The sequence below is a fragment of the Bombyx mori genome, chromosome 3 (genome assembly GCF_030269925.1).
Source record: "Bombyx mori chromosome 3, ASM3026992v2".
In the NCBI taxonomy this organism is placed as follows: Eukaryota; Metazoa; Arthropoda; class Insecta; order Lepidoptera; family Bombycidae; genus Bombyx; species Bombyx mori.
In genome coordinates, this window is record NC_085109.1 from 5615860 (window position 1) to 5833252 (window position 217393).

The window sequence follows — 217393 nt, forward strand, 5'->3', positions numbered from 1 at the left end:
AATGGCAGTCCTTGCAAAATAAAAATCACTTCATACAACAGCATTCCTGGCTTGTTCGACTACCTAAATCCTTTCACTGTTTGACATTTAATAGTCCTAAACTTATTCTTGGAACAATATCAAGGCTTATGCAGGCAATCTGAAATGTGCGACCATGAAGATTCTCAATATGAAAATGTTCTTGATATCTCTATTGTTTCCTGTTATTAATTTACATATTAGATAAATAATGCTTATATCTCGTCTTACGAAACTGCAGGGGTACCTATTAGATGCATTTTCAAATATCAATTTAACAATACAATAATTACTTCTGCTTCTTGTTTTAATGTGGAGCTCATTCATGTCGCTATAGACTACTCTGAGGTAATAAAAAATACATTATATCTAAACTAATATTACTCGTACTTCAATCAATAAAGACTCGTACTTACAAATTATTGGACGGTATTTTGCAAGATGCACGAATTTTTCGACGCACTATAAAGTACTAGAACTATCTATAGGATATTGTAATATGAATATCATAAACTCAATAACGTCCGTCTGGTGTAGTGGTAAGTGACATGGTCACTACACTAGGGGGTCGCGGGTTCGAATCCCGCCAAGGGAAGATATTTGTATGATAAATATAAATATATTTTCCAGGGTTATGGATGTATATTAAATATATGTATGTGTATAATAAAAATCTTACATTTATTTCCGATATCTGGTACCTGTAACACAAGTTCTTTGCGAACTTATCACGGGACCAGTTAACGTGGCGTGATTGTTAGTAAAAAAAATATATTTATATTTATAATAATAGAAGTAGCTTAAACTATATGGCGACTTGAAAATACTTAATGCGGATTTACGTTGGCACCCAAGTGCACTTATTGGTGTTTGTTAATTTTTCTTTATATTTTTATTATATTTTTTTCCATATTTTTTTTGTCACATATTTAAAAATCGTAAAAATTTACACTAAAATTTTAAAATAAAATTTAGTCGTTCCACAGATAGAAGCTTGTCTGTGTCTGTTCAATCATAATATATGAGCAATAATGACGGCCTATGATTAGGGACAATGACATTATACACCTATACCTAGTCAGGTCATAAATTCTGTCACATGTTTAATGTAAAATAATTGAAACAAGTTTATTCATTATGTAACCATTCATATACCAAAATGATCTTATCAAAACATAGATTCTTATGACACTAAAGTTTATTCAAAATGACCTCCGTGATTTTGAATACAGGCCTTCAATCTACGCGGCCAGTCGTCTATCGCAGCACGAACGAGGTCCATGTCAATATCGGCGGCTGCCTTAATCAAGGATGTCTTGAGTGACTCCAGATTGGGATGAGGCTTTGAGCACGCCTTTTCCTCCAAGTGTTGCCATATCTTGTAATCTAACGGATTCAAATCTGGACTGGAGGAGGGCCAGCCTTCGTGCCGGATGAAGTCGATTTCACGCGCCGCCAGCCAGTCTTGTGTGCTCTTCGCTCTATGAGCTGGCGCGAAATCTTGTTGGAATACCCAGTGCCTGTTATTGAACATGGTATGAGAAACAGGTTCCACAAGGTTCGTCAGGACTGTATTTTGATACACAACTGCATTCGTTTTTACACCTTTCTCACAAAAATGTACCTCTGTTAAGCCCCAATAAGAAACTCCCAACCATACCATGAGCGAGGATGGAAAATGACCTCGTTGGACACGCGGAATACGGTTGCTCGCTTCTTCACTACTGTGTGCGTACACCTTATCATTTTGTTTGTTGTAGCTCTCTTCTACGGTAAAAATTTTTTCATCCGAAAAAAGAATTTCCCGATATTTTTTTCCCGCGTACCGCTTCAACAAAGCGCGGCATCTCTTTAGTCTCAGGTCCATTAGACGAGCATTCAAACGATGTCCTGTTTTTTTTCGATATGCCCGAAGCCCTAAGTCTTCATTTAACACCCTTTTCACCGTGGTTCTGCTTAACCCCATCTGAAGGGCCAACAGTTTCTGCTTACGTTTGGGATTTCTTTGAATTCGCGCCTTCACAGCTTTTATCACTGCTGGAGTCCTAACAGACCGAGGGCGACCACTTCTTGACCTGTCATCTACACTAGAGTCTTCATTGTATCGTTTGATGGTACGATAAACGAATCTTTTGGTTATATTAAAATTTTTCAGTATGTTAAAAATTTGAATTGGCGCGTAACCGCAACGATGCAACGCAATAACTGCAACACGGTCTTCTTTAAGCGTCCACTCCATATTTAAAAATGAGTAAAATTCTAAAAGTATACATTTTTATTTTCATGAACAATTCGAAATTCGAATTCAATAAACTTTTTTGTGGCCAGCATTCTAAAAGAAAACTTTTTACTGTGTGACAATACTTATGACCTGACTAGTTATTACTATTTTGGTAACATAGAATTTTTTTTTAATGCTTAGATGGGTCGACAGGCTCACAGCTCACCTGGTGTTAAGTGGTTACTGGAGCCCATAGACATCTACAACGTAAATGCGCCACCCACCTTGAGATATAAGTTCTAAGGTCTCAAGTATAGTTACAACGGCTGCCCCACCCTTCAAACCTAAACGCATTACTGCTTCACGGCAGAAATAGGCAGGGTGGTGGTACCTATCCGCGAGGACTAACAAGGGGTCTTACCACCATTAAAAAATATAGAAAATATAGAGGTTTTTGTAGTCCTAGGGTACCCCGCTGGTACATAGGGCCCTCACAAGTTGTCTCCACTTTAACCTGTCTTGCGCTTGCTCCTTGACATCACTCCAGGTCACGTTGGCAGTTTTCATCTCACTCTCTACGGTGCGTCGCCAAGTGTGTACAGGGCGACCAGGTCTTCTCCTGCCAAGCGGTTGCTTATAAATATAGAGGTAGAAAATATTTAAAAAGTTATATATTCGAAAACATGTTAGTTAGTCATTTCACGAAACAGATCCGAGACGATCGGCGCGGCGTTCTGTCGCAGTAGATATTTCGAAATGCCTTCGTAAAGGTCGTCAGAATACCGAACGCGACCGAGTCATATTCAAACCGCTAACAGCAACCATGAACTTTCCACGGCGCATTAGAGCACGACTCTCCAAAAAATTATTAGGTGTCCTCTCTAAAAAAAAACGACTCATGACAAAACGACTTGACATAAAGATAAAGATAAAGAAGCCTTTATTAACAACCTTAATTCATATTTAGGTACATTTTTCTTTTCATTTGACATCGGCTAAGATTGTTTTGCTTTCGCATAGGCCTCCCCCAAATCCTGCCATAAGTTCCGGTCGTGGCATTTCCTCTTCCACGTAGAGCCTGCAACAGCTTTTATATCGTCTACCCACCTTTGGAACGGTCGTCCTTTTAATCTTTTCCCTCTCGACATGCCAACATAGTATGGAGAGAAGCATGCTACATGCTAAAAGAAAGGATAAAATAAAATTAAAAGATATCCGTATGAAAACAAAAGTAACGGATGTATCATACACAATTAAAAAATTAAAGTGGAAATGGATAGGTCATTTAATAAGAAGCAAAACAGAAAAATGGGCTAAATTAGTAACTGAATGGTACCCTCGAGAGGGGAAAAGACATATTGACATAATATGTCTTAAATATGTCATGTCATGATTAACGTATCAACTGTTATGTAAATTAAGTATACTTTTTTTTATTGTATAGATGGGTGGACGAGCTCACAGCCCACCTGGTGTTAAGTGGTCACTGGAGCCCATAGACATCCACAACGTAAATGCGCCACCCACCTTGAGATATAATTTCTAAGGTCTCAGTATAGTTACAACGGTTGCCCCACCCTTCAAACCGAAACGCATTGCTGCTTCACGGCAGAAATAGACGGGGTGGTGGTACCTACCCGTGCGGACTCACAAGAGGTCCTACCACCAGTAATTACGCAAATTATAAATTTTGCGGGTTTGATTTTTATTACACGATGTTATTCCTTCACCGTGGAAGTCAATCGTGAACATTTGTTGAGTACTTATTTCATTAGAAAAATTGGTACCCGCCTGAGATTCGAACACCGGTGCATCGCTCCACACGTATGCACCGGGCGTCTTATCCTTTAGGCCACGACGACACTAAACGCCACAAGGTGGATGGCAGAATTCAGATGTGATGTCTACGTGCTCCAGTTACCACTTAAGTAAAAATTTTAACTTTGAGGACGATAGACCTTGTTGAATATACCTAAAACGTTTTTCGAACTAGGATTTTCTTCTGTGTTATGGTTGTAAGAACCATACTTGACAAGAAGAAGTTAATGGAATCGTTAACAAGGCTCTCTGATCGGAAATTAAAAAGTAATGGTAAACAAATCAGGCCCACTAGATAAACGATGAAAATGTTGAAGTGTTTTCCAGAAGCCAAGTCCGTCTTACTGGCTCTTAGAATCCTTGGCGCTAAAAATCTATTTTTCTGCATCCCTACTACCTATTATCGAAGTCCTAAAGCGAATTACGAAATGCGAATGAAATAGTAGTTCAATGTTTCCGATACTCATAAAGCACATCAAAATGGTGTTACTTAAAAAAATCTCGACGGCATCATGTCGCGACAAATTACTTGCCATATTAAAAACGGAACGTGTTGCTGATTAACCACTAGTTTTTTGTGTATGTGTGTGTTTTTTTCCTGGCTATGGGAAATTTGGCGAACCCAATTATGTTGATTGAATTTGCAAACACGAATTAGTTCGGTATTACGTGCGTGACTGTACATTTGTGCGACAGTTAAATACAGAAGATCTTGTTTCTATTTGAGTTTCGAAAAATTTTGATTTCTTCAATTCAAACGTAACGATGAAGGGCTTAGAAATACGACACCTTACCTCACCTGAGGAGGGCGTTGTTAAGGGCTGAAGGGTTAAGCAGCGATCGACATCCGGCTTTATAGTGGTAGCCATTCGGCATAGATTTGTATAAGCTCGTATGCTCATCTTAGCTGATTGAGATGCCAAACCCTCCAGTCGCAGTGGTCGGTATTAAAAATGATTTTCATTTTAAAAGGTTCTCTAGATATTCTTATCTCTTATGATGACTGTCGCTGTAATAATTTCGAATTTACAATTTACCCTAACCTGCCCTTCAAACCTATGATTCAAATGCCATTGAGATTTCGACTTCTGCGAGCCCGTCTACACATCTATAATTAACATATTAATAAAGCTACCAAATTAACGGAAGAATATAGTTTCTTAGTATGAGTCGTTCTTAAGTTAGAGGAAGTTTGAAAGTGGCACCTGTCACAGAGAAGTTGAAAAATGCGCGTTTGGGATGGTATGGACATGTGATGAGACGAAATGAAAATGAGTTTGGTAAGTGTTAACTATGAATGTAGAAGGATATAGAGGAAGAGGTAGACCTAATAAGAAATGGATGAATTGCGTGAAAGACGATATGTGTAAAAGGGGAGTGAGTGAAGAAATGGTATATGATAAAGGAGTGTGGAAGGAGAAAACATGTTGCACCGACCCCAAGTGACTGGGAGAAGTATAGGAGAATTTTGATGAGTATGAGCCGTTCCTCAGTTTCTTCGAGTGATTTTTCTTCACTAATGTGTAATGATGCGACAAGGTCAGTGAACGCAAATCCACAAACGCATATTCTATGCGAGTGGAACACTGCCTTAGTTTAATCTTGTGAACTGAATATGGGTCGATGGTTGGATGCATAGATCTACTCTTAAATAGTGTGTTATGACTTTCGTAACTACCCTCCGTCGATTTAACAAAAGTATGAAAATCCCCCTTGAACTACAGCCTACAAATAAGTGTTGCACATTACAAGCTTCATGACGATGAACCGGATGATTTTTATTCCTCTTAGAAATCGTGTTGGCTTGTTAAATGACTTCGATAAATTAAGTCTAAAGCAGGCTCGCGGAATCCACAACACCACACGAATTATCATATTAGTTGATAAATAATATGATTAATTGAGCACAATTTATTTCTCAAGCGATAATGTCTGCTGTTGCTAGTTTTCTAAAGAAAGTTAACAAGGAAGTAGCTATTTCATTGCTCTTAAAGAAAATAAGATGTGTGATGTGGTGGGACACCGGATAGCAACGAAGTTCCTTATTATAAAAATAATAAGTTCTATTCTAAAAATAAAGAAAATAATTATTCGGGTATATATTTATTATTATGATTTTTTTATTCATAAAAAAAAGATATTCCAAAACAAATTAATATACACTAAAAACAATAATCATCGAAATCGGTTGGCGTGATAGTGAGTTATTTATGTATTTGTCGCGCACGTACTTAATGCAAATTTAAGGCTTATATGGTTTTCTCATGGATACCATTATCAGAACTGGACTAAATTGAGACCACACGGAAAGCTTTCTAATAAAAAAAGGATAATCAAAATCGATTAACCTAGTCAAAAGGTATGAGGTAACAAACATAAAATCTTACGTTACGGACGTTTTTTCCTGGTTAGGGTACCCTTCCGCATCGTCGTTAGGAACTTTGTTCCAAAAAGTAAGTAATGGATTACTTCTGTTCCACTGACGCCACAATTATAACAATAAAGAAAAAATTACTACTCACATTTGCCGATTTCTATATCAGTCAACTTCAAAGAAAAATAAGCCGTTAATCTTCGATCAATAATAGTACCAATATCAATTCTGTACAAACACTTTCCAACGCAACTGTATGCAAAATTGCCTTACGGGAACTTATTACTGATCATTATGAATTAATTAGAAAGGCAATTGCTGAATAATGTACATTTTATTGTCGCATTATTGATTCGGATCTAATTTTGTGTCCTTGATTTCTCGGTATTTGTACAGAAAGAACTGAATTTGTGCTCCGACCGTTCCTTAAATGATGCAGACGCTAGTGCTCACGTACCTCTTTAAGTAAATAATTGGCTTGATTAATTTGACCAAGGAGACCTCGTTACGGAGCTCGGTAAATTTAATTCTATTCTCGATACAGCTTTTTGTGTAATCACTGTGTGTAATTTATTTTTTTAATTATTATAATACAAATCTACGTGACATTCGTTATGTATGATACATGTACAAATGTTTTTTTGCTATTTTAAAATTCAAAGGTTCGAACCTGAATGAAGTACGATATACAATTCATTTGAATATGATATAAATTCAGTATAATTAAACACACAAAAAACGTTAGACGTCTTTTGAAACCATGATGAATTTGTTATGTTAAATTTGTGTATGACGTAAAATTGTAATTCATTATACTTCACTTCAAACTATTATTTGTAGCAAAATAAATTAAGTTAAAAAAAGGTCAAATCGTTTCATACTTATTACAATACTTAGTCTGGCCATAAATACTGTTACAATTAAAAATAAACAAAATATTACATTTGAATTTGGAATCTGTCATTTTTATATGATTGCTCATTTAGTTTTCTCATTTTCGCGCCAATACATTGTACAATATTTTGCGATATTAAAATGGAGTGGGGTGATAAAGAGAAACGAATCGCATTGCATTCGCAATATTCCGTTTTTTTTTTCGATCGCCTCCTGTGCTATAATTTGGAGGAAATATGAATTAAAGTTTTCCTTTTTTAATTTATCTAAATAAAAAAACATTTCAGTATCTATTCAAATAGTTTTGCAACTTCGATAAAGACGGTTCTTTCAAAATGCTACGGTGGTAGAGTGAAAGCTCGCCCGGATGGGTACCACCGTCCTGTCTATTTCTACCGGCACAACAGTTGTACTGTGTTCCGGATTGAAGGGCAGGATAGCCGACCTTTTGCGTAGGGTAAAGCCGAGATAGATGCCCCACTTTTTGAAATAGTCATGTAATTTTGAAAATATTAATTTTATACGAATAATTTCTATTAATGTAGTTAGCTCAATCCTTTATGTTTAATTAGTATAAATTTTTTTAAACCTATCAAATACAGATTTTGCAGAAAATCGTTTTTCGTAGAACCTTTTTTTGGAGGATAGATGCCTACCTGTATGGATAGTTGCCCCACCAAGAAAATACTGAGTAGGATAGATGCCTGCAGTGCAGGATAGATGCCCTTTATACCGTGTAAACGAAAAAACCAATCCAAATATTAAGAAGTTCTATTCCTAACAGAGCAATTGTCTCCAAGAAACATGGGTCATAATAATAAAAAATATTTTGTGTTTTTTAAGTCTTTCAATGTTTATAATTAAAAGATAATTCTCATATCACACAAATGATCATAATTAAATTTTTAAAGTGTTAAGTAAGCGTAAGCTAAACTACAATTTATTTAGTTTCAACATGCATTATCCTATTTTTTTATTAAATTAAATTTTACAAATATTTATTCAACAAAAATATCAATTCTTAATTGTTTATAAAATATTCACATTAAGTGTCACACTTTGTACATTGCAAAATCATATTTTTTATATTAAATTAACACAATAAAGATATCTTTATTATTTTGTCAAATTGAAGTTTAACTGGATAGTGCTTTCAATTTTCCACATCTTCTACATCATTTCTGAAAAACACGTTTCATGTAGCTAGTTCTGAAACATTAAACATTGAATCCAGTCGGATTGCGACTTCGTATTTTTATAGTTTTCAAAACACTCAATGCAGATATATTTACATGCGTTTTAGGTTTATCCCTTACATTTCTTTAGGGGCAAATCTATTGTTTTATTTCCTTACATTTTATAGTTAAGTGGATTGTCTTCATATTCGCTGCTTGAACTGTAAGTAAATCATTTATTTGTGTTTTATGTTTTCGTGCCATATTTCAGCTATATTCGGAAATGGCAGAGTATAGAGGGATAGATGCCCCTAAAGGCACCTATACCCCAAAAAATCAGGGCAACTATCCTTTTTGATAAGGATAGATACCCAAATTTTTTGTAAATAAATTATAAACATAATAGCATTTATTTACACCTAGATGCAGACTCAATGAATCAATATATTCACGTAGTAAAAAATATAATGGAATTTTACACTAATAATAAAGTTATACCACGCTAAATATTAACCTTTAAATCTTTGACGTGTTCGTGAAATTCCGCGCGGAGAAAATTACATGCACGAGGAAAACACTTCGTCACCACGCGATTCTCAAATGATACATAAGGTATAGGATGACTGTGGTTCCTACTTATTCAATAACTTTTTTGTTATGAGTGCGGGAAGTTAGGTTTTTAGAACATGAGGCATCTATCCCGCTGCGGCATCTATCCAGGTTTTACCCTATAGACATATTTTACTGGTGGTAGGACCTCTTGTGAGTCCGCACGGGTAGGTACCACCACCCTGCCTATTTCTGCTGTGATTCAGTAATGCGTTTCGGCTTGAAGGGTGGGGCAGCCGTTGTAACTATACTTGTGACCTTAGAACTTATATCTCAAGGTGGGTGGCGCGTTTTTCGTCGTAGATGTCTATGGGCTCCAGTAACCACTTAACACCGGGTGGGCTGTGAGCTCGTCTAATCAGTAAGCAATTAAAAACAAAAAACGTGATGTAATATTTAGAACCTCTTGTCGATTCATTTACTGTTCTGCCTTTCTTCTAACGCATTGGGTTCGCTGTCGCATGCAAAAGGGAAGAACAAAATATATTGTAGAAGATTTGGACTTTTGTTTTACTATTTAACGATTAACTCACGACCCATACAAAACTAAACGGTTACCGAAGTCATAATTATCACAATGTCAATGTCCTTCCACCTTAAGATATGAAAACAGAGTCTCCAATCTATTCAAGCTGGAAAGTATGACTACACCGCGTCAGAAAGATGGTTGATGGGGCCTACTCATGCACCCTTCGTGGCTGAGCCTCGGCTCGCCCACCTATCCTGGTGAAACTGGAAAGGCCCCTGGACCACCAATAACTGATTTGTACCACCGATTTGAAGGCTTAAAGAGGCATCTGTTGTACTGTAAAACTGAGACTTAAATATCAAAATGAGTAGTGGCGTTGTCGATTTATATGGGCTCCGGTAATCATTAATATCAGCTGGGCTGTGTGATCATCCACCCAGCTAAGTAAAAAAAAACCTCGCGACTGAGATAAACCAATGTGAATAGTATTTATTATCTATTCAGTCATTGATTAGTTTTCGGCTTTTCTCGCGGCAACAATGGTGATTGACCTCGTCCTAAGCAGGAAGCGAGTGAAATGATCAATGAGCTTGACCTCGGGACCACCGTCCACTTCCGGTCTCGAACGAATGAACTGGATGTAACGCCATGCTCTTTGTTAACGTTGTGACAATGGTAAACGCTTGTAAATTTAATATGTCCACTTTATACTACTAGAGTATAAGGGCTATTAAAAGAAACCCAAATTAAATTTTTTTGCTATAAAATATAGAGGAGAGAGTGCCGCCATGTTTTTTTTATCCGATTACTTGCAAATGTTTTAGAGTCACAAATCGGAAAAAGGCCTTGAAGTCGTCGTGGCCTAACAGATAAGACGTCCGGTGCATTTGTGTTGAGCGATGCACCGGTGTTCGAATCTCAGGCGGGTACCAATTTTTCTAATGAAATACGTACTCAACAAATGTTCACGATTGATTTCCACGGTGAAGGAATAACATCGTGTAATAAAAATTAAACCCGCAAAATTATAATTTGCGTAATTACTGATGGTAGGACCTCTTGTAAGTCCGCGCGGGTGGTTACCACCACTCTGCCTATTTCTGCCGTGAAGCAATAATGCGTTTCGGTTTGAAGGGTGGGGCAGCCGTTGTAACTTAAGTACTTGAGACCTTATAACTTATATCTTAAGATAGGTGGCGCATTTACGTTGTGGATGTCTATGGGCTCCAGTAACCACTAAACACCAGGGGGCTGTGAGCTCGTCCACCCATCTAAGCAATAAAAAAAAGGGCTTCCCAAAACAGATAGGTACGCAATAATTTAATTGAGGAAAGCGACGTAATCCTGTCCTCGAAGAAATGCATGAAATATTTATTACCTATAGCTATTAATTTGTAACAAACTGGACCACTTATTTCATCATCGTGGCCTGCATTTTAATCCTAATCTCAGTTACTATTAAACGCGATATCATATAGAGACGTTATTCGCTAAAGAAATTATGTAACATTGCGAAGATGTTGATAACATATTATATTTCAAAAAATAGGTGTTTATTTTATTTTTATTGCATGTTAGTTTCGAAATATCAATTTGTGCATAAAACATGATTAGAGCTGAATTTAGCGCCATCTATTAAAATCATCAATTACTACTATGAAATAAACTAAATGTAGAAAATACGTGTATTCTCGGAAATTACTACCCTCTAGTGATCAATAATTCACTCTATTTTTGAGTTGTTCAACTGTGGTAAGAGATGGCAGCACTTTCATGAAACTTAGTTAAAGATTAAAGAAACGACAAAAAATGCGGCACATATGTATTTTTAGGAATTTATGAATAAGGTTTAGAATCATCGTATTACCATATTTAATATACAACACTAAAACATGTTTTGCCCTCCTAATATAATGTCAATGTCGGTTTATACTTGTTTTGTTACAAGCAGGTGACGATACGACGGTGACATCATAATGTCGGTTGGGCTGGGCTTGAGGTTGCGGCGAGGCTGTGTTCCACGTGATTAAAATAATAAAACATTATATTGCTGTACTATCGCGTGCAATGGTTACTAATACTAAAAAATCAAACGACATAACACTATTAAATCTGCACAGTTAGACACACGCCAACATTAGTTCCGACAATATTATTACATATATGATTATGTCCCGTATACATTTTGTTTTCCCTACCTCCGGATCGGAATCGTGACCCGCTGAAAATATCCGGCGAGAAACTCAGTGGGTTTTGTTTGTGGATAAGGTAGCAAAGTCGAATTTTCGAACATTCGAAGACCTCGATGAGAACGCAACCGATGCTTGAAATGTCTAAAAGCACTGACAGTGGATCATGAGGATCCGCCATAACATTTTTAGGGCGACGGCGGTTGTGCTTTGCCCCCACACCTGACCGGAAAAGCCATTCGAGGCGGCCACGATAAGAGGGTTATCGTGCCGCGCCGGTTTCTCAAAGTAGCGTGCGGACACAGTCTTCAGTTACTTAGTTAACAGTTCTAGTTCTAAGTCGTGAAGATCTACATTCCTCGTTGCTTCGATGGCTGTCCTGCAGAAACGGGATTCGATGACCTTTACTGGTGGCAGGACCTCTTGTGAGTCCGCACGGGTAGGTACCACCACCCCGCCTATTTCTGCCGTGAAGCAGTAATGCGTTTCGGTTTGAAGGGTGGGGTAGCCGTTGTAACTATACTGAGACCTTAGAACTTATATCTCAAGGTGGGTGGCGCATTTACGTCGTAGATGTCTATGGGCTCCAGTAACCACTTAACACCAGGTGGGCTGTGAGCTCGTCCACTCATCTAAGCAATAAAAAAAAAAAAAAAACCTTGTACCTAATTAATTTAAGTGCGGGCCGCGTGCGCGAACACCGTACTTGCACACATACATATATGCAAGTTTTGTACACCATAGTGACACCTTGTCGCGAAGAGTCTGCGTATAAGAAAAGGACAACAATACAATCTAGATTACATAGTACATACACAACATTCAATGGAGACCTACAAAATTTAACGTATTATTTAATTCAAACCTTTGTCGTATAATAATATAATGTATTTTATAATGTTGAAAATGTAATTTAAAAACTATTGTATTTATTCAGTAGGTTTCCTGGTATGCGTAAGTCTTGGTTGATAACTCGGTTTTTCCTTGTTGTTGTAAAATAATTGATGTGTATTTTCTTAGCGCTATTGTCTCAATTCGTAGGCTTCAATGAGTTGAATATCATTCAGTACCTCTTAATTTTTTTTTATTGCCCTTGTAGGCAGACGTGCATACGACCCACCATGTACTTCAACAATGCCAGAGCCAAGCCGCTGCCTACCGTTAAAAAGTACTTATCTAGCCATGAGATCTGCTACATATATCCGATTTAATTGTTGGAGGCCATTTAAACAAGATCGAAGGATCTATTGTACTGGTAAGTATTCCAGGCCCATGGTCCGTCGACAAGGTACTCCAAGTTTTCGAGAACTGGGTGTATCGCATCCGAAGATGCTTCATCCTCTGGCTGGTTCGCTGACGTAAGCACGGATCGTTCACTGATATGAATAGCGGAAAGGGTCGAACTGTTGGGCAATTGTTTGACCACCTATTAATGAACTATGGCGTTCTGTATTTCAGATTGGTGGTGATTTTGCATTCGACTAGTACTTTTATATTTTCTTTTCCATCTAGTCGGGGACTGGGATAGGGATCTGATCTGATCGTAAACCCTAAATGTTCTGGGTTACCTGCGAGGCAATGATAAGATAGAAAGAACTAAGAAGACGAATTGTAAGCTGCTAGAAACGCGTTTTGTAACAGGGCATCCCGGTGATGAAAGACCTGACTCTGCGAACCACGTTGGTTCAAACTCAGTAGGATATCTATCACATTTGGCATTGCCATCCAGGCGGACTTCGGGTAACCCATCGACCGAGAAGCCTTTGGTCGTGATCGACCTGACGTCTTGTGGGAGCTCTGTGGGGGAAGAAATCTTTATTCTTAATCTTACTTACTCTTTACTCTTAATCTTTAATGGTGGTAGCACGTCTTGTGAGTCTGCACGGGTAGGTATCACCACTTCGATTATTTCTGCCGTGAAGTAGCGTTCGTTTGGGTTTGAAGGGTGAAGTAGTCGTTGTACTGTAAAAACGGAGACCTTAGAACTATTATCTCAAGATAGGTCGCGGCATTTACGTTGCAGATGTCATGGGCTTCACTAACCACTTAACATCAGTTGAGCCGTGAGCCCGTCCACCCAACAAAGCAATACGAATAAAAACCACTCTTCGCATTGGCAGAAGTTTAGCCACTTTCTCCAGATTAAAAAAATAATCTTGCCATCCTAGTCACTAACCCAAAATATTTGACATTTGCGAAGTTTCGACATTTTCTATAAGGTTAAAACGGTACGGTCACTATGCGGAAATGGGGTCGTTTCCTACGCTGTACATATTATTATTTTGTGCCATTAACAGAGTGACTAATGGGCACAACAAATGGTTGAAACCGTCGAAGCGATAATTTGTCAAGAGGCTTCGATCAACAATGTTACTATTGTTGATCGAAGTCAAGAGGTAAGCCAATTATAATTATTTCGTTTAAACTATAAACACAATAATCACCAGCACAGTAGGTAAACATGAAATACGGAAATTCACGAATTTATTTAATAATGGTTCGATTATAATTAAAACTATTTTTAGGCTCTAATCTCGCGTTTTAATAAAGTATTTAAACGTTGGAAATATTGTAGGTAATAAAAATAAATATAAAACGCGAAATTAAGCCGTAAAAGTATAAGTATAATAACATCGTCTGTCGTCAGATAGCATAAAAGGATATTGAAAAAACTAGAAGATTCTCGAATGTTCCAGTTGTATCTATCTAAGCAATAAAAAAATAAATAAATAAAAAGTTGTCTGGGGTGTTCTAATAGACTCGAGAATTTTCTCAACATTATAGTAGGGGAGCCCAAGCGGGGATTTCGGGATTTACTAAAGCGCGGCAGATTAATATACAGGGGGATACCTTGTACCCGGTTAAGTACCTCGACCAAATATGAACCTCATAAATAAGGTCCCGCGTCCAGGATAAAGGATCAGATTAGTAAAAAAAAATTAGCTGTGCCGACCCCACCTAGTGGGATAAGGTGGAAAAAAAAAATGCCTATATTCCCCTCTCCGCGTTTCTATGCCTCTCTCTCTCTTTCTCTATTAAAAAAAAATGTTAATATAAATATATATTTAATTAAATTAAATTTAATATAAATATTTCATTCTGATAGTATTGTTTTTAATTGTATGATAAGTCTTAGGCTTATTAAATTTATTAAATTTGTATAATACACTTCCTTCCTCCCCACACGCAAAACTGAAATTTATTTAAAATAAGATGACAGAGTAGGCTGCGAGCCCATTTATCGGACCTCAATTTTTTTTTCAACTGTACAAGCACACTCTTTAATTGTAAATATTGATTAAGGGCATTTTCTGACAGACGAAGTGTTGTTGTATCTATTGATGGTATGATATACGAACATACGGCTGATACCATGCTTTTGAAGTGTCTGGAATATGACCGACGCCTTCATACCCACTTTGTACAAGGCGATCGCTGCAATCCTATTTTCTTTAACACCCCATTCACGAAAAAATATGTGAAATGGCGCAAAATCGAAAGAAGTTTTTAAAATAATATACTTGTTCCAAATTCACAATAATGAAAAAGTTAAAAAAAAGAAAAGTTTTTATTTAACAGTATTTTATTTTATAGCCAGACTGCTAATTCGGATGACGCAATATCTGAAGAATATAGCCGGTGGGGTAGAACGGCCCGTTTGAGCGTTTCCATGAAGGTTGTAAAGGGCTTGGCAACGTGAAGCCGAGCATTGGCTTCGACTCATAAGAAAGCCAAGAACTTTTCTTTAGATCATTCCCCATGGCTTGGCGAGTACTCCTAATCCTCATCCTCCTCCCAAGTTGATCTTACGTTTTACACGGATCCGCATCAAACAATGCGTCCAATTCATCGACTTCGAAGGATTTCGTATCAACCGGGGCGCGTTGTTTCGCTTACAGCAGCATCGCCGTAAGCTTTTTGGACCTCTCGATGCGTTTTAGCCACCGTTTTCTTTTCAAATAATGGTTTTCTGTGATAACAGAATAGCTGATAAGCTAGCCTATTATTCCTCGAAATGATTTTTTAAACTAAGAAAAAGGATCAGTATATCTTAAAACCTGTCTATTTCGGCCACTGTGGAGTTCTGCGTTCTGGTTTGAAGGGAGGAACAGGCGTTAGCAAAAGCAAATAGGCAGGGGCGTTAGAAAATACAACGAATAAAACGAAGACATTGACCTCATGCCCGTGAGTGGTGTGTCATTCACGACATAAAGTTATGAGCTCCAATAACCCTATACAGTTGATGGGCCGTAATTTCTTTCACTTATACATACAATAAAATAAATAAAAACAGTGAAGAGTAGATTCAAACTTTTAGTAAAAACTATAATTATTCAGCTATTTCCGTAGTTTCAAAATAGGCTCGAACACGTCATTCTTGCTCGTCCTGATGTCTTCAAGGCACGCAAAGTACTTTTGACGTTATTTACATCATTTCTCCCTCGACAGAATCGCCATAAAAACCATAAAATATACGCCTTATCTGACTACGGAACCGTTAATTAATAACGGAGTCACGGGAGCCTTAGAGGTCAAAGTTCGTAGTTCCCCTTACTAGCAGTGACGTCAGCATGTCTGGAGGAGTAGAAGAACAACAAGACTATAAATAATTTGAGGATACATTTATGTCAACTTCGGAAACGGAACTTCTGTAACGTAACAACGTCTAGTTTAGATCCATGCTTTCACCGAATTAAAATCACCCATTGTATATCTTATAACTTTAAACGAGCAATTCTTGTATATTAAAATATATATAACGATTTTCATAAAATTTAGTATACAGGGGATTTCGGGGGCGATAAATCGATCTAGCTACGATTTATTTTCAGAAAATGTTGTTTTATTCGTGTTTTCAATAATCAACTCTTCCCGACATCTATTGGCGAATAATAATACTATTTTTCTTAATTGAGGGCAACTAACCGCTTTAAAGACACAACAAGATGGCGTTATCAAAAAAAAACCATCGTCTAGTATTATTTAACAATCATCCATCGTGCGGTCAAAAGCCGCTCGTAACGTAAGAACGATTTTCTTCGGAAAATTTGTCAACAATATAAATTTAATTAATTGGACAGCAGTGAAACCTTGCCACACCTTACTGACACCAACGCTCAGTATTTGAGTTACACTAATTTTGTTAAAACCATTGGTGCGTCACCGTTTTTTATCTTGATAGAACTGTATGAAAAACCTTCCTAGTACTGCCGAATGTATAAGTATAAAGTTTGAACTCAACCGAGAAAACACTAACATTTATTAAGCGGTTTCTTTGTGGCCCTGGTATGACCGACTTCACGAGCGTGGAAGCCACTCATGATGTGGGCTGCATGCTCGTCTGCCTTGGAAAGCTATAAAAGAGATATAATACAACAAACAAACCCATGTATACAGCTATTATTTTTTAATGTACGTAAGTAATATCGCAGCATATATGTACATATATTGACGCAAAAGCTCCCAAAATGCGAAGACCGACTTAAATTTATGTCACTTATTATAATTTTGTTATGATTTTGGTTTTCCTTAACATAGAAGTATTAATTATGTTGTTTTCATGTAACTGGTTATAGGCAGTAATTAGTAGAGCAAATCTATGACGCAGTATTTGAAAAACAATAGACGATTAAATAGAACAATACATCTGCCTTCGCTCACATAATTCAGGGACAGTATCTATACTTATACTTAATAATATTATAAAGAGGAAAGATTTGTTTGTTTGTTTGTTTCGAATAGGCTCCGAAACTACTGGACCGATTTGAAAAATTCTTTTTCCATTAGAAGCCGACATTGTCCCTGATGAACATAGGCTACTTTTTATAAAAAAAAAAAAAAAAAAATTATTTTATTTAATGTGTGTTTTAATGTTTCCGAAGCGAAGCGAGGGCGGGTCGCTAGTTAAATATAATAAAATGGTGCATGGAGCAACAGTGAAATTGATACCTGATTGTATATAGGTATATGAAGATTCGCCATCGGATAGACTGCCGGGAAAGACTTTTACTGATGTTAGGGCTTGTAAGCCCGCACTGGTGGTAAAACCATCTTGCTTATTACTTGTCGCGAATTCCGGCTTGGAGGAGGCAGCAGTTATACCATAAAACTGAGATTTGGAACTCAGGTCTCGAAGTGGGTGGCGCCATTTACGTTGCCAATATCGTAATTGGTACCGTAGTTGGTACCCGTAATTGAAGAAAGAAAACAAAAGTTATGGTTTTTTCCAATAATTATCTAAAGTAATCATAGTTTTTTTTTTCCTTTTTTTTTTCATGTATTCCTGATTAACTGTGTACAAAAATCGATTTGAGTGATAAACCAACCATTATACTTCTCTGTGTTACCCGTATGCTTGTAATTTATTTCTTTTGGTGTGCACTTATAGAATCTTACACTCAACGCTCTTGAAATTGAATCCTAGCATAATATTTCAGACAAAAAGGCGAAAGACACTGGAAATACTCAGAACATTAAGCTGTATAATATGAAAACAATAAAAACACGCGAGATTGAAATATAAAAGTAGATTTAATTTTGTCTATGACTGGCAAAAACCGAAGACAGTATAGTATATTACTAAAAAACTTCTATCAAGAATTAGAGTCGAAAAGTCTGTTCGTCCAACATATTATCTTGATAATACAACTTAAATTGCTCCCTGGTAGTCGACGTGTGATGGTTTCAGGGTAAAAAAAAATGCTGTAAATGACTTGAAATTTTCGTGCTATTTTTTTTTATTTTTATTGATTAGATGGATGGACGAGCTCACAGCCCACCTGGTGTTAAGTGGTAACTGGAGCCCAGACGCATCTACAACGTAAATGCGCCACCCACCTTGAGATATGAGTTCTAAGGTCTCAGTACAGTTACAACGGCTGCCCCACCCTTCAAACCGAAACGCATTGCTGCTTCACTTTAGAAATAGGCAGGGCGGTGGTACCTACCCGTGCGGACTCACAAGAGGTCTTACCACCAGTAAATAAATAGGTAGATATGGATCAAGCTAATAAAAAATGATAATAATAATTTTAGATTTACAATTTATAACCTCATAGTAGGTATTCATGATCTAAACCGTCTTTCGAATACTGAGATACTACTTCTTATACTACTTCCAATTTCGTATACGCCAGTCGAATGAGGCCATTGCTGTGTTATTAGCGAAGTGTCGTAAAAGTAACTGACGGCAAACATATTAACAGGCTACGGGAGGTCGACCTAGTTTCTTTATACTCCGATATCTGGGGTCAACTATAGAATCAATGTGAAGAGACCAACCCTATTTTGTTAGTTTTTTTTTACGTAGTAGACGTAATTAGAATTACCTAGATATACCATAAAATAAATTCGAAATTTCCCTTGAAAACGGAACGCAAGAAATAAGCTGGGGCTCACAATAAAATTAACAGATTTAATTTTTAAGACACAATAGTTATATCATGAAAGCTCGTTCCAGTGCATTTCATGTACGTTTTTATTTCTTCATATCTTTATATATATAATTCAACTGTACGTGTATATGTCACTGAACTAAACGGCTGGACCGATTTGAATGAATTTTTGTGTGTGCCTTCCTGTGACGTCTGTCTGATCCGCTGGTTTTATATCATTATTTAGGATTTGAAACGTCATATACGAACACAAGAAGTTTTTTTTTTTTCTTAGATGGTTGGACGAGCTTACAGCCCACCTGGTGTTAAGTGGTTACCGGAGCCCATAGACATCTACAACGTAAATGCGCCACCCACCTTGAGATATAAGTTCTAAGATCTCAGTATAGTTACAACGGCTGCCCCACCCTTCAAACCGAAACGCATTACTGCTTCACGGCAGAAATAGGCAGGGCGGTGGTACCTATCCGCGCGGACTCACAATAGGTCCTACTACCAGTAATTACGCAAATTATAATTTGTTCGATAATAATGCCTATTCTTCTATTTTAAACAGTTCAAATAGTTCGTTCACTCCTGAACATCTGGATGGGCAAGTTTTTCCTAACAATTTTACAAATACGAGTACAAAATAAATGTATTTAAGTTATAGTGAATATCGTATATATTGTATTAGGTGAAACTACCACGAAAATTGCAACCTTGAAAACTACCCACTAAATAAATAAAATAAATAAATAAATATTTACAAACAATCACGCCACGTTATCTGGCCCCGTGATAAGTTCGTAAAGAACTTGTGTTACAGGTACCAGATAACGGATATAAATGTAAGATTTTTATTATACACATACACATATTTAATATACATCCATAACCCTGGAAAAGACATTTATATTTATCATACAAATCTCTTCCCTTGGCGGGATTCGAACCCGCGACCCCCTTGTGTAGTGACCGTGTCACTTACCACTACACCAGACGGCCGTTAGTATCATTATTGACGATTTGTCGCCGTTCCAAACGACCAAGGGCACAGTTCAGTGCACAGTTGGAGTGCAAGTTTTTGTCGTACATTATAGTAATGCTTACCATTGGCAGTACTAACCATACCCAGTGCTCATACTTCACGGTTGAGCGGAATACGTACTTATTACCCACCTATGTCGTGGCGCTGTTTTCCACTGACCCCCGCGTGCATTGACCTTTGAATCTCGTTCGACATAGACTGCGGGCTCTCGAAAGACGAAACTATTATATTAAAATATGTACTACTATTTAAATTTTCATTAACTCTTCTTAACTCAAATTCAAAGTAAACATTCTAAATAAACGACAGTGTCGTGACAGATAAGTTCACCAGCTCAACCAGATCACGAACGATGCGCTCAAGCGGACAAATAATTATGTGGCAGCAAACAAACAAAATGACATTAATTGTGCATATGAATAGAGTTGATTATTTTCAAATCATATTTCAAAGTTTTGATAAATAAGTTGATAAATAAAAAAATGTACTCCCGTTTTTAAATTGATAACGGCCGCGATTGTTCGAACTAATGACAAATGGGAAAGTATTATGAATAATTTATGTGTAGATCAGTTTGTCATCTGGCGATTGATCAGAAATATGAGAACTTGGGACACTTGTATGTTGACGCCACTCCACGGATATTTCTGTCATAGGGACAACTCGCAACATAAGAAATGAGGGCGCTGAAGATGAAGAGAGAGAGATTATACTTTATAGCACTCCAAAAAAAAACACGGCACGTGTGTTGCCCTGTATTATTACTAAGAATATTCAGAGTGATCTATTCAAATAGATGATCAAAGTTTTATATACTTTATTAAATATTGTAAAAAAATAATAATAAATAAATACCTACAATACACATTTAATATTAAATAACTTTATCACTTACATACCAACGTACTATACCTAAATGAATTTGTTGACTTAAATCTTTGCTTGCGATAGAGAATTTTATACCAAAGAGGCGATGTGACGCCACAAGCGTCTAAACTCTAAATTCAAAACTGTGTTAAAGAAAAGATGGCGCTCAGCCATTATTATTATGCATTAATATGTAGTATTTAGTAATAATTATAGCAAAATTAAGTACTAGTAGTAAAAACCATTGAGGATCTTAGTGCCACAGAGAATGAAAACGCAAAGCCCACCCCACCTGGGCAATATCCACCACCCCTCCTGGCTGAGCCTTTGCTCGCCCACCTATCCTGGTGAAACTGGAAAGGCCTCCGGGCCACCAGTAATCTTTCAATCATAAAAAAAAAGAATGAAAACTTGGAGAACTTCAGGTGAGTCACACATCTAACTAACACATGATGTTGTACCTCTTTACACGTCACACCTAATTATTTCAATATTAATGTTATCTACTTGTAGAGGGTAATGTTAAGATTTTAAGATATCTCCGATTCTCTTTTTTGCTCTAATGAATGTAATACCTACTTATACATTTTATGTAAGTATATAACACGCGTGATATCATTAGAGTAGATCGGACATACATCGCGGCTCGAGTCCCTTGCTAGTTGGATGATAGGGTGACCACAAAAAAAAATTATAACAATAATTTACCAACATAAACATGTATTATAATGCTATTTGTTTTTTTTATTGCTCACAAGAGCCTACTATGTTCGTCTGCCTACAAAGGCAGAACCACCGAATTGATGGTGGCTATCGACACCCACATACATCAACAATGCCGGGGGCACAGCCAAGCCGCTGCCTACCGTTAAGTACTCATCACCAGTCTTGTTTCAAGAAGGATATGTCATAGCGCTCGGGAAACACCGTGGAGGTGAAATCAGTCTAAAGCCGGATAATACGTGGCAAAAATATCTCTAAAAACGAACGTCTGTCCGAAAGAGATCCCAAGTCCCTCCGAAGACCCAGAGGCTCCAAATGTTTGTAGTCACTACAAGGTGAAATTAATGAAAATTGTCCCTAAATACGGTTATAATACGAATGTTTGTGGAAACTTAGTAACACCCGGTATTAAGGGTATTCTAATCGAAAATGAAGGCAAATGGTAGTGCACTGTATAGAAACGAAGTACTATGTGTGATAATTACAGACTATAGATTAGGAAGTATTCTTATATTGGTGATGATGAGTACCATATTATGACGAGAGACAAGTGACAGTGACAGGACGGGGCCGCCTTGTAAAAATTTTAACCCAGGACTCAACTAGCGTGAATCGTCACAAATAAAGCAGAGGTCCGGGAGGAGAGCTTGGTTCGTACCAAGGAAAAATATACAGTAAAAATATTATACAATATGAGTAATTGTGTTTACTGGTGGGTAGGACGTATTGTGAGTCCGCACGGGTAGGTACCACCACCCTCCCTATTTCTGTCGTAAAGCATTTTAAGCTATTGCAAAGCTTTTATCGCGGGATTTGAGCGCGGCGACCGAATCAAGTAATTCCGTAACGAAAATAAAACCTAACAACCCCACTCCGCCTACCATGTAGCTGGCGTTCAATACATTCACACGTTGCGCTTGTGTAGTGTTTGTGAATAAGCGCGTGGCGTGACGTCGTACTGCATGCGCATTATGAAAAGTCTGCCCATCTCTCGCTCACGCGGTCTACCTTATGAGTGTGAAGGAGACAGTTAATGTTTTGCTTTTGTTAATGTTTATAAATATAGCTTGGTCTTATTTTATTATTATTGTTTTAATATTAAATTATTATTCTCCTCTTCTTCTTCTCAATCGTGTCACTCTTGTCTATTATTTATTATTGTCTAATTATAAATGCATAAGTTGATAAAAAATGCTATGCAATAGCTTTACCGCGGCAGTCCCCGAGTGCCACACTTGTTTGTTTTTTTTCATTTTATTGCATTGATGGGTGGACGAGCTCACAGCCCATCTGGTGTTAAGTGATTACCGGAGCCCATAGACATCTATGACGTAAATGCGTATTAAGGTCCTTGTCCTTGTCCACCTTGAGATATGAGTACTAAGGTCTCAGTATAGTTACAACGGCCGCCCCACCCTTCAAACCGAAACGCGTTACTGCTTCACGGCTGAAATAGGCAGGGTGGTGGTACCCACCCGTGCAGACTCACATGAGGTCCTACCACTAGTAATTTATACGCAATTTATAATTTTGTGAGTTTGATTTTTATTACACGGTGTTATTTCTTCACCGTGGAAGTCAATCGTGAACATTCGTTAAGTACATATTTCATTACAAAAATTGGTACCCGCCTGCGGGATTCGAACACCGGTGCATCGCTAGATACGAATGCACCAGACGTCTCATCATTTAGTCCACGACGACTTCGCAGTAATGCGTTTCGGTTTGAAGAGTGGGGCAGCCATTGTACTGTAAAAACTGAGACCTTAGAAGGTCTTGTCTCAAGGTAGGTGGCGGAATTTACTTTGTAAAAGTCTATGGGCTCCGATAACCGCTTAACATCAGGTGGGCCATGAGCTCGACCACCCACCTAAGCAATAAAAAAATAATTAAGATACATATTCTAAAACATGATCCGATAATTAGATCATATTATTATGTATAGACTATATAGATAATTATTTCAATTTACAAATGTTCACATTTCACAAAGAATTTACATATCCATTTGTTACTGAGCAAAACATTTGACAAGTGTGCAAAAAACTGAAGTGTGCATACCAGTAAAACGGTGTGACATTGAAATAGCCTTTAAAGAAACACGGAGTGCAGTGACTCACGGTTAGTTTTGATCGAGCAATGTAAACATTTATTATTGTTTTCCTACCTTAACTATGCTGATAGCCTTGAGAGTCTATTTCAGCTTCTCCTTGACGTGTAGGTGAGCTCACGGGGCTCAAACCGGGAGTGCTGCTAACACTGGCCCTAGCAAGGGCAGTGCTTCGCAGAATCGACCACCTGATCGGAATCGCGACCCCCTGAGAAGATCCGCCGAGAAACTCAACGGGCTGATGTTTAGGTCAGGTTGCACGTCGAACTCTTTGCCGAGTTCGACGAGTACGGTTACCGGGTTCTCTACTCTCCTACTGTTAGAGCGGAAGACGTCTGCTTTATGTTATTGAAACATGGTCATCCTATATGTGTGCGTTGGTCGGCGTCGGGGTGTCGGGCGGGCGCGTAGTTTGCTTTGCTCGACTCGACTCAGTATCGCCTTGTCGAGCACGAAGCACGCCTGTATACGACCGCTGAAAAATAATTATAAAATAAACATGGCAAAAAGTGTAGCATTCGCCTTCGCTGTTCTACTAGCGCTATTCGAAACAGGTACGTTTGTTTTTAAATCACTTATACGATTTATTTTGTTTTCGATAATGTAGGTGTTACGTTTTTAAAGAAAGATTTCTTAGCCGACTAATTGAAATGGTTCTTTGTTTGCATTAATCGAAAAATAGGATTTCGTAATGTGGGTATTTCTGATTAGCGCTGTTTCTGCTTTTTTTCTCTCTCTCGGAACGGGAACAACAGGTTAACACGTTTTCAGAGTAAAGTATAGTTTTTAACTACCTATTCCGTTACCTGTCAACTTCGCGTCGACTATAAAAACAATTTTAAAGCAATGGCTATCACATAACCTTGATCGTTCATGAAGGCATTGAACCGTAATGTTTGTGTTAAAAATATTGTACTTTTCCTCAATTATGGGACAATGTTAGCAGAGTGTTCTTATTTATTAAATTCAGATAACAGCTTTAGTTTTAGTTAAATGAGAATTCAATTGGAATATTAAACATTAAGTTTTTTTTTTTTCCTACCTAAGCTGGTAGCCTTGAGAGGCTATTCCAGCGTAACCTTAACTAGTAGGTGAGCTCACGGGGCTCAAACCTGACGACGTTGCTAACACGAATCCTAGCAAAATAACGAGAACAAGAAACTTAAAATTATATGTCTACCCGCTGAAAATGGCGCTTGCATGTACCTATCCAGCAACAATAGGCTTGTTAATTGATATTGCCGGATCTTCTCAGTGGGTCGCGATTCCGATCCGGTAGTAGATTCATTCGCGAAGCAATTGCTCTTGAGTTGTTAGGTCTCATTCGGAGGCGCTCGGGCAGTTGTTAGCAAATCCCACCCCTCCTGGCTAAGCCTTTGCTCGCCCACCTGTCCTGGTGAAGCTGGAAAGGCCTCCGGGGCACCAGTAATCTTTCAATAAAAATAAAAAAAATGAATTTGATAAGAAGTGATAATTGTGGAACGTGTTCACTAGGTATGGGAGGCAAGTTTGTGTCAGTCCGGCAGTTTAGGATCTACTTAGTACAAGACTAAGCAAACTGACAGAAACGTTCCAGATAGTTGAACACATTCTAACGCACGCGTTAGAGAGAGACAGACACACATTCCGGAACTTAATAGTATATCACAGACACCAGTGTGCTTAGTGCGTGTTTTTTACCGTTCTTGAAACCGTAAAAGTTAACTCATATGCAGTTTGAACAGCGCCCCTAGCGGCAAATGTTCCAACTGCATACAAATTTAAATTAACTTTTACACTGTCGAGAACGTTAAAAAAAACTCGCACTAAGCACACAGGGCTTATACCATTAGGCATATTATTCCATAATAGATACATAATAATATGTACAGTCTATACTTGGTCGCCTATTTCGAAAATATCAAACCAAAGTTAATAGTTTACGCAGTCAATTTCCACCTTTAAATAAGGTGGTTTCATTTTATAAAACCTTTAATACGTAGTTTTGTAACTTTTGCTTAACCGTCTCGCCTTGTGCTTAGTGGCTTTTGGATTAAAGACATTACAACGTGCGTGGCAGCAGCAGTTGAGATTGAGGTATCAATCGTAATGTATGGCTGTCCATGGACCCTTCAAATTGGAACACATGCTGAAATAAGCAGATTCTTATGATTTTAAAAATAGAAAGAGAGAGTTAAATGATACTAAGCAAAGAACATCAAATGATTTAATCTAAACGAAAAAAAATTGCAATTAACTTCTCATTATAATATATCCGTTTAAAAACAAGAAACCAAAACAATAGTCTATTAGTTGACTATTTAAATATTTAATGCAATATAGAACTTATTGCTTTACCAATAAGTAAGGTTCTTCCGTAAAATATAAAGTATTCGAATTTATTTATACCTATTCTTCTTTTATTTAGTTTCAAAATGTTGTATCTCTTGCACATTAATGTAGACGTTTTGTTGAAGGTTGTTTGCCGTCATTACTACGTGAGTTTTATAGTTTCTAACTGGCGACCGACCATACATTGTGTTAGGTGTTGTTCCATTTTCCCGTTACAATATCATATTATCTGCTCGGCAAAGGCACTTTCTGAATGCTCTCAAGGCATTACGCTTTTGCCCGCATTTAATTACACCAAAAAAGTTTAGTATGTCGGATTGTAAGCTTAACGATATTTCTGATGCGAAGCGTTAATCCAGCTTAAAAGGCGAAACAGCGATCATGCAATACAACTAAGATTTTGACCTCATATCTCCAGTGGATAGCAGCATTTATATGCAATCTCTCCCACTAATACAATAAACATAATATATATTATACTGATGTAAACTTTAAGCCAGCTAGGTGTCATCATCTTGTCCGTTTCTACGGTATAGCTGTTATATGTCGAGTTCGTCCGCCACGCGTCTGAAATTAAACAATAAAGTCGTAATTTTCGATGTAAGATACCTTATTTTCATCGATATTAATTCCTGGAGTGCGCCTGACTTGCCACGCCTTGTGTGGGTGGAGCAGCTGGGTTTACTATTTTCGCTAGCTCCTCGATAACTGTGAGAAATTTTGCTCTTTCTGTAATATGTATTCGACGGAGTAGAAAACCGTTTTCTTTAAAAAAATAATTACTGTATTACAATTATTCCTTTACTAAAATCATAGAAATACGTCTAGACCTACATCAAATACTTTAGCAGTAAAACAACAGTGGGTCATAAAGAATGTTTTCTGAAACTTTTGTTTGTTTAATAATCGCTAATTTGGAACCAGACCCGGAGTGTTAAAAACAAATAACTTAATGTCATTAGTGATAATGATATAAATCCACACACCTACAACTCTATCATATGTATATTAAGAAAGCAAAAGAAAACAATTTAATACTTTATGTTGTTATTCCTAAGAAGACATTCTTGTTTCTCGCGTAAATTTGTACAAACACAAATATAAGGTCTCGTAAAAACAATGACATTGTATGTAAGAGATAAAACATTACAACCTTAAAATAGTTGGAAGAATGCCAAAGAAGCTAAAAATTAAGTTAAAAAACAGACCTAAAACCACCCAATATGGAAGTTCAACAGATCAATATTTCTATTACTGTAAACTCGTATATAATCATTAGACATTTTAATATTTCTGTCGATTATACCAAATGAGAAATTCACTTTTCCACGTTCCAATTTACAATCGATGGACAAAATGATATTAAAACTGGTCTCTTCCTTAGTCAGATAATACAATATGAATTTAACGTAGCTGTGTGCTGCGTACTAATAATTGAAACCGGTTTCATTCGTCGCGTCCAAGGTTGTTTGTGTTCGTAGCGCTCATGGCCTAAATATGTAAATGGCAATGGGTGACATCATCAACGCTACAAGTACTCGTTAAATCTGATAGTTCATATTTACGCTTGTTTTGGTTTTCAAATGACGTGATGTGACAAATCGGTAGGCAGCGGCTTGGCTCTGCCCCTGGCATTGCTGAAGTCCATGGGCGACGGTAACCACTCACCATCAGGTGGGCCGTATGCTCGTCTGCCTACAAGGGCAATAAATATATATATAAAATAAAAACATTAGCATTACCAGCTGACGCTATGGATAAGACTGGTGCCGCATCAAGCTACCCGTCGTCTGTGTTTTGGAACGCGAAAATCGTTTCTAAAATAACTAACAATGATATTACTTCATTTGATAGAATTGGAATTATATTTATGGAAACTTACCGACATTAGTTCATATGGAATGGAATTTTATTAATGGAAACTTACTGTTTCTAAAGCCTTGTTCGGACTAGGCGAGTATTTTAGTCGAGTACCGAGTAATTTAGTGGCTAAGCTACTGGCTACCCGCCCGAAAAAATAGAACAAAATGGATTGACTTGACTCAATTATTTACTAACCTACTCGACTAAATTTTTGGTGCTCAGACACATTTAGCTACTAAATTACTCGGTACTCGACTAAAATACTCGCCTAGTCCGAACAAGGCTTAACTATATCATCAGACGGTAATATTTTCAAATTTATTCCCATAAAATTGCTACTAACGACTTGGAACTAAGGCGAAAATATCACTCTGGTCTTAGTGGGCTGTCTCTGGACAAATAATATGTTTTATAGTGCGTAATTATACTTCAACTCTCAATTAACTGAATTCAAAAGATTTTTACCAGTGTAATATGAAACAACTTCAACATTTCAGACTGATCTACGTGTCTTATGCTAGTGTTCCAAAAGATTCTATCTTGAAGGACAAAAAGAAGTAACATATCTGAATTATTTTTCCCTAATATTCGAAAATCCCATCGGCAATGCTTATGAAAACAACTTACGTAAGCATAATCAGTATTCGTCGTTATTATATACCATGTAGCTGTTGGTATATAGTCTTTGTTTCCTGGCTCCAATGATATTCGATCCGCAAAAACATTCCCATAAATATCTTCGGAGTTGTAATAAAATTGTTTTTGTCCGCCCGAGAGAGACATCCTTAAATACGCAATAAAACTCTCTCCCTAAGAAGTATTTTTCCTTGAAACTTTACGTATATCTTATATCTGAGGGTGTGGAGATTTTTCATTTTTACGATTTAACAATTGTTATCTCGATTTTATAGTTCGATTGATCGAGTCTTCTGCATCATTTTATATTTAAATGAAGCTCAACAACACTAAATTATATTTGGACGTGAGTCAGAGTTGTGATATGATTTTAAAGGTCATTCATTTAACATAACAAACGTTTTATTATCGCACATATTATTCTGAAATAAAAAAAAATCTTCAAAGAATTAACGTATCCCTATCTATAAAATATGTTATATCTATGTTTTTGCAAGATATATTGTGTCGATTTTTGATTCAAAACTGTAGATAATATTATTAAAATTATATTATTTTATAGTACGGCTTCATGGATGCAAAATACGGAACAGTGTCATTATCGTACCTCTAAAGGTCAAATGCGAACTTCAATGTAAATCAGAATTTATTTTCTAATCGGACTGGACGCAACGGGCCAAAACTGAACCCACACAATGATATATGTTATTTATTTAAAAGTTAAATTCAAACAGAAGATGGTACTCAATTTATCTAGGCTAATCATTTTTATATTAACGACGTAATAATGACTTATTCAGTTACAGTCCATAAAATGTTTAATATACGATAATGACATAGTTGTTTACCTATGAGGAAATTTTGAATTTTCCGAACTAGATATTACTTTTTTCATGTGAGTTCGACTCTCTGTATCGTCATTATTTTGAATGGAATTTTCGTTTATTTCAACTGCTCCATGTCATTGTGTCACTTAACTCTGCCGCCTCGTGAATTAATCCAATTTGCCACTTGTCAGCTATTAAGATGTGTGTATGACTTGTTTGTTGAGTAATAAAGGAAACTGGGATAGGAATGTTTTTTTTTTAATACATTTATTTCTTAAACTGCTCAGCTTATAACCTTATCAACCGCTGATCCTTTTAAAAAACTGTTTGCTATACAAAAGAAAAGTTATAGATCCTCACTAATATTATGTTAAAATTTTCTTTTACTTCGAAGTTTTATTTGCATGTTTCAAGATCATTTTAAATGAATATAATGGTTGTGAATGAATCAAATCGAAGCTACGTACGTAATACATACAATCAACAATGAATACAATTACAATTACTGAGAATTATCGTTTCACATTGTCAGGTGTTTTCCTACTTTGACTGAGCGATTGTTTCGCTTGTTTCTGCTATAGTGATTTAGTAGAATAACAATTCGATTCTTAACTCAGCGGCTGACTGTAGATCGGTACATGGTTTGGTTGGCATGAGTATAATGAATATGTGCAACAACGCAGACTTAGTTAATTGAATGAAACTAGATGCAGCTACGTTTGAAATTCTTCCTTTAAAAAACTTGTCGAATCAATTTCAAGAATGTTTTTACACGCTTTATATTAGCTTCACTTGTATGTATGTTCGTATGTTTGTAACTGACTCCTTTAGACGCGATTTTGACCCACTTTAAACGGCCAGATTTCATTTAAACTTTGTAGATTTATCGAGGATCGATGACAATTCAAAATAAAAAAATTGAAATTCAAGTAAAAAATGAAAAATAAATCATAGTTTAAAAAAACTAAAACACACACTTTATATAAAATTCAACTAAAAAATAGAAAATAAATTTTAATAAATTTAAATTGAAAATAGTGTAAAAATATATATATTTTATTGTAAAAAAAGCGTGGGGTGCACGTTGTTATTAGTTATAAATATTTTTCTGACAGATATTAGTAGAAGAATTATTATTTCAATAATATCTTAAAATGCTTAATTTTCATTTTATTATCTTAATTTTATATAAAGCGTGTTTTTTAGTTTTTTTTTTTACTATTATTTTTTCGTTCCAAGATTAAACCGGTCAGATAATATTCTGTTATCTAATTCGGGCAAAAAAAACACTATATGTTTCCGCCAGCTTATCTGAATACATATTGAAAATAATTGGTAACGGCATAAAATTATTCAATCTTTGCGCGGAATTCTTCGTGTGCATTTAATATGAAAAAACGCACAAACAAATAGATCAAAACTGTTTACGATTCTATTTAAGAATAGGTAGAAGACTAGATACTCTGTTAACTACAGAGCAAGCGGCTTTGTTTGCTGTGTAAATCCAATCTATAAATACTCGTATAGCTTTATCTCGCTTCATAGATGACGTAAGACTTCGCCCAGAATTTTCGAATATTTTTACACTGTAATTCATTTCTACAATATGTTGACTGTGTTAATTATCAACGTAATTTATAATTTTTTTTTTATGGCTTAGATGGGTGAACGAGCTCACAGCTCACCTGGTGTTAAGTGGTCACTGGAGCCCATAGACATCTACAACGTAAATGCGCCACCCACCTTGAGATATAAGTTGTAAGGTCTCAGTATAGTTACAACGGCTGCCCCACCCTTCAAACCGAAACGCATTACTGCTTCACGGCAGAAATAGGCAGGGCGGTGGTACCTGCCCACGCGGACTCACAACAGGTCCTACCACCAGTAAAAATATATATAAATGGCCAATCGTGATCATACATACATATACAGGATGTATTTTATAGGATTAATTTCCAAAAACGGAGGAGACTATATTAATGGGAATTCCTGATACCTAACATTCGGTCGTAAAACAATATTATACCAAAATTTTTAACACGCCATATATTTCGACTTAATTACACGTAGATATGATTTAGTCTCCTTTCCTTCATACTGCGGGTACAAAGATGAACTCTCTTATGCTACAGGTGTAAATAAATGAAACTAAGTTCGATCGTAAATATTGACACCTAGATTAAGATTCCTACTACGTGTTAAGGTTTCCCTTATATATAATACTATTGATGTTTTGTGAACATGGAAATAAATGAACTGTTTAGCTTTTTTTTAAATCAATAACGTTAAAGCTCATTGAAGAAAGAAATAGAAGTGAAACCTGTTGACAAAATGTTAAAAGACAAGACTAAAATGTTTCAAGACAAACAAGGATATTTCAATGCTGAACGTAAAATACTGGATATGCAACAATCATCTATATAATTCACACATACGGTGCTATAAAGTCACTTAAGCAATTTTTTTACTGGTGGTAGGACCTCTTGTGAGTCCGCACGGGTAGGTACCACCGCCCCGCCTATTTCTGCCGTGAAGCAGTAATGCGTTTCAGTTTGAAGGGTGGGGCAGCCGTTGCAACTATACTGAGACCTTAGAACTTATATCTCAAGGTGTGTGGTGCATTTACGTTGTAGATGCCTATGGGTTCCAGTAACCACTTAACACCAGGTGGGCTGTGAGCTCGTACATCCATCTAAGCAATAAAAAAAATAAAAAAATTTTTTTTTTTGTTAAAACTGTACTGAGTATGAGAAAATACATTTTTTAATCGTTATCAGCGAGATATTTGCTTTTACTGAAGTTTAAAGTTTTAGTTTAAATATTATCGTTTTTTATTTCTTTAGTCTAGCAAAAATATATAAGAACTAAGTACATATAATAAAATGTCGAATTTTCTAACGTTTCTCTTGAAAAATTACATAATTTGCATAAGTGACGTGATCGCACCGTCTGTGCGTATGTACATATTTTACGCGAACACTAGAAACTATGCTTCTATTGACATTAACAATATTTTCGATCAATGTATACGAATAGCAGTTGCAGCATCTATATATTAATACGTGAAGCAAAAACTTTGTATCCCTTTTTACGAAAATTGCGTGGACGGAGGAACTTTTGAAGTCGTCGTGGCCTAACGGATAAGACGTCCGGTGCATTCGTGTTGAAGTGATGCACCGGTGTTCGAATCCCGCAGGCGGGTACCAATTTTTCTAATGAAATACGTACTCAACAAATGTTCATGATTGACTTCCACGGTGAAGGAATAACATCGTGTAATAAAAATGAAACCCGCAAAATTATAATTTGCGTAATTACTGGTGGTAGGACCTCTTGTGAGTCCGCACGGGTAGGTACCACCGCCCCGCCTATTTCTGCCGTGAAGCAGTAATGCGTTTCGGTTTGAAGGATGGGGCAGCCGTTGTGACTATACTGAGACCTTAGAACTATATCTCAAGGTGTGTGGCGCATTTACGTTGTAGATGTCTATGGGCTCCAGTAACCACTTAACATCAGGTGGGCTGTGAGCTCGTCCACACATCTAAGCAATAAAAATAAAAAAAAAAAAAAAAGAGTATGAAATCTTCCACACTTATAGAGAATATAGAGAAGAAGTGCACAATGCTAATATATTTTTAAAATAATGCATAAAAGATACATTAAATCAATAAAGAAAACACTACACACACTACATACCATGTATTTGATGCACGCACGCATGCATACTATTTATTGTCAAACTTTTGTTCTTGACGTCTGTTGTCAAATTGAGAATAGACTAAATATTGTTTGTCTTTATTAATATTTTTAAAATTGTAGTCTTGGCGAAATTTGTGATTATAGAAGTGCAAAATACAATCATAATAGTGTACAAACTTACAATTCCAATTAATTATAGTCGAATTTCGACTACTGCGGGACCTCTAGTATTGATAAACCTACTTTCGATTTCAGGCTATTGCATCAAGTGCTACCAATGTAACAGTGAACAGGATAAGAACTGCGGGGACCCGTTCAAGAGCGCCAAACCCCCAGTAGTAAGTATTCTGAAATAAGACCTTACAGTCATAGAGAAATACCAGAGCGTGGTAAAAAATTAAGATATTGATGCTGGGACAGAATGCTATGCGAGTTGAGATGAGGTTGTTACTACCGTAGATGATGGGACAGCGGTTGATGTGCAGTAAAGCTTGCGGTTGTTTCCGCTGATCATTATTCGTCGAAAGCCTAAAAAAGCAAACGAATTATTCAATAAAAAAAAAGTAAGCTGAATTACTTCTACTAGACGATGACATCTTGTTGTGTCTTTAAAGCGCTTAGTTACCCTCAATTAAGAAAAATAGTTTTATTATTCGCTAATAGGTGTCGGGAAGAGTTGATTATTGAAAACACGAATAAAGTAACATTTTCTGAAAATAAATCGTAGCTAGATCGATTTATCGCCCCCGAAATCCCCTGTACACTAAATTTTATGAAAATCGTTGGAGCCGTTTCCGTGATTCAGATTATATATATATTAATATACAAGAATTGCTCGCTTAAAGGTATAAGATAAGATAAAGCGTGTTATTATGCATTTTTCATAACCGGAAGTAATTGAAAATCTGCATTTACTAATTCTCTAGAAAATTAATATATCGTGAAACCGCTATCAAATTATGCGGTTGGAAATTTGACTGTAGTTATTACATTATTAAATTTACTACGAAATTATATTAAATGTGGTATTTAACCCACAATCACAACCCGGTGAGTTTCTCGTGTGATCTTCTCAGTTGGTCGCTGTTCGGAACCGGTGTTAAAATTCAGCGAAGGATTGCTATTGCTAGGGTAGAAGCTAGCAACCTCTCTCAGACTAAGCCCCGTGAGCTTTTTTTAAATATGTTTAAATGGCTCAACGAGCTGATAAGCATCTCTTGTTAAGTAGTTAGCGGAGACCATAGACATCAAATAAGTCCATCGACCATCAACAAGGGATACTTAACCCTGCGGGCTCACAAGACGTCCTACTATCTATATCTTCTATATATGTATATATAAATGAATTGCTGTTCGTTAGTATCGCTAAAACTCGAGAACGGCTCGACCGATTTAGCTAATTTTGGTCTTGAATTATTTGTGGAAGTCCAGAGAAGGTTTAAAAGGTAGATAAATATGAAAATGCTCAAAATTGAAAAAAAAAATGTTTTTCCTTTGATGTTTCTCCCGTCGGACGGATTTCTTTTGTTTGCTTTAAGTTTATTTTATAAAACAGTTTAGGTCTTTTATTTATCGATTGGGGCACTACGAAGTCTGCCGGGTCAGCTAATCAGTAATAAAAGTCTCTCCCACCAACCAAAGGCAAGGCCAGAATAGGCCGACAAAGCGACCAACAGTAAGGTAGGCAAAAAAATAAGCGTCCTACAAGTACTTTGACCTCGCACAGAAAATCAGTTTTACTTAAATAATATTTTTCATTTTCGCTTGCATTGGCTATATTGTGATTGACAAATTAAAGAGCGTGGTATGGAGATGTATGGAAATGGGGTAGGTAGGGAGGAAGAGGTCGACCGAAGCTGACATGGATAGAGTGTGTGAATGACGATATGAGAGAGAGAGAGAGAGAGAAGTGAGTGTTGAGATTACGGCTGATAGAAGAGAATGGAATAGAAAAGTCGTTGTGGCCTAAAGGATAAGATGTCCGGTGCATTCATATCCAGCGATGCAACGGTGTTCTAATCCCGCAGACGAGTACCAATTTTTCTAATGAAATACGTACTTGACAAATGTTCACGATTGACTTCCACGGTGAAGGAATAACATCGTGTAATAAAAATCAAACCCGCAAAATTATAATTTGCGTAATTACTGGTGGTAGGAGTGGTGTGAGTCCGCACGGGCAGGTACCACCACCCCGCCTATTTCTGCCGTAAAGCAGTAATGCGTTTCAGTTTGAAGAGTGGGGCAGGGGTGGGCTGTGAGCTCGTCCTCGAAAATTCGCTGTTCCGACACCACCTAATGGGATAAAGTGGGGACAAAAAAGACGAATCAATATTGAGGACCAGCTACATTTTTATGAATACTTTTTCAGGAATGCAACACCCAGGATTCGATTAACTTCAATACGCTCTACCTGCGCAACATTCTGCCTGTCGAAGTCTTGAACAGCGTTACGGGAGCTCCTAGATACTGTCACAAGATCGTCATGAGTGAGTTTTATGAACTGAATTTTTTTTTTAAACCATTTTGATTTGAAACTCGATACTAAAAGGAGACATTAAAAAGTAACAAATGTACCTATATGTGTTCAGGATTTGGTCTGTAAGAGAACCTCTTCTTAACTATTCGCTTCTATCCCTTGTAAGCAGTGCTGTTTTTTTCATAGTACCGGTTGGGGTACCGGAAACTTAATACAAGAACGCCTTCCCATTTTTAAGCTCTAGAAAGGCATTCTACCAACTGATAGACATCGCAATCTGAATAGCGTCACACATCTTGAAACGTGTGGTCGAAGTTAGAATTAAATACATATTGCATGACGGCTGTTAATTCATCCCAACGGCGGATCCAGGGGGGGTCATGGGGGTCATGACCCCCCCTGAGCTAGTTCCAGGACTTGAACTAACTTGGACTAATTGAAGAACATCATGATTTATTTATTATCTATTGTTATCAAAATTAAATTATAAGTTCTTAATTTGCCCACGACTATGTGACCCCCTCCTGGCGCCAAAGCTGGATCCGCCCTTGATTCATCCCTTGGTTGACGAAACTACGTATTAGAAATACACATTACATCGTCTCGTACGGAATAACAATACTACCAATAGGTTGGCATACTTAACTGTCGATGCGGGCTTTTATATTTTAACGTGTTGTTTATGTTAGATATAAAGAAATATGTGAACAGTATATATTATAAACGTTGGTTTTTAAAAGTAAACGGAACTATGCATGCTTTCTAATAAAAGAAATGACGAACAAGGAATATACTGCCGTGAAGCAGTAATGCGTTTCGGTTTGAAGGGTGGGGCAACCGTTGCAACTATACTTGAGACATTAAAACTGATATCTCAAGGTGAGTGACAGCATTTACGTTCTAGATGTCTATGGTCTCCAGTAATCACTTAACGCCAGTGGGCTGTGAACTAGTGCACGCATCTCAGCAATAAAAAAAATATAAAAAATTTTTTTTTGTAAAATTTCTCGACGTCGCGTAACATATTTTTTTCTTAATAATAGAATATTCCTAAAGAAATAATGATTTATAGTATATAATTACGTACTTCATTAATGTACTCCTTTTACTCTATAAATTCTTGATCAATATACGCTTTAATAGATAGAAGACTTATAATAGTAATTATATACGAAGGGTTTTTATAATCGCCGATTTCAAATAATGCGTATTTTGGGGTTCCGACCCTTTTTTCCGAGTCGAACGGTGTTAAAGATTCAAGGTTAAATTCGAATAACTGTTCACTTTTACAGAGAGCGGAACTGTTGTCCGTACTTGCTTGGATGTCAACCCCAACGATTCCCAGCACACCTGCCGAGTTGTCGAGCTCGCCTCCAACACCGCGATCGCTGACAGCGCGAAGGTCAAGTCCTGCGCTGTGTGCAACAAGGACAACTGTAACGGAGCTGGATCTATTTCCTTCTCTCTCCCACTGGCCACATTCGCTCTGATCGCTACGTATTTCGTTTTCAAACAATAATTTCGATTCTATATATATTTTTTACTTTTAGTTTAACGCACCAAAACATAGGTAATGAATGTCGGTTTGGGCGTGCCAAACAGCGTTCTCTCAGCCCCTAATCTAGTACTCACTGAGAAGAATTCTAAAGAATTTATTGTGAATCTCAGTTCATTTTCATACATCTGTCCCCATCTACACGAACGAAAATGTTGTTCATTAAAGAACTGATTTTAAAAAAAACCTGGTAGAATTCGCAGTATTGTTTGAAACAGTAACGAAAATTCCATTTTAATTTACGAAATAAAAAATGTTTCATAAATTTATCCAATATACCAAATAAACCTAAAAAAGTTGTTAACAGTTTTTTTTGTTTATGTAAAATACTTTTTAAAACAGTGTACTTGTACTAAAGTAATTTTACGTGTTTACGTATTGTTATATAATATATACTTGTTGTATTAATGTATCGGGCTTATTCTTAGATGACAGAGTGCCTAAGTATTTCATATTAAATTGTTATAAAAGTTGTTGTTAGTACTTACTTCTTTTGTAGGTGCATTGGAAGATATTAAGAGAATCATTAGATACAAGAATTCTGTCAACGTGCACATTTAATTTGTTAAAAATAATGAGAATGGTTTATTTACTTTTAAAGCATTTATTTGTGTATTCATATTTATGTGAACTCTTTGAGTTGTAAGTTTTATTTGTAATAAAAAATAATGAAAATTGTGGTTTTTTTTTTCAGAAAAATATCGGCAGTAATGTTATTTATCCTCTAACCTAGCATCGATCTAATTAGGATTGATAACTCTTAAATAATTTCGTAGGAATTTGCTGTTTGAACGATATCTAATTCCTTTTCACGATGCATCAAAATTCGTACCCATATGAATTAACTACATTAAAATATAACTTATGGCATAAACATAATGTTGCTGTATGGTTTGGTAGCGACACTTTCGATTTTACCGTGACACATTCCTTCCACTAGATTCATCTAACATGTAGGCGAGTTCACGGACTCTCATTCTGGTGAATTTGCTACAGTAGCTCTTGCTTAGACAGTGCTTTGCTGAAACTACCACCGGATTGGAATCGCGATCCACTGAAAAGATCCGGCGAGAAACTGGGGCCCAACCGTGACACCTTATTTTTTTTATTGCCTAGATGGGTGGACGAGCTCACAGCCCACCTGGTTTTAAGTGGTTACTGGAGCCCATAGACATCCACAACGTAAATGCGCCACCCACCTTGAGATATAAGTTCTAAGGTCTCAAGTATAGTTACAACGGTTGCCCCACCCTTCAAACCGAAACGCATTACTGCTTCACGGCAGAAATCGGCAGGGTGGTGGTACCCACCCGCGCGGGCTCACAAGAGGTCCTACCACCAGTACCTTAAGAAGCTTTCGCTATCCGGCTGAGTTAAGAGCCTGATATAACTAGTAAGTCTTGACTTACCGTCGGAATTGCCCTGTTCGAGGTACGAGTCGAGCCCCGTGACATCATCTGCCCGGGGCGTGATCTCGCAAGGTCTCACCAGTCTTACAAAGTAGAGGCGTTGTAGTTACTGGTCTTTGTTTGTTGCTGATACAAAAAACGATCCAATCACAGTAAGTGAATCTTTACGTCTTCGATTCTTGACATTAACCCAAACTACTGGTGGTGGCAATCTTGGATACAAGTAACAAGGTCAACAATTTTTATTGGTAGTCTTTATTTTGTATTTTTAATTGTTTTTGTTTCTATATCATGTACTTAATTGATCAATTTAGGTTTTTTTTTTATTGCCTTTGTAGTCAGACGAGCGTACGGCCCACCTGATGGTAAGTGCTTACCGTCGCCCATGGACTTCAGCAATGCCAGGGGCAGAGCCAAGCCGCTGCCTACTGCTTAATACTCTCCACAAGCCTCGTTTGAAGCAGGAAATGTCATAGCGCTCGGGAAACACCGTGGAGGGGAGCTCATTCCATAACCGGATGGTACGTGGCAAAAAAGATCTCTGGAAACGCATTGTGGATGAACGCAGTGGCTCCAGGTAGTATGGATGAACTCTACTCCGGTGGTGGGCGGTGCGATGGTAAAAACGAGACGTTTGGTATCATCTCGAACAATTCCTCAGAGCACTCCCCATGGAACATGCGGTACAAAATACAGAGGGAACCGAAATATATGTATTTCGTAAATAATAATAACGCCTGTGCAGTGGTGTATTTATGCTAGGGGCAGTCGTTTTACTGGTCCGCGAGGGTGGATACGACCACCTTGCCTATTTCTGCCGTAAAGCAGTAATGCGTTTCGGTTTGAAGGGCGGGGCAGACGTAAATATACTTGAGACCTTAGAACTTAAATCTCAAGGTGGGTGGCGCATTTACGTTGTGGATGTCTATGGGCTCTAGTAACCATTTAACACCAGGTGGGCTGTGAGCTCGTCCACATATCAAAGCAATAAAAAAAAAGTCGGGGCAAGTGTCCAGGGCGGCAAAATTTTGACAGTAAGCATTTTTTTGTCTTGTCAAGATTACTCAATTACTCAAGATTAGTCGTGTTGTAAAAATGTATAATGGTGTATAATATATAGTATGATATACTGTTGATTTATTGTAGCTAATTTTAAATTAATATTTTATATAATAGTATATAATATAATATATAATAATGTTTTTATACTTTATTATATGACACACATACACACACACAAACACACTAACACACATACACTCACACACACACACACACGTACGTACTATATTCTTACAGATCGTTCTTCCTGGTTAACTTTCTTTACCTGGTGACCTAGCACTGAACCACTGACTTTTGTAACACAGGTTTTCCTAGCATAAAAGTCAGGGAATATTGTTATTGTATACCTCATAAAAAAGCCATGTATATTATTATACTAGTGTTAAGTATTTTTGTACGTGTTTGTATTTTAAGAGGCTTGAATGAATAAATATTATTATTATTATTATTATTATTATTACTCAATATAATTAATTAATTCTAATAATTAATGATTTTCTTTTTTATTGATAATTCAAGAAATTCAATTCATCCATTATTTGTGAATTATAATATTGGCACTTTTGGTAAAAATTTATAATCAAAATGATATAATCAATTTATTTCCTTGGAGATTTAAAATAATAATTGTTTTTCTATTTTCTGTTATTAAAGAAATTTAATTAGTTTTTTTTATGTAATATAATTATGAGTCACCCATAGTCAAAATTTATAATTGTTAGAAAAAAAACAAATTTTTATTTATGTTTTGGAATATATGACATAGTATGATAGTTTCCGCAATAGATTAGTTATTTTAATTTTGAAAAATAAAATACATAAACTATTAGTTTAGGTAAAATTCCAGTATTGGGGCGGATTAGTTCCGGTGCCCAGAAGCGGCATTAAGCTTAAATCCGGCCCTGTGCCTGTGTCACAAACTTTAATGTGTGCAACGAAAGGTCTTCTATTACAAAGTAATATTATGTCTCTGACAGCTATGCTTCGTTTCTAAGAATGCACATGCGTTTTGTACTGGTGGTAGGACCTCTTGTGAGTCCGCACGGGTAGGTACCACCGCCCTGCCTATTTTTGCCATGAAGCAGTAATGCGTTTCGGTTTGAAGGATGGGGCAGCCGTTGTAACTATATTGAGACCTTAGAACTTATATCTCAAGGTGGGTTTACGTTGTAGATGTCTATGGGCTCCAGTAACCACTTAACACCAGATGGGCTGTGAGCTCGTCCACCCAGATAAACAACAAAAAAAAATTAACTACTCATCATCATCATTATCCTGCCCTTCTCCCAGTCACCCGGGGTCGGCGCAACATGTTTTCTCCTTCCATACTCCTCTATCATATACCATTTCTTCGCTCACTCTCCTCTTACACACACGCCACACGCCTTGAGATATAAGTTCTAAGGTTCAGTATAGTTACAACGGCTGCCCTACCCTTCAAAGCGAAACGCGTTACTGCTTCACGACAGAAATAGGCAGGGCGGTGGTACCTACCCGTGCGGACTCACAAGAGGTCCTACCACCAGTATGTTAGGGACTTCTTTTAAGTTGTATGTGTTCTTTACTTTTTATTGGCGATGACTGATATCAATTTCTCAAGACGTTCATTTTCTTCCTTGCTAGGTCGCAACATTGACGGGGTATGCGATGCACAGTTCTTGCTAGAGACAGATGCGAGAGACCTAATCGTCAGTCAGGTTCATTTCGCGAATAAAACTGCTAAATGAACTTGTGATAAATAATGAAATCTAGAAAAGTCCGCGATGCTCGTAAAATTGAGTTCACCGATTCAATCGGCGTGACGTTATAAAAAACGACCTCAACCTCGATCCATCGAGTTGTTTGTTGCGATGTTTACGGTGTGACAAAAACCATTTTAATGTCGGCTTCATTTAATAATTGCTATTGACCGGTAATATCAAAATACGCTAGATTGTTTTAGTAACTTGTAAAAAAAAGTATGTAGTTTAGTAGCAATAATAGGCAAACGGACACAAATATGAAAATAACTAGAATGATTATGTAACATCTTGTTTACATAACGTGTTTTTATCGTAATGTATGACGTCATAAGTGGCTAGTTTTTGGGGTTTAGTATCTATTTTATATCACTACATAGTATAAAACAAAGCTTTCTTTCTTTCTCTGTCTCTACATCTGTCTGTCCCTATGTATGCTTAAATCTTTAAAACTACGCAACGGATTGTGATGCGTTTTTTTTTAATAAATAGAGTGATTGAAGAGAAAGGTTTATACGTATAATAACATCCATTAAATAGTGGAGAAATCAATAATAAATTACAGTTTCCGAAGCGAAGCGAGGGCGGGTCGCTAGTTTATTTTTATATTGTATAGGCATCATTAATCACTTATTAGCGAAGAAGGTCGCCGTTGTCAAAGCTTCAACGGAATGCAGAATCATCATAATAATATCTGTAATAATTAGTCAATCGTTGTATATTTTGACGTCACACCTTTCTTTGGACGGGTTGAAATCGTCGGGTTTCTGCCGCCCGTTGGCATTAATAGGCGGAGCATGACAGAATTGGGCCGACTGAGACCCCTGTAGCTTAATAAGCGACCTTGAATAAGATAGAACTCGACCGAAGCAGGCAGTAGGCTAAATGAAGCGTTTCACATACATTTGACGGCCGTCTGGTGTAGTGGTAAGTGACATGGTCACTACACAAGGGGGTCGCGGGTTCGAATCCCACCAAGGGGAGATATTTGTATGATAAACATAAATGTCTTTTCCAGGGTTATGGATGTTTATTAAATATATGTATGTGTATAATAAAAATATTACATTTATTTCCGTTATCTGGTACCTGTAACACAAGTTCTTTACGAACTTACCACGGGACCAGTTAACGTGGCGTGATTGTTTGTAAATATTTATTTACTATTTATTATTTATATTTATTTTATTAAACTTTACTTTCAAACAAATATTTTAGTAAACGCCCTAGACTAAATCACCCTAGTCAAGTATAACGCATTATCGTAAGGCAACTGAACATAATCATTTGAAAAAAAGTGTGCGTAAGGTAACTAACTATTCCAAAAACAACTAACTGTACATAGAAAATTGAGAATTTTTTCAAGTACAATGCTCCAAATAAAATTAAATTTCTTATGTTGTCAGTGTTACAATAGCATTACTGTCAATACATTTACAAATTACAATTTCAAAGTACCTATGTCATCACTTCATTGCTACTTATCTGCTACTATCACTTCATCACTACTTAGTTAAAGTAAATACGATGCGGCAACATATCGACAATCGCCATGAGAAAAATGGGTCGAAGTACGTACCATTTGTACTGAATAACCCAATTTAGAATCAAGAACCCATGACCACTTTGCGACTGAATTTGGTAGGATGTTACCTATCCATGCCGACTTGTGGCTCAGCACCTGTTATATTTTTTGATGCGATGATGAATTAAGGCGATGAAAGTTTTTTTTTCCTACCTATTCGCTTCGGTAGTTTAAGGTGCTATTTCAGCTACGTTCGTACGGGTAGGTGAGTTCACGGGCTGAATCTGAAATAATTTGCTAGCACTAGCCCTAACAAGAGCAGTGCTTGCTAAATCTACCACCGGATTGGAGTCGCGACCCACTGAGAACATCCGGCGAGAAACTCAGTGGGCTGTGTCTATGGGTTAGATGAAAGAATCATCTCGGATACTACCTCAACTCCTCAGATGCAAATTCTTAAATTCAATACGCGTGATTACAAATATTAACAACGTTTCAGGCATTGCAAAGAATAAGCGAATAGTTTAAAACATAAAAAAGAATCAGTTTTAAAAAGTTTGACTCACATATTCAATTTTTTACTTAATGTACATTTATCAATTTTCAATATTATTGTACAATTATTAAATTCATTTTGCTGCGTTCATAAAATTGTATCGCGATAAAAGCCATGTAATAGGAATCGCGGTGAATGAAATGGAATACAATAATATAAATTAAATTGAATTTTACAATTGTTTATAACCAAAAGTATGTCAGGTATATGTGTTACATAAAAATAATCTGTCCGGCTTTTAATCAGGACTAGTGGCCCGCCGGTAGTCGAAATTCGACTATAATGAATTGAACTTAATTATTATAAGTTTTTACACTTTAATGATTCTATTGTCAAATACTATATATTTACTATTATAATCACGGATTTCGGCAAGTCTGCACTTTAGACAAATACTCGAATTATTAAAGACAATAGTAGTAGTAGTAGTATGTAATTTAAAGTTGTAATAACCTTTTTTTACATAATCGCAAGTAGATTCGAGAGGCTATTCCAACTTACGGTTTAGTAGGCGAACTCACGGGGGAGCCTGTAAGAATTCACCAATTAGAAAAGTTTGACAATAAACAAATAGTATGCATACCTACGTGTGTGTGTCAAATACATGGTAGTGTGTGTAATGTTTTTTGTATTTTTATGCCTAATTATAAAAAATATTAGCATTCTGCACTCCTTTTCTATATTCTCTAGTTCACAAGTGTGGAAAATTTCATACTCCACCGACGGCGCAATTTTCGTAAAAAAAGGATACAAAATTTTTGTTTCACATATTAATATATAGATATACTAGTATGTTGCCTTATTAATTTTATTTATATTCAAATAATTTTCTATGTTTCTTCCTCTCGACTGCTCTGGTATTGCTCACATCCATGAATGACGGTAGGAACTGCCTGCAGAAGCAATATCGACTAAAAAAATAATAAGATTATAATATTTTAAACTAGTTTTGTGTTTTGTTACATAGCTTAAGTAATACAGTGTAAGCAAGATGTCATGTATGTCAACATCGGTATATAACATCTTAATAATAGGTATTTATAATTCGAGAGATGTGGCTTTGTAATACTCGTAATTCAGTATGAATACTGATAAGTATTAGTTGTTATCTGACGATTTTCTTACACTATTGTAATTACAATTTCTTTTTTATACCATGTAGGTGATTATGGTATCAATCTTACTCAATATTTACTTACATTATTTACAGTACACATTCACCCAGATTATAATCAATACAGTTGAGTGATTGCAATATTTACCGCACTGCATATTTTTAATAAAGAGGATTGTAAGTTATGTTCAGTAATTTGTTACTCCGTGGCTCCGTGGGATTTTTTCAACGGCTGACTGATTGTCAGTGGTTATGGACAATTGCAATAGGAGAGGAATACTCAAGCAGTTGTCTACCGAAACGGTAGGCAGCGGCTTGACTCTGCACCTGGCATTGCTGAAGCCCATGGGCGACGGTAACAACTCACCATCTGGTGTACCGTATGCTTGTCTCAAATTAAAAAAAAATCGGCTACCAAAGCCCCTAAGTCTGCTCCTAGTGTTAAGCCGTCTAATGTCAGGGTTATTGAATCTGATGGATCCGTAAGGACTAGTCTAGGGCGCCGATGGTGACTGACTCCTGCGTGGTCAGTATTCGGAGAGTAGTCAGCGGCGCCAACGGTAAGGCGATTATCATGACGCATATCGCGACGCATTCGTACACTCAAAAAACATTTTGTTTGGACACTTGGGTAAAAAGTAGCTCGTTATTATTAAACAGTGATTTTAAATAGTACAAATGTCCTTTGGCTAGAATATAATGTAGGATAATAAAAAAAAAGGCCGACGCAATCTCAACGGATCCACGGATCCAACTCAGTTTTATGAACTAGGTATGTATGTATGTACGTGTCGTTCTAACAAACAACCTCAATACTTTTCATTTTAATTACGAAATTAAAAATAATAAGTCCGCAATACAATATACATAATACTCCAAATAGAGTTCTAGAACTTGGTGTAAGTCCACATGTATTAGAATGTCTATTTACTGTCATGAATCTGTAGCAAGCGGTACAGTCGTTGTTCTTCTTGCCCTGGATTCCATTGTAGTGAGATCATGCTTCCTCGACCGGCATTGGAACGCGAATGCAGCTCTAAGATATACCCACCCGCGCGCCATGCAACCGTTTTATTTGCGTCACATTACCGGGAAAGAAAAGTTCGCTAAAATTTAAAATTTGCATACTATCAATGATACCATATCAAAACTGATTAGAGACCTTCGTCAGCAGTCATGTTTTATACATTATCGGATCGTTATCCTGCCCTATCGATTAGAAATGACGCCGCAACGCCGAATTAATTAAATTGTGCACGTGGGGCTTTTTTTGTCCGGTTTTTTAGCTAATAAAATAATAAGCTTATTAATATTGAAAACAAACAAAAAATGATCTAAAATTTCAGTGCAACTAGAGTTTGTTTATAATAATAATTAAATACTTAAGATAGGGGTGAAATATTTTTTGTTTAACTTTCCTTTCGTATTGGTATTAAAGCGTGTTTTTTAAGTTTATTTTTTGTATTTTACTTTTGGAAAAGATATTGATGCGTCCATTTATTCTAGTTACTCTGACTTTAATATAAAAGTAAATTACGGTAGGCAATAATGGTAACGATAGCTGTAAGTAAAAAAAAAATATTAAGTAGATTTGCATATTTAAATAGACAAAACGACGTTGTTAAATAGATAGCCGAGTCGAGTTGTCATCTGTATTTTTAAAGACTGTCAAGTTATGTACCAAGGTTGCCTTTGTCGCCTTTTTTCAATAAGTTGGTATGTAAAGTATTGGAATCAACCATGGTTTTGGTTTTTATTGTCTAGTATAACGAGACCCCGCAGATGTGACTTACCAGGCCCATTATTCTTAAATGTCGATAGACAAACTTGTCTTGATGGTTTTGACGATCTTTATATTGAACACATCTGATTAGGGTATCTATATAATTAATACGTGAAGCAAAAACTTTGTATATCTTTTTACGAAAATTGCGCGGACGGAGGAGTATGAAATTTTCCACACTTACAGAGAATATAGAGAAGAAGTGCACAATGCTAATATTTTTTTAAAATAATGCATAAAAGATACATTAAATCAATAAAGAAAACATTACACACACTACATACCATGTATTTGACGCACACACGCATGCATACTATTTATTGTCAAACTTTTGTTCTTGACGTCTGTGGTCAAATTGAGAATAGATTAAATATTGTTTGTCTTTATTAATATTTTTTTAAAGTGTAAACTTGGCGAAATTTGTGATTATAGAAGTATAAAATACAATCATAATGGTGTACAAGCTTACAATTCCAATTATAGTCGAATTTCGACTTCTGCGGGACCTCTAGTTTATAAGTAACTAGCTTTTACCCGCGACTTCGTCCGCATAAGTTTTTTTGTTTTGCAGTTCGAGCTCTGCTAGAACTACGGCTTAGATTGGATTTACGTTTGCGTGGCATATCGAAAACAATAAAACAATAATTAAAGATTTTTAAAATCGGTAGTTTTAAAAACTACAACGTAAGACAATTTTTTATAAAAACTTCGATAAAGCAAACCTTTTTACTTATAACCTAAATATCTAAATCAATCAATAACGTATTGAACCTAAACAACTATGCACCTGACAAACCTTTTATACCTAAAACCTAAATTAACTAAATAAATTCAAAAATATTGAATTTATGTACCACACCACAATACACAATTTTCTTCACTACTGGTACTACCTACTTATCTATCAAAACTAACATAAAAGTACTATAATATAATTACAAAATCTATTACTAAACTAATTTACTACGAACTATAAACATCCTGATGTGAGCTAAAAAACACTTAACCTACACATGAATAAAATTGAGAATTAACAAATGAAAGCGACTGCAAAAATAAAGAATAATACGTATCTGAGTAAACCTAGAGATATGAATGATTGGTTAAGAAAATACCTACATCTAACAGCTACCTTAACTACCTAATAATAAAAATGTTACTAAGTACTTAATAAAAATACGAAAATGACGTCAACTTGGACTCAAAAATAATAACCTACCAAATATTTATTTAGATATCTAAAACAAAGGACTAAATTAAAGCTTACAGACCCTACGCGTAGACCGTAGTACCTATTTCAACTCGGAATTTAAAAAGAACGTTTTTAGCTAACCAAAAATACGCAACGAATAGAGTTTCGTAACGCAATATTTCAATATTCGCATACGTGCGACGACGACGTCTGCCCTCGTGCGTCTGCCCGCTTGGGTAGGCACAGTTGGTAAATTCCCTAAATTATGGCGCCTACCGACCCTCTAAGTTAGAAAAGTGATCAAATACTAACTTTAAGTCTTAGTAAAAAAAACATCAAAATCATTTCAGTAGCTATGGCGTCATTCGCTTCTTGACACGATCACGCTAGATTTCCGCGGGAATGAGGTATTTTCCCGCCGTAAGAAGTAGCCTGTGTCCGTGCCTAGGATCCTATCTTTATATTAACCAAGTCTTATAAAAATCCGTTCAGACGTTAAGGCGTGAATGAGGTAAACTTTTAAACCAAACTATTAAAAATCACTAACTTAATTAGTTTTCTGCCTACTGCCTACGCCTTAAGTACGATAGCATGAATATTAATAGCCCATATCCTTTTCTAGGTTACTATCTATCACCTAACTAAATTTCATCAAAATCCGTTCAGCCGTTTAGGCATGATAGAGCAAAACTCCCACCAAAAACCATAAAAAAATCACTAACTCAATTCAGTTTTCTGCCTACTTCCTACCCCTTAAGTACTATGACGTGATCATTTTGATCTTATATCCGTTTTTAGGTAACCATCTATTACCTTACTAAATTTCATCAAGATCTGTTCAGCCTTTTATACGTGAAAGAGCAAAAGTCCCAACAAAAACGACTAAAAATCACTAACTCAATTTAGTCATCTGCCTACTGCCTACCCCCTAAGAACGATGGCGTGATTATTTATAGCCTATGACCATTTCTAGGTTATCATCTATCACCATACCAAATTTCATCAAAATCCGTTCAGCCGTTTAGGCGTGAAAGAGGAACAGACAGACAGACAGACAGAGTTACTTTCGCATTTATAATATTAGTATGGATTATGTCATAATGTATTTGTATTTATGAAATGAACGATTTCAGCTTTAAAATAGCTTGTAATATACAAGTTTCTATTTTGTGCTCATACTTTCATCTTTAATGAACTTACGATGCGAATAACAAGTGCAGCCTCATCAGATCTCAGGAGTCGGACGTCGGGCGAGAGTGTACAAGAATCGTTTAGTGGGTTTCCCTTTAACATCTTCGGACTGAGTCTAACACATCCCGCGGGAACCTCGAAGGTGGTTCGGCCCTCGGCAACGTCGTCAGGTTCTAGCCCCGTGAGCTCACCTACTAATTCGGCGAGTCTAGTATAACCTCTCGAGGTTACTACGACTATAATAGGTTTTTTATAAAAAACCTATTATAGTACTTAGATACTTTTATTGAATTTCGACGCTTTCGACTTCGAAATTTAACAAGATGCATAGGTATTTAAATATTTCAATATAATTATTATAATGAGAGGTAAAATAATATATGATAAGGGGGTTTTGAGTAAAACAGTATATAAATATAATATATAACTTTATATGTAAATGAAAGTAACTAAGATGTCATGTAAATTTGTAAATGGTTAATATAATGCTTTGTAAAATAGTAAATACAATATAAATGTGTTAAAAAAATAATTGTACTATAAATGTAAAACACAGTGCATTAAATTATATTTAAGTGTTATTAAATTTTTTGAGGCTATAAATAATTTCATTTAAATGTATCATTATTCAATGTTTCCTCTTTTTTATAATTTTATTGAAAGAGTAGAGTAACAAGGTAAAACAACGGCCCTCGGCTCAAAAAAAATGCTGGTCAGACTTGATCAGATCTTATGCTCTGGAGCTTGGTTCCGTTTACTATTTTGTTCAAAAAAATTTTTTTTTAACGCGCCAAATTTAAAATTTAAACAGTTCGCCTATAGATTCAGTGAAGTAACTTTTTATTTTAGCTGTTGCACAATAATTCTTGCGAGTTAATACATTTTATTTCTTTCGATCCGCTTCTAAAGCTTCAAGACAATCACAATAAACAGTTCTTAGTTTAAGATAAACTTAATACCTAGCTGACGGTATAATTCTTTTTTTTTTTTTTTTTTTTTTTTTATGATTGAAAGTTTACTGGTGGCCCGAAGGCCTTTCCAGTTTCACCAGGACAGGTGGGCGAGCAAAGGCTCAGCCAAGAGGGGTGGGATTTGCTAACAACTGCCCGAGCGCCTCCGAAGGAGACCTAACAACTCAAGAGCAATTGTTTCGCGAATGAATCTACTACCGGATCGGAATCGCGACCCGCTGAGAAGATCCGGCGAGAAACTCAGCGGGCTGATGCATGGGTTAGGTTGCACGTCGACCTCTTTGTCGAGTTCGACGAGTACGGTTACCGGGGTCCCTAAGCCTGCCCCTAGTATTAGAGCTGAAGGCATCTAATGCAAAGGTTATTGGATCTGATGGATCCGTAAGGACGTGTCTAGGGCGTCGACGGTGACTGGCTCCTGCATGATCAGGATTCGGGGAGTAGTCAGCGGCGGCAACGATAAGGCGATTATCATGACGCATAGCCTTATCGAAGTATCGTTCCGACGCTGACTTCATGTATTTCCGAATTGATTCGAGGCCCAGGTCGTCGTGTAGGTCAACGTTCCTCACGAACCACGGAGCCCCGACAGCTAACCTGCAAAAGCGGGATTGTAGGGATTGGAGGGTGTCTATGTGTGTGCGGGCCGCGTGAGCGAACACCACACTCGCGTAAGTCATGACGGGCCTTATGCAAGTTTTGTAAAGTGTCACCTTGTTCCGAAGGGACATTTTACTCCGCTTACAGATCATGGGGTAGAGTCTACCGAGAATAAACGCGGCACGGTCACGGACTGATTTTATATGCGGGCGGAATGTCATCGATGCATCCAGGGTAACGCCCAGGTACTTGACCTTCCTGGCCCAGGGTATGGGTTGTCTAAAGAGAGTAATGGGGGGTGTGAGATTCCTCCTCCTAATCCGGGAGGAAATCCGTGTGGAGCTTCCCCTCTGAAATAGCACCGCAGTACTTTTCGCTGGGTTGATGTCTATGCGCCATTTTCGGAACCACTGTCCTAGGGCTAGGGCTGCGCTCTGAAGCTTCTTCGCGATTAGGGACTTATTTCTACTAGAATAGTAAACAGTCGTGTCGTCGGCGAATAAAGCTAAATGGGTCGGCGGCGACCGGGGAATATCGTTGACGAATAAGCTAAATAGGAGGGGTGAGAGGACAGAGCCTTGCGGGACTCCAGCTGTGAGAGGTCGTGGGGAGGAGCGGGTTCCCTCGACTCGATATCGAAAAGAGCGGTTCGACAAGAAGTCCCGTATGATGAGCACGAGACTATCCGGCACGCCCATGTTGAATAGTTTGAAAATCAAACCATTGTGCCAGACTTTGTCGAACGCTTTTGCGACGTCGAAGAAGAGAGCTCCCGTGTATAACGGTTTTGGTCGATTAAGCCCCACAAGAATGTGCTCCGTGAGGCGGTGCACCTGTTGAACGCATGAGTGATTTGTACGGAATCCGAATTGTTCATCGATAAGAATGCCCTTGGATGAGACGAAGTCTCTGAGGCGTTTGTAGAGCAGACGCTCATACAGTTTGCCTAGAGACATGAGGAGGCTAATCGGGCGGTAGCTCGTCGGATGATTTTTTGGTTTACCGGGTTTATGTATGCCGATAACGTCCGCTTCTTTCCACACTGCGGGAAAGATACAGTTCGCCATAGCGGCATTGAAAATAGATGCCAACATCACGATGAGTTGGACGGGTAGAAGTTTAATAACGCGGTTGGATATACCGTCGGAACCGGGAGCCTTGCGAGGACGTAGGTCTTTGATCAAGTCTTTAACTTCCATCGGGGTGACGGGTGGTAACGCATCAGAGGGTGGCAAGGAGGCTCTGCGTTCTACCTCACTGTCTACTAATTCTACATGAACAGGATCCACGGATTGAGTGCTGGGCGTGCACTGGGTTTGCAATGTATCGGCCAGCAGCTCTGCTTTTTCGTCATCATCGAACGCCGCGAGTCGGCCTGAGGGGCCTACGAGGGGGGGCATAGTTACTACCGTATCCGATTTGAGAGTACGAGCTAAGCGGTAGTAAGACCTTTGGGAGGGCGCGAGTCCTTCTAAGAAATCAGACCATCTGGCATCTCGGACTTCGGCGATGCGAGACTTTACGTCGCGTTGTAGGGCACGCATTCGAATACGATTTTCCGCGGTAGGATACCTGTCGTAGGCGCGTATCGAGGCGTTCTTAGCTCTAAGGAGTTCCCTAATATCGTCGGACAATTTGAAGCGGTGAAGGAAGTCCTCCGCTACAACTTGTTTCGATGACCTATCTAATGTCGAGGTGATGTGTGACGTTAAGATGTCTATGGCTTCAGCGGTATCCTGAGGAGACGGGATAGAGTCCGGGTTAAACGGGAGCGATGGTGGATCAGATTCAGCCAGACTGATGCCCAGCGTGTGCCAATCCACCACAGTCCTCGTGACGGGAACGGAATCGGGAGCGCGACCGAGCTTCATAACGACGGGACGGTGGTCTGAATCTAACTCTGAAACTACTTCGATCGAGTGTAAGCGCAGAGTTACGTTTTTTAATAACGCTATGTCGAGTATATCCGGGCGATGCGCGATATTTAGCGGGTAGTGAGTCGGGGTTAGCGGAGCGACGATATCGAAGGCGAGATCATCGACTAACGCGTCAAGCCGCCTGCCATTCGGGGTTGTGGTGTGTGAGTTCCACCTGATGTGTTTACAATTTAGGTCGCCCGCCAGAATGACAGAGCTCCCCATACCGAGCAGCGCCTCGATATCACTGCTTAGAACGATCTTATCCGGTGGAAGATAAACGGACGCGATAACGGTATAATTCTCGGCACGGAAATCCCCTTAATTTGAAAATTTTATATTTTTTGTACGATCATTTTGTGTGTGTTTATTTATTTTATTTCATTATACATGTATCATCTGGCTAACTAGCTTAGCCACATCTGGTGTTAAATGTTTACTAGAGCCCATAGGCATCACCACATGAACACGACCTCGCACATTAGTACATGAGGTCGGAAAATCAATTGTATTTTATAACAGCCATCTCATTCTTAAAACGGGAACTTATGACCGCTCCGTGATAGCGACATGCAGTGATTTCCCGAACTACGACCATCCTTTATCAGCATTTTCTTTCACAGATAATCAACTGGTATAAAATTACTATCGAAATGCTCTGTCGGCATTTCGTTCAGTGGAGTGACGGCGTTTGCGGCTTGCGACAAAAAAGTTAATCAAAAAAATGTTCGGTCCGCGCCGATACAGTTCTGTGTTAGTGTTATTTGTAGTGATTTTCCTAAACGTGAAATGTGAGTAATGTTCTTAATAAAAATAATATTTAAATGTAAGTTGCGCAATTTTATATATTAGTCGGGAATGTCGTCAATAAAATTTTTCTAAGATTTTTCATTATTCACTTCTGTCTGCCATGTCACCGTACACATATTTATCGAACACCTGTGTCTACAATATAATATATTTTTTTATTTAAAATTAATAATAAGTTACAAATAAATATTCAATATTATTAGAATTAAAACAACAAGGTTATTTGATAAAATAGAAAATAAAATTAAGTAAGTGTTTCAAAATAATGAAAATTAATAAAATTGACTTATATGAGCGTATTTTACACTTGAGTGACTAGATTTATTTTAGCAGTTTCTCGAGTTCATAATATCATTTGCATCTTTAAACACACAAACAAACAAACGCAAAGCCGCATTTGCTGGATACTTTGAATTTTAGTCAGCAATTAAAATGCCCCAAACTACAAAAAAAAAACGTTTTAAAAATCTCAATGAATAGACAGCCCTAATCGATATTAATATCATTTTGCACTTTAATAGTTAATTACTAAGGGAACAAAATTTGATTGCAATAGTTATATACTTTATGTACCAAAAAACAATGTAAACCAAGAATATGATTAAGTGATTTGCAATTTCCGATTTTAGTAATCAAATAGTACTGCTAATAATGCTTATTGTGAAATCGCATGAGTAGGTACCACCACTCCACCTACTCCTGCCGCTAAGCATTTTAATTCTTCTATTTAAAGGACAACCGCTAGTGTCTACATTAAAATTCATACTTCACGTCTCAGGGTGGATGGCAGAATTCAGATGTGATGTCTACGTCCTTAACACAAGATAGATCGTGAGCTTGTTAATCCTATGCATAAAAAAAAGTAAAAAATTTTGGCTAAAAATTCCGCTACTATAACTTTTTTTTTCATTTTATTGCTTAGATGGGTGCTCACAGCCCACCTGGTGTTAAGTGGTTACTGGAGCCCATAGACATCTACAACGTAAATGCGCCACCCACCTTGAGATAAAAAAATGTAGGGTCTCAGTATAGTTACAACGGCTGCCCCACCCTTCAAACCGAAACGCATTACTGCTTCACGACGGAAATAGGCAGGGTGGTGGTACCTAACCGCGCGGACTCACAAGATCTCCTACCACCAGAATGTTAGGGTCTTATTTTAAGTTGTATGTGTTCTTTACTTTTTATTGGCGTTAACAGATATCAATTTCTCGATATGTTCATTTTTTTTCTTGCTAGGCCGCAACATTGACCTATGCGATGCACAGTTCTTGCTAGAGACAGATGCGGGAGACTTAATCGTCAGTCAGGTTCATTTCACGAATAAAACTGCTACCAGCTAAACCAGTAATCACGCAAATTATAATTTTGTGGGTGTTGCCCTAGTAATACATATATGCATATGCATGCGTATACATATGCATATATGTTTGTATGCATGCATACTTGTAGTTTTTATTATTTTAAGACGCGATCTGTGATAAATTCTTGAAATCAATATTGATTATTTGCATGTACCGAAAACTGTTTATAACATTACAATTAGATATAGCTCAAAAGTACAATTCGAGTTGAATGTTAAGTGAACAAAATTAATAGTCTCATGGGGGTTTCACCGAGCGCGTACAGCCTTCAATAATAGCACCAGAAAACTGGAAAAATAAAATAAAGATACAGTCGAGCGATATATGACGTATTCACGTAGCGATAATCCACTATCTATTGTGGTACATGCTTAAACGGCACTATGTAATTTTGCAATGCGTTTAGGTACTCCGTTCGGGCTTGATAATTTTCAGCTTATCGTATGTAAAAACTATATGGTATAATTATAAAATCGTGCTTATCCAGAATATTAGTTAGACTGGCAAAACTAAACGATAGGGCTTTAAGATAGAACTTTTTTTTTTGCATTACCAGCCAACACATACAAAATATTTCATAAAAATGGCCCTAAGCAAAAAATATGATATGAGGTTTCATTTACGAAAGAGTGACTTACTAGTTGAATTGTAGAATATCCTAAGCTATATGAAAGGGGTTTTTTTTAAATTCAGTTTGCTCTGGATGGGCATAAGAAGCCCACGGATTTTCTGGTGCTAAGTTGTTACCGGAGTCCATAGAAATTACACGAAAAATGCAGTCATCTACCTTGAGATACGTGATCAGTATCAAATCTTTCGTATCGCAGCTAACCTACCCTTTGTGAAAAGAAACATTTACTTCACAGCAAATTTGCTGCTAATATTCACAATCATACATGTCAGTTGTAGTATTTAAATCAACGAAGTAATAACAAAGAATTCAATAAATTCGAGATCGCTTGCGGCAACAGTGAAAACAGCTCAGTAGAATGCGTCTGAGGTAGCCTTGAATGTCTGCTTCACAATCTGTTACAGCGAACTAGGGTTGATATTTGTTAATTTCCTAAGTTATTTTGTTTGACTATAGTGTATATATATTTTAATCCTCAGCCTATGCACAACAGTGCTACGTGTGTCGGGACTGCAACGTGGTCTCATCAGAACACATTCAAACCTGTAGTCCCAGAACGACAAACTCCCCACAAGAAACAGATGCAACTTCCACCCTAAAAGCTGAAACAACCACTAACAGTTATAATACAGCAGATCCTGTTACAACATCTACAACGGCTTCTCCTACTGAAACTACACAATCCACAACACCACCAAATATTTACACCGTTATTACTTCTTTGCCAGAATTAACAACAACTACCTCAGAACAATCTCCAACAACAATTACTGTACCAACTGACACATTATCAACTGATGTCTCTCAAACTATAACGGAAAGCCTGCCTGTAATAACAAATACTATTTCATTTCAAACGACGTCTCAGTTACCTATTGAAACAACTTCAGCAATATCTCAAACAACAACGAATTCAGCAAGCGAAATAACGGCTGTTACAACTGCTATGCCGTCCGAAGCGACAACATCAGCACCACCTCAAACAACTAATAATATCCAAACTGAAAGAACAACAACTGTGCCTCAAACAACTTCTGATATACCAATCGATATAACAACTACTATAGCACCTCAAACAACTACTGATGCACCAAACGAAATAGTAACAACTGAACCGTCTGAAACTACCACTAATGTGCCAAGGGAAGCAACGACAATTGCAACCCAAACACCTACTGATGTTCCAACCGAGATAGCAACTGAACAGCAACCAATAACAACCGCTGCAATTTCGGCAGAAACTACCATCGCACCGAATACAATTATTTCGGTTGATACTACGATAATTCCGGCAGAATCTACACCATCTGAAATGACAACATCCGAATCTATTAACATTAGTCCCGAAACAACAACTTTATCATATCCAGAAATAACGCTGGACGTAACAAGCAGTACACTTTTGCCTGAAGAAACAACAGCTAACTCAGCGCTTCCATCCACAGTACCACCAGCGACAATTTCACCTATTGTAACCACGACTACTGCACCAATTGAGTTCACAAGCACAGTCATTTCAGCTTCAACAACCAATCCCCCACCCATAACAACGAACGGCTATACAGAAATATCAACAAATTTACCAACAACAGTAATTCCACAAACTACAGATTTGCCTACGACGGAATTTAGTGTTACAACAGGTTCTCCCGATCACATAGTAACTGAAAGAAATCCCAGTGGGCCACTAATAACTAGGGATGATTCAGATATTCAAACGACCGAATCACAATTACCTCAAGTACGTATACCTATTTAAGTTATATAATTATCCCTGTAGATCTATCTTTAAAATTTCTAATATCTTTAAAAGCAACCCGAAACAAATTCAATTTTATTAGGCATTTACGATCTAATAAGATATAATAAGATAATAAACAAATCAATGATATAAAGAATCGTAAAATTTATTTTCATATAAAACTTATGAATGAATAGGTTATAATAAAATTAATGAATAATAGTCATTGTTTTATGTGAGATTAAATTATATGTTGATTAGCAGGGTAGATAAACAAATTATACATCTTAAGGAAGTGGTTACTGGCACTATTATTTAAAAGGCATCCGTAGTTAATCTAGGTGTATTTGATATCCCATTCTGAGGTTTAACCTGTGTACAAAATTCTTCTAACCAAACGCGCACGAACGAATTTAACCCTCAGACACAGCCCACTGAGTTTCTCGCCGGATCTTCTCAGTGGGTGGCGTTTCCGATCCGGTAGTAGATTCTGCGAAGCACGGCTCTTGCTAGGGTTCGTGTTAGCAACGTCGTCAGGTTTTAGCCCCGTGAGCTCACCTACTAGCTAAGGCTACGCTGATACAGCCTCTCAAAGCTCTCAACTTAGGTAGGAAAAAAAAAGAAAAAAAAAGAACGAATTCCATGAAAAAATGCGAAATTATTGTTGATCGGATATATTGTGAGATCGCTCCGGTAGATACCATCATGTCTATTTCCAGCTTAAAGCTTTGGTTTGAAAAATGGAACAACCGTAAAATATTACATGATATTATATTGTACATTGTTACATATTATTGTATTGTATAAAAGCGCGTGGCAGAACTTACTTTGTTGTGCATATGCAATATGGGTTCCTGTAACTATTTCACACAAGGTCAAATCGTAGCCCATTTAGAACTATAGAAAGAAGAATACCGAGATCGCATATACCGATCAAAAGCTGAAAAATCTGTAATTATGGATAAATAGTATATTTAATATGTAGTGTAGTGTGTGTAGTGTAGTATGACGTGATAATAAAAATATATTTTAATTAAATACAAAGATAATTCAGCTTCTATATCTTTCTTCGTCTTTAACTATATAATTGGTTTGGTGCAGGATACGAATGCTCGTGTTGGATTTTTGAGAACAATTAGATCCTTGAAAAGTGGTTCAGAAATTGGCTGCGTCACGACAACGTATGAAGGTAAAATGGACTTGGTATTTGATCTATCATCTGACGGTTTAACTCAGCATTATTTTAAACACATCGATGTTACTTGATAATTAAGTTTCAGCGAAGGTTTATTTATTTCAATGAACAAAATATTTGGTATCACCTATTATTCATAATTACATGTTTGATCAACCATAAACAAGGCCGCATAAACAATATTCATAATAAAGTTTCTTATACAGAAAACGGAAGATTGACTACTGTTAGAGGTTGTACCCACACCAGTGACGATCCTGAGGTCAGCTGCCGTGAGGTCATCGGCGACAATTTCAGTGGAGCATTATCGTCTTGTAAAGTATGCACTGGCGACTTATGCAACTCCTCCAACAAATCTACAGTAACTATTATATTACTGATAGCTAGCTTAAGCTTAGTTAAGTTTATTGTGTAGAATAGAGGTGGCTAATATAACCAATAACCAATAAATTTACCGGTAAAAAAAATTAACACTTCTATTCGATAAATAAAATTACCCAAAACGGTTAAAAATACCGTTTACCAAACACACTGCGTGTAGTGGCATAGGCAATTATTGGAAATTATATTTATGCAAGTTTCAACTTTATTTCAACACGTAAGATTCATTTTCGCCTTGCAGATGTCTTCAACTTATCATGTAAAAAATATTGAATTTTATGATTTCATTGTATGCTCTATACCCCTCAAAATAAAGCACAATATTTAAGTTGGTGTATTTTACAGTTAATGATAATTTTTTTCGTTAAAAAATTGAAATGAAACGATATTTTTACCGAACGCGAAGATGACGTGATTGGTTGATTTTTTAAACGTAATATTTTGTTTGGTACTTGACATTTTGGTGGCTCAGTGCATCTTTTCTATTATTTTGGTAAAGTTGTGTTTTTGTATTTTAAGAGATTTGTACTTTGTGTTTGTGTGTTTTGACTTTGTTTTTGTGTGTTTGAGACTTTGCTTACTTTGTTGTTGTGGATTTTTAAATTGTATATCTAATTTAAAATGCCGAAACGCAATGCAGAAATATGGGATCATTTCGAAAAGTGCTAGTACCATTCAAGTTTAACATTAGCAAAATTAATTTTTCAACGAAAAGATTTACCGGTATTTTCAACCAATAAAAATATCGGTAATTTTTTTTATCAATTACCAGTTAACAGATAAATAAATTCAACCGTTAACGCCATCTCTAGTGTAGAACCGTCCTTTTTAAAGAGGACCAGAATATTTATCAGTATACAAACTGTGAACAAAGAGTACGTATTTACGTATTCGAAAACTGACTTTTTATAAACTGTTATTGGCAACGATATTTTTGAAAAACTTAATGTTGGGACTTCCTTTTCCTTATTCCTTCCTCAATCCCTATTCACGCCATCTGTTGACACTACAAGAAAAACTACGCGCGTATGAAAATGGCGCGAAGAAGTGAGTAAAAAAAACATGGTGCCGGTGCAAAAACAATAAAATTGTTATTTGTTGATCAATTAGCACATATAACTCTCGCCAGTGAGAAAATGGAATAGTGCATCAACGAAATACAGAGTGAGTCCTAAAACTTATCCTTTTCTCAGTCCCAAACATATCTAAATACAAAACACTTAAAAGTGATCAATGATTTTAATAGGACCAAATAAGAGGTGCATAATTTTTACGTGATATAATTTGTTTCTGCTAAAACTTTAAAAGATATATAATGTGTAATATAAAAGTAAATTAATTGAGCTTCGCACACTAAAGTTATAACAATAAGAAAAGAATGGAGTTTTCATAAAAACCCATAAATGAGTTAAAAATATGATGTAAAATATTATGTAACGAATTGTTTGATAGTTCACGGTCGTTATAGTTTATTTTGATGCAATTTCGAATGATTGGCACTTACTTTTCAAGTGCGTTTGCAGCGGTCTTAGCTTCCACGTAGTAGTTTGAAGTAATTATAATAATAATAATAAAACTTTATTTAACACCATATGTACAGAGTGAGCAAATAAAACAAATAATAGTCGGTGACATAAATTGGCGGTGAAGTAATTATATTACTGACTACCTTTGTTTTCCTATAAACAAAGCTGAAGAAGATGCTAAGCAGCGATGTTATAAAGCTGAACCTTTCGAGTCGTATCACATATTAAGGCGGCAACTTTGAAAAAAAACTGACAACCGTTTGAAGGAAATAAATATAGAAACATTGTAATCTTAGTATATCACTAAATCCAAATTGAAGAATAGCTCACAAAAAACATAGAGAGAATTCTCTGTTTTCACTGTTTTTCAATTAGCGATTTGATTATCTCCAATGAGAGGGCTAAAACGGCAATAAAGTGTTAACCTGACGTAAACGAAACAAGATTCACTGGTTAAGTTTAGCATAAATATTTTTCGTTCAATTACGTTCATATTTCGTGAATCCGCAATGTAATGTGTCCGCTCTCATAATTCAAACGGGAATATTGACGCCTTCGACATGCACACGTCAGCTTATTTCCAAGTGTGATACATTGCATGTAATGCAACAGCATTGGAATAAAAAATATTAGCGCGATTGCTATTTTATACGTGATTCCGCCTTCCAATTGTCAGGTTTTCCATACAGTTTCTTAAATAGTAAATTTAGATGTTTTTTTCCCTGTTGTACTGTAAATCAACACGCACAGTTCTCTATGACGGAGGGTATAAAATAAATATATTAATTGAAAAAAGTTAGTATGCATTATTATTTCCTGCGATATTTATGAATTGTGTTTGAATGTCTCTTTGATTAAATTATTGTAATGTCAACTTTTGTATAAATTAATTAAAAATAATTTTCCCCAAATTTTTCGTTTCATTAGTACTTTAAAGATTCCCAGCATTGTATACTTTCAGATTTTTATCAAATCATATTTACTTGTGAAAGCCGGTCAAATTTTTTTAACACCCATCATTGAATATAAGACGTACGACCGTTTATTGAAACGATTCACCTATATAATGTTGTTGGTAATATACCATTTATACCAAAACCAACCAAAGTTCTAAGAGCTGGTGAAAGGCTAGCAGCGACTTGACTGGACGCTTCCATGCTGACGTACACGGTTGACGGTGACTTCGTACCATCAGGCGGGCGGTATGCTGATCAGCTTATAGTGACAATGAAAAAAAACTATCCTTACAATCAGTTGATACTAATATATGAGTTTTATTTTACCAATGACACCACTAGCGTAACTCAGCGTGAAGGTATTACACGAAGCTAGAGCCTGTCTTATGTTTTTGCAGTTTACTTTTTTTATTGCTTAGGTGGGTAGACGAGCTCACGGCCCATTTGATGTTAAGTGGTTACCGGATAGATATCTACAACGTAAATGCCGCCACCCACCTTGAGACACGAGTTGTAAGGTCTCACTTTTACAGTACAACGGCTGCCCCACCCTTCAAACCAAAACGCATTACTGCTTCACTTCAGAAATAGGCAGGGTGGTGGTACCTACCCGTGCGGACTCACAAGACATCCTACCACCAGTAATTACGCAGATTATAATTTTTTCGGGTTTAATTTTTATTACACGATGTTATTCCTTCACCGTGGCAGTAAATCGTGAACATTCGTTAAGTACGTATTTCATTGGAAAAATTGGTACCTACCGGCACCGCACACCTACCGCACACCGATGTATCGCTACATACGAATGCACCAGACGGCTGATGCTTTAGGCTACGACGACTTTTAAATTTAAAGAAATGAAAGTTCTCACTATGCCATCCCAGTACATTTTTGAAAATTTGATATATGTTCGTAAACATATTGAGGAGTTTCCTAAAACGTCGGACATACATAATAGAAATACTAGGAACAAACACAAGCTTGTTGTGCCGATGAGTAGGTTACATAAGATACGAAATTCATTTGGGTGTTTGTCTGTGCGCCTGTACAACAAAATCCCACAAGATGTTCAGAACCTACATATACATAGGTTTAAGAAAACTATTAAAGAACATCTGCGCAATAAACTTACTATAAAGTCAATGATTATCTAGAAGATTGCACAAAGTGGGAATGAGTTGCTCGCTCCGGGCATTTCAATATTGTAATAATTGTTACGTTATAATACTCATTGTAATAATGAATATTTAATTTTTTTTTTATTTTTTTTAATGTTAAAAAAAAAGACATTCCCGCTGAGTTTCTTGCCAATTCTTCTCAGGACGGAGGCTAGTTTTTGTAAATTGGCGGTAGTTCTTTTGACGTTCAACAAGTATTTATTTTCATTTATGTTGAATTTTTTTTTTTTTTGGTTTGATTGAAGTTAGGGGATGATTGGCCCCTTGGATCGGTCTGTCTTTTTGTAAGAGGTTTTAAAATAGTTGTCTGGTGGACATAGGTATATAAAAATGAAACATCAGAATTTACGTGAAGTTAGGTAATTATTTTGGGAGCTTTAAAGCGTCTGCATAGCAATTCGGCCGACGGAAAGTGTCTGGGAGTATTGACGACTTATTTTTAAGGATATTGCCTAAAATATATGTAAAAATTGGAATAGGTATACGACATATTCGACAACGATTATTATTTTACAGATATGCTTTTTTTCTGTCTATGTAACTGAAATGTGCATGAAAATGTTGTGCAATCTTGATTGATATTTTCGTAAACTTTTTTATTGATTTCGATCATTATTAATAAAACAAATAGATCTCAAACTGAAATAAATTGATAAAAAAGAAATTGGAATACCGACGCAAAATAAATTGATTCAATTATTGAATTATGAGTTAGATGAATGAGGAAATGGTATCATATCTGGTGGGAGCCAACATACAATACAAGATATTTGGCAGATGCCTCAACCTCGCAAACGATATTTTCAGGGTAAGCTTCCATATATTTTAGTTCCGAATAACAACATTCGGGCTTCTATCTGATGATTTCAAAGCGAAGTAAATTTTACCATCGTAATAAGGTGACACTCTACAAAACTTGCATACGCCCGGTCATGACCTATGCAAGTGTAATCTTCGCTCACGCGGCCCGCGCTATTTTGAAACCCCTTCAAATCAGCAGGATAGCCGTCGGAGCACCGTGGTTTGTGATTAACGTGGATCTCCGGGACGACATGGACCTAGACTCAATCAGTATGTATTTTCAGTCGGAATCAGTGCGCCATTGACACGAAAGCGCTATTGTCGTGGCCGCCCGAAACTACATAAGTATCTGATTCTGTAGATCTAATGGTAAGCAGTCGACGTCGCCCTAAGCACGTCATTTCGGATCCTCCCGATCCATTATCGGTGCTTTTAGGTCCCTCAAGCACCGGTCACCGTTCTCGTCGAACCCGTCGTTTGCGACGAAGAGTTCGGCGAGTTAATTAACCCACCGACACAGCCCACTGAAAAAAAAACCATTGGGCCGCCGGTCTACCGAGCAATTTCACTCGTTCGGTGGAACATTTTCCCTTTGTCGTTAACCCCAAACGTATTATCGCTTCGCGTCGAAACATATGAGAAAGATGACGGTACCCATGTGGACTACCGAACTATCGAAATCAGAGATTAGGTTACCGGTAGCAGGGCGTATACTGATCCCGCACGCGTAGATACTACCGTCGCGTCCGTTGCAATTGACAACACTTAAAAAAATTAACATGCATAAAATAAAAATACCGTTTCTTTATTTTTCAATTCTGTGCTAAAATATGTAATTCTTATAATTTTATATTACTTAATTTGGGAGTAAATAATTAAAAACAAAAAATGTTGTGGTGACGTCATGTTTACGATTGTCTGAAAATATTCTTTTGCCTTTCCGACATTGCTGATACTCTGTGGCGAAAATGTCAAAATATGTCATTATCATTACAAAACAAATGCATCAGGGTTCCAAATAACAAACAAAAATAAACAAAGAAACTTAATGAAACAGTGAATATCAACAAGTATACATGACAACATTGACAACGCTATATTGAATGACGCTAATCGTGAATGTCATGTCAGCTGTCAAGTATTTTTTAATTTAAAAGCAAAGTTGTTTTTTTTATGATTGAAGGATTACTGGTGGCCCGGAGGCCTTTCCAGTTTCACCAGGACAGGTGGGCGAGCAAAGGCTCAGCCAGGAGGGGTGGGATTTGCTAACAGCTACCCGAGCGCCTCCGAAGGAGACCTAACAGCTCAAGAGTAGCTGCTTCGCGAATGAATCTACTACCGGATCGAATTCGCGACCCGCTGAGAAGATCCGGCGAGAAACTCAGCGAGCTGATTCATGGGTTAGGTTGCACGGCGAACTCTTTGTCGAGTTCGACGAGTACGGTTACCGAAGCAAGTTTGTCGAAGGCAGCGCAATGTTCCGTAATCGTGACGTCACTCACTTGGCGCTTACGTCTATTTAGAATAAAACGAAATTCAAAACCAAATTCATGAATGAAAACTATCGAATTTCCAAAATATCTATACTAATACTAATACTAATCTATACTAATATTATAAAGAGGAAAGATTTGTTTGTTTGTTTGTTTCGAATAGGCTCCGAAACTACTGGACCGATTTGAAAAATTCTTTTTCCATTAGAAGCCGACATTGTCCCTGATGAACAAAGGCTACTTTTTTTAAAAAAAAATTAAATTTTTTTTTGGTTTCATGTGTGTTTTAATGTTTCCGAAGCGAAGCGAGGGCGGGTCGTAATAATAATATTATAAAGAGGAAAGATTTGTTTGTTTGTTTGTTTGTTTCGAATAGGCTCTGAAACTACTGGACCGATTTGAAAAATTCTTTTTCCATTAGAAGCCGACATTATCCCTGATGAACATAGGCTACTTTTTTTAATTTTTTTTTAATTTTTTTTTTTGTTTCATGTGTGATTTAATGTTTCCGAAGCGAAGCGAGGGCGGGTCGCTAGTAAATTATAAGGGTCTGCTTATTTTGCATCTACATAGTATCAATTAAGATAATAATATGAGTATGTCAAAAAATAATAATGAAATGTTGTCAATTTACATAGGACGGTCGTTATACGATCAATTAAAAATAAATAAAACCCATCAAAACCCTTAGCTTCGCCTCATATTAAGACGGTACGCGATCGTGCCGCCTTCATTCTAGGACGTCTCTACCCGATGATATGCAGGCGAATCAAAATGTCCCTTAGAAATAAGGTGACACTCTACAAAACTTGTATACGCCCCGTCATGAGCTATGCAAGTGTAGTGTTCGCTCACGCGGCCCGCACTCACTTAAAATCCTTCCAAGTTATTCAATCCCGTTTTTGCAGGATAGCCGTCGGAGCCCCGTGGTTCGTCAGGAACGTCGACCTCCATGACGACCTGGACTTAGAGTCCACCAGTAAGTATATGCAGTCGGCGTCGATGCGCCACACAATGCACGACACGAGAACCCTCTCATCGTGGCCCCCGGTAACTACATTCCCGATCCTGCGGACAGAATGGAAAGCAGTCGACGTCGCCCAAAACACGTCATCTCGGATCCTCCCGATCCACTAACGGTGCTTCTACGAGTAGGTACTTCAAGCACCGGTCACCGTTCTCGTCGAACCCGTCGCTTGCGACGAAGGGCTCGACGAGTAAATTAACTCTCAGACACAGCCCACTGAGTTTCTCGCCGGATCTTCTCAGTGGGTCGCGATTCCGATCCGGTGGTAGATTCTGCAAAGCACGACTCTTGCTAGGGTTCGTGTTAGCATCGTCGTCAGGTTTGAGCCCCGTGAGCTCACCTACTAGTTACGGTTACGCTGGAATAGCCGCTCCATGCTACCAGCTTAGGTAGGAAAAAAAAAACCTTAGCTTCGACTGTTTTTGACTGATTTGTCTTTGAAGTGGACAGTGTTGTTTAGGCATAGCTCTGTCTAATAAAATTCGCTTTAGCCACAGATTAGTGAGAACTAATTGAGAACTTGTCGCGACCACAACTAAGTAATTACGCTAGATCCTGAGCTTAAGATCAATTGTCAACTGTGTACGTTATCTGCCTTTCTTCATTATATTTCTCAAACAGTCTGATAGGGATTGGCAAAACCCTATTTACCAAAAATCAGGAAAATCCATCTTAAAAAATGTCACGTTATTTTAAAACTGTTTCCGTACGGTTTAAACAAAACCGTTTCTACTTAAGCACCATCTATACTAATATTATAAAGCTGAAGAGTTTGTTTGTTTGAACGCGCTAATCTCAGGAACTACTGGTCTGATTTGAAAAATTATTTCAGTTTTAGATAGCCCATTTATCTAGGAAGGCTATATAACATCACGCTAAGACCAATACAAGCGGAGCACCAACAAAGAATGTTTCAAAATCGGGATTTTTTTCCCTTTTGAGAGCTTCCACTGCGTGCGCTGCGGAAACGGTTAAAGTTTCGCTAAAATAATGTATGAGAGAATTGTTCGCCTTTAAAGGATCTAAAAAAAAGTCCCCGACAGCCTATGTCTATATATTAAGGTTGGAAGGTATATATTAAGGTTGGATTAAGGTAAGGTATTATCAGAATCGGTTCAATTATTCTCGAGAAATCGGTGAACATACATATATAAAAAATTATGGTCGAATTGATAACTTCCTCTTTTGAAGTCGGTTAAAAAGCGCGATTTTGGTACCTTAAATAACTCCTTAACATTCTATTATTCAAAAATATTTTCACTTTCTACGTAAATGAAGAGGCGGGTAAAATTTAGCGTTATGCCAAAGTAACTATTCCACGCGGACGAAGTCGCGGGCAAAAGCTAATCACATATAAAATAGTACACGGAATCGATCATAGGAAATAAGCATTATAAAATAAGAAAAACATTAATCATAGTGGATCAAATGGATCACAAGATAAAAACTTCCATGGAATTTTGGAACGGTCTATACTTTATGAATTTATTGGGTTGGTTGATTATCCTATTAGCCCTTTTTCGCTATAATATAAACATTATGATAATTAATTTGGGTGAACAAATACATTTTCAGAAACTAAAGAATACGCCGTTGTCGGAAACTATAGAACTAATCAATAGTGTTATCGTGGTTATAAATGTGTGATAAGCAACTCAAACCTAATCCTCATCTCTATAATTGCATATTGATTGATCGTAAAACAAATGTATCAGGGAAATAGTACGTGGAAACACATCAAGTTGTAGTAGTTGCCTTGAGGAGGGGTCACAAAACCGTATTTAGGGTCAGGAGATCATAATATATGGATAAAACTATAAAAACTCAAGTGAACCAAAATTTGCAAATCACACAATTAATTATGATGGTGCACTAAGACCGTATTTCATCAGGTACCTATTATCTTACTTTGACACTGCGCTCTGTTGATAATTATCTATGGATATTAATCGATTTGTTAATTGTTTATTGTCATCGACCCTGATTTGAATATTTATTTTATAATTCAGGTCAGATTATTTTTACTGTATGCACTTATAGGTAAACTTATTACTGCCAGAACAATAATGTGTACCAGATTAGTGATTATTCATTACATTCGTGGTCCAGGATACGACATCATGTATAAGTTGTATCGGGCAAGGCGACTTTCCAACGTGTCACAAAAACAGAACATATACCTAACACATTTTCAGAAAGGTATTGTAATAAAACCAGCATTTTATGAATTGCTTTTCCGTTTTTATTACAAACTAGCTTACCCGGCAGACTTCGTAGTGCCGATCGATAAATAAAAGACCTAAACTTTTATATAAAATAAACTTAAAACAAACAAAAAGAATCCGTCCAACGGGGGACACATCGGAGGAAAAACAAAATTGTTATTTTTATTTAATTCCAAGCATTTTCATATTTATCTACCTTTTAAACCTTCTCTGGACTTCCACAAACAATTCTAGACCAAAATTAGCCAAATCGGTCTAGCCGTTCTCGAGTTTTAGCGAGACTAACGAACAGCAATTCATTTTTATATATACAGATAATAGGGTGCAACAATGGTACCACCATCCTGTCTCATCATCATTCTCCTGCCCTTCTCCCAGTCACCTGGGGTCGGCGCAACATGTTTTCTCCATCAATTTCTTCCCTCTTACATACCTATATCGTCTTTCACGCAATCCATCCATTTCTTCTTAGGTCTACCTCTTCCTCCTCCACCAGCCTGTCTATTTCTGCTCTAATGCAGTCCCAATTACAGTTTAAAAGGGTTAAAACAATACAATAGAGACTTCAATCTCGTGGCCCGAAGGAAACACGTAACACAACGTGTTCATATTATTGACATCTACATATTAAAAAAAGTCCTCTATTTTCTTTTCTATGAATTCATTCCTAATTGATGTTATAATATCAGATATTTTTGTTCGCTTCAGAATAACATGAGCACAAAAATGAATCTTACGACATAGATAAAAAAAAAATAGAAGTCATAACTACGACTTATTGGTCCCATCGAACTGAAGGTGAATTTCAAATATATATTAACTATATCTTTAAGCGTTCAAATAACGCTTGGTACCAATGCTATTAATTATAATAATCAACTTTAATGATGCACTTATCGCTTAAACAATTTTATGTTTATCACAAAATATAGGTACCTACCATGTTAGAGCGATGTACATAAAAATTATTTTTGTTTGCTTAAAACTTCTAATTGACTTCTCCCATAGGTTTACCTAATCGTACTCTAGAGCGACTACTGCCTGGTTTATAGACTGAGGCTAAGTACCATTTTATCTGAATAAATGTTTTTAAGAGGCCGGTTAAAAGGTTATTGGAGTCCGTAGTAATTACGTGAATACCGCTACGCACTTTAAGACGTGGGGTTGAAATCCCAAATTTAAATGTAAAACCTGCCACCCTTCAAATCGTAATGCACGATTACTTCTTATCTGTGTAAATAGGCACAATGGTGATAAGCAGCTGTGCGGACTCACCATACCCCCTACCACCAGTAGATGCTGATTTGCGATCGCTGTAAGCTTGTATGGTAGTGTGAAACCCGTGGTGAAACCGGTGCTGCCCATTATTTGGTACGCAATCCAAAAATACGTGGTACTGTTATGGACCACCCTACACAGCCATCTAGCAATTGTTCACGTACGAAAGATAAAATAAAACTTTATAATATTATAGCGACCCGCCCTCGCTTCGCTTCGGAAACATTAAAACACACATGAAACCAAAAAATAAAAATAAAAAAAAAATAAAAAAAAGTAGCCTATGTTCATCAGGGACAATGTCGGCTTCTAATAGAAAAAGAATTTTTCAAATCGGTCTAGTAGTTTTGGAGCCTATTCGAAACAAACAAACAAACAAATCTTTCCTCTTTATAATATTAGTATAGAAAAAACATATATAAAAATAAAATTATAATAATTATATTTTGTATTCAAGCTTAACAATATTTGCTATGTGTATGTGCATTACTATAATTCTCATGTTGTATTTATTATTTTAGCTGTTCTACACACACTCATCACTTTTAATTATTATTCTCAAAATCCTCTCGCAGGTCTGCTGGAAGAGATTTCTTAAAGAAATAAGCAGTGCCTTTGTACATAATTTTCCTATTACTCTGTATTAAGTTCTTTTTTGTGTGTACATAAATAAATAAATAAAATATAACGTTAAAATATATAAAACCTTACAACTTACTGAGTGTGAGTGTAGTTTCCCCCATTCCCCATAGAAATCGGACGCTTAACTTTGGAAAAAAAAAGACTTGTTTAGTGCGTTCAATTGCCACATACAATCGTACAAGCCTAAAATCGGATGTCGCTAATCGCCAATGTCGGATGGCTCGGCAAATAGACCTCTGCCCAAAATAAAAACACAAACTGGCCTTCGCAAAACTATAAGCCATTACGGTATTATGTAACAACTATACCAAGTGGGAAAGCCACAAAGACGAAGATTCAAAAAATTTGAAGACCCCAGATTGACACCCTTCCGTTTGGATTTCAAGACTATAAAATTAAAATCATTGAACAGTATATAATAGTAATACAATAGATAGCAAAGCGTGCTTTTTGACTGCCATGCAATAAACTAATATTTAATTTCCTGTAAAATTCTGACAAGAGTTCTTTGGAATTTGAACCAATCAAAATGTTTTTATCATCGCACTACTACCTGGAGGCACTGCGCTCATCCACCGTGCGTTTCCAGACATATTTTTTGCCACATACAGTCCTGCTTTAGAAAGAGTTCCCCTCCACGGTGCTGCCTCAGCGCTATGACATGTCTTTCTTCAAACGTGGCTTGTGGAGAGTATTAAACGGTAGGCAGCGGCTTGGCTTTGACTCTGGCATTGGTGACGTCAATGAGTGACGTCAACTCAACGACTCAACGACAACAACTGACGGCAACTCGGTTATTCAATGTTTTCTTTTGTTTAATTATTGTCTTGGGCTTGTAAGGGCTTGTATCAACCCCTCGAAGTAACATTGACCTCCCTATTTGTGCCGTGCAGATATCACGCGTTTCTTTTTGGAAGGGTCAAACCGTTAAAGACGACAGTGAGGTTTTTTTACCTTGAGACATGAGTTCTAAGGCGTCATGTTTTTAATACGCTTTATTAGTTTCAGACGTATGTATGTTAGTATGTAACGGAATCTTTGAATATGATTTTGACCCCTTCAAAACATCGGATTAACACGAAATTTGTTATACTTTTTATGGACCGATGACAATTCAATATTAAAAAAAATATATAAATAATAATATTTGAAAAAATTGAAATACAGCTAAAAAATGAAAAATAAATAATATTTAAAAAAAACTAACTAAATACGCTTTTATAGAAAATCTAACTAAAAAATAGAAAATAAATTTTAACGAATTTGACGGTAATACTTTATGAACAGATATGAGTAGAAGGATTATTTTGATAATATCCTGAAAAGCACCCCACGCTTTTTTTACAATAAAATCATTTTTTCTTACACTATTTTTAATTCAAATTTATTGAAATTTATTTTCTATTTTTTAGTTGGATTTTCTATAAAAGCGTATTTTGTTAGTTTTTTAAACTATTATTTATTTCTTTACAGTACAACGCCTGCCCCGATCTTAAACTGAAACGCATTACTGCTTCACGGCAGAAATAAGCGGGGGGGTTCACATAGGTACGTCCTACCAGCAGTAATTACACAAATTATAATTTTGCGGGTTTGATTTTTATTACACGATATTTCCTTTATACTCCGTACCACGAGTCGTGTCTCGCAGACGGGGCGCTACAGGCGCGCCATGGAGTGTTGCCAGCTTGCACTGTTAGATTCGTTATAATTTAATTTCCAAGAAATTTAAAATTGAACTGATTTTATAGTAACAGGTAATAGTAATCGTATTTATTTATTTATTTATTTATTTATTACACTTCATGTAAAATTTACATTGGCGGACTTAATGCCTAAGGCATTCTCTACCAGTCAACCAAAGGTAGTGCAGAGTAAAAGTGGTAGGTGCAATGAAATTTATATTAGGTAACGAATACATACAAAAAAGTATATCTACATATATACAAAATCACATATACATATACATACATACATACATATATACACACATACATACATATATACACACATACATACATATAATAGTTTATACAGTATTAAAAGGAATATATTAATAAATTTCCTTAACAAATAACTTCATCAAGTTCATGACGATTCCGCTAACTTTTCCAACAGCATTCGCCGAACCCTTAACTTGAACGTGCAGCGGTTAGTAATAGTCCTGATCTCGAGAGGAAGCGCATTCCATAGCAGAACAGATTGCACGACGAAAGAGTTACGAACATAACTAGAACTGTGTGTGGGACAACGAATTAATAGGCTATTGAGAGAACGTAGGGCCCGCTCATGGCTGGAGTGAAGATATTGAAAATAGGAAGTTAGATAGGAAGGAGGTTCGGGAGACATAAGTAAGGAATGAAGAGTCGTCAGTGCACGTAAATTACGACGCTGGCGAATCGGTAGAAGTTTGAGCTGAGCACGATAGGAAGATATATGATCATATTTACGAAGATTAAAAATAAATCGAATGCAGTTATTAAGAAGACGATCAAGTTTATTAAGAAGGTCTGCATTCAGGTCAAAATAACACACATCACCATAATCAATTATAGGGAAGATCAAGGCTTGTACTAGCATAGTCTTGGTCGCTGATGGTAAGAAATTCTTGAGGCGATACAGAGCACGAAGAATTCCAGAGGTTCTTTGTCCAACATAAGATACTTGAGCTTTCCAGTCGAGTGTGGAGTCTATGTAAAGGCCTAGGTTCTTAACCACGGAATATAGGTGGGAGTGACATAGTAGTTAAGCGTTGGATCATACGAGGACTGCCCACAATAATGGCTTGGCATTTCGTTGGATTCACAGTTAAGCCAAACTTAGTTGACCAACTGCATATGTAGTCCAGATCCTTATTTAGCTGGTTTATTGCCTGAGAAATAGACTCCACAGTCGTCTGTCTATAAAGCTGCAAGTCATCAGCATACAGATGATACGCACACTGAAGATTATGTGTTAAGAAATTTATAAAAATAGAAAATAATAATGGAGACAAAATACCGCCCTGGGGCACGCCAGAGTTGACACTACACCAACTTGAAGAGGTGTCATCAATACGAGTACACTGCTGGCGTCCCCGAAGATATGATGAAAACCATTCCAGTGCTGTAGGAGAGATCATAATATAGGACAAAATAGATAGGAGGATATCGTGATTGACGGCATTGAACGCATTTGAAAAATCAATTAGTACCAGTACTGTGACTTTAGTGTCTTGCATACCTGTCCTAATGTCGCCAACCACTTTAAGGAGAGCGGAAACGGTGGAGTGACCTGGTCGGAAGCCAGACTGGTAAGGGCTCAATAGGTTGTTCCGGAAAATAAACTGCGACAATTGTTTTTGTACGCAGGCCTCTATCACCTTGGATAGAAAGGGAAGAATAGATATGGGCCTGAAGTGATTTGGAAGGGAAGGGTTAGGAATTTTAGGTAAAGGAAGAACATAAGCCTTACGCCACAATGAAGGAAAAGTGCCTGATGATAGGGAAAAATTTGTGATGTGCCATATAGCTGGCAGAAGATGATCCAGGATTGTGACGATCATACGGCGACTTATATTGTCACAACCCACGGCGTTCGATTTTATGGACAGGATAATATTTTTGATCTCATCCACAGCAACCGAAGAAAATTCAAAGAAGTCAACATTAAGTCGAGACAAACCATTCAGGTAGTTCAAGGTGCGACATTTCGTTTGATTATTTAGTGGTGTAGCAGAGGAGAAATGAAAGTTGATGTCATTCAAACTTATCGTCGCCTGAAAATCAGAGTGACGCTGTCTGCCAATACCCAGAGTTCCAAGGAATTTCCAAATATCGGCAGGCGAAGCGGGATTTATGTTTTCTAGAATGTGGCGTCGTTTAGCGTTACGTATCATCTGATTGCACCGGTTCCTCGACACTTTAAATTTAGTCCAGTTATCATTACACCGATTCCTCCTAAATTTTCGAAAAGCCCGATCCCGGCGCCTCATAGCCATCCGAATACCTTCAGTCATCCAAGGAGCTGGTGGGCGTTTCAGTTTAATTTTTCTGATAGGCGCATGAGTGTTGTAAAGCCCAAGGACAACCTCATTGAATATGTGAACCTTTTCATCTACCGAGGGTGAAGATATTAGTTGGTCCCAGTCCACTTTAGAAGCGTCTTTGCATAGATTTTCCTTATTCATACGACCAAAACTACGCATGGACAAAACCCTGGGCTGTGGTTTAGGAGGTTTAATCGTATAGGATAAAAAGATGAGGTCGTGATGGGAAAAACCAGGAGCAGGATATTGACCGTGAGTGGGTACAGAGGTAGGAGTGGAGGTCAGCATTAGGTCTAGCCAAGTATCATCGCCATTAATGTTGTGGTGAGTAGCCTGTAGAGGCAAGACATGAAGACCAGTAGACCTAATGATTTCCTGAAGTTTACGGGAACGAGAGGATAAAGGAGCTATGAAGTTGGTGTTGAAATCTCCCATGATAATGTGATGTGAATAATCTGACCCTAAAGATTCCAGAATCGTCTCGAGACTGGAGAAGTAGTCGACGTTGGGGGGACAGTATACGACACCGAGAACAATTTTTGCTCCCTTCATAGAAATTTCAAGAAAGAGATATTCCACAGGTGTTGAAGAATCAGCAGACGAGCAAGCTATTGTTTTATAAGAAATGTTACTGCGGAGATATATAGCAACGCCGCCCCCTCGGGCATCGATACGATCATTCCGTATTAAAGTAAAGCCATCGAGAGGGTAGATAGCAGAAGGTAAATGAGGCTTAAGCCAACTCTCAGAAATCAAGACAGCATGAACGTTAGTGTTAGTGAAAGTAATGAATAAGTCATTGTAGTGACTTGGTATACTTTGAGCATTAATGTGACATACATTTAAAAGGCAGTCAGATGATTTATCAAACGTCTGCCGTATACAGTCTCCAAGGGAATCGGGAAGTGAACAATAACTATCGTTATCAGATGACAGCATAGAATCATTAGCAGAAAGAAACGAATCATCAATACATTCCATTGTATACAAATTAAATATAACAGAATAATATAACTATAACTATACTATTATAATAAAATAAATAAATAAATATATAAAATAAACTAAAATAAATAAGTTTAAAAGTAATGCACGCGCAATGTCTCTGCACCACCCGCCAGCTGATATACACAGGATGATGATACAAAACAAAAAAACAAAATTACAATACCTTATAAAACAGAAACAGAAAATAAAGAATATTAATAACGAAAAACATAATAAAGGCCATAATTTACAATAAAAAAAACCAATTAATTAGAATAATGAAGAACAAATCTCCACAACAATATTCTGATTAAAACTTCAAAAAAGTAAACTACAAGGCAAATTTTATCTGTGAACGCAGTCAATTAAAACAGTCTGTCAAGTGTCAAATTTACAGAATTAATTATTTTAACAAGACTACCCACAAACACATTAACATTTGCCAATGACAATATTATACTCCGTGATGCCACTAATCTACCCACGAAACATATCAACATCAACAATACGTGAATAAAAGTAAAAGTGAAAAATAATAAATCCAATGATAAACATTTAAATCATCAAATCATAAATTGTGAAATGAAAATAATGATATACATACGTTGTGAAGTCATAAGACTAAATATATTAGTGAAAGTCGAATAATCTTAAGTAATTAAAGTGAATAAAAAACAAACAAAAAACACAAACACAGGCCACTAGGTCTTCCGCAATTTCGAGTTCACAGTGATAGCCGGTGCCGCCTTAGAGACGCTGCCCTTAGCTGATGTTGGCTTACCATCCACAATAGGATATTTAACTGCGAGGTCGCTAAACTCATCCATAGTGGTCAATCTGTGACGATTTCCACCCGCAGCCTTGATAATAATGACCCCGTCTTGCGTCCAACATTGACGCACACCAAAATACTGACGGCTCTTGCCGAACACCGCCTGTCGAGATTTTGTAAGGAATTCCTTGATGGACACAGGAGAACCTTTAAGTTTGGACTTCGTCCTCCAAATCGACATCCGTGTATCTAAGCATTTCAATCTGACCAGGATTGGGCGGTGATGATCCTTATTAGTAGCTCCTATACGGTGACACACATTGAAGTCAGCAGCAGAGGTATTCAGAAGCATTTTTTTATGCAAAATATCCAAGATGGCAGCGGTGCAGTCTTCGTTTTGAACTTCAGGGACTCCCAGAAAGATGAGGTTTTTTCGACGATGTCTGGTCTCGATCGCATCAACCAGTCGAGTGCACTCACCAATCTGCTGTCGAAGAAGTTTCAACATAGAGAATATAAGTTCCCGGAATGTTCGGAATTCCTCCGCAACCTTGGAGACTGTATCCTTCGCAGGCCCTCCAGCATGAAGCTGTGCCTCAAGATCGGCCATTCTTTTCGTGAAGCACTCTTCCAAGTTTCTTTGAGCAACCTCAATCGCAGATAATTGCGACATAGTTATGTTTCTGTTTCAAGGGGTGCTGGCAGGTGGTATTTTTATTGGCTTAAATCATGTAAATATTGCCAACATGCCATATACTTAATGCCATATACTTAATGACACACAAAAGGATCACAAAATCTTTATAATGTAAATAAAATGAATTAATTTTAATTTTCAAACTTAAAGCACTTGTTTCACTTTTGACACCTACCCCCAAAAAAAACAATAAAACACAATTAAACACAATAAAAATTATTATTTTTTGATATCGGCCTAACCTATCTATATCTATACTAATATTATTATTCCAAACGCTATGCTACTAAATACAAAAAAGACATTTTAAATTTTAATTGTCTAATTATGGTCATCTATTGGGGTTATTCCAGACATACTGCAAGGACTATTCGGATTATCTACATTCATATCACTATCGTTATCAGATTCTGTTTCGCTATCACTTGCTGTAAATATTATAAATCGGTCCATTTCTTAGTCTACAAGACCGTCGTTTTTAAAATATTCATCTTCTAGATGCTCCACGTGCTTACATTGAATAGCCCAATATTCTGGTGTTACACTTGCAAACGCATCTTCTGTAAGTTTCACAATGATTTTTTGGGCTTTGTTCCAAATTTTTCTCTGCCACACGTCTTTTAACAAGGCTTCATATCTTTGCAATTGGGTTTAGATCACAATAATACGGTGGAAGTTTTAAAACTTCGTGATTGTGACTTTTTAAAAGTTCATTTACAGCATAAGTAGGCGGTCCTTTATTTTGTTTTATAAGTTTATATAATACCGGTTTTGTCCAGTCTCTTCAAAATAAATACCGCTTTCTCGTAACCACTTACGCATTTCGTCTTTTAAAGTTGACATGGTTGGAGCTTTATTTATTTGGGTACAGTGGTATGGAGCATTATCCATAACCACAAGAGACCTTGCTGGCAAATTTGGAATTAATTTTTCATTCATCCAATTGAGGAAATTGGTTGAACTCATGTCATCATGGTAATCAGAAGACTTTGATTGAAATTTAAAGATAAGTAAAGCATTACTAATAAAACCATTTTCTGTACTAGCATGTGCGATTATCCATCTACTTCCAACAGAATGTGAAGTGAAAAGTCCTGGCTCTTCCTCACTTTGCCAACAACTTTTAGAATGGTATGTGCTGTGGATATGAGTCTCATCTACGAATACGACGGGTCTTTTTTCGTTGGTTCGATTCTTGCGCATTTTTTCTATATATTTAGTGTGCCAAGCAATTATGTCAGAGCGCTCCATTAATATTTTTCTTTTGGACTGGCACCGTTTGTATTTAAATCCAATTTTTTTCAATATTCTATGCAATGTGGTACGACTTCCTTTAAAGTTAATGTCTTGTACATCAGTCTTGTCAGTGTCAACACTGCAAGTAATTTGTTTAATATCGGCAGTTCCTTTTTTACAGCATAAAATTGGTGAATTTTATGGCGAATAGCACAAATATCAAAATCATCTATAATGATCTTATTTGGACGTGCACGACTCTTCCCTGGTGTAACAATCTTTTTTGAAGTACTTGCAGCAGTCTTTCCTTCTTGTACTATTCTTGATACGGTTTTCTCAGACACACCTGGAATTTTTTAAACCATATTAGTCTTTATTTTACTAAATAAAGTAACTTAATTAATAACTAACTTAGTTTTTATCAGTGGTAGTTAGCTGTATATGCCGTTTGTATGTCGTGTATGTCGTCTGCTCGTTTGTCTTCCTTTGCTCAATAAAAAGTCTAGTGTCCTAGATTATTGATAAAATTTAAGAAACAAATGATAAAATTTGAATAAATAAAATCCTAAGATCATCATTTGTGTAGTAAAATAGTATACAAAGTGATGATTGTAATAGCAAGAAATCTAAATTTCAAAAATCAAAATTTTAAATATTCTTACAAAATAAAATCCAAATCGAATGGCAAAACACATTAACTAGCAACACTAAATATGTACCTGTAATGGCAGCAACTCTCTTGCGTACACTGTCTAATGGTATCAAAAGTCCTTGATTTTGCTGTTCTGCTTCACAAAACGCCATTACTTGCAGTATCATTTCTCGGCCACCACTTTTTATCACTTTAGACATTGTATAGAACACTTTATATCAGGGAAATAAATAGAAATCTTGACAACAACCGAACACAGTAACAGCATTTGACAGTAACAACAACAAACAACATGGCTGACCAAAATAATTAGTTCTATTTTTGGCCGCGGGACAGGACTCGTGGTACGGAGTATACCGTGGAAGTCAATCGTGAACATTACGGCCTGGCCACGGGGATCGGCGGTGCGAACAGCGAAGCGGTGGACGAGGCGACCATTCGCGCAGCACCGTTTGCAGGCCACGGGTACTCACGTTCGCCGCCGCGACTAGTAAGGAAGTCCGACAGCGAAATGTCTATATCGAAATTATCTCGATATTGCTTACAAATTAATAGTTTTTTGGTTCAGGACCTATTATTTGGAAAAGATTGTGAAGTACATGATTTGAATAAGAATCGGAGTATACCTATAGATGGAGAATTCCACAAGAAGTACGAGAAATACTTTGGGTGGCTAGACTTCCAAATAGCTGGTCTAGCTAGTATTTTTTTTTAGCTATTTTTTTTTATTGCTTAGATGGGTGAACGAGCTCACAGTCCACCTTGTGTTAAGTGGTTACTGGAGCCCATAGACATCCACAACGTAAATGCGCCACCCACCTTGAGATATATAAGTTCTAAGGTCTCAAGTATAGTAATAATGGCTGCCTCACCCTTCAAACCGAAACGCATTACTACTTCACGACAGAAATAGGCAGGGTGGTAGTACCCACCCGTGTGGACTCACAAGAGGTCCTACCACCATTAATTACGCAAATTATAATTTTGAGGATTTCATTTTTATTACACGATGTTATTCCTTCACCGTGGAAATCAATCGTGACCATTTGTTGAGTACGTATTTCATTACAAAAATTGGCTCGCGCCGTCCGTATTCATGCATTTGTTTTGCTCGCCCGCCGCATCGCGCGATTCGCTCGGTACATTTCGCCGGTCGCTTCGCCAGTCGCCGGTGCGCGTGGCTTGTTAGGTACATTTCTATGCGCTTGTTTTAGTCGCTAGACGCTTCGCCGTTCGCACCGCGCGAATATTCGTATCGGCGAATGTCCCGTGGCCAGGCTGTTAATTGTTAAGTACGTATTTCATTGGAAAAATTTTTATCTGCCGGTAGGATTCGAACACTGTTGCATCGTTACATACGAATGCACCGACGTATGAATCCTTTAGGCCATGACGACTTAGATTGTGATGTCTTTTTCAGTATATCTGGTAATCATTTAATGTCAAAAATACTATAATTGCCTTTAATTAAAGGTCCGATGTTTGTAGCTTACGTCGCTGCGTTAGCACGAATAGATATAGGTACTTGGATATCAAAATAATTAGTATTGAAGCGCAGTGAGCATCGCTTCGCTGAATGCATACAATTCAAGGGAACTTGCAAAACGTATTGTTCTTCTCCGATTATATGCGATTATACTGCATTTTGCATAGCGAACTTTCAGTTTTATTTCAGTGTTTGATAAATGCTTGAAACAGCATGATTAGACTTATTCTGTTCGTTAGTCGTGTGGTAGCTGTAGTATTCATTGCCGGTGTCGAATCAAATGGTATTTCTTATTTATTTCTTTTTTTTTTATTGCTTAGATGGGTGGATCTCCAGCTCACGGCCCACCTGGTGTTAAGTGGTTACTGGAGCCCATAGACGACAACGTAAATGCCGCCACCTACTTTGAGACATGACATGTAAGGTATCCTTTTTAACAGTATAACAGCTGCCCCGCCCTTCAAACCAAAACGCATTACTGCTTCAATTCAGAAATATGCAAGGTGGTGGTACTTATCCATGCGAACTCACAAGACATCCTACCACCAGTAATTACGCAAATTATAATTTTTGCGTGTTTGAGTTTTATTACACGATGTTATTCCTTCACCGTGGAAGTCAATCGTGAACATTTGTCGAGTACGTATTTCATTAGAAAATTTGGTACCCGCCTAAGATTCGAACACCGGTGCATCGCTCAACACGAATACACCGGACGTCTTATCCGTTAGGCCACGACGACTTCATTCCTTAACTTATTTCCAATTATTTAATTCAATGCATTTTATTCATTATACACAATTATGTGATACGTGTCTGTCGATACATGCTTAAAACAAAAGGCTGAAGTCTATGTTGTATGACAGCAGACTATTGCTCAAATAGCATTAGCATCAAAACTCATTAGGTCATCCTGATGTTTTTGCCTAATGTGGCAGGATGGTGGTACCTATGTTTTTTAAAGCTTCATGTACGCGCTCATGCCAGGCATATTAATCTGTTAGCTATTTTATAAATACAAGTATGCAACCCATCCATAATGGCCTGTTAGATCCCAATAAATTTTAGCTTTGTCAAGCTCAGTTTTTTCGGTACTCTTTTCGAGTTTTGACACGACCAGCAGCTTGTTTGATCAGCAGCTTAGTCATCGTAAGAATGGCGTAGTAAATGAATAAGAAAATCGCCAAATTAAAATTGTAAGAGTTTCCTTCATCAAAATACGTATACTGCTTCTGTAGATGATATCCAGGATCAAGGTGTACAAAAAGAAAATTGGAGTCAACGTTCAGAGGTTTACTCTTCGGAAGGCCGTGTACGGGTAAACCAATGTTATTCGTGTATTGACTGCCCAGTGGTCTTGGGAAACACAACATTCAAGACCTGCCCTTCAACAAATGACAGATGGAAGAACAAAAAATGCATTGTGTATTCGGAACTTTATAGTGGTACGTAGCTACGGGGTCGAATTTATATCGAAAAACTTCCTGTGTGCTTAGTGCGAGTTTTTAACGTTCTCGATAGCGTAAAAGTTAACTCATATTTGTATGGAATGGGATTTCATTTTTCCTACCTATGCTGATAGCCTTGAGAGGCTATTTCAGCTTCACCCTAACGTTTGTAGGTGAGCTCGCGGGGCTCAACCGGAGAGTTGCTAACACTGACCCTAGTAAGAGCAGTGCTTCGCAGAATCTACCACCGGATCGGAAACGCGACCCACTGAGAAGATCCGGCGAGAAACTCAGTGGGCTATGTCTATGGGTTAGTTCGCTCGTCGAGCCCTTCGTCGCAAGCGACGGGTTCGACGAGGACGGTGACCGGTGCTTGTGGTGCCTAAGAGCACCGTTAATGGATCAGGAGGATCCGTAATGACGTGCTTTGGGCGACGTCGACGGTTTACCATTCGGTCTACTGGGTCGGGTATGTAATTTCCAGCGGCTACGATGAGAGGGTTCTCATGTCGTGCCGCCTTCTCAAAATGGCGCAGCGATGCCGACTGTAGATACTGACTGACAGAGTCAAGCTCCAGGTCATCGTGGAGATCCACGTTCCTCAGGAACCATGGTGCTCCGACGGCTATCCTGCAGAATCGGGATTGAATAACCTGAAGGGGCTTCAAGTTGGTGCGGGCTGCGTGAGCGAACACTACGCTTGCATACGTCATAACGGGGCGTATGCAAGTTTTGTAGAGAGTTACCTTATTACGGAGGGACAGTTTGCTTCGCTTGCAAAGCATAGGGTAGAGACGTCCTAATATGAAGGCGGCACGGTCGCGTACCGTTTTAATATGGGGACGGAATGTCATCCCTCTGTCGAGGGTGACGCCTAGGTATTTGACCTGCGAGGCCCACGGTATGGGCTGGCCAAAGAGAGTGACGGGGCTAACGGCGGAGGTGTTTACGCGCCTATTAGGGAGTGGGATGCTCGAAGTGGTATTCGGAGGGCGACCCCTTTTGAAGAGCACCGCTGTGCTTTTCGTGGGGTTGATGTCGATGCGCCACTTCCGGAACCACTGTCCCATGGTGGCTACTGCGATCTGGAGTCGCCGATGAAGCAGCGACATCTTCCTACACGAGTAGTAGATAGCCGTGTCATCGGCGAAGAGCGCTAGATGGGTCTCCGGAGACCGGGGTATATCATTGATATACAAACTAAATAATAACGGGGAGAGCGCGGAGCCTTGCGGGACTCCGGCAGTCAGTTGACGGGGACGAGAACGAGTTCCCTCTACTCGATATCCAAACGAGGAATGGGATCGTTACCGCTAAAGGCGCTGTTTCAACTGCATACAAAATTGGGCTAACTTTTACGCTATCGAGAACGTTAAAAAACACGCACTAAGCACACTGCTTAATTCAATTTAAGTATGTTTTAATAAATGAATTCTCTTTTTTTCATGTTTTTTAACGCGTAATTTTTCTCTCAGACGGCTTTGTCTTTTTAAGGCGGTAGTGTCGTCTCTGAATCCTATAGCGTTACTTTGGAACGACGCGAAAGCAATGTCGATTCAAACGATACATCTCCTTTTATTTTCTCAACTCGTGCCCAATTCCAACAAAAAAAAAAAAAATGTTGATTTTTAAAACTTAACACTGTGTTATGTTTTTTTGTTAGTTCAAAAAGCATTTAAATTATTCAAATCAAGATTTTTAATTATTTCGTTTTTTTTTTTTTTTTAAATAATGGACAATTTTATTGACAGCCTAACAAAGAGCCATGAAGGTTAAGACCTTCGTTTTTACGTACGAAGAAGTTTTTACGTACAATATCCGAGTTATAACTTCTTTTGAAGATCGAACAATAGCTTTTCGTATTTTATTACCAATTTGAAATTGGAACCTGAAAACATAATATATGACAATAAAACAGAGAAAAATAATTTAACTTTTTTGCGGCACCCCGCCCGCTTCTCCGCTGACCTTCCCGCGATCGCCTTGCCGCGTCAGTATGTTTAGCATCTTTGTCGCCGACACGCGTCATACGAGTTTTCGTCTCCCTATCCGTTGAATTTTAAATTTTATAGCTGTTCTTGTTAGGTTTTTTGTTGAAGTTTAGTTATATTATTGGACTATTTTTGTCAAGATTTGTTGAACTGTTGTTACTGAGCGCTTAACGTTGATTTTTTTTTTACTTCGAGAGGATTGTTGTGGGCAACAAAAATTAAAGGAAAGGAGAAACATAATTCTGAAAAAAAAAACATAAAGGAAAATTATTACAGAGCAATTGGGATACAAATTTAAAAAGTGCAAGAACGCCTGTGTGGTCTTAATACAAAAACCCGATATCGCTATATGCTAATGTACCTATGTATAATATATTGTTAAAAACAATAAATCCAAAGTAAAATCTAACAAACATTTGTTTACATTTTTAAAGTCATAGTGAATCCTTTTTTCAGACCATACTTAAGCGGCAGTGTGACGTAATCGATGCATGATACAAACTTAGCTTGGTCGAGTTGTACATTTAAAATAAATTGTCTTCTCAAGGACTTGTTCACTGTTAGAGTTTGATTGTTGATTGAACTTGTCTATTATATCAAGCCAATCAACTTCCGTACCTACTCTGCAGATTTTTATCCAATTTCTGATATTCCTTAGGCACGATTCGTCACATCTTCCACTCGTCTCTTGTTTCTTTAATTCTGCCCACCATGATCAGTTATATTGTAGGTTCGCTTGCACTTGCTAATCGACCAGAGTAGATTATAAAATGTTTAAAACAGAAGAAAATATTTTGCGATGCTTTTAAAAACCATTAAGAAAAGCAGAATGTAATTTTCTACTCTTAAAGCAGTAAAAATCCACACTTTCATTTCAGATATGAAAATGCCTTGGTACATTCGTGACTGCGTTTCCGAACGTGGTACTTGTGCTGATTTAAAGAGCGTGCACGACGCTTACAACAACATAGTGAAGCTCGACTTTTGCTTCGAGTGCGACGGAGACAGATGCAATAGGGTGTCCCGTTCTCTCCCCGTCACCTTCTTTGTCGTATTTGTTGTACCGGTGGTTACGAAACATACACTCTCATAGTTACGCAACGCCGCCAAAACATTCTAATTTCACTTCGGAACACGTTAGCAATAACCAAGTTTATTGAATTGATTTCTAAAAGAATAAAATTAACGACGAGGCGCCATTCGTTTGTTTTGTAGTTTTCTATTAGCCTACATTTCAATATCATCGAATTTGGTACCTACCATCGAGATATTACGTACTAAAATAATCTCGATGGTACCTACTCAATTAATACAAAATTTCCACAGATGCAACCAGAAATTTTTTAAAGCATCTGCCATAATTCATTATTTCTGTCCATCTACACCAAAATATAGACTAATATATTATTAACTTTGATGTAATTGGGACCCCCTGTTATACCTATAGCAAAACAAATCCCATTACACTCGGATATGACAATTGGATAACTAGGTATGATCGATGCAAGTCGGTTGAAATAAACGGTTCATTGTAATGACCTCACTTCACTTCAAATTTCGGATAAGTTTCACCCAACCTTATCCAAAATTTGTCAGTTTAAATTTAGGGCGACCAGGTCCCGTCTAAATTTGGAATCTCATCATTGCGTCATTTAATTACACGTGCCTGCTATTAACTCACAATTTCAATATTCCTAGATTCTTAATTCTTACGTATGCAATGTAATATGTTTAATACATCCAATGAAATACAATAATCCTAATAGGTGAGTAGAAGGTAGGTACACGTTTAAATTTGATGTAGGTATTACAACAAAGAAATGGTGTGGGATTTCAAAACAAAGGTATGAAAATTATTAAATACCATGATGGAGACGAAATTATTAAACTGTTTTATTTAAAGACATAATTGGGACACAATTCTGTCGTAATTGCCCACAACCAGGAAGTAGTCGATGAGTCAGAATCACTGTCATTCTTCAACTAAAATAGAATAGTTTACGTATTATATACTACTTCTTTTATACGCTGTCCGTAATAAAATTCGAATATTTATAGGTAGGTACAGCAGTATATTTCTAGGTAGAATAGATTTATAGGTATTTATAGGTAGATTCTATCTATATTCATTAAATTCTCTAGTTTCTTATCTTCTTCATATATTCTATATTATCATTCTACTTCATCTAATTCATTAAATATTCTTTTATAGGTGGGTTTGTAGAATTGGTAAGAATGGAACGTATGAAAAGAGTGTGGAACGGAGCGGTAAGATGTAAGTGAGAGAAAGCGGTAAGAAAGGGAAAAGAGAATGACCGAGAAAAGAAAGATGGCGAAAGTGGTTGAATGAGCAAGGCGTAAAAAGGGTCAGTTGATTTTTAATTTTAATTAATTATACTTATAGACAATTTTAGAAAAGAAGAATAAAAGCTTAGTTAACAGTAGAAAGAAATTTTCGTATCAGGAAATCCAAATCGCAATTTACATTTCACATTTCTTTCGAGATCTAGGTACATATTTACATACAGCATGTGCGCTATGTAGGTCATTTTATATGAAATTTAATGTTCGGGTTGCCGAATAGATATCTCTGATACCCAAAACTTATTTAGTGTCATTTATTGCAACTATCATCGTGTTTTGTCCCCTTCGATAATGTTTGGACTTGTCTATCGATCTAAGTCTAAAATCTAAAAAACATTATTAAAATAAAAATAAAATTAAAAATTATTTTTTTAAGATTAGAGATAGAGAAGATAAGATTAGATTTAATGTAAAATTTTAAATTAAATCATAATTAATGGGGTTTATGAACAGAGTATTATTTAATGACCTCTTTCTTACCACGATTATTAGTTTGATCATGATCACGGGTAGACTGGACTAGAACTTCGGGTAGGGTATTTGTGGTAAATGGCAATTGGCATACAGCGCCAAAATATCGAAAACTACAAATTAATACTACAAATTATGTTAAGAACCCGTAATATTAGTACGAGTATTCATAGTATAAATATGCGCGATGATAAAATAGGTACGTAATTAATAGGGTTTTCTTCTTAGCTTGCAGCACATTAAAATTACCCGTCACCAATCTTAACCACTAATGAAGGTAACGCTTAAGGAAATTTCGAGAATCATAAGTGGCTAACAACTTGTCTTTGTTCTACAATGAATTAAGGTATGCATTTAACACACTTTTAAAGCATTTCAATTAAGAGAACATTAAACTTTAACGATCTAACCTATATTACATTTTATACTAGTGTGAGAAGCGAAATCAAAAATTAAATTTATGACAAATTTTTAGGTTCCTCAGAGCAACTAAAATCTACCTACTTTTACCAAAATACTTTTCGACTTCTAATTTTATCAATAATCTGTTTTTAAAGAAACATATTTATTCGATTTAAAATTTAAATCAATCAACATTGCATTAGTAAAATCAATTACAATTTGATTGGATATACGATCCCATGCTTTTTTTTGTTTGCACACGTAGGAACCTTTGTGAAGCCTAGCATAGATAAAAATTTTGGCCAGTGAATAATTCGAAATGTTACCTGCAAAACATTATCATTTACTTTGACTTTCAGAGATCCTGAATATTTAGAAATTCGGATAAAATGTAACATTAATTATTAAAAACAGTAATATTAGATTCGATAGAACTTAAATTATTATATTCAGTTTGCAGTTTGAAGCGTTATTTTCGACTTTCTTATGATCATGGGCTGTGATGGATAATCTTCCGTTTATTATTTATCAATAATAAATAGCTGAATGATAATAGTAATATAATAAATAATAGTAATAACTACTTTTGTGTTGTCCAGCTGGAGCACTGGGCATGAATACTCCAGAGGGTCCCACAAACAAGTTCGAAAAGGAATGGTACCTAGCGAACGAGGTGCGGACGTATTCTCGTGTGTATGCTTCGGTGGTTGCGGCGGGTGAACCCGGTGAACAGTAACTGTTGGCAGTGTCGGCGCCCGAAAAAGAGCGCGCGGCTTGCCAAAGGGAAAGCCCTTCGGTCCTACTCTTTGAGTCACGCCGGGAGCCGACAACAAGAGTCCCTGATTGGTCGCGGCGCGCGATCAGACGCGGCTGCCGACGCGACAGGCGTTTGGGTTGCTATTACTACCTATATTTTTTAGGAAACTAAGTTATGCTACTAAAATATATTGAATGACAACAACATAGCGGCTTTAGGTCGTTGACTGTTGAAAATCGGCCAGTTACAATGTGATGTACGTACATATGCATATGCTGAAACCATAAAACTACGTCCCTGACAAATATTAGTAAACCAAACCCGCCCAAATTCTATCTCGTCATAGATTAAAATAGACTGTATACATCAATGCTTTTTGCTGATGGTACATTTTTAAATAAATTAATTCGGTCAGTATTTTTCTGGCCTCGTAATAAGCATTTACCGAACCCTGGAGACATGATGAATATATTGATTTTTTTTATTGTTTAGATGGATGGACGAGCTCACAGCCCACCTGGTGTTAAGTGGTTACTGGAACCCATAGACATCTACAACGTAAATGCGCCACCCACCTTGAGATATAAGTTGTAAGGTCTCAGTATAGTTACAACGGCTGCCCCACCCTTCAAACCGAAACGCATTCACGGCACTACTGCTTCACGGCTGAGATAAGCAAGGCGGTGGTGGTAACCTACCCATGCGGACTCACAAGAGGTCCTACCACCAGTAAAAAAATTCTCATTCTCATTTTAGTGCTATTGAAGACCGATGGTTCTACGGCCTACCACTTCCTCGGTCGTAGCCAACTCCTTTCGGCGTTTAATTAAAACAATTTAATTTCAAAAAAATATAGTAATTGATTCGGTGTTAAAGAATATCCTTAATATTTATTATTTTTAATTGTTTAGTTTCTCATAATATGGTTCTGTCGCTCTGTGTACAGGTCAAGGAAACCAAATATAGTTCATAGTGTTCATACAATGAAATCTTGTATCAATATTGTCTTGTGCGGGCGTGTTTGTTTTTGGTACAAGCATAATACATGAACAAAATTCAACAAAATAAGAGAAAAGATTAGCTTACACCAGAAAACCTTAAGGCGCTAGTTTTATTTTCGCTTATATATTATTATCTTACAGATAAGGTGACTTTGAACGTTGGCTATCTATTATAAAGACTTTGTAATCTTTGACATAAGCACACACAAGTACAAACATTACCGTACCTCAATAGTATTGAGGACAGCCAAAAGACGCGGCATAGGATGGCCACACGCGTGCGTTTTAACCGCTGTGTACCTTAAATGTACAAATTGCAAACCACTGTGTTTGTGTGGGAGTGCAGTAGTTGATAATTTTATTGATAATAAATAGATTGTACTCGCATGTCTGAATTGTGCTCGGATCAATGATTACTGTAAATTAATACCGTCAAAAGCCGCGAGAATTAGGCCGTCAAAGTTTAACAAAACTATTTATTGTGAAACTTTTGTTCTTGACGTCTGTGGTCAAATTGAGAATAGATTAAATATTGTTTGTCTTTAATATAGTTTTATAGTGTAGCCTTGGCGAAATTTGTGATAGAAGTATAAAATACAATCATAATAGTGTACAAACTTACAATTTCAATTATAGTCGAATTTCGACTACTGCGGGACCTCTAGTTTTTCTAATAAATACTGTCAAAAGAGCTACGCTCTTTTTTTAGTTTTAATTTTTTTTTAGTTTACCTATGTTTTGACTACTACTAACAAAATTAATACATAATTTTATCTTACTTTAAAAGACAGTTAATATAACTGGTAAAAAATAAAAAATAAACGTTGCAAAGATGATTACTATTAAAAATATCACATGTTAAACCTTTAACTCCTTTAAAATTTGTAAGTTTTGAGATTATACAGTTCTAATGCGAGAAGACGATAATATGTAACGCAGCGTTTTTGCCGCTAAATAGTGGAATATTTACGCACTGGCTGAAAGCGCGATGCTATGCTACTCACCGAGTCACTATCACTAGAACGATAGCGAACCAAAGCGATTGAAGCGACTGCGGTCGGCATTCAGACTCAGCCAACTGGATCACTCGTTTCGGTCATTCGTTCGCAATTTCGTGCAAACGATAGACGTCTCTCGTGTTTTCAGATAACCTAGTGAGTTTATTGTGCATCATAATGGCAAAACTATCGTTTCTTGTGCCCGTTTTGCTTCTTGCGCTATTCGTGAAGGACAGTAAGTAATGAATTAAAGTATTTTAATTATTATTTACGTATTTTTTGGTCTGCACTTTAAAAGTATTTTTTTTATTTTGCTTGTTTGTGAACTGGTTTTTGATACAAAAATAAACATTACACCACTTCACTTTTTTTAAATAACAATATGCATAGATGTGTGATTAAAAGTGAATGAATATATTAGCTGATTGTTAAATACCTAGATATTATATCGTTTTGACAAAATGTAGTAGTATTAATAATAGTGTTGACTTTTTACGTCACTCTAAGGTATTATTGACTTTTGCTATTTACCCAAAACCAGTTTCCTCTGGTAAACTTGCAACTAAATGATGATAGTACTCTTAATGTTAACTGTTAATTACAATAAAAATTAAAATCTCCACGCCTACTAAATTATGGTTCTAAAATAATTCTGTTTTGGCGGGCTCCTCTATTACTCGGGGAGGTGAAGAGGGCTACATACCTATTAGTGATTTTAAATTTATGGCGGGAACATAACAATCAAAATCGTACAATAGTTATGGTAATGTAACGTCTGCTAGTAATTTTTTTTTAGTTTCTTTTGCAGAATAATATAATAAATGGAGTAATAATATTAACATCCAGCCAGCGTTCGATTAAAAAAATGATTTGGTAGAGAAGGACCAATGAAAGTTATGTTTATTCAAATAAGACAACAGTAATCGTTGTAACTATCTTAAACGGAAACATAATCTTCAGTTGAAAAGCGTGATTTAAGCCTATTATGTAAAAAACTACAGGTCCTTGAACATAACTAAACAATTGTCTGCGCGTTGTCAATGCGTGTTGCACGTCAATATTTCTCTCACTCATCTACGATTCTGATTTCAAATAATGAAAAATTACGTAGCGCGACTAGCAACGTCCATCCATTATTTTGGAACCAGTTTAAAATGGATTCTTAGTATTTCGTTTGAAAAAAGAAAATATTCACAGAGCTGTGGCGGGTAGCCATCATACAACGCAAGATATTTGACAGATGCCTGAATCTCAATTACATTTTCAAGACAAGCTTGCATATATACAAGTTCCGAACAACAACATACGGACCGTCGCGTCGGTCTACCGAGCAAATATCACCCGCTCGGTGGAAGATCTTCCTTCCATCGTTAAGCCTCCCCAAATTAATAATAATATATTTATGATGTTATTACACGAGTTTAAGAATTTTGTTTAGAAAGTAAAACGTCTTACGTATCTAGTTTAAAGTTTTTATTGCCTATTCGCTATTAGGATGTAATTATTGCCAAAATAGAAAATAAAATATTCTACATTCGTATTTGTTTAAATTTTAATGTGAACGAAACTTTCATTCCAGCCAGCACGACGTGCGTTCACAAATAGCTTAGATTATGTATGTATGTTGTTTCCGCTTTCACTTTTCACTTTATAGTTTGACACACTTTTAAATGCCCTTTAGATTATGTACCCAAGTACAAAATTTCGTGCAGCTTTCTAATGTTCTACAAATATGATTAAAAATAATAAGTTTGCTAGTTTTTTTACGTTACGTAATCTAGATACACGCGTTTATTATAATCATTTAAGTATACATCGAAAATAGGCACTTGTAATGTCTAATGATAGACAATCAACATGTATTGATGCTACAATAGCTAGGAGTGAAATTTATTTTCTTACGTGAAAACGCAGATGTGAATTGTAAAATAATTATTTTATTTAGGTATGTCCAGTATTTTATTTCTCTAGGTGATTAATCAATTATTTAAAGTATATCGTAAAATCATCACGAAAGGCAAAAAAATGTTTTAAATATGTAATTTCTATTTTTGGTTTGTTTAAATGAAAAAAAATTTCTTTATTAGCATTACAAAACATATCCAGAAATTTCCATGACGTCTTATTATTAGGCAATCATTTATACTCTAAAACCGGCTTTGCAACAATAGAATATTATAGTTTCATCTCGAATATATTAAAATTGTAATAAAGTAGGTAGGTATATATATTTTAACTCAGGTATTTTATTTTTATTTCGGCGAGTCGTAGACATTAAGAAACTGCTCTTTGCGATTTAATTTGGATATCGTCTGTCGTCAAAGTCCAGTGACCATGGAAATTGTAAAGTATTTAAAACTTCGGATATAATATAATAATAGTAAAAAAACATGAGATTAAAACGTAAAAAGAGTTTTAAACTAGAATTAAATTTTAGACATTAATGTATAAATATAAATTGTTAAAAATTTATTACTTGATTAGATTCATTGATTCAGCGAGTATGCTTCATTGTACACTAATTAAAAAAACATCAAATTCAAAAATGTACACAAAACGGTCTAATCGATAAGAGCGAACTTTTCCGGACAACCATCAGCTGCACAAGATTCATCTAAGTTAAAGTAATGGATGCATTTTACATAGATATCAACATACAAAAAAATGCTGACTTAAATGAATAGATATTATTATTTTATGTATAAAAATAAATAAATATACACGTAAAAATAAAATTTGATTAAGGAAAACGTTTTTGATCAGTTCTGTTCGACCAATCTGTAATTTGTCTGAAAATACTGGCATGAGACGTTATTACCAATTTACGGTCGTGGATGAGTGTCCCGAAACGGACCAAAATTTTAATGTTTTCACGATTGCTCACCGTTAAGACACTATGAATTAGCCACGGCTCATCCCAGTTAGGTTAAGTTTAAGTCGTTTTCATACTAGCCAGCGTCAAATATAAGACTCTAATTGAGTCGTCTATTATCAAAGGTGGCAATCTGTGCATTTGGACAAAAAAATGTTATTGATATGTCAATACAGATTCTCTCTCCTCTCCTTCAAAGAATACGGTTCAAAACCTGCATTAAATAAAGGTTAATACTTAACCTGTTATTTATCTAAGATGTCGTTCAGAAGAGTTTTGTGACTGCCAATGGAATACAAAGTCAATAATTCGTTTTTCTGATTTACCAATAATTGTCCAAAAGTCACATTGCCGGCTTTGATAATAGTCGACTCAATTATAAGTTACGAAATATCAACTTACATGAATTACAACATTGAATTAATTTAATAAGCAAACATTCAACCCCTATAATGTGTCCGAGAATTGATAGTCATCCAAGACCCGCATGTTATATTGAGAAACTATTGATAGAAAAAAAAAAAAACTTAACTACCCAGGATGACCACAGCTATTGTATTCGTGACGAAGCGATGGCAAAGCACGCCATTAGTAGTTATTGATAGATTTCTATGAGAATTTGGTTCCATTTACAGGACAATGACCTTGTTGGCCCCTGTCATCAATTTCGAGTGTACGGTCTGTTATGATAATTTCTTCAAATGTTATCACTTGAACCACTAGTTCGTTTGGGGATTTATTTATTACACCTACATCCACTCCACTGCCGAAGAGTTTCTGTGTTATAAAAAGAAGTTTTCGGAGATGTCATTATCGATTTTATTTTATTACTGGTGGTAGGACCTCTTGTGAGTCCGCACGGGTAGGTACCACCACCCCGTCTATTTCTGTCGTGAAGCAGTAATGCGTTTCGGCTTGAAAGGTGGGGTAGCCATTGTAACTATACTGAGACCTCAGAACTTATATCTCAAGGCGGGTGGCGCATTTACGTTGTAGATGTATATGGGCTCCAGTAACCACTTAACACCATGTGGGCTGTGAGGTCGTCCACGTGTGGGAACGATAAAGAAAAAAAAACCGAATTGTTATGATTAAACATAAAAATACAATAACGGGCTTCGGAATTTTCGTACCCAAGGAGGTTCGTGAGGAAAATAACAAAACTAAAAACTCAATTGTTATTAAAAAACAATTCGCAGTTTGTAACATTTGATGCGTAATGTTTGCCTTAATTTAAATTTTTATTTCTTACAACGATTTTAATGTTCAAACAGCCCAATCAAACTAATTTACCGAATCATCCGTATAGTTAATAGGGTAGATTAAGTGGGCTGGTTCTCTAGATCCCTGACCTTAGTTAGTAATGTCAATAGGCCACAAGGATCCAAGTCACCTAACTCTACTGTCCAGGCGTTAAGTTTAAATAATATTTATTACTCATAAGAACATACAATTCACTCATAATAGGATACATTAAAATTATAGTTAAATACATAAAGTTAAATATTATTCAGAGTGCTTGCTAGTAATCTTGTTCATATCTATTCTATTACCCGTGGTTAAGAGAGTAATAATTAAATGTTTAGCTCAGTTATGTGGATGTCTTAAAAAGAAAAAAATGTCATATATTAAAAAGTTTTGGTCACATTTGATTTTAAAAGCGGCTTTAGGTGATTATTTAGTATTTTTTTCTGCTTCATAAGCTGACCCTGTTCTAAAAGATTCGAATATTGAAAATACTTTTGCTTCATCAACGCTATTTCATTGTATATACAAGCGATCTTTTCTTTGGAACGATGACGCGTATTTTTCGCGTTGCAAACAAATTTCGTGAGGTAGTCTGCCAAACTCCGGTACAATATTATAAAGGTACCGACGGGTCCGATTGTTGTGGGCAATGAGTTCACGTGATTAATAGTGCTATACGAAACTAACCTTATCTAAATACATACGGTGAGTCAGTCAATACAATGACAAATTATTGAAAAACAAATAAGACCCGTCACGTGAACGGGTGATGAAATAAAAATTTACTTGATTTTTGCCAACAATTTATATTGCTCAAGTTTGGTACAAGAACTTGCTGGTCATCTGGTGCTAAGATGTTGTGTTACTGAAAGTCATAATATGTCTATCTCGAAAAATTAAGTAGAAAGATAAAGTAAATAAAACAGTATAAATCGCTTACAGATACCTTCAAAACAGTATTTAAAGTTCAAATACTTTAGATCACCACACAAACTGACATGATGTGAAAGACATGGTGATATAATAAAGTAGAACATTGCCAAAATTTTCATTTTTATTACGATCGGTAGGCAGCGGCTTGGCTCTGCCTCTGGCTTTGCTAAAGTCCATGGGCGACGGTAACCACTCACCATCAGGTGGGCCGTATGCGCGTCTGCCTACAAGTGAAATAAAAAAAAAATCAAATTAGTTAGAATGCACATTTGTCCATATAAAAACTCATGAAAGTTTTTTTTATTTTATTCCTTAGATGGTTGGACGAGCTCACAGCCCAACTGGTGCTAAGTGGTTACTGGAGCCCATAGACATCTACAACGTAAATGCGCCACCCACCTTGAGATAAGTTCTAAGGTCTCAGTATAGTTACAACGGCTGCCCCACCTTTCAAACCGAAACGCATTACTGCTTCACGGCTGAAATAGGCAGGGTGGTGGTACCTACCCGCGCGGACTCACAAGAGGTCCTACCACCAGTACAGTATAGTAAGTATTTAATATCGGAACTAGGTTTCCGTTCATTATATCTATATATACGAACGCACATATAAAATGATGTCATGGTTTATGGTGGTCCCTAAATACTAAAGGAAACAGCGATGACATCACAACCCCGTCAACTGTACAGCAAATTCAACCGTATTTTGTGCGCAACACAGACTATTTGCGTATTCATTGCGACCATGGCGAGAGGCACTAAGGTCACTGGGTGTGCTCACAAGATTGTTTTTATAGATGATTTACGGCCTTCCTCGACATTGTTATACCGTGTAAATCTCTTGCACTGACTTTGCTATCAATAGAAAAAACATTGGTGTGAGCTAATCTTAGTTCGCTCGGCTACAAGATACAATAAAAAATACCCGGATACTAATAGAAAAAAAAAAATACATGTGTGCAATTCACACGTGGTAGAAGTGAAACCTTCCAAAATTAAAATAAAATTTTCCTAAACGTCTTAAGTATATGTAAAATTTTGTCATTAGTAAATAATTGTAAGGTAGCGCCCTCTGTGAATTGATATTTTAATTTCACGTATAATCCTAAATTAAAATTCACTACAAGAGCTTTCATACACACGTTAGTATTAAAAAATCTCACAGATGGCGCTGTATTAAATAGTATGTATATTTCTGTCTCATTCTTTTGTATTTGTGTCTCTTACCTGTCGTTTTTTCCGTTGCATCCGGTTTGAAATCATAACGATTCTAAAGAAGTTTTCACTTCAAAAAAATTACGGCTTAATCACGTATTTTTATTGTCACTAAACTATTTCCGAAGTATCAAATGCTTTACAGTTATTGTGGTGAGGTTAAAATTAGTCTAAGGCTCAAGGAAATCGATGAAAATACGATAAGCATAAGTACTATCAATTATTTTCCTTCAAACTTAGCTTCGCAATTCCAACAGGGCGTCGATCCGACCTGGTGACCCATTTCCGAACACAACGCCACGAAATCTACACGACTAATAAATTTGATATAAAAGTATCTTTACCTGTGTAGGTACTATACATTGTATATCAAACAATAAAAAGAAAATTGATCTCTAAAGATCTAAAAAGAAAATTGATGAAATATTGCGATAGATACTTACACAGTGGTCGATGTACTCCACGATGTACCCTACTAAACCTCAATATTAATTATTGAGGTTTGTTGTGAGACCGCACGTCTTGCAAATTTTTGCAGCAAATGCATCGTGTGTTTCGGCTCGAAAGGTGGTTGGTGTAACCGATATGCAAATATGTAGGATTTCGAACTCAATATTCTCAATATCTTATATCACTTAACACCAGGCCGTGAACAATATGTCTTTCTCAAGGCCTAGTCTCGTAGGATGAAAGAGGAAGAAGTCTTTTACTGGTAGTAGGACCTCTTGTGACTCCGCACGGGTAGGTACCACCACCCTGCCTATTTCTGCCGTGAAGCAGTAATGCGGGGCGGGGGCAGTTGAAGGGTGGGGCAGCCGTTGTAACTATACTGAGATCTTAGAACTTATATCTCAAGGTGGGTGGCGCATTTACGTTGCAGATGTCTATGGGCTCCAGTAACCACTTAACACCAGGTGGGCTGTGAGCTCGTCCACCCATTTAAGCAATAAAATAAATAAAAAAACTTCTTGCTTTTCTACTTTGGAGGCTCCGCAGTCCGACGTAACTCGGCCCGTAAGTACTCCTCATAGCCGGGTGTCCGTAAAGTGAGATTCCCCAGCGTTAAAAAAAAGACCATGAACTCTCCTACATATTTACGGAGATACAAAAAATCGAACAATTGACACATTTAAAGATAACCGAGAAACTCATTAACTTGTAATTAACAAATTCTGTTTTAATTGACTATAGTCTTTGAGTTAGCATTAATTGATGGTCATGCATGAAATTAAAGTAAGTACATTGACCATGAATAAAGAATTATTATTTGGCTTCATGAATGTACTTCGTACATACAGTTGACGGCTAAGACAAACGTAACGTTATACTCGTATAGTTTATAGTATGATGACAGTCACATGAAGGTCAAAAAAATATTGTACTTTATGTTATCTTAACTTAAAGGTTTGTTTTCCATTACACTCATTTGCTAAGTTAAACATAATCACTTGATGGTTTAGTATGTAGAGATTTTTGAACGATCCTTGTAAAGCGAATATGAGTCACACGAGTCCGAGGAACTAGGATTTTAAATGTGATACATTGCGGCGCACCCAGTGAAAAATCATAAGTTTTAGGGTTGTCGTATAATGAGTGCCTATATTTTTGGTATTTCTACTAAATCATTTATAAACATTTTTATTTTTAGCCCAAGCACGACAAGGATACTTGAATGATTACAGGAATTAGTGTTTTATGTGTGGACATACCTTGATAAAACGAAATTGTTATGTAACTGTACACGCTCATCTCTATTATGATTGCAGCAATTCAGATGAATCGTTTGCAAAATAAACTATACCTATATTTTTTAAGATCATCATTTGACTCAACGCATGTATAAATTGACAAAAAGGCTTCGGACTTGGAAACGACGGCAATCATTGCACCACGAAATCCTATAATGTTTTCATTCATTGATCCAGTAGTAGTAAACAATAGCATATAATAGTATGTTAACCTTTAAATAATTTTAATATAATCCATGTTATTTGATTATTAGATAGTTATTCTTCTATGGTGTTGAACCGAAATGAATTGACTTTATCTATACTAATATTATAAAGAGGAAAGATTTGTTTGTTTGTTTGTTTCGAATAGGCTCCGAAACTACTGGACCGATTTGAAAAATTCTTTTTCCATTACAAGCCGACACTGTCCCTGATGAACATAGGCTACTTTTTTTTATATTTTTTTTATTTTATTTTTTGGTTTCATGTGTGTTTTAATGTTTCCGAAGCGAAGCGAGGGCGGGTCGCTAGTTTTTTATAAAATCTACGCGTCTCTAATGTGGAGACACAGCTCGTATTTACTTACGATAATAAAAATAAATGCTTGTGGCTTTTTACATCATAATAACCTGTGTGTAGCTACGTGGCACGAGAACAGTTTGATAAATTCGTGTATTTCATATAAACGCGATAGTCGGAGCGAACAGCGATTATTAGTTAGTGTTTATATCTATATTAAAACAAACCTTCATAGTTTTGAAGGTTTGTTTTTACTTGTTCGATGCGTTCGCGTGAATAAATGGCGTCCGTATTATTTAAACAAATGAGTGGTATATACCTACCCACATTTTTTACGAAAATTGCGCGGACGGAGGAGTATGTAATTTCCCACACTTATAGAGAATATAGAGAGGGAGTGCAGAATGCCATTTTTTTTTATTATGACTAAAAATACATTAAATCAATAAAAGAAACGACACACACACACGCTTAAATACTCTTCGTTTATTGTTAAACTTTGTTATTCTTTAAAATCTGTGGTCAAATTGAGAATAGATTATATTGTATACATTTATATTACTATATTTTGATAATATTGTTTATCTTTAATTATATTTGTCTATAATATTGTCTTGGCGAAATCTGTGAATATAAGAAGTAAAATAATAGTATTTGACAATAGAACCATGATAATGTTCAAACTTATAATTTCAATTAATTATAGTCGAATTTCGACTACCGGCGACCACATGTTTAATGAAATTTCGCCTTTTGTAATCTGAGTGACGACATTCCTCTTAACTTCTTTCTCATTATTTACGATGATCGTACAAAACAACCTTGGATCCAGCAGTATACAATGCAATGTTCAATGAATAATTATAACAGAATTCATGTGGATATACCTAAGACTCTTAGCATAATATGACTAGGTGTAACATAATAAATGCAAAAAATTCTTAATAAATAGTATCGTGTTTGTTTTCCTGTTTGAATTTAGTGATAGCTTTAACAGTGTGGTATATATATAATACTAGTGTTATAATATAGTAGTGTTTGATATAATTGCTCCACATGGGTAGTCGATCATGCGGTCCACCCAAGTTGAAGTGGTTACCTGAGTCGATAGACATCTCAACGTGAATGCCACATCTAGAGGCATGAAGTCGAAAAAGCTCAACCGGATTATAAAAGACCTACCCTTCAAGCCCAAACCCAGTAATAACGTCCAGGGACTACATCCTTATGGGCTTGCAATAAGGCCTAGTACCGGTTATCACGCAAGTTTATTTTTATTAGATATACGATGTTATTACATCATCGTGGAAGTCGTACATTAGAATTGGTACAACTCGTTTTTAACTTATGACATAGTAATGCCCTTATTGGTAAAATCGATTCAACATTCTTTTTTATCTATATCTTCAATATTCTTTTTTATCTTTAATCGTCGGTAGATGCATCGAACATGGAAGCGTCACGTGAGTGGTCAGATCTACCACGTGAATAGGTATATCTGTTTTCAATATAAGTGAATTTGTAATTTAAAATTTAATTTGCGTAATTACTGGTGGTAGAAACTCTTGAGAGCCCGCGCGGTTAGGTACCACCACCCCGCCTATTTCTGCCGTGAAGCAGTAATGCGTTTCGGTTTGAAGGCTTGGGCAGCCGTTGTAATTATACTCGAGACCTTAGAACTTACATCTCAAGGTGGGTGGCGCATTTACTTCGTAGATGTCCTGTGGGCTCTTGTAACCACTTAACACCAGGTGGGCTATGAGCTCGTCCACCCATCTAAGCAATAAAAAAAATAAAAAAGTGGCCAGTAAAATTTAAATATATCAAAGATGTAAAGTTTCTTGGGAGAATTCTTATTCTTTGACGTTATTATGGTTTGGAAGGATCATTTTGAAGAATCCTTTATTTTTTTTTTTTTTTTTTATTGCCCTTGTAGGCAGACGAGCATACGGCCCACCTGATGGTGAGTGGTTACCGTCGCCCATGGACTTCAGCAATGCCAGGGGCAGAGCCAAGCCGCTGCCTACCGCTAAAATTACCGCTTTATTTAGCGTAACATGTGGTTACTGCGGACCATTTAGCTAATAAATGTAAAGTTTCCACTATTTGAATTTTTCATCATAAAGGCAAGCAAATACTTAATACAGTTTAGAAGTGCGCAACTGCGTAGTAGATTCTGTGTAGAACCGGCTTTGAGTATAACATTTTCCTTTGCTCAATGCACGAATGTTGTGTAAGCTGGTACCATCGAAGGTCAGCATATACTCGCTGAGCGATCTCAACGATTTAAAACTTTATATATTTTGAAAATTTAAATTGAGTAGTATACATAACAAAGTCTTTAAAATTAACTAAATTAACTAATAAAACTTAAATAATAAAAATTAACTAATAAAATTAATAAGAAAACTTTTTCGCCGTAATAACCATTATCTATTTTAATGTTTTTTTTTTAACATTATAATGATCGAACAAAAGATAACTAAAATTCACAAATAACAGTTTTGACTCGACTACGTTTTTTTTTAAATCATTACTGAAGCGTTATTACATGCCAGACGCACACGTGCCTCGTGCGCAGTTGACAATAACAATGCCAATTAATAAGTAGATAGTTCTAGAATAAGCACGCCTACTTTACCTACCGTGGGACGAACGTTTCATGTTAATTGTTATCATTGCCATTCATTGTAGGAACTACTTACGACTAATATACAGTTAGTATTCCCAGGATGTTATCGTGAAGAATTATGATATTGTTTTTGAAATTAATTGACTGACTGATCAATTTTTCTACACAAATACGTTTAGAATGATTAGTTTTTTATTGGTGTCAACGCATTTTTAACCGACTTCAAAAAAGGAAAAGGTTCTCAATTCGACTGTATGTTTTTTTTATGTTTGTTACCTCATAACTTTTGAGTGGGTGAATCGATTTTTAAGGTTTTTTTTTTTTTTTTTAGTCCAGTTCTGATAATGGTATCTGTGAGAAAACCACATAAGTCTTAAATTTGCATTAAGTACGTGCTCGACAAATAAATAAATAAGTCAATATCACGCCAACCGATTTCGATGATTATTGGTTTTAGTGCATATTAATTTGTTTTGGAATATCTTTTTTTTTTTCTATTTGAAGTCAGTTTTTGTTAAAGCATGTCTATTTACAATTATAATTGGATAACTATTAGGAATTTGGAAATTTATTGAGTTCAACGGAGTTTTTAGGAAAACCCGAGTCGTATCATGCCTTAATTTTCTTAATTTATTCTACACTTGTATGCGTTCGCAGATAACAAATGCTTCATTATACCCGTCATTGTACAATTCTGATGAAACGCTAAATATGCAAATTAAAACAATTCACACAATCTTATTCTTCCGGATTCCACAAAAAGTACTAAGATTTTAAAAGGTAGCTGTCCACGTCACCGCTTCGGTTGACATAAGCCAGTGTATTGATTGATTCGTGTAATCTGTATCTGAGCAATCAAATATAACCTTTTAGATGTATATTTTAAAGGTATGTGTGGCTTGAGTGTGATTGTTTGATTGTGTAATTTACTACACCGTTCTAATCTTATTGTAAGTAAATAAAATAAATAAAACAGAATTCTAACTTAGTATTTTATTGGCTTTTCACGAGTCGTATGCTTGTCAGACACATAAGTGAGAACCTTCATTCAGTGTGCTTAGTGCGAGTTTTTATTAACGTTCTCGATAGCGTAAAAGTTAACTGAAATTCGTATGGACTTGGAGCGTTTGCCTAGGTTTGCCGCTAGGGGCGCTGTTCCACCTGCATAAAAAATCGAGTAAACTTTTACGCTATCGAGAACATTAAAAAACACAACACTTTTCCTGGTTCCGACCAAACCTCTGTCGAGGTAGGCCGTGCAAAAAATGTTATCGTTGTTAAGGAAAAAAAAAAACATTTCCTCAATCAATAAATTGAAAACAATGCAATGTTTTGTTCATTTTTCTCAATCCTTTAATAATATGTTAGAATAGACGCGTGTAGATATGCATAAATATCAAAATCCATACAACAAACTGGAGTTATATTCGTTAGGTCCTTGACATGTCCTATGTCCATGTCCTATGACATGTCCTTCTTCAAACGAGGCTTGTGGAGAGTATTAAACGGTAGGCAGCGGCTTGGCTCTGCCCCTGGCATTGCTGAAGTCCATGGGCGACGGTAACCACTCACCATCAGGTGGGCCGTATGCTCGTCTGCCTACAAGGGCAATAAAAAAAAAAAAAAATAGGTACGGACTCATTTTTAAAACACACTTTCAATAAAATTATTTCACATTTTTCTAAGAAGCTTGGAAAAAACGTTTCTACGCTACATGCATCGTTCGATTACTCATTCCAGTATTAGTAAACAATTGAACGACTTAATGGATACCGTACGAATAATACGTGTTCTTTGTGACTATTATTGTGACAAACGTGTAACGTTACTGTGAATCATTAGTTGACACCAATTTAAATAAGATATGTGAAAAAACAAACACGAAAACTACATTCAAATGCGCCAAAGCTGTTTTGTAGTCAATTCCCAAAACTTTAGCTTTTTTTTTATGATTGAAGGATTACTGGTGGCCCGGAGGCCTTTCCAGTTTCACCAGGACAGGTGGGCGAGCAAAGGCTCAGCCAGGAAATTCTTTAGCTACGTCGTAACTAATGATATGCCGATCTTGCTCTCTCTACTTTTTCAAAAATGGCATCCATTTTATCCGTAATAGGGCGACCACAGCGACGCTTAAACCAAATTTGTGCTACTCTCACAGACACTGCACACTAGGTCTATAAACATCGCAAAGTTTTTTCGCGGCTTGCGTTGCATTTTTAACTTTTTTGTAGTAAAATTTTAAAATGTATCGAATTTCTTCATTAGATTCACTCATCTTGACAGTATGTACGAAAAATGAATAAAAATCACACATTTTCCTAATTTGAATTTGGAATTATCTACTTTAAAATTTAAACTTTTAATGATACCAAAACCAGCCAGATACAAATAGTATAGCCAAAGAGATTTTATTACAAGTTCATACATACTCTAATGCGAAAAGACTTTTTCCCCAACCTATTATTTGTAGTAACTGTTCGCGTGGCGGTAGGGTGTTCTGCCTGATCTTCTCGGTAGGTCGCGATTGCGATCCAGTGGTAGATTCTGAGAAGGTCAGCTCTTGCTAGGGCTAGTGTTAGCAAATACTCTCAGGTTGAGCCCGTGAGCTCACCTACCTGAACGGGCGTGGCTGGAATAGCCCCTTAGGCAACTAACCAATAGGAAGGACAAAAAAAAGTTCGGCCGCATAGCAGTCATCCGTTCGGGCTTGAAATGTCATGTTTTTTGGTGGGAATGGGGAGGTATTCATCTAGTCGTCTAGACATCTGTCTCTCGTACCCACTTATGGCTAGATCGTAAGCTTATTCATCCATGTATATACCTAATAAAAAATATCTCCTCTTACGAACACAAAACCCGGGTTTTTTGTCTGTTTCATAAATAAAAAATTAAATCAATATTTTCACTTATTCCAGGTGAACCAGTGAATTGTTGGGCGTGTTCGTCTAACGTGAATCCGCTGTGCAACGATCCTTTTAATATCCGTATCGACACCGGGAATTCTTATTTGTTCCGCCTCGAAAACTGCGACAAGAATGCTGGAGCTACCTTTCCTTATTTGACAGCTTCGAAGTCTGTATGCAAGAAAGAAAAGAAATACAGTAAGTAGATAGCATTGCATTCAGATACTGCCGACATTATGTGTCTTGAGAGTCGTCGTGGCCTAAAGGATAAGACGTCCGGTGCATTCGTGTTGAGCGATGCACCGGTGTTCGAATCTCAGGCGGGTACCAATTTTTCTAATGAAATATGTACTCAACAAATGTTCACGATTGACTTCCACGGTGAAGGAATAACATCGTGTAATAAAAATCAAACCCGCAAAATTATAATTTGCGTAATTACTGGTGGCAGGACCTCTTGAGAGTCCGCGCGGGTAGGTACCACCACCCTGCCTATTTCTGCCGTGAAGCAGTAATGCGTTTCGGTTTGAAGGGTGGGGCAGCCGTTGTAACTATACTTGAGACTTTATAACTTATATCTCAAGGTGGGTGGCGCATTTACGTCGTAGATGTCTATGGGCTCCAGTAACCACTTAACACCAGGTGGACTGTGTGCTCGTCCAACTACCTAAGCAATAAAAAAAAAATTATCTATGACTGCCGATAAAAAGATAAATGTGTATTTTCTAGTCAAACGTTCTACGTAGATAAATTATACTCAATGATTGAAGTAAATTATGACTTAAATTTAAAGGAGGCGCGTAGTAATAGTAGATTAAACTCCAAATAATTTATTATTCACCTAACAAAATATCGATTATGAATTAATAACCCTAGTACAGTTGCGTCGAAAAGTTAAGCATTAAAAACATATTTTGAAGCGAAACTTCTTTAGGCGCATGGGGTTAGAATTTTTACAGAACGTCACGCAGGTATGCAACGGAAGTGACATCAAACTACTATTGAAATTAAGTACTTGTCAAATGTCAGTAGTAGTAGTTGTTGTATTTTTCCAACTGGAAAGGCAAATGTATCATACCATACAGCCTAATATTTTATAATTTTTTTGTGAAAAATGTTAATAGGAATTGGAATGAAATGAAAGAATTTGGAACATTAATCAAATAGCATGAAATTAAATAAGTCAATTCAATTGGCAAAATATTAGTCATTTACAATTTAGAAATCTAAACATAATGTAACTGTCAACACTGAGGTTTGAGATTGACATTTGACAGACTTTTGGCGGGAACATATCTTCCTTTTTCCCTTCCTCTAAATCTCAGAAATCTGAAGTTTTAGATTTGTATAAATATAAGAAAGACTTATAAATTAGTTCGCCAAAAAAGTTTCACTTCTGACATGTGTACTTTGTACGCACGCACTTTTTTATTTATTTAAAAAGCTATTTCAAACAAATTAATGTAACGGCTTTATTTAAATATGACCAGTAAGTAGTCTTGAACGGCGTATAAAAAAGAAAGATAATCAAATTATTTACGAAATGACCCCATTCAAATACACACTAAAATGTGGTCAAATAAAACAGTAATTGCGGATATTTGTGAGTTTTGTCTTCATTTAAAGTAATGCATCTGCTTAATTAGTGATACTACAAAAAGCAAATGAGGCGCATAGACGACCCATAAACAAACAACCAGTTTATGAAACTTATGCTTGTTAATAAAAGACCTTACATCATAATTTCCAATTAGTAAGTAGTATAGTAAGTAAAGTAGTAGTAATTATAAGTAGTAAAGTTATTAGTAGTAGTATTATGGTAGTCTGTACCATGCGGTCCATGCCACCCATGACCGAACACAGTGGAAGAACGTCACATGTGGTCGCGATCCTCACTAGTGAGGGAACGATATAGAAGAAGTAGTATCCGCACACGATTTTCTATCGTAAGCCCTTCTCTTAAGTCTTGAGTTAACATGGAAATTCAAAGCCTACCTTTCCTATGGAAGGGTTAACCTTTAATCAGATAGGCCATCGGCCGTATACCAAAGTCAAATCAAACTGTAGCATGGATATAGTATAATATTGTGTCAGCCCTGTAGATTGATGTATGGACATAATAAAGAATTTCACTCTGAAAATTAGAATAGTTAGGGCAAAAACTCACAATGTGAATCTTAGGTAAATTGCAACGCTCAGAGTCGAGATTGGTTCTATAGTATTTAAAATGCCCGTCTACAAGCACATACATATGAAAATAGTTGAATAAACACTTCACTATCTAACTCTTGAATTTCACCTCACTATTGTTGTTGAACAATAATGTTTACGAAGATAAGCCAGAAACGCTAATCATAATGGCTTGACATACATATTATTATCCAACGTCTAGCAATAGTAGCTAGTTATCTATGTTCCACCTTATTGTTCTATTGTACCATTATTCAACGTGCGCTAATTAGTGACGTGATTACAATTTGTTACACATCCCACGCCCTTTTAACTCCGTATCTACCTAACGTATATTCATAATAAGGTCTTCTGCGATGCGTTGAATTTTTATGTAGTTTTTTTTCTTTCTTCGTTTTTTTTTTTATTGCTTAGATGGGTGGCGACCTCACAGCCAACCTGGTGTTAAGTGGTTACCGGAGCCCATAGATAGACATCTACAACGTAAATGCGCCACCCACCTTGAGATATAAGTTCTATAGTCTCAGTATTGTTACAACGGCTGCCACACCTTTCAAACCGAAACGCATTACTGCTTCACGGCAAAAATAGGCAGGGTGGTGGTATGAACCCGTGCGGACTCACAAGAGGTCCTACCACCAGTAATTACGCAAATTATAATGTTATCTTCTTCTATATATATAAAAATGAATTCTGTTCGTTAATCTCGCTAAAACTCGAGAACGGCTGGACCGATTTGGCTAATTTTGGTCTTGAATGATTTGTGGAAGTCCAGAGAAGGTTTAAAAGGTAAATAAATATGAAGATGCTCCAAATTAAATAAAAATAACAATTTTGATTTCCCTTTGATGTGTCTCCCGTCGGACGGATTCCTTTTGTTTGTTTTAAGTTTATTTTATACAAAAGCTTAGGTCTTTTATTTATCGATTGAGGCACTACGAAGTCTGCCGGGTCAGCTAGTTTTATATAAATTTAGCAATGTTAAGCTACTTTTCCTTTTCAGTTGATGGTGAATTAGTTGTGAGTCGTGGTTGCACCTGGAAACGCCAGGATGACTTCGAAGTCGGTTGCCCTACTTCCAGAAACGAAGCAAACGAAGTGAATCTCTTCTGTCAGACCTGTGACTACGACGGATGCAACGGAGCCGCTACCATCGGCAGGACGATCGCTCTATTGCTCGCACCTCTCAGCCTCCTCTTGTTGAAGTAAATCCAATTCGTTATCACCACCGTACATGTTAAATTTTGTTTCAAATAAAACCTTAAAAATAAAAATTGTTCATATCACTATTCTAACATTGTTAACGTAATCAGCTGTTTGAAAAAATCTCATCATACCTGAACCTTATTGAAGCAAATCATTTACAAAACCACCAGTCTCCTAAAAGTCAACTAACTTTAGAATTGTTTCGCTACATTCATACTTTACGGTTTGGTTTTGAAGATATGTATCTGGAATAGTACAAAGTATTTTATAATATTGTATTTAGCTATAACGTGGGACAATAACCCATCTAGATGTGCCCACCGCAATTAATAATGCATAATAATTGACAACAGTAATAGCCAACGAAATACAAATTTGTAGATACTAAAGATGTACATTTTATTAATAGATAATCATACTTTTAACGGTAACTTTCATTTCAAATAATTTACTGTTAACGTAAATGTAAGTAGGTATAGTAGATAATAAGCAAAAAAATACCCTTTATTATATTTCCTCTTTTCACTTCTTTATAACTAACTAACTGCACATACTTTTTTCTTCATCTGTTTTAATTGTTAACGATTTTAGAGCTTTTGGTATTTCTCTTTATTTTAATTTTATATTCAGAGAAATTTATCAGTAACTTAAACTTAGTTTTTTTTTTGTAGTACCTAGTTACTTTTAACAACAGCACTTTCTTAGTGTAGTTACCGACTAATCTTCTCAAAGAAAACCGGATAAGCACTCCGCATTAAATCACACAAAGATAGGATTTTCTTCTGTATGTGCATTAAAGTATCGGAAACGCGCACAAGCAGCAAAAACTTTAACAAAAATTTGACCGGGATAAAATCACTAACCATTTGAGCAACGAAGCGACCAAAACTTAGAATGTTGTCATTAAATTTATTAAATACTTAGTTACATGATATTCTGTGAGAAAATACGTTCACCCACCTCATTTTTATGAAAATGTTAATTAAATGCATCTAATCTCGAATAAAGATATTTACGAAATAATGTGGTTTTTATTCTATGAAATGTATATATATATATATATCCATTCCTGCTTAATGAAATTGTCTTCGTTTTTCGAAATGCAGCTGTAGTTTTAATTATATATAAGAAATTGGCGCATCAAAACAGTTCATTGCCATTTCTTTGCCCTGTTTTTGAAATCGTAGCCTGAAGGATATGACGCTCGATGTAGGTACTAGTATCGATCGATGCTAGTTTGCTGGTTTTCAAATCCCGCAGGCAAGTACCACTTTTAATAGTGAAATGTTTTTATTTTTTAGATGGAGCTCACGACCCACCTGGAGTTAAGTGGCTATCGGAGCTCATAGACATCTATAACGTAAACGCCGCCACCTACCTTGAGATACGAGTTCTAAGGTCTCAGTTTTTACAGTACAACGGCTGTCCTAGCCTTTGAACCGAAACGCATTTCTACTTCACGGCAGAAATAGGCAGAGCGGTGGTACCTACCCGTGCGAATTCACAAAGCGTCCTACCACCAGTAATTACGCAGTATTTTACGGGTTTGATTTTTATTACACGATGTCATTCCTTCACCGTGGAAATCAACATTTGTTAGGTACGTATATCATTTAAAATATTCAAATCTGATTCGTACACCGGCACAATCACCTGGCGTCTTATCCTTTAGGCCACGACGAGTTCATGTATATGTAAATAAAACAAGTCTAGGAATTGCTTTCAACTTTGAATATCCAATTTTAAGTCGTACCTACGCAAATAAAACACAACGGCAAATTCTAAGTATTTTATTACATTAAAAAGATTTATAACATTTGATTTTATCATAAAAATATATAAAAATTAATTACACGGACGGATTTCATTCAGTCTTTAATCTTAAATCAATACGGTTGTCAATGTTTTAACAATATTTATGAATTCTATTTCGACGATACCACTATCTTTAGTGTTGATTCAGAGCTCCAGAGATGGCAGTGTCATCTTTCCGTTACTACAAATGAAAGCTCTTACAACGGCTTAAACTCATCACTTTTTCACATCAAAAAACAACAAAAATCTAGCCTGTGCGTTTTACATTCATTCATTATGTACAAAGAACAAACGTCTTAAAACCCAGCTCGGGTTCAGAAATGGTAAATACCTATAATGCTGCTAAGGTCTTGTATATCTCTTGTCTTCATCATAAAAAGACGAATGATTTCTCAAAAAAAAATCAGGAAAACTCATTTTATTAATGGGCGTAAAAGCGTTTTTCTTTCTTGATTTTCCAATCGTTATTGTGTATTAAGATATAAGCAATATCTAATTGTTTTCGTAACTACAACTAGTATTTTAATCTCTCGTTTATTATTTTAGTTATTACTAGTGACTATTAGATTTCAAATGAAATAATTTCGTTCGCACTTGATTAATATGCTAACTATCGTACCTAACCCTCGTTTTTGCATACAGAAAGCACAACTAGTATGTCCCTTGAAGTCTGGTCGTTTTTTTGACTTAGGATTTCAACTTTATGACGAGAGGACCTCAGATATTTGATCCAATGCAAATGATGCACCAATCATTTGCTGCATTCAAGTTAGCGTATTTTGTTTTTCATACCTATTCTATACGAATCATACGTGTAATTAACTTGTTTTCTTCAGTATTACGATTTTGTCAAATCGAAAAACATGTTTCGCGAACAAATTTCAAACAAAGTTGACTTAGTTTCCTACTGTAATTTAATAGTTTATTTTATTCTAATAAAATTAAAATAATAAACGCGAAATTAAAACGACCGGCGAAAACAAAAATCCAAACACATCAGTTTAGATTTCTGAAATTGTATTACGAGGCAATTGTTTATCATTCAGTAACATGCGTACAAAATACAAGTAATTTATTTTATCATCTATTTCGACCTATTATTTAGTTTAAAGCAATAGTTCTGCTTCTTATCAGTTTAGGTTATTATTGTTTAGGGTTGTATAAGTTCATGGCCTGTCGTATCGGATAGGTGGTCACTAGAGCTTATAAATATCACAACATAAATGCTACTAGTCACTTGATATGAGTATGAAGTCTCAATAATAATGGCTGCCCCTCCTTTTTAACTGGAACATAGAACTGCTTAACAACGAAAATAAGTAATTTAGGGACGTAACAATACTGGTTTACAATTAATATAGCCTACCAATAAGTATTTGCTATTAGTATGGAAAAATCTGCATTCTCCGATCAAATTACATTTTAGTGCACAAAGTAAAATTAATATAAAATAGACAGCATTGACTTAGGTGATAGGTAGTAAGCATATTATATTGATCTCTTTTAGCCTCACACCCTTCTGAAACTACCCTTAAACTGCTTTAGTATAGAATTAGATTAAATATGTGCATGTTATTATTGCTTTACCTGTATTTCCTAAAGCCCCTTTAAAATTGAAATGTACATTATTTCAAGGTAAGGAACTGATTTATGTATAATGTACATACAATGTACAATAACATACATACCTTGAAATATTGTATCTTTATCTATTTCCCATAACAATCTACTATTTTGAGAGCTAACTAATGTTCAATGAAAATTGTAGTTTATATACATCACTTTAACTTATTAACATTATTTTTAGTTTAATTTGTGCCAAGTGTTATTTAACAAACACCTAGTGATTTACATGCTTATTATTGTCAAAAAAATACATATTTACCCACTTTCCCTTAACCCTTTACCACTTTCAACAACCAATTTTTTTTTTAGAGCCCTATCTTAAAAGAGCTTAACGCAACTAATACAACTAAGAATATAGGTAAAGGACTGATGACTGAAGAAGAATTACAACCATCTTTACTGTTACAAGTACAGTATTCTACAAATATATTGTATGTACCAGTCCTCATGAGACAAAACCTTTCATCTCCTTGAATGCCAACTTCACCCAAATAAGCACAGTCACGGAAGTACCTCCATTCACCATTAACTGTAATAAAAACACATGTTTACAATGCAATTTATTTATACTCATAATTAATGGTAAATTTTATGATATTGTTAGAAAAATTTCATAGCAAAGGATGTTTTGGTGAATTTGTGATAATAGCTCAATATCTTTCGCGAGTAAGTAACGTATCATGAAGATAATCGATTTTCAAAAACTTTTTCCATATATTTTTGGGTGTTTGATATGATAAAGTTTAAAAGTATTCGTGTTGTTAGAAGTATTTAAGTGGTTTAAGTAGTAACTACGTCTTTGTTTTCCAAGGTCACATGCTTTAAAGTTATAGATATACTCGTAGCCAACATAATACAATTGAACATTATTGTTTTTTCTATTCAATGTGGTTTTTAATACTTTCGGTACTATCAAAGTAATATTTTCATTTACCTTTTTGTCTTATTTTGCGGCACATGCTTGGTTTCATTCCCGGCAAATGCGAAAGTCCCTTTTCTTGATTGCAATCAGTTATCGGTACTGTACTATTATCGAAAGGATCTGCGCATTTGGGATCGGTGCTGGATCTGCAGTTCCAACATTTTATACTTAGAGCTAAAATAAACGGTTGAAATAAATTAAAAGTTTTTAAAGTACCTATGCCGATAAGGGCGTGACCAAGTTTTGTGAATGAAATAGTAATCTTACCGAGAGGCATTAAGCTAAAAATAATAAAAAAACCAACAAAATTACTAAGTTTGTTAATTTCCATGATATAATTGGGTTGAAAATGTCGTAAACAATTTACAAAAATATTTGATGATGATTAGTTCCGTAAAATTATGTTTGAAATTCATCGAGAGAGTTTTTTTTGTTCAATCATCCCATAACAGGCAAAGGTATTTTAGTCCATACATTACCAAAACTAAACAACAACTGCTGTACATACGGGAAGTAAAATGTACCGAAAGACTTTGATAATGCATTAAAATTAGGGGAGATGCATTAAGTAAGCATTGGATAGAATTAAATGAAATTACCTCTTAATAAAATGGTGTAAATTTATTTAGTTCTATAACCTATTTGGCAGAATCCCAGTAATAAACTCCAGAGATTCTAATCTAACAGATCGAAATTTATATATTACACTTCGGAAACTATTTACATTGGCAGACTTAATGCCTAACGTATTCTCTACCAGTGAACCAAAAGTAGTGCAGAGTAAATGATGGTAGGTGCATTAAACATAAACAAATATAATATATATATATATATATATATATATATTTTCATTTTTTCCCTACCTAATAGCCTTGAGAGGCTATTTCAGCGTAACCTTAATTAGTAGGTGAGCTCGCGGGGCTCAAACCTGACGACGTTGCTAACACGAACCCTAGTAAGAGCCGTGCTTCGCAGAATCTACCACCGGATCGGAAACGCGACCCACTGAGAAGATCCGGCGACAAACTCAGTGGGCTGTGTCTGAGGGTTAATTTACTCGTCGAACACTTCGTCGCAAGCGACACGGGTTTGACGAGAACGGTGACCGGTGCTTGAGGTACCTAAAAGCACCGTTAGTGGATCGGGAGGATCCGATATGACGTGTTTGGGGCGACGTCGACTGCTTTCCATTCTTTCCGCAGGATCGGGAATGTAGTTACCGGCGGCCACGATGAGAGGGTTCTCGTGTCGTGCCGCTTTATCGAAGTGGCGCATCGACGCCGACTGCATATACTTACTGATGGACTCTAAGTCCAGGTCGTCATGGAGGTCGACTTTCCTGACGAACCACGGGGCTCCGACGGCTATCCTGCAAAAATGGGATTGAATAACTTGAAATGATTTTAGGTGAGTACGGGCCGCGTGAGCGAACACTACACTTGCATAGGTCATGACGGGGCGTATGCAAGTTTTGTACAGTGTCACCTTATTTCTAAGGGACATTTTACTTCGCCTGCAAATCATCGGGTAGAGACGTCCTAGTATAAAGGCGGCACGGTCGCGTACCGTCTTTTTATGGGGGCGGAATATCATCCAGTTCTTATGTTTCATAAGTTTCAATGTTTCTAATGTTTCTTCTTCTGATGTTTCATAAGTTTCAATGTTTCTAATGTTTCTTCTTCTGATGTTTCAATATTTAAAATACCATTTATGTCACTTGTATAACTTATTATAACCACTTTTCAAATTTAGGTCATAAATCATATATAGGTTATGTATATATATGTATACATGTATGCATGCAAATATAAGGAATATATTAACAAAAATTTCAATTCATGACGATACGGTTAACTTCTCCAATAGCATTCCCTGAACTTGAACACGCAGCAGTCAGTAATGGTCTTAATATCGAGAGGGAGTGTAATTGAGTGCATTCCATAGCAGAACAGACTGCACAACAAAAGAATTAGAAACATAACTAGAACTATGTGTGGGACAACGAATCAATAGGCTATAGGGAACCTAGGGTCCGCTCATAGCTGGAGCTGGCTCATATTGAAAATAGGAAGTTATATAGGAATCGAAATCACGTACAAAATCGACGAAATCATATACCTACGAAAAGCAAAAAGGAACGGATGGGGGACAGATTTTTTTGAAATAATGAAATAAAGTAAGGTGATATGAAATTACCTCTTTTTTGACTTAAGGACAACGAGGTCTAGTGAAAAACTGAGCAAGCTGCTGCCATGGCCTAAATATACGTTGGTCGCTGCTAGTGTTAGAAGTAATAGCATCCAACAGCACTGTGATTAAATCAGGCAAATCCGTAAGTAGTTCTAGGTGTTGCACTCATTCTCGCTCGACCACAGTCTTACAAAAAATGTAAGTGCTCAAAGTTCCTTATACCAGGACTTAAAATGAAATAAAAAATAATTACATAAATTAAATTACTTTTCTATCACGGATTTGAAACAGACAAATGAAGAATATTAAAGAATTGGCTTTTTTGCCTTAAAATGTAAAATTATATATTAAAATATAAAACTTAAGAATTGGCTGTATGGCTAACTTTCATTGCCTTTCTCTTCGAGAAAAACCCTACTACTACTACTTTTCTATCAATTGAATGGGTGTTTGTTTGCTTGTTTGAAAAAGAAACGGCGGATGGGTGTGTAGTTGTGTGTACCTACTTACTGTATACAGATAACTAAATAACTAATATTACTGTGTATTCTGAACGTTGAAACATTAATTGTATGTCACACCATTTAATTCCAAGTTGGGTTCATATCTTTTAAGAAAAATTACAAACCGTCACAATGTATGTAAAACTAATGTTTGTTTCCCTTTTATGTACCTTTCAAACAGGTAAGATCGTAAATGAAATCTGGTATTTAAACGAATAAATATATACATCAGTATGTACATTTCTAAAGATTGTTACATTAATTTTAGTTGTTTCGATAAAATGCTACCAATGCGCGTCTTCTCAAGATCACAAAGGGGAAGATACATGCGGAGCATACAGGAAATTCGATAGAGAAAGTCACATAGCTGTAGACTGTGGTAGCGATGAATCTCACATGCCAGGAGCATTTTGTATGAAGTTAACTCAACAAGGACCCAAAGGGTTCATTTGTAAGTACATGCTATATCCTTTCAAATTAATACTAAATTAATATTTTCACAAAACAGGCCCTGTCTGCTCAAACAAGTAAATCAAATAAATTGTAACTACCTAATTGTATAAATTGTATCTGGTTTGTTATAAAAATATAATTTATTTTTCAAAGAATCCATTAAAATCATTGTCAGTATATTATTTTCTATATTTTATGTCTTGAAATCATGCATTTATATCTAACTCTTAATAAAGTGTTTCATAAGTGCAATCACATGCATGTCATTCTTTCACCGAAGCTTAATAAAATTAACGATGTCAGTAAGCAATCGTGACCACTACTATAGCATTTGCCAACATTTGAAGCCAAAAAAAATAAACCAAAGAGAAATGTTGATCATTTGGTATTTTCATTTTTATATTATAAGTGAATGTTTATTAAGATTAATAAAATAAATAATGCTTTCAGGGGATGGCAGATGGCGTCAAGTTATAAGACGATGCGCATCTGTAGCTGAGACTGGAGTGACCGGTGTCTGTAACTGGGGTGTCTATGACAACGGTGTGTACTGGGAAGAATGTTACTGTACCTCAGATGAATGCAATGGTTCTACGAGTGTATCTCTCTCAATTGCATTATTCATGGGCTCATTGAGCATATTGTTTGGCTTGTATAAGGTCTAGATTTTTTATTTATTTAGGTTTAAATTAAAGGAGGCGGTATGTATTATGGTAGATTTTGCGTTAGAGATTTTAACAGTACTGTTTTATTAGTAATATAGAATCCCAGCTCTATATAATATCATGTAAAAAAAGGCATACTTATATCGTGTCATACTCTTATTGTTGTAACTAAATTCCGAAAATTTATAACAACAACATGAACATTTGTAGATAAATTATTAACAAAACAAATACAAATATGGTATAAAATTCCATAAATTTCAAGGTTTCTCAATTAAATCTGTGGAGCTATTATTTAGTATAAAATTACATAAATAGACTCAATAATTGAGGAACTAATATTTTTAACTTGCTCAGTTATACAAGTTAAGCATTTTTTATAGATAACTTAGTTAAAGCCTATATTTTTTAAAAAAGAACCTCCTTTATTTTAAATTTACTTGAATCTATTTGTTTTTAAATACCTATTATTATGATATATTATTATCACATGATATATTTTGCATTTTTAAGATTTAATTATGTAACATATTGCCTAACAAAGTGTCTTACATAATTTCTCTAGTGTACTATGAATCATATAAGTGATTCACAAAGAGACTATTGTCTAACTTATTATGATAAGTATGTTAGTTTTAATTATACCAGTTCTATCAACATTTTATACGTCCATTATAAGACATAATTACTTCTTTATTTTTGTGGCATATATAATAATAAAACTCTTTAAAATATGAAATTGTATTACAGGGTATAAGAGAATCACAAATAACTAAAAAAAATATTGGAGATTAAAATACTCATTATCTTTTGCACAGTAATATTCAATAATTAGAAATTAGCTAATGCTTGAGGTCGACGAAGCTGTGTGATCTGAAGTGAAATCATTACTTAGATTACAGATTACAAAATCCAATGTGGCTAAAAGAAAATTTGTTTATGTTCAAATTAGATATTTTTTTTCATTTAAATTGAGATAGTTACCATTATGACAACAGCTCTTATGCCTTGTATGTTGAGTTTAATTATAATTATACTATTTGTATTGTAAGGGATATTGTCAGTACTTTCTTGTACGATAACCGTTTTTTAGCTATGTAAAAAACATAGATTTTTTTAAGCACAAAAAATGTAGGTTCTAAATAGTAACCAAGTCCGTCCAGTATAGTATAAGATAAAATGAATTGAGAAACACCTTATCAATTGTAATTAAGCATATGTTAGGGTCTTTTGTGAAAGGATATTTTTTTCGAATAAGAGCGTGTGAATAAAGTTGTGAGTGATTATTACGCGTCACACATGTCGTCTTCTCGCATTAAAACTGTATAATCTCAAAACTTACTAATTTTACAGGAGAGTGTTTTAAAGGTTTAACATGTAATATTTTTCATATTAATTATATTTGCAACTATTTTACACCAGTTACATTATCTGTCTTAAAGTAACATAAAATTATGTATTAATTTTGTTAATAGTAGTCAAAACATAGGTAAACTAAAAAAAAAACTCAAAACTAAACTACGCTCTTTTGACAGTATTTATTAGAAAAATACGTACGAATATTAACTCAATATCGCATATTTTTGGAAATTGTACATTTTTAATGCGAAAAGGCGATATAATATATAATTACATAAATAATATGGAAAGTAGAGATAAAGAGCACACTCTTTGTCTATGAAAAAGTGTCTGCCGAAAAACAGTCAAAGGTATTGGCACCATAGCAAGTGGTGTAATTTAGTGATAGATAGTGCCAAAACTGGTATTAATTTCTTCAACTCTGCACACTACTCCTTTTTACAACTGCCACCTTCATGTCACACCACTTGCTTTGCTTACACTATGTTGAAGAATTTTTGAGTTGTAATTTTCTACTCACAACTATATTTTTTTCAATTTGTCCCCTCATTTAAGATGGTTCTCCTTACCTCTACCCTCCATTATTCATAACATAATAATCATCATAATTAAATCAGTATATTAATATTGTTGTGAAAGGTAATCTAGGGCGCACGTGATTGTAATTTCTTCCATCTTTCATGGATAAAACCGCAATGGCAGCTAAATACTTCGAGTGTTAACATTCTATATATATATATATCGACGCTTGAAAGGCAAACGTGACTAAGCGACAATGCGTGAACTTTACAGTAGACTAATTTAAAGTTGGAATACCTGAAAAAAAATCTATTTTAACGAATCTAGCTGTAGGATTGAAATAATTTTAATAGACCTAGAAATATATATTTTTTGCGCCTCGAATATGGTTATTGCCTATCATTTATGTACAAAGCAGTTATTGTCGCTTAGTCACGTTTGCCTTTCGAGCGTCGATATAGAACTTAGTATACGGAATACAATGGTTATCGACGATCCGAATGGCGGTCTTATGTGCGGAGTCAAGTAGGGTATTCCAGAACACGTGGTCGAGCCTCGCTGTGCTGTGTATCACGAGTCTGGCCAGGCGTGAAGTCCTAGCCTATGTTGAATGCTCCCGACTTTTATTTTTATTTTGATTTGTTTTTTTTTATTGCTTAGATGGGTGGACGAGCTCACAGCCCACCTGGTGTTAAGTGGTTACTGGAGCCCATAGACATCTACAACGTAAATGCGTCACCCACCTTGAGATATCAGTTCGAAGGTCTCAGTATAGTTACAACGGCTGCCCCACCCTTCAAACCGAAACGCATTACTGCTTCACGGCAGAAATAGGCAGGGTGGTGTTACCTACCCGTGCGGACTCCCAAGAGGTCCTACCACCAGTAATACAGTTGTGTAAACAGTTGAAGGTGGTCTAGAGTACTTTCCACCACTAAATCGCTCACGACAATCACGCCTGATCGTATTCAAGAAACTAACTATACTTACTATACTTGAGACCTTAGAACTTATATCTCAAGGTGGGTGGCGCATTTACGTCGTAGATGTCTATGGGCTCCAATAACCTCTTAACACCAGGTGGGCTGTGGGCTCGTCCACACATCTAAGCAATAAAAAAAACTTATTAATATTTGTAATGCAATAAATTTTATTATATAAGAATCTCTTAAGCTGACTGCATTCTAAATTGACAAATTAATGAATGAATATTGTAATTTTGTAATCATCATCAATAACAACAAATAAATATACATTCTATTTTGTACACAAATTGAAGGTAGTTTTTTTTTAGATAATTTAGATCAAACTAATTTCAAAACTTTTTTACTTCAAAAAATCCGTTCTTTCTGTAAGCTCGGGATTCAGTCCATCAAGTAAATTTTGGGCGAAACGCTGCAAGCTGATTTAGTTGAGTAATATCCCTTTCTGTCTCATAAAACAGCGAAACATAGACACAGCCGATTAATAAAAACATACTTCAAAAATGAGAAATTTAATTGTTTTAAAGAACTCCCGATTAGAAATGAGACGTCATCCGATTTCAACTCCACCAAAAACTTTAAACACTGTTTGGGAAAAAAACATTTCCCCAAACTGCTAGTCGTAGCTTAAATGATAAGACGCCGGAGTACTCGTACCGAGTGATGCGATTGCTTATGTTCAAAAACTAGAAGCAGGTGCCAATCTTTTGTATCATTATGGATGCTCCCGATCTATTAACGGTGCTTTTAGGTACCACAAGCACCGGTCACCGTCCTCGTAGAACCCGTCGCTCGACCAGCGATTTCACCCATAGCCACAACCCACTGAGTTTCTCGCCGGATCATCTCAGTGGGTCGCGTTTCCGATCAGGTGGTAGATCCTGCGAAGCACTGCTCTTGTTAGGGCCAATGTTAGCAACACTCCGGTTTGCGCCCCGTGAGCTCACCTACATGTTAGGGCGAAGCTGAAATAGCCTCTCAAGGCTATCAGTATAGGTAATGAATATATAAATATATATATAATAGAATTTATATTTATATGATATATATTCACGAATGACTTCCAAGATGATGACATCTTGATATAAAAATCAACCCCGCAATTATTGTAATTTGCGTAATTTCCACGTACGTAATCACTATACAATTTAGACCATGACATCAAGTCTCAGTAGGTGGCGGCATTGAAGTTGATGTCTATGAGGTTCGGTATCTATTTCACTCCCAAATGGGCCGTGAGCTCGTTCAAACGAATACGCAAAAAAGAACTTATGCCACCAATCATATGTTGATGGTACAATCATAGAAATCTTCACTTGGAATTGTACCATGATCTTCGGCAAAGCGACTCGTCACGACAACCCTCTTATAGTGGCTGCTTTAATTACATAACCGACCCAGACGACGGGGCGACCCAAAGCCGCCTTCCTCGTAAGAACTTATCGGATCCTCCCGACCCAGTCTCGGTGCTTTTGAGCTCTCCAAGGATATGTCATCGTTCTTGTTGAACTTGTGGAAGAGTTCAACGTACAACCTAGCCCATAGATACAGTCCATTGAGTTTCTCGCCGGTAATTCTCAGTAGGTCGCAATTCCGATTCGGCGGTAGATTCAGCGAAGCACTGCTATTGCTAGGGCTAGTGTTAGCAAGTTCTTTCAGGCTGAGGCTGGTCGTTGGAATAGCCCTTTAGGCTGCTAACGATTAGGTAGGAGAAAAAAGGAACTAATTTTACACAGATAGAATATTAAATTTAATTTACATAGGTACTAGTCAAACACGGCCCGCCGTGCTAGTCGATCTTTTATTTTACTTTGATTCGATCTCCACCAAACTTCACAAGATTATCCGCTCCGGCCGGTTCGGGGTCCCTAAGGAACATATGTATGTACGTACAATCGGCTTTTAGATACATACATATGTAGGTACATATGGAATCTTACAGGGGTTAACAAATTTTCTGCTCCCGATAAGTTAGGTAGTATATTCCGCGTGTTTCTTCTAATACGTTAAGAGTACAATAGTCGCTATACAATTGAGATCTAGTCCTCGTGTCTCAAGCTCGGCAGCAGTGATATCCACGGCCTCAGTCAATCACTATACCAAGCCTCTGCGTTTTTACTATTTTTACTTAGTTAATTATCTGTATAGTTCGAAACAAGTTCCTTTGCAATACTGTTATTTTCGAAAACACTCGACTATGTTGACTCAAATGGCGTAATTGTCGAATTTTGTGCTCACGTTAAGCTATTTTAATAAAAATAAGTTGTCCGTTAAAAACCATACAAAGATACAGACTTGCAATTTAATTATGTCCATATGAGACATCTAAATTATCGGTAGTACCTACCAAGACCCTTAATGTGACTTCTGATTTTAGAATAAAATTATTAAGAGTTTGAGTAAAAATAGAAACACGCACCTACCTATGTAATGAATGAGCAGGCTACTCGTGTGTTATAATGTACATATAAGCTATAAATGTTTAGATCTGTCCCGCTAACGCTTCAATAAAGAAACGACCTTCTTCAATTAACACGTGAACATTTATTGATTTATAAGAACAAACGAACTGGTTATATTTTTCACGGAATTTCTGAAGCTGCTGAACATAGCTATTTTAAACAGAATTGCTTATTGTAGGTTCCTACTTAAGTAACCTACATTAAACTTTCATAAAATTATATTCAATGACCTACATATTGCAAAGCACGTGTATTGGCGGCAATTATATTTTCCTCTATTCTGAATAGCATAGCTTTGATTGGCCATTCATCCATTTCAAATAATACGATCATGTTCATAATTGTAAAACGTCGGTCTATAAATTAAGTTATTTAATTGTCTCTATTAATAGTTTCAGGTTTAGAATTGGCTATCTCCGTGTTGCAGTCGCATCGATAATTATCGAAACCACCGAACGGTAATAGCTCTTCTAACTAACATGGTTGGTAAACGACGGGTGCCAGGGCCGCCATTAAAAGAGTCTAATATACTAAAAAGTACAACTAAATATTAGAGATAAAAAAAATGTTAATTCTGGTTTCTAACTTTAAACATAGTTTAATAAAATATAAATAAAATAAATACTCAAATAAATATGATAAATACTCCTAAATACGATTGTCAATCGAAATACTTATTTTAAAACATAAATAAAGAACAAAATTAGTTTAATTTTGCATTTCAATAAGTTAAAACCTACAACATGCTTTGGATGCTTGAAAAGGCCATCCCGCTCGGGCTTATACCTCCTGCCTACCTGTACTATCGATTAAAGTAAAAATAAAACCTATGGTTATCCCGAACATTAAGATCATAGTAGACGTGACATATTTTTTAATTAGATACATACTTAGTCTGGTCATAAATACTGTTACAATTAAAAATAAACAAAATATTACATTTGAATTTGGAATCTGTCATTTTTATATGATTGCTCATTGAGTTTTCTCATTTTGGCGCCAATACATTGTACAATATTTTGCGATATTAAAATGGAGTGGGGTGATAAAGAGAACCGAATCGCTGTGTTTGTATTACACAAAGTAGATATGGAACCAAATGCAATTTTTAAAACTCTCCATACGCTTGGTATTAGTAAAATGTTTGTGTACCGGGCTATTAATAGGTGCAATGAGACCTCCTCTGCTTGTGACAGAAAAAGATCTGGCCGTCCACGTAGTGTTCGTACGAAAAAGGTGGTCAAAGCAGTAAGGGAAAGATTTCGAAGAAATCCTGTCCGAAAGCAAAAGATTTTTATCTCGGGAGATGAAGATAGCACCTAGAACCATGTCGCGTATTTTAAAAGATGACTTAGGACCACTGAAGTAGGAAACCTATGGAAATGAAACGTCAACAAAAAATTCGTGCCACTGTGACGTCATCTGGCCACAAAACATGGCGGTTTTAGTGCTGCCCAGAAGATTTTAATGTTAGTAGTTTTTATCGATAAACGTTCTTGGCTCATTTTATTTTAAATATTGTTGAGTGAATGTATTTGTAGAATTTATACTTTAATAGGAAGTAAGTATATTGTTATGTGCAAAGATGATGTGATTTAGATATTATGTGAAATCTAAGACGAGTTCGTGCTTCAAATTTGCCAAGTAAACGATATGACGATTTTTAAAATTTGCTACACTGATTTTATAAAGTTGTCGTTTGCCGCAAAACATAAAGATATGGCGTAATACAGTGCCATCTGCCCATTTCTAGCATGCTGAATGTTATCGTATTTTGAGTACGTGTTTTTCTTAGACTATTACAATCTATTTTAATTGTTTTGCTGACTCTAAAGTCCGTAACACACTACCGCAGCGCACCTCAAGGAAGGTACGCCGCACCATTTGAATCACTCTCACTTGAGAGTGATTCAAATTTTAAACTTATCAAGGGACCGCCTGATAAAAAAAAACACCTACAGAACATTTATTCCTTAATAAAATTACAAACGTCATTCCTTGTAACTTCCTCTCTAAAATCACTTAATTATTAAATATTTAACGAGTTGACAATAGTGTTTTAAAACTATTTTATTTAAATAGTTTCGACGACTTTCTTGAGATCCTATAAAATATGTTTTAATTATTATTTTTGTATGTTTTAAGCATGATAAAATAAGAAATTTTATATAAGCAATCATATTAAATCGATATCAAAGTCAACAAATAATGTACAACCCAAAACAGACGGCCGAACTGACGTGACAATGACATTTGGCGCGCTAAACATGGCGGATTTTCGGCCTCATTAGACGGAGACGGAGACATTTACGTATATTCATGTTTCATTTTATGTACGCACTGAAATACTGTTATATTGTTTTCCTGCGAGTTAAAGTGCTGAGTAAGAACGAGATAGATATATGTTTATGTATGTGCCTTCAAAATGGGTGCTATTTATATAAGCAATTGTACGTATAGAACAATATGTCGTGTACCTACTATATAGGTCTATGCTTAGGACTTGCAACCTATAAGAGACGTACTGGTCATTTCTTAACTGATAATTTAAAAGAGAATAGGGTGGTAATATCGAAACAACTACTGAAGTGGTACGCAAAGGGAGGTCATAGAAATTTTTTGTTTACGGATGAGAATTTTTTTACAATTGAGCAACATTTTAACAAGCAAAATGACCGTATTTATGCTCAAAGCTCTAAGGAAGCTTCCCAATTAGTCGCCAGAGTGCAACGTGGGCACTATCCGACTTCAGTGATGGTTTGGTGGGGTATTAGCTATGAAGGAGTAACTGAGCCATACTTTTGTGAAAAAGGTATCAAAACATCGGCACAAGTGTATCAAGATACCATTCTTGAGAAGGTAGTGAAGCCCCTTAACAACACCATGTTCAATAATCAAGAATGGTCCTTCCAGCAAGACTCGGCGCCAGGTTATAAAGCTCGGTCTACGCAGTCTTGGTTGGAAACGAACGTTTCGGCCTTCATCAGAGCTGAAGACTGGCCGTCGTCTAGTCCCGATCTTAATCCGCTGGTTTATGATTTATGGTCAGTTTTAGAGAGTACGGATTGCTCTAAACGCCATGATAATTTGGAGTCCCTAAAACAATCCGTACGATTGGCAGTGAAAAATTTTCCCATGGAAAGATTGCGTGCTTCTATTGATAACTGGCCTCAACGTTTAAATGACTGTATTGCAGCCAATGGAGACCACTTCGAATAAGCTTTTTATACTTTAAATTGTTTTATATTTATGCATTAAACTAACACACTGTAAAAGTAATAAATGTTATTTGCAATAGAATTTTTTTAATTTTTAATTATAACAGTATTTATGGCCAGACTAAGTATTTGCACATATTACTTTAAATACATTTAAACAAATAAATAAATGATAAAGTGTTAGCACGTTTAATCGCGCACCCTTGCTAAATTAAATCGAATTTATTATTATGGTTTTAATCCTATTATTTTTAGTTCGTAATCTCCCAAACAAGTCACTGAAAAAATCAACTCATGCAGTTGTGAAAATTTTTACTTGAAGTTTTCAATTTAAGAGAATTAATAAGTCTAATCGTAACCCGCGGTCTTGAGTCATCAATCAAATTAATGGTTTCAAGGAAGCAATTTGATTCTGGTTGCGCTCCTGTCACTTTGGTTATACATTAATTATTCAATACGGACTCAGCCCTGCCGGAGGCTACATATTTCAATGAAATTCTCTTTCGGCCTTCGAGCGTGAATAGCGGAATGTATGTTTAATTGGGCGTATAAATTTAACATGTACCTAAGTACATAAAGCAGCGATATGTAAATTTTTTTTGGGTACTTCGTAGACAGCGGTATGCAGCGGCTTGGCTCTGCTCCTGGTATTGCTGAAGTCCATGGGCGACGGTAACGACTCACCATCAGGGTGCCGTATGCTCGTCTGCCTACAAGGGCAATAAAAAAAAAAAGACCAGCATAGGTACTGCCCACCTCATAATCCGTGGTCTCGGCCTCTCAAAATTACTTATTATGAAATAACTGACTTTGTAATGAAATTCCAACCACGGTGCTTCCTGAGGACTATATTTTTATTATGTTCAAACGAGGTTTAAGCAGATTTCTGTGCTCTAAGCAGCGGCTTGACTGTCCCTGAGACATTGGCGATGAGGTTCACTGTATACCTACTATTATACCTACGAGAGAAAAACATATTTGGGCACGTGACTAATATTATAACTTCTTTGTATTTTGAACTATTCCTGGCTCTCGTATTAGTAGCAATCGTCTAAATCCCCAAAGCCAAGAATCCTGCCCTTCCTTCTACTTCGGCTCGTAACAGTTACGTGTTTCTATTTAAATAGTAGCAGAGCTATTGTACCATTGCCATTGAAACTTTAATTTATGTAAACGCTTAACATTAGATGGGCCGCTAACTCTCTTAATGATGGACGAAAAGGGTCAGTTTAGCTATTAAATTAAGTAGTGGCAATTTTAAAATACAATATATTTTTTTCAGAACATTGGTGCTAATTTTGGGGCGGCCTTTGTACTGTAGGTAAAATTGACAGCTAGAAATCATGTTTCAAGGGGGGATGAAATATATAATGTCAAATGCTTAAATAGTCAAATAGGTGTGTTAGGTATTGAAGTTACTAACATAGATTATAATTAATTAATATTTACTAACAAAATGTTATGGTTTAATTACTGAAACAAAGATACATTATAATAATAATAAACACTCTTGATGTCACAGTTAACATTAGGTGGGTCGTGTGTTCGTACATTAAATATCTAAAAATACTATCAGGCTACTTAGAAAGAAAACTGCCGAGTATTTAAAATTTTTGTTTATGATATTTAAACAATATATTGTTCAGCACACAACATTAATTTGTTGTATCGACAGATTATTTTTAAATACCAGTTGACATCGATATTATTGTGTTCACTAAGTACTAATAAGCCGTTAACAAATTTAGAATGAGTTCCGTGTACTTTCCAATCAACTTACATTCGTGTTTAGTTAAGTACAACACTCAATTAATTAGCTTTAATTACCAACGAAGTACTATTATAATTGTGGATCGTCATCATGTTGGAAATAACCACAAGAAACTGTTTCGTGATAAAAGGTCTGGTTGTCTAAAAACAACTATCTAAAGCAAAATTTATTTAAAATACACTGGTGGTAGGACCTCTTGTGAGTCCGCGCGGGTAGGTACGACGGCCCTGCCTATTTCTGCCGTGAAGCAGTAATGCGTTTCGGTTTGAAGGGTGGGGTAGCCGTTGTAACTATACTGAGATCTTAGAACTTATATCTCAAGGTGGGTGGCGCATTTACGTCGTAGATGTCTATGGGCTCCAGTAACCACTTAACACCAGCTGGGCTGTGAGCTCGTCCACTCATCTGTCTCATTGCAATAAACAAAACACACTGGAGTGTTATGAAATCAAAGAAAAGGTTTTTGATACAAACAATAAAATTATGTAGGCGCTAATAAATAGTAGAGGAGGAGTAGTAATAATATTGTTTTTAATAAAACAGGAAAACAGTTTTGTTTGCTCCTTTAGATGGCATTCGAATTATAAGCTACCATCCTCAAAGCAATTTGTAGTTTCTTATAAAGTTTACCTCAATTTGTTGTTCAGTTTGGTTTTTGATAAATTAAAACAGCTAAGAATTGAAACGTAAAAAAATACGTTCTAATTTAAGGACCGCGCAATTTCTTAATTAAATAACTACACAGTTTCGCTAAATATTCATTGCACAGGAATTATATTCGTCTAATCTAACCATAAGAATTGCGGCAAATATCTGAGGAACCTTAGGCTTGTGGAAATTGGAAAATGTTATTTTTTTGCAATTATCATCGTTGCTCGTTGAGCTTTCAGCGGTGATCGTCGCGTCGTCTGTCCTCGACAGCCATCGGGAGACCTCGCCTGGACCCGAGTAAGTGTGACAACAGCGACAATGATCTCACCTACCCTTTCTGACTCAACCGTGAATCATAGTCGAGAAAGAGAAGGAAGATCTCCGCCGCCTCTCTCGATCGCATTATTTCCATCCAAATCCCGGTCGAGGCTTGATATTTTCCCGTAGGCTTCAGGCTTCAGTCCCTTGAATAGCGCAGGGGGAATTTCACATTTCACGTCGCGCACTCGTACAGATAACGACTTTCTCTGGAATGATTGAGTAACCATTTGTTAGTGGCCTCGCGTTACGCGCTATTTTCAATTAACACGATGGGGAAATTTTAGTACGTGCATTTCTTGTGCTAATGTGAAGTTCATTTCATTCAGTAAATACAAAATTGTTAATTGATCGTGAGTATTGACTCAAGGTGAAGTGGTCGTCGGTCAAATGGCCGTAACAGGTTGATCTGGTGAGTATATAGTTTGTTTTTTGCTTAAATTTATTATTGATTAGCGTTTGATTTGTTTACGAAGGACGCGAGAAAGTGGTTAAAGGTTATGACCCCTCGCGCGTATTCAGAGGCTGGAGGGAGGGAACTCGTCATGTTACCTAACTATACTCCAGGAATGGAATACATATATTCAACTATTAATAACGCAAGCCAATTTTTTTTTACTAGTATGTTTAAAGTAAGTAAACATTTAAAATACTTTTAGAACGAATCTGTTTACAAAATAACTACAACAGCATTTTTAATATTTAAATTGTTTAATACATGTTTAATTCGTAAATAGTAAGGTACATGTCTAAAAAAATAATCAATGTAAATCCAATAGATATTAAATCTCATTCTTTCAAAATAATTAAAATATCTATATTATGAAATTTTTATTTAAACGTATACAGACAATATGCAAGAAAGCTGTGTTTCAACTTAAGCATTACAATACAGATAAATGTTTGTGTTTTTTTTTTTTTTTCATAATTTTGTTAGAACATCTTACGTGATTCTAATACTACAGATATGTCATTCCGACTACCTAGAAGTACTATAATATTGGCATCTATCCGTCTGTAGTTGTACTTTCCAGATAATATCTTTCTACGCAGCTGTATTTTACATATTGATTGCTGGTAAAATGTTTTATAAGGGTTTGTATTTTATTTTTGACACCGGGTTGCACTTGTAATACCTATTCACTATAATCGTTTTCTAATTGAACTTATACCTCAATGAAATGTTTCAATGCATTTAGCGGATTCGTTGTTCTGATTTCAACAGCTTAATGTCGTTTGGCCCTTAAAAGCATCTACCTAAATTCTACGTTGATTAATAAAATGTCAGCTGATCGATTGCGTTAGCATTAATATTTTCTAATAAAAGATTCATGTTAAGTTTTTCGCCTTTTCCGATAAATCGACTTAAGCGGCTTTACGAACAATGAAATTGTATTTCAGCCCGTCCCTACGCGGATATAAAAATATACCTACATAGGTAACTGCAAAGTTCCTTGAAGTTTACTCTCTTAACACCAGATGGGCCGTGGAAATTATCTATCATAAAGCGCTGAGAGCGTCTTGTTCTTGTGCTCATTCGTGCTCAAATAATTAAAGCACGTATTATCGGTAACTAAGTGTTCAATATCAAAGTGTTTATTGGGTGGTTAGAAAGAGTTCACAATCCGATAACTCTCTAAGGAGCAGACGGTCTATTCAGATGGAATGACACGGCTAAGCTGTCTTTAAAAATAGGGGACAAGAGCCGATTAATAAAAAAAAAAACTCAGCTTTCATAGTATGGTATGACAACGTAAATTCCGCGGTGTTATTATTAAGTTATTTACTGGTGGTAGGACCTCTTGGGAGTCCGCACGGGTAGGTACCACCACCCCGCCTATTTCCGCCGTGAAGCACTAATGCGTTTCGGTTCGAAGGGTGGGGTAGCTGTTGTAACTATACTGAGACCTTAGAACTTATATCTCAAGATGGGTAGCGCATTTACGTTGTAGATGTCTATGGGCTCCAGTAACCACTTAATACCAGGTGGGCTGTGAGCTCGACCTAAGCAATAAAAAATAAAAAAAAATTCTCGTTTGGCGACTACTCAGTTCTAAGCAAGTGATTTTCGCGGCAGAAATACACAGGAGGTAGACATCAATAGGCGCGACTTTAAAACCCAGATGAAACTAAGTCAAAACCCAGATCAAATATTTATTTGAAACGTTTCAGTTTTCATGTAGGTATTTCGTTTCGGTTGGTAGGTTGTCCCTAAGGTTTTTAACAGCGAATTAGGAACCTGTTACGGTCACTGGAAAAGATATTTGTTGAGTAAATTGTGACGTAATTAACTTAATTCGTTCGTATAGCGTACGAGTATTTCAAATGAAGATATGAATTTATATCGATCAAAGTAATTTTTATTTATTTAATTGCCCTTGTAGGCAGACGAGCATACAGCCCACCTGAAAGTGAGTGGTTTAATACTCTCAAAAAGCCTCGTTTGAAGAAGGACATGTCATAGAGGTGCTCGGGAAACACCGTAGAAGGGAGCCCATTCAAGTGGGAGCCCAATACGTGGCAAAAAAGATCTCTGGAAGCGTACTGTGGATGAACGCAGTGGCTTCAGCTAGTATGGATGAACTCTGCTCCGGTGGCGGGAGGTGCAATGGTAAAAACGAGATGATGGAATCATCTCAAACAATTCCTCAGAGCACTCCCTATGGAATATACGGTACAAAACGCAGAGAGAAGTGAAGTCCCTTCGCAGACCCAGAAGTTCCAAACGATCCGTGAGAATAGGATTATCAACAATCCGAACGGATCGAATCAAATGGAAGTAGCTGGTATTTGGGAGCCCGGTCTAGAGGTGAGAGCAACATTCTACGCGAGGCCAGACTTGTGGTTTGTAAAGCAAATTTCTTTGCCTATTTTGGACGCCAACTTTGTTTTGCCCTCCAAATGACTCCAAAATTGGACATCGCTCAAAATGTCGACCCCAATTATCCCAATACTAGTGGAAGGTTGCAGGGGAACTCCTTGGAATTGTAGCACCATAACAAAGGGGTCCTTCTTGGCAGTGAACGCACAACCTTGTATCTTCAACGGGCTCATCTCCAAACACCGGCCGCCTGAGTTTTGTAGCGCTTAAACAACAGACGTTGATCCGGGTAGCCATTCCATTCCATCTTGTCATTGCTAGAGCGTCTCACTCACCAAGCTTGTGACTTAGAATTACACCTTCGTCCATACAAAGTCTGTAGATTACGTCGTCAAGTTCATCTTAGATAGGAGCCGAAATGTCCTGAGGAACGCTCCAAGTAAATGTCTGATCTGACTTCCACAGACTTCAGTCTCTTAAAGACCATGCGGGTGTAATTCGGCTATGGAGTATTCTCTCAATGAATTATGGACGTTAGGATAGTGCTAAGCAAATGTTAGCCAAGTCTCTCAGGCTGCGCCCCGTGAACTCGCCTACACTTTCGATGAAACTAGGTTAACCCCTTGAGGTTACTAGCAGTAGGCAAGCAAAAAAGGTAGTGCTCAATTTATTCCAGCAACGTTTTTTAATATCCTTTGTAATTGAAATGATATCAATGGGAGATCCTTTTTCTTCGGTTTTCGTAATTAATTAAAACGGTAACATACCTATTTTTACGTAAAAATAGGTATTAAAAATACCTATATATCAATAGGCAAAGACAAAACAACTACGTACCATTTTCTCCGCTATTTGTCATTCAAATTTTTTTTTGTATTTGCTCAATAACTGTGATCGAATTTAAGGGTTACCAAAAATAAAATTTGGTATGACTATTCAGTATATTTTTTTCATGTTTATGTCAATAGCGAAGCTGTAAGAGAAAATGTATTACATAAAAAGAATTTAATTTTTCAAGAATGAGTAATTATGATGGAATTTCGATGATTGAGTGAACACAAATAAAATCAAAAGGATTGTGGTAGTTATTTTAAATTTGGTCCCGTATCGGATGTTTCATTTGCACTAAAATAACAATCCTATATTTAAAATCCCAATTCTTATTTATTATTTAACTACTTCAGTAGGTACTATTGTGGTTACTGGTGCCAACAAGAGATAAGCAATAGCGGCAAGTATCAGATGTGGCAATATTGTGGCCCCAAAATAAATACTATTATTCTGCCTAAATATGCTGGTCAGATATTTCGGTATCATGGTAAGAATACAACTGAAATGAATTTTCAAGTTCATCGTTCATGACGGGCTTATCTATACACACTGTGTTGTCCATGGACTCTGTAACCGGTTAACAACAAGAGTGCAATAGATAAATCGGAACATTAACTTAGAGAAACCTTTAGAAGTCGGAGACTAAGTTATAAGAATATATATTATGATCCAAGAACGTTTATATCTTACGTATAGAAGAAGATAGCGCCGCGCCGCTTCTCTGAAGACTCTCACGTAACCGTTGCTAAGCACACTAGTTATCTGATCCCCTACGAGTCTGACGCGTCCATTACTAACTCTCGACTATATTTTATATGAATATTAGGCATTAAACGCTCTTTCAGACGCGTTAAATGTAATTCTTATAATATAATATCGAGGGGGGAAAGGTGGTGGGGAAAGGAGGTGGAAAAGCGCATAATACGCAAAAGCTATCTTTGTATTAAAGACAAAATTTATTTGGTATTAGCATCAACAATTCGATGTTTTTAACTGAACTTCAATTATATTTACCCCATTTAAACAGTCGAAGAATTTTTTTTTTGTCATGATTTGTTTTTTCAAATTTTAAACTTTAAATGGCTCTCCTGTATGGTTGCAAAAATGTCACTTAAACGAAATAACTTTTCAACCCTCGATAATGTAATGAAAATTTACTCTATGACCCGTGAACTTATTTAAATTCTATATTCTAAACACCGCAGTAGTTGTCATCATAAAGATTTACTATGTGCCGTGTGTATTTTAATGACTATTCTGTGACTATCAAACTGAATAAAAATTCGAAAAATCCTTGAAATTCGTCCAAAGGAATAGGAAATCGAAACTCAACCCTTGAAACACTTCGAGTCACGGACAATATTAATTTCAGTCCAGCACCTACAAATACCATTAATAAACAGAAAGAAATTCTCAATTTTCCGCTCTGTAGAATATTTTAATTTAAAATTCCGTTAGTGCACACCCGTTCATCACTGTCAACAGATGTTCGGTGCCAATGAAATCCACCGTATCGAACATAAAGAAAGAAGGGTTTATGTAAATAACGTTTGTACTCTGACGCGCCGGTTTTGCGATTCTTGAAGGCTTTCGATTTTACATTCTGATACTAAAATGTCTTATTGAAATACTACGTATGTATGTAGTACGTATGTAGCTCGCGAATAGATACGCTTATTTGTTTCTTCGTTGTTTGTGATTATTTATTGCTTACTGTTTTTTTTTTGACGTAAATACTATAAATAAATAATTTGGTAGGCAGCGGCTTGGCTCTGCCCCTGGCATTGCTGAAGTCCATGGGCGACGGTAACCACTCACCATCAGGTGGGCCGTATGCTCGTCTGCTTACAAGGGCAATAAAAAAAAAATACGTGTCGAGATCCCACCAAACAGTAAAATAGATATTATTAAACTTAAAACTAAATTTTTTTTATAATTATGATTTATTTAATATAAATGAATAAATCGGAACATCCAGCTGCTTAGTGGCTAGTGAACGTTATTGATGTCCAAGTTCGGCCGGCTACGGTACCCGGCCGGAATCAACCTTTGTTAAAAATGTCGGGTCAAACATTCAAAAATTTAAATCAACAAAGGTCACGTCTGCTAATCATAAACAGTAAAATTCAATATTGTTAACACCCACAGCATTCACGCTGAGACTGATATTATTAGGCATGTGTTACTATACTTATTGCGAATATTCAAATATACGGTGCTCTGAACAATATTTAATAGGTACAAGGATCTAACGGAGCTAATAATTAAATATTCAACGGCTCAATGGACATCTAAGCTTGTGTTATACAAGCCACTGAAATGTTATGGAACAAGAGAAATAAAAGAATGAAGTTTATATAAATTTTAGGCTTTATGTTCGCCCTTTAATTTTTAGCTTTGGAACAATTCCTGAAATCTGTGTAGAATAATGATGTATTTAAATTGTAATTCGTGGCGTATGCCAGGAATTGGCACGGGCCCTGTCAATATTGGATGATTGGAGGTAGTGGAATGGGAATGGTGGGCTCTCACGGATATCAAATGACTCCTTTATCTATGCCACGAAAAGTTCGCGCGTTCCAGTTTGAAGCTTACAAGAGCCTTAGAACAATGGAACTCAGACTTCGACATCACGTGAACACAGTACAGCTTTTGGGCTCTAGTAACGTGTGTGTCGTGAACACGTTTGCTTATGAAAACTGAAAAAAGTAAAAGCTGAAAAAAAAAGAAAAAAAAGTAATAAAACGGTATTCTCAAATCGCCGCAAAATTATAATTTGCGTAATTACTGGTGGTAGGACCTCTTGTGAGTCCGCGCGGGTAGGTACCACCACCTCGCCTATTTCTGCCGTGAAGCAGTAATGCGTTTCGGTTTGAAGGGTGGGGTAGCCGTTGTAATTATACTTGAGACCTTAGAACTTATATCTCAAGGTGGGTGGCACATTTACGTTATAGATGTCTATGGGCTCCAGTATCCACTTAACACCAGGTGGGCTGTGAGCTCGTCCACCCATCTAAGCAATAAAAAAATAATGAAATCGTATAAATACTTAATAAACTGCTGCGAACAGTCTACACTAATTGTTATTGCGTAACATCGACTGACCAGGAAAAATCGACTTTCTAAGCAAAACAAACGTACAGAATAAACAAACTAATCAAAACATCCTAAAGTGCTGAGCCGTGCTTACTCGCCAACGTCCATTTTAGTTGATTCTACTAGAGGCACATAAACAATAATGGAAACATTCGTGTTAACGCCGCTTTGTCATGGACAAATTGTATTTGATTGTTTATAGTGAACATAATCGGTGTATTCGGTACAACGGCCTATTCTTATTCTGTCCATGTCGTAAACTCTCAACTACCGCGGTTGTTAGTTGACCATTTCTCGACTACAACTCTTCCTAGTTTTTGGCTGGGCGCCATTACAGTATTATCATCTGCTTTATCGGAAGGGAAGTCGTAACCATATTCCTACGCCGCATTCAGTATAATTTTCCAAAGGTATCGGTGAGAATGAGAGAACAACCTAATCAAAAACTGTTATTTTGTGGACTGTATGTACATTTATTAAAATTAATTAATAAAAAGATTTTCTATATTGAATATAGTTTTAATTCTGGCATGTTTATTTATCACAACGAGATATATTGTTGTAAGTTTTAATAAAATCTTTAAATCGATTTCTGGGCAATTATCGTATCAGATAAACTAAATTAGTACAACGTTGAAAATAAAGCAATTCCGGACGATACGTTTACATATTGGTAAACTTAATCATTAAAGACTCATCTAGGATATTTTTCCTTTACATTAACAATGACAAGAAATTGGCGGTTTCTTACGTAGTCGCCTTCGAGTATCACCGAGTTGCAAGTGCAAAGACTACAAAACGCCATCTTGTCACTTCATCTTCATCATCATCATCATCATCATTTCAGCCTATCGCCGTCCACTGCTGAACATAGGCCTCTCCAATAGATTTCCAGTGCGACCGGTTCATTGCCACCTGCATCCAACGAGACCCAGCGCTTTTTACTAGGTCGTCGGTCCATCTAGTAGGTGGCCGTCCCACACTGCGCTTGCCAGTACGTGGTCGCCACTCCAGGATCTTTCTGCCCCATCGACCGTCCTCTCTTCGTGCTACGTGGCCGGCCCATTGCCACTTCAGTTCACTAATTCTACGGGCTATGTCAGCAACCTTCGTTCATTGATTTCATTCTCATCTTGGCTTGAGATATTTCAACTCCGCCACATTTCTGCCTAATTCCAGCGCGAGCCAATAATACTTTATTGTTCGAAGTGTATAAAGACAAGGCGGCTAGCGATATTTTCATTGTAGTGTGTATGGGATAGGATAACAGCTTAATAACGGGTAAATGGTCTTAGCGAATCGAAAATAAAGTTCCTAAAATCGATACGTGACCTCTGACATATACTAGAATAGCGGTCACGGAGGGATTATTAGCGTCCGAATCATTAGAAGGTGTCTTTGTTGAGATCTCCATTGTACTTAGCGTCATTGGAACTCTAAGATACTGTATATATATTAAATATCCACATTCTGTGTTTACAGGGGTGGCATTAATTATTTACATGGGTGTTTTATTTATTTCAAGGAGTAACAACTGTCGAAGATTTTATAAAACTCTTACACTGCAACATATTAAAGCAATGGTGTTGATAGATTAACAATCTGTTAAAAACGTAAAGTGGACAGGGAGTTCGTGCGTGTAGACATCGTACCCCAAAGGCTAAGACGTCAGGTATACTTGTATGGAACGATGCGACTGTGCCGTACGTAGTTCGAATCTCGCAGGCGGGTACTATATTTTCATTAAAACATAATATATTCACGAATGACTTTCTCGACGAAGGAATTACATTGTATAATAAAAATCATATGAGCAAAAATTATAATTTGTGTAATTACTGGTGGTAATTATTATGAATAGTACTAATAATATATTGCTGAATTAGTATGAAAATTCAATGCAGGAACTATTCCTTTAGAAGAACATTCCACCGATTTTTTTTTCATCTTCGTAAATTTATTAGAGAAACCTAGTGACTTTAAGAACATTTTCAATAACATAAAGCAAATTAAAATGATTATCAAGAAGATTATTCTATACCCATCTCGGTTTCAAAGGTAATGTGAGAGAACCAGCCAATTATGTCGTTTATTCAACCCGCCTGTCAACCAGCCGTGTATCAAAAGGAAATGTTTAAGACAGGTATTCAAACGCACCTTATACTAAGGATCGTAGTCTTTAGCACCCTTCAAGTTAAAGTTAAACACACGTAGGTACATGCCGTGATGTCGGTTGAATACCCCAAGTATTCCGCTCAAGTCGACTAACAATGCAAAACTTTTGACTATCATGTTATTCTGTTACTGACAGCTAATAATAAGTGCGTTTTTTCATTAACAGAAAGTACCATGATCAGTACCAATACACAATCACCGATAATGTGGCAGAGAAGTGAAATGAAATTAATATTGATGTATACATCAAAAGTTATAACTTTTTTGACTCTCGTTTTTTTTATTGCTTTAATGGGTGAACGAGATCACAGTCCACCTAGTGTTATATAGTTACTGGAGCCCATAGAAATCTACAATCTAAATACCGCCATTCACGTTGAAATATGCGTTCTAAGGTCTCAGTATAGTTACGACGGCTGTCCCACCCTTCAAACCGTAACACATTACTATTTCACAGCATAAATAGGCAGGGTGGTGGTACATACACGTGCGGACTCACAAGACGTCCTACCACCAGTACCTCCTCTAATCGTTGCCAGATATATCGTTGTCGAAACGTTCAAGAACTAACATAACTACATAGTATAAAACAAAGGCGCTTTCTCTGTCCCTATATCCCTATGTATGCTTAAATCTTTAAAACTATGCAACGGATTTTGATGCAGTTTTTTTAATAGATAGAGTGATTGAAGAGGAAGTTTTATATGTATAATAACATCCATTAAATAGTGGAGAAATCAATAATAAATTACAGTTTCCGAAGCGAAGCGAGGGCGGGTCGCTAGTAACGTATATTAAACAGAATAGGAATTTGACCAATTTTCAATAAAAAACCGTGAGTTGACGAGTTTTATAATGAGTAATATTTTACAACAATACGTAGCATCCCAACAAAGTAGCATCTACACGTTGACCTCTCACTGCTGGTCATGTTTGTCAACAACGAAAGCGTGATGGGCTTTAAAACACACTGAATTTTTTTCCAAGTACCATCCGGCTCAGGACCAAATTCCTTTGTATGGTGCTTCCCGGAACATTAACATATCCTTTTTCCAATGAGTTTTACAAAAAGTTATCGCAAGTCAGCAGTGTCCTTAGTGTTGCTTATGTCTATGAGTATCGGTAAGCATCAAGTCGGCCGTATGATCTACTGTCAATTTACTTTGTGATTTCTGTTTTAGAGAACAGCACAAGTGAATGAGAGGTAGCAGTGACATTACCCGGTCACCATCCTTGTCGAACCCGTCGCTTGCGATGAAGGGCTCGACGAGTGAATTAACCCATAGACACAGTCCACTGAGTTTCTTGCCGGATCTTCTCAGTGGGTCGCGGTGGTAAATTCTGCGAAGCACTGCTCTTGCTACGGCCAGTGTTAGCAACACACCCGGTTTGAGCCCCGTGAGCTCACGTACACGTCAAGAAGAAGCTGAAATAGCCTCTCAAGGCTATCGGCATAAGTAGGGAAGAAAAAAAAGGGACATTAATTCCCCCATATCTTCGCGCCTATACCTGACATAATCATTTCATAAGCACTTTATGTCCAAGAGAGTCCAAGAGAGTTCTTCGGTTAAGTTCTAAGGTCTCAAGTATTGTTACAAATTAAAGTCCAATGTTTAAGTCTTTGATGTTATTTTATGTTCTTATAATCGTTTAAAATCGATTGATTAATGGTAATACTTAAAATTATTTATTGATATGTTTTATTTATATACTTAAAATGTTTACTTAATACGTTAAAGGTTTTGATGCTGGCAATATTTTTCCCGCAATAATCAAAAACCTTGTTTTTTCAATAGAATTACTTTTTTTAAACTAGTTATTGTAAACTGTAGTGGCGCTTATGGAAGAAAGTAATTGCATATTTATTTATGACAATACTACCTGGAGCCACCGCGTTCATCCACAGTGCGTTTCCAGAGATTTTTTTTGCCACATACCATCCGGCTTTGGAATGAGTTCCCCTCCACGGTGTTTCCCGAGCGCTTTGACTTGTCCTTCTTCAAACGAGGCTTGTGGAGAGTACTTAAAGGTAGGCAGCGGCTTGGCTCTGCCCCTGGAATCGCTCAAGTCCATGGGCGACGGTAACCACTCACCATCAGGTGAGCCGTATGCTCGTCTGTCTACAACACGGAATAGATAAATAAGGTTATTTATCTTATCTTTATTTACCTTATTTATCTATTCCGTGGTCTACAATATTGCCCTTGTAAAAAAAATCGTTTATTACAGAATTATATGCTATAATGCTTTTGTTTTTTATGTATAAATACGAATATGCGATGCTTTGGTGGCTCTAGTAAGAGCAATACTCCGCTGAATCTATCACCGGATTGGAATCACGACCCACTGAGAAGATCCGGCTTAAAACTCAATGGATTGTATGTTATGGATTAAGTTGCACTCAATGGATTGTATGCTAAGTTGCACGTCGAATTCTCGAGTTCGATAAGACCAAAGAACTAAAGTCGCCTAAAATACCGAGAGCAGATCGAAAGGATCCGAGAGGGCTTGTTTGGGGTAGCGGCGGTTGTTTTCTGTCCCGTCGTCTGGGTCAAAGATATAACTTACTCTCTTATCCGCCGTCGGACGGCAGTATTTTTACTACAACTAAAGTCCGTACAAATAATGTTCTGAAATGTCACTAGGAGTTATTTGTGGGTAACTCGAGTTTTACGTTTAACAGCTTAGGTGCTTTCCAATAGTCCAGACATTAACGTACCATTTAATTAATTTAACCTTTCGTCTTTTTTTTTTCTACCTATGCTGATAGCCTTGAGAGGCTATTTTAGCTTCTCGTTGACGTGTAGGTGAGCTCACGGGGCTCAAACCGGTAGTGTTGCTAACACTGGCCCTAGCAAGAGCAGTACTTCGCAGAACCTTTTTTTTTTTTTTTTTTATGATTGAAAGTTTACTGGTGGCCCGAAGGCCTTTCCAGTTTCACCAGGACAGGTGGGCGAGCAAAGGCTCAGCCAAGAGGGGTGGGATTTGCTAACAACTGCCCGAGCGCCTCCGAAGGAGACCTAACAACTCAAGAGCAATTGTTTCGCGAATGAATCTACTACCGGATCGGAATCGCGACCCGCTGAGAAGATCCGGCGAGAAACTCAGCGGGCTGATGCATGGGTTAGGTTGCACGTCGATCTCTTTGTCGAGTTCGACGAGTACGGTTACCGGGGTCCCTAAGCCTGACCCTAGTATTAGAGCTGAAGGCATCTAATGCAAAGGTTATTGGATCTGATGGATCCGTAAGGACGTGTCTAGGGCGTCGACGGTGACTGGCTCCTGCATGATCAGGATTCGGGGAGTAGTCAGCGGCGGCAACGATAAGGCGATTATCATGACGCATAGCCTTATCGAAGTATCGTTCCGACGCTGACTTCATGTATTTCCGAATTGATTCGAGGCCCAGGTCGTCGTGTAGGTCAACGTTCCTCACGAACCACGGAGCCCCGACAGCTAACCTGCAAAAGCGGGATTGTAGGGATTGGAGGGTGTCTATGTGTGTGCGGGCCGCGTGAGCGAACACCACACTCGCGTAAGTCATGACGGGCCTAATGCAAGTTTTGTAAAGTGTCACTTTGTTCCGAAGGGACATTTTACTCCGCTTACAGATCATGGGGTAGAGTCTACCGAGAATAAACGCGGCACGGTCACGGACTGATTTTATATGCGGGCGGAATGTCATCGATGCATCCAGTGTAACGCCCAGGTACTTGACCTTCCTGGCCCAGGGTATGGGTTGACTAAAGAGAGTAATCGGGGGTGTGAGATTCCTCCTCCTAATGCAGGAGGAAATCCGTGTGGAGCTTCCCCTCTGAAATAGCACCGCAGTACTTTTCGCTGGGTTGATGTCTATGCGCCATTTTCGGAACCACTGTCCTAGGGCTAGGGCTGCGCTCTGAAGCTTCTTCGCGATTAGGGACTTATTTCTACTAGAATAGTAAACAGTCGTGTCGTCGGCGAATAAAGCTAAATGGGTCGGCGGCGACCGGGGAATATCGTTGACGAATAAGCTAAATAGGAGTGGTGAGAGGACAGAGCCTTGCGGGACTCCAGCTGTAAGAGGTCGTGGGGAGGAGCGGGTTCCCTCGACTCGATATCGAAAAGAGCGGTTCGACAAGAAGTCCCGTATGATGAGCACGAGACTATCCGGCACGCCCATGTTGAATAGTTTGAAAATCAAACCGTTGTGCCAGACTTTGTCGAACGCTTTTGCGACGTCGAAGAAGAGAGCTCCCGTGTATAACGGTTTTGGTCGATTAAGCCCCACAAGAATGTGCTCCGTGAGGCGGTGCACCTGTTGAACGCATGAGTGATTTGTACGGAATCCGAATTGTTCATCGATGAGAATGCCCTTGGATGAGACGAAGTCTCTGAGGCGTTTGTAGAGCAGACGCTCATACAGTTTGCCTAGAGACATGAGGAGGCTAATCGGGCGGTAGCTCGTCGGATGATTTTTTGGTTTACCGGGTTTATGTATGCCGATAACGTCCGCTTCTTTCCACACCGCGGGAAAGATACAGTTCGCCATAGCGGCATTGAAAATAGATGCCAACATCACGATGAGTTGGACGGGTAGAAGTTTAATAACGCGGTTAGATATACCGTCGGAACCGGGAGCCTTGCGAGGACGTAGGTCTTTGATCAAGTCTTTAACTTCTATCGGGGTGAGCGCAGAATCTACCACCGGATCGGAAACGCGACCCACTGAGAAGATCCGGCGAGAAACTCAGTGGGCTGTGTCTATGACTTAATTCACTCGTCGAGCCCTTCGTCGCAAACGACTGGTTCGACGAGGACGGTGACCGGACCTTTCGTCGTCACATCGACATGTTATGTACATAAATCATCAGTCCGACAGAAGCACCCGCCGCCTGCGGACGTGCTCATCGACCACTTAATCGCCCGGCCATTGTTCGCCTGGTTTTATTGTTAGCCCGGCCTTTGTTCACCCGGCTTTTGTTCGTGGCACATCTGCCGACAAAGTGTGTTCCTGGAAGTGTTTGTTTTGTTTTGGTTTATTTTTGTGGTTTCCTTTTTTTTTGTTGTTCTTTCTTTTTCCTGCAGTAATTGTGCCGCATCGCCACCTGTGTTCAATCGAACCGCTAAGTACCGAGAAGTTGGGACCTCGCCGCAAGGCGAGTGTGTTTAAGACCCGGGACAGCCCCACCTGGGTCAGACATCATGGAAGCTTTATTTACAGAATTCCTCCGACTTCGCCACCCAAAGCTCACTTCTGAGTTTCTGGCTTTCAAGGCCGATCACGCCGTGAGCCCTCTCGCGGATTCCGCCGTGCTCGTCGCTCCCGCGTCGTACACCGCAGCGTCCGCCATGCCTGCCGCTCCCGCGTCGCCTATACTAGTGGGTAAAACTGCTGCGTCGTCCGCCGTGGCCGCCGCTCCCCTGGCGCGATCATCCGCGGGTTCCGTAGGGTCCGACGGACGTCCTGCATCTGCCCGTAGGTCGCCTGCTCCCGAGCCTGCTGCCTCCTCGTCCTCCGACTCTGACTCGGATATGGAAGTCGACCTCGCCCCCGCCTCATCGACGGATGGATTCACCCTGGTACAAAAGGGTAAGAAGCGCGTTGCGGAGTCCCGAGCTCCCGCGGCCGCTAAAATTAGTAAAGCCGCGAACGCGTCGCGCCCTCGCCCTCCGACTCCCGTCGCTCCCCCTGCCCGTGTCACACCGTCGCCGCGTCCAGTGGCACAAAATAAAACTCAGACCCCTCCCCCGGTAATCCTTCAAGAGAAGGCAGCTTGGGACCGAGTTTCCCTGGCCCTTCAGGCCAAAAAAATTAATTTTATCAGCGCCCGTAACCTCGCGAACGGGATTCAAATTAAGATAACGACACCCGACGACCATAGGGCCCTCTCAAGCTACCTCCGAAAGGAGCGTATAAGTTTCCACACTTATATGCTTCAGGAGGAGCGTGAACTTCGCGCGGTCATACGCGGCATCCCAAAGGAATTAGATGCCAATCTCGTCAAGGCCGACCTTCTAGAACAAGGTCTGCCGGTCAATTCCGTGCACCGCATGCACACAGGACGCGGGAGGGAGCCATACAATATGGTTCTCGTCGCTCTCCAGCCTACCCCCGAGGGCAAGCAAATTTTCAACGTACGAACAGTCTGTAGGCTTTCCGGAATAACCGTCGAAACCCCCCATAAAAAAGGCACTCCGAGCCAATGCCATAACTGTCAGTTGTACGGGCACTCTTCCCGTAATTGTCACGCGCGCTCCCGATGCGTCAAGTGTTTGGGCGATCATGCCACGAGCCTTTGCACTCGCGATCAAAAATCCGCTACGGAACCGCCTAGCTGCGTCCTGTGCCGAACACAGGGTCACCCCGCGAATTACCGTGGTTGCCCCCGAGCCCCGAAAATAAATCGCCGCGTCGCCCGTCAAAACCGCCTCCGAGCTTTCGGCCCAGACATCAAAGCCACGGCACCCTCTGTGCCGAAGGCTAAGCCTGATTTCGTGCCCGCGTCGGTGCCCAGCGTCTCGGCCTGGGCTAAACCGTTGCCGTACACGAACACGGCTACAACTATCTCCCCCGCGATACGTCCCTCCCCCGCGACTCGTCCCTCCCCCGCGACTCGTCCCTCCCCCGCGACCTGCCCTCCAACCGCGTCCGACAATCTCGCTCTAGCGATCGACTTTTTTCAGTCGATCAACTTTGATCGCGTTAATGCTTTGGGCGACGCCATTCGCGCCGCCTCCACTGCACAACACTTCATCGCCGTTGTGCAAGAATACGCTGACGTATACGCGTCGTTAAATACGTACGTCCTCCCCTCACTCCGCCGGTAATCAATGGCGTACATAAGTAGAATCAAGCCCCTATCCGTAACGATAGGATTTTTTAACGCTTACGGTCTCGCAAATCAACGTGATCAGGTTTGTGATTTTTTGCGTGACCATCAAATTGACATCTTTTTGGTGCAGGAGACCCTGCTTAAGCCCGCGCGCCGCGACCCTAAAATCGCGAACTATAACATGGTTAGGAACGACAGGCTCACTGCTCGTGGTGGTGGTACCGTCATTTACTATAGAAGAGCCCTGCATTGCGTCCCACTCGACCCCCCCGCGCTTTCTAACATCGAAGCATCAGTATGCCGAATCTCACTGACTGGACACGCGCCGATCGTTATCGCGTCCGTTTATCTTCCACCGGATAAAATTGTTCTAAGTAGTGATATTGAGGCGCTGCTCGGCATGGAAAGCTCTGTCATTCTGGCGGGTGACCTAAATTGTAAACACGTCAGGTGGAACTCTCACACCTCAACCCCTAATGGCAGGCGCCTCGACGCGTTAGTCGATGATCTCGGCTTCGATATCGTCGCTCCGCTGACCCCGAGTCACTACCCGCTAAATATCTCGCATCGCCCGGATATACTCGACATAGCGTTATTAAAAAACGTAACTCTGCGCTTACATTCGATTGAAGTAGTTTCAGAGTTAGATTCAGACCATCGTCCCGTCATTATGAAGCTCGGTCGCGCTCCCGATTCCGTTCCCGTCACGAGGACTGTGGTGGATTGGCACACGCTGGGCATCAGCCTGGCTGAATCTGATTCACCATCGCTTCCGTTTAGTCCGGACTCTATCCCGTCTCCTCAGGATACCGCTGAAGCCATAGACATCGTAACGTCACACATCACCTCTACATTAGATAGGTCATCGAAGCAAGTTGTAGCGGAGGACTTCCTTCACCGCTTCAAATTGCCCGACGATATTAGGGAACTCCTTAGAGCTAAGAACGCCTCGATCCGTGCGTACGATAGGTATCCTACCGCGGAAAATCGTATTCGAATGCGTGCCCTACAACGCGACGTAAAGTCTCGCATCACCGAAGTCCGAGATGCCAGATGGTCTGATTTCTTAGAAGGACTCGCGCCCTCTCAAAGCTCTTACTACCGCTTAGCTCGTACTCTCAAATCGGATACGGTAGTAACTATGCCCCCCCCTCGTAGGCCCCTCAGGCCGACTCGCGGCGTTCGATGATGACGAAAAAGCAGAGCTGCTGGCCGATACATTGCAAGCCCAGTGCATGCCCAGCATTCAATCCGCGGACCCTGTTCATGTAGAATTGCACGCGTTACCGCCCGTCACCTCAGTGGAAGTTAAAGACCTGATCAAAGACCTACGTCCTCGCAAGGCTCCCGGTTCCGACGGTATATCTAACCGCGTTATTAAACTTTTACCCGTACAACTCATCGTGATGTTGGCATCTATTTTCAATGCCGCTATGGCTAACTGTATCTTTCCCACGGTGTGGAAAGAAGCGAACGTTATCGGCATACACAAACCCGGTAAACCAAAAAATAATCCGACGAGTTACCGCCCGATTAGCCTCCTCATGTCTCTAGGCAAACTGTATGAGCGTCTGCTCTACAAACGCCTCAGAGACTTCGTCTCATCCAAGGGCATTCTCATCGATGAACAATTCGGATTCCGTGCAAATCACTCATGCGTACAACAGGTGCACCGCCTCATGGAGCACATTCTTGTGGGACTTAATCGACCAAAACCGTTATACACGGGAGCTCTCTTCTTCGACGTCGCAAAAGCGTTCGACAAAGTCTGGCACAACGGTTTGATTTTCAAACTATTCAACATGGGCGTGCCGGATAGTCTCGTGCTCATCATACGGGACTTCTTGTCGAACCGCTCTTTTCGATATCGAGTAGAGGGAACCCGCTCCTCCCCGCGACCACTCACGGCTGGAGTGCCGCAAGGCTCCGTTCTCTCACCGCTCATATTTAGTTTATTTATTAATGATATTCCCCGGTCGCCGCCGACCCAGCTAGCCTTATTCGCTGACGACACAACCGTTTACTACTCAAGTAGAAACAAGTCCCTAATCGCGAGTAAACTCCAGAGCGCAGCGTTAGCCCTCGGACAGTGGTTCCGAAAATGGCGCATAGACATCAACCCGGCGAAAAGCACAGCAGTGTTATTTCAAAGGGGAAACTCACCGCTTATTTCCTCCCGCATTAGGAGGAGAAATATCACTCCCCCGATCACCCTCTTCGGCCAACCTATACCCTGGGTCAGGAAGGTTAAGTACCTGGGAGTCACCCTGGATGCATCCATGACATTCCGCCCACACATAAAAACAGTCCGCGACCGTGCCGCATTCATTCTCGGCAGACTCTATCCCATGATCTGTAAGCGGAGTAAAATGTCCCTTCGGAACAAGGTGACACTTTACAAAACTTGCATAAGGCCCATCATGACTTACGCGAGTGTGGTGTTCGCTCACGCGGCCCGCACACACATAGACACCCTCCAATCCCTACAATCCCGCTTTTGCAGGTTAGCCGTCGGGGCTCCGTGGTTCGCGAGGAACGTTGACCTACACGACGACCTGGGCCTTGAATCAATCCAGAAATACATGAAGTCAGCGTCGGAACGGTACTTCGATAAGGCTATGCGTCATGATAATCGCCTTATCGTTGCCGCCGCTGACTACTCACCGAACCCTGATCATGCAGGAGCCAGTCACCGTCGACGCCCTAGACACGTCCTTACGGATCCATCAGATCCAATAACCTCTGCATTAGATGCCTTCAGCTCTAATACTAGGAGCAGGCTTAGGGACCCCAGTAACCGTACTCGTCGAACTCGACAAAGAGGTCGACGTGCAACCTAGCCCATGCATCAGCCCGCTGAGTTTCTCGCCGGATCTTCTCAGCGGGTCGCGATTCCGATCCGGTAGTAGATTCATACGCGAAGCAATTGCTCTTGAGTTGTTAGGTCTCCTTCGGAGGCGCTCGGGCAGCTGTTAGCAAATCCCACCCCTCCTGGCTGAGCCTTTGCTCGCCCACCTGTCCTGGTGAAACTGGAAAGGCCTTCGGGCCACCAGTAATCTCTCAAACATAAAAAAAAAAAAAAAATCATGATTCTATTAAAAATTATAATTATAAAAATAAAACAGTTTTATTTTTAAAATAATTAAAAAGAGTGCAGTTTCTGTAGCTTTGAAATCGATTTATGACAAACGATTTTATAGTTTCCTATAATATTATTATCTACTATATCTACTACTACTTATTATCTAATTCACCTATCCATCTAGAACAGTAAGTACAATTTAGCCATTATTTCGAGAAAAAAACAATTTTAAATTGTAAGTAATTATTATTAATCAACCTGTCTTTTATGATTATGTTCCAGCGCTTTTGAAAAAAGTAGACGATATAAGGCTTGTTAAGGACGAACTTACTTTATTATATTTACGATAGAAAATAACTATAGCATCATTGAGGGAATGTAGATAGTTAGCTTAGTTTAGTGACTAAGCAAACAAGCGTAAGTCTGATTGATGTAACTTGCATTTCATCGCACCATTCCCAAACAGTAATCACATCTATTTCCTGAGACAAAATCTGAAAAAGTCTGAACGGAAAGCGTTAAGGTTAGAGAGAGAAAGAGAGAGGGAGAAAAAGAGAGAGAAAGAGAAAGCTTAACATGCAAGTTTCATTTTCTTTGCAGATCGACATCACTCAAAAGCTTAATATAGTCTCATATTTGTTCGATTACAATGACAACCGTTCAAGGTTAAATAAGTAGTCAAAACAAGTATTAATTGTATTTATTTATCTTTTTACACAATAATGTTATCGTCCATTATCTAAGGCGATTCCTTGATTGGAGATTACTAAATGATTCCGGGTTTTATTTAAATTTCTGTCTTGTATTAATTATGAACGGTAGCTAGATAATATTTTTAGTAAACTATGTATATAGGGATGGGTAGCATACATCGTTCCTAAAGTCATCAAAGAAATTGCTTTATTGTTTTTATAGATTCAATGAGAGGTGAAATATATTTATATTACCGTAGAAAATAGTCAGCTAAAATGTTATTACATTTATTAAATTATACTAAAGCTATCTGAATTTAAAGATAGGAACATTTATTAAACCTAAAATATAATACAGTATATTATTTGCATAAACCTGTAGAACAATAAATTCTTAAAATAATACATGTAATTGTAGTTGAATCATGAAAAAAGAATCATATAACTGCTTATTCTGCAGGCATCAAACCTTTCAAAAGGGCTCCATTATCAGAAACATATATCGATCCCGTAATACTTCTAGCTTTGTCACTTGCTAAAAACAAAACAATATCAGCAATTTCCTCGGGTTCAGCAATTCTGTCAAGAGCCGTTCCTTTCTTCATGATATTCCAAATCTTTTCTTGGTACGATTCTGATACTCCCATATTAGATATTATATCTGTTTTAACAGGTCCAGGGTTCACGGAATTGACTCGTACTCCTTTTCCTGCTAATTCCAGTGCTATGCATCTAGTAAAGTGATCCAAGCCGGCTTTTGATGCTCCGTAAATAAAATTATTTGGTGATAGCACACCCAAGCTTGCTATACTAGAAATGTTAATGATATTACCTTTAGTTTTCACAAGATGGGGCGCAGCTAAGTTTGTTATACACACGGCGGATCGGAGGTTCGTAGATATAACCTTATCGAATATTTCCAAAGCATTCTCAGCTAGGATGCTTGCAGATGCCCCAATACCAGCATTGTTCACTAAGACATCAATTTTTCCGAAACGCTTAATGGTTTCATCTACAATTCTCTTGATGTCCTCGTCCTTGTTCATATCAGCTGTGACACTCAAGGTCTGGTTTCCATGTTTCTCGCATTGCTCGAAAACTGTTTTAAGTTTCACTTCATTTCTACCAACAATAACCACTTTAGCTCCTTCAGCTGCGAACTGTATAGCAATCGATGCTCCTATCCCAGAACTAGATCCTGTCACAACAACCACTTTTTCTTTGAAACTCATGTCTAAATTTGATGTTCACCTCTTCAAATTCGAACACTGAATACAAATTTCAACCATGTAGGTAACTTATACTGAGTTGTGCGATTAGATAATGTTATCCAATTTAGTTACGCTAGAACTATAGGTACAGTGGGCAAAAAAACAATAAAATAATTTAAATTTGATTTATCATTCAGATAAGTAGTATAAATCGCGATTTTGATATTTTAAAACATTTATTATTATTATTCTGGTGTATTCTCGCTACGTGATGCAAATATGCGATAGTTTTAATCCTGGTGCTAGTAGTAGGTGATATACTTGGTGTTCAGATCCGAATTTATTTGATGTAGAGCGTTCGCTGAGAGATTCCAGCACTGGCTTCTGACTGAATTTGTGTTACAGGCCAGTGACGCACAAACAAAGGAAAAATCGTATATAAATAGGCAGTCTTACTTATAAAAGTTTATAAATATCGGATGGATAATTATTAGAGATTTATTAATTACATAAAACTCTAAATGTACATTCATCGATATTCAATCTGAAAAAAATATTGAGTAATTTTTGAGATAATGAATACATTTAATTTTGTGATAACACCCTATTTATTATTTACTTTTTGTTTTAACGTTGCACGTTCTTCGTGACTACGGAAAACTTTAATTACATTGAATAGTCGTCAGCATGATAACATCACATTTTTGTTTACAAGTATCTCGGATAGACTTTGATTCCATTAAGTGGTAGCTTTGTTATTACTTGTTGTTATGTAACCATGAATAAAAATAATATGACTTAAGGGTGACGTAATCGAAACAGATTTAAGTAATGTACAATAGGAAGCGTTTCTGAAATTCTTTGGTCAATTGATACAAATTACACACAAGAAATTTAAGCACAAGTACCATTCCATATCCATACCAATAGAACAACAAAAGATAGATTGTTAAGGTCTAATTTCGAATGATGGAGCGTTTTTTTTTATTGTCCTTGCAAGCAGACGAGTATACGGCCAACCTGATGACGAGTACTCACTGTCAGGCGTCACTCATGGACGTCAGAGGTACAACCAAGCTGCTGCTTACCGCTGGGTACTTTCTGCAAGCCTCGTTTGAAGAAAGACATGTCATAACGATCAGGAAACACCGGTGAGAGGGAATTCATACAGGAAGGTATAAGATAAAAAATTATTCTCGAATCATACTACGGATCAACGCAGTCATTCTAGGTAGTATGCATTTTACTCCGGTGCGGTAATAAAAACAAGATGACAGTATCATCTCGAACAATTCCTCAGAGCATTCGCCATGGAACATACGGTACAAAGCAGAGAGAGAACCGAAATTAATCGTAGACCCAGAGGCTCCTAACCAAATATTTAAGTTTCTAGTACTGACAGTATAGTAAATTGAGTCGCTACGATGAATCTACGAGAAGGATGCTGCTGTAAGTAATTTTAGGAGTACGCGATGAAAATTCCTTAATTTTTACAATACGATATCCACTATCGTATAAGCCGATTACAAAGATGATTATTTTTACAAAATCGATAATTTATCTATAGTTTTATTTTGGCTTAGAGTCGCATTTATGCAGACCGACGGCACGACATTAAGAATGGATTTTTATGCGTTTGATCTCGTTAAAAATTTCGTTAATTTCTCGTTTAACGGAACTATTTCCTTAATGACTTTTCATTAACGTAGGAAACTTTGGATTATGTTCGTCACCGCCAAAAGTGTTTTCACTTAAAAAACTTGGCGGCAAGAAGTGTTTTCAGTCTAAAAGCTTTTAATTAAAGTTGGAAAATCCTGAAAAATTTAATGTGGGCGAACAATTAAAAAATTTCCTCGGCGCGTATTTAGCTCGTGTCTGGAGTTTTAGTTTTCAATTAGTACGATATTATGAAAGGCTTCTGAAGGTTTGAAATTGGAAGGTAGCAAATACAAATATTTAATGTAATTTAAGGTAATTCTAGTCTCAAAAGGTATCACCTAGAGCTTAAGTAATAAGGTCATGTCTATTTAATTTATGCCTTCCCATTGAGCATTGCAACAATTCTAGCCACATGACTATTTCGTTACACTATTTTAAAAAGCTTCAGTTAACAATTTTAGAATATCGAACACTCATAAATCACCTTGGAATTTTGAAAACGATACTATTGTCCACAACGTCTTTTAAGAAAAAAAAACAAAATGTGTGCAATTCACACGTGGTAGAAGTGAAACCTTCCAAAATTAAAATACAATTTTTTTTTTTTTTTTTTTATTGCTTAGATGGGTGGACGAGCGCACAGCCCACCTGATGTTAAGTGGTTACTGGAGCCCATAGACATCTACAACGTAGACGCGCCACCCACCTTGAGATACAAGTTCTAAAGTCTCAGTATAGTTACAACGGCTACCCCACCCTTCAAACCGAAACGCATTACTGCTTCACGGCAGAAATAAGCAGGGCGGTGGTACCTATCCGCGCGGACTCACAAGAGGTCCTACCACCAGTAATTACGCAAATTATAATTTTGCGGGTTTGATTTTTATTACACGATGTTATTCCTTCACCGTGGAAGTCAATCGTGAACATTTGTTGAGTACATATTTCATTAGAAAAATTGGTACCCGCCTGCGGGATTCGAACACCGGTGCATCGCTTCAACACGAATGCACCGGACGTCTTATCCTTTAGGCCACGACGACTTCTAATTATCCTAAACGTCTTAAAATTTTGTCATTAGTAAATAATTGTAAGGTAGCGCCCTCTGTGAATTGATATTTTAATTTCACGTATAATCCTAAATTAAAATTCACTACGAGAGCTTTCATACACACGTTAGTATTAAAAAATCTCACAGATGGCGCTGTATTAAATAGTATGTATATTTCTGTCTCATTCTTTTGTATTTGTGTCTCTTACCTGTCGTTTTTTCCGTTGCATCCGGTTTGAAATCACAACGATTCTAAAGAAGTTTTCACTACAAAAACTAGCATCGTCGCCTCCTAAAGTTCAAACGTTGTTTGCGTCTTTACTTATACAAATTCCTGAAAATTAAATAGCTCTGTAGTTCATCAAAACATTACACACCAAACCGTTATACGAAAACTTAACTATCTCGCATGCAGAATCAAATCGCTAACCAATTCAGTTAGGGGCGCGGCGCGGAAAATACGATTCGTACTCAATTTCTGGTTATTTTTTCCGTTTTCGTTTGTAAGTGATTTTCGCTTTAGGAATATTGATTTAACAACAGTGAATTCAGCACGTGAGCATCGAATAATGAAACGTGCTCCGTATTAATTAAACAAGTGATCTACGATGCGAAATAGTGATTTTTGAGGAAGTCCTTAATATTTAATGACAAACATAAAACGTATGAAAAGTTTTGTATAATATAATTTACCAACTTATCGTAAGTAGAGCATAAAAAAATATGATAAGTACATACCACTAGATGTAAGCTAGGATAGACGAGCTCACGGCTTGCCTGGTGTTAAGTGGAAACCGGAGTCAAACACCCAGCACGAGGTCGTAATCTAAAGAGTATTGCCATTGTCAAACTCAAGCTAATGAAACTGAGTTAAAAAGTAAAATTCAATTTATCGTAATGTGTTGTTTATCTCAAGCAACAGCACTGGAATTAAATTTTATTGTAAACTCCTTTTCTTTACTTAAACCACATATTCTACGATACAGTTTAAAATTCTTCAGAACTCATACCTCAAAATGAATTGTAAATGAGCTAGACTGTAACGCAGCGAGTGAGTTTGCTTTTTACGTTTTACCCTGCATGAGTAAAAAGCATTTACATAATAATGGGTTTTGAATAATGCATGGAGACTTTGAAGACTAACAGGCTGTGTGAGGTGTGCTCTGACGAATTATTTGAGATGATACCATCATCTCGTTTTTACCATCGCACCGCCCGCCACCGGAGTAAAGTTCATCCATGGAACCTACTCCATGGAACTACCTGGAACCACTGCGGTCATCCACAGTGCGTTTCCAGAGATCTTTTTTGTTACGTACCATCCGGCTTTGGAATGAGCTCCCCTCCACGGTGTTTCCCGAGCGCTATGACATATCCATCTTTAAACGAGGCTTGTAGAGAGTACTTAACGGTAGGCAGCAGCTTGGCTCTGCTCCTGGCATTGCTGAAGTCCATGGGCGACGGTAACAACTCACCATCAGGTGGGCCGTATGATCGTCTGCTTACAAGAGCAAAAAAAAAGGTGTTAGTGCATTCCGAAGCATCCCGTTACTATGATTAGAGGACTAAACATTCGAAAACTGTTAATTCGATAATTCGATATAATCTCGTGGTAGACAACACTGTGAGGAACCCTAATTCAGTCTATTCATGCCGCGGAGCATTCATGAAGGCATGATTTCCGTTTTGAAGGGTCTGGGACAGACGTCAATAAAACAATTGAGTCTTCGACTTCAAGTCTCGAGGTGAGTGGCAGTAATTAAGTTATGCTGTCTGGGCTGTGGGTTACAGTACTTATAAACAACAAGTCTAGAGCAGTGGTCGGTAACCATGTCAATCAAAAGAGCAAAATATAGAAAACACAGCAGAAATGTATTATAAAACTAGCTGACCCGGCAGACTTCGTAGTGCCTCAATCGACAAATAAAAGACCTAAACTTTTGTATTAAATTAACTTAAAACTAACAAAAGGAATCCGTCCGACGGGGGACACATCAAAGGTCATTCCGATAGAGGCACCCGTCACGTGCGGACGTGCTCATCGTCCACTCGATCGCCCGGTCTTTGTTCGCCCGGCTTTTGTTAGCCCGGCCATTGTTCGCGCGGCCTGTGTTTGTGGTACATCTGCCGACTAAGTGCTCTTTCTGGAAGTTTTTATTTGTTTTGTTTCCTTTTGTTGTTTCTGTGTTCGTGGTACATCTGCCGACAAAGTGGTTTCCTGCAAGTATTTATTTGTTTTGTTTCTTTTCGTAATTTCTGTTTTGTTGTGCTTTTTCTTTGTCCTGTAGTAATCGCGTCGCATTGCCACCTGTGTTCAATAGAACCGCTCAGGTCCGAGAAGTTGGGGCCTCGCCGCAAGGCGAGTGTTTTCAAGACCCGGGGCCGCCCCACCTGGGTACTCAGCGATCATGGACGCTGTATTCGCGGAATTCCTCCGACTTCGCCACCCACAGCTCGCCTCGGAGTTTTTGGCCTTCAAGGCCAATCACACTGCGAGCCCTCTCGAGGACTCCGCCGCGCTCGCTGCTCCTGCGTCGCCTGTACCTGCGTGCAGAGCTTCTGCATTGAGCACCGCAGCCTCTGTCGTGCCTGCCGCTCCCGTGTCGCCTATACTGGCGAGAAAAGCTGCTGCGTCGTCCGCCGTGACCATCGTTTCAGCTGAGCGATCATCCGCGGCCTCCGTCGCGCCCTCTAAAACACCTACACTTGCTCGTAGGTCGCCTGCACCCGCCTCCTCGTGCTCCGACTCTGACTCGGACATGGAGGTCGACCTCGCCCCCGCCTCATCGACGGATGGATTCACCCTGGTACAGAAGGGTAAGAAGCGTGCCGCGGAGTCTCGAGCTCCCGCGGCCGCTAAAATTAGCAAAGCCGTGAACGCGTCGCGCCCCCGCCCTCAGACTCCCGTTGCGCCCCCAGCCCGTGCCACTCCGTCGCCGCGTCCGGTGGCACAAAATAAAACCCAGACCCCTCCCCCGGTTATCCTTCAGGAGAAGGCAGCTTGGGATCGAGTTTGCCTGGCCCTTAAGGCCAAAAATATAAATTTCACGAATGCCCGTAACCTCGCGAACGGCATTCAAATTAAGGTTCAAACACCCGACGACCATAGGGCCCTCTCTTCCTACCTCCGTAAGGAGCGTATAAGTTTCCATACGTATACGCTCCAGGAGGAGCGCGAACTCCGCGTTGTAATACGCGGAATCCCTAAAGAGTTAGATGTAGAGCTCGTAAAAGCCGACCTGTTAGAACAAGGCCTACCAGTGAATTCTGTGCACCGTATGCACACCGGTCGCGGTAGGGAGCCATATAATATGGTTCTAGTCGCTCTCCAGCCTACCCCCGAGGGTAAGAAAATCTTTAACACACAGACCGTCTGTAGGCTCTCTGGTATCGCTGTCGAAGCCCCCCATAAAAAAGGCACTCCTAGCCAGTGCCATAACTGTCAATTGTACGGGCACTCTTCCCGTAACTGTCACGCGCGCCCCCGATGTGTTAAGTGTTTGGGCGATCACGCCACGGCCCTCTGCGCTCGCGACCAAAAAACCGCGACGGAACCGCCTAGCTGCGTCCTGTGTCGAACACAGGGTCACCCCGCGAATTACCGTGGTTGCCCCCGAGCCCCTAAAATAAATCGCCGCGTCGCCCGCCAAAACCGCCTCCGAGCTTCCGGCCCAGACATCAAAGCCTCGGCACCCTCTGCGTCGCAGGCTAAGCCAGCGTTCGTTCCGGCGGCGGTGCCCAGTGTCTCGGCCTGGGCAAAACCGCTGCCGTACACGAACACGGCTACAACTCCCTCCTCCGCGATTCGTCCCGCCCCCGCGACTCGTCCCTCTCCCGCGACTTGCCCTCCGACCGCGTCCGACAATCTCGCTTTAGCGATCGACTTCTTTCAGTCGATCAACTTTGAGCGCGTTAACGCTTTGGGCGACGCCATTCGCGCTGCCTCCACTGCACAACACTTTATCGCCGTTGTGCAGGAATACGCCGACGTATACGCGTCATTAAATACGTACGTCCTCCCCTCACTCCGCCGGTAATCAATGGCGTATATAAGTAGAATAAAGCCCCTATCCGTAACGATAGGATTTTTTAACGCTTACGGTCTCGCAAATCAACGTGATCAGGTTTCTGACTTTTTGCGTGACCACCAAATTGATATCTTTTTAGTGCAGGAGACCCTACTTAAGCCCGCGCGCCGTGACCCTAAAATCGCGAACTATAACATGGTCAGGAACGACAGGCTCTCTGCCCGTGGTGGTGGTACCGTCATTTACTATAGAAGAGCCCTGCATTGCGTCCCGCTCGATCCTCCCTCGCTCGCTAATATCGAAGCATCAGTGTGCCGAATCTCACTGACGGGACACGCGCCGATCGTTATCGCGTCCGTTTATCTTCCACCGGATAAGATCGTTCTAAGCAGTGATATCGAGGCGCTGCTCGGTATGGGGAGCTCTGTCATTCTGGCGGGCGACCTAAATTGTAAACACATCAGGTGGAACTCACACACCACAACCCCGAATGGCAGGCGGCTTGACGCGTTAGTCGACGATCTCGCCTTCGATATCGTCGCTCCGCTAACCCCGACTCACTACCCGCTAAATATCGCGCATCGCCCGGATATACTCGACATAGCGTTATTAAAAAACGTAACTCTGCGCTTACACTCGATCGAAGTAGTTTCAGAGTTAGATTCAGACCACCGTCCCGTCGTTATGAAGCTCGGTCGCGCTCCCGATTCCGTTCCCGTCACGAGGACTGTGGTGGATTGGCACACGCTGGGCATCAGCCTGGCTGAATCTGATCCACCATCGCTTCCGTTTAGTCCGGACTCTATCCCGTCTCCTCAGGATACCGCTGAAGCCATAGACATCGTAACGTCACACATCACCTCGACATTAGATAGGTCATCGAAGCAAGTTGTAGCGGAGGACTTCCTTCACCGCTTCAAATTGCCCGACGATATTAGGGAACTCCTTAGAGCTAAGAACGCCTCGATCCGTGCGTACGATAGGTATCCTACCGCGGAAAATCGTATTCGAATGCGTGCCCTACAACGCGACGTAAAGTCTCGCATCACCGAAGTCCGAGATGCCAGATGGTCTGATTTCTTAGAAGGACTCGCGCCCTCTCAAAGGTCTTACTACCGCTTAGCTCGTACTCTCAAATCGGATACGGTAGTAACTATGCCCCCCCTCGTAGGCCCCTCAGGCCGACTCGCGGCGTTCGATGATGACGAAAAAGCAGAGCTGCTGGCCGATACATTGCAAACCCAGTGCACGCCCAGCACTCAATCCGTGGACCCTGTTCATGTAGAATTAGTAGACAGTGAGGTAGAACGCAGAGCCTCCTTGCCACCCTCTGATGCGTTACCACCCGTCACCCCGATGGAAGTTAAAGACTTGATCAAAGACCTACGTCCTCGCAAGGCTCCCGGTTCCGACGGTATATCCAACCGCGTTATTAAACTTCTACCCGTCCAACTCATCGTGATGTTGGCATCTATTTTCAATGCCGCTATGGCGAACTGTATCTTTCCCACGGTGTGGAAAGAAGCGGACGTTATCGGCATACATAAACCCGGTAAATCAAAAAATCATCCGACGAGCTACCGCCCGATTAGCCTCCTCATGTCTCTAGGCAAACTGTATGAGCGTCTGCTCTACAAACGCCTCAGAGACTTCGTCTCATCCAAGGGCATTCTTATCGATGAACAATTCGGATTCCGTACAAATCACTCATGCGTTCAACAGGTGCACCGGCTCACGGAGCACATTCTTGTGGGGCTTAATCGACCAAAACCGTTATACACGGGAGCTCTATTCTTCGACGTCGCAAAAGCGTTCGACAAAGTCTGGCACAATGGTTTGATTTTCAAACTATTCAACATGGGCGTGCCGGATAGTCTCGTGCTCATCATACGGGACTTCTTGTCGAACCGCTCTTTTCGATATCGAGTCGAGGGAACCCGCTCCTCCCCACGACCTCTCACAGCTGGAGTCCCGCAAGGCTCTGTCCTCTCACCCCTCCTATTTAGCTTATTCGTCAACGATATTCCCCGGTCGCCGCCGACCCATTTAGCTTTATTCGCCGACGACACGACTGTTTACTATTCTAGTAGAAATAAGTCCCTAATCGCGAAGAAGCTTCAGAGCGCAGCCCTAGCCCTAGGACAGTGGTTCCGAAAATGGCGCATAGACATCAACCCAGCGAAAAGTACTGCGGTGCTATTTCAGAGGGGAAGCTCCACACGGATTTCCTCCCGGATTAGGAGGAGGAATCTCACACCCCCGATTACTCTCTTTAGACAACCCATACCCTGGGCCAGGAAGGTCAAGTACCTGGGCGTTACCCTGGATGCATCGATGACATTCCGCCCGCATATAAAATCAGTCCGTGACCGTGCCGCGTTTATTCTCGGTAGACTCTACCCCATGATCTGTAAGCGGAGTAAAATGTCCCTTCGGAACAAGGTGACACTTTACAAAACTTGCATAAGGCCCGTCATGACTTACGCGAGTGTGGTGTTCGCTCACGCGGCCCGCACACACATAGACACCCTCCAATCCCTACAATCCCGCTTTTGCAGGTTAGCTGTCGGGGCTCCGTGGTTCGTGAGGAACATTGACCTACACGACGACCTGGGCCTCGAATCAATTCGGAAATACATGAAGTCAGCGTCGGAACGATACTTCGATAAGGCTATGCGTCATGATAATCGCCTTATCGTTGCCGCCGCTGACTACTCCCCGAATCCTGATCATGCAGGAGCCAGTCACCGTCGACGCCCTAGACACGTCCTTACGGATCCATCAGATCCAATAACCTTTGCATTAGATGCCTTCAGCTCTAATACTAGGGGCAGGCTTAGGGACCCCGGTAACCGTACTCGTCGAACTCGACAAAGAGGTCGACGTGCAACCTAACCCATGCATCAGCCCGCTGAGTTTCTCGCCGGATCTTCTCAGCGGGTCGCGATTCCGATCCGGTAGTAGATTCATTCGCGAAACAATTGCTCTTGAGTTGTTAGGTCTCCTTCGGAGGCGCTCGGGCAGTTGTTAGCAAATCCCACCCCTCTTGGCTGAGCCTTTGCTCGCCCACCTGTCCTGGTGAAACTGGAAAGGCCTTCGGGCCACCAGTAAACTTTCAATCATAAAAAAAAAAAAAAAAAAACATCAAAGGAAAAACAAAATTGTTCTTTTTATTTAATTCCGAGCATTTTCATATTTATCTACCTTTTAAACCTTCTCTGGACTTCCACAAATAATTCAAGACCAAAATTAGCCAAATCGGTCCAGCCGTTCTCAAGTTTTAGCGAGACTAACGAACAGCAATTCATTTTTATATACCTATATAAGTATATATATAGAAGATAGAAGATAACAATTTTTTAACATTTATTTATTTAGCCTTGTCTTTCAAAAATGTTTAATCGTGTTTTATAAGGCATGATAATAAGTAATATTCCGTGCCTGAACTAAACATGTCGGACAAGCCGTAGCCGAGGAGTCGAAGAGCCGCATGCGGCTCGTGAGCCGTATTTTGTCAACCGCTGATCTAGAGCAATTTACAACAACGCGCGAGGCATGACCTTTTTAAGGACTTTTTCCACATGTTGCCTTGAATTATTTAACAATTTTATTAAAAAGCACGTTAATTATAAATTATTTAACATCCATCTACCATCACAAAGTTTTTGTTACATAACTATTAAATTATAAAACATATTTTCTGTAAAATAACATCACTATGTAAGATCTAAACAGGCAATTTGTCGGTGCGAACAAATTACTCGAGAAGGAAATATTAAACAGATGTTTTGGAACTTTAGCCGCTCGTGATCACAATTTGTGAGCGAGAACGCGCAGTAAATTCACTTTATTGTTACTTGTAAATAAAGTTTCTTTTAAAAATGTCGAACTTCATCCAGATCTCGAAGAATAATTCAGATTTCGAACGTTAAGTTTTTCAGTATCATTAAAAAAAGGCATTAATTTATACCATTAAAGGGAATAAATCTTTATGATCGCAGTTCGATTAAATTCCACGATAGTTAAAGTAAGATCAAATACGGAAAGTGTTATGATTAAGTGTTATAATACAAAAAATGTATCTACTTATATCTACGTAATTACATCTAATTTTATTGTCATCATAAATAAACATCTTTGCCAAAGGGTGTGAAAAATGTATAGATGCCAAATCGTTTAGATATACCTAGGCGGCACTGAAAATTTCGGGAATTAACGAAGTGACACAACATTACTATTTAAAAATGTATTTATTGCTTTTCGAAGTATTCTCCGCGAAATTTGACACATTTTTCCATACGATGGAACCAATCATTGAAGCAACCATTCCATTCGGAAGTTGGGGTCTCCAAAATGGCCGTTTTGTAGGCGTCCACAGCTTCTTCAGGTGATGAAAATCTCTGTCCACGCAATTTATTCTTTATTTTAGGGAAAGTATAGAAATCATTAGGGCTTAGGTCGGGGCTGTATGGCGGATGGTCTAATAATTCTATGTTTTCTTGCTCTAAAAACTCTTTTGTTCTGTGCGCGGTGTGAGAACTCGCATTGTCGTGATGGAGGATGATGGGGCGGTTGCAGTTCTCTTTACGGAGTTCAGAAACGACCTGTGGCAAACAAATGCTAGCATACCATTCTGCATTAACCGTTCTTTGTCTCTCAAGAGGAATAGTCGTAACATGGCCGGTTTTGGAGACAAACGTGGCCACCATTTTTTTTGAAACACTCCGTGAACGAACAATTTTTGTTGGCTTTAACTCATTTTCGAACACCCAAACTCGTGACTGGTTTTTTTGTTTCGGGTTCGTACGCGTATATCCAGGATTCGTCACCTGATACAATGTTGTATACAGCATTTGAGGATCCTGCGTGGAATCTTTCGAGAGTTCTGACGCACCAAGTAACGCGAGCCGCTTTTTGCTCTTCACAGAGCGAATGCGGTATCCATCGGGAAAACAACTTTTTTACACCTAATTGTTCATGCAAGATTATTTGTGTTTGACTCATGCCAATGTCTAAAGTTGCCTGAATTTCGCGGTATGTCACATGTCGATCTTCCTCATTCAGCTTACGCACAGCATCAACGTTTTCTTGGGTGACTGCAGTTTTTAGACGACCTTGACGGGGATCATCACTGAGCTTGACACGTCCACGTTGAAACTCAGCAAACCAGAGATAAATTGTGGTTTTGGATGGGGCTTCATCACCAAATGCAGAAATCATCCGGTCAACACACTGTTTTTGTGTTAAACCACTTCGAAAGTCATAATAAATCATCGCTCTTGAATTTTCTCGAGTCAATTCCATTTTCTCAACGACTAAACAAGTTTGACAAAACCTCGTGACAAGACCGAGAATCTTTTTTTAAATAAATAAATGGTATTCGATTTTTAAAACCAAGGAGTTTTCAATTAAAAAGATTTTAATATGACAGGAACAGTGGAAATATTCCATTGCCGATACTTTTAGTGCAGCCCTCGTACCCAAAAAAATTCAAGTTCATCTTTTTATTTATTTATTGCTTAGATGGGTGGACAAGCTCACAGCATGATGTTAAGTGGTTACTGGAGCCCATAGACATCTACAACGTAGACGCGCCACCGACCTTGAGATACAAGTTCTAAAGTCTCAGTATAGTTACAACGGCTGCCCCACCCTTCAAACCGAAACGCATTACTACTTCACGGCAGAAATAGGCAGGGCGGTGGTACGTATCCGCGCGGACTCACAAGTGGTCCTACAACCACCTATATATGCAATAAAAAAAAGTTGTGTATGTATTTAAAAGTATATAATTAACTATGTAAATGTGGTATGTATCTGGTTCCCATTACACGGGGACTCATAATTTCGGGACGAATGACTATTTTGTGTGACTTGCACCCGGTTTTCATTGTATGCAAATGGAAATCAACTTTAGAAAGGTATAATTTAAAAAAGACTAAGTACATTAAATAAGCTTACTCTGAAACATTGGCCATCTGTTTGTGGTCTATTTACCGTTTCAATATATTCTTCAACTATTTAATGTGGTACAATTGAATCTCCCTTTGTCTCTCTTTGAAGAGGGAGGCTCTCTCAATTTGTGTATCGTTTCAGACGATTTACATGTAGCGTTCTTCCTTTTCATTCTATTTCAATAACTATTGAACTTATTGTTAGACAGTGTGCAGAATTTCGACAGTTCATATAAAAAAAAAAAAATTATTTTTTAAAATTATTTTATGTTTTCATTTCTACTTGGTACTTTGTTTGCAATAATAAAACTTTGGTAACGAAGTTTAGATGACATTTATTCGACAAGCTTTCCCTTTTAAATATTACGACGTAGCTTAAAGTTACAAATGCAAATAAAATAAATTGGAGAGTGTACTAAATTCTTACTACCGACTTAAGTTTACTAAATAAACTTATAATTTTTAGAAGTATGTACATTAAAATTTAGTGATGAACAGATACATTCTAATTGACAGTATTACGATCTGCAGAGTGTAAAGTTTAATTCTTAGTATCGACAGAAAAATGAAACAAAATCCGAAAATGAAAAAAATTATATCTATATTTTTTATCTAACTACAGTAGAAAGAATTTTCCTTTTCAACTCGTATATTTTATTGCTAAGATATGCAGACAACGAGCTCTTATTAATTAAGCACGTCTTTGTTTCAGGTCTAAGCATGATTTGAATTAATCAGGTGAGTTAAAATGGTTTAGTAATTTCTTTTTTTCTTATTAAAGAAGGGGTGTACTGGTGGCCTTGAGGCCTTTCCAATTTCACCAGCACAGGTGGGCGAGCAAAGGCCTGGAATGGTGGGATTTGCTTACAGCTGCCCGAGCGCCTCGCCTTCGCGAATGCATCTACTGCCGGATCGAAATCGCGACCCGCTAAGAAGATCCGGTGAGAAACTCAGCGGGGTGATGTATGGATTACTTATACATCGCGCCTTTCTCAAGGCGTAGTCTCCCGGTAGGAATTGGAAGAAGAGGAGGACTTTGGTCTTCCTCTTCTCCCTCTTCTTCTCTGGAGGCGCCGGAGTCCGACATAACCCGGTCTGTTACCCCTCTCGGCCGGGTATCCGTAAACGGATTACTTATACATGGTTGCACTCTTGTCAAGTTCGATGAGTACGGCTCACAAATTTCTTAATGATTGAGGATGTCAGCAGTTTAATATTGCGTTTATTATGTGATATAAAATTAATAGACGCAAAATTAAAGAGTCATACAGGATTTCGACGTTTTTTTTTTAAATTGCACCCTATTGCATACAGTTATCTTTACGTAAATAAAAAAAATCACACTTTGTGAATTATGGTTCAGAAACGAAAACAACATTAGATCTAAAAGTTTTTCTCCGACGTCTTTGGTTTGAAATTCATAACAGTTAATTGAATCTATAAAAATTTTAGAGAACGCGAATCACAGAAAGTACTATAAACATTTGAACATTATTATGATCTGTCGAAGTAAAAACAGTTCTCTGCCTACCCAAATCCTAATGAATAAATGCGTGAATTATATAAAATTTAATTTATATTCATGAAAGGCAGAGATATAACCAACCTACCGACTGTTCTTATAGCCCTTTGATGTATTCACGATCTCAAACACAACTCTAGTTATAACGAAGTATGGGAATGTGAAAGCGAACCTTTGCTCCCATTTTCGTTGGTTCCGAAGTTCATAACAGCTTTCCGAACAAAAAAAGGGGTCGGATCCGCGTGTGCGTAGGATATGCAATATCCATTGAGATTGATAGTGACTTCATATTATTTTGTCATTGTTTTGCAAGCACACAAAATCAAAGTCAACGACGAGATAGAAATATGGAAATGAATGCTTATCAATCGCAATTGCTTAAAAGTCGACTGTTAAACACCCTTAATGAAAGTAGATATCTTATACCCAGCTATTATGAATGTAAAAACGCATCGTTAAGGCATCGTCAGCAGGTATCTTATACCCAGCTATTATGAATGTAAAAAGGCATCGTTAAGGCATCGGCAGTAGGTATCTTATACCCAGCTATTATGAATGTAAAAAGGCATCGTTTAGTTGTTTACGGCATTTGCTAAATCCATATCAACTTCATCAAATAAATGTGTTTTATTCTCACTTGTTCTTGATTTTGAATACTTCCCTGTGTTCGTTGCCATGGATAACTGGATACAGTAAGTACCGATTCAGTAACTGCACTAACCATTAGAAGCAAATAGTGGGTGCGGAGCGCTCATGACTTGAACATGAAAAATAATGAGTGGCTTTGAGTAATGGCTCTATGAACGCACCCCGCCTCACGGCAAGACTTTTGCACCACTTGTGTATACTCTATGTTTGCGACGCACACAAGCATCACAGAGAAAAGCAGGGGTCACTACTTAACCTCAATTAATGCAAACCGATTCTTTAACATTTAATAATCGATTATCTTCTAATAATCGATTCTATTCTAGCGAATTATCATTTTCGGGGTTTTCGTGATCTAATTTTCTTATCTTACATTAAAATAAAAAGAAACGTTGTCACTATAAATTCAAATTCAAATGCAAGTTACACTAGGACGTTAAATGTCAAAATCCCAAGTGAGATTTAAAATAACATACCGAAGAAAAAATCGATTGGACGTTACTGAGTAAAATCTCAAAACAAAAGAGGTTGACATTTCTGATAAAATGAATTCGAGTGAGATCTGACAACATCCGCATTATCAACCATTCGAATATTCCCAGATCCTATTTGCATAACGAGATTATGTCTTATGGAATTTTGTAACGGTTGACATCCGAACATGTTCCTGCAAATGCAGAGTAATGAGGTTGTTATGTGCGTGGGTCAGACCGCAAATTGAAGGGTTCGCGTTTCAAAACCAGTAAAACGACAGTACGATGTGAATGCTTATTTTACGGTTTACGAACCATTAACTTTAGGCCCTGGAATAGGCCAAAACAGATCGCACTCTTCAAACTATACCTCTGTTAAAAATTATTAAGGCAAATCGTTTATTAATTGGTAGCTCTATGGCACTTTGCCATTGGCACGCTACCTGTCAATAAAAAGAATACATCGGAAACAAATTTCACAATCAAAATAAGTAGCTGTATTGTAGAAATTATATTTCGAGATCGCCTTATTGGATTGGTCGGGATTGGTTCCTTTTGACCCTCTAAGAGTTGAAGCTTTTATTGATAAGACTGAAAGATTTTTATTGAAAAACGAATTTAGTTTGAATAGTTTTAAACGCTAGATTTACACTCTAATCCAGTTACATACACTAGCAACTCTGAGAATCTTGTGATGTAATTCCCAATTTATCGAAAATTACGATTTAAAATCGGTCAAGGAGGCTTATACTCATCAGCTTGTTCAGGTCAAAGATAGTAGGCTATAAAATAATAGCTTCGCTCTAAGGTCAGAGGAGCCATGACCCTGGCGACTTCCGCTCGTCTCCGTCCTCGCTAACATACATAGCAATTGTTATATCTCTAAAGTAAAACTATATAAAGATATTTAGATAGACAAACTGTGGTTCGTTAAAGTTACCTTCGTTGACAATCTATACTAATATTATAAAGCTGAAGAGTTTATTTGTTTGAACGCGCTGATCTCAGAAACTACTGGTCCGATTTGAACACTTTCAGTGTTAAATAGCCCATTTATCGAGGAAGACTATAGGCTATATAACATCACGCTAAGACGAATACAAGCGGAGCACCAATAAAGGGTGTTTCAAAATCGGGGTTTTTTTCCCTTTTGAGAGCTTCCGCTGCGTGTGCTGCAGAAACGGTTAAAGTTTCGCTAAAATAATGTATGACAGAATTGTTTAAAAGATCTAAAAAAAGTCCGCGACAGCATATGTTTATATGTTAAGGTTGGCTCACTATAACGTTTTTTATGTTAACCAAATTTGTTATAAAATTAAGTAATATTTTTGAACTATTCCGCGCGGACGAAGTCGCGGACAAAAGCTAGTCTTTTTATATTTGAGGCCCGTTTTTCCATTACGTAAGAAAGCGATCTATTAAAGTAAGTGAATCCATTAATTTTAATCCACTATGTAATGAAGAAACCTTACGATCTAATAATTTAAAGGTAGTTTTTAATTATATCGTTACAAGATGTCTAGCCTTTGATTTACAGATGATAGGGCATATTAAGAGCCCATTCGAATCCGAACTGCCATACTGCCTGTTACTGCCGAGCGCTTCAGAAACAACAGAGCTGACTGTAGAGTTTGATGCTAGGTAGTGGTGCTGTTATGAAGGTTTTTTTATTGTCCCAGTAGGAAAACGAACATACCGTCCTGATGATGAGTAGTTTCCGTGGAGCCAAACCGCTACCTATCGTAGCTGTTGCGTCATAATATACTTATTGCATAGGTAAACAAGCTCACGGCCCACCAGGTTTTAAGTAGTAACCAGAACCGATTGACCTCATGAAGTTGATGCCACCTTTCACTTCAATGCATTGGGTCAAAGTCCCAATTGTAGGTATATAACGGCTGTCTCAAACATTAACACCTATAACAGTATCATCGTACCATTTTTACCAAATTAGAAATTTTATGGGTTTCTTTCGTTATTAAACTATGTGATTCTAGCACCATCGTAGTCTTTCCGTATTTCTTTAGAAAAATTGCTACCTACCTGCTGGGTTCTAAGACCGACATTGTCAGATCGCTTGTCACGGGTACACCGGGCGTATTATCTTTTAGCCATGACTTCGAAAAGGAAATGACGGGATTGTCTCGAATTAATTGAGCAATTTTATGGAAACCGTTGGTCAGACCAGGTAACTGCGCTCACTAGACCCTCTGTTGCGACCGCCCTGAGAGAAGCCGAAAACCGAAGGAAATGGAGGCTGATGGTACAAAGAGCCACGAAGGGCTTTCAGGGACTCGACCTTCAGCAATGAAGTATGCGACTAAGAAGAAGAAGAAGGGAATATAGAACACCCAAAAATCACAAATTAACTGTGACATTAGAATTTTTGGTAATCCCATCGGTTCTTCTATATCTATAAAGTCAAATAGAAGTAGCCGAAATTGGGAACTATTCTCGATTCGAATAATCATAGTTTTTATAAAATAAGTATTTCACCAAAGCATGAAGTATCACAAGTCAAACTGGAAATGTTCCATAACATTTTATACAATTAGTCTTCTTATTCAGAAAGGCAATTTGTTAAAACAAAATAACGATATTCATGGAAGTCATCCAGTGTTCTTGTTAACAACGTTATCTGCTTCGCTGGATAGTGGAAATGTGCGGAGGAAATTGAGTTATACCACTCCCGGAACTAGCTTTCATGAGGAATAACTAAAACTAGACTACAGGTCTACGTAGAGTTTCGATATTTTAGTGAATATTTTTTATTTTCCACCTTCCATCTAAACTCCAAATACATTTTAGCGTAATAAAAGTTTATTTTTTATTTGAATAAAATTGTACAGTCTGTGATAACTAGTTGTGAAAGCATTTTAGGGTTGTACTTTTTTTAAATCTTGAAACGCTAATTATAATAAATTAGCACAGATTAAGATAAATAAGCAATAAATCATAAATGGTGATGAATAATAAATAAACATATCCCCGAGTTTAATTATCGGTTTTAAGCAAAAAAATAAAATACAATATGTAACCTCCTCGAAAACCTCGACTCTACATAGGAACACCAAAGATTTACTTTATTATTAATACAGATTAGCCCTTTATTTTAATTTCAATAAGCATTCTGTAACTCATAATAATCTTATATATAACACGCTCGTGTCATAATGTTAGTTACCATACTCCTCTGAAACGGTTTGACCGATTTTTATGAAATTTTATATACAGGTTTAGTAGGTCTATTTTTCATACCCCTAAGTGATAAGGATGGTCCACCCCTAACATTAATATATTATTTTTGGACATTATTTTTTTTGTCATAATGATGTATTATGGGGTTGAATTAGGTTATGTTATTTTTATATTCCCTCATCGTTCATAGCGCTACATGCCTCTTTCACTCATTTACCATATCCTTACACACTTACAATATTTTTTTTTTTTTTCTACGCTAGAAATTCCCTAGAAATTTTATATATGGCAAAACAAGGTTTGCCGGGTCAGCTAGTAATCTATATAATTTAGTGAAAGCCATACCGAGCCCAATCCAGTTTTTACTGGTTTATTGTCATTGGTTTAAAGGTCTAATGATTTTTACTATCACTAAATGATAACAATTCAGGGTTAGCCTGAAAGGTAGCTCTGATTGGATGTTAATACAGCGAAATATTTTTGAAAAATAGTTCGCCAATATTCGATTTAAAATGGTGACATTTAACGTTCGTGTTTTGTATCGGCAGCAAAAAACTCTAACATAATGCTGTTTATTGCACCGGACTGCTTCGTGGAACCGATTTATGATAACCCGTTCGTATTTCGTTAATATTCTGATTAAAAATATTTAATGCGCCCAGAAGCTCCATTGAAATGAAGCAGATAGATAAAACGTACAGCAACCACTGAAGATGTTAAGGCATTAAATTCTGACTCACGGAGTAGCCAAAGATATTTTTTGGTAATTACTGGTGGTAGGACCTCTTGTGACTCCGCACGGGTAGGTACCACCGTCCCGCCTATTTCTGCCGTGAAGCAGTAATGCGTTTCGGTTTGAAGGGTGGGGCAGCCGTTGTGACTATACTGAGACCTTAGAACTATATCTCAAGGTGTGTGGCGCATTTACGTTGTAGATGTCTATGGGCTTCAGTAACCACTTAACACCAGGTGGACTGTGAGCTCGTCCAGCCATCTAAGCAATAAAAAAATAAATAAAAATACATTAAAGGTGCGTTAAGATAGGATAGCATTTTTTTTGTTGCCTTTTCACGGACCGTTAGTATGATAGCGTAAGTCTTATTAAATCTCCTGTTTTTTTTTTATTTCACTATATTAGTCGACGAGCGAAATTGTCTGATATTATGTGTTTAACCAGCGATAGTACAATCTCAATTCCGTCATCTACTTTATGAGATGAGGCTGTCGTCTCAATTGTGTTGTAAGAACGGATGCTCTACCCTTCAAGCCGAGACCGCTTCACGGGAGATATAATAATGACATAGTATTAACTTCGCGGCTACGTTGTCGATATTTCAACGGTCTTTAATTGCTTAAACTTATGATTGAGTGAATGAATGAACAGCCCACCTTGTGTTACGCTAAACAACGCAACATCAAGCTTAGTGTTTCAGAACATAGTTTCAGTCTCAGTTACGTGTCAACTAAAGTTGGATTATTCTAAGTGTGTTGTTACTTAATCACCTCTCCGTGTCAACTTACTCAGAAATCGTAGTTATTAGTTGAATATCCAACTCATTAGGCACCGTGATTGTAAGTGATTGTAAGTTAGTACTAGTTATTAGTGATAGTGATGTGATTGTAAGTTAGTACTAGTACTAGTACTAACTTACAATCACGGTGTAACTAGTAGTAGTAGTAGTAACTAGTAGTAGTTAGTTATATTTAAAAATCTCTTGCTTTGATTTTGTTATGTGAACGCTTGGAATCCCTCAATCAACCAAAGGTTTTCATTCCAACAAACCTTTGTCACTTTTGAAATGATGATTAGTAAAAGCCAAAAAAAATCTTAGCCGAAAAATTACTGTTACCTACGCATTGAAAATTCGTAGAAAAACATTTATGGGTTGCGAAGACATAACCCAAATATAGTAACAAAGATTGTATTTTGAACTAGCTTTTGTCCGCGACTTCGTCCGCGTGGAATAGTTAGTTTGGGCATAACGCTAAATTTTACACGTCTCTTCATTTACGTAGAATATCATTTTTATAAAAACACCTTCACAAATAATGCTTTATTTTAGAACAAATTTGGTTAGCATAAAAAACATATGCTGTCGCGGACTTATTTTTAGATCTTTTAATGGGGAACAATTCTCTCATACATTATTTTCGCGAAACTTGAACCGTTTCCGCAGCGCACGCAGTGGAAGCTCTCAAAAGCGAAAAAAACCCCGATTTTGAAACATTTTTATTGGTGCTCCGCTAGCATTAGTCTTAGCGTGATGTTATATATCCTCTATAAAAGGGCTATCTAACACTGAAAGAATTTTTAAAATCGGACCAGTAGTTCCTGAGATTGGAGCGTTCAAACAAACAAACTGTTCAACTTTATACTATTAGTATAGATTCCGGCCCTACAGAAATTTCAGATCAAACAGGAGAAATGCCACGAGGCGTATGATATCTGCGAACAACACTTACTTGCGACGACTACGAGCGATCTGAGCACAATGACAAATTAGAAACCATATTATATTAAATTAGATAAAGTACAAGTAACCGTTTAATGCTGTCACACAAAGCAATTATACGACTTTTGAGGAATAGTACTGCCGTACAGCGCAACCAGGACTTACATTTTGCCGTTCTACAAAGGTAGAGATTCAAGTTGTCTTGTATACTGACTTTGGTTTTTGCCGGGAGCTCCTGCGCCGATAATACTTGGAAAAAAGTTATCATTTTTCATGAATTTCCGTATGTACGGCGTCAGCCTCGGAATAGTTCACCGGTCACCGTTCTCGTCGAACCCACCGCTTGTCAAATTAACCCACAGACACAGCCCACTGAGTTTCTCGCTGGATCTTCTCAGTGGGTCGCATTTCCGATCCGGTGGTTGATTCTGCGAAGCATTTCTTTTGCTAGGGCCAGTGTTAGCAACACACCCGGTTTGACTCACTCACCACTACCCGTTCTTGTCATAAAAGGTGATTTCATCCAATGAGCAGCAGCGTTCTCTGAGGAATTTATTAGCGGACTGCGCTCACCCAACTGAAATTGACTGGTGGTAGACGTGTTATCATCCACATTGTCAAATATACTGTTACTGACTCGGACTAGTCACGCGTTTCAGTCTGAAGGGTGGGACAACCGTTATTACTTATGTTCTTACGTACAATGTGGATTGCGGAATTCCCGTTTTGATGTTATGAGCTAGTTTAAATATGTTGGGATTTAAAAAAAGAGGAAATATATAACTCGACTGAGAATCAAACACAGAAATAATAAACGAGGCAATCATACCAACACTTCTAAGTAGAAAATTTAACACGCTATGATTCCGAGACGATATACCATTAAAAACAAATGAACTTGAACTAAGTAACAAGAGAGTTAACTTAAAGGAAACTTAATAATATAAAGTTATCCGACGTAGAGGACAATTAATTATTAAACTTAAAAACAGAACAAACAAACTTAACCCAACTGAAATTAAGTTAATGGAGTTATGAATTTCAAGGAATAAAACTTAGATCTGAATGAGATATAGATCTCAGGTAAGCAACATTAGGTCAAAAGGTGAAGAGAGACAGATAAAATTTAAAATGGACTGTATCAAAATTCTGTAACATTTGATGTTACTAACACTACATTCTTTCTTCAACTTCTTATTCCTTTAATTTTGTTACGAAGCCAAGACGATATCCTAAGTAGTGGGGTTAGTGATTTCCTTCTCTGAGATAGTATCTTTTTTTTTTCCCTACCTATGCTGATAGCCTTGAGAGGCTATTTCAGCTTCACCCTAACGTTTGTAGGTGAGCTCGCGGGGCTCAACCGGAGAGTTGCTAACACTGACCCTAGCAAGAGCAGTGCTTCGCAGAATCTACCACCGGATCGGAAACGCGACTCACTGAGATCCGGCGAGAAACTCAGTGGGCTGCGTCTATGGGTTAGTTCGCTCGTCGGGCCCTTAGTCGCAAGCGACGGGTTCGACGAGGACGGTGACCGGAGAGATAGTATCGTCATGCCGGCTAGACGGGCATGCAGACAGCTTATAAAGCGATGCAATCGTTCGTTTGAAGTAAAAAAAGTTTAAATATTGGAAAAGTTCAGACAACTATTTTAACAATGTAATTTATACTTCACATCTTACGTCTTAGGATGGATTGCGGTAAACATGCACATGATACCTCATTGTCTATGCACTCCAATGACAGTTTAACATCATTTATCATCTTCTCACCACATTTCCATTTCATTTAATTAGCAATTACTTTATGACGTTTTGGAACTATGTTTTCTTTACTATCCCACATACTCTATCTGCCTCATATACCACCTATTAAGATAGGCACGTTTTGATGACGAACCTTAAAATCAGGTTGGATCCACTGATATTTATCTCACATAGACTGAAATCTAAGAAATTTCGAAAATAATAAACTCTTACTAACTATCTAATGTATAGAATAACAGATCAAATTTGTTTCATAGATATTCCGAATCTTACTTCTTATTATTATGACCATGATTTTATTGACAACAATAAGATTACATTGTTGTTGACAACAATAGAATGATATTGTTGTTAACAAAAAAAAATTGTAATTTTTGAACCCTCAAAAGGTAGGTATACTTTTAATTTTCATCGAAACAAGACGCGCTTGTAAGTGTATAAATTAATGAATACATTGAAAATATAGGAAACGCCCTTATTTACCAAAACTTCCAGGGTTGAACGAAGGGCGCTCGTTCCAAATTAAATGACGCTTTACCCTAAATACAGTAAGTAATAGGAGTCATCAAAGAAAATACTATTTGTAGTTCTAAATCTCGTTATCTTAAATAAATACATTTCTGCATTGAACAGTGCCAATCTAGCTTCTATGTATGCCGTAAATACACACGAGGCTAACACAAAAAATCTTACCCGAAATATCAAACTTAAGAGTGTATTATAAAAGGTGACCCCGGAAAACCAGTCCATAACTTGTAGTATAGTAAATAGTCAGTAATCCTTCGAACAGCGGTTGAGACAGATAAATTTCCTAAGTGTATCGGTGAAAGGAATCGTGGAAAATTCATTTTTACGACTTCATGGTCGATATAAACTGCGTCATTATAGTTAGATGCCTGTCAATAGCACCGTAAAGGCTCTATAAACCTTACCGCAAGCAAGGTTTCGTTACATTGAAAAAGGTAATAAATTTATTTATTGAGAATGAAACTAAACAGACTGATAAAGGAATATATAAAATAAGATAACGTTAAGATAAAAAATCCTTTATTTGTTTAATTAATACAACTCTCAATTTTTGCGTTTTCATGAGCTACTTTTATTATTAATACAGATATGTATAGTAAGTAAATGAAAAAAAGCTTTAGTTTTTTTTATAATTAGACATCATTTTCGTTTTTATTATCTCTGCATTTAGAATTTTCAACAAACAGCGACAGAAATAGTCGTTTTAATTTTTCCTCCTCATTTCAAGAAGGCATTTCGTTCAATTCTGACTTAAGCAATTATGGCAATTATATTGAAAACAAGGACGTGTCAGGCATGAAATTACTGAGATGTCGCGCACTCTTATTTAAACAAAAAGATACGATAAAAATTGGCCTTCAAAATTACTCTCAATTGTGACTTGGAGAAGAGCATTGATTCTGTTGACGTTTTGGTATGGACTTATTATGCTAAATAAAGCTCAACGAAAACAAATATGTCATTAATCAGTTCTATAAGCTATTCGATAAATTGAGTTTTACTAATGGCAAATCAAAGCAAACCGTCTTCGCTGATTCGCGGAAAGGATGGGACGTACGAAGGGATGGGATAGGACAGGATCGTACGGTAAAACTGGTATACTTAAGACAACTAAATGGTGGCGGCTGGTCGGGCACCTAAGTACCATTGAAAAATCCAGGTAGAGGAAGACCTGCAGAAACTCCAAGCCAGTGGCGCAGAATCGCAAAGAAAGGTTTCTTAGTATCGGAGGCCATGATTCAATTTGGGTCGCTGCACCAAGGCAGTTAGTTAATGGCAATCAAATATAATATTTTTGGAACGAAGTTCCTTATCGGACGATGCGGAGGGGGTACTCTAACCGGAAAAAACGTCCGTAACGTAAGATTTTTATTATTTATATATAGTCTTAGTATGATGGCTATACAGTGTTTAATGTATAGTCAACGTGATGACGGTTATTATTATTATTCATATAAATAGCTGTTTCTTTGTATATTATTATTAAATTTTTTTTTATAAATCGTGAATAAAATAAAGTTGATAACTTTGTAAAGTATTTTTTTTTTTTTTTTATCAAAAAAAATATATAATAAAAAATGTATACCCGAATAAATATTTTCTTTATACCTCGAATAGAACTTAAAATTAATAGTTTTATAATAAGGAACTTCGTTCCTATCCGGTGTCCCACGACACATACATCCTTTTTAATTCAATATTCATTCTAAATTAAAATGAAATATGCGATGACTAATCCTTATAGATTTAAAACTATAAAATTCAATGGTTTTTTTTTGTGTGATTAGTATTTGATATAACTGAAGCTTTCAATTACAGTGCGATCATTTTAGAAGCAAAAAGTAAATCTATAATATAAAAAAAAAACATTTTCAAAGATTCGAACTAAATACATACCGTATCGAAGTCGAATCAACGAGATTCGCAAATAAGTAAATATTTATGGCGTTCAGTTCGCAACGCAAGGCTTTGACACTTTTAAGCCAGACTAATTTTTATTTTAAGTTTGACTTTTTTAGTAATTTCTCTTCGTCATCCTTCTCTTGTAACAGTAAATTAATCTTTTTTTTTAACTAGCGCTTCCATATTTTTTTGACCCTCAGGGCAAGCTTGAGCCTTTTTTTTATTGGTTAGATGGGTGGACGTGCTCACAGCCAGCCTGGTGTTAAGTGATTACTGGATCCCATAGACATCTACAAAGTAAATGCGCCATCCACCATGAGATATAAGTTCTAAGGTCTCAAGTATAGTTACAACGGCTGCCCCACCCTTCAAACCGAAACGCATTACTGCTTCACGGCAGAAATAGGCAGGGTGGTGGTACCTACCCATGCGGACTCACAAGAGATCCTACCACCACTAATTACGCAAATTATAATTTTGCAGATTTCATTTTTATTACACGATGTTATTCCTTCACCGTGGAAGTCAATCGTGAACAATTGTTAAGTACGTATTTGATTAGAAAAATTGGTACCCGCCTGAGATTCGAACACCGGTGCATCGCTCAACACGAATGCACCGGACGTTTTATCCTTTAGGCCACGACTACTTACAAGACATTTAAACAATATGATTAGAAATTGAAAATTTTTATCGAATAAGCGAATCTTTTAAAATCTCGCAGGCCTTGCACAGTTATACTTTGCTTTGTCTAGTTTCGGGCAGTCTTCCAACAAAGTTGAATAAAGTGCCGTTCTAGATACATCCGTCGTTGCACGCCACAAACTTAATGCGATCCGACATTCGATAAAGCGCGGGAGTTGAGAGAGTTTACAGATTTATTTAACGAGTTCTTCTCGTATAGAAATTCACAAAGTTGCTTTGAAGTTGAAATTATATTATTATTCGCAATGATTAGATTATGGGTCCTACGCACATATACGACTTTGTCGGCATAAAATAAGGCTTTTTTTTTTTTTATTGCTTAGTTGGGTGGACGAGCTCACAGCCCACCTGGTGTTAAGTGGTTACTGTAGCCCATAGACATCCACAACGCAAATGCGCCACCCACCTTGAGATATAAGTTCTAAGGTCTCAAGTATAGTTACATGTCTCTCCTGGAATTTTAGGTACATTACATGCATTGACGACGGGTCGTAGATGCAATTAAGAGCACTTTTAGCGTTAACTCGAGGTTAAACCGTAAAAGCAGTTTTAACTGTACTTTTATTTGCGTTTCTTTGCCCTTAGAAAGAACTAACAGTATCTTCAAATCCGGCAGTTTCTTTGACTTATGGCTTCATTATCACTATAAGAAAATCTCAGATGATAGATAAACAGTGTTTTATATTTATTTATGAGACAATTTCTTTAATCAAATCGCACTTAACGTTATGCTTTCTGTTGTTGTTAAAGCTGTAAAGATCTCTCCAGTCTCTTATAATCGGCTTTAACTATAAGCTCAAGTCAGAAGATCCATTTTCGAAAATTTGCAACCGCTTTTCCTTGCTCTCATGGTCGGCGCAACATGTTCTCTTATGATCCTGTATAGGGAATTGGAATGAGTTTTACGACCTGGCACCAGCTTGGCGTCAACCTCCTTAGGTTTTATCTCCACTAGTAGGTATATCAACACACACCAGCCCAAGGATTATTGGTGGCCTGGAGGCCTTTCATGGAGGGTTAGCATCGATGCGCCATTTCCGGAGCCATTATCCAAGGGTTATGGCTGCGGTCGGGAATTTATTCGTGACTAGCTGACCCGGCAGACTTCGTGATACCTCAATCGATAAATAAAAGACCTAAACGTCTGTATAAAATAAACTTAAAACAAACAAAAGGAATCCGTCTGACGGGGGACATATCAAAGGAAAAACAAAATTGTTTTTTTTTACCTTTTAAACCTTCTCTGGACTTCCACAAATAATTCAAGACCAAAATTAGCCAAATCGGTCCAGCCGTTCTCGAGTTTTAGCGAGACTAACGAACAGCAATTCATTTTTATATATATAGATTTGTTGGTATTGTTTCTACTCGATTAACAAACAGGCGTATCATCGTCAAAGAAGACTAGACTAGGACTAGAATAAAGTAAAGCGATCTTTCTCAACTCAGTACTGAAACGAACGGTTCGGTAAGAAGTCTCGTAGATTGAGCACGAGACTATCCGGTACGCCCAAGTCGTACAGTTTGAAAATCAAACCGTAGTACCAAACTTTGTCGACTTTTAACAAAAATGAAAATTGACTTTGGTAAAGTCGAATGAATGAAAACTATCTTCAATGTAGTCGAAGTCAATAATGAATCTTGATAAATTTAAATGGGACCGAATGAGAAGCACCGGTTGTCGGGTAAAAGAAGCGGTTCAACGAAAAAAAGTTCTAAGATAACACACATAAAAAACTACAAATTGAGAATCTCTTTCTTTTTGAAATCGAAAAAGACGACAATTAGCTTTTCATTTAAAATACTTTTTCACCTTACCATATTATTACGTTTTTTGTATTCTCGTGAAATAAGGAATGAACTGATTTTACATGTATACATAATAATAATATAATTATTTAGTTTCTAGATATTAATACCCACTTAAAGTGATGCGAATATTTATAACCACCCTTATACGCTTGCATGACACTCGACATAAATTTGATTTTTGAATTACATTATTCTTTCAATAAATTGCCTGTCAGATGAAAACCTAACATGCCTGTTGCCTAACCCTACTCATATGATCCCCTGAGCCGATACCGCTCTGTTACTGAATAAGGTCGCACTAGTTGAAATGCAAAAAAAATATTTCTTATTCCAACGGAGCGAGGCAGAAAATCTGGTCAAATTTTCTAACCAATTCATTTTCAAATTCGGTGTAATTAAATACATAATTCCGCCAAAACATCTAAAACATAAGTAGACGTCGCGCATATTAGTTATTTTACTATAATTTAATATTTGTTATCGGATATTGAAAGAACAAATCCACATATAAAATGAATATATGTTTAAATAGGCAGCTCAGTGCCTTTTTATCTTTTGTATTTGAAGACAATCTCTTTTTAGCAAACTTTAGTGTTTCAAATAATAAAAACTCTATGTAAAAATTCTCCAACCTATTACAAGAAAAAGTCAACAACAAAATCATAGCGAAAATGGTTGTGGTCGAATTCCGATCTCACCAGTATGAAATAAATTGTTTAAAACTAATAATTGTTCATAATATACTTTCCGTGGAATCCAGATAATATAGAGAATTTATAAAATTCTAATGGCTATCGTAATTTTATAACATCAAACTCAAACGACAGCTTCCGTAAAAGTTCAGGAAGGAAAGCTGTGAGTGCCTATAATAGTGAGCGGTCCGCTTCTACAGCGTGACCTGGAAACCTGTAACCTCTTCGCCGCAGGGCATTGCCATTTTCTTTATTTACCGTGTTTCCTCTCCCATATTGTTTACTTTCTTTGATTACTATTCAGTATTATCTTGAGGCGAGCATCCGGTTGCCGTAATGATAAGTTAGACTTTCATATACTAAATTCATCTAAGCAGGGTTCGCGATTCCCAATTCTAGTGATATATATAACCGCCGATTATCAAAATTTATGATATTATACATTATTAATAAAAATAATAATAGTAAGTTTTTTTCAAATTGCCACTAATAATATAATACATATATAGTTAGTTAATAAATTGCATCCCAGAAGATTCAGTTAAAAGAAACACGACTTCTTTTAAGTATTAATGATGCTGTAAACATTGGTAAATGTGCCGAATAGAAAATAATCTTTCCTTTAAACAGTTTTGATCAAATAATCCTAACAATGTAACTATTTGAAACGGTATTTCAGCAACCAGTTAAGTATGAGACTTCTATGAGTCTTCCATATTTATTCTATACTTTGATTGTTGCTAGTATAAAACCTAGTAGCGTTCAACAATACAACAGTACCGTCCTTCAGGACAAGTCTAGGGTTCGACATTTCTTCTTGTCGATTGCTTCGTGAGCAGGGTTAGCGGCGAATACGATCCCATTGCTGGTGCAAAATAGCGGTCTACGCTGTATTTAAATGTAATACCTAAATGAATAGAATAGGATGAGTTCAACACCTAAATCATCGTGAAAATCTTTTTTTTTTTTTTTTTTTTATTGCCTTTGTAGGCAGACGGGCATACGGCCCACCTGATGGTGATTGGTTACCGTCGCCCATGGACTTCAGCAATGCCAGGGGCAGAGCCAAGCCGCTGCCACTGAAATCTGCATTCCTTACGTAATTCAACGGCTAAGCTAAGAAAGCTGGGTTGTAATATTTAACGAAAACTTTGGTTACGGGCCATTACATGAGCTCATTCTAAACTCGCATACGGCACGATGTGGCGAATGGAAGATTTGTAAATTGTCACCTCATTACGTAGGTAGCACTTACTCCAATTACATGTGATAGGGGAGAGCCTGCCCAGATTAAAAGCGATCGCGGACGGGATTTACATTAGGGAAGTCGACTAAGTGAAATTATTATTATTATTTTTTATTCATTTTTTATGCTTAGATGGGTGAACGAGCTCCCAGCCCACCTGGTGTTAAGTGGTTACTGGAGCCCATAGACATCTGCGACGTGCGCCACCCACCTTGAGATATAAGTTCTAAGGTTTCAAGTATAGTTACAACGGCTGCTCCACCCTTCGACCGAAACGCATTACTGCTTCATGGCAGAAATAGACAGGGTGGTGAAATAAGAAATAAGTAGAGAAATAAGAAATAAGAAAGAAATGAGAAATTAAATAACTGGGAACGAATCACGCACGGTCATCCGGCCCCAATTTAGGATTCCCTGTATTATGGGTACCAGAGACTGACATACATACTTATATACATTTAAATATATACATATTGACGCTTGAAAGGCAAATGTGACTAAGCGACAATGCGTGAACTTTACAGTAGACTAATTTAAAGTTGAAATACCTGAAAAAAATATATTTTAACGAATCTAGCTATAGGATTGAATTTTAATAGACCTAGAAATATATATTTTTTGCGCATCGAATATGGTTATTGCCTATCATTTATGTATAAAGCAGTTATTGTCGCTTAGTCACGTTTGCCTATCAAGCGTCGATATATATAGATAATAAACACCCAGACGAAGAGCAAACAAACCTGTTCATCACACGAATGTTTGCCCGATACGCGAATCGAACCCGCGACCCTCGGCGCAACAGTCAGGGCCGCTAACTACCGCACCACCGAGTCAGTCAGTCTGTTTTCTCTCCAGAAGGCGCCTTCGCAGACGCATGGTGCGCGATAATGGGGGGGCCGCGGCGCATGTCAAGTGCGCTGCTGCTGCCCTTCGCGTTGCTGTCGCTACCGCACACGAACGCCGCAAATGCAACCTCCTATCGGGTGAGTTTACTAGTTTCAGTACTAAATTAAAAACACCAATGTTCCCTGTAAGAGTTATGGTAAAAATCTTTTTTTTATGAACATTGTAGTAGATTTTTACTGGTGGTAGGACCTCTTGTGAGTCCGCACGGGTAGGTACCACCGCCCTGTCTATTTCTGCCGTGAAGCAGTAATGCGTTTCGGTCTGAAGGGCAGCCGTTGTAACTATACTGAGATCTTAGAACTTCTATCTCAAGGTGGATGACGCATTTATGAAAACGAGCTTGCTGCATGTATGATTGTGAGTGGTTACGGTCGCTTATGGGCGCTAATATTGCTAAGAGCATAGTTATGTCGCTGCCTACCGCTGAAAGCTCCCTAGCTTCCGCTGAAGAAGGATGTGTTATACTGCTCAGGATATGTCGTAGAAGGGGAGTTCATGCCAGAGCCTCATGTACATGGCAAAAAAATCTGGCAACGAACTATCGATGAACGCAGCGGCTCTTAATAATATGAATGAACTCTGCTCCAGTAGCGGTGTGATGGAAAAAAAGGAGATGAAAGAATCATCTCGAATAATTCTTAAATGTGACGTAGTCGTAAGGGAAATAAGGGATGAATGGTGAACTAAGAAATGATGGTTTTTTTACTGGTGGTAGGACGTCTTGTGAGTTCGCACGGGTAGGTACCACCACTCTGGCGGCATTTACATTGTGGATGTCGATGGGCTCCGGTAACACTGAACACCAGGTTAGCCGTGAGCTCGATTAGCAATATTAGCAATAAAAAAGTTTTTTTTTTTATTGCTTAGGTGGGTGGACGAGCTCACAGCCCACCTGGTGTTAAGTGGTTACTGGAGCCCATGGACATTTACAACGTAAATACGCCACCCGCCTTGAGATGTAAGTTCTAAGATCTCAGTATAGTTACAACGGCTGCCCCACCCTTCAGACCGAAAGGCATTACTGCTTCACGGCAGAAATAGGCAGGGCGGTGGTACCTACCCGCACGGACTCACAAGAGGTCCTACCACCAGTAATTACGCAAATTATAATTTCAGGGTTTCACTTTTATTACACGATGTTATTTTTTCATCGTGGAAGTCAATCGTGAACATTTGTTGAGTACGTAATTCATTAGAAAAATTGGTACCTGCCTGGGAGTCGAACACAGGTGCATCGCTCAACACGAATGCACCGGACGTCTTATCTCTTAGGCCACGACGACTTCAATAAAAAAAGTCACAAAACCGGGTAATTTCATAATATATATGTACATTGTACATGCTAAAATGTAAACGAAACAACTGAACTTATTTAAGAGGTACTTAAAACAAATTCATCATATTAGTAAGCTGAATTCATTGATGAAAGAACAATGGCAGCTTTCTATACAACATTTTACCTGATATCTATTTGAGGCGTCTTGAAACAAAAAAATACTAAAACGATAGGAATAACATAGCTTAAGCTTAATCAGAAATATTTTTGGTATTAGAAAGTCACAAAAAAAAGATATCAACGTGTTTACTTTATAATTTGAGGTTATCTATCAATAAATAGATGTCTCTGATTTTTGTAGGCACGGACTATAACAAATTGAAAAAATAGGTAAACGATATGTTTATTTAACATTTTTAGTTTCATTATCATAGATGAACCAAGGATACACCTCTAATAGTAGTAGGCACCCTTAGCAATTGCAGAGCTACCTAGGTACATATACATATTATATAGTTTGTTCTTTCTTCTTTGTAAATGTGTGTCAGAGATAGGTACTTTTAACATTTTGAACGAATTAGTCACATATTTGCGACAAACGAAGGCTTGCAAAGCTAATTTACTATAGTAGAATTATTTTGTCCGTGCAGTTTGGGTTATAAAAAATCGGAGCGGTGAAGCGAGTATTTCGCTCTCTCTTCCACTCACTAGCCTTATGGACGGGCATAGTCATGCGCATTATGTCAGTTGTCATACTGTTAAAATCATTGTCATCTGCAGTGCTGCCATTACTATTTATTACATATTTAGTTATTTAATTAAGTACTAATTGTAACAAAGGATAATTAATATTATTATTTTCATATATAAATACTTTATGAATAGTATTCATTATCAAAAAATATTGCTTTTTTGTGCCAATAGTATAAATGCCATCCTTTACGAATGTATTAAACCGGAAGCACACAAAAATCGAATTAAAAGCTTATTAAATTAACATTTTTTCGTGGCTTTGCCACGTAAATCTAACATCGTATAAAAAACGAGCAAATAAAATGATGAAGTTTCGTTTATGTCTTAATCTAAGACGCCTTTTAAAACATTCAGGTAAAAAATTGCCATTGTTCTTTAGGAGTGAACTTAGAGAAAGCACTCACACAAAAATACCCATTTACCAATGCGATGAACGGCATTGATTTTCTAATCTCAGTATAATGTTACAAACAATTGACAACTAAACTCCAAATGCATAAGGATGTTTACTAAGTTTATCGATTTTAAACAACCATTGTTGATTAGCAAATTTTTCTACATAATATATTACTAAAATTTATTTTCATTGCACCTCCACCTAAACTAACTCCGCTGAATCCGCTGAAATATGCGTTGAGTAGCTGGTACTGAAAATTTAATCTATCCTTATTTATCCTTACTCGAATATTCCATTCCGTTGCCTTAAGTTTCAATATTACATATTGTGGTATGTTGTAGTTATTGTTGTAGCCAAACAACAAATAATGAAAATCACTACACTCTGAAACACGACGGATAGAACACTTTTAGTACATGTCGGCGAGTAGTGAGTTTCTTTATAGCAATAATAAAAAAAAACTTCAATCTTAAGCTTTTCAATGCTGAAAGATGTCTCTTCGCCATATTTCCGGCTTTTAAGGTCTTGGGCTATACTTAGCTGGTTATCCATCGTAGCTCTGACCTAATTATTATTCCTTCTTATCTGTTCCACGATAAACAGAGTAAATTGATTTGCGTAGACACGGAGTTCAACTTTGTAGGTATATTTATAATCTACTAGCCGTACTCGCCCGCTTCGCTGGGCATTTAAAATTAACCTTATTATTTATTGTCATTATTAGGGAGTCCAACACTCATATAAATATTAGTCTATCCATTAAGTACATGTATTTTCTACATGGATACCAAGTTTCAAGTCAATCGGATGCATGGTTCAGTAGTTATAACGGAACATCCGTGAAAACCACTGTAGGTTTATAAATTACTAGCTGTACCACCGTCCGCTTCGCTGGGCATTTAAAATTAACATTATTATTTCTCATCCCCACAAATATTCTCATCATTATCATCGTTTTATTATAATATATTATAATATAATATATTTAAATTAAGGCATATTAATACGCTTTTATTAGCTTCAGACGTATGTATGTTTGTAACGAAATCTCTGAACATGATTTTGACCCCCTTCAAAACGTCGGATTAACTCCAAGTTTGGTATACTTATTAAGGACCGATGACAATTCAATATTAAAAAAAATAATGAAAAAAAAATTTTTTTTTTATTGCCCTTGTAGGCAGACGAGCATACGGCCCACCTGATGGTGAGTAGTTACCGTCGCCCATGGGCTTCAGCAATGCCAGGGGCAGAGCCAAGCCGCTGCCTACCGCTTAATACTCTCCACAAGCATGGTTTGAAGAAGGACATGTCATAGCGCTCGGGAAACACCGTGGAGGGGAGCTCATTCCATAGCCGGATGGTACGTGGCAAAAAAGATCTCTGGAAACGCACTGTGGATGACCGCAGTGGCTCCAGGTAGTATGGATGAACTCTACTCCGGTGGCGGGCGGTGCGATGGTAAAAACGAGATGCCGGTATCAACTCGAACAATTCCTCAGAGCACTCCCCATGGAACATACGGTACAAAATATAGAGGGAACCGAAGTCCCTCCGCAGACCCAGAGGTTCCAAACGATCCGTGAGAATGGGATTATCGACAATCCGAACGGCCCTCTTCTGTAGGGAGTCAAATGGAAGAAGCTGGTATTTGAAAAAATTGAAATTCAATTAAAAAATGAAACACAAATAACTGTTTAAAAAACTAACAAAATACGCTTTTATAGAAAATCCAACTAAAAAAATAGAAAATAAATTTTAATAAATTTGAATTAAAAATAGTGTAAGAAAAATGATTTTATTTTAAAAAAGCGTGGGGTGCTTTTCAGGATATTATAATCAAAATAGGACTTTACACTATTTTTAATTCAAATTATTAAAATTTATTTTATTCCTAACAACGGAATAGCGTTATATTACTTAGACCTCGTTAACTATGTTTATTTATTCTAGTAATAATGGATGAAGTAAAAGGAATCCATCATGGACGGATCCCACGCAAGGTCAAGGGTACTCAAGGACTTATCGGTAATTTGTATGCAGCTCAAACCGGAATTTGTGCTCCATGGCGAGGCAACGAGGAAATTATCCTGTCAACTTTGGAATTCCGCTGTAGTTTATTATCTAGCTTTATAGATAGTCTCTCACGCGGAGGTTATTGTTTTATTAAACTTCTATTCTAATTAACGTACTTAAAATGAAGTAAATGCCCAACACAATATTTCTCAAACTATCAAACATGAAATATCTATAAATAATTACAAAAACAAAATTGTGTGAATATCTTTAGAGCATAATAATTGTTTATTATTTTCATTGCTTCATCATCTTTTATACCAATAAATTTTTTCTAACTATGTACATTTAATTATTTCCGAGTGTACGAGTGCTTTGAAGTTTTTATTAAAGTCGTCCGTGACCACGTCGTAGGATCGATTATGTCTATGACTCGCAAAAACCGAAGAATATCTTATACCTTTAAACGAGCAATTCTTGTATATATACAAGATACATACAAGATATATACAAGAATTGCTCTATTGTATATATATATATATATATATAATCTGAATCTCGGAAACGGCTCCAACGATTTTCATAAAATTTTGTATACAGAGGATTTCGGGGGCGATAAATCGATCTAGCTACGATTTATTTTCAGAAAATGTTGTTTTATTCGTGTTTTCAATAATCTACTTTATCGATAATCAACTTTATGACTCTTCCCGACATCTATTGGCGAAAAATAATACTATTTTTCTTAATTGAGAGCAACTAACTGTTTTAAAGACACAACAAGATGGAGTTATCAAAAAAAAAACCATCATCTAGTTATACTTTAACATAATAACTAATTTTAATGAATAACAAACTTGTGTAATAGTTTAAGTTCACCCATATTCTACGGTTTCACATACAATAACGCCGCCTATTTCTGCCACGATTGTTGTTTGTACATACAACTGGGACTTAGAATTTGTGCCTCTGAGCACTCACATACAGCGTCATTAGCGTTGTTGATGTATCAATCTGTTCTTAAGTGGTCCGATGCCACTTAAGAACAGATGGGTCGCTCGTTCAGCCGACTAAGCAATAATAACACACACACAAGAAACAAAAGATGCAAAGGTAAACTCAGTATCTAATTGCAATGAATGTAACCAAAGAAAATCATTACGTAGTAAGCGTATTCAGCCACAAAAATATACGTGTATAGGCAACAAGGAAGGCAATGGAAGAAAATAACGATGCTACTCCTACAGACTTATGATCGGTGATGTATTTATAAAGAGTAGGTACCTATGTAATTTTGTAAAGTTTTGTTTGTCATTGTTGTAAATTAGTGATGACGAAAATAGGAATAGCAGCACGATAGTTTAGACAGACTATATTATTCATTATGCTATTATTAGATATATTAGAATATATTAGAATTAGTATATATTAGAATTCACTAGTAAAATACTCGTAGTAACAGGTATATAATATATGAGTCGTCTATTATCAAAGCCGGCAATCTGACTTTTGGACAATGATTGGTAAATCAGAAAAACGAATTATTGACTTTGTATTCCATTGGCAGTCACAAAACTCTTCGGAACGACATCTTTTAGATAAGTAACAGGTTAACTATTAACCTTTATTTAATGCAGGTTTTGAACCGTATTCTTTGAAGGAGATGATTATATTCAAATCAATCTGTATTGACATATCAATAATTTTTTTTTGTCCAAATGCACAGATTGCCACCTTTGATAATAGACGACTCATATATTATATACCTGTTACTACGAGTATTTTACTAGTGAATTCTAATATATACTACCACTTTTAATTACTACAAAAATTATGTATGTTCTCTAAAGTCTTTACATTTTATAGTGAGATAATTATATTCGGATAGTACATTAAAACTTAAAACCATTCATTTTTCTTTTTCTGAATGAAACATACGATCATGTTTTTGTTGAGCAGCAGAGACTAAGTTCGCTTCTCCCGGAATAGGATCCTATCGTGTACCTATTTAGGTCGATTGCTTTCAATGGTCTACACTCTACAGGATACGTCAATAATTATCCTTCGTCATGGAAGGGCGAGTACATCAAAATATACGCCATTATACGTCTTATATATAAAAGATCCCGTGTTAGAAAACAATGTAAAACAAAATTAATATTGGTTCTACATCTGAATATAATCTGAATTGGTTGAGCAACGATTTTTGGCGTAGCTTCTTGAGGGATAATAAACTATATGCACTGTCTTTTTTTTTTCAAAATTTAATATAATATCAGTCCTTAATGTAATCTATAATCCTTTAGACAAATAATTAATTGAATTAAAGGAAATTTTAACACAGTAAAAAAAAATTTGTAGTGATATTAGAAAATCGCTTTTTCTTGGGTTCACGTCTGAACTACATTTTTAGAATATTTATTTGTTTGTATTAGCAAAATCTTATCCTGAAAGTATTCACATAGAAGATATTCGTATAATAAATAAATAAATGGGCCCGACAGACGCTATCCTGGTCTATCAAAACTTGTTTTCTGATCGTAAGGACACCTACCAGGCCGAATCGTAGATCCAGTATATTCAAAAGCATAGAGTCCGCTTCCAACGCCAGCCACAGGTCCTAACTTATACATCAGTCCGCTGAGTTTCTCGCCGGATCTTCTCAGCGGGTCGCGATTCCGATACGGCAGTAGATTCATTCGCGAAGCAACTTCTCTTGAGATGTTAGGTCTCCTTCGGAGGCACTGGGGCAGCATTTAGCAAATTTCACCCCTCCTGGCTGAACCTTTGCTCGCCCGCCTGCTGGTGTAACTGGAAAGGCCACACAGCCAGCAGTAATCCTTCAATCATAAAAAAACAGCCACAGGTTCGAATTGTAAGACTAACCCTACCCAAGGATCCACTCAGACACATATACATTTATCAAATTCTCCAGTGATCCCTTAGTTGCTTTTTACGATTCCACAAGAGATGGGTGTGTGCTATTTATTTATTTATTAAGCCCTTTATTCCATGCAATTACATATATTTTTTTGTATATTTAGTTTATATAATATATGTATGGACCCCTCTCAGGTAAAGGCCTCCTCCAAAGATTTCCACTCTGCTTTGTCTCTGGCGACATAAATCCAGTGTGGTCCAGCAACCTTTCTAATATCATCCTCCCAACGCGTGTACGGTCTACCGACGCGCCGCTTGCCCTGTGGACCGTCCCATGCAGTTACTTTTGATGTCCATCTCCCATCCCCGAGTCGTGCTACGTGGCCAGCCCAATTAAACTTCAGTCTTTGGGCATATTTGAGAGCGTCATAATATATTGATATCATTAATATATTGATATTATATTATTAATTACAATTTGGAACGAACATTTGGAATTATGTATATCATAATTTTGCTATGATTCCGAGATTAATTTAATCTAATACATACTTTTGATTAGAAATCCGTGTTGTAATTCTGAGATTTATATACATATGTCTTTCTAGGCCAAGGTATCTAGGTCAACGTTGCACTAACACAGATATATTTCAATTTAAAATTCAATCTCTACAAAGCAAAGGCTTCATTTCAATCAGTGATCAAACAATTTTCTTTCATACTATTTTCTTCGATTTTCGCAGATCGTAGACTAATTAAAACGATTTTACTGTTTAAGTCTTGCCTTTTTACTGTTATTTATCGATTTTTTTCAACATAAAATAAACAATAATGACGCAATCGCAATAAGAACAGCGTCGGTAAACAAAATAAAATGGCAAAGGGTTCTTGTGACAACACATAAAGCCAGTTGTGCAAACTAAGGATCGTATCCAAATATCATTTCGAACGTTAGGAGACATCTGTGGTCTTACAATTACAGAAATATACATTGAAATTTACATATTCATATCATCAATAAACTTATTCTAATGTTTCGAAATGTTAAAGTGTCGGTTATTACGATTGACTTTCAATAATTCGTCAAATTAATAATTAGAAGTTTCATCGAAGTCCCTACCTGAAAACCCGATGTATTCAATCCCAAGTAATGCTTGAAAAAACTTACATAATTTTCACCAACAAATTTCCTTAGATTCAGGGAAATATTTTTTTTCTCTTATTTTACGAATTATCACAACGTGACCTGATTTAATAAAATTAGGTCAGGTGTCGTAAATTGTACGTTTGTTTCGTATTACACGATATTTACGATAGAAGTAAAGCACTTTCGTCTTGGATATTATTATGAAAATATACTACAGATAACTAAAGGAAAATTTAGTTTTTTTTATATATATATATAAAATATAGCCAGCCCGCAAAAGCGATTATTATTATTATTATTATTATTATTATTATTATTTAAAAATTTTAAAAATTAAAACTTAATTTAATTATTACAACAACTAAAATAAATTTTACTATCACAATTCACTTCTCGCTTCGCTTCTTTCTGACTTTCCTCTGAACTGCGTTCATCAGTCGCCTATATCACACATTTATTAAAAAAAAATGAGAACATTCTCGATAGAACCTTTAGAACATTCGAGAATATTCAGACTCGTCTTGTGAACATTCGGGAGACGTTCTAGTTTCGATACCAATTTCTGCTATCTGATGACAGTTAGCTTTATACATTCCGGAAGAACACTGATATTGATGATCACTGATGGTGATTATTGTACAAAATTAATTGAAATTATTGATGCATATACCTAATAGTACTAGTGAATATAATCATTGAATCGAATATGCGAAAATATAAGCGCGTTCTTTGAGAGCAAAGGGTTACTTTGAGTGTCTCCCTTGATATACAGCCAGGAACTTAACAAGGAATACTATAAAGTACTATTGTTTTAAATTAAGATATTCCTCTCGCATATTTTCGTTTCTCTTATTAAGTCATACCTTGAAGATAAGATCTTTTAGGTCAAGGAAAGTGACGTTTATTACGCCTTCGACTGAATTCTTGCTGAAGTTTCGCAGAGTTTGGTGCTTGGTCCTGATCCGTATTTTTTTTTCACTTTTGAGGTTCCACGAACAGAAGACGTTGTAATAGCTAGATATGCCGAAGATACACAAATCCTTACGACTTCAAGAAAGAATTATTAAGTAAAATATTATACGGAATTGTTTCAATACCTTGAGCATTAAAGTTAGTCGTTTCAAACCCAATCTGATAGGGGAACTGCGCTCCAGTGATTCTTGCAGTTGATCTTCTGATTCGGTTATATATTATTATATTTGGGCATGCGTTTGAATTACGATTCGTTTAATGAATGTTTCAAGTTAACTTTACTTGTTATCGCTGCAAAAATTGTAGGTCATGGACATTGCAAATATAGAGTACCTATTCTTCCCGTTAATATCGATATTTACGCCTCATTGGAAAATGACATTACTGAGGGGACTTTATTTTATGCCTTTTGTGCAATGAAGTAAAAAAATTATTAAATATGCTGATTTTACTTTAACCTTTTAGTGCCTGGCTTATTTTTTCATATTTCACAGATATTGCTAAACGAATTTTGTAAAAAAGCACTGTAAAACATACTAATAGATAAAAATTAATGCCTAATTCATAGCAAAATAATCTTAAATAGTTATTCAAAAATGTTATTAACTTATTCAATACGTTATAAATACGCGCGCTAAGATTCGTCTGTACAGCATACCTAATACGTATTATCAAACTGTGCAAATAATCAGTATTCCGACGCTCCGCACTTTATACGCATTAACAGAGAGTCAATCTATCGACGGTTCGCGCTCAAAAGGATAAGGAGACCGGTACTCGTTGTCTGGTAGGTGCCTTTAGTCGCCTTTACGACACACGCCGGATAATATGGGGTATTCTTGCTTTGATGGTGGCATTGCTATTCTAGCCAAAAAGTACACCCAAATGAGTACCACGATGTAATAATAAGTTGATGTTGGTTGATGATGTAAATTGAAAATGTAATAACCACCAATATTTAATTACATTTATTTGCTTTATAACCCGTTCTTTGTTTTGAAATTTAAATTCATAATTCAAATGTACCTATCATTGTTGTTACCTAACCAGTGACCCATTTACAGCCACAACAGCACAGCAGGCAGTTTGTGACCTACAACGCAATTCATACATTTGAGAATTTCTGTTATTTTAACGATCGTGGTGTCCATAACAACGGTTGCAAAATTCAATTTGTTAATTAAATTTGAGTTCTATTTCGAACGAGATTACTAATAATAAAGGTATAAGTAATAAAACACGCTTAAATAGCAAACCGAGGTAACCATACATCACATTTTTGGAACGAAGTTCCTTATGGGACGATGCGGAGGTGTACCCTAACCGGGAAAAAACGTCCGTAACGTAAGATTTTTATTAGTAATGCACACAGTGTACAACTTAACTTTATAATAATGTACAAAAAATACTATATTTTTTTATCATTAATTGACCACGATCCCAGAGCGTTCGTTTGCGCAATACACTGACTCTTATGCAAACAACCGTGAATGAAGTGTACCACAATAAGTTCGCACGTTACCGAATGACCGTGTGTTTAAACTGTTGACACTGGTCAGTAAATTAGAGCGAAATTATAATATTGCATTGTCATCAGCTCTTAATCCATGTGTGTAATTTTTACTTTAATCTGACATTTGCAGTCAGTAAAAATAAAGTCCAAGTATTAGTTAATCTTACTTAATCTAAGTTACTTACAAACAAATATGCGTCTATACCAAGCTACTAAAAGCGGGCAAAAAAATCAGGACATTCCTAAAAGTATGGTCGTATTAAGTATCATTAGATACAAGACGTGCCTCGCGATTTCAATCGCGTATTAAAATTTCTATTTTCGTAATAATAAAACACGTTGCATTTTCCCGGGATAAAGAGTTGCTGGTGTCATTATCAAACCAGGGAAAATTATGCCATATCTATTACTATGCTACCATACAGTTAAGTATTTTAATGCCATAATTTATTATAAATAAAGTTTCGATGGTACTTGAAAACCCAAATTTATTGCGCAATAATTTGAGATGAAAAAATAATTTGACCACTATAACTATATTTAATGAAAATTCAATTTAAGAACATATTTAAGACAGTAATTTGGACTCTCAGATGATTGAGCCAAGCAGTTTTATAATGAAAATGTAATCGAGTTCCTTGGTTACTTATCCGGTCAGTCTACGAGTCAGCAGTATAAGTATATTTACTCGTCCTTGTCATTCAAATCATAACGATACTACATTTTATATATGACGGTTTCGTTAATGTACAAAAAACTTCAATTCCCGGGAAGAGCACTTTATTAGATGAAAGCTCCTATGTCCTTTTCTATACCCCTTGCAACGTGACTTCAGTTTCATGATGATCTACTGAGTAGTTAAAACGTAAAAGCGTTATAAAAAAATAACATACTCACTTTCACATATATTTTATTACCACATATTTATTCTGGAAAGGCTTTGGATAAAATTCGTTCTAATTGAACTACTTTTGAACAGGAGTATCTATCTCAAATTCAGAGTCTGTTGGAGAGATCGTTTCGGAGATTTGATGATAAGTGAGTGGTATTTCGCATGTTTATATAGAATATATAAATTTTATATAGGCTTCTCGACATTCATGCTGACCTCACAAAATGGGATAAGGGCAAAATTAAGCCATGCTTATATTATTATTATTATTATTAGAACTTGAAGCTAAGCACTTTTTTCATTTTAGCGCAAACGAATCTCATCGTATTTCACGTTTTCCTGATATTATCGATCAACTGTACAATTATGTAGCAGTGGCAAACAAATAACCAAACAACTGGCTACGATTATCCACCAAGAACTTACCCTGAGAAGTGGTCTCGCCGATTGTACCTTATAACCCATACCGACCATAACAAGTTCTTGGAAATTGTCATATGCTCTACTGAGACCTATTTATTATTACTAGTGGGACCCCCTAGTCGAAATTCGACTATAATTAATTGAAATTATAAGTTTGAACATTATTATGGTTTTATTGTCAAATACTAAATTATACATAATCATAGATTTCGCCCAGACTACACTACAGACACATAGTATTATATACAAACAATAATAATCTATTCTCCATTTGACAATAACTCAAGGTCTATGCAATAAACAAAGATATTACTAGGTCCGCAAAAATAGGAAACGACTTGTCGTTGCCGGGTGTTGTGGCATCAATGCTCAGTGACGACGAGTCGTGGAAGGCGATGCTCGACTTCTGCGAGTGCACCATCTCGCAGAAGGAGGCGGCGGGGCGCGTGCGAGACGCGCAGGCCCGCCGCCGTCGAGCGGGGGCCAGGGAGGCGGATTTCGCCCAAGCCCTGGCCCTCTAAGTGTTTCGGGTCTCTCTCACATGTCGGCCTGGGGACCGGCGAAGGGGACCTAAGAAGACGACGTGCAAGCTGCTCTGCACGCGTTTTATGCAAGAGCGTCCGGGTGATGGAAGGCCGGCTATCCTCAACCCACGCTGGTTCTGACCCAGCGGGGTATTCCGAGGGTAGACCATTCTAACCGGCGCCATCTAGGCGGGCTTCGGATAGCCTGCCGACCGAGAGGACTGGTGGTCGTGGCGCCGACGACCGCCAGTCCGGCGTCCCGAGGGGGAGGGTGATGGGAGAGATGTGCTCCGCACTAAACGCTTCACTTTCCCCCCTTTGCCTTTTCATGAGTTCTGTCTCATGCGAGGTTTGGATGCTGGTTGTTGAGCGACATGAGGTTTTAGTCGGTTCAACTCCGACATGCCCCGCCCTCCATCCCCAGTGGAGGGCGGAAGTCCGGTGATTTGCTCCTGTAAAAAAAAAAAAAAAATAGGTATGTGTGGTGTCAAATACATGGTGGTGTGTATAATCCTTTTTTTATTGATTTAATGCATAATTTTAAAAAATATCTGCATCTCTACATTCAATCTCTACATTCTCTATAAGCTTGGGAAATTTCATTCTCCTCCGTCCGCGCAATTTTCGTAAAAAGGGGTACAAAATTTTTGCTTCCCATATTAATATTTAGATAGGTAGGATTTGTTTAGATTTAGGATTTGATTAGATTGGTATTGTCGCCAATAAAGCTGATATCGTAATAACAAACCATCTACGCATTGAACAGCATTAGTTAATTTCACTATTTCTCGGTACGAGAGCTTCGCTAAAGCAGAAAAGGATTAACTGAAAAAATATTTAAAATATCTGGCCCACAAGATTACCGCCAAGCACCATATTGATGCAACTATTATTGGGCCGGTAATTATATCGGTTCAAGGCTTCATAACAAAAAGCATCGACCAACACCTCAAGAAAATTTCGCTATAGAGTTTGTTAAAGAGTCTGATACAGAAAGCGGTAATTCTTGACACATCCCGTATCGTGAGGAGGCTTCTTATTTTGAAGCCACAACATTAGTAGTTCGAGTCGCTGATACCGCTACCAGTGACAACTTATTTGTAGTATAATTTTTTTTTTTAAATTATATTTTCATATCCATATTATTGTAACTAACAAACTATTTAATTAATATATTGTTAACAATTAAAATATATAGATGCTAAGACCCCTCCGCGATTTTCATTTCACAGAAAGTTTAGCTGCTCGTGCTATTTATAGCGTTTAACTCGGAGAATCATTCAGACTGAAAATGTTAATGACCCATCTCGTGTTGCGTATTAACTGGAGCCCACAGGTCTCACAATTCGAATGGCACGTTCTACCTTAGAACAAAAGGTTGAAGTTTCATTTCTATTGTATACCTCTTATCACAATATGTTTCCTGCACATACATATACATATTTATTGTAACTATTGAACTGTTTAGTGTTGGTTTAAGGTCGTTTGATTTAGTCATTGTTGTGAATATAGTTTCCAGCTGCAGGTATCATGTCATTTTGTCAACAAGTTAGTACGAGGTCTGTGTCTTCACATTGCAATATTGGCCAAAATCCATAAGCGAGTTAGGACTCTTTACCTAAAACATTTTGCAACACTGTTGAAGCTTTTCGCTGTGCACATTCCTTAAAGATTCGACTAGAACCATTGTAAAATAAAATTTCGAATGTTGGATATAGATTTTCGTGAAAAAAAAATTCAAGCGCGATCCTTGAACATCTTAGGACTTTGCTTTTTTTCGGTTAAAAGAAGCCGCTGCATGAAATCGGCAACTTTATGCTTAAGCCCCTCAGATCCTTTTCACATATGCATATGATCAAGGTGATTTAAGCACATCAGTAATGTCTAATAAAATACGTAGCTAAGCGATGCTGTGACCGAAAATCACAAAAATTGGTTATATGATCGCGTAACAAAATCACGCAAATTTGTAACAAAACTGCAATCTAATAAACATTCCGCGAGTACCCTTTTGTGTAGTGGACGGCTAGCACACACAAAGGCTTTGCGTTTGTCAATTCAGAGGACAGCCTGTGAATTTCAACTACGAATTTCAATTGTTTACATTGGCTATTCGAACCGAATCACACTGGACGAAGCATTATAGAATGAAGCTTTGAAATAATAGTTCAACATTAATCTATACTAATATTATAAAGCTGAAGAGCTTGTTTGTTTGAACGCGCTAATCTCAGGAACTACTGGTCCGATTTGAAAAACTCTTTCAGTGTTAGTCCATTTATTGACCAATACAAGTGGAGCACCAATAAAGGAATGTTTCAAAATAGGGGTTTAAATAGCTCCTTAACATTTTATAATTCAAAAATATTTTCACTTTCTACGTAAATTAAGCGGGAGGTAAAACTTAGCATTATGCCAAAGTAATTATTCCACGCGGACGGAGACGCGGGCTAATAATTTATCACCAAAACAGAAAACGACTTTCGGGAAGAAAGTAGGTAGTTTTTTATTATTATTTATTCTTTAATAATACAAAATATCCCGTTTAAATGGTAAAGGTAAATATTATGAAATCATAAATTTTCAAGCTCGTTAAAGTTTAACATTGTTTTGTGATTAGCCACGACGATCTAAATTGGCTTCATTTGTACGATTACATAATTCGCCTCGAACTTTAATATCGTTTGTATTTCAAAACTCGAATCAAATCCAATCAATACCTTATCGACTCTCGGATGGATGGCCGCTTACGAATTATTAATAGGAAAATTTTCCGTCGTCATAAATGTATCAGGGACAAATTTAAGAGTAATCGTTGTGTTTATGATGAAATAAACCTTCAAATATTTGCGGTTTTATTTGTTTCTTGTCGTTCTATTCTTACACGCGTTGCTAATCTATTAATTAAAATGTTAAGTTAAATTGTCACTTCGCGGAAATTTTTCTCATAGTTCCATCACAACGTGAATTCAATCTATACTAATATATAAATCTACAGTGGTTTTTACGGATGTTCCGTTATAACTCCTGAACCATGCATCCGATTGACTTGAAACTTGGTATCCATGTAGAAAATACATGTATTTAATGGATAGGTTAATATTTATATGAGCGTTGGCCTCCCTAATAATAATAACAATAAATAATAATGTTCATTTTAAATGCCCAGCGAAGCGGGAGAGTACGGCTAGTATATTATACAATTACTGAAAGTTACAACAAAGGATGATAGACGTTTAGAAGTAATCAATAAAGTATAGTTGAAGTCGTCGTGGCCTAAAGGATAAGAGGTCCGGTGCATTCGTATCTAGCGATGCACCGGTGTTCGAATCCCGCAGGCGGGTACCAATTTTTCTAATGAAATACGTACTTAACAAAATGTTCACGATTGACTTCCACGGTGAAGGAATAACATCGTGTAATAAAAATCAAACCCGCAAAATTATAATTTGCGTAATTACTGGTGGTAGGACCTCTTGTGTCCGCACGGGTAGGTACCACCGCCCCGCCTATTTCTGCCGTGAAGCAGTAATGCGTTTCGGTTTGAAGGGTGGGGCAGCCGTTATAACTATACTGAGACCTTAGAACTTGTATCTCAAGGTGTGTGGCGCATTTACGCTGTAGATGTCTATGGGCTCCAGTAACCACTTAACACCAGGTAGGCTGTGAGCTCGTCCACAAATCTAAGTAATAAAAAATAAAGTGTGTGTGTCCGCTCCGACGCACGACTGGAGTTTACTGGATATAAAAAATTAAACGAAACAATACGAGAAATAGTTCTATATTACGACAACACGATACACTACAGATTATTAACAAATTAACGAGACTCAAAACAAACGACTAACAAATATATGAAAATACAATAATGAGAGAAACGCGCGATCAGTACGAGGCTTTGTGGCGGACTGCCGGCGCAGCAGCCCGGCGTCACCTGCAATAACGCGGCCGCGTAACGCATAACGCATTTCGTGTGACATGCTAGTACGATTTTGGTCCCCATAATTTTCATACCCCGGGCCTATATATGTAAATCGATTCTAAAGGAGTAAACTCCAATAAAAAAAATATATAGTTCAGGTTGTTGGCGTACGTCCTCGTTGGATATTAAATCTACGTATTTTTTCAGGAAGAGGTAGAATCATCATTGCGACTTGTGCACGCGGTGGCTACAGGAGCGACCGGCGCGCTTTGCGTGACACACCGCTACGGTCGTCTACGAGCACCGCTACACACGACACGATGGGACACGGCGCGGGCCCGAGCCGACTTGGCTGCCAATTTATTGCATCAGCTCGGATTGGAAACGGCTGGTACGTGTGCTCTTTATTTCGTTTTATTGAAGTGAAACTTCTTCAGAATCGTTGTAATTTCAAACTCGATGAAACGAAAAAATAAGTCCATAGAGACACAAACCCATAAATGTATAGGATTCAGCCGGCGAGAGAATGAGATAGAGCACATTATACGTGAAGTTAAAATATCAATTCACAGAGCGCGCTACCTCATACTATAAAAGATGATTTACAAATATTTACTAATGACAAAATTTTACAAATATTTAGACATTTAGGATAATTGTATTTTAATTTTTGAAGGTTTCACTTCTACCACGTGTGAATTGCACACATGTTTTTTTTTAATTCCATTTTCAAATTATGTCGATGGTTGATTTAGAAACGTTTACGTAAAACCTGAGGTTAGGATTCTAGAGAAAATGCCGTTATTATGCCGTTACTATGCCTTGCGATTTTTAACAGACACAAAAAAGAAGGGATCCTGAATCGCATTATCACTTGCGTTGAAAACTGGATTATTTTTGATAATCGAATGCGGTCATCGTGTTGGTTAACATGATCGTTTTTGGCTTGGAAGTATTGCTTAATCCACCATAGTACTTGCCAGACCGTGTGCCGACAGACTTCTTCTTTTTCCAAAGTTTGGATAACTTCTTAGTAGGGTAATATCCGAGAGGCAGAACAAAATACCCTTAAAGAATTGTAGGCTCCGGTACACAGAGATGCATCGATACCATGGGTGCATATTTTTATAAATAGAAATAAAAAATGTTTCTAAAAAATTACTTTAACGTTCTGTGTACTAAACGCCAATTTCGTAGGTAAAGCGTAGGTAAACCCAATATCGAACATCGCACATCGAACGCTTGATAAAATCTTCACTCAAAATGGTTTGATAAGATGCGAAAGTTGAAACTCTGTTTTACATAATTATTTATTAACCTAGATCGTAGTTCTTTAGAAAAAACTCAGCAAATCTTCATTATTATTACATACTTAGCTTTTGAATCGAAAGAAATGAAGGTTATTTACCTGAAATTTATTCTAAGACGAAATTGAATAAAGTGAATTACAACAAAATGAGACGAGATAAAATAAAAAATGTCTTAATAAAATTTACTTGGACATTAAGACACCATAAGGCGTCCAGCGGTTTTGTTTCCTTTTTCCCACGTCAGTGTACTTTTCAAATAATATTTTTTTAAAAAAACGTATACGAAAACGTACTCTTCCCGTAAGGCGCGTAATCATCCCGAAAAGAGCAGACCGGGAATCACCAAGACACATGTTAATGGGCTGTACCGTCGCTAAAGACTTTTTAGGAGATTCAGGCCCCCCCCGAAAAAATAATGGGCTCAAACACTCCACATATCGTTATGGCAGATAGATAGTATTTTGTAAAAACAACCCGGGATAGCATACTCGTATCTTTTAATTTAATATTATCGCGTAGAAATGAAATTTTAGACACGGACGAGACATAAATTTTCAAAAAACAGATTTCGTTTGTAAACCTCAAATTCGATTCACACATTTTTCAACTGTTTTTATAATATTTTATGGGAGATTTTTGTTTGCTGTGTATTGAATAAAATTCTTTTTCGTTTAAAAAAATGTATGTACATAATATTGCGAAAACCTGATGAAATAGCTGTAATCATATGGTACAGCTATCATATGAAATACTTTAAGCCGACTTTCATTCGTTTCTTACCTAATCAAACTTCTCCGTTTCAACTTACAGCTTTATTTAAACTTTTACGTGTAAACGTGCATCAACATCTTTTAACATTATATTAAAAAACAGAACCCAAGACTCTGTAAAAATTTTCTTTCGGATTAACAACTTGGTTAATTAGTATATTTTAGCCTTTGTTGTGGTTGATATTCTCATAAATGTTTGTTAGAGAACCATTTGTTAGATGAGTAAGAGAGCGTTCGCACGATTACATTTTTAATAATTCAATTATAAGTTGTAGGGCTTTTTTTTTCTGGCAAAACTTTTCATTATTAATCAGCTTGTCCTTCACGCTATTAAAGTCGCGGTGTACTTTGTATGACTGTGTAGTTGAACTAATTTTAAATTAATTGTCTTTTTTTCTTTTGTACCTTTAATTCCGGTTAAAAGTAAATTAAGTTAATTGTATTAATAAAAAATTAATTAAAATTCCACCATTGAAGGTCGTGGGAATCATTTGGATGCAGGCAGCGCAGGAAAGCGGGTTTTGTGGCGAGACTTGAAAATTTATTAAAGTTACACTGTACCCTGTAATTTATAAATAATCAGAATTAATGATAAAGTACCCTGATAATTCATTAGTGGTGGTAGGACCTCTCGTGAGTCCGCACGGGTAGGTACCACCACCCCGCCTATTTCTGCCGTGAAGCAAATTATGCGTTTCGGGTTGAAGGGCGGGATAGCTGTTGTAACTATACTGAGAACTTAGACCTTATATCTCAATGTGGGTGGCGCATTTACATTGTAGATGTCTATGGGCTCCAGTAACCCCTTAAATTCAGGTTGGCTGTGAACTCGTCCAACCATCTAAGCAATAAATAAATAAATATTAAGGCTAATAATAACTAAAATTTGACTTTGACTTTGGCTTTGAAATAATGTTTTATTTTTTAGAAGTACTCATGGCGGTTTCAAAAGGCTTAGTTTTGGGAGCCAGCCCGACCGAACGTGCTGTTGGATCGAGAGCATTAGCTCTGAGAAGCGATGGTGTTGTCAACAGTGCGGTCGCTTGGGAAAGATATGGAACCGCTGAGCCTGTTGCAGTTGTTTCACCGCAGTTGGAGAAGCCTCCGGACCCGGAATATCCATGGTAATTGTCGATTAAATAAGACGTAAATAATTTAATATTATTCTAATGTGAAGAAGAATCTATCTTCTTGCTTTTCTTGACATTGATTCGGCAGTTTCTTTTACAATCCGAATCTCACTAGACTTTTGGCTCTAATCTTTAAAGGTCTGATAACGTGTAGTAAAGACCAGATTCTGTAAAGAACCAGTAAGTAGGCAGCGGCTTGGCTCGGTAGGCAGCGGCTTGATTGCGGTAGGCAGCGGCTTGGCTCGGTAGGCAGCGGCTTGGCTCGGTAGGCAGCGGCTTGACTCGGTAGGCCGCGGCTTGGCTCTGCCCCTGGCATTGCTGAAGTCCATGGGCGTCGGTAACCACTCACCATCAGGTGGGCCGTATGCTCGTCTGCGTACAAGGGCAATAAAAAAAAAGATAGGTATATCTATGTTGAATTGCAGAATCTGTAATCTTTCCTGTGCGAATTCTCAGCCTAGGCTACAAGGCTTCCACCTCGTCACATAGACATTATTCCATTTGGCAATACGCAGAAGAAGAAAGCGGGGAAGAAAATATACTTGCTAAATGTCAGTAGAGCAATTAGCATTGTTATGCTGATAGACGTCGGAAACGACTTTTATGCTTCGACCATCAACAAGGCTGATCCACTTCCAAAGTCCCATAGAGTTTCCATACAGTAGTAGATTTGATAGAGAAGCCTCGTTATTTTAACAATATTAACGCTAAACATAACGACAGTTAAAACCGCAAAATTAAACCGTAAATTAGTTTTAGTTACGACTATCAAAAACCAAAGGAAGTACTTTAACGCATAACATTTATTAGGTACATCGTAATCGCATATAATTAACTGAAATTGATATAATAGTCATCATCATCATCATCATCATCGGCCTTTATCTGCCCACTGCTGGACATAGGCCTTCCCCAATGCCTTCCACATAATGCGATCCTCTATAATAGTGATAGTGATATAACTAAAAGTGATATAATAGTGATAATTGATGATATAATTAACTGAAAAATTGGCGCATTACCAGGTATGTCTCAGCACACGAGAGCGAATCTCTTCGCTCGCCAAAGTTCATGCCTTCTTCTCCCGGTGCCACAATGGAAGGATGGTGGACTTATCCATACTACAGTTGCGGGGCGAAACGGTGGCTCTTATCTTATACCGTACCCGTCTCCACTATACGAGGGTGAGTCATTGCACCCAGACGTTCAATGAACAACCAGACAGCAATAAATATCAATTATATAAAATCGATTTTTTTTTTATAAAGCCTTGTTCAGACAAAGTACTTAAATTTTACATGCACAATTAATATTTTATTTGATTAATTGTTTAATGTTTATATTGTACGTTTAAAACAGTGGTATAGTAACCGGCAAACATCTTGAGCAAATGACCTTGACTGCGCAGAGCCGAATTTTAGATCACTTTGGTGGTGAGGGTGAGGCGCGACGGCAGGGAAAATCGTATCGAGCGCTTTATTGGTAGATCAGTCGAACCTTACGTCCCGCACCGCGCCCTCATTCCGCTTGCTCCCAAAAGTACGCTTGCGTACAGTGGAAAGTTATTATATTATTAAAGTCTATCGTTATTAATCGTTAATTTATTTGTTATAATTACTTGTGGACTTTGTTGCCATTGCTATTTGTTGAGTGTTTGTTGATTTTTTATAAAACATACACTATGCCGCGACAAACCGGTGTAGTATTCAAAAGAAAGGGTAGAAAAATTGTGTACGACGTATATTGCTTCATTATAAAACAGGGGAAGAATGATATGGAAAAATTAAAACAGACTTCGGAAGTAACAAAACCATCAGTGAGGACTGTTAGGTGCATTATTAAGGAAGCTAAAGGCTCTGGCTTGCTCGCCGTGTTTCGGACTCCGGGTAAGAAAAGATCAGGGAAGAAGAAAGTTACCGGAATGGATAGTTTCGTTCAATCTGTAATAAAAAGATGTAATCATAATAACTACATAACAAGCAGCGAAACTCCGTACCGTAGAAAGGCTTCGAAAATTTTAAAGAAGATATAAATTTTAATGGCTCGGAATGAAGCTTACGACGTATTATGAAAGAGCTAGGCTTTAGATGGAAAAAAAGAACAGAAAATAATCGGAAGCTGGTAATTGAAAAAAGTAACATTCGATTACTACGAATCGAATATCTTCAAAAAATAATTAATTAAAGGCAAAAAAGAAGACCGAATCGACCGAGTTGTAAACTACACCGATGAGCCCTATGTCGACTAATCACGATGATAGCGACTCGGGTGATGAAAACAGTGATGATGATGATGGTCAAGATTATGATAACGAAAAAAAAATATACAAATACCAGCTTCGCTTCAACTGAACCAAGACCTGGCAACAGCTCTAGTTTTGACTTAATAGAAGGAATATCTATTTTACCCCAAGATTAAATTATTACAATTATTAACCTACATTTTTTGTTGATGTTCTAATAAATATATAAAAAAATACATATGTTGATTTTAATAATTTAATTGCATTATGACGAAGAGTAAATAATGTTTTTGCACGTGAGTGTACCATGCGCAAACTTACCCCCACTACGTCAACAAATGCTCAAGAAGTTTGCCGGCTATTATATTAATATTAATTTAATTGCAACATTTTTCTTCATAAATTAATTTTTGAATTAGTTAAATTACTAACATTTTTGTCTGTTTGTCTATTATAAACATACACCCCCCCCCCCACCTGCCTCCATAGACTCCTGTTTTCAGCTGTGTAAAATAACTGTAAGGACTACATATTAATTATAATACCTAAATAATTATAATAATATATATAATAATATATAATAATAATATATAATTAAATATAATAATAAAAATAATTAAAATACCTGATTTTAGTTCTAATTGAAATCATCATAATTTTGTGATTAACTCATCGCAAATTTTGATATCGAAATAGTCACACGTAATTAAGACAATTAAAAAAACTAAGAGTTGTCTGTCTAACTTGCTGCGGCATTATTATTTTTTTCATTTTGTAAAATAAATATATATTTGATAAAATTGCGCGATAGTACAAAAAAGTAGGCAATATTAAGCATAACTGCTATGAATTGTAACTGTATCATTTCTCTTCTTCAGCCCGTTTCCACCCAATGCTGAGTGTAAGTCTCTCCTGCACACCATTTCCTTCGGTCTCTTGTCTTTCGCATCCAGTCCCTACCAGCTATTTTGATCAGGTCGTCGGTCCACCTCATTGGTTGTCTGCCCAGGTCACCATATCCAGTACCAGGTCTCCACTCCAATACTTTTACCATATAAGCAAAAAAAAAAAAAAACTTTTATGCCCCATCGTCTGCCACATTGTTATATTTTAAAAGAAATTAGTTAATGACTTGTTTCAGCAACTACAGACCAACTGCGTTTGGCATGATAATCAAACTCGCATCACTCTTATGTAATAAAATTCACACACATCAAACACCTAGAGTTTGTTTGAAATCCGCGAAAACATATTTACGATGCCGGAAGCGTTACATCGCTGGTTGAGAAAGCACTTTGTGTTTCGAACATCTAATTAAATTAAGTGCCGGTAACATCTGCTATTATCAGAACAATAATTTCAGTTGTGCCCTTAGCGGTTTGGATTTGTATTTATTATTCAATTCATATCAGACGCTTATAGTTGGATGTCCATGATTTCTAATTTGCAAACTGAAATTCGTTCTAATGAGGTATCATAAATATCGTAGCGATAATTTTTAGGATAATGTTTAAAACTATGAATCTAAACAATTAAATTACAAGTTAATGTCCTTAGTATAAAAAATATATACAAAACCATATACGATTTTTGAAAAAAAAATCGTACTTAAATAATTCTGACTTCAAATTTTTATTTTATTTCTATTGCATAATAATAGATTATTATACCGAGAAAGTTAAAAATATATTACATAAACAGTGAAAAATGTTTATCGGTTTCATTTACAATTGATGCCTTTGTGCCAATACCTTAAGTCGACTAATTGTTTTTAAGCTTTTTGCCTTTGAATATTTTGCCAAAAGAATAAAACTATGTATTTCACTGTCATCGATTATGATAACAGTGCAAATTTTCAAGTCAATCGGATTTCTTGAATTAATAAAAAATGCATTAAAAGTTTCCATTAATACCTATCCTGTGTATCATGGCAAAAAAAAGATGTTTTCCTTGTTATAATATAGGCAGGACTAGGTATATTCGATTTAAAAATAATCGCAGAAACCGTTCTTTAATATTGGATTTTTAAAGGTACACTCTTTCTAATGTGAATTCAATCGACAGTATCAAAAGAACAATTATGTTGCAATAAATTGTACATAAATCTTGTCGCAATCGACAATACACAACTCATATAATATAGGTACATACGTATTTATATTCGGGTCTCAAATAAAATTTTAGGATTATTAGGTAGACATTTTTGGCGAAAACCTAAACCCTCATAACTTCTTATAGTTCGCATTTCACAGACATTTTAGTCGAAAAATATTACCACTTAATATGGCAACTGTTGAACTAAGCATAGATGAAGTTGAGAAACTATATTTATTTTATAGACCGTGTCGTACTGAGAACCGAAATATTAAACCTCAAACTGAGATTTAGCATGTAGGATGTGTTATGATGACTTTTGACTAAAAATGTCTTAATCCATAGTTGTTAATCATTGAAGTCCGTTGAACCCGTTCCCATTATCTTAGTTATTTTCTTAGTTTCAGACAAACTTAGATTAGAACAAAGTAATTTTAGTAGTCCAAGTATACTTTCAACAAAAATTTTAAGTTGATCTTGTTTATTTGAGAAAGTCTCCAGTTCGCGATCGGAAAGTAGATCGGAAAGTTGTGAAGAAACGGGTGGTGGTCTCAAGCAAGGGCTCCGGTGGTAAATACGAAACACGGCTCTTGCTAGGGTTCGTGTTAGCAACGTCGTCAGGTTTGAGCCCCGTGAGCTCACCTACTAGTTAAGGTTACGTTGAAATAGCCTCTTAAGGCTATCATCATATGTAGGAAAAAAAAAGCAAGGGCAGACGAGGGCTCCAGACCTGCGAGTCAGGCGTCCAGCATGGAGACCACTTCCCGCATGATTAGCTACAAGCATCGCTCCGCTTCCTCTCCATTCAGTAGTGGCGGGACGGGATGATAGCGGACGACACTTGTCGACACGAACACTTCAATTGTGACATTTCCGCTCGCACTTTTCCAAGTTCCTTTCTGAGCTGCAGGATCTCGGCCTCCTGCCTCTCACTGAGAGCCTGCAGTCTCAGGTTTTCGTCGATGATAATTCTGGTCGCCAGCTCTTCAGTCGCCTCATGAATAATAGCCGGCATTTCTTTAAGGGCACGCTGGTAAGTGCCCTTAACTTTGCTGGATTTAGCGGCTATCCTGAGTGCCATTTTGGTGCTTTCGTCGTATCTACGGGCGAAGTCTGTTGATGTGTTTTTTTGTGTATTTTTAGACGTCGTTCTTTTATCCCGCAGCTGCGAGCACTCTCCACAAACTCCTTTTTCTACGCTTTAAGGTAGTTTAGGCGTTAAGGTAGTCTTCCTGGTAAAGTAGTATTTCCTGGATTACACCGCAAAGCCTTCCGAGTCCGAACTGCTCGATGCATTGGTCCTCTATTCTTTGACCCACTTGCGTAGTCTGCACGTCCGTGACGAACAAGAAGAACCAACAGTGACTATGCTGTCATCCGGCATTAGGTTACCCGCATCATTTCTGCTGTCCTTCACGGACCCTTCTCGGCTTCTGAACTCTCCTTCTCCTGCCTTCGCGGACCTTCCCTTCGAATAGTGGCTAATATTGGTCTACGTCGCTCGGTCCCTTTGCTATGAAAACGATGAGAGAAACTGTGCGATATCCCTAGGTATGGTGCCCAGGGTGGACCCTTATCCCTTATCCAGCTGCAGATGCGGTCGTTGAAAATTCGGCAACTCTCCTAAAAGGAAACCTATAGCAACGTAAAGATTGCGCGCTGAATATCCGTCTAAGAATGGGTTCTCATTCCACATTCATTTCCCTACACTCCACTTTTCTTGTACCGTTCTAAAGACACTTACAAACGATAATTAGTCTGAAATATAGCCGTGGTCACGGTACTCTTGGTGTAATGTGGTTTCCGGTTCCTTAGACATCACAAATAGGCAAAGTGCGGATGTAAATTCATTTAAATTATAACTGACATTTTATGTAAAGATGTTTTAATGAAATTATTGGCATATTTTGTTTTTATTTGTTTAAGGTTAAAAGGTATTGTTTCACTGGACATAGACATATCCAATTTGGAAATAAACCAGTGCGAGACAGATATATTTGATGAAAATGATAACCAAATATATTCCTTTCACGGAACTCATAAATGTCCCAATGAAACTACATACGTAAGTAATGAACTACTTTTAAAACCTACAATTATATTACCTACCATTATTTTAAACTATCTCAAATGGACTAACAAATCTAACAATATCGCTCATTCATCAAATCCCAAGACAAAACGACATGATTTTAAAATGTCATGGACGACAGAAGTGCCACCCAGACCCTTTTACTTTTAAACTTTTTTTAATATTTCATTAAGCATTTGCTATATGATGGATAACTACAATTCTTGATAGTTAACGGTGTATCGGGTACCTATATCGTTATTTAAATAAAAAGTATTCTTATATAAATAGTGAGCGAAACTATCAACAACTACATATATACCTATCTAGTATTTTTTTAACTTATTTATCATGAATCTTTGTTCTACTAGTGCGAATACAAACAGAGTCGTGAAATGAACGTTCGTCACACTGGTTGGGCGAGAGGATCATATGTTTGTAGATGCAGACCTGGCTTCTATTCAATTCATCATCCCGAAGGGTACAATGGATCTGTCATTGAAGGTATTTGACAATTTGATAATCAGGGTGCTTGCATATAATCCCGAAAGCATTTTGACACATCTCGTCTGACAAGATTCGATTTTATTTCATTCCATTAATTTCATTTTAATAACATGATACATTATGAACATGATTCCATTTCACTTTTTTTATTACACTTCTTGTATTCGACTTATATCGACATCTGCGGACTTAATGCCTAAGGCATTCTCTATCAGTCAACCAAAGATATATAAGAGTAAATAATGATAATAAAAGATGGCATTTTTCATAGGAAAGACATAGCTTCAGGCTTTTGTCACAAAAATTTGGCTGTATGAGTTTTGATCTCATTACCTATCCAATAAACGAAACAAAAAGTGTAAACAAAAACATGCAAGTCCTTACGATTCTTACGAAAATATCATTAACTTTGTATAGATCTTCCTAATGCAGCTTAGTTACGTGAACGTTTAATTACATCCATATATGTTTTAGTTTTACTATAGGTAGTCTAACGTCCAGTTGATAAATTTATATTATATCCAATCGTTTCAAACTAACAAAACATATTTTTTTTATACTCAGTCGCTTACCAAGAATACGAAGAGAACGGATTAGAGAACTGGAGTGCACCATACGAATGCCTGAAATGTCAACCAGGATGTATTACATGCCGAGGCCCCGAACCATGCCTTGCCACCTACAACTGGCCATTTCGGTAAGTCGACTATCCTTTTCACACTCAAAAAATGAATGTTTAGAAAACCAAGATATAACGGTTTAAAAATCAATTTTATTCACAAGATGTTAAACCTATGTAAAAATAATATAAAGTCGAGATATTATATATAGATAGTGAAAAATCACCAATAACTTTCATGTTTGAAAAGGGTTCTCTGTTAGTATTCAAATTATAATTAAGTATTCAATTATAATTAATGGTAGAGGCTACTATTATTACATTTCAAAAATTTTATTATTAATCTTGTAGTTATTTTTGTATTATTAACTGACATATATGGGCTAATGGGACTCCAATGGATTCATAGACTAGTTGAAAATCTCAATTGCATTGGATTAACAGCTTTCCTATCAAAAAGTAATGTATGATTTCTTCTTTGTTGAACTCCATGATTGTGATCTGTGATTGGTGGTGTAACCCTATTGGGTGATGCCCTTGATACCAGTAACCTTTTCAACAAATTGATTTTATTATGTTTCAGGATATCTTTGCTAGTAATATCAATGAGCTGTGTAGTGATGACTGTATGTCTTACAATATACACACGTCACCATCGCCGAGTAAAAGTGTTCCGAGTAGCCAGTCCTGTTTTTCTCTCAATTACTCTTCTTGGATGTGCCATTATGTACATGGAGGTAATATCTGAAATTGAAATACATCATAAATGATTAAATTATAATATAAGAAGTTCTTGGAATATAAGTTATGTAGTAAAGCTAAGAGATCCATACTTATATGTAGCCTCCAGTAATTAAAAATTATGATAAGTTTCTGAGAAATGAATAAAATAACGAAAATGAGAAATGAAAACAATAATGAATAAGGAATAATGTTTCTATACTCTTGTCAAGATTAATAATAAAAAGTGTCATTTTTATATTTATACAGTGTGTGCTCTTTTTATAGATGGCTGCTATTTTCCCAGTTCTTGATAGGTACTCCTGTATTGCAACAAAATGGACTCGACACATGGGATTTTGTATTACATACACAGCACTTCTCATGAAGACTTGGAGGTATTCATTATGTGAAATCAATTTATTGAAACACATTTTCAAAAATAATATTTTTGTATTTGCAATTTCCTGCAAATTATGTAATACAATTGATTTGATAAAAAAAATGTTCCAAAAATTTTTATTTTTATTTTATTAATTTATTTCAATTGTGGACTTAGTTAAATAATCAAAAATGTTCTAGATTCATCCTATTATATTTAAGTGCATTATATACCTACTAGAATATTACCTTACATATCCCACACTGCCCAATAAAAGTATCAGTTCATCTTTCAATAACAAAATATATTTCAATATTACGAAGATATCGTGAAAAACAAACAATATTTGAAAAAATCAATCAATCTTTAAAAATAAGCACACTGATCACCTAATGCTATATGAGTAGTTATAAATATTATGACTATCATGTAGCTGCTTACTAAGAACACTGGTGGTAGGACCACTTGTGAGTCCTCGCGGGTAGGTACCACCGCCCTGCCTATTTCTGCCGTGAAGCAGTAATGCGTTTCGGTTTGAAGGGTGTGGCACCTGTTGTAACTATACTGAGACTTTAGAACTTGTATCTCAAGGTGGATGGCGCGTCTACGTTGTAGATGTCTATGGGCTCCAGTAACCACCTAACACCAGGTGGGCTGTGAGCTCGTCCACCCATATAAGCAATAAAAAAAAAACTATAAATTTTAAAAATAAAATGTAATTATTTGAATATATGCCAATGTCAAAATATCTTTGCAGAGTATCCCTCACATATCGGGTGAAATCAGCACACAAGTTGAAATTAACGGATAAACAATTATTGCAATGGATGGCTCCTATATTACTTATCATGTTGGTATACCTTTGTACATGGACATTGTCTTCACCGCCTGATGCCGAAGTCGTAAGTTAATGTAATTTGCTGTTTCCATGCCATAAAAATCAAATACAATATGTTGTGTAAGGCCACTAGATGCAAAGTACAAACAATAGTAAATAATTTAAATATAAACGGAATGGAGTGGAGGATTTATTTTTAAGCTGATATTAAGATTTACTATATATACAATGTTTATTTTTAATATTGTTTGGGGCCTAAAAACACCCAGTATAACTTCAACTAAGTTATTCAAATCCCAGAAGCAATATCTAACTGTACCTAAATTCGATAAGGAAATTGGAAATCCTCCTGAACTTTGAACTGAGGGAAAAAATATAGACCCACCCCACAAATGTTCACTACTGATCAAATGCAAAAAAAACTAAACATTTGAACTATCAATTTAATGCAAAGGCAGTCCTGTTAATGTAATTACGAGAAGTATAGAAAAAAAAAAACAAATTTACCAAAAAGTTACTTATTTTCGATTGCGGTTTATCAAATATCATATATCAATAACACTATACTAATTGTCTTAGTGTTTTAAGAGTTATTTATTTTTTAGATAATGGACAATAAAGGATTGAAATTCAAGCAGTGTGTATATAATTGGTGGGATCATAGTTTAGCTATAGGTAAGAATGTACATATGTACTTAATATTAAAACTTATATGTACTAGAGGTATTCATGGTAACATTTAGTTTTACTACCAATGTCAATGTCAACCAGTCGCTGCCAATGCCGAAAAATTCATAAACTGAGTCGGTATTGTCGCTCGTGGACATCAAAAATTCTAAGGGCACTGCTTACCTCTAAGCACTATTTTCAAATGATTGAGATGACCCAAGAAGGAATTGTAGATTCTTATCACTTAGATCAACAAAGCTATTACAGGTGATTAGGGCTTATGTCTGCACCATTAAAATTAAACTGACAGAATCATTTCAAATAATATCTACGTGCAATTTGGGCTGCCAGTTTCTGTACTTCCTCCTGAAAGTAATTAAAGTATTGTGTTAAATCTATATCCCGTGTTCGTCGAACATGTGAGCACGTGTTCAGTGAGCTTAGTGCGAGTTTTTTAACGTTCTCGATAACGTAAAAGTTACATCAAATTTGTATGCAGTTAGAACGTTTGCCTACGTTTGCCGCTAGGGGCGCTGTTCCAACTGCATACAAATTTGAGTTAACTTCTACACTATCGAGAACGTTAAAAAACTCTCACCGGTCACACAGGACCCGCATGAACGTTGTTAATAATTACAGGTGAAATCCTTTTCCTGCTATGGGGTGTTCGTGTTTGTTACCGTGTACGTCACGCGGAGAGCTTGTACAATGAAGCTAAGCTAATCTCCTTTGCAATCTACAACATATTCACTGTAAATTCCTTGATGATTGCCTTCCAGTAAGTTTAATTCATTGTTGTCATTAATTTTTTTTATTTGGTACACCTTTTTTTCTATTGATTAACAAGTGTGCCTGCAATATAAGTATTTATTTTATCAATCTTCGGAACTGATAGTTTAGTAAAGAATTAATGATACTTTTAAGTAGCTTTTAGTAAGAGTTAACGAACTGTCGCACCGAAAATCGTTTCAATAATTTTTTTTGTAGTTTGCTGATATTACCACAAGCCGGTCCTGACATAAAATATTTGCTGGGATTCATAAGAACGCAACTGTCGACTTCGACTACGGTTTTGCTCGTATTTCTACCAAAAGTGAGTGCATTGATTTCATAGAATTGGTTTAGGGGCATTAAAAATATGTTATTTATTATCATCGCCACGTTTTCTTTTAATATTTTTTTTTAAACGAAGATTGAGTCGTAGATAGCAGTAATGCGTTTCGGTTTGAAGGGCGGGGCAGCCGTTGTAACTATACTGAGACCTTAGAACTGATATCTCAAGGTGGGTGACGCATTTACGTCGTAGATGTCTTTGGGCTCCAGTAACCACTTAACACCAGGTGAGCAGTGAGCTCGTCCACCCATCTAAGCAATAAAATAATAATATGGCCCACTATTCCATACTTGATGATGAGCGGTCACACTCACTCACGGACATGAGGTCGCTATGACGCAGCCAAGCCGCTATCTTCTGTATGATGTGCAAACTGCAAAGCAGTTTTCAAGACCAAATAACTGACGATAACATAAATATGTATATACAGGTTTTACGCGTAGTTCGTGGTACGGGGGATACGTGGGATAGCAGGGCTCGCGCCCGAGGTGCTCCGGCTTCCTCATCGCTAAATGGCATCGGGCTGGTGCCAGACGAACCCCCGGATTTGTACCAGGAGAATGAAGAACTTAAGGTGAGAAACTGATGTTTATTCTTTGAGGCATGGATGTTCGTGCGGGCCTTTCCACTAACAATATCTAGCTAATCGAAAAAACAATTGATTCCACCTCTTCTCCTACCCTGTTGATACTGGTGGTAGGACCTCTTGCGAGTCCACGCGGGTAGGTACCACCACCCTGCCTATTTCTGCCGTGAAGCAGTAACGCGTTTCGATTTGAAGGGCTCGGCAGCCGTTGTAACTATACTGAAACCTTAGAACTTATATCTCAAGGTGGGTGGCGGTGGTGGTGGTATTAAATATAAATTTGTATTGCCCTCGGTCCTTGATGCGTGTGTAAATTTTCAAGATAATTGAAATTATTGAATTTCGTGAAAATGAGATTCAGAGATACCGTTACGTACAAGCTAATAAAAGCATGTTAGAAATACCTTGATTTTAGTTTACTTTTATATCAACTAACTATTCAAAATAAAATCCAAGTTGATTACTGTAGCAAATGTGTATAAACAACGACTACATTACCTTTCAAACCAGTGTGCTTAATGCGAGTTTTTTAACTTCAAATTTGTATGGAGTTGGAACAGCGCCCCTATTTTTGCCGCTACTAACTCCATACAAATTTGAGTTAACTCTTACGCGATCGAGAAGTTAAAAAACCTCGTACTATGCTCACTGAACACGTGCTCACATGTTCGACAAATACGGGATATAGATTTAACACAATACTTTAATTATTTTCAGGAGGAAGTACAGAAACTGGCAGCCCAAATTGAATACATGAAAATAGTACAAATGGAGAAGAACAATCGGCATCTGAGACCGCGGCCCGGCGGCTACTTCACGTCCAATACCCAAGCGCCGCAGAGCCCCATGCACCCAAAGACCGTTTCTCAGGTGTGTGGTCAACATCAGACATTCTCTTCTCCTTACCCTTATTCCACTATCTAGGATCAGCGCAGCATGTCGTCTTTTTCCATTCAGGCCTATCATTCATCATGCAGTCCAGATGCATTTACTGACACTTTTTCACTGGACTTTTTGGAGGATCCCTCGAAGTTACGTTCAGCGGCTTTGCTTGATTTTCCCACATTTGCGCACTCTCACAGATACTAAACAGTTAATAAACCACCGTTATTACACATTTAAACCTGAACAAACACTAAATAGACAAAATAAAACAAATCACACAACTTCACTTGACTTGGCGTTCCCGCCAAAAAGTCTGTTAGTTTCTTGTTTTTTTTTTTTAATTTGTGGCCTGTTATCTAGACCTTTAGGCCAATTAGTTTCTTGTTATTTCCAGGACAGTACAGAATACCCGGGGCCGGTGTGACGTGTGGCGCTGAGCGAGAGCGGCTGGCTGTGGCCCGGGCCCGCGGCGCACAACGTGCTCACTGCACTCGACTGCCGTCCGCCCGCGTTTGTTTGAATACGCAACACTCCACCGCCGCAACATGAACACACGCACGAACATCACGAAATGAGGGATTCACTCACTGTAAAATACCAGCCCGAATAGTGGTGCCTGTAAGTACGTAAATTCACTTTTGTTTTAAGCATCGGTACACTTGGCTCCATTTTCCATGCCAGAAATTTGCGGAATTATTGGGCCAGCCATTCGACGAATCCGATTTCGAATCACGTCTACAACATACGGCTACCGATTGATAATCATTTGATATAAACTTTAAGCAAACGGAATAACTAACTAAAAGATATAATATGTCATGTACAAAGACGAGCCTAGCTCACATGTATCTTTCCAATAAACATATAGTATATTCTTAATGAAAGAAAAACCATGTAAAGCATACAAAATTAATAATAAATAGATTAGACAAAACAAACGTACATAAACAATTAAATATCAGGATAATTTTGTAAACCATATCAAAAAAAGGTCAGTGTTATTGAATAATTAAAATAATGTTAAATTAAAATAACAATTATCGTCGTATTGCCGTCTACAAAAATAAGTCACCTCATTTCTTCAAATCATTGAGTGAAATTATTTTGCGTGTAAAAACTTTGATTGTTGTAATGCCGATCTCGCCTGCGCTTTCTTTTTATTGGCGAATATTTTGCTTGTAAAAAAAACCTGTATAACTATTAAACAGTGTAATTTACGCTAATTATGTTAATTGAATATACATATCGTCTTCAACGTACTAATCTTGTTGTTAATATTGTATTTTGTACTATAGCCAATCATTATTTAAATTTTCTGCTAGTCACAAAATCAAAGATTAATTAAGTAAGTGTTCAGTAGTTGTCAGTAAATATAACCAGTATGCTTAATTATGATATTATTATTAATCAATAGGTATATTTGATGCAGTGCATCAAAACTAGAAAAGTTAATTTATCCTATAGGACCATCAGTGTGGGTTGTAATTTTGTTCTGGTTTTTGTCAGTTGAGTCACAATATAAAATGGTTTGTTACGTGCTTTTTTTTATTGCTTAGATGGGTGGACGAGCTCCCAGCCCACCTGTTGTTAAGTGGTTATTGGAGCCCATAGACATCTACAACGTAAATGCGCCACCCACCTTGAGATGTGAGTTCTAAGGTCTTAGTTTTCACAGTACAACGGCTGCCTCAAACCGAAACGCATTACTGCTTCACGGCAGAAATAGGCAGTGTGGTGGTACCTACCCGCGCGGACTCACAATACCACCAGTAATTACGCAAATTATAATTTTACGTGTTTGATTTTTATTACAAGATGTTATTTCTTCACCGTGGAAGTCAATCGTGAACATTTGTTGAGTTCGTATTTCCTTAGAAAAATTGGTGTCCGCCTGAGATTCGAACACCGATGCATCGCTCAACACGAATGCACCGGACGTCTTATCCTTTAGACCACGACTTCAAATCTTAAATGTTATCGGAAACTTTAAATTTCTAATAGATCATACACATGAAATGAGAAAAAATAGTCTATTTACCCTTTTCTTAGGTATGTTGCATTTTTACTTTTAAAAAATTTGTCAGTATTATTGATTTTCTTTTAAATTATGTTTTAAATTACTCTAATGAATTTGTAATTGGAAAATATATGAATTCTTAAGCAATTTGATTACCTATATTTAATATTATGAATGTTTAGTTAAATAGAAAAAAATAAGAAAAATAGTTATTATTTTTGCTATATTAATCTATTTAATATGGGGAATGGCTAGTGTACTTTATTAGAACAGACAATAAGGTTAAAAATATTTAATGTATTGATAAAATTTATTTGGAGTGTAATTAACAAAGTCATTTGGAATATTTTTAAGGACTTTATTAATGAAATACAAATTGAGTCTTAATTAACTAGGAAAATATAATATTCACCTAAATCATAAATTATAAACTAATTAATTAGCAGACAAGGATGTAAATATAAGAAAAAAAATATAAAGCAGCAATTCTAAAGCATTGTATATAATATCTCAATTTTTCTTTGTTAATCAATGCATAATGTGTTTGTAAAGTAATCTGTATTAGCAATATTAAATATGTATCATATTTATTAGTAAAACTAATAATTTTGTTATATGTCTTAAACTATTAACATTATTGTGTGTTTTGAAGTGTGGTTGCATTCATTTTCAATTGACTTAAAAGAACAAAATGGTTTGTCGTATTGTTTTTTGGGCCCGGTTTTTTATTTACTATAAAACATCATCTTACGTATTAGAACCATGGAGTGGAATAGGCTCCAAAACATTTACGAGGGCTAGCTAGAACATGAATCTGCTTCCTCATGGTAAATCACTGCTCAGAGTAAGGAATTCACACTCGATCACCTGTTGTGAACTTGTGAGATAGCAGACTTATAGAAGTATTGAATCACCTACGAGCTGTCATTTTCAATCCTCATAGTCAGCATGGTAGGCAATCAATCAAATGCTATTTGTGTGATTGCCTATGCCCATAGGCAGCAGTGGCAGCTCATTATAACCTAATCTGCTATTGTTGACAATAAAAAATGTTCTCATTCTCATTATATATAAGATTATATTTAAAAATTCAAATAAGTAATATAAAAGATGAAAATAAACAAGGTGCTTAGAAAGTACACCGTTTGTTATAAATGCTATTTAATGATATATCATAAGTAAACCTGGTGTAGTTATATCTGTTAAATTTGTTATAATAACAATAAAACAGTCCAACACTGTAGCCCATAAACTATCTCCGCAAAAAGATATTCCATTGCTTCATTTCTATGTGATAAAAAGAAAAACAATATAAAAGATAATATTGTTATAATTTTAACCAGTAACTTCTATAAAAAGTTTTAGTGAAAACAAGCTGTGTCATAGACGTGTTGTATAAAATTTTGTTTATTAAATTATATTAATGTGGTAATTAAATTTTAATGTTGTGTGCAAGATTATTTCATTGAATTATTGTAAAAATTATTATTATATTTTTCAGTAGTCTATATCTGAATTATATTATTATAACAGCTTAAAAAGTATTTTTAGTCTATAATACTCAAATTGTAATTATTAATTTTACGTAATTTTTGTTTTTACAATTAAATAAACCTGACTGTTGTGTGCTATTTTATTTTAACATATTTTCTATAATATATACCTACTATACATATGTAGTATAAATCAGCTCAATATTATCCGTACGTAAGAATATCCATACCTACTTTAAACATAACATTTACTGACAATAACCACAAAAAATTCTGTGTTCTTATATTTCTCCACATAGTATAATAAATTGGTAAAATTTGGTCAAAACAAATATTTTTTAGATCTTGCATTAGTCTTTTCTTCATCAAAAAGGATGAAGTTGTGGAATAGCAAAGTTCAAGCAAACCTTGACAACATAGCCACACAAGTTAATGACAGCATGCTTTATTAACACTTTATATCATTTAAAAATATTATTATCGTTTTCTTTCATAAATGATGTACTTGCACACAGAAATCGTGTTTCATTTTGAATTTGTTTCAACGACTCACTATTATCCGCATTTTTAAATACAAGATCCAATGCTTCCATGTCTTTTTTTGCTGATTCACAAACCTTTTCCACAGTACATAATTCCTCTTCTTCTGCAGTTAATAAAGCTTCCATTAATGCTCCTCTTTCTACACGTTTTCTAAGCAATGCAACTTCGTCTTTTAATTGTGCATAATTTGCGTCTGTCATTTGTTCGACCTGACATTCATCTCCCGGTAAGAGAACATTTTCAGGCACTTTTAAAATTCGTTCAATTTCACAATCTATTACTTCTAATGAAGGACTAGCCCTTTCACAATAAAGGCGCACCAATTTATCACACGCTTTCGTTAATGTTGATTTATCAGTTTCATTCAAATCTAAGGACTCGCGCAAGTAAGCCTCCATATCCTTTATTCCTAATGTTATTTTCTGTTCTATCATTTGTCGTGTTGCAATTTTCAATCTTTGTGCTCCAAAACTAAAGAGCTGTGTTTCATATTCCTCATCCGTTCCCCCGCTCCATGGAAGTGTTCTGATCATTTTCAATCTGGGATTTTTTCAAATCAAATAAAACTTCTAATTTCCCAAACCGATTACTGAAAAACTCACATTTATTGATATTAATTACTGAATAAATTGAATATTGTTTATTTAATAGTAAGATAATAACAGCACTTTGTTAATTTTAGCTGTTATGAATTTCAAAATTGGTTTTGGTTTGCTAGTTCCAACTTTTTTGGAAAGGCAAAGGGAACTTGGCTCGTGAAGCCATTATTTTATTGCAAAAAGTAAAAGCCATTTGTGTTAAAAACGAAAGATAATGAATTAAACTTATTATTATGAAATGGATGAATTTACATAAAGTGAACTGGAATGAGAAAAGATTAGATGAGATGAGCTGAACTAAAGTTTAGGACTCCTGTTCTCTGTTTCCAGACTATCTTGATTAATTAATTTTGATTATTATGGCTGGAAAATTTCCCTGTTAACCTATGGCTAAATCTTCAAAGCAATCAGCAAAAGACTTTTTGGCGGGAACGTGAGGAGTGAAGTTGTGTGATTTGTTTTATTTTGTCTATTTAGTGTTTCTTCGGGTTTAAATGTGTAATAATGGTGGTTTATTAACTGTTTAATATCTGTGAAAGTGCACAAATGTGGGAAAATGAAACAAACCCGCTGGACGTAACTTCTCGGGACCCTCCAAAAAACCACTGAAAAAACCTTAGTAAATTACCACCATTTTATTGAGATTATATTTCATCCCATTTCGTTTCATTTAATTTCATCCCAGTCGATTAATGTCTCAAATTAATCATCTTTATATCATTTCACTCCATAATATCATTTTTCATAAAAATATGAATATAAATTAAAATAAGACATGAGTTAAAGGTCTCAGTTACCAGGTCATAAAATCCCTTAAAAAATAGTCTTTATGAATCATAGGGATGCACCGTAGGTGAGTGAATCATTCTAGAAAATGAAAGAAATGAACTTTTCATGACAAGTTCAAATTTCTAACTAGTTTAAAATAAAAAACATTTTACTGTGCTTTTGGAAGTTTTAACTGAATAAAACGTCTCTATTATAAAGGTTTGTATAGGCAATGCCATACCGTAATAACACTAAGTAAATGAAATATTGAAATGCACTATGTGTGAATATTCAACTTTTTATACATAAACTAAAAGATGTTGCAAACAATCAAAAGCTTATTTCATCATTTTTATAATAATTTTATTACTCAGCGAACACGTTTACTTTTATCAACACAAATTATTATAATAAAATATGTTTCAAAATATCGATATCAAAGAGTCAATAGCCCCCAAATATTAATTTATCGAATCAGTCAGTGTTATTAAGAGTGGATAATAGCGCTTTTGCCGCGTATGAAATCGAAACTATATATTGATTTCGGATATTTGATTTACAAACCATATATTTCTGCATTCATATATTGACTGATACAAATTGCTATAGACACTCCGGCCCAGAGTGTCTTAATACATGTATTCGAATCTGAAAGTGATAGCGATAATACGTCATATGATTTAGAATACAAATAAAACTTAATAAGCTTGTTTTATTCCTTACTTAAAATTAATTCATTTTATTCATTTCGGTAAAAAAATTCATCCCAAAGAACAAATATTTTCTTCAAAAATCAGTTAAATGATCCGTAGACACAATGGCCGACAATCGGAGCCAAAAAAACGCTTTGCCCAATCAGTATTTTTACTATTTTAATATCTGCAAAAACACATACATTTATATTACCTCTTATGGTACCACTGTCTACATTGTATATATTGATCATATTGTCTTCTTTGGTTAAGATAATAATTTACTTACTGAGCTAAAGAGAAATACATTTTATAATGGGAACTAGTTCATTATTTTACATTTGCGACCTATCCTAGTCATTCATTTGGTCATTCTATGATTTCCCAACACTATACACTGTCTTTGGTTACTTGTCGGCCATTGTTGTTTACTACTAAATAATTACATTAAACTACTATGATTGGAAAACATAGATACTACACAAAGAGCATTAATTAATATTAATAAAAATGAGAAATTTGTAGGATAAAGTTTGACGTGGCCGCTTAAATTGAATAAATGATCCCTTTTCGGTAAATAGTATTGTCTGTAACGTTTACCAATAGTACAAAATAAATATAGTTGTATTCTGAAGTCCTATTTCATAAGTTTATAGAAAAACAAGTTTTCCTTAAATTAAAGTTCCGATTTTCATGTGAGTCTCCGTTTTAATTTTGTAAGGATCATTTTATATTCACTTGATCTCATATTTAAACAAGTTTACAAGAGACACGAGTTTTGAAGCCTCCATTGCAATATAGTTCTACTCTTTTATCCGAAGCTTATGATTGCTTGGAATAAATAGGACGGTAGATTTACCCAGACTGTGTGCATTAGCGTTAGCGATGTGAACCGATTACAATTTCTGGCTCCGGTAATAAAATGGTTTTTTTAGGTATTTTTAGGTTTTTTTCCATAAAGGCTAAATAATCACTAAATAAAACAAATTTACGTACAAACGAAGAGTTTTCTTCATACAATTAATTGGGTGAGCATATTTTATATAGGCTTTTAATGATCATATATATCCAATAATAAAAAGCTTTTTATTTTTGATTTAATACTATTGTATTAAATCAAAATTTTGATGCAAGAGGCATAGTTGGTCCACTGCGTCATTCAGAAGCCTGCTCCTTCTGGATGCTAGCACGTGCCAGCAATATCGGTGTGGTTTACTGTGGCGGCTTCAGTCTCAATATACATTCGCACTATATTCACTGTGGCCGCCATGGCGCGTGGCGTTCGGAATTATCCCGTTTTCGCGAATGCAAAAATCCAGAATACCAGGCTTTTTAAAATTGTTTGTGGTTTTTTCTGGCTGTTCCGATGATAAAGCGAGAGTTGAAAATTCTTCAAGAAGATTCCCCAGTTCACGATGCACCATCTCTTTTGCAGACAACATGTGCTCTGGTTGGCGAAAGTCATTTCTGAGTGTTGGGTGCAGATATGTGGATATTTGGGTCACGGTCCTCATTTCGTACGCTAAAAGTCTACCAACCATATTGTGGTTATTGCACTGTAGTTTTTAAATGTAATGCACG

The 217393-nt window shown here is 37.1% G+C and overlaps 8 protein-coding genes and 2 long non-coding RNA genes across 12 annotated transcripts; 5 read left to right on the forward strand and 5 right to left on the reverse strand.

The window, feature by feature from the left end:
- Positions 1 to 23977: 23977 nt before the first annotated feature.
- On the forward strand, positions 23978 to 37956 carry LOC101743420 (uncharacterized). Its single transcript, XM_004931757.4, has 4 exons — positions 23978 to 24445; positions 33503 to 33585; positions 35619 to 35736; positions 37019 to 37956. Exons 1-4 carry the CDS (start codon positions 24247 to 24249, stop codon positions 37243 to 37245), a joined length of 627 nt encoding a protein of 208 aa, XP_004931814.3. The 5' UTR covers positions 23978 to 24246; the 3' UTR covers positions 37246 to 37956.
- Positions 26084 to 27701, reverse strand: LOC134201185 (uncharacterized). Its single transcript, XR_009976395.1, has 2 exons — positions 27431 to 27701; positions 26084 to 26789 (listed from the first exon to the last, which is right to left on the reverse strand). It is a non-coding gene; the product is annotated as an uncharacterized LOC134201185 (long non-coding RNA).
- A 6406-nt stretch (positions 37957 to 44362) lies between the features above and the next one.
- LOC134201181 (uncharacterized) lies at positions 44363 to 45862 on the reverse strand. The gene is made up of 2 exons (XR_009976390.1): positions 45618 to 45862; positions 44363 to 44465 (listed from the first exon to the last, which is right to left on the reverse strand). It is a non-coding gene; the product is annotated as an uncharacterized LOC134201181 (long non-coding RNA).
- A 6805-nt stretch (positions 45863 to 52667) lies between these two features.
- On the forward strand, positions 52668 to 60898 carry LOC101743279 (mucin-5AC). Of its 2 annotated transcripts, XM_038020263.2 has the most exons (5): positions 52668 to 53130; positions 55624 to 56885; positions 57987 to 58074; positions 58287 to 58489; positions 59273 to 59479. In XM_038020263.2, the coding sequence occupies exons 1-5, from the start codon at positions 53064 to 53066 to the stop codon at positions 59276 to 59278; spliced, it is 1626 nt and encodes a 541-aa protein (XP_037876191.1). In that variant the 5' UTR covers positions 52668 to 53063; the 3' UTR covers positions 59279 to 59479. The 2 variants fall into 2 exon arrangements, with proteins under 2 accessions (XP_037876191.1, XP_037876185.1); XM_038020257.2 differs by having other exon boundaries at positions 58287 to 60898.
- A 27956-nt stretch (positions 60899 to 88854) lies between these two features.
- LOC101743136 (uncharacterized) lies at positions 88855 to 107347 on the forward strand. Its single transcript, XM_004931755.4, has 3 exons — positions 88855 to 89114; positions 102944 to 103129; positions 106125 to 107347. Exons 1-3 carry the CDS (start codon positions 89057 to 89059, stop codon positions 106328 to 106330), a joined length of 450 nt encoding a protein of 149 aa, XP_004931812.1. The 5' UTR covers positions 88855 to 89056; the 3' UTR covers positions 106331 to 107347.
- Positions 107348 to 108101: 754 nt separating this feature from the next.
- Positions 108102 to 111150, reverse strand: LOC101742993 (uncharacterized). The gene is made up of 3 exons (XM_004931754.5): positions 110958 to 111150; positions 110703 to 110864; positions 108102 to 110297 (listed from the first exon to the last, which is right to left on the reverse strand). Exons 1-3 carry the CDS (start codon positions 111019 to 111021, stop codon positions 110074 to 110076), a joined length of 450 nt encoding a protein of 149 aa, XP_004931811.1. The 5' UTR covers positions 111022 to 111150; the 3' UTR covers positions 108102 to 110073.
- A 1971-nt stretch (positions 111151 to 113121) lies between these two features.
- On the forward strand, positions 113122 to 117652 carry LOC101742852 (uncharacterized). 2 transcript variants are annotated; one of them, XM_004931753.5, is made up of 3 exons: positions 113122 to 113564; positions 113652 to 113834; positions 114287 to 117652. In XM_004931753.5, the coding sequence occupies exons 1-3, from the start codon at positions 113516 to 113518 to the stop codon at positions 114499 to 114501; spliced, it is 447 nt and encodes a 148-aa protein (XP_004931810.1). In that variant the 5' UTR covers positions 113122 to 113515; the 3' UTR covers positions 114502 to 117652. The 2 variants fall into 2 exon arrangements, with proteins under 2 accessions (XP_004931810.1, XP_062531497.1); XM_062675513.1 differs by having other exon boundaries at positions 113167 to 113364.
- An 8224-nt stretch (positions 117653 to 125876) lies between these two features.
- Positions 125877 to 213353, forward strand: LOC101739146 (probable G-protein coupled receptor CG31760). The gene is made up of 18 exons (XM_004931810.5): positions 125877 to 126194; positions 159910 to 159935; positions 176998 to 177125; positions 193971 to 194154; positions 196772 to 196967; positions 197999 to 198157; positions 203236 to 203374; positions 203752 to 203884; positions 204452 to 204584; positions 205090 to 205243; positions 205515 to 205624; positions 206366 to 206510; positions 207052 to 207121; positions 207755 to 207893; positions 208103 to 208208; positions 208660 to 208803; positions 209533 to 209685; positions 210095 to 213353. The coding sequence occupies exons 3-18, from the start codon at positions 177030 to 177032 to the stop codon at positions 210122 to 210124; spliced, it is 2091 nt and encodes a 696-aa protein (XP_004931867.1). The 5' UTR covers positions 125877 to 126194; positions 159910 to 159935; positions 176998 to 177029; the 3' UTR covers positions 210125 to 213353.
- LOC101742703 (3-oxoacyl-[acyl-carrier-protein] reductase FabG) lies at positions 145288 to 146651 on the reverse strand. Its single transcript, XM_004931752.5, has one exon. The coding sequence runs from the start codon at positions 146524 to 146526 to the stop codon at positions 145744 to 145746; it is 783 nt and encodes a 260-aa protein (XP_004931809.1). The 5' UTR covers positions 146527 to 146651; the 3' UTR covers positions 145288 to 145743.
- On the reverse strand, positions 213337 to 214478 carry LOC110386171 (uncharacterized). Its single transcript, XM_038019591.2, has one exon. It carries the CDS (start codon positions 214284 to 214286, stop codon positions 213672 to 213674), a length of 615 nt encoding a protein of 204 aa, XP_037875519.1. The 5' UTR covers positions 214287 to 214478; the 3' UTR covers positions 213337 to 213671.
- Between the last annotated feature and the right edge of the window lie 2915 nt (positions 214479 to 217393).

What these genes read in the sequence shown, in the direction of transcription:
- LOC101743420 (XM_004931757.4), top strand. Translation starts at nt 24,247, where the DNA reads ATGGTCATCCTATATGTGTGCGTTGGTCGGCGTCGGGGTGTCGGGCGG. An exon ending in AGAGCGCCAAACCCCCAGTA is followed by an intron (nt 33,586 to 35,618) that starts GTAAGTATTCTG and finishes ATACTTTTTCAG; the next exon opens with GAATGCAACACCCAGGATTC. An exon ending in CTGTCACAAGATCGTCATGA is followed by an intron (nt 35,737 to 37,018) that starts GTGAGTTTTATG and finishes TCACTTTTACAG; the next exon opens with AGAGCGGAACTGTTGTCCGT.
- LOC101743279 (XM_038020257.2), top strand. Translation starts at nt 53,064, where the DNA reads ATGTTCGGTCCGCGCCGATACAGTTCTGTGTTAGTGTTATTTGTAGTG. An exon ending in CCGAATCACAATTACCTCAA is followed by an intron (nt 56,886 to 57,986) that starts GTACGTATACCT and finishes GGTTTGGTGCAG; the next exon opens with GATACGAATGCTCGTGTTGG. An exon ending in CGTCACGACAACGTATGAAG is followed by an intron (nt 58,075 to 58,286) that starts GTAAAATGGACT and finishes TTTCTTATACAG; the next exon opens with AAAACGGAAGATTGACTACT.
- LOC101743136 (XM_004931755.4), top strand. Translation starts at nt 89,057, where the DNA reads ATGGCAAAACTATCGTTTCTTGTGCCCGTTTTGCTTCTTGCGCTATTC. An exon ending in TGCGCTATTCGTGAAGGACA is followed by an intron (nt 89,115 to 102,943) that starts GTAAGTAATGAA and finishes CACTTATTCCAG; the next exon opens with GTGAACCAGTGAATTGTTGG. An exon ending in CAAGAAAGAAAAGAAATACA is followed by an intron (nt 103,130 to 106,124) that starts GTAAGTAGATAG and finishes TTTCCTTTTCAG; the next exon opens with TTGATGGTGAATTAGTTGTG.
- LOC101742993 (XM_004931754.5), bottom strand. Translation starts at nt 111,021, where the DNA reads ATGGAAATTAACAAACTTAGTAATTTTGTTGGTTTTTTTATTATTTTT. An exon ending in TTTTAGCTTAATGCCTCTCG is followed by an intron (nt 110,865 to 110,957) that starts GTAAGATTACTA and finishes CGTTTATTTTAG; the next exon opens with CTCTAAGTATAAAATGTTGG. An exon ending in CCGCAAAATAAGACAAAAAG is followed by an intron (nt 110,298 to 110,702) that starts GTAAATGAAAAT and finishes TTTTTATTACAG; the next exon opens with TTAATGGTGAATGGAGGTAC.
- LOC101742852 (XM_004931753.5), top strand. Translation starts at nt 113,516, where the DNA reads ATGTATGTAAAACTAATGTTTGTTTCCCTTTTATGTACCTTTCAAACA. An exon ending in TTTATGTACCTTTCAAACAG is followed by an intron (nt 113,565 to 113,651) that starts GTAAGATCGTAA and finishes CATTAATTTTAG; the next exon opens with TTGTTTCGATAAAATGCTAC. An exon ending in AGGACCCAAAGGGTTCATTT is followed by an intron (nt 113,835 to 114,286) that starts GTAAGTACATGC and finishes TAATGCTTTCAG; the next exon opens with GGGATGGCAGATGGCGTCAA.
- LOC101742703 (XM_004931752.5), bottom strand. Translation starts at nt 146,526, where the DNA reads ATGAGTTTCAAAGAAAAAGTGGTTGTTGTGACAGGATCTAGTTCTGGG.
- LOC101739146 (XM_004931810.5), top strand. Translation starts at nt 177,030, where the DNA reads ATGGGGGGGCCGCGGCGCATGTCAAGTGCGCTGCTGCTGCCCTTCGCG. An exon ending in GCTCGGATTGGAAACGGCTG is followed by an intron (nt 194,155 to 196,771) that starts GTACGTGTGCTC and finishes TTTATTTTTTAG; the next exon opens with AAGTACTCATGGCGGTTTCA. An exon ending in CAATGGATCTGTCATTGAAG is followed by an intron (nt 203,885 to 204,451) that starts GTATTTGACAAT and finishes TTTTATACTCAG; the next exon opens with TCGCTTACCAAGAATACGAA.
- LOC110386171 (XM_038019591.2), bottom strand. Translation starts at nt 214,286, where the DNA reads ATGATCAGAACACTTCCATGGAGCGGGGGAACGGATGAGGAATATGAA.